The 284,874-nt window shown below is 37.8% G+C and overlaps 7 protein-coding genes across 13 annotated transcripts; 3 read left to right on the top strand and 4 right to left on the bottom strand.

The window, feature by feature from the left end:
* Positions 1–10,867: 10,867 nt before the first annotated feature.
* LOC127435405 (transcription initiation factor TFIID subunit 3-like) lies at positions 10,868–102,074 on the bottom strand. 2 transcript variants are annotated; one of them, XM_051688865.1, is made up of 7 exons: positions 101,781–102,074; positions 100,630–100,890; positions 36,583–38,273; positions 17,377–17,456; positions 13,874–14,129; positions 12,560–12,666; positions 10,868–11,435 (listed from the first exon to the last, which is right to left on the bottom strand). In XM_051688865.1, exons 1-7 carry the CDS (start codon positions 101,944–101,946, stop codon positions 11,321–11,323), a joined length of 2,676 nt encoding a protein of 891 aa, XP_051544825.1. In that variant the 5' UTR covers positions 101,947–102,074; the 3' UTR covers positions 10,868–11,320. The 2 variants fall into 2 exon arrangements, with proteins under 2 accessions (XP_051544825.1, XP_051544826.1); XM_051688866.1 differs by lacking the exons at positions 100,630–100,890; positions 101,781–102,074 and adding an exon at positions 65,953–66,017.
* Positions 102,075–106,749: 4,675 nt separating this feature from the next.
* On the bottom strand, positions 106,750–117,124 carry atp5f1c (ATP synthase F1 subunit gamma). 2 transcript variants are annotated; one of them, XM_051688915.1, is made up of 9 exons: positions 117,002–117,124; positions 116,516–116,550; positions 116,184–116,315; positions 115,867–116,071; positions 115,610–115,753; positions 111,144–111,208; positions 110,747–110,902; positions 109,905–110,001; positions 106,750–106,970 (listed from the first exon to the last, which is right to left on the bottom strand). In XM_051688915.1, exons 1-9 carry the CDS (start codon positions 117,046–117,048, stop codon positions 106,967–106,969), a joined length of 885 nt encoding a protein of 294 aa, XP_051544875.1. In that variant the 5' UTR covers positions 117,049–117,124; the 3' UTR covers positions 106,750–106,966. The 2 variants fall into 2 exon arrangements, with proteins under 2 accessions (XP_051544875.1, XP_051544876.1); XM_051688916.1 differs by lacking the exon at positions 106,750–106,970 and having other exon boundaries at positions 109,901–110,001.
* A 23-nt stretch (positions 117,125–117,147) lies between these two features.
* On the top strand, positions 117,148–131,751 carry kin (Kin17 DNA and RNA binding protein). The gene is made up of 11 exons (XM_051688906.1): positions 117,148–117,363; positions 120,650–120,744; positions 120,852–120,895; positions 121,008–121,130; positions 121,218–121,402; positions 124,144–124,238; positions 126,350–126,467; positions 127,000–127,119; positions 127,207–127,306; positions 127,403–127,503; positions 131,603–131,751. The coding sequence occupies exons 1-11, from the start codon at positions 117,250–117,252 to the stop codon at positions 131,663–131,665; spliced, it is 1,158 nt and encodes a 385-aa protein (XP_051544866.1). The 5' UTR covers positions 117,148–117,249; the 3' UTR covers positions 131,666–131,751.
* An 11-nt stretch (positions 131,752–131,762) lies between these two features.
* Positions 131,763–143,090, bottom strand: LOC127435404 (inter-alpha-trypsin inhibitor heavy chain H2-like). The gene is made up of 20 exons (XM_051688864.1): positions 142,888–143,090; positions 142,706–142,747; positions 141,355–141,393; positions 140,522–140,694; positions 140,344–140,448; positions 138,630–138,792; positions 138,286–138,522; positions 138,027–138,143; positions 137,629–137,797; positions 137,424–137,549; positions 137,078–137,259; positions 135,609–135,794; positions 135,377–135,516; positions 135,075–135,253; positions 134,409–134,549; positions 133,807–133,920; positions 133,498–133,693; positions 132,730–132,902; positions 132,536–132,647; positions 131,763–132,311 (listed from the first exon to the last, which is right to left on the bottom strand). The coding sequence occupies exons 1-20, from the start codon at positions 142,978–142,980 to the stop codon at positions 132,164–132,166; spliced, it is 2,835 nt and encodes a 944-aa protein (XP_051544824.1). The 5' UTR covers positions 142,981–143,090; the 3' UTR covers positions 131,763–132,163.
* A 5,535-nt stretch (positions 143,091–148,625) lies between these two features.
* Positions 148,626–173,598, top strand: LOC127435400 (inter-alpha-trypsin inhibitor heavy chain H5-like). The gene is made up of 14 exons (XM_051688859.1): positions 148,626–148,842; positions 148,943–148,987; positions 150,301–150,464; positions 152,303–152,416; positions 154,192–154,451; positions 154,782–154,951; positions 156,093–156,209; positions 156,746–156,917; positions 157,456–157,768; positions 161,083–161,714; positions 161,851–161,901; positions 169,318–169,434; positions 170,701–171,078; positions 172,006–173,598. Exons 1-14 carry the CDS (start codon positions 148,720–148,722, stop codon positions 172,311–172,313), a joined length of 2,964 nt encoding a protein of 987 aa, XP_051544819.1. The 5' UTR covers positions 148,626–148,719; the 3' UTR covers positions 172,314–173,598.
* A 138-nt stretch (positions 173,599–173,736) lies between these two features.
* Positions 173,737–200,137, bottom strand: LOC127435424 (store-operated calcium entry regulator STIMATE-like). Its single transcript, XM_051688917.1, has 8 exons — positions 199,793–200,137; positions 193,715–193,763; positions 193,527–193,622; positions 193,321–193,442; positions 188,498–188,610; positions 179,657–179,740; positions 178,283–178,411; positions 173,737–177,116 (listed from the first exon to the last, which is right to left on the bottom strand). The coding sequence occupies exons 1-8, from the start codon at positions 199,929–199,931 to the stop codon at positions 177,018–177,020; spliced, it is 831 nt and encodes a 276-aa protein (XP_051544877.1). The 5' UTR covers positions 199,932–200,137; the 3' UTR covers positions 173,737–177,017.
* A 4,187-nt stretch (positions 200,138–204,324) lies between these two features.
* On the top strand, positions 204,325–273,056 carry LOC127435036 (scm-like with four MBT domains protein 2). 5 transcript variants are annotated; one of them, XM_051688163.1, is made up of 22 exons: positions 204,325–204,508; positions 207,722–207,758; positions 212,645–212,739; positions 219,874–220,114; positions 231,859–231,879; positions 248,668–248,756; positions 249,431–249,674; positions 250,961–251,058; positions 251,172–251,273; positions 251,428–251,575; positions 253,276–253,358; positions 254,037–254,163; positions 254,299–254,412; positions 259,720–259,762; positions 260,290–260,354; positions 260,463–260,602; positions 260,797–260,906; positions 261,481–261,656; positions 261,844–262,007; positions 262,755–263,015; positions 265,815–265,946; positions 266,789–273,055. In XM_051688163.1, the coding sequence occupies exons 3-22, from the start codon at positions 212,647–212,649 to the stop codon at positions 266,927–266,929; spliced, it is 2,592 nt and encodes an 863-aa protein (XP_051544123.1). In that variant the 5' UTR covers positions 204,325–204,508; positions 207,722–207,758; positions 212,645–212,646; the 3' UTR covers positions 266,930–273,055. The 5 variants fall into 5 exon arrangements, 4 of the variants coding, with proteins under 4 accessions (XP_051544123.1, XP_051544122.1, XP_051544121.1 ...); XM_051688162.1 differs by lacking the exon at positions 207,722–207,758; XR_007896117.1 differs by lacking the exons at positions 204,325–204,508; positions 207,722–207,758; positions 266,789–273,055 and adding exons at positions 207,792–207,908; positions 263,633–263,735 and having other exon boundaries at positions 265,815–265,947.
* The last annotated feature ends 11,818 nt before the right edge of the window (positions 273,057–284,874 follow it).

Here is a 284,874-nt window from a genome sequence, read left to right as displayed (position 1 = left end):
GGGAGGAACTTCAAGGCCTCCGATGGTTAAGTAGCCAACAATTCCTGAACTTAACATGTAATGCCATTTATGTGTCCCTTTAAATTCCACCAATGATGGGACAGCACTGATGTGGCGTGTTTAAACGGTAAGTAAGCAGTATTTAAGTCCATTTGTAGGCTACTAATTAATTTACAATTGAAGAACTTACTAAATAAAATTATAAATTGAGCCAAGTTGTGTAATGATGTGTTTATTGCAATCTCACAATCATCTCTTTCATGTTTGATAAGATTTACCAACAGGAGGCTCCTGACTTGTTGATCAGCAATCTGGTTTACCATCATCAGCAGCAGCAGTAGTAATAGTAGCAGATATTGTTGTGTATTATTTTTGTGTTTGCATATGTTATTTTAAAGTCTGAAAACCTCTAGCCTTTCCTTATGGTCTTGAATTACGGCAATTTGCGTAAAATTAATTTTACTTGCAAATGAGCAGAACACACAGGTTTCAGGTGCAGCAGATATATTTATAGAATGAAAGATTAACATAATGTTTGGGATCCATTATGATGTTTTTGAGAAACACATCTTTTCTCTCTCTCTCTCTCTCTCTCTCTCTCTCTCTCTCTCTCTCTCTCTCTCTCAGATTCCTTTATCAAGATGTAGGCCTGATTCATATATTACAACCTGATACACAGTCTAGGCTAAATCTACACTCAAAAAGTGTAACCTTTACTAATTGAATTGCAGAAATGTTTACAAGTAATTTAAAGTCTTTCATTCAGATTAAGTCAGTTTCAGGTCAAGTCAATGTACTATGGTAGTTTTAACTCAACTTCAGGTTCATCAAACTCGATTTACTAAGGTTTATTAACTACATTTTCTTATGTTGGACCAACTTAATTTATTTTATTAATCATCAGAATATGCCAGGTGAGACAGTGAAACTGTTGCACTGTTAATTTAATAGCAACAGTGGTAAGCAGCACTTGAATCAAGTATCACTTAATGGTAAAAGTCCATCAACCTAAGAACAAGCACCAGTCTTTACCACAATGGTAACACCCAAAACTCCAGCCTAACAGACATTCTTTTTAAGCGGCAATATAACAGAACATTAAACATGAATAAATCTCTTCCTATTCTCATCTTGCTCAAAAATGCACAAAATAAGATTTCAAAAAGGTTTTCTTCCTACCCAGTCCCATGCAAAGCATGCTGGAAATGAGATCCTTTCAGTCCAGTTTCGTCAATGCTACATTAACACCACAAAAATTATTCATGTAGTCCCAACGTAAATGGATTAAGTAAACTTACATTTAACATATTTAAATGGATAGAACACAATGAAATTAAGTTGTGACAAAATGTTCTAAAATCATGTTGCTTTAGTTCAATTAAATAAGTAAATTTAAGTAAATTTAAGTACGTAAATGTATTCATTTCAATTAAGTAAACTGAACAAGCAGCAAAAAAAAAAAAAAATATATATATATATATATATATATATATATATATATATATATATATATATATATATTATTATTAAATGTTAATTTATTTTAATTTTTTTTTTGTGTGTGTGTGTACAGTCTTTTTTTTTAGCTCACCCACTGCTTTAATTTTACAATGTTACATGTTTTTGTGTTCAGTGTTACAGACAGATGATAACTGATCCATTAGTATGATCAGGGAATCATAACTAAATGTGAAGCCCAAGGGAAGGCTCCAAATGATTGAGAATAACACACTGACAAAAATGGCTGTTAGAAAGTAAGAAATAAAGTAATTCATGTATCTATGCATTTGCCAAAAATAAGTAAAAAAAAAAAAAAAAAAAAAAAAAATCTGTCATTGAAGTAAGACAAAACACACGTGGTAACACATTTTATTAATTTTTTAAACAAGATATGTGACTTACATGGCAGTCTACCTTCTCAGGTAAATTAATCTTATTTTTAAGATAATTTCGTTTTTAATTTTTTTAATGGAAAGCAATGCAAAGGTACTACTTTTTAAGAATAGGATTTTTGCTGTGTCGACTTTTCCAGTTAATTTACTTATGTTTTGAAAACCTATGTCAGAAAGTTTAATTTATATCAGAAAACAATAATGTATCTCAATGCATTGCAAACACCAACAGTCTCATTACATTTAGGATGACATTTTACTATATCATATGACTTTATTCACCTACAACCAACCAACCAATCAACAAACACAATTTCAAATCAATACATGCATACAATTTTTTGCTAACCTCCTATCAACACTTTCTTTTAATAAAGTAAACACCTGTGAACAAATTTTGTTACTCATTATACAATAAAAAGACTGATGCACGTGAATAACCTATACTACGATACCTCGTCTAGTTCCAGCCCACTATGTTTTCCTTCTTTCTTGGTACACAACAGTGATTTTCTTCTTAAAATCATGGCTAGGTTGAGGTTTTGGGTATGGTATTACACTTTATGATTAGGTTATGGTTTGGGCTAGCGGGGTTAAAAACTTAATATAAATCATCAAACCAATTCCCTGATAGCACATGTACATTCCCCAGATGTCTATTTAATGTTTATATCTGTAAAATGTGTTTTTTTTTTTTACGTTGTTTACTCATCTGCAATACGTCTGCACTCAAAAAAAAACAAAAAGAAAAAAAAAAGCTGAACTTGGCTGAACTTGGTTCAATTGTGGACAGTGGTTCCACATGTTTGAGTTTTCTTAACTTAAAATTACAGTGTAATTTCAACACAAACACTTTGTGTAGATTGAACCTAGTTGAATCAGGTAAACCCAACAAAATTAGACTTGTCAATGTAATTCAAATAAATCTCTTAAATTTCTTTATGTACTAACTAGTGAAAGTGAATGTTATCATGCTAAATACATGCTGGTTGGAAGCGCTACAGAGTGTACTTTGGTAACTATGCTATAGTTAGCACAACATTTGCTAAAAGCTAAAACAAAGTAAAATGTACCTGTCCTCCTAGTTAGCTCAAGCTCTTCATCATAATGGTAACCCCAAAAACTCCAACATAACAGAAACTCTTCTAAATCTCATAACAAAACAATAATCACTAACATCCCCCTTTGTATTCATCTTGCACAAAAACACATACAATAACTATAATTAATAATAATTTTAACCTGTACTCTCCCTATGGAGTCCCACGCAAAGCATGCTGGGAAATCCACTGCCCAGTTTCATCAATGCTATATTAACACCACAAAAGGCATTAATGTAGTCCCAACTCGAATGGATTAAGTAAACTTCCATTTTACAAATTAAAATGGATAGAACGCAATAAAATTAAGTTGTCAAAATGTTCTAAAATCGTGTTGCTTTAGTTCAGTTTAATAAGTAAATTTAATTGAGTACGTAAATAAATGATTTCATTTTAATTAAGTAAATTGAACAAGCAGCAAAAATCATTTTTTGAATGTGTAAGACCTATGTCAATTAGTATGTCTCAGATGTGAATAAGACATTAAGCAGATGTCTTTGAGATGTTTATGATTTAGAATGTTTGTAAACATGATCTTTTTAGATGTTTAGCAGATGTTAATTAGTTTGTGATGCTTTCTAAAACAGACATCTCTGAGATTTCCGTGTGCTATCTGGGTACCCATTTGTCTGTGGTAAACAACAGTAAATGTCGTATATTTTGTATGAGCCAACTCATACAATTTCGCCAACATATACTATCATTACAACTTGTCAAGAGATCAGATTCGAAACAGATATCCCCATCTCAGTGAGTGACTGTGTGTGCTTGATCAATCTGCCATGAAATTCTCACCTCTAAAAGAATCCTGCGTCTGTCCTCTGATCTCTTCGAATGACCCCAGACATTTGTGGAAGCAGTGAGTGACATTTCTCTTCCAATCTTCTGAAACAAACATCACTCAGAAGAGCATTTGCACATGCGTGTATATAATGTAAGGTTGAGCTGTGTCTGGAAGTTGCAGTGGTCATATCATTTCAGCTGTTAGTTTCCCAAAGTTAGTCTCCCAAAGTGTCTGGACACTTAAACCACACTCAAAAATGTAAAAATATCAAACAAAGCTTGTATTTTCAAGAAAGATAGCACAAGGACAATCTGTTAGTCTGTTCCCTTGCATCATTTATTAGCAGATGTCAATTTATATTTAGTTATTTAATGCAATTGTATTCATAATTTTTTTTTTAATGTCCTTTAAGTATCCAAATACCTTTGGGGCCACTGTATATATTTACTAGTGGAAATTAATATCAATATTTGATATTAACAATCTAATATCGTAGTTAACATACAGAATTTTCTTGAACTTGAGAAAGAAAGGTGATGTTCTAGTCCAGATCCATTGCGTCAACGGTTGTGGTCTTGACTATGACCTTAAAATTCGTCTTTCTTGCTTCAAAGGCATGCAAACATTTAAAATACCCAGACCTACAAGCTGATCACAGCTATTGTCACAGATACACCATTCACTTAACTTGCAGCCCTGAATACAATTGTGCATGTGGTAGGCATTTCTTATCACCGTTCAGTCCACTGCTAACTGCTCCCTGCTGTAGCAGAACAGCTTTGAAACGAATAACAATAAAGGCCTCAGTTTTCTTTGATAAGCGCTAACATAAAGAAATGATCTAGCTGCAGTAAAAGCTAATTTAACCAACCATTTCTGTGTGATTAGCAGAATGACAGGTTGTGAGGGGATATTTAAGGAGATTTTAAATGAGCTCAGTTGCTGCAGAGTCCGAATCACTTCAAAGCTACTGTGTGGAACCTAAATAGCCAAATTGGCAGAGCTACAAAGGGACGGATTTTATTGTTCTGTTGATAATACTAAATAAAAGTATTTTCCCCAAGTGTACCACTCATTTGTGAAGATGTAAATGCTTTATAGAGGCTCTTACGTTCATAATATTCCAACATTTGTCCTAACTATTTCTTTATCTTACTAAGCGCTCTGTTTATTGTAGTTTCACAGGTGTGGCATTTTCATATTTAATTCTTAATTAAATACAGATTTATTCATTGTATTTGGACACTTAAGTCAGACCTAAAATAATGTTACATTAGGTCAAATACATTAAAATAAGTTTCATCTGCAAACAAACAATGCTAGTGCATCATAACTAATTTTTGGAGTTACTTGCAGTTTTACCACTAACATTTGGCATCCAAAAAGTGTCTAAATACTTTTTGTCCTCATTAATATAAACTCTACGGTATATCTATTGTTTTATCATTTAAAACCCAACAGACTTTTTTTAAAGTTTGGCTTGAAAAGTGTGCTTCTGCTATTTTTCTTAAAAAAATAAATGCCATTTGGTTTGATATTTTGAAATCTAATAGAAATTACATTCTTAAAGTTTTAAGTGTGACTTATGTGTACACATACTTATTGGGGCCACTGTATTCAAGAAGATTATATATTTGGGACATGAATAAAATTGCACTTGAGAGATTGGAAGACTTTTCAAGATTTTGTATACATGTAATGCTTGTCTCTGTTTATCTTTTTATTTCAACATGTTTTGAATAAAAACCCTTAATTGAACAATAAAACTTTTGTTTATAATAATTAACTCAGCAAATCCGTACAATTTAAACACTAGGGCTGTTAATAAATTATTAATAGTTATATATGGCGATTAATTAAATTAATCACAATTAATTTCTAGTATTTAGAAAGGCCCTCAAATAAAAATAATCATAATTATTATATTTATATTATATTTAAATAGTTATAAATATATATGAATGTCAATTTAATATATATATATATATATATATATATATATATATATATATATATATATATATATATACAGATGAGCAAAAAAATAAAAACAAAATGACCACACACAGGTGAAGTGAATAACGTATGTGTGTATATATATATATATAAATGATTTTGTAGTCAGTGAACCATTTTTGTGTTGATTTTGATGTTTGTTTTGGATCATTGTCCCGCTGGAAGATCCTACCAGGGCCCATTGAAAGCTTTCTGGCCAAGGCAGCCAGGTTTAGATTTTGTATCTGTTGGTATTAGATAGAGTCCATGATGCCATGAATCCAAACAAGATGTCCAGGACCTCTGGCAGAAAAACAGTCCCAGAACATTAAGGATCCAGCACCACATTTAACCATGGGCATTGGGTACTTCTTCATCTCTGTGTGCATCAAACCCATCTCTGGTGTTTGCTGCCAAAAAGCTCTTTTTTATTTTTTCATCTGACCATAGAACCCGGTCGCATTTGAAGTTCCAATAGTGTCTGGCAAACTGAAGACGCTTGAGTTTGTTGTTGGATGAGAGCAGAGGCTTTTTATCTTGAAACCCTCCAAGTTAACTTAGTACACTACTATGCGTGTGTGTGTTAACTGTGCCTTTAAGCAGCTTGAAAAATTCCAGAAAATGATGTCAAGCCTTTAGACAATTAGACAATTAGCCAATTAGCTTCTGATAGGATGTATACTGAATTGGAGGTGTACCTGTGGATGTATTTTAAGGCCTACCTTTAAACTCAGTGCCTCTTTGTTTGACATCATGGGAAAATCAAAAGAAATCAGCCAAGACCACAAAAAAAAAATAATTGTGGACCTCCACAAGTCTGGTTCATCCTTGGAAGCAATTTCCAAACACCTGAAGTACCACGTTTATATGTATAAACAATAGTATGCAAGTATAAACACCATGGGACCACGCAGCCATCATACCGCTCAGGAAGGAGACGCATTTTGTCTCCTAGAGATTAACATAGTTTGGTGTGAAAAGTGCAAATCAATCCCAGAACAACAGCAAATGACCTTGTGAAGATGCTGGAGGAAACAGGTAGACAAGTATTTATATCCACAGTAAAACGAGTCCTATATCAACATAACCTGAAAGGCTGCTCAGCAAGGAAGAAGCAACTGCTCCAAAACCGCCATAAAAAAGCCAGACTACAGTTTGCAAGTGCACATGGGGACAAAGATCTTACTTTTTGGAGAAATGTCCTCTGGTCTAATGAAACAAAAATTTTTGTTTGGCCATAATGACCATCGTTATGTTTTGAGGAAAAAGGGTGAGGCTTGCAAGCCAAAGAACACCATCCCAACCGTGAAGCATTGGGGTGGCAGCATCATGTTGTGGGGGTGCTTTGCTGCAGGAGGGACTGGTGCACTTCACAAAATAGATGGCATCATGAGGAAGGAATATTATGTGGATATATTGAAGCAACATCTCAAGACATCAGCCAGGAAGTTAAAGCTCGGTCACAAATGGGTCTTCCAAATGGACAATGACTCCAAACATACCTCCAAAGTTGTGGCAAAATGGACAACAATGTCAAGGTATTGGAGTGGTCATCACAAAGCCCTGACCTCAATCCGACAGAAAATTTGTGGGCAGAACTGAAAAAGCATGTGCGAGCAAGGAGGCCTACAAACCTGACTCAGTTACACCAGTTCTGTCTGGAGGAATGGGCTAAAATTCCAGCAACTTAATGTGAGAAACTTGTGAAAGGCTACCCAAAATGTTTGACCCAAGTTAAACAATTTAAAGGCAATGCTACCAAATACTAACAAAGTGTATGTAAACATCTGACCCACTGGGAATGTGATGAAAGAAATAAAAGCTGAAATAAATAATTCTCTCTACTATTATTCTGACATTTCAAATTCTTAAAATAAAGTAGTGATCCTAATAGGCCTAAGACAGGGAATGTTTTCTATGATTAAATGTCATGAATTGAGAAAAACTGAGTTTAAATGTATTTGGCTAAGGTGTATGTAAACTGTACATACTGTACAACTGTATATACAGTACTGTGCAAAAGTCTTAGGCACATAAGATGTTTCCCAAAAATATTTGTCTCAAGATGGTTATTTATATCTGCTACTTTATTCTGTCAATAGGAAATATAAATTTTATACTCCCAAACATTCCTTTTGCAAATAGAATAGAATAGAATAACAGGGAGCCCTGTAACAGATGGCATGGCCCTCACAGAGCCCCCCACTGAACATCAGGTCAGTCTGGGATTACAGGAAGAGACAGAAGTAATTGAGACAGCCTAAATAAATAGTGTATAGATATAATGTACAGATTTTACTCTTTCGGAAGGAAATTGGTACTTTAATTGACCAAAGTGGCATTCAGCTGATCACAAAGTATAGTCTGGACATTACTGATGTAAAAAACACCACCATCACTATTTGAAAAAAGTCATTTTTGATCAAATCTAGACAGTTCCAGCAGCCATCACTCCAACGCCTTATCCTTGAGTAATCATGCTAAATTGCTAATTTGGTACTAGAAAACCACTTGCCATTACATCAAACACAGTTGAAAGCTATTTGGTTCGTTAAATGAAGCTTAACATTGTCTTTCTGTTTGTTTTTGAGTTGCCACAGTATGCAATTGACTGGCATGTCTTAAGGTCAATATTAGGTCAAAAATGGCAAAAAAGAAACTGCTTTCTCTAGAAACTCGTCAGTCAATCATTGTTTTGAGGAATGAAGTCTATACAATGCTTGAAACTGACAAAAAACTGAAGATTTCATACAAAGTTGTACACTACCGTCTTCAAAGACAAAGGACAACTGGCTCTAACAAGGGCAGAAAGAGATGTGGAAGGCCAGATGTACAACTAAACAAGAGGATAAGTACATCAGAGTCTCTAGTTTGAGAAATAGATGCCTCACATGTCCTCAGCTGACAGCTTCATTGAATTCTACCTGCTCAACACCAGTTTCATGTACAACAGTAAAGAGAAGACTCAGGGGTACAGGCCTTATGGGAAGAATTGCAAAGAAAAAGCCACTTTTGAAACAGAAAATCAAAAAGAAAAGGTTAGAGTGGGCAAAGAAACACAGACATTGGACAACAGATAATTGGAAAAGAGTGTTATGGATCTTAACCCCATTGAGCTTTTGTGGGATCAACTAGACTGTAAGGTGCGTGAGAAGTGCCCGACAAGACAGCCACATCTATGGCAAGTGCTACAGGAAGCATGGAGTGAAATATCACCTGAGTATCTGGACAAACTGACAGCTAGAATGCCAAGGATCTGCAAAGCTGTCATTGCTGCACATGGAGGATTTTTTGATGAGAACTCTTTGAAGTGGTTTAAGAAGTTCTGAACATTTCTTTCAAACTGTAATAGTAAATTTTCACATTATTAATGTCCTGACTATACATTGTGATCAGCTGAATGCTACTTTGGTGAATAAAAGTACCAATTTCTTTCCATAAGAGCAAAATCCAAACTTTTGGCCACCAGTGTATATACAGTACTGTGCAAAAGTCTTAGGCAATTAAGATGCTTCACAAAAACATGTGTCTTAAGGTGGTTATTTATATTTTCAGCTTTAGTGTGTCAATAGGAAATATACATTTTACAACATTTCTTTTGCAAAAAGAATAGAAAAACAGGGAGCCCTGCAACAGATGGCATGGTCCCCACAGAGCCCAACACTGAATATTGAGTCAGTCCGGGATTACAAGAAGAGACAGAAGCAACTGAGACAGCCGAAATAGTTAGAAGAACTGTGGCAAATTCTCCAAGAAGCTTGGAACATCATATCTGACAACAACCAAGAAAAAATGTATCCAGGCGTACCTAGGAGAACTGGTGCTGTTTTGAAGGAAAAGGTGGTCACACCAAATATTGATTTAGCTTTTTCATGTTTACTGGATTTTGTATGATGATAATTGATAAATGAAAACTATTTATGGCATTATTTTTGAAGACATCCTCACTATGCAACATTTTTCCTAAGTGCCTAAAACTTTTGCACAGTACTGTGTGTGTGTGTGTGTGTGTGTGTGTGTGTGTATGTATATATATATATATATGCATTGAATTATTTAAAAATTCTGCATTAAATAATTTTTATTTGGAAGCTTTTCCCTGCAAATAGGTCTACTGATATATGCGATTAATTAACTGGCATATAATGTAAATAATTAAAGTTTTAATAGATTGATAGACCTATAAATACAATATTAAATATAATAATTCAGATAATTAAAATAAATAACATTTATATAGTACTGCATTAATTAGGCAATACAATGTGGCTTTAGAAGGCATTTTATTGTTTATTTCCATACAATTGAACAAAAGCCTATCATTGGCCTACAGTCCACAGCAATTCATTTTGCGATAGGTAGACTTTATATAAGGGCTTTTCTAAGGACGCTTCAATGTACACGTGTCAGACGGACACTTTTTGAGCAGTTTGTGTAATAAACAGCATTTTTTAAGTTAAAAGTTAATTTGAAACATTAAAACATGTCTTGATACCCCTGCATTGGAGTTTCTCTCCATCCAGCTGTGTTTGAATGGAAGAACAGGTCCTCATTTTGTGTTGTCTGCTGTCAGTAAGTGTGGTTTGTTGGCTGTGCAGCTGGAGTTGCTCTCTCTGCCCACTGCTGACTGAGACTTGCAAAAACATGAAGGTGGTACTTCAAGCTTGAATTGTTCTGATTGTTATAAAATTCCTTATTATGCTCAGATGGCGTAATAATTACGTTATTAATTAAGTTATTGTTTATATAATTAATCACACTGAAATCGCCCTAAAACGACATCTCTTTTAAACTCATTTACAATTCAGTTTTTCAAAGATCATTTGAGAGAGAAAAATGGAAAATTTAATCCAAATGCCAAACTAACCAATTGCCCATCAAATACTAATAAAACACAAACTTAATTTATTGTTTTGAGACAAGACTTATTTAAAATGTTGTATTAGGGTAATTCTCGGATAAGGTGATCACAATGATTCCGCATTCTTAAGAAGTTGTCAAAGTTTAGTGACGCTGCATATTTAAAGATAATCATGAGTGGTCAACCTATTTTTTCACACTAAAATACAACGCCAAGACAACAAAACAATAAGATGTGAAAAAGCAACTTTTAATTAAATCCATAATAAAATGAAACTGCACCTCCAGTCGAAATCAATCCGAAAAACGTTATTAAAAAAGCAGATTATAGTATAGAATTTTTTTCCCCCCTCTTGGGTTTTGATGAATCAGCATGTACATTGAACAAACTTTAATGAGGGTGAACTGAGAGGTTCATTTCAACACTTCTACTGAACAACCATGAGCTCGGTACAAAGATCATACAGACATACTGTGCGATTCTCTACATAAAAAAAGTAACATATACACGTTTTAAATTTTCATTTTAAAAAATACATTATGATACCTGACACTGAGGTAAGTTAACCGAGTTAAAAGAAGGGTTGGGTGAAAAAAAAACAAATTACAAACAACTGCAGCAAAAGAGTTGGAAATGAATTAAGGCAAAAACAGATGAACACGGAGACAGGAGAAAAAATTAATGTGGGTCAATGCACTTTGCGTTTCCTCTTTTTTGTTTTCTTGTCTTTCTTCTTGCCAGCACATTTTACACAGAACCACGACTGGTCCTCTGGAGGGGCAGCTAAAATACCTACACAGGGCCTGAAAGAGAAAGAGTCTTAGTTACAAGATAACTCTTATATAAGTAGAGATTTGTTTGATCAGCACACTTACTATGCCGAGTTTGCATTTTCCGTATATTTTCACATATTGCAAAAAAGTATAAAAATGTATATAAAAATACTTTGAAGGTATCTGAAGGCTTAAATGCTTGAAATAGCCATAGCAGCCATATCACTCTGTAGATCTAGACTGGTTACCCACTGAAGCTAAGCAGGGTTGAGCCTGGCCAGTACCTGGATGGGAGACCTCCTGGGGAAAACTAAGGTTGCTGCTGGAAGAGGTGTTAGGGAGGCCAGCGTGTGTGTACTAATGCCCCAGTATAGGTGGAGACACTATACTGTAAAAAGGTACCATCTTTTGGATGAGATGTTAAACTGAGGTTCTGACTGTCAGTGGTCATTAAAAATCCCAGGGCACTTCTCGTAAAAGAGTAGGGGTGTAACCCGGTGTCAAAATCCCCCCATTGGCCCTTATCCATCATGGCCTCCTAATAATCCCCATCCATTAATTGGCTGTATCAGTCCACTCTCTCCTCTCCACCAATAGCTGATGTGTGGTGAGCGTACTGGCGCACTATGGCTGCTGTCGCATCATCCATGTGGATGCTGCACACTGGTGGTTGTTGAGGAGAGTCCTCTGTTCACTGTGTAAAGCGCTTTGAGTGTAGTATCAGAAAAGTTCTATATAAATGCAACATTCATTCATTCTTGAAATTAGTTTTGTAAAGAAATATAAATTCTATTTACTTTTGAATTTACAAACCTAACATTTTACAATTTTAAAAGTGCCCAAAATACATTCAATACAGTTTAAAAGCATCTCAGGATGCACCTCATAAAGTTGGTTGAGAAAATGCCCAGAGTGTGCAGAGCTGTACACTACTTGTACGCTATGCAAAGTGTAAGCTAAAATGCAAAAAATGTTTTGATTTGTTTCATGTTTAGTTTGAATGACTTTTTAAAAGGTGGAACACAGTACTAATAAAGAATGAGTAGGTGTGATTAAATGTGGTAGTTTATCTGTATGATGTAATAAGTGGTGAGTTGTGTATTTTGAAGCTGAGGTGTGAAATGGTGAAAATGGCAATTAAAACAGGTTTTTACCAGTGATACCAGTCGTCGCACTCGTCACAGCCAATCATCGGACTGCCGTCATCGGGTTTATTACATCCTGGACAAATCCAGATCTGATTACCCCACTCATCCCGAATCTGTGACAAACAAACAAATTTAAATTGCAAAGTCTCACATCCAGCAACTGTCTTAAACAAAAGTGATATTGCAGTCTTAATATATGAACTATTTCATTTTATTACACTTATTTAAAAAATTAATAGTTCCAACTCTAAATTTTGAAGAGTAGTGTTTAAAGCATATACGTAGACACTCATGATTACATAAGTTGAATTCATTATTGGACCGATAGGTGGATTTAATTGCCAATGCCGATAACAATATCTAGAGAGCTGGATGGCCTTTATAATCAAGATATATACACAATACAATTTAATGACAGCAAATGAGAACACATAATTGCTGAAATGAATTGAACACTTATTTTGCACAATATTTACTCAAATTTGCAAATAAATATTATAGGGCTGTGAACAGTTTACATTTTTTAAACGTTTCTATGATTAATTGTGATTAATCATGGTACATGAATACTACATTACTACAAACATTAAGATACAATAATAAATATATTTACATTATAATTTGTCTAAAAGAACTTGCAAGAAATTGTTAAGAAAAAGGCACCATGTATTTTAATTATTTAAATATGTACATGTTAAAATGTTCCATTTTTGGGTTAATTAGACACATTTTTACAGGTATAAATCTTTGATAAATATTTTATTTGATATCTTCTGCTTTACCTTCTTTCATTACATAAGTTAATATATTTTCTGCTTCTGCCAAACATTCCTTTGTGAAACTGTGAATAGAACAGAAATAGAACAAGGAGTGCTGCAACAGATGGTATGGCCCCCACAGAGCCCAGATCTCAACATCATTGAGTAAGTTGGGGATTACATGAAGAAACAGAAGCAACTGAGACAGCCTAAATACACATAGTAGAACTGTGGCAAGTTCTCCAAGATGCTTGGAACAACCTTGCTCAAGTGTACCTAGGAGAATTTATTTTTGTATTTTTTATTATTTATGTTTACTACACTTTGAATGAAGTTAATAGATACATACAAATTATTCATGGCACTATTTTTGAAAACATCTTCACTCCATCCAATTCCAAGACTGTCAGTAGATTTTGGAACAAACACACTTAATGTTAATTGGCAAAGCGATATGGTTATTGGCCAATCATCACTTATTAACTATTTTACTTGGCAGAAGAATTATTTGTTGTGATTAATGTTAAAAAAAAGTTTGCCTGTATGTATATGTGAGACTCACCACGTATGCACTGACGGTTTCTGTGACGACGCTGCATCCACGTGCTTTGGCTTGGCTGGGTGGGGGCTGAATGGGGGCAGGTGGGAGTGCAGGGGGCAGGACAGGTGGAGGGCGGGGTGGGGGCACCACAGGAGCCAGGGCAGGTGGAGGGGGGACTGGGGGGAAACGCATCCGAGCACCAGGACCAGACTTTGCCACTGGGGTTCGTGGTGGTGGAGGGCTGGGCTCTGAATCTGGGACCACCTTACTGATCACACTGGCCAAAACACAGAGAAAGGAAGAAAGGGCTTGTAAGGTTACTTAATTCATAAGTTAACTAGATTATTTGTTGTATATATAATTAATAGGGATGCACATAAATAAATTTGAGTCAATACCAAGAATTATTTCTATGTCAAGTCCGTTAACAGACAGAAACCATTCGAAACATTCATTCAGTTCTTTATTGCACTACAGGTCTCGTTCTTATGCTACGGTCTATCAAGTTTAGGCAGATTGTCCATTATTTGCGAAGAACTTAATGACACAGTTTTAGAACAGCCAATATTTTGTCAATTATTTCTGATACAAACACTTACTTTCCTCGATAGCCAATATAATGGTCAATATTATGAATCTATAATTGTTTTTAAATGTTCACATGAAAGCTCTGATTGAGATTTTTTGATATCGGGAATCACAGTTAATTAATTAATTATTTTGAATTATTTTAATGTCATGGTAGATAACCGTTATGATGGTGGATATTTTAAATTTGTACGTTTTTGTCCGATACAAAATGCATTCACACTTAAGTTCTGACCAGTGGCGATTTCTCAGGGCCAACAAAGCCTTCTCTGCTGGGGTAACATGCCTAATAAATAAATATTTTTTCATCCTTTCATTCTCATTGACCTTTTTGCCTATGTATTTTCAATAGCTTTCCACTCCTAATTCATCTACAAACGAATAGCAAAAAACAAAAAGTTTATCCAATCAGAATTTATTCCTCGATGCTTACAAGCAAAGCATGACAACTGTTTCACAAATCACATGCCCGAAGCCATGCTCCTTAGCCGAAGCAGCGCGTGAGTCTGAGCTCCACCCCGTCAGGCCTTTAGAATTTCCACAGAATCACTCAACACTGCAGTGAACGGGCATCTAAAGTCAGATTGTCAGATTCATCAGCCAATCAGATTGATTTATTTGTTCTTGGTGGGTGTGGTCTTTAGGATATGTGATGTACATACATGCTGTACATAATTTGAAAGCGAAGAGCACGAGATTTTGCCTAGACTTAAAATGCACGGGCCATGGCTGGTTCTGACCAAAGATAAATCAAATCAATAAAAAATAATGTAGAGTATAATGCACAGTTAAAAAGATTAATAACTGTTTAGTATTTCTGTATCCTGGTATAGAAAAACAGGATAATAATAATAAAAAAAAAAAAAAAGGTCCTGATGTTATCGGTTTCCAATATTGTCTAATTCAGATGATAATATTGGCTTATATTTGTCACTGAAATATTATGCATTCCCAGGGTTGGGGAGTAACGGAATACATGTAATGGGAATACGTATTTAAAATACAAAATATAAGTAACTGTATTCCACTACAGTTACAATTTAAATCATTGGTATTTAGAATACAGTTACATTCAAAAAGTATTTTGATTACTGAAGAGATTACTTTGCATTTTATTGTCATTTGTTTCATTTAATATTTAGTCCTTTCAGATGGAAAACATTTATACATATAAATGATGCGATCCAAAGTGCATTTGAACAGCGGTGAAACACTTTCTTATGATGTGTTACATTCATACGAGCAGACAGAGAAGTAAGTTTGAAGTGAGTTTGGAGCAGAAGAAATAGAAATAAACCTTGTGTAAATCGTCAACTTTACACTAAGCTAAAATGCTATTTCTAGCCATTTTACATACACGTTACCAGGCACGATCATTTTTTTTATCAAGAAAATTCACACTGGATCATAATTTCTTTTTTCTAGTAAGACCTTTGATATCAGGGCAAAAATCGTATTCTTGATGATAATTTTTGTATGGTTTTCCTGTAAAAATATCTAAAAATCAGTTTGATTTATCTGGTTTTAGAAACAACACTGCATAAGATATTTAGGTTTTTCAGAGAATGTATTTTTAACATGTGTATTTTGTCTTACTGTACTGGCAGAGTTTTTATAGTCAAAACAAGTGAAAAAATCTACCAGTGCTGAAGAAGTAATCCAAAGTATTTAGAATACGTTACTGACCTTGGGTAATCCAACGAAATTCGTTACAAATGACATTTTACAGCATGTATTCTGTAATCTGTAGTGGAATACATTTCAAAAGTAACCTTCCCAACCCTGTGCATTCCTAATAATTATATTCCAGGATTAGAGAAGAACTCTGTGTTCATAATTTTAGCACAGTTTGAGTTTTATATTAAGTAATATCAGTCTTTTAAATGATGCCAGATGTTATGATTAAACCCTGCTGTTGCTGAGTAACAGAGTGGACAGTGGCGCTTGCTGTGGTATTGACACTGAGAAGGGCGTGTCAAACGGCCAGCTCCGATTGCACACACAGACACTCATTATATATGCTTTATCTGAGTGACACCTCTCACGTGCACACAACCACACACACGCACAGGGCTCCCTCACAGGGAAGAGATGGTGTGAGGTATGCCCTTTCCAGGATGTGACCTTGAGACCTCTGTGAGGTCAAAGTTCACCCGTGCCCTTGTTTCCACATGCATCAAAGGGGCATCTGTTGAGATCTCAAACAATTTACACAGTAGCTTTAAAACAAAAAGTATTTTAATAAATAGTGCATCCCTAAAATCTTTCAACCAACATTTAAAAAAAAAAAAATATAAACAACATCTAAAGGTTTGTGCTTATGTAAACTCAAACACAAACACATGGACAAAGAAACACATTCTCCTCTTGAAAGGGCTGCTGATTGTGCTTTTGTAAAGCACAGACTACAGGTGCAAGACAAGAACACAGCTTAGACAACATAAAAGGCAAGACACTGAGAATAAAGGCCTTACTGTACAAACACACACAGAGACATAAACAATGATGTTTCCTGTCCTGCATGCAGGTGGAACAGAAGAGGTGTGGAAGAAATGCAAAAGCACAGTCAAAACACTGCCCAGACATCAGACTTTCTGAGTGTAAATCACAGTGGCCATTAACTCAACATCAGTCACATGTAAACGTACAGGAAGCAGTAACCGCCTTACCTGTAGTATGCATTCTGTGTGTGTGTGAGAGAGAGAGAGGGTTAAGTGGTGTGAACACTAGAGCTATTGATAGGAGTGTGCAGAAGGGGGCCATGATGGGGAGTGAGTGTATGTGTTTGCCCCCCTAAAAGACCTCACGGGCCATTTGGGACTGGTCACAAGACCCAAAGCCTGAAACTCACACCTGTATGCAGACTACCAGACTCTGACCACACAGAAAGCTGCCTGATAGCTTCAACCCTCTGTCTGTGTGTGTGGGGTACTTACATCTTGTCCTGTCCAGCGCCCACTCTAAGGGTCAGTCGTGGTATGACAGGAGATGGTGGGACACCAAGAGGAACTTCAGCCTGGACAGAGAGACAGATTTCAGGACTTCATTCTATTATATGGCTTGCTCTAATGCTGTGATTTATCAAAAAGGCCCTATACAGATTTCTGGGTTTAAAATGCGGAAGTAAAATATAGCGGAGTAAACTTTTGTAAAAGGTACATGGGAGACCATGGAAAATATTTTTGCATTCCCATTTGCTCCAAGAGAAAAAGAGAAAATACACTGTTATATTTCCCCGACTTTGCAAAAGAGAGAGAAAAAAAAAATAGAGTGGTGAAATATGGCAGAAGAGAGAAAACAGAAGAATGAAAGATGCCAAATTTACTGTCACTCCCTCAGCAGCTGAATTAAAAACCTCATTGCAGCAATGTTGACTAGTTTCTTTTATTTAAATGAATGCCAGTGTTATATAACACAAAGAATGAGGTTACAAAATTTCAATTAAATAATTATATTGCCGTTTAGTCAATTCAAATGTTGAATCGCGATTAATCGCAGATTTTGAAATATGGCACCATATATACTTCTTTTCCTGTCAAAATGCATTTACTTCCATCTTAGCAAAGAAAACCAAACAATATGTAACAATATAGCATCAAGCGGCAATCATCGGGGGCCAAGCAAACATGAACCTTATTCACAGTAGTACCATTTTTGGTTTTTGACAAGATGAAAATGAGAGTGTGAGGGACACACTTACAGTTTCTTCAATGGGTTGTACTGTTGTTTAAAGCATTTTGGAGCATTATGCGGACAAAACATTGAAAAAAAGAATCTTTCCAAATAAAAATAAAAATATTGAAAAAAAAAATCAGTAGACAAGAAACTTCACAAAGTTGTGAATATTAAATGTGACCTAAAACCTCAGAATGTTGTTTTCTCTGCGTTTAAATTTGTATTATGTTTGAGAATTTCATTCACAAGATACAGGCCAATTAGTCATTATAGGCCACACCCAAAAACATATTTGCCTATATCTTCCAAACAATTTAACAACTCACAATTATTTTGATGACGTTTTGTCAAGAGGGTCTCTAGATGACGTATATAATATTTCACGCAAATTGGTGAAACAGCCTAGGATAAGTTCAAAAAAGTAGTTTAAAAAAAATAAAAAATATATGTGATAAAAATGTTTTCTCACGGGAATGAAAATCCATGTGACCATATCAAAGATTCTGCACTCAAAGATTCAGAAAAACTACAAAATTTGATTCTCACTTCATGCTTGAACCCCTAAAAAAGAAAATCCCAACAAATACAATAGGGTTCCAGCACCTTTGTGCTTGGCCCCCTAAATATAATGCTTTATTAGCAATTTCCAAACAAAGACTTTCTCAGTATAAAGACAGAAATGCACTAAAATATCACCAATTCAAGTAACAATAAACATTTCCCAAAGTCTAAGTAGGAGTTTGACTAATTGAAAGAACAGTCTCCCCACATATGATGCATATTTATTGCATATGCATTAAATCCCTTAAATTCTCATCCTCTACCATATTAATCTGCTGGTAGACTGTGGCTATCCACTTTCCTACAGCAATCGTGAAACTGCGTTCAAGATTCGCATAAGGGCACCAGTGTCTCTTTGAACTACACAAGAAAAGCACTTGCAGACAAAAACGTCTTATTCTGCATTTTGGTGATAGTTAAGACTTGACGTGCTTCTGTGGTAATTAAAATGCTCCTTACATAGGCTGACAGTACTTGATTTCTATCACAAGTCCCATCTGGGCTTGTTTTGTACATCAAATAGTGTTAAGAGGTCCTTTCTCCATCATTTTATCACTGACAGGGAAGCACTGTGTGTTGTGAAGTGTGTGTCAGTGTAATGACTTCGGCAGACACATTACAAAGTTTCCACCCTTCCAACAAGCGTTTATGCTGGTTTATTCTGTATTAACGGTAAATGTGTTAATCGCAATGAGGAAAAATTAATGCGTTAAACTTTAATTAATCACATGCGTTAACACTTTAATTCTGAGCGCTCTAAATAATAAATACAAAAACCTAAAACGTTTGCTAGATTTACAATGATAAATGAAGGTGGAAATGCACAACCACGGTCTGTGAAAAGGGTCCATATGGATGTACCGATATAGATTTGGCTGATACATACAACAGTTAAAGCTAAGGCACTGTTTTTCCGCATGCCGTTCACTGTCAAAAGCTCAGTCTTTCGAAGTGCAGTCTTTAAAAAGCAAGCCCATACGGACGTGTTTGCCGCACGTGCACTACAACTGCTTAACGGCAGGTGCATGTGTAGATGACGCGCAAAGACATGGACTGTCTATGTGTCCAGGAAAACTGGGAAGCATGTGGACAGTCCGGACCTATTTTGGCCTTTAGTTCCAGTCCTCTAATCTGATTGGACAATCAGTGTTCCAAGAGTGCTGACATTTAGTATAACAGCACTAGCATGCTTCAATGTTTGTATAATTCTGATTGTTCGTGTTTGTGCCATTCCAGACTGGCTTTTAGTCTTTATTTTCCTCAGCGACAAGTTATATAGTTTTTTTTTTATAAAGCTTTTGTATAAAACCAATATCACACTCGCAATAATGCTTTATGTACTGAATATCAGTATACCATTTGAAAATTAGCTTCCCTACTTTCAAAGTTGCTTCTTTAACTTATATGGATTAGTGGCGTAGCCAGGAACAAGGCTCTAGGTGAACTTCATGAACTGAAGCACAATACAGTGACATGTACGGTTTACAACTGTTTTATCCTTGGGTAACATTATAATGACTTAAAAGTCCATACATTTGTTTAGTTTTTAAACACAGAAGGTAGGCCTGTTAATGTAGCCAAATATTGGGCTTAATAAATTTAGTCATGAAATCTGAAATCAGTGATGATTTGCTTCGTCACAAATCTTTTACATTCACTGGTTCAAATTTCATTATGGATAGGAAATAAATGCAAAATGCACTGTGTGAAATAGAAAAACTAAGGAGGCAAGAGGATTCAAAGTCTTTACTGAATATCCTTTATTCAAATAGCAAGAAAAAAGCAACACTTAACTTACTTTTCATAAATGATCGCATGCAATAATGAATAATGACACAGAAAATCAAACTTGGATGTATGAACTTTCTTAATATAAAGTGCTGGCTATTTTCCTCAGTTTCATGTGTCTTTTGCGAGTGCGTGCACATAACTTAAGACATCCTCTGAAACGCATTGGGTAACTTTGTGTAATAAGTGATTATTAAATGTATCAAATTTTCATAATCAGATTTATTTTTACATTCCTTTATACTATTATTAAGCATAAAAAAACTAAATATTTTGGGTGGCATTTGCACATCCTGGCACACCTGGGGCTCCACCACTGCTATGGGTCATTTACAAACTGTAGCCAAATACTGTTCTGTACAGAGCCAAACTTAACAACTATTTGTTAATGTAGTGACAAAATTAGAAGTATGGCATGTATGGAAGTTTAGAAGATGGCAAAATGTTACTATGGTTATCATCACTAGGTCACCCTTCAGAGGTTTGGAGTGACTTCTTTATTCCGTAAAGACACAAAACAACAACTTAAGTTGTCAGTCCCAAAAATGTGTAGTGTACCTGACATGATACATCTTAAGTCAGCTATTTAACTACGAATCTGCAACTAACAGAGGCCTCACCTCAAGCAAGCGCACACACACGCTGACACCTAATACTTAAGAGGACAGCATAGTGTCCAGCTAATCCAGTTCAGCAGGCACCAGGATCAACCTTACCAAAAAGCCCTCTATGTACACACACACACCATCTCACACCTCTGATGCTGGCATTAGTGTGACTGTCCAAGCCAGTGGACGCAGAGAGGAATGGGTAGAAGTGCATGGACAGACCTGGTAGAAATATGAAAATGACAGAATGGGATGATAAACTGAACAAAGCACAAGAGAGATGGAGGAGGTGATAGCTGGAGGAAAAGACTGGTGCATGGTGTGTCTCTGTTTTTTTCAGATGTTTAATGGGAGTGAGGTGCTCTTTGTCTGTTTGTGTTGGGGAGAACCCCTGCTGCTATGGTGCTTTTGTCTGCCCAGATCCCCCATAATACCGCTGCACTAATTGTTTAACACAGAAACATGTATTTTCTCTCTTAAATGTTTTTGTTTTATTGTTGCGCCGTGCATTCATCACAAAGCCTTTGTGGATTTGGAAACTCCTCCCTGTGTCTCACTTGCTCTCTCTGTACCCAACCTATCCTCTCGCTTTCACATCCTTGCTTCAATGCAAAGAGGAGAACATGAGTATCAGCAGAATTGAGAGGATGGCTGGCAGGTTGCATCATTTGGAGAGAATAGCAGTGTAAGAAGCTGTGTTAGCCACTGCATTAGCATATATGCATCAACAAATCTGCCGTGTGATGCCAAAAAAAGAAAAAAGAAAAAAAAACGACTGGAGGTATGCCTGTACTCGCAATTCTCACTCTTCAATTCACTTTCAGATGCCATTGTCTCAAATAGATGGCTTTTATAAAGTATTTTAACCATGACTATTGCACATTCTTTCTAGAGATACGTGCAGAAGAAAGAACCGCCAACCCGTATTGCTCCTATATAAGGGATACACTATACTGGGGATATACAAGGGCTGCAACTCTAAACTGCCATAAAAAATTAATCAGCAGTTTGTACTTCAGTTGATTAGATGAGCTCTTGAGTTAGCGCTGGACTCGGCACAATGAACTTTAGACTTCTGTGTAAATCTATGGAAAACTCCCACGGAAAACCTGCCAAACTCGGTCCCAGTATATCATGCTAAAACGCTGCTGAATCTACCGAGCTACTTCTTTTCCCAAAATGATCAGTATACAGCAGAACATGAATTGAAAGCATCTCTGTTTTGACTAATTGTTTGATCTGACTGCTAAAAGTTGAAATTTTTACACAAAATGTAATAAATAATCATATTTATTTTAAAGTTGATAACTGGCCGGTATTCACATACAATATAGTGAGGTTATGTGACCACAACAATGTAGCCTATTATTGTTTGAAAAGTTGAACGTTGCAAAATTTCTACAGTTTCCTTTAAAAAAAAAAAAGTGAAGGCAGTAGCACACATTAGCAGCGTTTCTGTTTTCGGGCCAAATGAGGGTGTGATAGTGCCAGGGCCAGTCGCATTCCCACTGTCATTTCCGGGGCTTCATCATGCCACCTCGGGACCTATGGCCAATAGAGCTGTTCAGCCAAGACGTCAGTCAATTTGTAGGCGAACCCGGAAGTCTAATTTGCCATGGGTTCCCTCTGGATTTTCTATGGGTTTTTATAATGGGGTTTTTGAACTCATGAGTTAAATAAGGTCTGTGGTAAAAATTACTTGAAGATATGTGGACATTTTGTTCTACAACATAAATTACACACTTTCAGACCCCAAACGTGAATTTTAAAGCCGCCGTGTGTTTTAAAATAAATAAATAATGTAATACAATAAAGTTTCAAAATTCATGTTTGAGTTATGACTGTGCGTAAATTAATGTTGTAGAACAAAACATCCACGTATCGTCAAGTCTTATTTTACTCATAAGTTGAAAAACCCCATTGTAAAAACCCATAGGAAAATCCAGAGGGAACTCATGGCGAATTCTCTTCTGGGTTTTCTGGACTACAAGCTGAACAGCTCTATGGCCTTTGGCCCACCGATTATTTAGGTGGGGTTAATGTCAAAGGCGGAGTTTTGCAAGTTTGTGTATCCAGTGCACAACAGTACAGTTTCGGGAAAAATTCAAAAATTGCGGATACAGTACAAATCTATTAAAACGTACAATGGACAAAGCGGTGCCCAAAGAAATAACTTTCCATGGTCCGAGATCATGGACGGTGTGCTGGAACATTGTCCCGCTGTTAGTGGAAAGCATGGGACTCGGGACACTCGGGACACCATGGCATTTACAGTCGGTGAGTCAACGCTGACTTACTGTATCTTGCAATGTTGTTTACAAACGATATAAAGTTGATATTCTAGATAACTAGATAACTTGATACCTCAGCTTGAGCTTCCCTCTTGCTTGTGAAATGGGTGGGGTGTGTGATGTTGGCACCAGGGTGGCGTGTTAAGGGCAGGTTTTAGGGCAACGCTATGGGGCTACTGGCCCGATGGTGGGAACACATATCGATTTAGGTCTTGCAGTTCAAGATCCGGCTTTTGGCCCCGGCTGGCCAGTTGATAGCCCTGGTTCACACTGGCCCGATAGTGGAAAAGTGGCTACTTTAGGAAAACGTCATTAAAAGATGTCATTTTAAAATGTAAATAGTTTCAGGTTGCAATATCTCCCACTTGGAACATACAAGAGGGGACAAGTATTTACTAACCACAGTGGAGCTATAGGAAACAGACGTCCAACACACAAGTACACACACACACTTCTTGACCTCCCCAAGGAAGGAGCTAAGGCTGTGAGTCTTGACGATAAGGCCCATGCACGTGTGTGTGAATGTGTGTGTGCACACACTCAGGGTCACCCACAATGTTTGGACGAGATAGTACTATCTGCTTATGTTAATTAGTCTTTAAGTGGTTGAGGAGGTGGGAGCAATGTCTTTCTCCCTAAAAGTGCCCCGTTCTACTTAACCTGCTCCTATCACGATTAGTCCTGCTCATTCAAACACGCACCACTCGCACTCCCACCATAAATGGCTATGGGATCATGCAAATTGATTAATCAGCTTCTAAATGAATGTAAAGTGCTGGAGCTAGCACAACCCAGAGGGCGACATCACTCTTTAAAAGCACTACAAAGTAAGGAATCGATGACAACATTTTTCATAAAATTTTTCATAAAAAATAAAGATATAATTAAACCAAAATAAAGGCATCAATCATCTCTTTCATTTACTTTTCACACTAATGACCCTGATCTCTATATCTGGAAAATATATCTTGTAGTTTTGGCCCCCATGAATGTTTTGGTTAACTTCATGTCTTCTATAGCACAGGCAACACAACAACAATGTCAGCCACAACATTAAAACCACCTGCCTAATATTGTGTAGGTCCCCCTTGTGCTGCCAAAACAGCGTCAACCCGCATCTCAGAATAGCATTCTGAGATGCTATTCTTCTCACCACAATTGTACAGTGCGGTTATCTGAGTTACCGTAGACTTTGCCAGTTCGAACCAGTCTGGCCATTCTCTGTTATCCTCTCTCATCAAGGCGTTTCCGTCCACAGAACTGCCGCTCACTGGATGTTTTTTGTTTTTGGCACCATTCTGAGTAAATTCTAGAGACTGTTGTGTGTGAAAATCCCAGGAGATCAGCAGTTATAGAAATACTCAAACCAGCCCATCCGGCACTAACAATCATGCCACGATCAAAATCACTGAGTTCAAATTTTTTCCCCATTCTGATGGTTGATGTGAACATTAAATTATGCTCCTGACCCGTATCTGCCTGATTTCATGCACTGCACTGCTGCCACACGATTGGCTGATTAGATAATCGCATGGATGATTGCTGGTGCCAGACGGGCTGGTTTGCAGTGATGGGCAGTAGCTTCACTACAAATAGCGAAGCTATTAGCTTAACTACATTTCTGAGTAGTGAGGTGGTAGCTTCGCTTGTTTTTAATCAAGTAGCTTTTCAGTAGCTAAGCTATAGTTTTGACTAGGTAGCGGCGTAGCGTTGAGAAAAGCTACACCATTACATCATGCCTTGTACCCGGTATTTACTATCGCCAGTTTTGAATCAAAACTAAAGATGTCCGATCACAAATTAATCTCTCATCTGAGTCGATTCTTTAAAATGAATTGGTCACACGTGATAGGAAAGCAGTCTGAATCTGTTCGCTATTCAGTCTGAATGAATTATTTGTGCATGCTCTCACTTGCCAATAAGCTCACGGAATATTTTATAAAATGGAAAATAAAGATAACGCTAGTTGCAGTGGATCTACAATCAGTGGAAACGAAACCAGCAAATGCGCTCTATCATTTGCCAGTGATGGAGGTCTTTATAAAGTTCAACACGTTTGCAGCTTGTAAACGACTTCTGCAGGTAAATACATTTTCCAACCAAAAGAGTATCAAAACATGTATTAGCCTACATGAAAACACATAAAAAAGTACCATGACATTACCATGTTTTTTGGACATGTACATTACCTGGATGCACTATGTTAATACAACAGTATTTGAATATGGTAATCATATATCAATTAACCATGGTAGTAACATGGTATTCTTTGAAGTACATTGAAGCACCATGCAAATACAGAATGGTACATAAATATGGTAATTGTATATCAAAGTACCATGGTATTACCATCTGATACCATCAGAAATCACACCCAGATGTGCTCACACACACACAATTTGGCCTCTGATGATATATCCTGAAATTCTTTGTCTAGCTGCTGTATTTCTGTACTGTATAGATGAATATATAGATGAATAGTATACTGTATGTACGTAGAGTTTTTATACAGGAATGTGCAAATGAAATTATGTTTAAATGGGTATGGGTTTGTAGAGGTAGTAGTCTAAACCTGAAAAATAAAATGTAAAAATAGTGATTTTTTCATATTGAACGTGCTTGTAGAGGTAGTAGTATAAATATGAAAAATAACATATAAAATAGTGACTTTAAATGTTGAACACATGGGTTTGTATAGCATGTCTAAATATGAATTTACATGTTTGTTTGTTTTTTTTACGTGCACACAGCGTATGTATTGCACCTACTGTATACTTGTATACTGTATTGCACTAAACTGTAATATACTGTACCATGGCTTTGATAAACATCATGTGAATATGTCTTTTAGGTGCTTTGTCTATGACGCTATGCTCCGTGCATCTGCGGTTGAAAAAAATATGAAGTAGCTTAAATGTAGCAAACTACTTTTGACATGTAGCTTGTAGTATAACTTGCTACTTTCTCTGAAGTGTAGCTTTTAGCTTAGCTTAACTAATTTTTCTGTTGAGTAGTTTGTAGCTTAGCTTGCTAAATATTTTGAGTAGCTTGCCCAACCCTGCTGGTTTGAGTATTTCTGTAACTGCTGATCTCCTGGGATTTTCACACATACAGTCTCTAGAATTTATTCCGAATGGTGCCAAAAACAAAAAACATCCATTGAGGGGCAGTTCTGTGGACGGAAATGCCTTGTTGATGAGGTCAACAGAGAATGGCCAGAATGGTTCATACTGACAAAGTCTACGGTAACTCGGATAACCTCTCTGTACAATTGTGGTGAGAAGAATATCATCTTAGAATGTTATTCTGAGATGTGGGTTGGCGCTGTTTTGGCGGCACGAGGGGGACCTACACAATATTAGGCAGGTGGTTTTAATATTGTGGCAGATTGGTGTATTTAGTTGTACGTATATTGGCCATATCACAATACCAAAATTACAGAGATTCCTTCAGATGTTTGGAGTCCATCTTAGTAAATAGTTTTGTGCTTGCCCATGCAAAAGTAGCTGCCATGAAACAGGGTTGTTCTGAGTGGATTTTAATGCATTGCATCAAATCATTTTAAAAGACTCAGAGTTTCATTTGAGGCATGTAATAGCAAATAAAGTGGATATCCACTAGCATAACTGTATATTCTGCTATGTTTTCGTAGTCTACAAAATAGTCTGTACTGAGCTTTTCTGTGCTGTGCTTAAGACTCTCTCTACACATTTTACGCTGTTTTCCTGTGTTTTCTGTGCAGTCACTCGCGGAGACTATCATTGCTTTATCTAAATTATTTATTTTCCCATGCTGAACTTTTTTGATGGTATGACATATGTCTGATAACCCCGCCCCTAAACAGCATGTACAAAACCAACTGTGACTGATGGCTAAACATGTCAGTTAGAGTGCTTTTTCTGTCTAAGTGGGCAGTTCTTGGCCAGTTTAAGCTGCAATACAGTCCAGAACAGGGTTGAGCGATATGGCATAAAATATGATCATGATACATTTTTTTATAATATTGTTAGATATTGATATTTTTCATAATATACATTTCATACCATTAACCTCTTAACATCCGGCCTCTTTTTGTGCATGAGCTTGAAAACGACATACCCAAAGTAAAACTCTTCCAGTTCTTGAACCCTTTGGTCTACAAACACAAACTTCAAAACTCGTGTGAAAGTAGACACTTAGACATTTGTTATTCAAGAGTAAAAATGTATCATAGTAGTATAAAAAAATTAGAGCTATTCAAATATTTTGAATAGTGACCGCAAATATTATTTATAATTGTATTTTTTTTATTTTTTATATATATATGCAAGACTATGCGCAGTGCCCCAAAAACACATCTGATACAAAGCCACATGTCTGATGATGGTCTGACACAATTTTGAAGTCGATATGACCAAAATTATTTGTTCCATAATGATTTATGCAAGTGTACTTCCAAAAAAAAAGGCCAATTGGAGGCGCCAATAGACCACTTGTAGTAACTCCGTAAACCAATTATCAAAGTGGTTCAAAACACAATTTGTTTATATTTCAATGTAAATAATACCACACAAACCAATTTATTATTTATTTTTTTATTATTTAGGAATATATTATAATGCAATCCATATATATTTATGCATTTTATAAACAATGCGAAAAGAACATTGCAATTTGAAATGTTGCAATGGAAATACACTTTTACATACATTAAAGATGCTTCTGTTAATTTTTTCCCCATACAAATGCAAATTGACTTAGTAATTTTTCAGAGCTTTTGCTCTTTAGCCACTGCCTCAAGCCGTGAAGCCTCACTCTCCCCGGCTTCGATCACCATCAGTGAAGCCTGGTGCACACCTGCTCCCAATGCAAACTGAACGAAAAGCAGTGGAAAAAAAATGCATTGGGAGCGCGTGCAAAGCCTGGAAGGGTGGCTCATCTTGGCTTGAATGTCATGCAAGAGCCCCCTGGATGTGCAGTTGAACAGGGGGTTTGATGAAAAAAAATGCAGTAGGGAGGAGCGGTTCCTCCATGCCATCAGTGATGGTGACTGAAGCCGAGGAGGGTGGCTCCCCTCGGGTTGAAAGGCATGCCCTGGATGTGCAGTTGAACAGGGGGTTTGAGTGAAAATGCAGTCGGGAGGAGCGGTTCCACCAGGCCCTCTGTGATCGTGACTGAAGCCGAGGAGGGTGGCGCCTCTCAGCTTGAGACAGAGGCTAAAGGCCCTGGGTGAACGGCAAAACAAAAGCAGTGAAAAAAGTCAATGCATTGGGAGTGCCTGCACTCCACGGTCTAACTCACGGTGAGCAAAGCCGGGGAGGGTGGCTCATCTCGGCTTGAATGACATGTCCGAGCCCCCTGGATGTGCAGTTGAACATGGGGTTTGATGAAAAAATGTGCGTGTTCTCCAAACTCTCAGTGATGGTGACTGAAGCCGACGAGGGTGGATCAGATCGCTGATCCAAAAGCTGAGTTCTTTGTCAACAGTACGGCAGTAACACGCTATACCTGCACAGCATGCGTAAAAGCGCAAAATCTACACAAACACAGTCCATGGTTTTCCACTCAGGGATCAGGGATATATACAACCCTCATATTGTTGTTTTCATCTTTTCATTAGGTACACGACCCATTAGACAAAAATGATCTAGCTCTTCATTGGCTGGCTTTATCCAGAGACAAACATGGATGACATAATTCTTTACGTCACTCGTGTCGACTGTCCTGTTTGGCTAATTTGAATGATTACCCAATCACAACTGCACAGAAAATTTTGAGGGAGGGCTCATTTTGTTCGTAAGACCCTCCCAAATACCATGTTTGGGTGTTTTGCTACTGAAACAAGATTTCACAGAGAATGGACATGAATGATAACTTGTGTTGAATAAATAAAACCTGAACAAAGACAGATTGATCAATATTTCTTCATATTTCTACATTTTTGGACTAAAATCTCTAATGTATTTTATTTATTGGACTCTTGCAATGAAAAGCATACTGAAGTTTAGAGGATTATGCTCATCTGTGTTTGGCTGGAAGACAATAAAGGTCAGAACATCCGGTTTCATTTTCCGTGTTTTGATTTTCACTCTTGACACGTTTAATAAAATCTTATTGTTGTAGCTTTGCAATCATCAAAATCTCTTTAAAATATCAAATCTTGAGACCCAGATCTGTCAAATGATATATTGGATGTCAATATTTGTTTACGATTTCACAGTTTAAACATGCATTAAACATAAATTAAATGTAAATAAATACGCACGGGGGAGGAAATGCCTACGGGCGAGGAAATGCCATCCACATGTTTGTTAGACTTCAAAAATGAATGTAAACATAACTTGTTTGTTTACAAGTAAACCCCATAGGATTAAGTATAAAAGTATAAGTATACTCAGTTTAGGATTTAATCCTACATAAGGTGTGTGACCTCATTTAGATGAAATTCCACAATTTCCTCATATTCAGCTGACATTTGACTCCACTGAAAGACTTTCTTGTGACACTCCACACTCCAGCTCAGTAGGTGGCAATATTGCACCATAAGCTGGACTGCCAACCGCCAATAAATACCACAAGAAGAAGAAATATTTTCTTAACTATGACAGCACTATGGATCATGAACTTTTTTTTAACTAGTACAATAGTGTTGATGTTAGAGTTGCTTTTGTTTTCAGTAGATAGCTGTACTGCATTGACAGTGCTGTCTTGTTCGGTACACAATGATATCATATTAGCCAGATAGCTAGCTAGCGAGCCTCATTACTGGTTTCCATGACAGTAGGGCTATGTAGGTGCTAGCCTGCTAATACTTACTAATAGGTTGATTTTATGACTGTGATTCAGTTTGTTAGCTAGTTGTGTGTATAACTTTGCCGAACAGCTTGCATTTTAAGTGAAACGTACCTGACTGTCTAGATGTAAAACATAGGCTAAATATAGAAAATTACTCAAAAGTTTATCATTGATATAGAAAATGTATTGTTTTCGATAAATATCAATATTGTTTTATAGCCCAGCCCTAGTTCAGACCTTTGCTATTTTAGTCAAAAATCTGGCTACGCTAGACTAGATGTTTACTATCCCAAGTCCCTATGATATTCTCATCCCTAGATATGATTCAGATCCCTACTTCAAAATATTTTTTTTTTTTGCCATTATTATCTGCCTGTGAAAATCGTAAATCTGCATGCTGAGAAAGGTAACAGCCACCTCTGCTTAACAAGTGCCATGATTTGAGGTATAATTCTTGTTCATAGCACAAATGGTGTGGTCCGAGTTATGCACCAGTTTGAATGTTTTCTTTCTTTATTTTTAATACTTTTTTTTACATTTTTTACTTTGAGCAATAATAATAGTAATTCCCTTTGCAAACAGCCCTAATTAGTTTTTAAAAGACATGAGGACCTTTCCCACTGCAGGAATTAATGCCCGTTTTAAGTATGTTTACTCAGAACTACTACTTTTAGTTGTTTTTGCAAATGAGGAACTATAGTTCCTCTAAGCCATTTATAGAGATTTTTTAGCTACTAATCCAATTTAGGTACTTTTTGGGAGAACACAGACTATAGGAGGTGCTGCACTCTGTGATTGTTCAAACACGTATGATGCAAAAAGCAATGAGAAAAGCGTGGAGTAGGCAGCTTCCATGAGTAAACAAACTTGTAGATGCTAGCCTGCCACTCAAAGGATTGCGCTAAATTTTCAATTTCATTAACAGAATTAAAATAAAACCAACAAAATTTCTAATATGTGTGTGTGAGGGGTGAGCAGAGCTGCTGTGGTTTGAGATTTTATTGCATCTTTACTGTGTGACAATACAGCAAATAAAATTATTACTGGATTATTACATTTAATTTTTCCTTGGATAACGGACATAAATAATAAGATGTTTATCGAGAATGGGTAATTGAAATACACAGATCAGCCACAACATTAAAACCACCTGCCTAATATCGTGTAGGTCCCCCTCATGCTGCCAAAACAGCTCTGACCCATGGATTCCACAAGACCTCTGAAGGTGTCCTGTGGTATCTGGCACCAAGACGTTAGCAACAGATCCTTTAAGTCCTGAAAGCTGCGAAGTGGGGCCTCCATGGATCGGACTTGTTGGTCCAACACATCCCAGTTGCTCCAGATGCTCAATCGGATTGAGATCTGGGGAACTGTGGCCAAGTCAACACCTTGAACTCTTTGTCATGTTCCTCAAACCATTCCTGAACAATTTTTGCAGTGTGGCAGGGTGCATTATCCTGCTGAAAGAGGCCACTGCCATCAGGGAATATCGTTAACATTAAGGGGTGTACATGGTTTGACACGTGTCAAAGTAACATCCATATGAATGCCAGGACCCAAGGTTTCCGAGCAGAACATTGCGCAGAGCATCACACCGCAGGCCTGTCTTCTTCCCATATTGCATCCTTCTGCCATCTCTTCCCCAGGTAAACAATGCAAATGCACCCGGCCATCCACCTGATCTAAAAGAAAAAATGATTCATTAGACCAGGCCACCTTCTTCCATTACTTCATGGTCCAGTTCTGATGCTCACGTGCACATTGTAGGTGCTTTCGGCGGTAGACAGGGGTCAGCATGGGCACTCTGACAGGTCTGCGGCAAAGCAGCCCCATACACAGCAAGCTGCGATGCACTGTGTGTTCTGACACCTTTCTATCATGGCCAGCATTAAGTTTATCAGCAATTTGTGCTACAGTAGCTCTTCTGTGGGATCGGACCAGACGGGCTAGCCTTTGCTCCCAACGTGCATCAGTGAGCCTTGGGCACCCATGACTCTGTCGCCGGTACACCAGTTGTCCTTCCTTGGACCACTTTTGGTAGGTACTAACCAATACATACCGAGAACACCCCACAAGACCTGCCATTTGCTCTGACCCAGTCGTCTAGCCATCACAATTTGGCTCTTGTCAGAGTTGCTCAGATCCTTATGCTTGCCCATTTTGCCTGCTTCCAACACATGAAATTCAAGAACTGACTGTTCACTTGCTGCCTAATATATCCCATTGTGCCACTGTAATGAGATAATAATTGTTATTCACTTCACCTCTCAGTGGTTTTAATGTTGTGGCTGATCAGTGTATATTATAAATTTAATTTACAAGACGAAAGTGTTTCGTGCCTGTTACTGCTTTTTAATCACATCAAGATGTCTTCTTTCAGTCAATGGGTGAGTAGTTCATTACAGTATTTTATTTTGAGTCATAAAAACCTTTATTGTAAAAGATTGTGTTGATAAATAGGGTTATAGTACATTTTCAACCTGTTTTTAGCTGAGTTCAGTGTGTGCTGCATAATTAAAATAGGCTGTCGTAGTAAAGTGTAAAACTGTAACCGAAAGACACAGTTTGTGTAAAACAGCCATAACAAAAGTGTAGGTCCGACCCCCCCCCCCCCCATTGCTTTTGAATTGCACGTGCAAACTATGTCAAAAGAAAAACACTAGATGCCGTCACTACAGGGGTTCTTTTGTGTGTGCAAATGCAAGAGAGGTAAAAGTCTCTTTGAGTGTGCCAGTCCTCTTAATAGTTCTCATCTAGAAAGTTCAATGAGGAAGCACTGGGACTGCATGAGGGATGGGGGCCTTTCTTATTCCTGAAAACCAGACAGGAAGTGGAACTGACTTTAAGAGCAGCTGAATTTCAGTTTACAAGGGTCATAATATTTTTCAGACACATATTGGGCAAGATAAATATCTTTATGAGACAAAAATAAAAATTTTCTGTATGTCTTGCTCTTCTCTTCATCTCACTCTGTACTTTATCGTTTGTTTGCACCTTTCCTTGATCTCTCTCTCTCTGTCATTCTCTCTCAATTTCTGTAATTCCGTGTTTGGCGGCAGTAGTTCAAAGGCAGTTCTCAGGAAACAGCACTGGATGTTGTGGTTAAGGTCCAGAGATAGCACATTGCATTGTGATCCCACAGCATTGGCATTGTAGTTGGATTTGTCTGGTTTTATGTAAACGCAATACTCTTTTCACCTGAACTAATACAACCAGTGGCGAAAAGCCCCTTATTGCTACTGACGGCATTTTTCTGCTAATCTCTACGAATTTAAGTCCCTTGCACTCATACCGCAGGCCAACGCCTGATAACCCCTCAGCTCCATACCTCCTCGACTCTTTCCCTCTTTTTTTTCCCTTGACTCTGACTCTCTTGTCTCTCTTTCATTTCTCCAAGATGGCAGCAAAGCAGCCTTGCAAAAAATTAAAGTGATGGAAAGATTTAAGCAGGTAGGGAGAGAAATCACTTTCTCAATCCCATCTCCCAGTGGCAGCAATAATGGAGGAAAAATATGGAGAGAAAAAGAGTGCGGGGGTCAGGGATTTAGGTAACGAAAGAAAAAGAGACTGGAAAATGCTGGAAAATGGAATTCCACAGCAGTCTAAATCAATTCAAAAAGCTCTGATGTGGTGTACATACATTATCACTGCCGTTGTTGGATGGTGAAAAGTGATTGGAGGTTAAAGAAAGATAAAGAAAGACTAACACAAACTTTTGCTCACACACACACACATACACACTCTAAAATGAGCTATGAATTTGGTAAACAGAGGATTTGAGGTGTATTATCCCTTGTTTAATTCGCCAACAGATTGATAGTATGTGTACAAGGGCTCCATGCAAGGAGCAGGATTCCAGGGACAAATCGACCGGAAAAGACGGAAATGTAAATGTAGCTCAGTGATCTACCTCTGATCTCAAAGGCGCGCACACACACACACACACACACACACACACACACACACACAGAAAGATACACACACAGAAAGATACACTCATGCACGAAACGATGCCAGCTAGTAAATCTATCTGTGCGACTCCCTTGTGTTTTGCATTATTGATGCTGCACCTGAAAGTCATACTAAATTCATGCGGAAGTTTTATGAATGGCCAATGTGGTGTAGTTAGCATTCAAAGATGATAACATGTTGCTTATGTAAACCTATGTACACGTGATTAAGTGAGGCCAGTGCTGGGGAGTAACTCCAACTCCAATCAAGGTTAACATGAAATAAAAATGTATCCTTTTTACTTTCTAAATACATCCTGGTCTTATTGTGCTCGATTCATCAGTGCATGTTGTTTCAAATCGAAAAATTTGAATCTTGCTCTGCTTGAGATAGGAGTGGGTGATATGACCAATTTTATACCACGATAACGATATATATCATGATATAGTACAATTTGGGGGAAAAAAAATGTTAATGTATTAAATAACCATATCGTAATGCCTAAATTTGGAAACTCCAGTCAGTGAATTAAATACTTTATAAATGAAATCTACTTCTTATATTATTTGGAACTGAAAAAAATATAGTAAAAAAAAACAACAAAAAAAAACAAACATAAAAAGTAACAAAAAATAAACACTCAACTTCTCCAAAAAGCTACATTTCACATTATGCCACATTTCAATCTGATATGTTGTTAACCAATATTATTATTATTATTATTATTATTATAAACTTTCCTCAAGAAACTCAAGACCTTCTTAAAGCAATGCAACAAAGCAAATAATACATAAGAATACATAAAAAAAAACACTTCTTTCAGAACCATATCAAATAAATATAACAATTCTTGCAAAACTTTTAGGTGATAAAATAGATTGCTTGTATTACGAGTGATTATTGTTGTGCGACTGTTTTTTGCTCTGTGTTGGCTTTTGTGAACCCACACCACAGATGTCGCACCTGTTTTAATAACGAGCTCCTCTTCATTTTCATAACTTGTTTGGGAGTCATCCCCTTCTGTGGAGATGTCTTTCTCCATAAGGATTTTTATTGGGTCAAAAATGATTGAGTAGTGCAAGTGAACCCGCTCTACGCTCTCCTGTCTGTGTAGTACAAACATCTAGAAGCCTGCTGGACTCGCATGCACTTAGTGCTCCAGAAATAGCACGTGCCACATTCACGTGAAATACAGATGCACACGTCAGATGAGAAGCATATTTAGCGCTTTTGAATGTCATTGAATTTGCTTGGGCGGCCACAAAAAAAATTCAAATGCCATAAAAACCCATGTTTCTTCAATTCTCTCAGTCATAGGGGGCCTGGGTAGCTCAGTGATAAAAATACGCTGGCTACCACCCCTGGAGTTCGCTAGTTCACTAGTTCGAATCCCAGGGCATGCTGAGTGACTCCAGCCAGGTCTCCTAAGCAACCAAATTGGCCCGGTTGCTAGGGAGGGTAGAGTCACATGGGGTAACCTCCTCGTGGTCGCTATAATGTGGTTTGTTCTCGGTGGGGCGCATGGTGAATTGAGCGTGGTTGCCGCGGTGGATGGCGTGAAGCCTCCACACACGCTATGTCTCCGTGGCAACGCGCTCAACAAGCCATGAGATAAGATGCGCGGGTTGACTGTCTCAGATGCGGAGGCAACTTGGATTCGTCCTCCGCCACCCGGACTGAAGCGAATCACTATGCGACCACGAGGACTTAGAGCGCATTGGGAATTGGGCATTCCAAATTGGGAGAAAAAGGGGACAAATCCAAAAAAAAAATAAAAAATTCTCTCAGTCACACGTTAAGCCCTACTCACTGATAGATAAGTCCACACCACGCATATGGAAATTTACATAACGCAATATAAACGATATAGCAAAATCTCTATCAATTGACACTTTACAATATATCGTCACCATGATATATATCGTCATATCGCCCAGCCCTACTTCTAAATTATTTTCCTTATCGGCTTATTTAACAAATGTATCTTATTTTTCACCTCTCATATAGAGACCAATTTCACAATCCAATAAATTCCTGATTGATAAAATCAAATCCCAGAAATATGTAACATTACGCAAGTAAATTTGAGTGAACTGAGACAATACTTGAACATGCTCTCCGAAAATGCACCCTCTCTCCAATATGTAGTGTTTGAACTCAAATTAATTGTAGCGATTCGACTCGATCGGACAGTTCAAGTAAATGAACCTGTTTGTTTGAGCATCAGACCTGCCAGACACGGCAATATTGCCTCAACCATTGCCCTGAGTTTGGGGCGAGATTTTTTGTTTGTTAGACCTATGATAGATGAAGGGTGTATTCAGGAAACAATTTTAAAAAAATGTGTATTATTGCAATTCTCTTTGGTGATGCTAGTGTGCAAAAAAATGACACTTCAGCTTGAATTCGTTCATATTGTGCATTATGAGAAGCTCAAAGTAGCTTCCACAACAATGGTTAGAGAAGGGGCTTCACATGTGCAGGCGCTTCTTACCATTAAGCTTGGTTTATTAAGCTTTGGCTTCTCTTTCTCCTTTTCTTTTGTCTTTTCCTTCTTGTCTTTCTCTTTCTTCTTCTCATCTTTGTCTCGTTCCTTCTCCTTAGTCCGTTCTTTTTCCCGTTCCTTCTCGTGCTCCTTCTCTCGATCTTTCTCTTTCTTCTTCTTCTTCTCTTTCTTGTCTTTCTTCTTGTCCTTGTCTTTACTTTTGGTGTCTTTGGGGTGTGGGAAGAGTTTGTCGGGCAGTATTGGAGGCAGAGGAGGCAACATTGATGGGATGCGTAGACAAGTCTGGGGGCTGAAGAGAGGGGTGGTGGCACAGGCGGCGATGTCTTTGGCTCCTAGAGATATCCTCTTTTCCTCCTTGCCTCGCTCCTTGCCCTTGTCTCGTTTCTCCTTCTCTTTCTTGCTCTTCTCTTTATCTTTCTTTTTGTCCTTGTGCTTGTCCTTCTCTTTCTTCCCAGCAATGCCGACTCGCTGTTCCTCACCTCCAAGCAATAACTCTGGCCAGGGCATCTTGTTCTCTTCAACGAGTCCTCGCTCCTTCTCCCGCTTCTTCTCCTTGTTCTTGTCTTTGTTCTTACCTTTGTCCTTGCCCTTCTCCTTGAGTTGCTCCTTGTCTTTCTTCTTCAATTTGGCCCTGATGTCTTTCTTGAGTTTCTTCTTTAGAAAAATGGTGGTTGCCGGCTCTTTTCTTTCCTGGGGAAGTTTGAGAGTGGGTGGAGGTGTGGGGGGCGAGTCTGATGGGGAGGACAGGTAAGCGGGCTCTGGGGGTGATAAACTTGGTGCCTGAATTGGCTTTTGACCCTGATTGGCCTTTCGGATGACCTCGTCTATAGAGTCATCCATAGTCCAACGGTTGGGTGTGTTGAGGAGAGGAGGGATTGGCGGAGGTGGGTGTTTTACGGCAAGAGCTTGTGGAGGTTTGATGTGGCTAAGTGTGTGTTTAGCCACAGGTTTTGGAGGGTTTGGCCCTTCACTGTTCGAGTCCGAGTCATAAGCAAATGGGTCCGATGTGCCTTCTCCGCCTGCACAAGCACGAGCAATCACTGCGGCTATAGAGTTCTCAATATCCTCATCTCCTGTATCGTGACATCTGATCTGGCCATCACGAGAACTATCATCTCCTGGTGGTCCGGGCCAACCACGCCCAGCCACCCCCAAATGGACAGGACTTGGCCTTGGACTACGTGGGCTTTTGGGCCTAGCCGGTGACCTCTTTCCTGCCTTCTGATTGGTCTTCGGTGGCGTCAACGTAAGTGACCGCCCCAACACCCCAGTGGGTGCAGTTCCTCCCCCTCTTTTGGGTGACTTGTTCTTCTGCCGTGCAGGAGATGGGGAGGGGAGTTTGGGCTTGTGTCCAGGTGTAGGGGGTGCCACAGGTGGTCGGGGTAGTTCAGGGGAGAGGGGAGGGGAAGGGGAAAGGGGCATGTGCTGGGAGTTAAGTGAGCTGAGGGGTTCCCGTGGCTCATAGCTCCATTCTGGGCTAACGCCAGGTTTGGTACTCAGGCGGGGTCTCTTGGCAGCTGGCAATAAACCTTCAGGTCTGGGACTCTGTCCTTCATGACGACTGAGCCAGTTCTCATCATTTTCCTCTTCCTCACCATCCTCTTCCTCACCCAGGGAGACCTGCATGGCCTCCGCAGAAGTGCCCAAGTCTGCAGGAACAGGTTCCTCCTCTTCCTCATCTGCCAGAGGGAGATACACAAAATATTAATATAAGTCTAAAAAAAAAAAACTTTTTTTCTTTTTTTGCCAACTTTATTGTTAGGTACAGAACAAAAAGGGGGGAAACAGGATCAGGAAATGATTCAAGTCGGACACTGACAAATGATGGAACACGACTCAACGTTTTGGAGCACGTGTTCCAACTACAGGGACATTTTGCAATTGTTATAATAAACCATTATTTTATTAAAACATGAACATTTTCTGAAGAAAACATGAGTGGTGTAGAGAAAAAGCCTGTTTGCTAAGAGAAGTAATACAACACCAAGCCACAGCATGCAACACAATTTGACATAACGCTCATGTCCATATCAGAAACATAGTGGGAAGAGTTATGCACAGAAGTTTAATACTTACGGTTATGGTTCTTGTTTAAATCCTCAACCCACCATATGAGCAACAATAGTAGTATTGTTTGCCTTAGCAAACATCACTAATTAGACCTCATGCAGCCCTATTTTGCAAATACTGTAGATAATAAGGCAGCATGAGGATGGGGAAAATAATACAGAGGGAGTCAGTGTGAAGAAGAGGAGCAATATTAACAGGGAAAGAGCATCTTGGGGTGGAATAGAGGGTGGATATCAGAACAACAGATCAAAATCATCTACACCTGATTACACAGCAGAACAACAGAGTGAACAAGATATATACACAGACACACACACAACATCACACACACATCCGAGTGCAGAAGCAATCTCTGGTTAAATCAAACTTTTCTAATATCTTCAAGCACACATACACAGACCCTACTACACACTAGTGTTGTCTGATACCAGTTAACCAGTGGTAATCTGGCCACTGCAACACTCGCTTGTACTCTCTGTGCCACAATGGATGACAGGAAGTGCAGGCAGACCCCTCTGACACTCTCTATTATAAATAGTGTAATCTATATGGTAATATTGTTGTATTCTATACGTGCAGAATGGGGATAAGATAACATTGTGACTTTCTGCTTTCTTCCGGCCGGTGAAATGGTAATAGTTATCAAAGGTTATTTGGGAATGACACGCCGGCTGCTCTCTGATTGGCTGGGGCTGGTTATTTATGATACGAATTATGATAAAGATGATGTCTCTTCTGCGTCGGTCGCTCTCCCTCTCCTCGGCTCTCTCACACAATAAATTGCTATCGTTAATCACGGGAAGGCTTTGTGCTGGCGTGATTACTGCGCCAGTCGCCATAATAAGAATTTTTATTTAAAGGAAGAATATGGATTTGTCATCACCTCCTCAGCGTGAGGGAAAGTGACAGTATTTCACGACGCTGACATTTAATTTGTATGAAAAAAAGCATGGGTGATATTTGCATTTTACGTCTCTATCCTTAGTTTTCTCTTCTTCCTGGAATAGAAGTACTCATTTTTCTCTCAAACAATTAATGCAGAGAATGAAAAAAGGGAAAGTGAGTTTGAGAGTTTGAGGATGGATATGACCCTGGCCCTGAATAGGGTACAAAATTATTTTAATGTTTTTCCCCTTTTTCAATGATCAGGTTGTGCTTAAACTTCAGGAAATGTAGGTAGTCAAATTCAGAAGGTCAAACGAAATATTAGGATAAATGGATTTTGTATATCTATTTATTTTATATGAGGTTTGCAATTTTTGCAAACCTGTTACTAATATTTAGGACATGTCTAAATACAGTTTAAAACTGTTATTTAAAAAGTGTTATTTAGTGTGATTGTCAGAATGATTAACAGAATTGCAGACTTAGCCTCAATGACGCTATCACTCAGTATAGGCAAGCTAGTCTGGGACCAAATGTTGAATTAAAGTTATTGATACATTTTCATTTCTCATAAATTAAAGACAAATATTCATTTGATCATTTTTCTCTCAATAACTTTACTAACAATGTTGAATGGATGACAGCAGACATTTGATGCGTTTAAAATGACCTACATTTCATGCTATATTAATCTCGTGTTTGATGATAGTTTATATCCAAAATATCTAATAGTTCTTGCAACAAAAAACATGGAATTTGTGCCTCTAATGCCATAAAAACTAATAGGACACCAAAGTGCACCCAACTCGTGGAGAGTACCACATATTATATGAAAACCAGCATGTGTTTGGTGCTCAAACAAAGTGCTCATGGGAGGGATTAAAAAGATATATTCCTGAATGTGTGTGATAATTTTCAGACATCAGGCCTTTACTTGTCCGTCCAGCAGAGAAACGGCTTGGTTTTCACTTGAAACCAGTTTCTCTTTCATCTGATATCAAAAATCACCCCCTCCTTCCCGTTTCATTTGGCACTGGCGAAGAAAAGCATGGATTTGTACGCTCTCACATATAAACACACAGCGCTTAATTGATTGTGTCACTTACAAATGCGAATAAGACTAAAGACAGGGAGTGATAATGTGAGAAAGCCACTGCGCCAAAAATGGTACATGGGAATGAAAACAAGCTTACACACACATTGTGAAGTAATTAAAATGGAGAGATAAGGTAAAGAGTGAATGAGCAGAGAGAAAGAGAGCTGTCAATTTACCAGAGTCCAATGCCTGATGCAACTAACCAGCTCTCTCGAACCGTCATGCTAATACACACACAAATAGTTAGGTATGGTAAGGGGGGTTGAACTCATATCACTTTCATTAAAATCTTTCTCAGCACCCCCCCTTCCTCTCTCTGTGGTACATTAAAAAAGAAAAGTTGGATTAAGGGCTGCTGCAATTAAAGACAGCTCGTTTATTGGGGGCTCCAATCAATGGAGAATGCGAGTCACAGGCTAAATGAGAAGAGATAAGATACTTTTAATGTTCCAATTCCACACAGCCTCCTCGCGGGACAATTACTAACATCTGAAAGCGTCCTGTGTGCATGTGTGGAAATGAATCAACCTGTAGGAGTGTGTTTAATGGACGAGAGATCTACAAAACAAACTTTCCTACAATAGCTTTTTTTAAAACCAGTTTGATCGCAACTGTAAGAGAATTATGAATGATTTAAAACAAGAGGAAATGCATTGATATTATATTAATATTAAAAAGCATAACATCCATTAAAACATCTAAATCAATTCTGATTGTCCATATTAAATAGATAAAAAGTATACACTCTACCAATAGACATATACATCAATCAGCCACATCATTAAAATCACCTGCCTAATATTGTGTAGGTCCCCTCGTGCCACCAAAACAGCGCCAAACTGCATCTCAGAACAGCATTCTGAGATTATATTTTTCTCACCACAGCTGTACAGTGCGGTTATCTGAGTTACCGTAGACTTTGTCAGTTCAAACCAGTCTGGCCATTCTCTGTCGACCTCTCTCAACAAGGCATTTCCATCCACAGAACTGCCACTCAATGGACGTTTTTTTTGTTTTTGGCACCATTCTGAGTAAATTCTAGAGACTGTTGTGCATGAAAATCCCAGGAGATCAGCAGTTACAGAAATACTCAAACCAGCCCGTCTGGCACCAACAATCATCCATGCGATTATCTAATCAACCAATCGTGTGGCAGCAGTACAGTGCATAAAATCATGCAGATATGGGTCAAGAGCTTCAGTTAATGTTCACATCAACCATCAGAATGGGAAAAATGTGATCTCAGTGATTTTGACCATGGCATGATTGTTGGTGCCAGTTGGGCTGGTCTGAGTATTTCTGTCAGTAAAAGAGCCTGTTTTAACCACTTGATGATGATTTAAAATAATATATATGCAGTAGAATATGTTTAATTTGTCTTGTTTCCATTCTGAATTCATGCTGCTAATGCGCTAACATGCTATGCTCTAGTTCTGGTAATTAATGATGACACTGATACTGCTGGAAAGATCAGTGTCTAAAAGTGTTAATGTGCAGAATAAATATAAAAGGATGATGATAGGCTTATCTTAACTTGGGCAGATGTGTGAATGGCTTTTGCTGCAGACGGCACATGAGTAAATGGGCACTTGAGGGTATTTAAGTAGATTTTATTCCTTTTGTAGACTAATTAAAACAAAACCTCGCATGACATCTTGGAAAATTTCACTACATGAACAATCAGACAGATGTTGGTAAATTTGCACCAGCTTCCTAATAAATCTGCACGCCAGTGTGTCCTTGTTGACTGATTTTGACTGACTGAACAAAATAAACAAAATCAGCTGTCTGCGTCAAGGTAGGTGGAGCTCCAGGTCACACCTACCAATGACGTCGACCAATAGCAGTAAGATGTTTAACAGATGGTTAGATGTTTTCCTAAAAGTTCACCCAGGCGAGCTGTTATGAACCACCGAAACAAATGCAAAACCACAATTTTTTTGGCCAGATTTTGTTCTAAATGACATCACACCCATTTGTTCTTCTATTTCATAGGAAGTATATTTGGGACTTTAGCCTTCCCTTGTGTCACTTCCTTAAAGGAATATTCCAGGTTCAATACAAGTTGAGCAAAATTGACAGCATTTTTGGCATAATATTGATTACCACAAAAATGTATTATGAATTGTCCCTCCTTTTCTTTAAAAAAAGCAAAAATGTTGGTTCCAGTGTGACACTTACAGTGGAAGTGAATGGGGGCCAATTTTTGAACATTAAAATACTGTTTCAAAAGTATAGCCACAAGACATAAAGGATATGAGTGTAAAAATGATTTTAGTGTGACAAAATCACTTAACTTTTTCTGTGTAAAGTTATAACCAATTTTACAACTTTGTTACCATGATGATGTAGTCAACAAACCCTAAAATGACTGTAAAAATGATGATTTAAACAACTTGAAAGCTCAAATAATACACAAGTTTTAACAGAAGAATTAATGTAAGTGCTTTTATAAAATTATAAGCTTCACGTTTCTGTTTAAACCCTTCAAAAAATTGTCCCCATTCACTTCCATTGTAAGTGCCTCACTGTAACCAAGATTTTTGCTTTTTTTAAAGAAAAGGAAAGATGAGTCGAAACTCATTTTTGTGATAATCAACATTATGCCACAAATACTGTCAGTTGAGCTTAACTTGTATTGAACCCGGAATATTCCTTTAATTTTGATAATAGAAAAAAAATGTCAACGTACATTTTCAGTATTCAAATGGTATTAGTGTAAAATAGGTGTTAATTTCAGAGATGTTGTGTATTGTTCATTTGCAATTATTAAATTGTTTTTCATTTATATATTGACAATAATCGGCCATTGGTAACCATGCTTTCTTGATATTGGCATTACACATTGGAAAACCCTAAAAAAAGATGTTTCTTTCTTTTTTTTTTTTTTTTATTTTGCCATTGACTGTCAAACAACTGCTATCAATTTAAATGACAAAAACTATCATTTTAATTCATTAAAATTTCAATTATAAAAAAGTCTTCAAAACCAAGTGTATTATGCTAAAAACTCCATATACAAAACAACACAAAAAAAAGTGTCATCTAGATGGATTTACATGAACGACATATCAGAGACTATATCGTAATGCTCAATAGTAGTGTTATTTTATTATTGCCATGGTATAATATCAAGGCTTTTTTTTTTTCTAATTTAAATAGTATCTTATTTTATGCCAGGTTTCAAAAGTACTAAATAAAGGAATATTCTGGGTTCAATACAAGTTAAGCTCAATCAACAGTATTTGTGAAATAATATTGATTACCACAAAAATGTACTATGGAAGTGAATGGGGCCAATCTGTAAACGCTGAAATACTCACTGTTTCAAAAGTATAGCAGCAAGATGTAAAGCATATGCATGTTAACATGACTTTAGCAACATAAAATCGTTTGCTTACCTTTTCTGTATAAAGTTTTATCCAATTTTACAACTCCATTGCCATGACAATGCAACATCTTAAACCCTGTAATCCCGGTAAATGATGATTTAAACAACTTTACAGCTAAAATGATACACAGTTTCCGACATAAGAATTCATGTACAGTAAGTGCTTTTATAAAATTGTAAGATTTACATTTCTGCCTTTAAACCCTCCAAAAATGGGCCCCATTCACTTCCATTTTAAGTGCCTCACTGTAACCTCATTTTATTTATTTTTGTATTTTTTAAGGAAATGAGGGATGAGTCTAAATAATTTTTTGTGGTAATCAACATTATGCCACAAATGCTGTTGACTGAGCTTAACTTGTATGGAACCTGGAACATTCCTTTAACTATCTTCTGTTATGTTGTAACATACTGATGTAGAGGTCGACCGATAATGGATTTTAACGATACAATAACTAAGTTGGGCAATACCTGCCGATAACCGATTAATCAACTGATAGTTTTTAAAATTGATTGAACACTCAAAGTAAAATAGTGCTGAACTTTATTACAAACATAAACAGTACTGACTGAACCATGAATATGTACTGTACACTTTTAAATGAAATAAATACACAAATATTAATACATATAAACTAATATTCACATTTTAAGTCAGCTGATTTTTAAATTGATGTTGTTTCCTCAGTCCACAAGAGGGCGCAATAAATACATAAACCATTCTGCGCTGTTATATTATTGCAAAGAACATTCCTATCCTGACTGTTTAAAAAGAGCATTTCATTTTCAACTAATGTGCATAAAATAAATAAATAAAAAGTTTTAGTCGGTCCGTATTCTCAAATGTTAAGTCAAAAGTAAAATGAGGGGGGAAAATGCTTCAATAGACAGTTCATATGGTGTTACACTTGCACTGATTCCTACTACTCTAGACTCAAGCTTCATAATAACAGCAAAATACCACATTGTTTTTTTTATTCAGTACAGTTGTATGTAGAGTAGCAATATTCACAGATAGCAGTGGTATTCGGCTGAACTCGGTGGTGAAGCGGCTCAGACTATGAGCCCAGGCCAGGGGCTGTTCAAACAGATGGAACACAACAGACTGGAACTGAACACGAGGATCTTGAGACACATTTCCAAGTTGAACATTTTTCCTGACAAAGCATTTAAACAACTCATTGCTTAATCTGAGAAAATCTTATAAGAGAGCAAGATGCAATGCCCATAGACCTCCACCTACTGTAAGGGGCTGTTCACACTGAATGCTTTTGCAACCATCTATTTGTTTTCTATGTAAAAGCATGCTAGACGAACATCTTTGTTTCACTTTGTTTTTGTTTATTCAGCGTCTTGTGCAGGAGCGCATTTTTTTAGATGATGTGTCTAATTAAAAAGAACTGTAAAAGCATATTGAGACACCTGCTTTCTGTTAAACTGTATTTGTTGCACTGTGTCTAGCCTTTTTTAGCACAAGAATGTGATCGATCTGAAGTCATCGTATTGCAGTGAGGATAAAAAAATTGAATTGAAATCAGATGCTTTTCTGATTTGTTTATACGTTTCTCTTGGCTGCATGAAGATATTAATTTGCTTTCTCACGTCACTTGCTTTAAATATGCAACTTAGCTGACTAACAAATGCATAAACGTGATCAGCTGGATATAAACTAATGCAAATAGATAATAATAGATGGTATCTATCGTGACATTTAAACGTTTGGGTAGAATTTCCATGTATTTTTGTCACATTGTTCTAACCGCTTGAGGTTAGCTTTAATGTTAGGCAAACATTACTAATGCAGCATCTAGTCAACAAATTAATTACTTTACAATGATATGACAATGTGTACTGTAGTGTACTGTATACATACCTTTTTGTTATTTATGTTTTAAATCTGCATCTGAAGTGTTCTGCTCCATGCAGAGTGTACTCTCACGTGTCAAAACAAACACCACAAGGCATCAGTGAAGTGATAGTTTTTATTTCGCCTCTAGAGGCCACTCTCACACTGTCTAATGACAGCGGACCCTTCCCAGCCGCTCCAGCACCGGACACAAAGGGGAAAGCTATCGGTGTGGATTTTTGCCGATAACCGATAGTTTTAGAGATCTGTTATCGGTGCCGATTAATTGGCAAAACCGATATATACCGATATTATGATGCCTGATTTTTTTTACTTGAAGCATGAAAACCTCTCAAAGCATGGAATAAAAGAAAATAAACAGTACAGAGTAGTAATATCGGCCATCATATTTGTTTTTGGCCATAACATAAAATTATCACAATCTATATAGGCCAAAATTCAATATTTGTACATTCCTATTTTACATTTAACATGAAAACACATGAGAGGAGAGATGCTGACTAGTTGAAAGAACAAGAACAAGATGAAAAAAATGCTTTGTGTGAAATAAATCTAAGCAGAAGTAGAGTTTGCTGTGACTTTGACCTTGTCTGCAGTATCTATCTTAAACACGCACAAATGCACCAGCGGCTTTCTGTCCTGCAGTGTCTCCTTGCTCTTGCGACCTTCACGTCCAGCAGAGGAAACTTCTGCACGCTTTCGGCTGTAAGTCATTCAAGAATAAGCTTTGAATAATTGTCCCGCAATATAAGTCTCTCTGATTAATTGCCTGAGATAAGAGCAGCTTCTCTCTTGTCTGTGGCTCCTGTGCTCACTGCAGGGCCCTGCTGAGTCCCCTAATCACAACACACACCAGTTATCAGTGCGTGTGTGGGGAGATTCAGCTTTACTTGGGTTAACATGCAATAGCAGGTTTTGCATAGACTTGTGCAAAATATTTAAAGGAAATTCATTTATAGCATATATGAAAGAGTAATTTTTTATCAGTATATCGTGATCTAGTTATTTTTGCTGTAAATTCAATGAAAAATTGGTTTATATATATTAAATAACCATGTGATGTCGTCTACTTTTGGATAACTCAGTCAATATACTTTATAAATAAAAGGAACTTCATCTCATTTGACATCTCTTTTTTGGGAAGGAAATTTTATGGATGCAAACAAAACATAAGACTAGAGATAAAATGAATAAATCTGTCATCAGTGCAAAAACAGCTTCACATTATTTACCACCCGAGTTAAATTCAAAAGAATCACAGCAGTAAATTTATATTATAAAACATAGGGGTGAGCGATCACAATTTAAATCATTTTATGTCACTATACATGTCTTACCTAATTTTCTCTTTATTTGGAACTTGACAAACATACTCAAAGTAAAAATGTAAAAAAAAAAAAAAAAACATACAGGCTCACATACAGTATTTCAGCCCGATATGTTGTTGACCAGTATCATTATTATAAACTTTCCTCAAGAAACTCAACATCTTCTCAAAGCAATGAAACAATGAAAATAACACATAAGTAAAAATTATCCAACAAAAATAAACACTTCGTAAGGCTCTTAATTAAGTAATCTCTACAGAGAATATTTGAATATCTTTAGGCAAACATGGCCATTGTTTCCCCTAATATCTGACAACATTGAACAGAATTTTATGAAGGGTGATGATGTGTAGTTTAATACCCCTTTATTTAGGTACATTACAGTGTTGTAGCTGTTTTACTTGTCAATGGTGGTTTGAATGTCGGGCTGTCTAGCCATTTGAGATGTTTGACTTCCTCCATAGCGTTTTAAGGTAAAAAACTTTCAAGTATAATTCCAATGGGTCTAGTAAGTTTAGTGGTCTGCAGCACAATATCAAGAGAAACTGGATTGAGTGGCGCGAGTGATCCCGCTCTGCCCTCTCCTGATTCTGGAGCACAAATATTGGGAAGCCTGCTGGACTCGCATGCACTTGCATGCTCAAGAGATAGCTTGTGTAACACTCACGTGAAACACAGATGCCCGTGAGAAGATGAGAAGCAAATTTATGCTTATGAAGCGCCGATGCAATATGTCACTGAATTTGCCGAAATTTTAAATGGCAAAAAAAAAAAACCCTGTCCATGTTACTTCAATTCTCTGAGTCTCAAGTGAAGCCCTACCCACTGATAGATATGCACATATTTACATATCATGATTAGGGCATTGCGATAGGCTGTAAGACGTCTGTTAGACACAAAGACACGTGCATGAAGAAACACTATTATATTTTTAAGAACACATAAAAGAAAAGCCATCAATGCCAGTGTCTGATGCATGGTTTGTTCAGAGGTGTGCAGCGTGAACCTGTCTCATGGAACATGCGCATATAAAGTGTTATTCTTTTTTCCATGTTTCATTCATCTTAGGAGGTGCTCGAAGTATAGTTTGCTTTATTTCCACAGAGCAGTTTGTGCTTACGCATAGCAAACACAACTCTACAGGTTCACTAATATACATATATCTTTGTATTAAAGAAACAAAGATGAAAGTGATTAAATCATTAAATAATACAAGACCACGTTCACCACATTTAGGCAGCATTAACTGTATTGATGAAATGCAATACAAATACAAATTCGATAAGAACACATTTGGCAGCATTATTTTGGGAACACAAGGAAACTGAATAGGCTTTCAACTAATATGGAAACGTCTCCGGTTACACATTTAACCTCGGTTCCCTGAGATGTAGGGAATGAGACATTGCTGTTAGCACTATGGGGAGTGTCCTTATGATCTTGCTGAAACCCTTATACAATCACGCTGGTCCTCTGATTGGCAATGGTGTCTGAGCCCCGCCCCTTAAGGCGCGCAGTTGGCCTATATAAGCGGACACTCAGTCACAATTTCTTCAGAATTTTCTGACTGAGGGACAAGAGTGAGTCACTCGTATTATGAAACTGAAGTAGTACTGTGGCCAGCTTTCGCAATTTCTCATTCCCTTCATCTCAGGGAACCGAGGTTACATGTGTAACCGGAGACGTTCCCTTTCGATTCAGTTCACTCAAAATTGCGGTAACTATGGGGAATTATATCCCATCACGGCGCACAACGTGACATTACTGCCCGACCGATATATCGGCTGGCCGATATTATCGGCCAATATTAGCATTTCACCGCTATATTGTATCGCCGTATATTTCACCGATATGCGCAGATATGAAAACTTTTTTTCAGAACATATAATGCAGAAAAAAATGCTTTAGAATTGGTGTCATTACGTAGTTTGTCCAGCAGAGCACACTCCGACTCCATTGTTTACAGAGCTGACTCTATTGTTTTGTTTTTCAAAATAATCAATCGTTTGTGTTCAGAATAACTTTATTTGGCGACTGGAGTCGTGTGGATTATTTTGATGCACCCTAAATATGCATTTTGGACCATCAAAAAATTGAGTACATTCACTTGCATTGTTTGAAGGACGAGGCCTGAAATGAAATCCTAAAAGTCTTAAATTCTGTTTTGATGAAGAAAAAAACTCAGATACATCTTGGATGGCCTGAGGGTGAGTAAATTATCAGCAAATTTTCATTTTTGGGTGAACTATTCCTTTAAGTGTTTATGAAGAGTCCCACGTGGCGGACGCCAGATGGAAATTAATGTAGTCTGAGATTTATATAAACCATATAGATATACACAGTATGATTTATTAACCCTCTCACAACATGGTTGCAAAAGTGGTGATTCATAATGTCAGAATGAAAAGCTCTCAATGCTAGAAAGACAGCCAGTAGTTCTAGGCAGTTGATGTGTCTCGCCTGTACTGCACCTGTCCAGGTGCTGAAAGTCGGGTGTCCATCGCACACCACGCCCCAACCTGAGTTGGATGCATCTGTGGTCACCACTTTTCTTCTGAAATTTTGACCCAGCATAAGACCCTGTTGGTAGAAGGCCGGCGCTGTTCATGGTGCAAGAACAGCCAGGCAGCGGCGAGTCACCACAATGTGCATGCACCCGTGGATCCAGGCGCGATGTGGAACGTGTGCTTGAGCCAGTACTGGAGAGGTCTCATGTGTGAGGTGCATGCAAAAAGGAGATTTGCTGGCTGGGGAAAAGTGTGCTTTTCGCCCAGTTGACATTCAGACCCAAATTTTTCAGATGGCAAAGCAGCAAGTCTCTGTGTTCGGTCAGTGAAGCCTCTGTTTGGGCTAGTAATAACCAACTGTCGAGGTAATTCAAAACATGCACCCAATTCATTTTCAATGGGGTTTACGCCGCATTGATACATTTTGTAAATGTGCGGGAAGCCAGAGACAGACTGAAAGGAAGGACTTTGAATTGATATGCAGTTCAAATCTCAAAAACCGCTTGTGACTCGGTGCAATTGATACATGAAAGAATGCGTCCTTCAGATCTACTGACGCAAACCAGTCCTGAGTATGGATGTGCGTTAAGATCTATTTCTGAGTTAACATTTTGAATAGGTGCTTTGCGAGTGCGTGATTCAAGCATCTCAGATATAGAATGATCGTCTTTCTTCGGAATGAGAAAATAACGGCTGTAAACCCACTGTGTGTCGCAGTCTTGGACAGTCTCTATCGCTTTTTTGCAAGGAGACGGTGAATCTCTGCGCGCAACACCGCCGCATCCTGTGGTCGGACCACAGATTGCAAAACAGATTGCAGACTGGAGTGAGGTGGCCAGCGTACAAACTGAATCGTATAACCGTGCTTGATCGTTTTTAACACCCAGTCTGACATGCCCACGAGGGCTCGCCACGCATTCGTGCAGCAGGACAGCGGGCTTATTCATTCGCTCACCATAGGAAAGCATTTGAGCATAATGTGCGGGGTGTATGATACAGCTGAAGCCAAAAGTTTACATACAACTTAGCCAAATACATTTAAACTCAGTTTTTCACAATTTCTGACATTTCATAATAGAAATCATTCCCTGTCATAGGTCAGTTAAGATCACTACTTTATTTTAAGTCAGAATAATGTCAGAATAATAGTAGACAGAATGATTTATTTCAGCTTTTATTTCTTTCATCACATTCCCAGTGGGTCAGAAGTTTACATACACTTTGTTAGTATTTGGTAGCATTGCCTTTAAATTGTTTAACTTGAATCAAACATTTTGGGTAGCCTTCCACAAGCTTCTCACAATAAGTTGCTGGAATTTTGTCCCATTCCTCCAGACAGATCTGGTGTAACTGAGTCAGGTTTGTAGGCCTCCTTGCTCGCACAAGATTCTTTAGTTCTGCCCACAATCGGATTGAGGTCAGGGCTTTGTGATGGTCACTCCAATACCCTGACTTGACTATCCTTAAGCCATTTTGCCACAAATTTGGAGGTATGCTTGGAGGCATTGTGACCGAGCTTTAACTTCCTGGCTGATGTCTTGAGAAGTTGCTTCAATATATCCACATAAATTTCCTTCCTCATGATGCCATCTATTTTGTGAAGTGCACCAGTCCCTCCTTAAGCAAAGCACCCCCACAACATGATGCTGCCTATTCACGGCTGGGATGGTGTTCATCAGCTTGCAAGCCTCACCCTTTTTCCTCCAAACATATTGATGGTCATTATGGCCAAACAGTAAAATTTTTGTTTCATCAGACTTGAGGACATTTCTCCAGAAAGTAAGATCTTTGTCCCCATGTGCACTTGCAAAATGTAGTCTGGCTTATTGTGGCGGTTTTGGAGCAGTGGCTTCTTCCTTGCTGAGCAGCCTCTCAGGTTATGTTGATATAGAACTCGTTTTACTGTGTTTATATATTATTATCTACCTGTTTCCTCCAGAATCTTCACAAGATCCTTAAAGGCACAGTTAACTTCAGTGTATGTAAAAATCTGACCCACTGGAATTGTGATATAGTCAATTAAAAGTGCTACAATCTGTCTGTAAACAATTGTTGGAACAATTACTTATGTCACGCACAAAGTAGATGTCCTAAACGACATGCCAAAACTATAGTTGGCTAATATGAAATCTGTGGAGTGGTTACAAAATAAGTTTTAATGACTTCAACCTAAGTGTATGTAAACTTCTGACTTCAACTGTATACCGCAATATAAATGATATATAAATATCTACTGGTTGATATTTCTAATATTTCACAATAAGTAACATTAAACCACCCAACCCAAAAGTATTGTGTTGTAACTACAAATATAAGTTTAAAATCAGGGTGACAACAAACTTAAAGGGCAATATGTAACATTTAAAACTTTGTATCTCAAAAGAAATGCAAGAGAGAAAGTCGTGGAACAGAAAATGCACACACATACGCCACATTAAAAATGATAAAAGCAGTGAAAATGTATTTACACATCAAAACTCTTCCTTGATGTTGGTTTGCCTTAAAACAGAAGAGCAAGCAGAGTTTTTCCACAAGGAAGAAAAAAATAAAAAAACATTCAAAACAGCCGTGCGAAAAAAGATGGAAATTTGAAAGTTTACTGATAAACACACAGGCCTTTTGTGGTAGAATGTTACTATTTATTATGAAAAAGCAGCATTTTTCCCCCTTCTTTTGTCATGGACACAGTGCATGCATTTAGGTATGAAGGTAATGTGAATAGAGTAAGACAGTGGTGAACACTTAACACTCGGCTAATAGCAAATCTTTTTTCTCCAGTAATTTAATGCCATGCCAACAGGGCTCAGAGCCTTTGAAGTTGCAATGTCACATCAATTATTGCTTTCCTATAAGTAAAGAACATTCTACTGGACATACATGCTAATAGTGTACATTGCATGATTCGAGTTTGAAAAAAAGGTTAATTTGGAATTCATTTTCCCACTTCACCAGAGTTATTTAATCAATGATGCTTGATTACGGTGAAGTTGTTGATTCATATTTTTTGTTTGTCCGCAGCTGTTTTTTTTAATAGACGTCTCTATGCCACATTTATTTGACAGAAATGTCTTTATTACTTTTAAATATGCAGTAATGACTACATTATTTGTCAACAACCCGCATATAAATGAAAATGAGCATTTTAGTTTTTTCGTTTTTTGCTACAGTATATTGCAAAGCCCTATATAAAGGTGAAAAGTAGTTCTGTATCATTAAAAAAACCCCCACCATAATAATGTATGACTTATCGTCAACTAATTGCTCACGATGATAAATGCAATAAACACTAAACAATTTCCCAAACACAAGGGTGTTGATATTATGGAATACTGAGCATTGTGACTACTGGGAAATTATACAACAGCTCAGTATTATGCTGTTTAGTCTTTTGTCACTCTTTTCTGTCTCTGTGGCTCGCTGTCTTTCACTCAAAGTCTTTCTTTCTTTCAGAAGAGTGTTGGAGACAGACAGACTGGTGCGCCCACATGTTCTCAGTGCCATACATGGAACTTCAGTTGAGTAACGCCACCCTACCCTCCCTCGCTCTCTCTCTCTCTCTCTCTCTCTCTCTCTCAACCGGTACAAAGATCAGGGGCCCTGATCGCCTTTGCGATTAGAAAACCGCAGAATTTTGCCATCCCCAAAACAAAGTGTTTTTAAAGCTTCTGTTTTCTCTAGCGCTGGCGCCACCAGGAGTACAGTAAACAATAAACACTGATGGATGAAGCCTGTCACACATACATACACATGGACGCCAGCACGTACACACACCACACGCATGTACCACACACACACCTTGTTCAGGTTCAGAGTGAGAGTGCATGTTGTGTTGATGACTAATTTGAATTGTATTGAGAGGCAGAGCATGGAGGTATTGTGTCAGTACCTGTTACACTTCCCATGGCCCTGTCTTCACCCGCACAGTCACTGAAAACCTCGGACTGCGGCTGCACGACACCGGGTCACTCAGGCGACTCGCCTAACCGCTACACCAACACCTGCCTTGAACTCATCAACATGCAACTCAATACGACACCCAGTGCTTCCTTTACGATTATGTTTTTACATAATAAAAGAAAAATGTTTTGGCCAAACCTACCAAAATAATTTTTCCGCCATATTTCTGTTTTCTTAACGAAATATAATTTAATACAACAAAAATCTGAAAGTCTATTGTGAATATCTATCTTAATACACAACTATTCAACATGAACAAATATTCAGTAATAAGACTGATTTAGGTTTGCTTAAAAATGTGCATTTTTAGCATTTCATAACATAGTAATGGTTCTTGGCTCATTTTGTGTCAGACATTATACTACAATTAGTTCCAGTCCTCGAATCTGATTGGACTAGAGGCATTCCAAGAGTGCTGATATTCCCTGATATCCCAGACCAACAGCAATGGGAACGCTGCACTGTTTGTATCACTCTGCTTGTGTTTATGGTGTTCAATACTCAAGTGTAAGAGCAGTGCTAAATGTGGGGATTTTCATTCATCCCTGTGACATTAAAGATTTAAGCCAGCAGATGGTGGCAAAAGTCCATCTTGTATGTGCTATGAGTTAAGTTGACGTTGAGTTAACTGCGTTGTCAGTGCGTGAGTTTCACTGAAGTCATCCGGCATTGTCTCTCACTCCATGATTGCTTTACCGTATAGCTGAGAAATAGAGTTAAACTTACAGCTATATACGGACATATAGCACTCTTGCTCGTGTGAAACCGCTTTAAAATAACTGAGCCAATTCAGAGAGTAAGTGGGTTGTCTGATTAAGTCCATGACATTTAGACTGTTCACCTGTGTTCAATTATGTCTGATTCGGCAATCAGTTTGACTACTTCGATAAAGTAATCCAAGCTGATTCAGTGAGTGAGTAGTCTGATTCAGTCCATAATTTAGATTGTTCACTTGTGTTCAATTCAGCCTGATTCGGCAATCGGTTCGACTAATTTAATAAAGTAATCCGAGCCAATTCAGCGAGTAGTCAGATTCAGTCCACGATTTAGACTGTCCACTTACGTTTGATTTAGTCTGATTCGACAATCGGTTCTACTAATTCCTTAAAAACAACTGGATCCAACAGAGCGATTCATTAAAAAAACTTGATAGAATGTTGCGTTTTACATATTCAGTCATGTCTTTGCACGCAGTCAGTGAGAATAATGCAATACAAAGTTATGTCGACTATTTTTTGTCAATAAGTTATTTTACGGTGCACAGTCTTTCGCTTTCGTCACATAAAATTCAGAAGCTCACAACTGAGGTACATTTTTTCCAAGAAGCAGTAGATTCAGCAGCAGTGCAGCACTCGTCTTAAATAGCGGTAGAGGAAACACTGCGGAACCGATGGTCCAACTCCACAACCCAAAACAAACAGTGTCCTCAATGGATGCCATTACTCTATTATGCGCAATCAAAAGCGAGTAGCACAATTCAGCTAACGACAACAGAAAAAGGTTGATATTTTGGCCTTGTTAAATAAACAGATCTTTAAGTTGGCTTATCTATACATCAGAATAAGTTCGCTGGCTAGCAAACAGAATTGAGGGGAAAAAAAACAGTCCAGTTGAACACTTAACTGTGGACTTACGGCAAATTAACTTTTACTTCAAAGTGCTCGACAATTACGTCTTTCAGCAATTAGTGGGCTTGAAAGAACGGGACCCACTTGAGCATTATCAGTGAACCGGTAGAGGAATGCCCCCGAGCCGGCTCACAGAGGGGTGGGAGTATTATCCTGGGAGTCTGAGCAACTCTGACGCCGTGGCAAAAACACACATACATCTGAAACCAGCATCACACACACACAAATGTACACAGACACACACACACACGCAAAGCATGTCAGTGAAGGGTCAAAATCAGCGTTAAAAAGTCTTTACCCCACCAAATGCGCCAACAATCCTATACACAAGAAAACTATTAAGCGGTCAAATGGGGGGTTTAAAAGCAACCAAAATTTGCCATCTTGGTGCATTTGAACTGTTTCCAGGTTTAATACTTTTAGAAACGGGAGTCAGGTCTCCGTTCATCAGCGGTTTAAAGGCTGAGAGTGATGCTGAAGCCTATGTTCAGATTTTAATGCTAATAACACGCTGCTATCTGAAGCAATTAGACTGCGTCCGATCCCTATCAGCTCTGTGTGTTCCCAGCGCATCTAAAGAAAATGTTTGCGTTTGAAAAAGTCCATCACGTAAACAGATAAGGAGCATTGCAGCACAGCACAGCGTCTGGCTGAGTTGACTTTGTTCTTGCGCAGATCAGTAACACAAACCTGCTGCTGGTTCTTATGAACTCTTGCTACTGCAGATAACTTATGATCATATGAATATATATACATAAATGTAGTGAACTTATCACTGTGAGATATTACCACTATTGATTTGTGATATAAATTCACAATATCAAAAGATTTTTGTATCCTGACAATATTTCGGTTGAATTTTGGTTGTACATTTCACGTTTTGGAACTAAAATCAACAGCTCGAAAAAACATAATATAGTTTGTATATTGTTTTAAAAGAAATCACATTTTTACCAGTAACACTGAAAATCGTACGTAATAATGGTTATAAAGTGTAATAAAATATCATTGCTTCCAATGGTCCATTTAAAATATCTTTAACACTTTACAGCAACAAGGTTGTATTTGTTAACATTATTTAACTACATTAACTAACAATGAACAATACTTTTACAGCCCTTCTTAACCTTGTTATTTTTACCATAGACTAATACATATTGTATTCAAAGTTGTATATTTTAACATTAAAGCATTATGAACCAACAATGAACAATTGTATTTTGATAAACTAACCTTAACCAAGATTAATAAATGCTGTTAATAAAAATACTGTTCATTGTTACCAAATACATTATTAATGATAGCAAATAAGCAAATAGAAACTTATAGTAAAGTATTATGAAAAAAGTAATATTTATTATTGATTTGAACTATTAATTGTATTTTATATGGAAAATCAAATATTTAGTCTTTTTGAGCCACTGTAAACTTTATAAACATAATTACCTGACAATTACCAGTTTAAATGAAATTATGTTAAAATGTATTATGTATTAAAATGTAGATGCTCTATTCTAAACCAATTTTTTTTCCTTGCAGCAATTTTGAGATTTTCTTATTGTCAAACAATTTATACACACTTATACCCAAAACACTAATGTTATTACTTTTACTTTGAAAGTTTAAAAAAGTTTTTGATGATAAAGAAACTGTAATGTATAATAAAAAATAATAATAATAAAAAAAAATAATGCATTCAAATATATATATGTAAACTACATATGCTAATTGAAATACAGAACCAAAGAATGTATAATGTTGTACAAGTTTCCTAAAAAATAACTGACCTTTTTTGAGAGGCAATGACAATGGCCTAATCTATTGGTCATCAAAAATGTTCTAGTATTGTTATCTAATTTGTCTGGGTGTCTGCGTTAGATGTGGGAGGAATCCAGACACACTACATTTCCAACATAGAGAGAGATGGAAGCATCACGAATAACATGTATATGCATGTATGGACGCCGCAGTCAACTAAGAGCAAATTAAACTGTAATTCTCTTCAGAAGGACAAAACGTTTGTGCATTCTGTAGAGTAGCAGCATAGTTAAGGTATCTTTTCAATCTTACAATCGTTTAAAACATGCCCATTTCCACATGTTTGGTTTGATGAGAAATAAGCTGTGCTATTTGAAATAAAGTCATCAAAGCACAGCAAAAAAATAAATAATAATAATAAAAAAATAATCAAAGTTTACTTTTCATAATCTCTGAATTAACGTGTTATTTTTTATTATTATTATTTTTAATATTTTTCATTGCACATTGTGGGAAAACTTTAGCATATATTCTACCAATTTCAAAAGCTTTGTTTAAAAAATTCTCCCAAGTAAATAAATCAGCACAATTAAATAATAATAATAAAAAATGTAAATGTTGGTTTGTTTTGCTTGTTGTAAGACCAAGAAAGAAATGTCATCTATGTCTAATGTTGCAAATCAGCTGTTATTTACATAATCAAAATGTATTCTTACATATATATATTCTTGTATGATCAATAAGTTAAGCCATTTTTATTTGTGTTGTGCTTTTCGCAATACAAAAAAGCTTTTCAGATGGTACCGAATAAAAGACTGCTGTAATTTGTGAAAATGAATACATTTTAAAATAAATTAATACATTTCATGATACTAATTAAATGTGTATTAATAAATGTATTAGTATGTATAAATCAATTAATACATTTGTGCAACAGTTTGATAAATCTTCCATAATTCTATTTTGACCACAGTAATAATTATAGAATTCAGTAAATTACATCTGGCATGCCTTTCATTTTTGTCAACAAAACTAAATACCGATTAAGAGGTGTGTTATAATTTTGGATGATAAATTGTGCATACTTTGTGTGTACTCAGTAGCTTTCCATAAAGTTGTATAAAGTGTAATAGGAAAGGTTAGGGCATGTTGTCACTAGACAAGGGTGACATTCCTGTGGCCAGGCCGTGACCTCTTTCTGAGTGTGTTTCAGGTCATGGGGTCAGGTCAATTGGAGGGGAATGTTATCTAAAGAGCTTTATTTATTTATTTAATCTTTTATCTGACTCCACTCCTTCGCCACTGCACGGGATTATCCGAAAAGACGGAGGAAAAAGACCGAGGTATAGGCAGAGGATACTGCTGCTTCAAATTAGCCAGAAAAAATAATCAGCACTTCAACACAATAAACACTGTACCTCAATTTTTTATGCAAGAAGTTAAATAAACTCCTGGCAAAGTTTCTGGTAGGTAAATAAAAGTTATCAGGTTATTTGCCCTCATCTTTTTCTTTTTTGTCTCCTGTGTTTCAATTCCGTTAACATTTTCCCAAGTAACAGTGATTCACGTTTAATTACATGAAGAAGCCTTTAATTCTCAAGGCCGTAGAAACCAAATTGTCTGTTTATAGATAACCAACATAATTATTATTATTATTTTTTTTTTATTTTTTTTTTATAAAGTTAACATGTTCTGTAATATGACATGCTATATTCCATCTAAAACTATTTTAAATAGCTTTCTGAGTATAAAATATTATGCATGCAGCTTTTATGACTTCATATTAATTGAGAGAGCACATGGTATGTGTACATTTTTTAAAATCATGTCGTAGGGTCATTTAAAATGAACTAGTGAAGGCAATGACATGTTGACCATTTAGAAGACCAAAATATAAACTAGGACTGTCAATCGGTTACAGTTTTAAATCGAATTACATATATGACATGCCGATTAATTAATCGAATTAAATCGCAATTAATCGTATATATAAATTTTTTATGAGAAAGGCCCCCAAATAATGATGATTAAATATTAAGAATGTATAATAATTAAAATAACTGTGTTCGTCAGTCTGTCCTGTTCTCACAGGGTGAATTACATTCTGTCTGCACTAATTTTTAATATATGCATCAGAAGGACGCTTCTGGAGTGTCTCACAGGTTTTCAGAATCAAAAATGCTGTGTTTTTAGGAAGCTGTATCAACTTAATTTTATAACGTAATTTACATATATCATCAAACATTTTTAAATCCAGATGCACAAAAAAAAAAAAAAAAAATGAATAAATAAAAACATGCAGAAGAATCTCGTTTAATGGAATAATATACAGTCACATATGAAGTGCCACAATATGAAGAGGCGCCCTTCTGCCCTGTCATCTCCTTCACACACACAGGCACGCACACGAACACACACACAAACGCAACACACACTACTAATGCTTGATTTTAATGCAGTGTGTCCAATAGTATCCATCTGCAGAGCCACAGACCATTGAGTTGTGTAAAAATGGCTGTGAAACTCTTTCTCCATTGCAGCTCGGAGATTTCAGCTCAGGAGTCGTGAGGGATTATCCCAGCATTAATGGAAGCTTGATGTAAATAACCCGTCAGAACAGGAGCTGCACTGGAGGAGTTCATTTAAGTGTTAACAGCCGTTTATACTCGGAACACACTGCATGAAAATTAAGCACCATCAGTGTGTGTTGAGTTTGTGTGAGTGTGTGTGTGTGTGTGTGTGTGTGTGTGTGTGTGTGTGCACCCATGTGTGTGAAGCAGATGACAGAGCAGAGTGGCACCTCTTGTTCATTCTGTAAAGTGCAGCGCATGTGACTATAATATTTAATGAAATTACAACCTTCTGCTGTTTAATGATCACAATTGGCCATATCCATAAGTTTTTATTTTATTTTCAAATTGGCACTGATTTCATTTCAAAACTGTCACATCTCATAACATTTTGCTAATGGCAACATACTATAATATGGTACCAAAATTAGCAACAAGATGATATTGTGCCCGTTTATATTTTTTTTGGTATTGCGATACTTCGTTAGTACCGGTAAACCGCGCAACCCTAATACATATTAAACTAAATTCTTGATGTTGAAAAAAATAATAATGTATGTACACGTTATGCATCAGCTGCCTTTTAGGGCTGGGCGATATGGCTTCAGAAATTACACTGGCGGCCAAAAGTTTGGAATAATGTTTTTGCTCTTTTTTTTTTTTTTTGCTCTATAGATTTTGCTCTTATGGAAAGAAATTGGTACTTGTATTCACCAAAGTGGCATTCAACTGATAACAATGTATAGTCAGGACATTAATAATGTGAAAAATTACTATTACAATTTGAAATTTTTTTTTAAACTACTTCAAAGAGTTCTCATCAAAAAATCCTCCACGTGCAGCAATGACAGCTTTGCAGATCCTTGGCATTCTAGCTGTCAATTTGTCCAGATACTCAGGTGACATTTCACCCCACACTTCCTGTAGCACTTACCATAGATGTGGCAGTCTTGTCGGGCACTTCACACACACCTTACAGTCTAGCTGATCCCACAAAAGCTCAATGGGGTTAAGATCCATAACACTCTTTTCCACTTATCTGTTGTCCAATGTCTGTTTCTTTGCCCACTCTAACCTTTTCTTTTTGTTTTTCTGTTTAAAAAGTGGCTTTTTCTTTGCAATTCGTCCCATAAGGCCTGCACCCGAGTCTTCTCTTTACTGTCGTATATGAAACTGGTGTTGAGCGGGTAGAATTCAATGAAGCTGTCAGCTGAGGACATGTGAGGCATCTATTTCTCAAACTAGAGACTCTGATGTACTTATCCTTTTGTTTAGTTGTACATCTGGCCTTCCACATCTCTTTCTGTCCTTGTTAGAGCCAGTTGTCCTTTGTCTTTGAAGACTTTAGTGTACAACTTTGTACGAAATCTTCAGTTTTTTGGCAATTTCGAGCATTGTACAGCCTTCATTCCTCAAAACAATGACTGACTGTCGAGTTTCTAGAGAAAGCTGTTTTTTTTTTTTTTCTTTTTTGCCATTTTTGACCTAATATTGACCTTAACACATGCCAGTCTATTGCATACTGTGGCAACTCAAAAACAAACACAAATACAATGTTAAGCTTCATTTAATGAAACAAAGAGCTTTCAACTGTGTTTAATATAATGGCAAGTGGTTTTCTAGTACCAAATTAGCAATTTAGCATGATTACTCAAGGATAAGGTGTTGGAGTGATGGCTGCTGGAAATGGGGCCTGTCTAGATTTAATAAAAAATGACTTTTTTCAAATAGTGATGGTGCTGTTTTTTACATCAGTAATGTCCTGACTATACTTTGTGATCAGTTCAATGCCACTTTGGTGAATTAAAATAACAATTTTCTTCCAAAACAGCAAAATCTGTACATTATTCAAAATTTTTGGCCGCCAGTATATATCTCGATATTTTTCAGCAAATTGACAATATTCTCGATAATTATGTTTTTGCTCTGAAATAGCATAAGCGTTTTGTTTTGTTTTTTCAATCAGAGGAACCATCATTTCATCTAAACCAAGTAGAATTAATATTTCAAAAGTATTAATTCAAAATCTATTTAAAAATGATGAAGGCATGTTTCCCACAATTGTTCACTAAATGAACACAAGGGAGAGTAAAATGTAATCATTGTCATTGATTTGCACATTTATACTTGTATTTAACAAACAATCATACATGGAAGTTTAATAATAATATTATTTGCCTTCATATATTTTTAATAAAACATTTTTCTTTGTGAATGAACAAGGTGTGCAAAAACTACTCTGGAAGCAATCCGGAAACCGGATGAATTTTGCATAGTACTAAATTATTACTGTGGAACCCAGTCAAGTTTATTATTATAATATAATACTTTTTAAAGATAAATTCATATATTTCTGTCCTATTTACTTCACCCTAAACTGGGTTTTTTATTTTGACACTGCAAGTGCAGTCGTGTTTATTTCCCCTTCACCAGGACCTTTTATTATGAAACGTAAAGTGCAACGTTTGTTTGACAGTTATGTGTTTCGGATCTTATGAATCGCTGTCAAACTCTCTTTTACTGTTCCGCATTTGTAGATTTGTATAATAACTTTATAGCAGTTTGGAATTGCGCAAATTCTTGAACCAGCAGTATTTCACAATGCTGGTGAACTGCGCTAAAAACACAAGCCAATGTGCCCCACCGCCCCCACGCGTGCACACAGATCACCGCGTCACCGGTTCATTCTGAAACACACACAGACCATGTTTATCTGTCTTTAATCACAGCCATTGGCAGTTAAATAATCACATATGATCATATCTCCATTTTGATGTTATTTTGATTAATTATACTGCCCTGAAGGATCGTGAAATTAGTCTACTGATTCACTCTATGAAACTTAATGGCCAAATAAAAGGCTCATTAATATCATCGCGATATTCACGATATTGTTGAATTTTATATCGTTAGCAAAATCATCGCGATTATATCGTGGGTATTCGATGTATCGCCCAGCCCTACTGCCTTTACAATAAAAAAGTACAAAATTTCGCATCAAGTATTGTCTCGTAAATTTCGTACTTCGATTTTTGGAAGGACTTCACATAATTTAAGATGCTCGATTTTTCCCACTGCCACTGCAGATCAATAAGAAGTGGCTTCCAAGTAGTTTCAAGGAAAATGAACGGGCCATTTAGGGAAAAATGTTGATGTTTCTGATTCTAGATGAGTTTGCATTGACAGAGCACTGTCCTCAAGTCTACCTGAGTTAACCACCTCTAAGTCTATGAACTCTTCACCCTCTGGTGAACTACATAGGAAAAGAGAGCATTAAAAAGTAAAGGAAAAGAGATATATGGGGGGGGCAGCTGCATGAGGGTTGTGGGACCAAAGTCTCGAACATTCTTCTGTTTCCTAAATGGCCAGCGCAACACAACAATACGCCTCATTTAGATTTAATGGATGCATAGAGTGCATGTGCAATCCAATTTGTGTGTGGCATAGATATTTGTATTCATTAATAATGGGTGAAATACCATACGAAGTTCATGTATGCGCACATGTTTTGTGCAGGTATGTTGTGTGACAGTGTAGTGTGGGTGTATGTGAGTGTGTGTGTACTAAAGGGAACCCAAACAGCTCGGCGCCAGCAGTCTGCCCTTCCCGTAACGGCTGAACGGCGGCAGAAGACCGAGATAGAGAGAGAGTGAGCGAGCAAGAGAGAGAGAGATCGACATCTCTTTGTGATAGGCCAGGATTCTTCTTGCCTGTACGGAAAAAAAAAAAAAAGGAAAGAGAGAAATTCGACAGAATGGCACCAGGACAAATTCCACATGGTGCCAGCATGTATCAGTGTCGACATACACAGGTGACTTTCAGACACACCAAATCACACAGCGACAAACGAACATACACCTTTCTGTCCCCATTCTGGTGAATTTCCTTGTATGAAACCCGAAGCCTCATTTAAGTAACTGACATGCTAATATGGGAGTTCAATTTCTATAGGCCTATTTTCTATAACACCCGTGCAATTTTCAGAAATGTACTTTTTCTTTTTATTAAGGGGCAATATCTGACCCCTGAAAAACACAGTGTTGTTCATTTATGTCAAAAACTTTTGAAATACAACTGAATGAATTTAAAAACATTTTAATTTTGAACAATTATGGCTTTTATGTTTAAAATCAAAAATCACTTCATGTTAAAGAACAATCTCGTACAGACAGCAAACAGGTCATTACAGTTTCTACAAAAGCATTAAACCTATTACTAGATAAAACAGAATAATATAAAACATATCAAATGTTAGATAACTAATAAGACAGTATGGGGCAATTTTTTGCAGCCTCATTTTAAATATCATGGGCATTTTTGTCACTTTCCAAGGCTTTTTTGCCCCGATGCCTGCTTTAATTCTGACCGTGGTTCCAGGCAAGGTAAGAAAAAATCTAAATCTTGTTTTTTTATTAACTTCATTTTAAAGACAAACTTTAACCACACAAAATAAAAACAATAACACTAAAAGAAGAAAAGCAGGAGGATCTCTTATTTATGCGAACACAGCGGGAAACATATTCAAATTTCTTGCTCTCATCTCAGCGTATTAAGATTACTTTAATTTTTCTAATTTGTTTTTATTTTCTGATATCGTAGAAACTGCTGGGTCAACACACTAAAAGGCAGGCGGTAAAATAAAGCTGCTCATTCTCAATATGGGAGGAATATAATCCCAAACTAGCCTGCTACTTGAGACACACGCAATTCAATCTAAAAACCCCAATATATTGAAAGTACGTTTAAGATGAGGGGCTGAACTTGAAAAGACTGGGTGCTTACTCCTACAAAAATACGTTTGTGCTGCCGTCGGCACAATTGTGAAGCCCAAATATTTTACCACACAAGGAACTCGCTCTGTTCCAGTTCACTTCAAGTGTCAATTCAGCCTTCTGAACTTTTTCTCTTTGGTGGAGAACAGTGACACGGTAGTCCAAATATGCTCGAATGGGCCAAAAACATACAAAAATAAACTCTGGGACCACGACAAGCTTTGAAATGTCTTCACATCATATTGAAAATGAGGTCAACTAGTGCTCGACTCATATGGGTTTTTGTAATGGCTAATACTGATATCGAAGACAGGAGGGTGGTCAATGGGCAATATAATGCCGATATACACTCATTGAGCACTTTGGTTCTGTCAGCTCGAACCAGTCTGGCCATTCTCCGTTGACCTCTCTCATCAACAAGGCTTTTCCGTCCGCAGAACTGTCGCTCACTGGATGCGTTTTTTTTTTTTGCCAGCATTCTGAGTAATCTCTAGAAACTGTTGTGCGTGAAAATCCCAGGAGATCAGCAGTTACAGAAATACCCAAACCACCCCGTCTGGCACCAACAATCATGCCAAGGTCGAAATCACTGAGATAATTTTTTTTCACTATTCTGATACTTGTTTAATTAAATGAAGCTCCTGACCCGTGTCTGCATGATTTTATGCACTGCTGCCACACAATTGGTTGATTACATAATTGCATTAATGAGTAGGTGTACAGGTATTCCTAATAAAGTGCTAAGTGAGTGTATAGTATACACACAATTTAATGAGACCATTCACACAAGAACGTGTTTTTGCGTTAAAAAATTGTTCGACGCAGTGCAATAGAATGGGACAAAATGCAAGTGTCTCGAGATGCGTTTTTAAATGTTGAACACCTTTTAACTTGACACGCTGTGTAAAAACGCAGCACTCATGAGAACAATGAGAAAACGGTGTGTCGCAATGGTAAAAGACTTCCATCTAGCCAATGTTTATATAGAACAACAATATAAAAAATAAGTGCATGTGGAGTCAGAAATAGTTATCCAATGTTGATACTCTCAAAATGGACAAATACTGCCGATTAATTGGTCTGGCCAATATATTACTTATGGCAGGGTATTGATTAGCGGCCAGCCGATTAGTGGTCAACCAGTATATCGCAGCAGCCAATAAATCGGCCTATATTTCGGGGGTTTTTTTCTTTCTTTTTTTTTTTAAAATCGGCAACGGACGATAAAATTTCCCGTTTGGCCGATTAGTTTAGCAAGCTGTGACGGCACTGAGAATCACTCATTTGCATGTGAAGGAGCCGTCTGAGGCATGTACATGACTAATCACAGTTTTTGTTGTTGTTTCGTGTTACAACAATAATAGACCGGTGTGCAACACAGCTTCCGCTTTTATTCTCCCTCTGTCTCCTTTACAATTCCCTATAACTTTAAACCATCTTTTCTAATGACAAAAAGGTAAATAGTACTAAAACTTATAAACCATCTACAAATATGCAGGTTGTGCCTTTCAAAGACATAATTCACAAACCTTACAAAACTTGCGCAAATCCAGTGATTTCTTCCTTTGAAGTGCATATTCCTGTGAAGCGCTCTCAGATCTTCCTCTGAAACACACATTATATCAGCCTGGATCAAAACTGTGTCCCTGTGATGAATTCAGACGAATTTTGCATTACGATCAGTCCGTGACAAAAGAAGGTGGTGATCCGGGCCATGTAAACTGGAAATGGTCAGTTGCTGTCGCTGAATCCGCACGAGAGAGCAACTTTAAAGTCAAAGTGCTTCAAGTGTGCTATATGTAGGCCAAATGGCTGTAATTAATGTCATATTTAGGGCTTAATGACTAATCAAAATAAAATCGAAATCGTGAAATACTTATTGCAATTATTAATCCAAAAGGGCTATGATTTAATAGCATGCACATCACTCGCTACGCTTACTGTATGTGTGCAGATCTGTTCTATGTAGTGTATTACACATCCTCCAAGCATGCATGAAGCTCATTGTTTTAAAAGCTGATCTGTGCTTAAAAACACAAACATTTCTTTAATGGACGTGCTCGAGTTCGGTGTGCCGACATTCGCTTAGCGCGTTATAAATACAGAGCTCTAGATTCACTAATGGCCGCTCAATGTTACTATCCAAATAAAAAAAAAAAAAATAACACTGGGTTTTTGTGGATAGAACAATGAATGAGAGCATTTCACTGCATTAAAAGACCATTGTCAACTCAGCTACAACCTCAAACACAAAAATACTTCCTTCTGTTTCCAGAAATAGGCTTAAGGGTTTAACAGGACTGCATAGAAATCACATGCAGGTTACTGTGTAAAAATATTATTATTATCATCATTGTATTTGGTCTTTTCGTGAGAAAATGCTATAGCTAATGCCCACATACCGTCTGTGGTGACTGGGTTAATATATGCACTGTTGTTATTTCCTTCTTCCTTTTAAGTAACAATTTCTTCATGTATATGGGATGACTAAACAGAAACCATGAGAAGCTGCTATCTATATCTAAAACACAAAATGTTATAGTTAAAAGTTTTGTGTGAAATTGAGCAAATATTAAAAAAAAAAAAAAAAAAAAAGCTAAATAAACATTAATTGTATGTACTTTTGTAACTTTTGTGTGGTTTATGTCATTTAATTTGTGTGATATCATATTTATATCGCCATTATATCGGCCATCAAAAAACCCATATCCATCAATACTGATACTGATTTCCCCATTTGTTTCTGATTCACAAGCTCTTGATTCGATTCACATTTCAATTGGATTCCAATTAATTTGGTTAAATTAGTTATAATGTCCTTTTAGCTTACATATAAAATAAATTATCTCTCAGCTAATGCTGTTAATTATACAGTGGACCTTAAAAGTTGGTACATTATGAAAATATAACATTTATTTTATATGTAGTTTTTCATAATTTTGGTTCCATTTTATTATTATTTTTTAAATAATCGTAATGTCCTGAAATTGCATTTATTATACTGCAAATATATTTTGCTACATTTGTATTGTTTACTTGCATAATTTGTACTATTTACAAGTATTTACATTGATATGTAATACAGGCGCTACAAACGGTACCGTCTCTTTAAGAATAGCTGTAGTTCAGCGAGAGGTTGGACACACATTACACGGAACTAGACCTGTCGCGGTTATTAAATAATCATTTGATCATAGTTATTTGATCTATCCGCAGTTATTGTGCACTTTAAATTCCACAGAGAGACAGAGATTTTAAGTATTTTGAAATATTTTGATATTAAAATATTATTGTTAATGCCATTCATAAGTTTTAAAAAGGAAATCATGTAAAGGTTAAATATCAATACATTTCTTCTTAAGGTTCATGAAGCACACATACACCAACTATGACAAAAGATCATTTTTATGACAACTAACTGACATAATCGCGAAAGCTCTAAAACAGACAGTCAACCGTCATACTTGCAATTATTTGTTTGATAATTAATCGTCAACCAAATCTCATAATCATGAAAGCCCTATACAGAATGATTAAACTTTTAATCTCAGCATCTCAGGATCTCAGTGCTAAACTTATTCGACACCATACTACTAATTCACTGGTGAGTGAAATCTGAAAATTTACCAGCCAGTGGCTAATCACAAACATTTTTAGTAATTTACATGCATTATAGAGGGTTCTGCATAAAGATCGATTTTAGGATTTTACAAATCAACATTGGATTGTTCAAATGAAGATCACAATTAATTGGAAAATCTCAATTTTTTTACCCAGCCCTAATATTAAATACCAGTTTTAACCCATTTTTAGTGTTTTTGCTTATTTTATTGTTAGGTACAGCAGAGACAAGACAGGAAATGATGGACTTGCTCGCATTGTCCACATGAGCACCACTGTTGATTGTGTTGGAACATGTGTGCTAACTGCTATGACACAACTGTAACGATTTCTTACTGAGAAAAGTACGAGAGAAAATACAAAAACAAGCAAAAACGGCTTCGCTGTGCACAGTGCTCATACACCAGGGCTGTCTGTAAAACTCATTTTCATATTTCTAAGCAACAGAACAGACGTGGGGAACTACTCCAAGTCAAACAGGAGAGCAGGCTGTTTAGACAGCATTAATTCCCTTGACGAGCTTCCAAACCGGCCCACTTAAGGTTATTAAGGTCTATAAATACTGTGTTACCCTCATTAAGATACATAATTGCTTAATTTACATTTTGCTTCCTCCCCAAGAAAATCGGAAGCCATTACACGACTCCCAAAAAACACCCATCACCATGATTAAACCGTCTCCGGCGCTGGCCAATCAGCTGCTGAGCTCAGCATTACCACAGGAAACTCCCGAGGAGAAGGATGGGAACTCGAAGAAGGATGGCATGCTGGTGAGGGTGTATTGAGAGCATGTGTGTGTGCATTTATAAGAAAGGAGAATGAGAAATAGCCTGAAAAGTTTGTTTACATTAAATGACATTTATTTGAGAGTAAAGTGCATATGTACAGTGAGTAAAGTGCGTACAGAACATGAATATGATCTGGCTTCTTTGGGTGGGTTTTGGTTGGTTTACTTAGCTATACATTGGGGATGAATTTGTTCCCAATAGTTAGCAAGATCTGACAAAATCTCCCTTTGGGGATCCTCCTTATTAAGAAAAATGATTCAAAAAACCTATTAATTCTAAAACTGCCCAAAATGGTCAGAAGGCCTATATCAAATGTGAGATTACAGATTAAATAAAATGAAAACAGGGAAATTCACTGGGGCATACTTTGCGCCCACATTTTAAAGATCTGGGGCATTGCCCTCAGTCCTGGTGTGTTTTGGCTGGGATGGGCTGAGGGAAAGTCGGAAGAATACTTTGACCTACCTTTAAACATAAATAGAACTTGGGTCAAAACCAGGCCATGATCACAGCCCAAATTCTACATACACACTTTCTACATGACATTCAGAACATACTATAACATACAGAGAAAAATCCATAAACAATCACACATGTGTGTGCATGGGTCTCTCCCACTCTCACGCATGCGGAGGGATTTGAGCTCCTTGGCCCATGCAGGAAATCCCTAAAATTATGTTATTAGATAAACGTAGCAACACAGGTCAGAGAGGGGCCAGACTATGTCTGGGAACTTCATGTCTGTGTTTGTGTGCATATGCAAGTGTTTTCCTTGGAGAGAAACATCACAGTTACATCATCTAGTTGAGCGATTTGTCAATCGATTAATTGTTGTTGCCCTTTTGATTCTAAATTTTTACTCTCAAACACAAGTAACACAGATGTGTGTGTGTTTCCACAGTTGGTGTATTTGTGTGTATGTCAGTGGTAAAACAGAATTAAGGGCTTGGTTATGTGGAGCCAACAGCAGATAAAAAGCCTAAGATGATGAAATATAAAGCAACACATGGCCTAGACGACCTCACTCTGATCAGTGATAACACTCCAGATCCTACAAAGCTTCTGAGAGAGTGTGAGAGTGAACATAGGAAAGGAAGGGAAAGGAAGGAAGAAAGGAAGGAAGCTAAAGACAAAAATAAAGACCATACAAAGAACAACTTGAACTGACAAGAAAGAAAAAAAGAAATAAATAAAAGGACATATGAACAAATGAAAGGAGAACAAAAGGACAAAACAAAAGTCAGGCTGAAAGTACGAAAGAATGAAAAAAATAAAAAGACAAATGAAAGATAGTACGAAAGGACGAAAGAAAGAACACAAGTACGAACAAAAGACAGGGTGAAAGACAGGAAACAACAAACAAAAGGATATAAAGGATGAATCAAAGAAAAAACAAAGAGACGAAAGAAAGAAAAAAGAAAAAGAAAGAACAAACAGACGAACGAAAGAATGAAATAAAGCTAAAGACTGAAATATATAATGCAAGGACAAACAAAAGACAGGATGAAAGGAAGAAAGAAGGGGAAAAAAAGAAAGGACTCAAGAAAAACAAAAGAAAGTTTGAAAGGACAAAAGACAGGATGAAAGAAACAAAGACAGAAAGAAAGAGAGAAAGAAAGAACGCTAAAGACCGAAAGAAAGAACAAAAGGATGAATGAAATAATTAAATAAAGCTAAATACTGAAATATATAATGCAAGGACAAACAAAAGACAGGAAGAAAGAAAAAAGAAAGGACGCAAGAACAATCGAAAGAATATATGAAAGTACGAAACAAGACAGGATGAAAGTATGAAAGAAAGAAAAAAAGAAAAGGAAGCTAAAGACCAAAAGAAAGAATGAACAAAAGACAGGACGAAAGAAAAAAACGAAAGGACAAATGAAAGACAGAATGAAAGGATGAAAGAAAGTACAAAACAAAGAACAAACAAAGAAAAATAAACAAAGAAAGAAAGCTAAAGACCAAAAAAAAGAATGAACAAAAGACAGGACGAAAGCAAGAAAAAATGAAAGAAAGAAAGAACAAAAGGACGAACGAAAGAAAGCTAAAGACTACAAAGATTAAAAGATAGAACGCAAGGACAAACAAAAGACAGGATGAAAGGAAGAAAGAAAGAAAGAAAAAAGAAAGAAGGACGCAAGGACAAACAAAAGGATGAAAGGATGAAAAGAGGACGAAAGTATGAAAGAAAAAAGAGAGAAAGAAGGAAAGTACAAAAGAAATGATGAAAGAAAAAGCTGAAGACTGGAAGAAAGAACGCAAGTACAAACAAAAGACAGGGTGAAAGACAGGAAAAAGAAAGAAAGAACAAACGAAAGGACAAAAAGGATGAATCAAAGAAAGTACAAAAGAACGAACGAACGAACGAAAGGACTAATTAAAGAAAAGACAAAGGAATGGAAGAAAAAAGAAAGTATCGATGAAAGAAAAAGAAAAAAGAAAGAAACCAACTGTGTACATGCCTAACTTAGAGGCATATGATTTACTTCGATGCTTAACTTCAGCACTGGCTGACAACAATTTGCATTTATCCAGCAGCACAATTAAATCCTTAGCATGATGCCTGACATTTAATAACACTACTCTGTGATGAATAAAGCCCCACTTCTGTCCTCTATGCAGGATTTATCAGCACCGCTTGACTAGAATTCACAAACGGCTACAACAAGGGGTATGTTTCACCTAGGGTAGAGCAGCGCAAGTGGATGCGAACACGTTTATCGGATTCTCTTGCGTTTCAATTGCAGTCGATCACGTTGTGTCTGGAATGCGATGAGCTATGGGCAGCAGAGAAACCCAGTCAGCGATAGTTGATAATGCCATGTGGGCATATTGCTGTCTGTTATCCACCCTGCCACAACATCTCCCTAACATTTGTTACAAGCCAAGTAAGTAACGGAGCTATTTAACAATGCTAGATACAGTGGATTAGATTTCACTGAATTCATTGATGAATGAAGTTTGACTATTTATATCTTGCAGCGGTCGATGCAAGTGCGAGGGAACGGCTCCATTTAGGCCGTAAAAATAAAGTGGCACAAATCGTTTACTAATGCTGCAGTTATTTTACTTGAATCACTGTGTACCCCACCAGATCCTTATTTTAAAGACTAGTCCATCACGTGTTCACTCCTGAAGTCATTCAATTAATCCTGGATTCTTCTCTTTCTGCCGGTCTCTCTTCCTTGCCCGACTCTGACTCCCTCTATCAGTGCATTAATCTAAGCTGTGTTTCCTTGCCTCTGCTGGTGCCATGAGGGCAAATGCTCAAGATGGAAAAACCCTGTTTGTATTCCGCAGGCGAGCTGTCGGCCCCTCCGTCTTTTCCTCCTCTCCATCTTTCCAGCCAATCTTTCGCTATCCATCCTCCGCTGTCTCCACTCTCTTTATCCGTCTGTCTCTGGTTCTAGCGTTTTTTAAATTGTTGCTTTCTGCTGGAATATACATTGGCTTCCATAAAAAAAAAGAAAAATGTCCAAAAATATTTTGGAAGTTCTTGAATATTTTGCTTCTTTCTGCTGTGTACACTCTATCCTCTTCAACCATTTTTCTCTCGTTCTTGGATTCCTAAACAGGTGTTTTCTGTACTACGTAATTCGCATTAGCTTTAAAATTTGGAAAATATTTCGGAAGTTCGGAAATATTAATCCTCTCCACCATCTACACTCTACTCTCTCCATCTGTCTGTCTCTCTGTTTCTTCTGCTTTAAATTGTTTCTTTCTGAATGAATGTTATTCACATTGGCTTCCATAAACTATTCTGAAAATATTTTGGAAGTACAGGAATATTCTCTTCTCTCTGCTGTCTACACTGTACTCTCTCCACAAATCTGTCTCTCTGTTGTGGTTGTTTTTGTTTTTTTGCTTTCTGCACAAATGTAATTCACAGTAACTTTCAATTTAAAAGAAAATAAAGTTCTGAAATTATTTCGGAAGTTCGGGAATATTTCGTTTTTCTCCTCTGTCTGCACTGTACTCCATATCTGTTTGTCTCTCCCGTTCTTGCTTTTTCAGTTGTTGATTTCTGTATGGATCTAATTCATAGAATTCAACTAGAATTCTTAAAACATTTTGGAAGTTCAGGAATATTAGTCTTATTATCTCAGGTAAGCTAACGTACGTAGCCTAGTCAGACTTCTGTACTTCAGAGTTCAATAGTAGCAAATTAATTAGATTCAAATCTAAATTTACTCTTCACCCTTTCTTACTACACATTCCTGGTCTTACTGTGGACAATTAATCAGTGCACATTATTCCAAGGAAATAAATGCTTGTCTTTGTAATCTACATTAAAATGTAATAACATTCTCTGCCTCTGAAGTGACTTTCTATTTTTAATGAATGCAGCCTTTCAAAAATCTTGTCAATAGTCAACACAGTAATTTAATGCTGGTTGTGCCATGTAGAACAGTTAACGTTAATGTGCCATGAGGGCAATTCTACATTACAAGCACACCATACCATCATATTTCATTAAAGACCAGATGCCAAACTAGCTGCACACAACGAAGATGTGTTTTTCAAAATAAAAGATAAAAAAAAAAAAAAAAGCAAAAAACAAGCTATACATACATACCTGGATTTACATTCAAAGCAGTTTATTTCGCATACATAAAGGCCTCCACCTGATGTAATGCATAAATACTGCATTTCACTCTCTATGCAGATAACACGTGAAGGGGCATGCAAAGCGCCATCACTGTAGCGGCACAAAACCGATAGCCGTTATCTAGCTACCGTTCTTTCCTGCGGTAGACAAGTGTGCCTCCTGATTCACTCCACAGCCCCGACACACCTCACCAGAAACTCCTTTATTCTGCCCTCTGACAGATCACTTATATCACTTAAACCTAGCCCAGTAATTATCTTTTGCTACAGTCTGCCAATATTCTGAATGACAGTCCTATATTGGCGCGGTCAAATTCAATACTTCGTTGAGTGCAAATTAAAAAAAATTCTATGTTAAGGTCGACCTCCACCAAAACATTTGTTGCTCAATGAAGTCTGTACCTGAGGTACTGAACATTTGTTTTGAAGGTTTATGATTAGCATTTGAAGCTACAATGTTATATAAGAACAGAAAACACGATGTTAAATAAAGTAATTTACAGCACAGAAGCGCATTTCGGAAGCTACTGGGCTATTTTGAAGAAAGCTCAGCAAAAACAGCCCCTATGTGAAGTAAACATGTCCACCGGGAGACGAAAACAGGCCAACACACATCAGGGAATCCAACAATAACAGGCTGGTGGGTCACCTTCACAAAAACATGGGAAAAATGTCCATCAGCAGGTTTTGTAGGTCACTCATCACGCAAACAGCCTTTAGGGTTTGTAGCGGAGAAGACCGCCTGTCAATCTAGAGGACATTTTACTCTGAGTCACAGAGTGAGTACAAGATTGTTTCGTTTTCACTCAGTTTGAGATGGTGTAAATTCAAGTTTTTAATGTTGAACTGAACTTTACAACTGGAAGATATTATATATTTGAGATCACTAAGACCAGTGCAGTTCATCAATAATTAATTAGGCCTATTTCAAATTGGTGTCTTACCTTCTGAGTAGGTAAAGTATCTAGCATTGACACCTACAATTTTGAGGAACCAACCTTTAAAAGTATGTGTGTGTTTGTGCACGTATACTCAAAATTCACAAACGAATTGGGAACAAATACCGGCAAAATCTCGTTATAAAATTTCGATATATCATTATTGATCTGCACGTTATTTTATCTATATACTTTTGAGGCATCAATATATTAACGTTAGCCACATTTAAATTAGTAACCTAATTTGCATGCTTTCCAATTCACTCGGTTGGGCTTATGTTGTATGTCTGGAGTAATAGCATTGGGAGACCACAAGAGGGTGATATAACATTAACTGAAGCAGGTCACAAGGCACAGGTATCACAACATCACAACACAGGACAGGTATTTTAGAGCTCCTTGCACAGGACGCATACACACAAAAGTTACATAAACGTTTTTCTACTTCTTCAAGAATGAAAGTGACGTTGATGAGTTTGCAGGTTAGTGTATGAAACTAGTTTAACTGTGCAAACTGAATGATTAGAAATTGTTATGCAATTTCTCTGTATGTTTCTTTGAAGAGGTTTCATTCAAGCTGTCAAACCACAAAACGACACACTTGTAACTGAAAATACATTGTGTAGGCTATATGAAAGACACATATACACAATATATCATCCAGTGATGGTTAATAATCATTGTCTTTTGATAATGATTTGGGTCAATTTTAATGGAAAACTAAGCAAGATACGCTCCGTTACAGTGCAGATTTTTAAGCAGCCCCGAGAGATGACGAGGCCGTGCTGTGCATTTTACTTCATAGAATTGTTTTAGAATTTTAGAATGCGCCATATTGTCTGCCACACACGTCCGGTGTGTGACCCTCTTTAATTTACCCTAAAAAAGGCATTGATCCCAAGCCTATCTTAATGCATTCCTATCAAACATGATAGTATATTCATATATTAATGTAAATGATAACGTTATTAAAAAGTGGTCACTATGCAAAAATGAGAATATATCAAATGTAAATGTTTTCTCTGCTTGAGTAAATGTAGCTCTTAACTTGTAGCGTGTGCATTGATTTTCCTCCCTCCTTTAGAATTCTAGTCTCATCCACCTCTTGTTTCCTATGGTGGCATTAAGATACTGCCTCTCTGCTAGGACAATAAACACACACTAATTCCCTGGCACCACTAAATGCTTCAGCAGCACTGTGTGTGTGTATGATAGAGAGCCCAATTACTGAACACACACATGTCCCTGTACACACTTTTACAATGTTACTTTCTATTTAGTACTAAACTGTAAAAGTTTTTAACACGTTTAAATCTAATATTTTCAGATTAAAGGTGAATAAGGTTTATAATTGTGCATGTCTAATTAATACTACTAAAGGAAGATTAATAGATTATAGTTGATGGTAGACTGATGACCATCTATTTCATTCACATTTATTCTCCCTTTAAAACCAGAAACACACATTACAAATGCAAACTTTAAAATTCTAAATGGCCTAGTTTTTATTAAGTAACATTAATAAGGGTGCAAAGACGTACTCTAATAATGATTCGTTAACGATTCTTTACTTAATTATGCAATGCATTGACAAATCTGAAATTTGGTCACTATTTGGTTTGATCATTTTGTACCAATTATAACTAGCCTATATTCATAAACATGATTACAATATGATAAAACACAAACATGAATGGAATTTACATCATAGTTGTATACTGACAAAAACAATACAACAGGTTTTACATTTACATCTGTGTAGGAAACATAATGGGGATCTGGATTTGGTGGATTTTTACAACTAAAAGCAAGTCAAGAACTGCTTTTAGCATAAGAATTGAACACATACTACATTGTGAATTATTTTTAATATGGTAATTATAATCTAATATTAATTGCATTTACATTCCTAAACATGAATCATATGTTTAATACAATTTAGTTTATGGTGAAGTAGCAAGTGTTTCTGAATCCAAAAAGAAGTACATTTGCTCTGTTGCTTGCGCACACACTCCAGTAACTGGCTATTTCAGCTTGGGTTAACAGTGACCCACCCTGGTGCCCTGGGACCAGGGGCAGAGGTTCTGTTGAGCCCGCAAGCCTGTCACCCTCTCTGGGGAAGGATTTACATTCCTACCCCTCCCATCCACCGGACGAACCAAGCTCAATACTGTCTCACAACATCAGTTAAAAGAGCTCTTACACACAAACACTTCCAACTCACCAGACCCAAAGGCAACAGAAGCTAATATCTATGCAACTCTAAATGATCGTCTAACAGCTATAAGTGAAAAAGCCACTGCAAGTATTTATATCAAGACAATGGCATTTGGTCAAATAAATGCTATTAAAAGAAGCCAGGCCTATTGGTTAGAAACATTGTAGATTTTTTGTGTTTCGGGTTTGTAAGAGAAAGTCAAAATGAGGTTGAGAAAGAGAGAAAACGGGCGTAACTGTACAATGCATCACTTGAAAGCAGCTACTTTTAGGTATCACCCCAGATAACTGGGTGTACAAGTGGGTGAGAATTTCGTAGGCGGTGATTGAATGTACGAACAGCATTATCCCTGCCAGAGTCAAAGCTCGGAAGAGCCGTCTTTCATATCATAATGCCAGAAAGAGAGACACTGGCCTGGAAAATGCTAATCATCATATGACACCTACGCTAACCATAAGGACAACAGACCAGGTCAATACCCGCTACACCGTGTTATACACACACACACACACATCTACAGAACATTTCTATATAAACAAACATGCTGGAAAAAAATATTGCAGAGTAAACACGTGGAATATGTTTGTGTATGTGTGGGAGATGGAGGGACAGCAAAGGAGAGGGATGGAAACAGAAAAGACACAGGGAAAGGGGAAAAGAGGATGGCTGGTGCAACAGTGCCATCTAAAGGATGAAGAGGTACTGCAAGATGTTTGGGGGAGGACGTCTACCCTTAAAAAAAGTACTTGATAAACTGGCATTAAGGAAACCTACATAAGAACATTAACTAATGGCAGAAATAAGCTAAGTACAAATTCAAATATCTTACCTTGATACAAAAATGTATTTTTTGATTCTGAATCAAAGACTGAAAACGCATGTGCACTTCAAATGATTAATGCATTTATTCTTAATACTTATTCTCCAGTGAAGCCAGCAGTGCACAAAACAAATCTACACAAATTCAAAATCGTCTGGTTTTTTTATTAAGTAACATTACTAGGCATGTAAATATTTGCACGGACAAGAATTCCTATATGATACTTTTATAAATGGTGCAAAGCACCATTAAATCTAAAACTTGGACACGATTCGGTTCAACTCCATTATTTTGGTTCAATTTATAATTACATTTAAGATATTAAAGAAATAAGTCAAAATTCATATATCTAGACTTGATTTAACAATTGTTGTATTTATTTTGATTAAAAAATGAGAAGACAACATATGTGCATTTCAAGTAACAAACCTATGCTACTTCTGTACAATGGACTGAATAAAAAGTGAGAAAATAATAATAACTGTAGAGGTATGGAAGCCAAAACAGTGTCTGTGAGTCAACATCTTATATGCTTCTACTGTGAAAAGACATGAAAAAACTTAAGCTGATTCATGGAAGGCCAGGGAATTGGAGTAAGTTTAAGAGAAAACAATATTAGTTTTCTAATATTAGATTTGCCCAATATTAGAAGCGGATATTAGGTCTTATTTTATTTTTTAATTATATATTGCCAGGTTTCGAAATGTGATACGCATTTCACATAAAGGCAAAACAGTGTCAAGAGCCTATATTTTTGGCTAATCTGATACACCTGTAAAGAGTCGGACTTTGAGCCATGAGAAATAATGTCTTATGACAAAATGAAACTTTATAGACATAAAATAAGCTGGACTTCTCTCATACCTGTATCAGAAGACTTGGGATACTACGACGGGGATCGAGTTTGGAACGAAGGGCACAAAACCATCACGGAGAAGAGAATGAAAGGAGAGTAATAGAAGAAGAATGGGACGTGCTGGGAGCGGGAGCGCATGACAAAAGAATCAAACAATTCTTTGAGAGACATAAAAATGGAGTAAAATTAAGTGGATTAAGTGTTTTATGAAGATCTCACTAAGGCGGTCACACAAAAAAAAAAAAGCTTTCAAGTCACCTAATTATAGGAGAAACTTTATAAAGGGAGAGAAAGTGAGAATTTAGACTGGGAATAAAAGATAGGACAGGATATTCGTCACACACACACACACACACACACACACGTTTTGTGTTAGCACACCTGGGCAGAGGAGGGCAGCTCGCTCTCCAGGACTGATCCTGGGTCAGGTGACCTCTCCACTGAGCAGAATAGTCGGCTCCTGTCTGTCTCCGAATCACACACACTCAACACACAATCCAGCTCGCTGGCGGTACCTGGCCCAGTGCAGCAGGGAGTCATCCCAGACCTGTCAATCACAATATGCCAACGAGCAAACACCAGCCTCTCTGTCTCTTTCTCTCACACAAAAACACACACTCATCCATGCCGTCGGCAGATAGCGGGAGGTAAACGATTGTGACAGGGGTTGCATCCATCTATCATAAAGCCACGACAGAGTAACATAAGACCAGAGGCTCCTTCTATAAACACACACACTTCTACACAGAGATCACTCCCCAGCATTTAACAATAGAAACCCTTTAGTTAAAAAATGTATATTCTGTCATCATTTACTCACCATCATATAATTCCAAAACCAAAATTCTTCTCATTCATGATGTTTTGATCAGCTTGATCTCGTGAAAATGGCATGACAGTGGCGACATTTTTGTAAAATATTACATGGTTTCTTGCACGTTTTGGGGCAGTTCTGAGGTGAAATAACCACTGCGTGGTGCTAAAAGCTAGTTATGTTTTCCCGCAAACAGATGAGGTTTTTAAGGTTAACGCTCGATCGAGTTTTAAAGGTGCAATATGTAACAATTTTCATGTAATATTCGCCCTTTTTTTTTTTTTTTTTTTTGCCAATGTGTGAACGGCTTGTAATGCAACTTAAAAAATGAGCCCTTTTCGGACTTCCTAGGTTGCCTATTAAAGCCTGTAGACTGATTTTCATGCGAAGAGAGTAGGTCACTTTTGCCGGGAAAATCCAAAGGATGTGACGCTTCTGCTGTTCAACAGCGACAACAAACTGCAACACTAGGTAACGTTATCTTAGAGATGGAATCCAGCAAATGTCGGGCTCCCAGCACAACACTGACTCCTACACAAACTCAGAGTAAGCAAAAAAATAAAAAAATCTGCTGAGTCCCACCTGGCTATGCGGGAACATGATCGTGGTCGAGCGAAAACTAGAGTGAACATCGGCAGGGCATTTGATTCCTGGAGGGACCTTCGTTCGATTTTGGGGATCAAAACTGACCCTGAATTGGCATTCTTCTTATTGGAGAGGTAAGCTTACATAAATGCAAAGCATGGGAAATATAGTGCCATAAGGACTGATCTGTGTAATTTTAACTAACTTGATCTTGCCTACTAATGCTGACGAATTGCAAGCTACCTTGCTTCGTAACTTTCAAATAATTTCAACGATCTTCTCTTTACACTAAAAGTCAGGTATACAGGATAAATTTAAGCAAATACGCTGATTTCTTTGATTGTAGTACAACATATGACATACAACATAACAGTGCAGTGCAACAGTAAACTGTCTGGTATAGTTCAGTAGTATGTAGCTGTATGTGTGAATCAGTATCCTATGTTAGCTGATAAGCAGTTTTAGTTTAGTCTCAAAGTTTGTAGTAAATCAATCATAACTGTGTAATTTTAATCATGCTACCTCATCTGTCAGTATGATGCCGGTTCAGCCTCTTTGTATGTTACGTTATTGTTTTGGTCAATGCTCGCTCGCTCGCGTCCCTATGGAGTGTGTGCACGTGCACGAGCACGAGCAACAGGTAGCTGGCTGCAGTTCAGTTAATGGCCACAGGTGTCATTAATAACAAGGGTTTCTGAATCTTACATACTGCACCTTTAAATCGACAAAACCTACCTCCCTACCCTAAACCTAAACCCAACCGATATTGTCATAAAAAGCAAATGCAAGATGAAAAATGCAATTTCTGAAGCGCCAACGTCGTTTTAAGGTGCTTCTATGACACTTTTGGCTCATGTGTCGACCTTTAAGACACGTACCACAGTCCTTTGCATCGCAAGTTCAACTCTCTATCAGTCACATTGTGAATGTAGTTGGTGACGTAATGCAAACGTTCAAATGCTTTATAGTAAAAGTGTCATAAGATAGCAAAAAGTAATTAATTATGAACTGATAATCTGCTGTTTTACTAGTGATTTGTGTAAAAGCAAATAATAGTCTTTGTTGTATCGCCTCTAGTGTTCATTCACCAGGAAATTGCCGCGATATGTATAGGCCATATAAAAACAATTTTGCAAAAATGTAGGTTAAGTGATTCTATGAGACCAGGTTGGTTTTGAAGAATGTTTATACTACTCTTTTCCATGCAATAACATGCTCACTATATTCCAAGTATTTTCTGAAGCCATGTGATAGCTTCGTTTGCCATCAATGATGCCAAATGCCACTGGTCCTTATACAAAGGTTTCATAGTCTTCAAAAGACTTGGAATACAGTCCACAAGCCGTAAAGACTACTTTTATGGGTTTGTTTTTTTGGTCACCAGCCATGATCACCATCCACTTTAATTGAAAGAAAAAGTGCACCACAAACATTCTTGAAAACATCTCCATTGGTGTTTTACAGAAGAAAGTCATATGGGTTTGGATCAACGAGTGAGTAAACAATGATAGAATTAAATTTTTTTGGTGAATTATTCCTTTAAGCAAGGCTTACATACACTGATGAGCCAAAACATTATGACCACCATTATGACTAATATGCTGTTTGTCCTCTGTGTGCCGCCAAATGGCGCCGACCCGCCGAGGCATGGATTCTACAAGACCTTTGAAGCTGTACTGTGGTATCTGGCACCAAGACATTAGCTGAAGATCCTTCAAGTCCTGCAAGTTGTGAGGTGGAGCCACCGTGGATCGGATTTGTTGGCCCAGCACATCCCACAGATGCTTAATCAGATTGATATCTGGGGAATTTGGAGGCCAGGGCAACACCTTGAACTCTTCATCATGTTCCTCAATCCATTCCCGAACAATGTGTGGCAGCACTATCCTGCTGAAAGAGGCCACTGCCATCAGGGAATACCATTGCAATGAAGGGGTGTACCTGGTCTGCAATGATGTTTAGGTTGGTGGCACGTATCAAATTGACGTCCACATGAATGGCCGGTCCCAGGGTTTCCCAGCAGAACACTGCCCAGAGCATCACACTCCCTCCATCGCCTTGTCATCTTCCCTCAGTGCATCCTGGAGCCATCACTTCCCCAGGTAAACGGAGCACACGTACAAAGCAGTCCACTTTATGTAAAAGAAAACAGGACACATCAGACCAGGCAACCTTCTTCCTCTGCTCCAAAGTCAAGTTTCGATGCTCGTGTGCCCATTGTAGGCGCATGTGGTGGTGGACAGGGGTCATCATGGGCACTCTGACGGTCTGCGGCTATGCAGCCCCACATGCAGCAGGGTTGAGAAAATGTCAAGAGTACATGTCTGCAGATTCTAGGCAAAGGGTGACTACTTTGAAGATGCTAAAATATAACACAGTTTTGATTTATTTTGGATTTTGTTTAGTCACAACATAATTCCCATAGTTCCATTTATGTTATTCCATAGTTTTGATGACTTTACTATTATTTTAAAATGTGAAAAAAAATTATAATAAAGAATGAGTAAGTGTTTCAAAACTTTTGACCGGTAGTGTATATAGTGTTAAAATATTGTCTCGTCTCGTTCTCGTGAACCCAGTATCGTGAATCGTCTCATCTTGTGAGCTAAGTGTATCGTCACACCCCTAGTGGAGAAGGATAAAAGGGCAATCCAGACCGCCGGACTAGAGAGAGAGAGACACACGCAGCAGTCCAGTGTGTGTATTCATTGGTGTGCTGAAAAGCAATCCTTTGCGTGTTAGAAAAAGTGTTTAAAATAAAGATTTATGTGGACCGTATACCTGGCCCCCACTTCCTCCTTCAATATTAAGCAAGAGACATTGTCACACCATCATTAAAATTTTCTGTGACTTGTGCCACATTAGACCCTCTGTCAGTTCGAACCAGACGGGACAGCCTTTGTTGCCCTCACACATCAATGAGCCTTGGGCGCTCAACACCCTGTCACCGGTTTGTGGTTTGTCCCTCCTCGGACCACAGTCAGTAGATACTCACCACTGCTGACCGGCAGCACCCCACAAGCCTTGCAGTTTCAGATATGCTCTTAACCAGTAATCTAGCTATAACAACTTGGCCCTTGTCAAAGTCGCTCAGGTCTTTACACCTGGCCATTTCTCCTGCATTCAACACGTTGACTACGAGAACTGATTGTTTGCCTACCATCTAATCTACCCAGACCTTGACATGTGGCCTTGTTAGGTGATGGTCAACGTTATTCGCTTCACCTGTGAATAATATCATAATGTTTTGGCTCATCTGTATATATTTAAAAAAGCTGAGTTTGTCAAATATGGAAATTCTCTAGGGCTTCTACCCTGGTCCTACAACACGTCGCCTGTCAGATTTATTTGATAGCGTTTTAATTTGCTCTTTGATTTGATCTAGATGCGCAAAGTGGCCCATTTAGGTAATGTATTTTAACTGGCCCAATAAATGGAAGGTAAAAAAGACAAATGATCCAACGGCACCAAATCTCTGTTAAAGAGTGAGAGGGGTGGATGAGAGACAATGAGAGAGAGAGGGGAAAAGAGAGGGAGAGAATAAATCTGCACTCTTCCATCGATCCCCATGCTTTCTGCTCTCATCTTATCTTCAGGTCTGAGGAAGCCAGGCAAGTTTAAACGATTCTGACCTTGTCCGACATAAATAGTCAGAAAACTACAAAGAGCAGATAGCCCTCTCTCTCTCATTCACTCCACATGAGCAAAGAGGAACGAGGAAGGGAAATACATTGAGATAAGAGGGGAGAGATAATACAGAAGTTACTACATCAGCGAGAGTGTTACGGACAGACAGAAACACAGCACACCGAAGCCTCTTTCCACTGACAGGGTACCGGAGCCTAATCAGGAAAGATTCAAAAGAGTACACTTCTATTTTGCATTATTCTAATTTAATACAATATATATAATATATTAGATATTTATTTTATTAAATAATATATTTTCAATATAGGTCTTTTGACAGTTCTTTTCTGCTCCCCATGGCTCAGTATCTAGCCTGCTCAGTGCATCCACGTGAGAGCTAACAAACTCATTGACTATTTATACACAAACACTAATTGCAATTTAAAAAGCCACAGGTGTAGGAAATTAACCTTTAATTGCCATTTAAACCTGTGTGTGTCACCTTGTGTGTCTGTAACAAGGCCAAATATTCAAGGGTATGTAAACTTTTGATCAGGGCCATTTGGGTGATTTCTGTTATCATTATGATTTAAAAAGGAGCCAAACAACTATGTAATAATAAATGGCTTTTTTGCATGATCAGTCATATTTTCAAAATCAATGGCAAAATTTCACAATTTCTGCCAGGGTATACAAACTTTTGAGCACAACTGTATACACTGTATATATATTAGGCTGTGAATCAATTACATTTGAACTAACTAATCATACAGTTTTCTGTGATTAATCACAATTAAAGAACTTGCAAGAAATTGGTTAGGCATCACTTATTATAATTATTTCAATATGTACATGATAAAATGTTAGTTTTTTGGGGGATAGAGTTAATTACACACATTTTTACAGGTATAAATATTTTATACAAGTATATATACACACACCGATCAGCCACAACATTAAAACCACCTAAAACCACACACACACACACATATATATAGTATATACTGTATACATTCTGTACACGTAATATTCTAAAGAAAATCTGGTCCTTTATTTAAAAAAGTTAACACAACATTACAAATTTTCTTTTGTAAGAGCTCAAAACTGTGCAGAATCTTAAATATTTCTTCTTCATTTTACATCACAAAGTTTCTTTATTTTATTTAAAAAAATAAAAAATAAAAAAACATTTTGTTAATCTCTAGGTTTAAATTTTGAACCATTTGAACCAGGTTTCAGACTTTCTGGCATCACTGTATGTTGTGTTGCATAGCAGGTCAATTCACTTTATTTTCCCCATATGTACATGGGGAATAAAATTAAAATAACAAAAAAATATAATCACATGGTTTTACTAACAAATATCCTATGTGTGAATTTTTTATGAATTGTATTTTTTATATTTCTGATCGTTACTGAATGAAATTTCTTTGGATGTTAAAATATGTTTTCAAAATTTGTACGATTCGTAGATAAAGACTGTAATGCAGCATGTTTATTTGTTAGCAGGCACCAGCACCATTAGGGGTAAAACTGACCTGAGAGAAAGAGACAGAGAGAAAGCAAGACAGTAATGACTATTATACTTAGACAAAATTATTTTTATCAGGTCGGATTCTCCTAGCTACAGAGAGTGCCCTCACCAATCAGAGAGGGCCCTGGGCCCTATTCTCTCTGAAGAAAATGTTGCGGCATAAGAAAAGGAGAAAAGACAGAGGCCTTTAATATTCATTCTTTTCTCTTTTTAGTGTAACGGCTGTACCTGACATCGACGGAAACTGTGCACATCTCTTCACGCATTGTCAGGCTCTCCTCTAATCATTTTACGCCCTTGTGAGGCTTTGAAAAGAGCCGATAACGAAGCGAGTCAAATACAGAGCTCGCTCAATTCATAAGTTAACAGAAGAACCGCACACACGCTCACAGAGACTGAGGTAATAATCAGCGCCTCTACACCAGGAGATTCGTTGTCTACACCGCAAGCAAGTGATGCTCTGCGACAAAGTTAGAATGTCCCTGTTGCCTACTCAAAGTCTTAATGACAGAAAAGTGAAGACAAGACCTGTAAGACTAAATGCTCTCTAAGATTCTGTTAAAATCAGCAAAGCTGTGTACACTGCAAGCACACAACACCTACACTGCAAGTGAGCTAAGATGGAAGCTTCATAAACTATAGCAAATGAGTTATAGTTTTGTTGTATTGGTCACTTGCAGTGTAGATTTCTTTGTTATTTTTAATGGGAGCTTATAATCAAAGAAGTTACAGTGCATCCGGAAAGTACTCACAGCACTTCACTTTTTCCACATTTTGTTATGTTACAGCCTTATTCCAAAATGGATTAAATTCATTATTTTCCTCAATTCTACAAACAATACCCCATAATGACAATGTGAAGGTAACACTGAACGTAAAAATTTGAATTTAGTTTTTCAGCCCAGTTGACAGCCATAGTCGGAACCCACAACATCATTATAATCTGTAATCCTAAATTAGAATAGTTTTAAAACACAAGCACACTGCTTTGTAACACTGACAAAGCCAACATGCATAGGACACACAGCACATCCAGAAAATATTCACAGTGCTTCACTTTTCCACATTTTCCTCAAAATTCTACAAACAATACCCCATAATGACCACGTGAAAGAAGTTTGTTTGAAATCTTTGCAAATTTATTAAAAATACAAAAACGGCAGAAAAAAAAAAAATCACATGTACATAAGTATTCACAGCCTTTGCTCAATACTTTGTTGAAGCACCTTTGGCACCAATTACAGCCTCAAGTCTTTTTGAGTATGATGCTACAAGCTTGGCACCTATTTTTGGGCAGTTTCTCCCATTCTTCTTTGCAGGACCTCTCAAGCTCCATCAGGTTGGATGGGGAGCATCGGTGCACAGCCATTTTCAGATCTCTCCAAAGATGTTCAATCGGGATCAAGTCTGGGCTCTGGCTGGGCCACTCAAGGACATTCACAGAGATGTCCCGGAGCCACTCCTTTGTTATCTTGGCTGTGTGCTTAGGGTCGTTGTCCTGTTGGAAGATGAACCTTCGCCCCAGTCTGAGGAGCGCTCTGGAGCAGGTTTTCATCAAGGATGTCTCTGTACATTGCTGCATTCATCTTTCCCTCGATCCTGACTAGTCTCCCAGTTCCTGCCACTGAAAAACATCCCCACAGCATGATGCTGCCACCACCATGCTTCACTGTAGGGATGGTATTGGCCAGGTGATGAGCGGTGCCTGGTTTCCTCCAGACATGACGCTTGCCATTCAGGCCAAAGAGTTCAATCTTTGTTTCTCATGGTCTGAGAGTCCTTCAGGTGCCTTTTGGCAAACTCCAGGTGGGCTGTCATGTGCCTTTTACGGAGGAGTGGCTTCCGTCTGGCCACTCTACCATACAGGCCTGATTGGAGGAGTGCTGCAGAGAGGGTTGTTCTTCTGGAAGGTTTTCCTCTCTCCACAGAGAAATGCTGGAGCTCTGTCAGGGTGACCATCGGGTTCTTGGTCACCTCCCTGACTAAGGCCCTTCTCCCCCGATTGCTCAGTTTGGCCGGGCGGCCAGCTCTAGGAAGAGTCCTGGTGGTTCCAAACTTCTTCCATTTACGGATGATGGAGGCCACTGTGCTCATTGGGACCTTCAATGCTGCAGCAATTTTTCTGTACCCTAACCCAGATCTGTGCCTCGATACAATCCTGTCTCGGAGGTCTACAGACAATTCCTTGGACTTCATGGCTTGGTTTGTGCTCTGACATGCACTGTTAACTGTGGGACCTTATATAGACAGGTGTGTGCCTTTCCAAATCATGTCCAATCAACTGAATTTACCACAGGTGGACTCCAATGAAGTTGTAGAAACATCTCAAGGATGATCAGTGGAAACAGGATGCACCTGAGCTCAATTTTGAGTGTCATGGCAAAGGCTGTGAATACTTATGTACATGTGATTTTTTTCGTTTTTTATTTTTAATAAATTTGCCAAGATTTCAAACAAACTTCTTTCATGTTGTCATTATGGGGTATTGTTTGTAGAATTTTGAGGAAAATAATGAATTTAATCTATTTTGGAATAAGGCTGTAACATAACAAAATGTGGAAAAAGTGAAGCGCTGTGAATACTTTCCGGATGCACTGTAGCTACACTGCAAACGCGTCAAGTCGGCAGATTTGTAAACTATTGTGGAATCATATAGGTTTTGTCCTATCATGGACTTGCAGTGTAGATATGTTTGTTGGTTTTAACGGGAGCTTATATTAAAACAACTATCTACACTGCAAGTGTGCAAAGTCGACATCGTTGTTGATTATAATGGAAACTTTCTAGTTTTTTCGTAACGTGCCTTGCATTGTAGATATCTTGATTGGTTTTAACTGGAGATTAAAATCAACAACAATATCTACACTGCAAGTGTGCAAAGTTGACAGCTTCATAAACTATTGCGGAAGCATTCAGGTTTTGTCATATCGTGGACTTGCAGTGTAGATTTGTTTGTTGGTTTTAATTGGAGCTTATATTAAAACAACTTTATCTACACTGCAAGTGAGCAAAGTCGAAATCATTGTTGATTATAATGGAAACTTTAAAGTTTTGTTGTAACGTGCTTTTGTGATGTAGATTTCTTAATTGGTTTTAACTGGAGATTAAAATCAACAACGATATCTACACTACAAGTGTGCAAAGTTGATAATACTAGGAATTGCAACCCAAAGTCGCCTTTGCAGTGTAAAGACACTGTTCAGATCCATAGCCCTTTCGTTTTGAAGCTGTAAATTTCCAGAGCAGTCCTCTTAATCTCGTTCTCTCTCTCTCTGCATAGACGAAAAGACTTTATCAGTCTGTGTGATCACTAGTAATTTCAGTGTACAGATGAAATCGCTCTCTTCCTACCTCCCATTACCTTCTTCCCTCAGGACTGAACAACAATACGCTCCTACACAATAGACAAACAAGAGCCTGTTGACTGCAACAAAATACACCACTGTAGCAACAAGGACACTGTGCAATCTGTGCTAATGTAATAACACTGACCTGAAATCTGTTTAAAGAGTTCCCACTAGGGCTGGGCGATAGGACGATGTAATTAGATAATATCCCGATGCTGACTGTGACATTTATTGACAGACGATGATCGTCAATATCGGGAAATTACAGAAGCATGAAGCTGGGAAGTCGTTAAGTATATTAAATACAAAAAGTAGCCCAGGGTATGAAATTAGCACATGCTAAATGTGGGTATTTCAAGTGCATGGCGGGTAATTTTGCTCATCTACCTGTCACTGTGGTGGGGTACCTGTAAAGCCCTGTTCACACTGCCAGCAACTTTGTGGCTTGGTGTTGCTAGACGGCGTTTCTTGTGCTTTTCGCTGTAACATTATTGGAGAACTGTGCGTCTGGCCATAGCTTTTGAAAATATGATCACGATTTAAATATGATCACGTGTTTAATAAAATGTGCAGCAGTGTTCAGTACATTAAATCATTAACAAGACAATCAATCTATCATGAATGAATGAATCAAACTCACTCTGAATGCAGACCGTTTCTGACACGCTTTTCCACGCATCGTTTTATTTTATCCATGCATGTGGTTACAGACAAATGATATAGAACAGTAAATCCCTCTCGACGCTGAAACTTCTCCTCCATTTTGCCTGCACTCATCTCCATTCTGCCAGGAGACAGATGACATGAGCTCCACTGTCTTCACTCTCATTGGTATTCACTCGCGAATGTCGCTCATCATTTGCATAAAGTTGAGAAAATGTTAACTTTGGGTCGCTCTCCACGGTGATCTTTGTTGCCAACAGCCGCGACAGCTCGTGGCGCCGGAAGCTGCTATGCTCTCACTGAAAATGAATAGGATCGTGTTGCTGCCGGTGTGAACGGGGCTTAAGACATCTCGGAATTGCATATTTATAATTCAATTATTATTATTATTGTGTTTAGATTTAAAATTTTCTTTAGATCTAAATGAGTATTAGAATTTTTCCACCTGCTGTAGATGTATACTTGTGTGACGGCAAATGGAAGGGTAGTTATATTGAATTTTTTGACCACTTTGTTATTTTTATTGCTTTTTCATTTGAAGTGCAATTTGAACTTAGAAATATCTTTGGTTTAAGTTTTTCGTGTTTCAATGAATGAATTTAATTTTTAAAGCAAAATCAATAGAGCAACAACATTCACCAATCCCGCAGCCAGGGGGTTGAAAATGTCATCGGATATTGTGACATATTTCTTGCATATCGCCCAGCCCTATTTCTCACACTTCTTGACCAATGATTGTCCATGATTTTTCCATGACTGTTTTAGTTCTTTGTGATTTCTGGATAAGGATTTTTAAAAATCATTTTTTTTTTCAGACCGATTCGCAAATTAACCATTTCGACTTATATGTGAAATGGTTCAATCGATTTGAATTGACTCTAAAAAATAAGTTTGTGAGCAAGTTTTGCTCTATTTAAGAGGTATTAGAGAGCAAAGAATAATCACTTTTCAAGACCTGGCAAACATATTTTTAAAATTCCCTGATATTTCCAGGTTTTCCATAACCATGGGAACCAGGGTCAGAAATTAACCAGGGCTTGGGACAAACATGCCATTAAAAATTAGAAAAATGCCCCAGATATTTAAAATTTGGGGGCAAAAATAGCTAATTCTAGCAAAGCATTAAGCTACTGTATTAAGATATCTAGTGCGTTATTAGCTACTTTTATATATCTAGTTTTGTGTTTAACATCGATCAGACCTCATAATTAACAACTATAATTGCTCAGATTGAGAATTTATTTCGGCTAATTGATTTAGTTGATGTATTTGACTTAACTGGACAGCATGCATGTTTTTTAAGGTTAGAAAACAAAAGTGCCCTCATAAATGCAAAATGGCCTGGAAAATCAATTCCAGTTGGCAAATATTAATCTATAATTCCCTGAGGGCAATTTCAATTAATTTCTGACACTGGTGGGAATGAAGCCTGTCAGATTAAAATTTGAATATTTTTCAAATTTAAGATAAAAACACACATTCGTTTGCTAAAACTGTGCATTCAGATTTTGGATGTGTGCCAAGCACTGACGATTACCTCAGACTGATCGCATTCATGTGCTAAAAAAGGCTAGATGAGGCGCAACAAGTATAGTTTAAACAAAAGCAGGTGTCTCGAGTTAATACATTTACTCCACTAAAATAACTGAGAATTATGCTCTAAATGTCATGTTTGCACTTAGATTAAAAGCAAGTATAATTGGCAAAATCGGTACAACACTTTTTTGCACTTTCTTTTTGTGCTTTATTATCATCCAGTAACACGCTGACGTAATGATTGATGAATGCAGTTATGAAATTAGAAACCCTCCACTCGAAATCTCAACACAGGTGGACAAAAGAGATGAAGGTGTAAATCCACTTGTGATCAGATCACCCAAAACGCATCTTTAATACCAGGCAAAATAATGGGCACGTGCGCACACACACACACACACACACACACACACGAGAATTATGTCAAAACTGATTTAAAAGTTAAAATGACACTAAGTTAAAGTTGTTTTTTTGTTTTTTTTATCCATCAAAATGAGGGACAGTGTTTGAAATAATTTGAAGAAAAAAAAAAGGTAAATGACGGAGAATTTTTGGTTAATGCAACCCCTGGTTCTGTTCCATTCTGTTGTACTTCGTCTGTTTGAACAGCCCCTGGGTTTAGAGTATCAGCCACTTCATCACCGAGTTCAGCCGAATACAACTGCTATCTAGGAATATTACTTCCGTACATAAAACTGTAATTAATGAAAAACACTGTGGTATCTCTTGATTATGAAGCTTGAGTAGTACTGCGGCACCATGTCAACATAGACACCTCCTCCTATCCGTTTAGACCAGATAGGACAGCCTTCGTTGCCCTCACGCATTGATGAGCCTTGGGTGTCCAACACCCTGTCACTGGTTTGTGGTTTGTCCCTTCACAGACCACTTTCGGTATGTACTCACCACTGCTGACTGGGAGCACCCCACAAGCCTTGACGTTTCAGAGATGCTCTGACCCAGTCATCTGGCCATAACAATTTGGCCCTTTTTAAAGTCGCTCAGGTCTTTACTTCTGCCTATGTCTCATGCATTAAACATACAAGACACTAAGAGAACTGATTGTTTGCTTACCATCTAATCTATCCAGACCTTGACTTGTGGCCTTGTCAGGAGATGATCAATGTTATTCGCTTCACCTGTGAGTGGTCATAATGTTTTGGCTCATCTGTGTATTTTATGCACTTTGGTTTAAAATAAAATGCACTTTTTTTAACACCCATTAATATTCTTAGCAATAACATGACACTACGGATTACACAAAGAACTTTATTAGGAACACAATGGTCCTATTAAAGTGTCCAAAGTGGTCTTCTGCTGTTGCAGCCCCTCCGCCTCAAGTTTCGACATGTTGTGCATTCTGAGATGATATTCTGCACAGTACAATTGTACAGAGTGGTTATATGAGTTACCGTTGCCTTTCTGTCAGCTTGAACCAGTCTAGCCATTCTCCGTTGACCTCTCTCATCAACAAGGCGTTTCCATCTACAGAACTGCCACTCACTGGATGTTTTTTGTTTTTGGCACCATTCGGAGTAAACTCTAGAGACTGTTATGTGTGAAAATCCCAGGAGATCAGCAGCTACAAAAATGGTCAAACCAGCCCATCTGGCACCAACAATCATGCCACGGTCGAAATCACTGAGATACAATTTTTTCACTATTCTGATGGTTGATGTGAACATTAACTGAAACTCCTGACCCATATCTGCAAGATTTTATGCATTGCACTGCTGCCAAATGATTGGCTGATTAGGTAAATGCATGAAAAAGTAGGTACAGGTTTTCCTAATAAAGTGCTCAGTGAGTGTGCATGTATTCACTGTGCCCTCTTATGGACTAAGGAAACAACATTGATTTAAAAATCTGGCATATTTGAAATTAAAATTAAATTTTGGTAACACTGAAGGCAAAAATTTGAATTTAGTTTCTCAGCCAAGTTGACAGCCATAGTCGGAACCCACAACATCATTATAATCTGTAATCCTAAATTAGAATAGTTTTAAAACACAAGCACACTGCTTTGTAACACTGACAAAGCCAACATGCATAGGACATACAGCACATCCGGAAAATATTCACAGTGCTTCACTTTTTCCACATTTTCCTCAAAATTCTACAACAATACCCCATAATGACAATGTGAAAGAAGTTTGTTTGAAATCTTTGCAAATTTATTAAAAATAAAAAACGTGTGTTTGAAAAAAAACAAAACAATCACATGTACATAAGTATTCACAGCCTTTGCCATGACACTCAAAATTGAGCTCAGGTGCATCCTGTTTCCACTGATCATCCTTGAGATGTTTCTACAACTTCATTGGAGTCCACCTGTGGTAAATGCAGTTGATTGGACATGATTTGGAAAGGTACACACTTGTCTATATAAGGTCCCACAGTTAACAGTGCATGTCAGAGCACAAATCAAGCCATGAAGTCCAAGGAATTGTCTGTAGACCTCTGAGACAGGATTGTATCAAGGCACAGATCTGGGTTAGGGTACAGAAAAATTTCTGCAGCATTGAAGGTCCCAATGAGCACAGTGGCCTCCATCATCCGTAAATGGAAGAAGTTTGGAACCACCAGGACTCTTCCTAGAGCTGGCCGCCCGGCCAAACTGAGCAATCGGGGGAGAAGGGCCTTAGTCAGGGAGGTGACCAAGAACCCGATGGTCACTCTGACAGAGCTCCAGCATTTCTCTGTGGAGAGAGGAGAACCTTCCAGAAGAACAACCATTTCTGCAGCACTCCACCAATCAGGCCTGTATGGTAAAGTGGCCAAACTCCTCAGTAAAAGGCACATGACAGCCCACCTGGAGTTTGCCAAAAGGCACCTGAAGGACTCTCAGACCATGAGAAACAAAATTCTCTGGTCTGATGAAACAAATATTGAACTCTTTGGCCTGAATGGCAAGCGTCATGTCTGGAGGAAACCAGGCACCGCTCATCACCTGGCCAATACCATCCCTACAGTGAAGCATGGTGGTGGCAGCATCATGCTGTGGGGATGTTTTTCAGCGGCAGGAACTGGGAGACTAGTCAGGATCAAGGGAAAGATGAATGCAGCAATGTACAGAGACATCCTTAATGAAAACCTGCTCTAGAGCGCTCTGGACCTCAGACTGGGGCGAAGGTTCGTCTTCCAACAGGACAACGACCCTAAGCACACAGCCAAGATAACAAAGAAGTGGCTCCGGGACAACTCTGTGAATGTCCTTGAGTGGCCCAGCCAGAGCCCAGACTTGATCCCGATTGAACATCTCTGGAGAGATCTGAAAATGGCTGTGCACCGACGCTCCCCATCCAACCCGATGGAGCTTGAGAGGTCCTGCAAAGAAGAATGGGAGAAACTGCCCAAAAATAGGTGTGCCAAGCATGTAGCATCATACTCGAAAAGACTTGAGGCTGTAATTGGTGCCAAAGGTGCTTCAACAAAGTATTGAGCAAAGACTGTGAATACTTATGTACATGTGATTTTTGTTTTTTTTTCGGTTTTTTTTTTATAAATTTGCAAAGATTTCAAACAAACATCTTTCATGTTGTCATTATGGGGTATTGTTTGTAGAATTTCGAGGAAAATAATGAATTTAATCCATTTTGGAATAAGGCTGTAACATAACAAAATGTGGAAAAAGTTAAGCGCTGTGAATACTTTCCGAATGCGCTGTACAATTAGTGCAATTCTCTGTTATTAAGAGGAATTATTTTTGTTATGTTGTGTGAATCTATCACCATCGAATAGACTGTCTAATATTTCTGTAATTGAGTAATGGATGAGTTTGTTAAAGCTGTTTTCTGTAACTAATGAATTATCACTTAAAATGAACTGCGATCTCGTCATCGGCCATAAGCTGAGAACTAGGCCAAGCCCAAGGCCATGTTTATGTAGTCTTGAGAGGTCTACACATCAAGGCTCCAACTTTGATGACATTTAAAAAAAAAAAAGTGAGTCTAACTAAAGAGAAAAATAATTTAAACCCTTTTTTCACAGGGTATCGCTCCATATACTATAATAGAGATGAAGAAAATCAGAAAGACAAGTCTAGACACAGTGAATGCAAATTATGTGGTCAAATAGCGCCAACCTGTGGCTACATGTGCAACTGCAGCAGTGATTTTTCATTCAAACCATTTGTGTTCCTGACACTCAAACACACAGCGGGGCTCCATAACCTTAGTGGTTTGGAGGGTTATCCATATACTGCATAATACATTTTAAAGAAACATGTCTGTCCTGTATATTTAAACTTTTGTCTGTTTTGCTTATACAAGTACATGTAGATTTGTGGCTTGAGTGTATATAAGTGTGTCACAGTGTAATTCCATGTAATAAAGAATCCAACTGATCTATGAGGAAGAAACAGAAGGAGGCAGGAAAAGAGAGAGTGAGAAAGACCCAGGGAACAAGATCCATAGTCTTTCTTCTGGCAGAAGGGCATCCAGCTGAGCGCTGGCTCCAAGCCCAGTTAGAACCCTGCCCTGGCTGGACTCACACACACACACAAACACACTCACCTGGGATGTGTGCCATCCGGGCCGGACCTCCGCCAGCTTCTCACATACATGCCTGAGACCCCACAACCCGGCAGCTTCCTGCTTCACACACACTGACACCCACAAACACACCTCAGCGCCAGGGAGCTTCCTGTCTGACCCAAAACAACCCGATCATGTCCGCCCCTCCACCACCCACTGAACACCTCAGCTTTGTGTGATGAGAAGGTCATTGTGTTTGTGTGTGTGTGTGATGAAGGGGTATGTACAGGTTCCAGTGTGTGTGAGTATTGGTCTCACCTTTTTCTGTTTCTCATAGTCAAATTAAAAAAGGAGCAGTCTCGCAGATATGATTCATCTAGCTACACATGCACGCGAGCACGCACGCACACTAAATGTTTCTAGGAAGATCAAGTTGCACACTTTTTAAGGTCCAAATAGGGGAGAGGTGGATGGGAGGAAAGAAGATAATAATAATAATTCCTTAGATTTATTAGTGCTTTTCTAGGCACTTAAATCGCTTTACATAGTATAGGGGGAATCTCCTCAACCACCACCAGTGTGCAGCATCCACCAGGATGACCTGAAGATACACACTCACACACACTTTTCAATATGTTTCTTTCTGCTCACACACACACACACACTTCTTCCAATATCAACACTATTTATTTTACCACAAAGTGTCAGAAATAACAAGGTACCGTCACTGGGGATATGCTAGAATACCTTTAAAACAATATCAGCAATTTTTAAGAAATGAAAGAGAAAATGTGATGTTTTAATTTCACTGCTCTTTTATAGATGAATAATAAAAATAAAATTGTATAACCATGTCCCCTGATTTTCATGTTAATAGCGTGCCTCAAAAAACCTCACAAGCAGCGCAGCCTCAGAATGAGGACGCGTTCTTAATAGCTGAATAACGTGCAACAGAATGCAGGGATTTCGAGACATGACTTTCAAAGTTTCAACTACTTTTAACTTGACATAGCGTCCCAAAAACCAGCGAGACGCTCCAAAAGTGTCTATCTGCCACACATGTAGGTTACATAAATGACAATTAAAAACAGCAATGATGGAACACAAAAACGTGTCCTGTGAGAACAGACTGACAGACTGACGAACCCACTGTAGGCTTATGCTCAATGATATGGTATAAAGCAAACAATATATTGACTTCTAAAGCCACTTTTTGTATAGTCTAATCAATCCTTAACATGTTTGCCACAATAATGCAACACATTTCTCAACTCGACTGCACATTCTAGCACAAAAACTGATTGTGTGGAGCAGTGCATGCTTATTCATTGCACGCAACACGTCCCGGGCATAGTAAACACGGGAGCAGATTTACTGTACAATGAATAAAGACTTCACCCACAAGTGGTGAGCCAGGTGTGGGAGAGATAGGGGCAAGCAGTAGAAAATGCTCACTCAATTTTATCTGAACCAGTGTCAAAAGCGAAACGTTGAGAGAGACACATCATGTGCGTGACAGAGACTGAAGCCAGAGAAAATAATCGTTTTGAGATTTTAAACTTTAGCATTCAGTTTGTTTTATATCTGTATGTACTGTGCCTAATAATGCATCGGCAATCTACACTTAAGTTAATCTTTCCAATAAAGCCTGATATAAATTTAATCTGCCCATTTGATCTTTGAACTTTTAATTACAGCATGTTCACTGATTTTATGGCATGTAAACATATACTTGTAACAAAGATTTATACCAATAAAATTGTCTAATTAAAAAAAAAAAAATGCAAATTGTAACGTACATATTTAAATAATTAAAATAAATGATGACTACATTTCTTGCAAATTCTTTGAGAAAAAGTATAATGTAAATATATATTTATGATTATATTTTAATGTTTGTTTTAATGTACCATTCATCACGATTAATCGTGATTAATCACGGAAACTTTGTGATTAATTAAAACAATTCATAGATTCACAGCCCTTAATATAATATAACACTATGTAACACAATTTATGTTCCTGGGTAGTATGTGTTATTTCCTAATTGCTTATACCTCAAAAGTATAGAAAATGGCTATTATTCCCCACAAACTTTGCTTTTGTGACCAGGACAGTGATATTTTGAAATGTACCTATTTCCAATGAGAACACGGGCGAATGTGTGTCTTTTAGTTCACATAAAGTCAGAAAAAAACAACATATGAATCCAAATGAACATGTATTTATACTAAAGTAATACAAAAATGACTACAAAAGATTTAGAAGCGAGTAGTTTTTTGAGATTTACGATTATACTGTAAATCACTTTCACGAATCAGCCCCCAAATGTACTCATCATACTTCAAAGTGTCCAGTAAGGTCTTGATGCTGTTGTAATCCTCTTTGAGGAGCACCGAGTGAGCCAGGGGAAGAGACGGGTACTTGTTACCATTATGGAGCAGTACGGCTTTGAGGCTCCTGGATGAGCTGTCAATGAAGATGCACCACTCATTCTGGTTGCAGGCGATTCAGATTGCCTCGAACAGATTGGTCACATTGTGGCAGAAGCAGAGCCTATCTTCATGGGTGAAGAAGCTGGAAAATGGTTGGTGACGCTTCCTCTGATCTCCGATTGCACACTTTCATCCAACAAGTTCCACTGCTTGAGCCTAGACGACAAAAGCTCAGCACTGGACTTGGTGAGACCAAGATCTCTAATCAAGTCATTGAGGTCTTTTTGGTTGGGGTAGTATGGGTTTCTCTCCTCAGCTCCACCTCTGAAATTGTCATCTGGATCTACAACGTCTTCCTCGCTCTCTGACTTGCTGCTCTCTTCTAAAGACGGCTGCTCTCTCTCCGGGGGAGTGGGTACGGGGAGCTCATGGCAGTGTGGCACCGGGGCGATGGATGAAGGAAGGTCCAGATACGTGATAGGCAGGTGCATTCTTGCCAGTCCGACTTTTGGAAGGGTCCACCATGCAGAAGTAGCAGTTGCTTGAGTGGTCAGTGGGTTCCCGCCAAATTCTTGGGATAGCGAACTTCATGGCTCTCTTTTCCCCTCTGTACCATCCCACAAAAATACATTTATGACTAATTATGACTATGACTAATTATGACTAATGTGTAAGAGAGTCTCGCAACATTTTTCATATATGATATCTTTTTTCAATTACATTGAAAATTGTAAAACATTTTAAAATTAAAAACTTTTACAATTTTATAACATAAAATTCCAAGCAACAATTGTCCATCTTACCGTCTAGAGTTTTTTTGCAGTGCTCGCAGGTGAAATGAGGTGCCCAGGTTTGTCTTGATCCCCGACAGGCATGCTGAAATATGCCTTGTAGGCCTCACACATCTTAGCAGATGCTTCCACGGAGTACTTTTTCGATCGTCTTGATAAATTGGCCGCAGACATAGCAAAATGCGTCTGACGGATGCTTGCAGCCTCTTGATGCCATCTCAGAAAAATGCAGATATGTATCCACTTAGGCAGCTGGAACTAAACTGAACTGGTGGGCTTAAGGCCCCTGTATTTATGCTACTATTCATATTACTGGAAAGTTCTAGAAAGTTCTAGAAGTTACTCCAAGTTTACTCAGCACTGAATCTATCTGGAATGTTCTGGAAAATAGGTACATTTCAAAATATCACTGTCCTGGTCACAAAAGCAAAGTTTGTGGGGAATAATAGCCATTTTCTATACTTTTGAGGTATAAGCAATTAGGAAATAACACTTACTACCCAGGAACCAAAGAAAAAAAAATTACAAATTTGTTACACGGTGTAATCAGTGTTGGGTAAGTTACTTAATAATAGTAATCCACAACAAATTACTAATTATATCTCTAAAAATTGTAATTAGATTACTTATTACTTTATTGGAAAAGTAATCATATTACTAATTACTTTACATTTAAGTTACTTTCTAAAACACTTTACTACTCAAAAAATTCTAAATAATGTCTATATTTCTTGCTTGTTCATTGTTACACACAATTCATACACTCAGCACCTCACATTTCTCCTTCACATTGACTCTTTACAGGGCCATAATTCATGTAATGTACATAAATAATGTATCAGAAATAAGCATAACCCTATAATGTACTTAAAATTAAAGTTGGTGACTGTACTATGATTACACAAATTTAAAATGTAACGCATTACACTACTTTTTTGACTAAAAAGTAATTATATTACAGTAACTAATTACTTTGTTTTGGATTGGATAACACCCAACACAGAATATAATATAATATTAAAGATAAGATAACTTTTAATGTAAGACCATATTTATTTTAATAAACATTTGTAAGTATATGACAGACTGGAAAATATCGAAATATAGATATATGCTATATCCACTATATAACAATTACTACTGATCATCTTGTACCGATCATTTTTTTTTAAGAGTACGAGTAACAATATTTTCTTTTTAGTGCTCGCTGATGCCGATACAGCAGCAGCTCTATACAGTTGTGAATACTGGCAATGCATTTGTGTCATAAATGCTGTTAACATTGAAATAACTCAAATTTGTTAGTTTCTTTGTGTGGCAAACTTCATGCAATGAATGTTGAATGCATGCTGCAAGGTTTCAGTTTTTGTCGATGTAACATCTGAACTGACACCAAATTGTAATGTCAAAGGTGGATTTTTATTTGACAGCAAACAGACCAAATTGACATTGAGCTTTTTTTTTATTTTTCTATTTACTCTGAGTGACTATAGAAAACTTTTTGAAGTGACGTAAACTAATTCAGAGTTTATTACCAATTCTGTTGAGGACATTTTAAATAACTGAATGAAAAATACTGTCTTTTTACATTGTCCTTTTAGAGTCTGCAATGACTTTTACTATTTAATCAGTCCAAATGTAGATATAAACACATGTATTGTAAATTAAATGACTAGTTAAAGGGATAGTTCACCCAAAAATGAAAATTCTCTAATCATTTACTCACCCTGATGCCATCCCAGTTGTATATGACTTTCATTCTTCTGCTGAACACAAATGAAGGTTTTTAGAAGAATATTTCAGCTCTTTATGTCCATACAATGAAAGTGAATGATGACCAGACCTTTGAAGGTTCAAAAAGCGTATAAAGGCAGCATCAAAGTAATCCATACGACTCCAGCAGTTTAATCCATGTCTTCTGAAGCGATATGATAGGTGTAGGTGAGAAACAGATCAATATTTAAGTCCTTTTTTACTATAAAACCACTGGAGTCGTATGGATTACTTTCATGCTGCCTTTTTATGTTTTTTTGGACCTTCAAAGTTTCTAGCCACCATTCATTTGCATTGTATGAACCTACAAAGCTGAGATACTTTATTAAAAATCTGCATCTTACACATCTGCAGGGGCGTTTTAAGGTATTTCTGGGCCCATGGGTTCGCTTGTCCGTAGTTGTTGTGCTGTGCATTGAACAAGCACTACACGGACACCTTTAACGGTTGCGCACTGTCACCATGTCAACAACTGCGTCTCCCGCTGAAAGCGTTTAAACAGGTTTGCTCCTTCTGCAAACATGGATAGGGGAAAATGGGCCCCATCGTCGCGAGCTGGGCCCCATGGGAGTTGTAGGCCCCTGGGCTTCAGCTCATATAAGCCCATGCGTTAATGCACCCCTGCACATCTGGGATGGCATGAGGGTGAGTAAATGATACGAGAATTTTCATTTTCGGTTGAACTATGCCTTTTACATTAAATAGCTATAACAACACTGTAATTACATATGATAACATGTTGCATACATTGATGACAGAAGTGAAGGTGGTACGTACCTTCCTGCAGTGAGACGAGCGGAGGGAAGTATTCCGGGATGTAGTCTCTCCTTTCTCCCCTCAGAGCGTCACGGGCGTCCGTTTCAAAGCCAGAAGCAGGAAACTGCAGAACGCTGCTCTTGTTGATGGGGAACTGAGGGATAGTTTGGGGGAAGCCGACAGGCTCCAAGTTATTCACATAGTCCTCGAGTTCAGCTATACTGACTCCCAAAAGTCCAAAAGCCTGGTCCACATCGCTCAATCCAGGGTCTGTACGTCCATCTGAGAGAAGGGAGAGGGTAAATAATGCAACTATAATTATAAATTATAATATCAAATAATTTATTCAGGCATCACATCTGGGTTTATTTTACAATAATGAACGTTTGAACATCATCCTGCTTATTACACGGATATTTACCAAATCAATAAACAAATGGACATGAAATATTGCCATGAGTTTAAATTATTTGATTATGTGAGACCGCATAAGTGATACGAGAGACATAAAACTAGCACAGCTATGTCAGAAAATGGTCAATTATTCAGTTTAGCAGTTATTATATAAAAATATGTGAACACAGAATATCCCAATTGACCAGTCAGCCATGTAATAATTATTCATATTCATTTCAGGGGCATTTTTGTGGCATTTTGACACGAACCCTGTTCCTAACACACCTACGTTTGTATTAGCCTTGCTCACACAGACATCACTTTGGCAACAGGTAGGAAGCCACATTCAGCACCATTGCAAACTATTAAACTGTAGCAAACATTTCAGCCTCCGAGAATCACACACTACGTTACACTATGCTTAATTATGAGCGAAACCTGTCATTTAAGGAAAAGCTGCTATCTGTTAGCACAAACACACAGCTGATCAGCTGTCAAAACAAACGCACAGATCATGACGTTTGATAACTAGCTTCACGTCTGTCATAGAGTACTCGTTGAGTGGCCAAAAATATTCGCAATAAACTATTTACCGAGAAAGTTTAATCCCCCTAAAAGCTCAACACACATTTTTTTGAGTGGCTAGCTAGCTTAGCATGCTAACAACAGTTGTGGTGGGCGGGGTTTAAGCACAACACACTATAAAGTGTACTCTAACAGCATGCAGTGCACACAACTACGACATAGGGTCAAAATGGCCCTTTAAATGCACTCACAGAGTTCCGAGTAGCGGTGGCAGCTCCGGGCCAGGTGCTGCACGTATCTCTCCAGCACGTCGGACAGCAGATCACAGGCGCTCAGCTGCACCGCGTCCCAGCCCACCGCCTGGCACATCTGCGCCACGGACACCCGCAGAAGCGACCGCGCGTAGCTCTCACACATCTCTGCGGTCCCGAAAGGCCGCTCTCACGGCGCCTGGAAGGGCTCTACTTTGATCATTTACATGAATAGGGACATTGGCGCTTCCATAGGAGCCGCCATCTTTGCTGCCAACATTGTGGAGCAATCAATCGCGCATGCGCAGAAGAGCGGTGGGTCTGTGCGATTGTAGCTTGCTCGATTACACCGCCTGACCTCGTAATTAGATATGCAGAAGGCGAAAACAAAATGTTGTTATATATATATATATATATATATATATATATATATATATATATATATATATATATGCCAGTTTCTTCTGGCATTCTTTGTAGAATAATTAGGATTTAGTCATTTAATTACTAATGCACATGTTATCAGTCAAAATGTCTGCTTGGGATTTGCCAACACAATAATGTACGGGATTGATTTATTATCAAAAACACAAAATACTTTTGTGGGTTTGCAAATGAAACAATAATTTACAACACAATCTTTCTTCCTTTTTTTTTTTTTTTTCAACCATGGCTATCTAAAATATTTTGGACAAATATGACCATTATAACATTACAATTGTAACTATATATATATATATATATATATATATATATATATATATATATATATATATAAACTTTTCTTCTAAAAAGACAAAAATCATGATTCATTCATCTCTTTCGAACAGTGAGAAGCTTTCAAAATTTGTCTATCTTTTTTTTTTTTATAACATAGGTGAAAACTACCATTGTAGTATGGCCCACATACATTACAACACTGTAATAACAATAACTTTAGTAACTATGGTTACCATGGTGATTTTTTGTAAAGGGCCATAACCTGATGACCTTTGATTTGGCCCACCTTGCCATATATGACAAGAGGGATATATATATATATATATATATATACAGTTGTGGCCAAAAATATTGGCATCCTTGGTAAATATGAGAAAAGAAGGCTGTGAAAAAGATATCCTTTTTTTTTAGATCCTTTTGGTCTTTCATTCAAAATATTCATTATCCTCAAATAGATATCAAACAATTCCAAACACAACACAAGTTTTATCAAAAAACAAATATCTTTGTTAAATATATGTGACACAATTATTGGCACCCTTGTATTCAGTACATTGTGCAACCTCCCTTTGCCAAGATAACAGCTCTGAGTCTTCTCCTATAATGCCTAATGAGGTTGGAGAACACATGGCAAATGATCTGAGACCATTCCTCCATACAGGATCTCTCCAGATCCTTCAGATTCCAATGTCCATGCTGGTGGACTCTCCTCTTCAGTTCACCACAAAGGTTTTCTATGGGGTTCATGTCAGGAGACTGGGATGGCCATGGCAGAACCTTGACTTTGTGGTCAGTGAACCATTTTTGTGTTGATTTTTATGTGTGTTTTGGACCATTGTCCTGCTGGAAGATCCAACCACAGCCCATGTTAAGCTTTCTGGCAGAGGCAATCAGGTTTTGATTTTTTTATCAATTGGTATTTGATCGAGTCCATGATGCCATGTATCAGAATAAGATGTCCAGGACCTCTGGCATAAAAACAGCCCCACAACATTAAAGATCCACCACCATATTTAACCGTGGACAAGAGGTACTTTTCCATATGGCTACCTCTCTGTGTGCGCCAAACTCATCTCTGGTGTTTACTGCCAAAAAGCTCTGTTTTTGTTTTATCTGACCACAGAACCCGGTCCCATTTGAAGTTCTAGTAGTGTCTGGCAAACTGAAGATGCTTGAGTTTGTTGTTGGATGAGAGCAGAGGCTTTTTTCTTGAAACCCTCCCAAACAACTTGTTGTGATGTAGGTGACGTCTGATTGTTGTTTTGGAGACTTTCTGACTCCAAGACCCAACTAATTCCTGCAATTCTTCAGCTGTGATCCTTGGAGAATTTTTGGACACTTGAACATCCTCCTCACCGTGTGTGGAAACAATACAGACATGCGTCCTCTTTCAGGCCGATTCTCGAAATCTCCAGTTGATTGGCACTTCTTAATTATTGCCCAGATCGTGGAAATGGGTATTTTCAATGCTTTAGCTATTTTCTTTTAGCCACTTCCCATTTTGTGAAACTCAGCAACCTTTTGCTGCACATCATAACTTTATTCTTTGGTCTTACCCATTGTGATGGATGACTAAGAGAATTTGGCCTGTGTTACCTCATATTTATACCAATGTGAAACAGGAAGTCATGGCTGAACAATGTTCCTTGTCACCCAGGTGCACTAAAAAATTTAAAATATGAATGGGAATATACTTCAGATATGTTTTACTCATAAGAATTTCTAAGGGTGCCAGTAATTGTGGCAAACGTGTTTTGGAGAAAAATATGTATTTACTTATGAGATTTTTCCCAACTTTCATTTACTTTACTTCAATTAAAGGTTAGATTTTTGTGAATATTTTGAATGAAAGATCAAAAGAATAAACAATAAATACATATTTTTCACAGCCTTCTTTGCTAATGTTTACCAAGAGTGCCAATATTTTTGGCCACTTCTGTATGTACATCGATCAGCCACTACATTAAAACCACCTGCCTAATACTGTGTAGATCCCCCTCGTGCTGCCAAAACAGCACGACCAACCCACCACAATTGTACAGAGCGGTTATCTCTGCGAGTTACCGTAGACTTTGTCAGTTCGAACCAGTCTGACCATTCTCTGTTGACCTCTCTCATTAACAAGGCATTTCCGTCCACAGAACTGCCCCTCACTGGATGGTTTTTGTTTTGGCACCATTCTGAGTAAACTCTAGAGACTGTTGTTTGTGAAAATCCCAGGAGATCAGCAGTTACAGAAATACTCAAACCAGCCCATCTGGCACCAACAATCATGCCACGCTCCAAATCACTGAGATCACATTTCCCAATTCAGATGGCTGATGTGAACATTAACTGAAGCTCCTGACCCGTAGCTGCATGATTTTATGCAATGCTGCCACACGATTGGCTGATTAGATAATTGCATGGATGATTGTTGGTGCTAGATGGGCTGGTTTAAGTATTTCTGTAACTGCTGATGTCCTGGGATTTTCACATGGCATGAGGAGGACCTACACAATATTAGGCAGGTGGTTTTAATGTTGTGGCTGATCGGTGTACATACTTTATACCATTAAGGCAGCACTTCATTGCATTAATTATGCAGATTACGGAGTAATATTTTGTTAAATTATGAAATAATAAAGCAGTGGAACCAGAGCAACTTTTATATTTAAAAAAAATACAGTTTGATGTAATGTAACGTTTTTTGGCCTACGATCCTCAATCAAGTTTAATTTTTGGCCCTTCTTAGGAAAATGTTTGGGCACATCTTCCCTAACCCTTTCCCTAATCCTAACTGTGTGTGGAAGTGGCGCCCCCTTTAGAGTTGGCGCAACCCCCTATTGGAGTAACTCCGCCCTCTTTTGGAGATTGCAGCTCTCCGGCCTGCAGCTATACCAACTTGGATGCCCACACCCTGACTGACAGCAAAACGATCAAGTTTTTATTTTCTGTTTTATGAGAAAAGGTTGTGTTGTTCTAAAGATTCCTACAGTCTTGTAGGAACACAACAACTATAAACTTTTAATTTCATCAGGTAATTTTTTTTACAAAAACAATGCAATTTCTGCAGCACTAGCGCTGCCGAATGGAATTGCAAAAATAAAAAAAAATTCAAAACCCTTAGTCTTCTGTTGATCAAACAGTCAGACAGGTGGGTCTAAGAATTTTTATAGTGCCACAAAGACACAATGTTTACAGTTTTGGAGAAAATTAACCTTTGCATGGCTTACTTATAGTTGTCTCTCTGCATATTAAGCTGGGATAGAAGTATTTTAACACCAAAAATAGTTACATTCTTCAGCTTTAAAATACTTCTATCCCAGCTTAATATGCAAAGACAACTAGAGGTAAGCCATTCATAGGTACATTTCCAGAAAACTGTAAACATTGTGTCTTTGTGGCACTATGTAAATTCCAGTTTGTTTTGAGTGAACTGCCCCAACAATGGGACTATCGGACCGACTGAACAACAGCAAATGAGGGGCATATTTAGAAAGCTGTTTTGAAAACAGTTTATTTTTGCAATTCCGTTTGGTGGCGCTAGTAGCACAGAAATTACGTACTTCCGCTTTAAGTTTAATTATGACATTACTGCACTGAAACATTCAATCAAACAAAAAAGCAATAAGTATTTCATAGATTCTGCTAGATTTACAAAATGATGAATACTACTGCATCAAAAAATCCAATAACTAAAAAATAATGTCTTTGAAAAGTAAACGGGAGACTATGGTGATTCACTTCTCTGATGATAACCATCAGAATCTGAAATCTAGTGGCAGCTGATTAAATAATACATGAATGACCCATATGGTCAAACTTTTCAACTTGTCTATTACTTTAATAGATCAGACCCTCTGCTACAATAACTGACCCCCAAATTCTCACTTTCATGGATCCAGACACCCAACACCACAGCTCGATCACTTCATCTGATATTGTGGTGGGTTGCCTGGCTTGAGTTTCAAATGGATAACAAGGAGTCTAAACTTGTTTTGATTGGCAATTAGAAGAAGAACAAAAGAATGCTGTTAAGTCAATTGGGTTTATCAGTAATCAGTTCGAAGTAACTTAATCCTGTTTTAAGCAAAGTGTGCACACAAGAGAGGGTTTATTGGAAGGATTGACCTAGTGTTCTGTTTTGGCAGATGTCCTGTCTTCAAAAGCTCTGTGTATTGATAACCTCCGAGAACAGCCAAGCGTAGGGGCCTGTACCTTCAAAGACGAATTCACAAGCTTTAATTCCAATAAAAAACAAGCAAGAGTCGGGAGACATATTTATTTTTTTAGGGGACAACAAAGTTGATCAGAACATATACTAGAAATGGACTGAAGAACTCAATAGATTGTTTCTCTGTAAGATGTTTATTTTCTCCGATATTGTACAAAGCACATACATATATTTATTAATTCTACACTGGATGACCGAATTGGAGAGCAGGTACGCCAGAACCACACCAAAAGGTATACAGGGCTCCTCTTTATCTGATAAGAGATAGAGAAAAAAAAATTTAGTACTTTCAAATACATATACATCCATCCATCCATCCAATCATGAATACAATACCATCTAAGCTCTAATAACAAAAACACTGTAAATCAATCAGGTGTGAGTCCAGAAACATACTCTACACAAATACACAAACGCAGTCACGAATGCTTGGCCAGCACATTTCTAGTGCAGTTCCGTTGTACCTATGCAACATGCGTTCTTGCATTACTGTGGCCGTAATTAACCGTAACAACAATACTCAAGGGTGCAATAAAGTTACCATTAAATAACTGAGCCGGTGTTATGAACATGTTTACAGCTTAACCAACTAAATTGTTGAAGTTTTTTTTTTTCAAACTGTTGCTCCACCATGACATTTGATCTGAAAGAGAAAACTGACCGTAGAATGTCAGCCATAGTGCCCCTTGTGGCAATGCTGAGAATGCAACGCATGTTCTTGTGTAGCTAGAAGAGTACTTGCGTAGAGTACGTTGTTGTTTTTATTAATTTACTCACTGCATGAGCCTTTACTTGTAGAGTGAACCATTGCTAGTCAGTAGTCAGCTTTCCATCAAAGTTGCAAATTTAATTGTGGTGAAAAATCGCTATATTGCGAAAACAATTTGTGAATAAAGCAGCGTTTCCATCCCATGTGTTCAAGTGATCATAAGTAGTCACTATCAGGAAAACTGGTGCAAACAGAAATAGAAATAGAAGTTGTAGCCACTGATAAAGCCACTGCTGCTCTTTTATTAAATGTAATAAATTACTTGCGGTTTAGAGTGCAAAAAACTCTGCATAAAACACTCTGAACTTTGTTAGCTAGCGTTCGGCGACAGATGTCTGGGAACGGCAGCGTGTCAGACAGTTCTGGGAGGCAATACTGCCAGCAGCCATATCACCCCGTAGCTCAAGACCGGTTGCCCACTGAAGCTAAGCAGGGTTGAGCCTGGTCAGTACCTAGATGGGAGACCTCCTGGGGAAACTTAAGGTTGCTGCTGGAAGAGGTATTTGGGAGGCCAGCAGGGGGTGCTCACCCTGTGGTCTTTGTGGGTCCTAATGCCAAAGTATAGTGATGGGGACACTATACTGTAAAAAAAAAAAAAAAAAAAAAAGGGCACCATCCTTCAGATGAGACATTACACCAAGGTCCTGACTCTCTGCAGTTGTTAAAAATCCCAGGACACTTCTCGAAAGGAGTAGGGGTGTAACCCTGGTGTTCTGGCCAAATTCCCCCCATTGGCCCTTCTCAATCATGGCCTCCTAATAATCCCCTTTCATGGATTGGCTCTATCACTCCACACTCTCCTCTCCACCAATAGCTGGTGTGTGGTGAGCATACTGGCGCACAATGGCTGCTGTCGCATCATCCATGTGGATGCTGCACACTGGTGGTGGTTGAGGAGAGTTCACTGTGTGAAGCACTTCGAGTGTATTGTCAGAAAAGTGCTATATAAACATGTAACATTCATTCAATACTAGGGCTGAGTAAACACTGTTTGTTTCATATGCAAGCACAATATAACTGAAATATACCAAAATCCATACGAATTTTATAAAACCATATAAAAACCATCAAATTTAATTGAGAGCTTATGAATTGGATTAAAATAAAAATACGACATATTTATCGATGGGGCCTGGGTAGCTCAGCAAGTAAAGATGCTGACTACCACACCTAGAGTCGTAATGTTCGAATCCAGGGTGTGCTGAGTGACTCCAGTCAGGCTTCCTAAGCAACCAATTGGCCTGGTTTCTAGGGTGGGTAGTGTCACGTTGGGTTAACCTCCTTGTGGTCACTATAATGTGTGATTCTCGCTCTTGGTAGGGCACGTGGCGAGTTGTGTGTGGATGACGCGGAGAATAGCATGAGCCTCCACACACACTAGGTCTCCGCGTAACACGCTCAACAAGCCACGTGATAAGATGCGCGGATTGACTGTCTCAGACGCGGAGGCAACTGAGATTCATCCTCCGCCACATGGATTGAGTCACTACGCCACCACGAGGACTTCGAGCGCACTGGGAATTGGGCATGCCTAATTGTGGAGAAAAGGGGAGAAAAATCAAAAAAAAAAATTCAATCTTTATCGATACCAAGCCTAGGTAATACTAGCCAATCATTTTGATGGCAGGCTTTGGCTGCAGCATTTCAAAAAGGCCAGAGCAACATTTCAGATGCTATGTGACGATACTGGTCCGCTGGTTAATCCAGTTATGAGCCAATTATTCAGTCACATGACTTGAGGCAAAGCCATATGACCTTTTTGATGCACATTTAGGAATTTATTCGGCAAATGGCTTTCCATCGTCTTACCAAATAACCCCAACTGAGCATTTAAGTTTGTGCAATCTGGAAATGTTCTTTGCATCTTGGTGTTTCCATCCAGCATTTTTATGCAATATCCACAATTTTGACACTGTTTAGCAATCAGTAAAGCTCTTTTACTCAACTGAAGTATAATTTTTACTAATTACCAACAACTGTAGAGACTACTACTAGAAACCACCACATGCAACAAAACATCCTATATACAGAATAGGTAAGACACCTAAAAATCTGTTTTAAAGCATATTGCTTTACCAGCACACAGTATAGCCTAGTCTGCTCTAGAACGTTACCTCAAGTCATGCCTCAGTTCCTGTGAACAGTGAAAGCATGCATATTATGGAAGGTTAGTAAAGGAAAGATGGAAACTTGTGAGTCAATATCAACTTCAAAGTGTTAAGAAACAAATAGATACAACATGAAATGTTATTTATTTACTGAAGTGAAGGAAGATAAACATAAAAGGTGGCATTATAGATGCAACAGGGAACAGGGTATCAGAAAATGTTAGCTATTGGATGTTTGAGAAATAAAAAGAATGAAAGAGGAGGGAGATCAGGAGGAGAGAGGTGTCATGCATGGGAGAGAGACAGCTTACAGAGCAGCAGCTCCAGAAATGATCTCGATGAGCTCCTTGGTGATGACAGCCTGGCGAGTTCGGTTGAAGGTCAGGGTCAACTTTTCAATTATCTCAGCTGATGGACAGGAAAAATACAAGATGGCAAATGAGAAATATGGAAAATCTCACAAAAAACCATTTCAGAAGACATTGAAGAGACTGAGCAATCACAAAAAACTTGTGCCAACCTGTAAAACAGTCAAAAGTTTAGACACACTTTTGAATTTGTTACTCATCATCTTTGAAGTATTTTATTCTAAAGGTAAATGCTTAAATCCTTGACGTCAATTTTGTAGGCAAATATAAATTGTCTACATGAATGAATTTCTTTCCAAATCTACAATCGATTTGTGTGTGTGTGTGTGTGTGTGTGTGTGTGTGTGTGTGTGTGTGCATGCGTGTGTTTTGATGAGATGGGCCAGATAATGAAGGAAAAACAAGTGTCCAGCATACATGGAAACTCATTCAATACTGTTTAAAAAGCATCTAAAGATGGTCAGATTGTGCAGTGCTGCAATTTAGAAAAAGTGCGGTTACTTTGAAGAAGCTCAAATATAAGATTAATTAAAAAATATTTTTGGTCACTACATACTTTCCATAATTCCATTATGGTAATGTCATAGTTTTGACAACTTTCCTATTATTCTAAAATGTGGAACATAGTAATAATAAAGAATTAATTGGTGTTTCCAAATTTTTGACTGGTAGTGTACGCAAAAAAAAATAAAAAAAATAATTACCTTTCTGGGACCAGACCTTAAAAACTGAATTTCTGTGCTAGTCTCAAAAAACTGGTACAAGGAAAAGATAAAAGATCTTACAAGCGTTCTTGCTGGCGCCGTCCATGGCAGTCATTCTGGCACTCTGCTCACTGGTGGTGGACTCTTTCAGGCCATAGTAGATGAGGTTGACCAGAGAAAACTCCTGATAGTTCCTCAGCACGTCAGCATCAATGTCATCATAGATGCCCATATTCTCTGCAAATATACAACATATAACATGAGTCATTTGCACATATTAAGAACTTGGAAATGGGCTCCAGAATAGGAATTTGAACGTGTACATTCAAAACAAATACTGTTTGTTACAATAAAAAAAATTAAAAAAAATAATAATAATAATAATATTGAAGTGATCCTGCCAAAAAACAAATATTCTTACAATTTACCCAACAACTAACACATCCTGTGTGAATGAAATACTGCCATCAACAAATACCTGAGCTTGCAACAGTGTCCGTGGAATACAGTGGCTTCTCTTCAGTCTTGTAGGAAATTACAGACCTGCACAAGCAACAAACTCATCAAAACCATGAAAATAACTCTTCATATTATTAAAGCTGGGCAATACAGCTATTAATTTTTTAATTTAATTTTTATTAATTCTTAAATCAATTAGCTTATCAACTCTCGTTTACAGCACCCAAATCAAACCTCGCTGGTTCTTGCATGTCTTATGACATCAACCTTGCGCCTTAGTCGCCACATTCGATTTGGGTGCTTTAAATAGCTGGGTTTCCAAAATGTTGAAATTGCGCATAAGTAATCCTGAATGGGAATGCTTGATATGCGAATAAACTCAAAATCCGCTTAATTGAATGCACTAGGCAGAGATGGACTTTCTAGGGTTTCGCATTAGCTTAAACTGGTGAATTTGCAAAACGATGGCTTGTTTTAACTGTTGGTGCACATGTTATGAGTGTGCGATAGCTTGATGTGGTCCCACTTTGCACACAATTATTTGAACATAGCTCTTGACATCTGGAAGTGTTTAACCCACAGCTAGTCATTAAAGTGGGTCCTCACAATCTGCCAGAACAGTTTTAAGCACAGGTGCTCCCTGGTTTGAAACGGGCGGCGTGTGGGCACAGCAGCCATTTCAGCCCTCATTATACTAGATATTACAATTATTCTGTGGTGTTTCCTGGCAGCATTTAATAAAACAAGGTGAAACTGCTCCCCCAAGATAATGCGCAAGACGTAGTGGATGGAAAAACACAACGATTAGCATTTTCTTTAGTCTAATTTTTATAAAGCGGCTTAATCGCTAAACATTCTTATGGAAACACAACTAAGGAAAGTTGATTAATCAATTTGATTTCAAGAAGTAACACAAGAAGTGGGTCTACTGCTGTAATAGCCAAATAAAAAGCTCAATTTAAATATTCAAATATGCAATATTCACAGTTCAGTTGATCCATTCATGATGGTTCATTTTACATTGCCAAAAAGATTCAATATATTCACTAGGGATCTATTTTCTATTTAGGTCGACCAATATTTTATTTTGCTGATATCAATAATTATAGGCCGATAACCAATTAACCTGCCGATAGTTTTTAAAAATTATTTTTAGAATGTTAGGATTTTTTAAATCTTTCCTTACAATGATGGCTGTGGACACATTACCAAAAACATTCAATATGTTCACTCTGGCTCTATTTTCTATGTATGTCAACCAATATTTGATTTCACCAATACCGTTAACTAATCGTCCGATAACAGATTAACTGGCCAATAGTTTTAAAAACATTTTTTAGTGGGATTCCCAGATCTCAGTTCTATAGGCATTTACAGCTTTGCCACCTGCTCTGTACTGTTTTTGGGAGTAGCACACACCCCCCTAAAGCGGCAGATACTCTGGGAGAGGTGATTACAGCTTTTGGAAAAAGTCATGAGGCATCAGTGTATTACTCCCTGCTACTTTTACATCGACTCTACTGGACCCCCTCTAGATTGTGTAGGCTTGGTCTTAAAGACACACCCACCTACTGGCAATGCCAATCAGAAGACGTAGACACAACCCAAGTTTTTTGAGGGTGTTAAGATCCAATAATTTTGGTTGAAGGTTCAGAGTTTTATATGTGACGTTTTGGGCACTCAAATTTCATTTTGCCCCAGACTCTGTATTTTGGGCAATTGGGCGGTCATCAATTTGGGGGATAAACACACAAAAATATGGGTTCTGACCAGTATTATGATTGGCAGGCAGATTATTTTAAGGGGATGGAAGTCGGATGGAGCGCCCTCATTTCCGGAGTGGTGTGCGGAGATGGGGAGGGTGGCAGCTTTTGAGGAGGTGTCAAGCAGAAGGCTGGGGTTTTGGGATTTGTTTGATAGAAAATGGGGCAATTATTTGGTGTTTTTGGGGGACTCTTGGGGAGGGGCTGTGGAGAAAGAAGTTTAGTTTTAATTATATTTTCTTTTTTTATTTCTTTTTTGTGTGTGTGTGTGTGTGTGTTTGTATTCTTATTTGTGACCACAGGGGTTTTTGTTTGGGGTCAGGGTGGGGTTGGTGATAAGGGAGGGGTAACAGTGGGGGTTAAATGTTAAATGTGTATTCAGTGTATATATGTTGTGTTTTTTCTTTGTTATATGTCTACGAATCAAAAAATGTTAATTGAAAAAAAAAATATATATTTTTTGAAGAATTTCTTAATACTTCCTTACTATGATGGCTGCAGACACAGATGCTACAAGAGTTCGAAACAAATAAAATCCCAGATGTAGTTTGCTCAAACCTATGAAGATTTGGTGTACAGGTGCATCTCAATAAATTAGAATGTCGTGGAAAAGTTCATTTATTTCAGTAATTCAACTCAAATTGTGAAACTTGTGTATTAAATAAATTCAATGCACACAGACTGAAGTAGTTTAAGTCTTTGGTTCTTTTAATTGTGATGATTTTGGCTCACATTTAACAAAAACCCACCAATTCACCATCTCAAAAAATCAGAATACATCATAAGACCAATAAAAAAAACATTTTTAGTGAATTGTTGGCCTTCTGGAAAGTATGTTCATTTACTGTATATGTACTCAATACTTGGTAGGGGCTCCTTTTGCTTTAATTACTGCCTCAATTTGGCGTGGCATGGAGGTGATCAGTTTGTGAACTGCTGAGGTGGTATGGAAGCCCAGGTTTCTTTGACAGTGGCCTTCAGCTCATCTGCATTTTTTGGTCTCGTTTCTCATTTTCCTCTTGACAGTACCCCATAGATTCTCTATGGGGTTCAGGTCTGATGAGTTTGCTGGCCAGTCAAGCACACCAACACCATGGTCATTTAACCAACTTTTGGTGCTTTTGGCAGTGTGGGCAGGTGCCAAATCCTGCTGGAAAATGAAATCAGCATCTTTAAAAAGCTGGTCAGCAGAAGGAAGCATGAAGTGCTCCAAAATTTCTTGGTAAACGGGTGCAGTGACTTTGGTTTTCAAAAAACACAATGGACCAACACCAGCAGATGACATTGCACCCCAAATCACCACAGACTGTGGAAACTTAACACTGGACTTCAAGCAACTTGGGCTATGAGCTTCTCCACCCTTCCTCCAGACTCTAGGACCTTGGTTTCCAAATGAAATACAAAACTTGCTCTCATCTGAAAAGAGGACTTTGGAACACTGGGCAACAGTCCAGTTCTTCTCCTTAGCCCAGGTAAGACGCCTCTGACATTGTCTGTGGTTCAGGAGTGGCTTAACAAGAGGAATACGACAACTGTAGCCAAATTCCTTGACACGTCTGTGTGTGGTGGCTCTTGATGCCTTGACCCCAGCCTCAGTCCATTCCTTGTGAAGTTCACCCAAATTCTTGAATCGATTTTGCTTGACAATCATAAGGCTGCGGTTCTCTCGGTTGGTTGTGCATCTTTTTCTTCCACACTTTTTCCTTCCACTCAACTTTGCTAACGTGCTTGGATACAGCACTCTGTGAACAGCCAGCTTCTTTGGCAATGGATGTTTGTGGCTTACCCTCCTTGTGAAGGGTGTCAATTATTGTCTTCTGGACAAACTGTCAGATCAGCAGTCTTCCCCATGATTGTGTAGCCTAGTGAACCAAACTGAGAGACCATTTTGAAGGCTCAGGAAACCTTTGCAAGTGTTTTGATTTGATTAGCTGATTGGCATGTCACCATATTCTAATTTTTTGAGATAGTGAATTGGTGGGTTTTTGTTAAATGTGAGCCAAAATCATCACAATTAAAAGAACCAAAGACTTAAACTTCTTCAATCTGTGTGCATTGAATTTATTTAATACACGAGTTTCACAATTTGAGTTGAATTACTGAAATAAATGAACTTTTCCACGACATTCTAATTTATTGAGATGCACCTGTATAGTGCAGGACTTTTAACTATAAACAAGCCCGAAACACACCAGGGACTCTTATGGCTCGGTTACAATGCTCTATATTTTAGACTTACCAAATCAACATTTTAAAGTCTGTATGTTTATTAAGGAACAAGGTTTATTAGTATTCACAAAATATGAAGTTGGAGACACAGTGTATGTGCGGACAGGGCACGTTTCCATATACTCACATCTCTTTGCATGCCCTCATTTCAATTTAGAACACTTGATTATCTAATGTAAGTAACAAAATATGCATTGAAGTGAGGATAAAAAAAGGATGAATATTGTCAATGATGAAAGATTTAGATGCAGCAAATCCCCAAGAGGTGTCAGCGATTGTTTTTACTTCATGACTAGAGGCGGCTGTTATACTGCAGAACCAAGCCATTTTAACTGTAGAATTCTTCATCATTTTGTTCCTTCGGCAAAGATGTTTACCAATAACCGTTAGTTCCAAAAAGCAACTATCTGCACCAATTAATCTGTAAAACTGATATATCAGTCTACCTCTAAATGTTGCTCATTTATATTATTATGTGCTGTAGGTATCCAACCTGAATCTGTTGAATACGATGGTTCCCTGGTCAAACTCATAGCCAGAGTCCAGAAGTTCTGTGGCAATGACAGAAGCATCAGTGAAAGTGGGAGGTTTGCGGCCCACCTCCTTACAGTTGATCAGGATGTGCTTCCCATGGGTCCTAAAAGTTTACATGAGAAGAGGAAGTGAATAAACAAATAATTACAAATGAAATGTTTGAAATGACCCACGACATGTAAATGTTTGGGATGCAGAAGTCGAAAAATGCTATACCTGTACAGCAGACCTCGGAGTTTGTCGCCCACATTGACAACCATGACCTCTTTTCCGGCACCAGAGAGCTTGGCGATCTCACTCTTTATGGCTTTGGCCACACTGCTATGGATGGCACCGCACAACCCACGATCGGAGGACACCCCAATGATCAAATGCTTATTCTTGTCTTCTGGCGCCTTGATCTCAGCCTTCTCATAGAGAGCTAGAAAACAGACAAACACAACACACAAATATGAAACCATTGCAAAACTATCCCATGGCATTTAAACTCCAATGAATACAGTTCATATATGCAAGCCCATGGCGTGACTTACCCATTGCGCCAGTGCCATAAACACGGGCAGGTTTCAAGGACCTCTCAGCTCTCGAGTACTTAGCTGCTGCCACCATCTTCATGGACTTCGTAATCTTCTGAATGTTCTTGATGGACTTCAACCGAAGGGTGACTGACATGAGGAAGAAAAGAAACGTCATACCGGCTGTCACCCTAGACAACATTTCAGTAACAAACATAATAGTCTGGATACCAACAGATGGGACTAGATGCAAACTGAATAAGAATTAAACATCAAAAACAAGTTAATACCAGACTTGCAACCTGCTCTGACTGTCTATAATGCAAAAGGAAAAACTTTAGGCTACTTACTGTCCTTCAAGGTAGCCATGTTCCTGACCTGCCCACTGCAAGAGATTTAAAAGGTTAGATCCCAGCCATAAATAAACACATTATAACAGTGCAGTTGCGTGCAGTGCAATTGTATGCATTACATTGAATTTCGTGTACAACCTGGAAAATAACTATTCATAACACGACTAGACAGCACGAATCTCTTACAGGCAGTTCAGAATTTAAAAAATAAATAAAATTGTTAATTGTAAACTCGCTCAGACTTTATGCACGTTTTAATCCCATTATGACCGTAATTAAGTATCAAAAGCCTTTAATTTCATGTCGCGCGCTGTCATACTAGTTGGCTCAAGCACACTGCGGCCTAAAGTTCAACGCGTCCTTGCGCTATTTCACCTGCATTTCATTTGATCAACTGACACGGTATAGTTATATCATGTATAAATACTCATTCCCTGAATAAAACTATAAACCTATATATTGCTAAATTAAATAAATATCTACCATTGTGGGAGGAACACCGCCGCGCTGGTCCTGGCGAACATGTTCATTTCAGTGAAGGTCAGAGCAACCTGTATGCGCAGGCGCAAATAAACCCCGATAACTGCGTGTCAATCGTGCTCTCGCGATATTTCAGATACACATGAATCCGTGACGAAACACGCATTGTACTGACGAGCAAGGAAGCTTGAGAACTGTGTTGTTAGAGCGTTAATCTTTCTTTGGTTTTGTGGGTCATTTGTTTGCTTAAAATGGGAAAAGCAGATTTCTTAAGTCCTAAAGCGATTGGGAACCGAATTAAAGCCAAAGGCTTGCAGAAACTGCGCTGGTATTGTCAGATGTGTCAGAAACAGTGTAGAGATGAAGTAAGTTTGTGTTGAACACGTGTCTCATTCTCTAATAACACTGTTTGTTTGCAGTTCTTTTAAGAATATAAACTTGGTACTGGATAAATTACAATCTGTATTGATTTACAGTCTGTATCTGATTTACTATCCTTATATAAGTCCTATATTTTGTTTAGTGTCTTGGCTAACAGCACAGATAATGGCTGTGATAAAACCTAGTGAGCTGTCTGTCTAGACAACAATTTTCTGGCATTATAGGCTTTCTCTCTTTGTAGCATCATTGGCTGTGTCTCAAAATCGAGTGAGCTGCATATCTAGACAGTTTTTTGGGCATTAGCGGCAGTCTCTCTTTAGGACATCCTTGGACCCAAAACCTAGTGAGTGGTGTACATAAACAAACGTTTCGGACTTTATTAACTATGTCTTAAAAGACAGTTTTGGGTCATCATTGTCTGTGTCTCAACTAGGGATGCTCCGATAAGGATTTTTACAGCCAATACCGATCCTCTTGTCACATGATCGGCCGATATCTATCCAGATACCAGTCATTTAACCTTTTATCAGGATCCCTGTAATAACTGGCTATACCACTTTGCCTAGTCTTTGCTGACAAAAACAGTTTAAAAGGATTAAAAAAAAAGCTTAATTTTTATTATTATTCCTCATTTTATCTCCATTATATTTTTGCATTATATGTAATACATTATATTATGGTATCTTAATATTGTATAAAGAAATATTATATTTATAAATTCCTTCCTTGCCTTTTCATTTAGTTGGATGGTTGTATTAATAGTTGTTGCTGCTTGAACTTTAATGAGGGGGACATGCGCTCTCTCTCATGAGGGCAAGAGAAGAAAGGAAAGCGGAGGAAGAGCGCATGTTTCTGGACTCTATTTGTGCTACTATTGTTAATGCCGTTTAATCGGGAGATATTTAATAAAGATGTTTGAATTACACCACATCATGTAACTCGTCATAAATTGCTGAGATGCCTATGAGCGGCAGAGACTGAGAAGCTGCGAAGAGTCCTTGTTATATGAACGATAACAAGGACCGTTTCACAGCTCGCGCTGTTTTCCCTTTGCCTTGTCACGTGTGAAACGCCACATTAACAGTACAGTACACACACTTTTCATAATCGCCTTACCTCTCCCACTGCATTGTTCTTAACTGCTGAATCAAGTTTGTTGCCTTACAACACTATGCCAGTTTTCCCCACACTCTGTGATGTCATGACAGTGCTGCTGAAATCTTAAAAGAGCCACGCATCTTTTGCGACGTGAGCGATCGGTTTATGCGATCAGCCAAATTACTGATCACCGATCGAGTCATAGGACGTGAATATCGGCTGATACCGATTGGTTGCTGAATCGTAGCATCCCTATTCTCAACCTAGTGAGCTGTCTTTCTAGACAGCAATTTGGGCACTCCGGCACTTTGTCTGTACTCCGAACTAGAGGTAGACAGAAATATCGGGTTTACTGATTAATCGGTACCGATAGTTGCTTTTTGGAACTGTCGGTTATCTGCAAAGATCTATGCCGATAGTTGCCAGTTTTTTTTTTTTTTATTCCTCCATTTTCATTTGAAAATTATGTTTTTAACATTTAATCAAGGGCATGCAAAGACAAATTTGACTTTGACAAGGGGAAACGTCCCCTTTGACGAGGGGATACGTCCCTGTTCATCACATGCATCATGTCTCCAATATATTGTGAATAATAATAATAATAATATGTAGGCTATTAAAAGCTTAATTTGGTAAATATTAAAAATAGAGCATTGTAGCGGAGCCAAGTCTCCGTCATTTCAAAATAAGACTCCCCAGTGTGTATTTCAGGCTTGTTTAGTGTTAATAGTCCCATGTTATGTACCCAAATGTACTTTTTATTTTTTTTATAATTATTGGTTGAAAAATAAACTACATCTGGGATTTTATTAATTTTGTACTCTGGCCTCTATGTCTGTGACGACTAAGAAAATATTGTAACATTCTATGAATTGATTTTAAAAACTATCAGGCACTTAACCGGTTATCAACCTTTTCCACCACCTTAGTTATCGGTATCAGCAAAATCCACTATCAGTCAACCTCTTCTCTGAACCTTGTAAGCTGACCACAGGTTTGGGCTTTTTTCCTTAAGTTCCTCAATGTATTGAGTTGTCTTCCTAGACAGCAGTTTTGGACATTATAAGCTGGTGAGATACCTAACTCAACAGCATTTTGGGGCATTAATAGCTGTGTCTCAACCTAATGAGCTGTCTACCTAGACAACTATTTGGGACATCATCTGTAGTCTCTTTTTAGGATATCCTTGGCTGTCTCAACCTAGTGTGCTGACTATCTAGACAGCACGTTTGTTTGTTTTTTCGGCATTGCCTTAAAACCTAATGAGCTGTTTATGATATTATAGTTGTGTCTTAAAAGATGGCTTTTTGTGTTATCACAGGACATCCATGGCTCTAGACATCAAGTTTGATTTTTGTTTTTGGCAGTGCCTCAAAACCTAATGCACTGTGTACCTAGACAACACTTTTGGGCACCTTTGGCTGTGCTCAAAATGCTCATAATTCAAAACCAAGTGAGCTGACTATCTAGACTATATGTTTTGGTTTTTTGGCAGTGTCTAAAAACCTAATGAGCTGCCTAACTATAAGGCATTTTGGGTGACAACGACTATCTCAAATCCTGGTGAGCTGCCCTATTTAGACCACATTTTTTGGGCACCTTTGGCTATGCGTCAACCTAGAGAGCTGACTATCTAGACAGCACGTTTGGGCTGCTTTTGGCAGTGCCTTAAATCCTCAGGAGCTGTCTACCTAGAAAGCAGTTTTGTACATCATTAATTGTGTCCTTAAAGAAAGCATTTTGGGTTATAATAGGCAGTGTCACAACCTAGTAAACTGCCTGTCTAGACAGCATGTTTTTTTGTTTTTTGTTTTTTTGGCAGTGCCTTTAAAACATAGTGAGATATGTACTTAGGCAACATTTTTGGCCACCTTTGGCTGTGCTCAAACTGCTCATAATTCAAAACCTAATGAGCTGACTATCTAGACAGCATTTTGGGTAACAACGGCTGTGTCTCAAATCCTAGTGAACTGCATAACTAGACATCATTTTTGTGTGACAGTGGCTGTATCTCTTTTGGGCACTATTGACTGTCTCAAAACGTAATGAACTACCTAACTAGACAGCATTTTGACATAATAGGTGCATTTGAATGTTCGGTTTGCCAATCACTAGATTGAGACATAGTCAGCTAGGACCTGTCAGCTAACACGATCTTTCTCTTGAGTGCAGAATGGGTTTAAGTGTCACTGCATGTCTGAGTCTCATCAGAGACAGCTGCTGTTAGCATCAGAGAATCCCAACCAGTTCATGAGCTACTTCTCAGAGTGAGTGCACACATACTGTATATTCCATTCATAGCTGTCTATATCCTTGCATATCTGTCCTTATGAAAGCTAATATTACAAACAAACAGTATGTCCTGATTTTACAGGGAGTTTAAAAGTGACTTCTTAGAGCTGCTCAGAAGGCGTTTTGGTAAGACTAAATCATTGCTACTTTTATTATACATATACAGTTACATAAAATGTGTTAATATTTGTATTTTGAGTGTGATCCATTATTGCTGACACTTTGTTTACTCTTGCAGGAACCAAGCGAGTTCACAATAACATCATATACAATGAGTATATTAGTAATCGAGAACACGTCCACATGAACTCTACACAGTGGGAGACCCTCACTGACTTCACCAAATGGCTTGGGAGAGAAGGCAAGCATACTATATGTTGTGTAGAACTAATGCATCCATATAAGCAGGTTTCTTTAAATGTCTCATTCACGTGATGTGTGTGTACAGGTTTCTGCAAAGTGGACGAGACACCCAAAGGCTGGTACATCCAGTACATTGACCGAGATCCTGAGACGATCCGCAGACAGGAAGAGCTGGAGAAGAAGAAGAAACAGGATATGGATGATGAAGAACGCAGTGCCAAGTTCATCGAAGAACAAGTGCGCCGTGGTCGAGAGGGCAAGGAGCCAGAGGTGTGATTTTTGTGTGCTGGAAACTAGTATTTTTTTTCCTGTTCTTAATCGGGGGATTCTCATGAAGCCTGTCAAGAAAATGCCCTGGCCCTATTTTACTCCCTCCGCAAAAAAAGAAATGACATTTTGCATATAGAAAACGAAGCCTATTTTTAGGGCCATTAATACAGTATTTCGGTTTAACGTATTAAGTGCAATCTCCCCAATCTATATGTAAATTCTGTAATAAGGAATGTTCCTTCTAGGGCTGGGCTATATGGCCAAAAATATTTCATATCATTCGATATCTATATTTATTACGATAGACATTTCATACCATTAATGCTGAAGAAAATGTTTGTTAGACTTCAAGAATGAATATAAACACAACTTTTTTGTTTACAAGTAAACTCCAGAGCGTAAGCTACCTTTTAATTTGAAGTTCACGAAGTATACTCCGTTTTGGATGTAATCCTACATAAGGCGCCACAATTTCATCGTCTTTAGCGGACCCCATGGTCATTCATTTTTAAGTTTCCGAAAATATTCTTCTTCGTGGTTTTGGCCCGACGTGTGTCAGCTACACACCGGTACATGACGTAATTGCTGTAGCCTAAAATTCATTATGTCCACTGAAAAACTTTCTTGACTGTGCGCTATGGATCGTGAAAACACGTTAACTAAGTAGTACATAAATAAACAGCAATGGTTTGATGTCAGAGTTGTAGTTGTGTTCAGTCAATAGCTGTATTGTACTGTCAGTGCTGTCTTGTTCGGTACATAACGATATCATATTAGCTGGAGAGCTTGCTAGCGGCTAGCCAACTAATACTTCCTAACCGGCTGATTTCATGACTGTGGTTCAGTTATCTAGCTGTGTGTATAACTTTATCTAGACAATCAGGTGTGCTTGCGTTTTTTTGTGACACGCACCTGATTGACTAGATATAGAACATAGACTAAATATCGAAAATTAGTTTGTCATCGATAGTGTGGATTTTTTTTTAATTTTTTATATAAATATCAAGATAGTTTTATCGCCCAGCCCTGGTTCCTACCATAGGAGTAATTCAAGCTTGATGTAACACCTTGATGCAGTAGGGGGCAGTCAGCGCTCCAGATGTACAGGCAAAACGCCTCGTCAAACAAGTGAACAGGCAGCTGAGCTCAGCCAGAACCCCTCTACCAAGGGGAGCCTGCAAGGTTATCAAAACATTGCGTAATGCGGTGGTACATTGGCGAGGAGACCAGAGGTTGTTCCATTTGAATGGATGTTAATGGAGGAGATGCTTTCACTAGATTAATTGCTTTTCTGAAGAAACGGCTCATCACTTCCTCATCAATGGCTGTCTGCTATCTTCAAAGTTTTACTCTAAAAAATCCTTTTGGACTGAACTATTTGTAGAGATACAAAACAAATTGCTGTTGTCCCAGCCAATTTTGCAAAGGTTGGTGTCAGTTTACCGTTCTCCCATTTGGTATCTGCAAATGGTGACTTAAGCCCCGTTCACACCCACCAGCGACACAGATCGCAGAGTCTAGCAACACCAAGCGACAATGACATTTGTGGTGTGAATGGGGCTTTACTGTCGTAACACACACTCTCAATGGTAGAGACGTGGAGGTTGATGTCTCAGTATAAAAGAATCTTTGCTCAGCCTTTCACAGAAGACGCCCGCTTGTGCTCAAAGACAGATGGAGATAGCACAGCAGAATGCAGGCATCTCAAGACGGTATTTTAAAGTTTCAAACTATGTTTAACTTGACACAGCGTCCTTAAAACACAGCGCTTATGACTAGAGGTACTGATAACTAGTGAGACGCACAAAGTGTCCGTCTGACGCTTGAGTACACAGACCAACAATTTAAAATTGTGCGGTAGGAAGTAGGCCAATAATGGGGTTATTTTAAACAATATATTCACTTATTTTAAAGCCACTTTTTTATTGTCTAAATGCGTTATAATACAATATGATGTTATGTATTTTAAATATCTGAATTGATGTATCATTTTTTTTTTATTATATTTATAATTATTCTAAATTTCCTTTATTTGGGGGCCTTTCACAGTAATTATTGGTATGTGATTAATTTTCATTAATTAATCGGCACATCTTGTAATTCATCCGATTAAAATTTTTAATCAAATGACAGCCCTACATTTTTTTACAATGTGACCTTATTTCAGATACACATTTAACCCCCCAATTCTCATTACCGCATTGCCAAAAAAGATGAAATATGAAAAACAAAAACAATTTTAAACTATTTAAACATCATAGTAGTATTTTCTTAGTATAGCCTTTAATTTTCACAATTTTTTTTTTTTAAATCACTGAACAGCAATGTTAATTGTTATATTCTTTTTACTGTAATATAAAAAAAAATAAAAAAAAGGACAAAATGTTGTAACAAAATGAGAATCATCATTGAGAGCAGTGGGAATAGTAAAAGTAAAACGTGCTTAAGCATCCTGAAAATAATGTCACAATGCAAAAATATCTCAACGCCTAGTCGTTTTTATTTGTATAGCACTTTTAACAACACACATAATTTCAAAGAAGCTTTACAGAAAATAATATATATATATATATATATATATATATATATATATATATATATATATATATATATATATATATATATATAATACATATCTCAATAATTTAGGGTTAAATATGACCAGGACATTTTTTTGACAGGTTTTGTGAGAATCACCCAATTAGATCATACACATATATGGAAGGTGTGTTTATCTACAGGAGGAACCAGTGTTCACAGAACTGAAGAGAAAGAATGAAGAGGAGAAAATTGCTTTTAATTTGGACAGTGCTTCAGCAGGACCCTCTAAAGTCAGGTATCATCAATCTTATAGCTGCAGCTTGGGTGAAGGACTTAAAAAATCTATGTATTATTTGTACATTGTTTCAAACTGAATAGACTGTTTTAAAAGTAAAGTTCACCCAGAAATGAAAATTCTGTGATTTAATGCTAGTGTCATGTGATATATTTCTCCTTCAAATTAGCATACTTTTGTAATATAGTCACACTTCTGGTTCACGTTACATCCGCCAGACCTTAAATAACAGCATATACAAGTTGGTCAGATTGTAATATCCAGATTCCAAGCTTTTAAATGATACCTGTTTTGTTTCAAGTTAGTAGTTTTTATTTAATTAGCAGTGCAGCTCCAATTTAAAAAGTTAAATTATCGGTATCGGCCTCAATAAGCTATTAACGGTGCTGGGGGTAACGCGATAAAAGTAGCGTGTGTTACATAATCAGATTCCTTTTTTGAGTAACGAGTAAAGTAATGCAATATTTTTAATTTTAGACCATAATATTGGAGTTACTTTTTAAATAAAGTAATGCGTTGCTTTTGTACACCTCTACTGTCCCTGTATTGCGTGAAATCAGGAGTAAAAATGTGCAAACTTCAGGGAGGAAACGTAGTGTATGATGGGCATTGTAGTTCTATAGATTGTGAGGTCAGAGACTGTTTAGCAGATTGAGATGCGTCACTTCTATTTAAATTATTGGGAGAAATTGGAATGCCCAATCAAGAAGCTCTAGCACCCAACAGTCAATAGATGTAGAAAGGAAGTCCCACCTTGCAGGTAAAAGAGCCAATCGCCTTTTAGATACAGACATCGTCAGTCAACTCGCTGACGCGCATGCACATTTCGTGTTTTAGCGTAATATGAGGTCAACATTCGGTTGAGTAAACGCATATAGGTAGAGGCATTATGAGAATAGTCTTACACTGGCCATGACATGATACACAGGGTGAAATACTCGCTCAATTCACAGATTTATGCAGCCGAACTGCTCGATGTTACAGCTCCCCGCAACTAGGAGAATGGGATGAGAAAAGAGCATGGCGCCGAGCAACGTTCTACATCGATTGTGTACGCAGAGAAAATGTCTTAGTTTATAAAAATATTCAAAATTTTTGTTTTATAATAAACAAGTAGTTTGAATTATGAAACAAACCGTTTTTATGAAACTTTGGTAGCATTAAAAACGATTCCATTCACGTAGTATCAACATGCGCATTGGAAGTTGTGGCGTCTGTACTCACTGTGGATCAACTCAAAACAAGCGGCACTGAGATGACTTAAGTGAAAAATATTCATTTATTCATCAGACTTATTTCTTGAACATGTTAGACTGGCATTCCCCAATGCATTTTATCCTGACTTATGAAAAACATCTTAAGTTGACTCTGGCATTGTCGATGGGCACAGCATATGATGTCAGATATGATGCAGGTTCAAGTGTTGGACTTTGCTGCTTTAGGTAAGACAGTGGTTATTCTTCATTATTCATATTGGCTGCCATGTTGATGGAAAAACAAATCATGCATATTCATGTTATTGATTCTTTATTATAAATATGACGTGAAGACCTACTTTCTAAATATCTGTTTGTTTACTATGTTGTTTTGACATGAGTGTTGTACAGTTGCTAGCATGACCTGTAATGTCTCTTGTATGCAATGCATGGCTTATTTGTATGGAATGCATAGCATAGCAGAAGAGAAAGTGGCTGTGAGAAAAAAGTAACACAACGCTTTACTTTCCATAAAAATAACTTTTTAATTAAGTTACTTTTTTTAAGGATTAATGCAATATTATAACGAGTTACTTTTAAAAGTAACATTACCCAACACTGGCTATTAATTATCGATATCAACACAGAAGTGACATATAAGCGCATCCCTAAAAGTTACTACATTTATTAAATGGAAAGTAACAACTTCCAACATGCTGCAAAACACCTTTGTGTTCCCCGGAAGACAGTCATACGGGTTTGGATGATGACGATTTTTGTTTTTTGGATGCACTATTCTGTAGAAACATTCTTTTTTTCTTTCCCCAACATATTTTGAAATCCTTCAGCCAAGCTATATCTTTAAGTGATCTAGGTTTAGATGTGTGATTATGTCTCTGTGTTTTACTCCCACAGCACTGCTCTGGGTCCTAGTGCGCTCAGAGTTACGGCCTCGGTCAAAAGGAAAGAGTCTTCTCACAGTTCAGACTCAAAAGACAAGAAGAAGAAATCTGCCCTGGATGAGATAATAGAGGCATGCTTTATTTATTTCCTGCATCAGCAGCATCACTCTGAAATTAGAGATAGATTACACCACACTATGTAAAATCCTTTTAGTGCATTTTCGCTTATAACTTCACGAAAAATAAACTGAACAACAAATATTACATACCATTACTTAGTGCAGGGGATTCCCATTAAATCCACACAAAGCACAGTGTGCGCACAGGACGTTTTGTGGCTAAAAACATGTTGGCCTACCTGGTTCAGATGACTTCATCAGAAATTATGTAGTACATTGTCCAGCATCATGGACGGCTAAACCAATTATTTTAGGATTCAGATCGCTGCAACCAGAGGTTGAAGTCATCCAAATATAGGCAGAGAGGATTGTTCACTCTAATTACATAAGGCCACCAGGAGATGCCACCAAGTACATGACACAGACTCAATGATGGCTAAAATGACACAGAATGGAACTGAATGAGGCCTCTGAAACAGGAAATCTTTAAATACACCTTCAGAGCTTAAAGGGTTAAATAGTCCTCTCTGTGTTTTTCTTCCAGATGGAGGAGCAAAAGAAGAAATCCGTAAGGTCAGATCACTGGCTTCGACCAAACATCGTAGTGAAAGTGATTACAAAGAAACTGGGAGAGAAGTATTACAAGAAGAAAGCAGCCATTCGGGTAATTGAAATGCCGTGATTATTTGAATTTTCTTGTCTGTGTGGGTTCACTCACTGTAATATTGTGTGTATGTGTGTGGTTAAACAGGAGGTGCAGGATAAATACACAGCTGTGGTGAGGATGATCAACTCTGGAGACAAACTCAAACTAGACCAAAGTCACTTGGAGACAGTCATTCCAGCTCCTGGTAATGCATTACCATTGTTTACCATGTTTCTTATGTTCCTGCTTTCTTTTAATCTCAAAGTTTTTATTGATTGGAACCACTTCTAATCTGTCTCAGGTAAGCGAGTGTTGATCCTAAATGGTCAATATAAAGACACTGAAGCTGTGCTGGAAGGCATAAATGAGCACAAATTCTCCGCCACACTCATATTAGACTCGGTAAGTTCACCCAGAATATTACCACATGCACTGTAGTACTGCATTAAAACATATTAAAACCAGAAACTTCTCTCTTAAGGCCTTTCCACACAGACTTATGGCCCTTTCATGTAGAAAGCGGCGCAAATGTTTGCCGTTAGAACATTCACGGATTTACAATAGGTGGAAATTTTACCCCCATACGATAGGTGGCTCAACGCACCTTTGAGCTGGTCCGCTCTCCATGGAGGAGAGGAAGAACTATAAAGTTTGCAAAACAACCATGGAATCACAGTACGAGAGTCTAGCGAGCAAGCGAGTTCTCTAGCCAGCTGAAAAAGAAGATAGATTTCTCTTCAAACAGCATAGATAATGAGTTTGTTATTTTGCTCAAAGAGGAAAGAAGAAAGGCGTTGATACTGGGTTTACCCCATTCTTGAGAGACTGATACAGGAGTTGAAGTTGTATCATGATCGTTTTCATTAATACTTCAGAATGTCTGTTGATGATTTGATACTTTGCTTCAGTTGGTGGCACCCTTATTAATTCCTTCTCAAACAAACTACTGAAAACCCATCGACCCTGAACAGCATTTGGCCATGTGTTTACAATGAGTTTAACATCTTTTATTGGCTTGTATACCTACATACAGTTGAAGTCAGAAGTTTAAATACACCTTAGTGAAATATATTTAAACTCTGTTTTTCACAATTCCTGACATTTAATCGTAGAAAACATTCCCTGTCTTAGGTCTGTTAGGATCACTACTTTATATTAAGAATGTGTAATGTCAGAATAATAGTAGAGAGAATGATTTTTTTCAGCTTTTATTTCTTTCATCACATTCCCAGTGGGTCAGACGTTTACATACACTTTGTTAGTATTTGGTAGCATTGCCTTTAAATTCTTTAACTTGGGTCAAGTGTTTTGGGTAGCCTTCCACAAGCTACTCACAATAAGTTGCTGGAATTTTGGCCCATTTCTCCAGACAGAACTGGTGTAACTGAGTCAGGTTTCTAGGCCTCCTTGTTCACACACCCTTTTCAGTTCTGCCCACACATATTCTATCGGATTGAGGTCAGGGCTTTGTGATGGCCACTCCAGTACCTTGACTTTGTTGTCCTTAAGCATTTTGCCACAACTTTGGAGGTATGCTTGGTATGCCATTTGGAAGACCCATTTGCAACAGTGCTTTAACTTCCTGGCTGATGTTTTGATGTTAATTTTCCTTCCTTATTATGTCATCTATTTTGTGAAGTGCACCAGTCCCTCCTGCAGCAAAGCACCCCCACAACATGATGCTGCCACCCCAGTGCTTCATGGTTGGAATGATGTTCTTCGGCTTGCAAGCCTCACCCTTTTTTCTCCAAACATAACAATGGTCATTATGGCCAAAAAGTTACATTTTTGTTTTATCCGACCAGAGGACATTTCTCCAAAAAGTAAGATCTTTGTCCCCATGTGCACTTGCAAACTGTAGTCTGGCTTTTTTATGGTGGTCTGGAGCAGTGGCTTCTTCCTTGCTGAGCAGCCTTTCAGGTTATGTTGATATAGGACTCGTTTTACTGTGGATATAGATACTTGTCTACCTGTTTCCTCCAACATCTTCACAAGGACCATTGCTGTTGTTCTGGGATTGATTTGCACTTTTCGCACCAAACTATGTTCATCTCTAGGAGACAGAAAGCGTCTCCTTCCTGAGCAGTATGATGGCTGTGTGGTCCCATGGTGTTTATACTTGCGTACTATTGTTTGTACAGATGAACGTGGTACCTTCAGGCATTTGGAAATTGCTCCCAAGGATGAACTACACTTGTGGAGGTCCACAATTTTTTTTCTGAGGTCTTGGCTGATTTCTTTTGATTTTTCCATGATGTCAAGCAAAGAGGCACTGAGTTTGAAGGTAGGCCTTAAAATACATTACGTAAATACAGGTACACCTCCAATTGACTCCAATTAGCCAATTAGCGTATCAGAAGGTAATTGGCTAATTGCCTAAAGGCTTGACATCATTTTTTTTTAATTTTCTAAGCTGCTTAAAGGCACAGTTAACTTAGTGTAAGTAAACTCCTGACCCACTGGAATTGTGATATGTGAGTCAATTAAAAGTGAAACAATCTGACTGTAATTGTTGGAAAAGTTACTTTTCATGCACAAAGTAGATGTCCTAAATGACTTGCAAAACTATAGTTTGCTAAAATGAAATCTGTGGAGTTTTAATGACTTCAACCTAAGTGTATGTACAATTCTGACTTCAACTGTACAATCCAGTGACATTTAAGTCCTCAGTGAAAGTTGTGGTATTTATATTTTGTGTTCCTTGATTTATTGTCCACCCTTTTATGTCATGATACTGTGACGCTAAATTGAAGATATGTTATGAAATGACATCACACACAAAAGAGGCGACATTAGCCTTTCAGCAAAATTATTTTAAGTTATTTGAAATACGTAACTCTTGTTTTATGTATGGTACTTTCTTCTTCGACAATGTCGGTGGTCAAAACAGCTTTCTGTGCTTTAGCGCCACCAAATGCGCTGGTTTTGGTAACTGCAGCAGCTCCTGACACATGATCCACAGCCAACTCAAATTATATTGGTTGAGGCGTTTCATCGCCGGGACAAAAATCGACAGTAGCCGTATTAAAAATAGAGCTGACGGTGTTAATGCATGTGATTTTAAAAAAAATAACGTGTTAATTTTTCTTAACGGCGATTAACGTATTCACTGTTATACAGCATAAACCAGCATAAACGCTTGTTGGAAGGGCGGAACCTTTGTAATGAGTCTCCCTGGAGTCATTACACTGATGCACACACAACAGCGCTTCCCTGTCAGTGATAAAGTGATGGAGAAAGGACCTCTTAACCCTAATTGATGTACAAAACAAGCCCAGATGGGACTTGTGATAGATATCAAGTATTTTTCAGCCCATGTAAGATGCATTTTAATTACCACAGAAGCACGTCAAGTCTTAAATATCAGCAAAACACAGTTTTTGTCTGCAAGCACATTTCATGTGGAGTTCAGAGCAGCGATTGATGCTGGCGTTCTCGCCCTGATGCGAATCATAAATGCGGCTTCACGATTGTTGTAACAAAGTGAATAGCCACAGTCTACCAGCTGATTAATATTGTGGAGGATGAGTTAAAAGATTTAATGCCCATTGCAATGAATATGCAACCTGGGGACTAGTTCTTTCAATTAGTCAAACTCCCACTTAGACTTTGGGAAATGTTTAATGTTACTTGAATTGGTGCATTATGTTGTTATATATAGTTTTGTTTTATTTCCTAAAATGGAAATAAATGCATTTAGACAGGAAAATAAGTATATTTAATCAAATTTCAGCACTTTCAAAATCTGTGATTATCATGATTAACTACAATATTTGTGCGATTAATTGCGATTAAACATTTTAATCATCTGACAGCACTAATAAAAAAAGCTTTGCTTTGTTGGAATGTTCGTTTGAGGTTACTCCTTGTTAGGAATCAATTGTTCATATTTAAAATGTTAATCGCGGCAAAGATTGGCATTTGGTGTGAAAAGGCCTTTAACCAGTCAACAGTGGAATACAATTCCAAACACTGTTAGAACTGCTACTTGTAATTCAGTGCAAGCTTTAAATTACAGTATACCATTTATTTTTTTTTGAATTTTTGCTATATTAAGTTTTATTTTTCATGATGCAACATTAACGTAAATGTACGTTTTATTAGATCATCTTTAACTCGTCCGACTTTAAAAGGCATCATAAAACCACATTTGCAGAACATTTAGGTTCTGTAATGTGCCATTTTTCTGAGTGAATAGTCAGTTGGAAGTAATTTATTGAGGTATTTGTTTTTATCCATTGGGATTTTATTGGCTTGTGAAATGTGGGCTATGATATTATTGGTTAATATCTTTTTTTTTTCCCTGCCCATGTGGCCTTGGTTTACATCAGCAGAAAAGAAAATTCAGAATTTAATTATCAGAAAGATTATGAAGTTTTTTTTTTTCTTTCAAATTTAACGTACTGATAAATTGTGCACTACAATACTTGGGACATGAAAGTAAATGGGGTCAATTTTGATGTATTGTTGTCTTCAAAGTATAATTTTTGTTCTGGTTCAGGGTCGGATGAAAGGAAAGACAGTAGAAGGAATTCCGTACGAGGACTTCTCCAAACTGGCCTGATGTTCATCCTCTCTCCAGAGCGACTCTACTGTGTCAGAGTGCAATTTAGATGATTTACATCTCACATGTACATAATAAAGACTCTTACACAATCACCTAATTGACATAATGGAACCAATTGATCTTGCTTTTATTGGGATTTTTGTCCATTGTATTCTTTGGATGCCATTGTAAATGGTTGAATATAAATTAAAATATTCATAGATTTAAACTGTTAAGTGATCTGCGAAATTCTCTGTAAATGGCAGTGTCAGAAGTGTCACAATAGATTATGATATTCTCAAGTTTAATTGGCAGATTTTGAATGTTTCAGTTGAATTGATGTACAGAACCATTTCCCCCATGTTATATATTTCTTCTAATATTAAAAAAGAAGCCTTTTTTTAATTGCCATGTGGCAAGTTTCATAAAATGGTTTGTTGTAATTGTGATTTCTTGTATAAAATGACAGTTTTCTACCAATCAGCCTCTTTCTCAACCATTTGAACACACAGACACTCAGAGAGAGGGGAGGAAGCTGTCCAGCTGAGGGAGGATATAGCTAGAGTAACTGCCATCAATGAAGCCTTTCCCACTGTTATGAACAAACCAGCAGTAGACATCTGAACCTCTTTTCTTGTCACCTCTGTAGTCCTTCTGCCAACCCCTGATCAACACACAGACCGCAAGATTTTAATATATGATGGGCCGTGTAGGCAAACACTTTAAATACTAACATTTGACGGTAACACTTTGCAATAAGGTTCCATTTGTTAATATGAACCACCAATACTTTTAAAGCAATCTTGGTTAATGTTAATATATAATGCTTAATTGTGTATATATATATATATATATATATATATATATATATGTTTGATGGTGATGTACCTAGTGACAGCCATTTTGTTGCCTTTCACCTCCATTATGGCTTCTTTCTTTGTTGGGTCTGTACCTTCATGCACCGCATACACCTTCACCTTTGGCTCATTTGCAAACTGACCTGTTAGAAGAAAACAAAACATTTCCTTCATCAACATTGCCCACTTGCACACAAGTCATCGATGTAGTGTTGACCGACTCACCGATGAGACCATGAACCTTTGGGGAGTATTTGTTGTTGTTTGGCATGTAAATGCCCAGGAAGTCCACCTGTACAGGATGCTTCTTCCAAACACGATGCAATAGCACCATCGCTGAAATACCCCCATCAATCGTCACGTTAACATGTTGCTCCTTCACTATGGCAACCTTGATCCTGACAAACAAGGGTTATATTAATAAATGCATCAGCATATATTTAAATAGTGCTCAAAGGAATGCCTATTTGTTAGATTTGTCTGAAAACAACACAAAATCAAAGGGTGAAAGATACCGGGCTGTTACAATGAACACTGCTGAGGAAGAACTAATCGCTGGATTTGCCAAATTTTCATGGTTTGTGAAATTAAATTTCAAAAAGATATTCAGAGTTTTGTTTGCTACACTTAGTAGCTGGTAAACTAGATATTAACATCAGTTTTGCTTTGTTTTCTGTATGTGAAATAATCACTACAGTTGAATAGACAAAACTTCTGATCACTAAGTCTACACACATTTTCCACCACTTTGGTGTTTTTTTTTTTTTATGTAATAATTTGCAGGGGCTGCTGTTTAAAGTGGTCTGTCATTGTGGGATCAACTTTTTCAGATTTACCCACCCCTAAAAGACACAAAAACAAAACAAACTGTGTCTGGTTGCTTTACATGTCAGTCAGAGAGTATCTTCTTGTCTAAGGGGGCTTTTCTTGGCTAGAATAAGTTGCAAAGTAGACCAGACCTTATTCCAATTGTCAAAAGTCTGGCTCTGATACCTGTTGAGCATCAGCTCAGCTGTTGCTCCCCAAGAGAAGGAGTGATTGTTCTTGCCCTCCATCAGGTCAATTCTGTTGGTTCCTACTATGACTTGCACATCGTCTGTTTTAGAGTATATGGAGATGGTGCCAAAATATGTATATATTTTGTTGTTTTTCATCTTCTTAGACCCCACCAACTGACCATTGATTGTGACTTGAAAAAGGACAAAAATCCACATGTGATATAGAAATTAAATAAGGACTTCAGTTTTAAAGCCATAAAAGAAAACTGTTTTTCATGAATCTGGAGACATGTGGAGAAGTTACTCATTCCAGGGTCAGAAATCAGGTTGAGGATGTGTCCAGGTTTGGAGTCAATATTAAAGCAGATGTCCATGTTGGTTTTAGGCAGGTGGATGATGAAGTGAGGGTCATTGTCAACTGCATTAAAAAACAAAAGAATTTTACTGTATGCATATTGTTAATGCAACAAGAGAGCATGCGTTTATTTCAAATGAACAAGAAGTGGTATTCGCAGCCCATTTTAAAATCTATAGTTAATTCCTATTATTGCTGTAATCTTTATTACATTATGTTAACTGACATTAAAATACTGCATTAACTTTTGGCAGAATTTTAGAAAGGCTGCAAGTAGCCTAAAACAATGCCTAAATACCTATTTGGCTATTAGATAACATTAACCAACAGCCATCATCTGCTGAAAAACAAGTCTTTATAGAGGCAAAGCTATTTAAAGAGGTGCACAATAAGACCATGAATTTGTATTAAGACATTTAATAGGGATAATTTGGATTTTATGTAGACTTTAAGTTAGTGCTAAGCCACATTCCTATAAGGGATATCTCAGGAATCTCAGGAAAGCAGTATTCTTATAAGTTACTAAATATAGTTTGACTGAGCTGTACTACCGAGGTTGATGCGAACAGGAAAGATACTTTGATGTGCTCCAGTTGCTTCTCCGAGTGTAGGAGCAGGTGTAGGCAGAACCCATGGAGGATTTTGATAGACTACCTGCTGCACTGACACTGATCCTGATGATGGTGTGGTGGCTTGAAAAGGGAGGGAGAGAGTGAGATAGTGTGAGGTATCACACTGACCATACACAGAACTATTGAACAGTAGAGATAAACAGTATATCATGTTTTACCTAGCGTGAAGTGAGCAGAGTTTTCTGATTAATAACAGTCAAAAGAGAAGAGTCAGATTTATAATATCAGCCATTATATTGGTTATTGGGCATGACATAAAAAAAAATTAGATTGTTTTATATTTTCTGGAGAAAATGTGAGCGGTGCATACATGTGCAGATCTTGCCACCACATTTTATCATTGCCAGAGCATTGCTATGCGGTTGCTAAAGCGTTCTGAGTGGTTTTTATCATGTAGCTATGCGGTTGCTGGGATGTCTTGGGGTGGGGGTGGATTGCTAAGTGGATACTTACTGGTCCAAGTCAAAAGAGTCCTGCCACAAGTTTACATTATATCCTGGTATCTAGACAATTTCTATATTGTTGCATCCCTATTGAACAGAGTTTTTGTTATAAGATGAAATATAAACCCTTTGGATTGGTTACCCGAGCAGCAGCCATGTTTGGGGTCTATGGGTGAGTCGGCGATCAGTCTCTCTGTATTCTCCTGGTCCTGACTTTCCACAAGCATGGCCGTAAAAGGGGTCACAAACTGATGCTCCTCAGCCAGAGCTATGATCTGCTGGGTAATCTTACGCTTCTTATTTGCAGTAGGAGCTAGAGAGCTACACCAGAGAAATTTCACATAGATCTCAAGTCAATGTTAGAGGGAATCATTCATGAATCATAACAGATTAGGTACAGATGCAGTCCTTCTTGAGTGAACACAATGTTAGGGTCTTTCTCACCGTTCGGCTAGTAGTTGATTGACAGTCATGTAGGCCCACATCTGCCGGGCAAAGCCAGTGAATGAATGCTGCTGTGTGCTGAGCACAGAGTCCAACTCCTGAACATCTGCCTCTGTCTGAATGTTCAGGTCCATGTTAGTCTATAAGAGAAAAATACCTTTAATCAAGGCGGATAAAAAAACAAAAACAGAATTGAATATCTATACAGAGACATGAGTGATGTGGGACTCACAGCAGAGGCGGTGGTGAAGCTCTGCAGTGTGGTGAGATCTGTCGGATGGAGTTTTCCAGCAACTGTCAGCTCAGAACCACTAAAGAATTTATCAAAATGGTTCTGGGTCACATCACTCACAGCACTCTCTGGGAAGTTGATAGTGATCGTCCTCAGGAGAGGAGCAGAGACCTGACTGTAGAATGTCTGGAGAGAGACAAAACAAGAGAGAATTATCACCTCCCTGTCCTCGCTGAAACAGTATTCCTGGGATGAGGTAGAGATGGAAGATGGGAGAAAAAGGAAAACAAATTGATTGGCAAAGATTGGGAGCAGACATATTCACATGTCACTGAGGTAGAGCCAAGTCTGAAGACTTTGATTTGGGTCCAAGTCATGTCTCAAGTTGTTGAAGAAGAGTCCAAGTCATGTCTCAAGTCTTTGTAGTAGAGTCAAGGTCAAGTTTCAAGCATTTGAGTTGGAATGCAAGTCGACTCTCAAGTCTTTGAAGAAGAGTCCAAGTCATGTCTCAAGTCTTTGTAGTAGAGTCAAGGTCAAGTTTCAAGCATTTGAGTTGGAATGCAAGTCGACTCTCAAGTCTTTGAAGAAGAGTCCAAGTCATGTCTCAAGTCTTTGAGGTAGAGTGCAAGTCAAGTCACAGATCTTTGAAGTAAATTCCAAGACAAGTCTCAAGTCTTTAAAGTAGAGTCCAAGTCATGTCTTAAGTCTTTGGGGTAAAGTCTAAGTCATGTCTTAAGTCTTTGGGGTAAAGTCTAAGTCATGTCCAAAATCTTTGAAGAAGGGTCAAAGTCATGTCTCAAGTCTATGAGGTGGAGTTCAAGTCAAGCCTCAATTCTTAGAAGAAGAGTCCAAGTCATGTCTCAAGTCTTTGAGGTGGAGTTCAAGTCATTTCTCAAGTCATTGAAGTAGAGTCAATCTCAAGTCTCAAGTCTATTAGGTGGAGTCAAAGTCAGGCATCAAGTCTTTGAAGTGTACTCTACATAAAGTCTCAAACCTTTGAGGTAAAGTCTTTTAAAGCCAGGTCCTAGCCATGTCTCAAGTCTATGAGATGGAGCCCATGTCAAATCTTAAGACTATGTGGTTGAGTCTCAAGTCTTTTGTTAAAAGTCCAAACATGTTTTGAACTAGTTTGGATGCTTGTCATGTGGGGTTTATCTGGTAATTATTGTCTTTAAACCTCAAAAATATGCAGATTAGGACATTAAACCAGTTGATGCCATCGTGGTGAAGTGCTGCACTGGACAGACCACACATTCAAAATAGAAATAAGGAGCAGCAAAGAGTGCACAAGAGACTCCCTTGTTTCTTTTAAGCAATATATAGAGAACATTTTTATCTTTGAAGACCTACTAACTTGCATTGTTCACAGGTTTCTAATTTGGAGTCCAATTCAAGTCTGAAGTCAAGTCAAGTCAGTCAATATTTTGCACATTAAGTGCAACCTGACTCAGAGTTTCAGATCTCTGTACCTTTAATTGCTCTGAGGCATCATGATTGGCATAGATCCTCTGGGCCATGCCCCTATTGTCCATGGCAATTCGCTCCAAGAAGTCGAAGTCCACATCAAAGCCAATACCAAGAGAAAAGAGAGAAAACTCCTCCCTCATCACACGCTTCACATTCTTCTGAATAGTGCTTAACTTTATTTCTCCTGAAAAAGAAAGGAAGAGAGAAATAATAATCTTTTAGAAACTAACTTTATTTCTATAAAAAAACTTTATTTCTGTAAGCTTGAGTCTACAGAAAACTTCAGGACTTAAGAGTGGATATACAGGAATTGTCTGTGATAAAATGTAAACATGAAAATGCTCTGACCCACTGTTGGGTCTCCATCAGACACCAGGATGATCATAGACACAGAGCGTGGGTCGATCACTCCCTGATTGGATGCTCTCACCAGCATCTGCACAGCTCTAAGTAAAGCCTCATTGATGTTGGTGCCTGGGGACAAATGTGAAAATCTCTAATAAATCTCTGCTAACCATCTGTCTCTCTCTCTCTCCTTATCTGTCTCTCTCACCTCCATTGGGTTTTATGCTCTTGATGTACTTCTTGGCTTCATCCACCTGGATGGAGGAAGCTTGGACCAGATCATCTCTCCAACAGCGGACGTTGTGGTTAAAGTCTATGATGCTGAAGTAGTCATCCATTGATAGGTCATCCAGAATAGCCTTCATTGCCTCAACTGTCTGCAAGTAGGTAAGTGAGAGAGGTATCTTTTTGATTTTCCAAAATGTAAAGATCTTTTGAAATCAAAATTGGAGTTTATGGCAGTTAGTTCATGTCTGCTAGCTTTGAGGTCATCTCTATGCCTGTTTACTCCTAAAAGTTGACTAAATAAACTATATACACATTTAAAATGTGCAGACTTTCTCTTCCAGGAAAATGGAAGGTTACCATAGCAAAACACATCCATACCTGTTTCATCTTCAGTCCCCACATACTGCCGCTCACATCAATGACAAAGACGATGTTTTTGGAGAGAGGTGAGAGATCAGACGGAGCAAAGAAGTGAACAAAATGACCGTCGGACACCTGAGAAATTAAGTATAGATAGATAAATTGCATCAGCAATGCTCTCTTTAATTGTGAACATATGTTTGTATACATGCTCCATTGTGATAATATACTTTGTATATTTCTGTCAATTTTCACATATATGAGTGTACATGCAAACCTGTAGTTCTCCAGCATTGCTCTCTCTCTCCACATCATATTTTACAGTGAAGATGCCATCCACAGCACTTTCTGTGCAGTTTTCACACTTGCGCTGCTGCATTAGGGTTGGTTTGAACACCACATGGGCTTTGTCTTTTGTGTGTGTGACTTTGGTTAAATAGGAAAATTGCTCTCCCAGAGTGTTAGGGGCTGTTACAAACTTAATGCCTTTGGGCTCAAATATATACACGTCAACCTGAGGAAATACACACATCACACCATATTAGAGGTCACATGATGCATGTTCCGTATGTATACACACGCATGTAAGCATAGACATGTGTGTATACTTGTGAAACTGACTTGTAGCAGTGGAACCAGGCGTCCAGGTTGGATATGTAAAGTGTGCTGGTAGATGCCCAACTTCCTCTGCAACATTTCCTGATAGTGTAGCTCAAACTCCACCTTGCTGCCAGGAAGAACATGCACCTCTGTCTTAAAGGTCTCCATTTCTTGAGAGTTAGTTCTGAGAGATAAAAAGATGTACTGTATATTATACCTATATTGAGCATTATTCTCAGCCAAACAGGATATAATTATGTAAAATTCAGTATATATAAATATAAATAAAAATAGTTATAAATCTGAATATATGCCCTATTTATAAATACTGAATTTATCAGTGTAAATCCGAATATGTAGTTATAGTAAATCTAAATATACAGTATGCCCTATTTATAAATACTTAATATATTGATGTAAATCTGAATATCTAGCTTTATTCTGAATATATTGTATGCCCTGTTTATAAATACTTAATTTATAGATGTAAATCTGAATATATAGTTATTAATCTGAATATATAGTATGCCCTATTTATAATACTTAATATATGGATGTAAATCCGAATATGTAGTTCTAAATCTGAATATTTCCCCTATTTATAAATACTTAATATATGGATATAAATCTGAAAATGTGGTTATAAATGTGAATATATGCCCTATTTGTAAATCCTTAATATATGGATGTAAATCTGAAAATGTGGTTATAAATCGGAATATTTCCCTTATTTATAAATACTTAATACTGTGTAATACAATACAATGTTTACAATACAATGTAAATCCAAATACTGAATATATCCATGAAAATCTGAATGTGTAGTTATAAATCTGAATATACATCCTATTTCATGAGTCCCCCAGGATTACTTAAATAAAGTAGGTTAAGGTTAATAGTCAAGGAGGAGTAGGGGTGGTGGAGGAATGCTGGAAGAATCGTCACAGGAGTGAGGGTAAGCAGCTGCTTACTGTATATGTGCTTGTATTATGATTGATGGGACAAGCCTGACAAGCTCCTCACAAACCTTTGTTTACAACTCCATTTATAAATACTGAATATATCAATGTAAAATCTGAATATGTAGTTATAAATCAGAATATTTCCCCTGTTTATAAATACTGAATATATCAATGTAAATCTGAATATGTAGTTTTAAATCTGAATATATGCCCTGTTTATAAAAACTATATATATTAATGTAAATCTGAATATGTAGTTATAAATCAGAAAATATACCCTATTTATAAATACTGAACATATCAATATATCAATGTAAATCTAAATATGTAGTTATAAATCTGAATATCTGTCCTATTTATAAAAACGTTATATATCAATGTAAATCTGAATATGTAGTAATAAATCTGAATATTTTCCCTATTTATAAATACGGAATATATCAATGTAAATCTTAATATTAAGTTATAAATTTGAATATATGCCCTATTTGTAAATAATAGGGTATTTGATGTAAATCTGAATATGTAGTTATAAATCTGAATATTTCCCTTATTTATAAATACTGAATATATCAATGTAACTCTGAATATGTAGTTATAAATCTGAATAGTTCCCCTATTTAAAAATACTGAATATGTCAATGAAAATCTGAATATGTAGTTATTACTCGGAATAGATACATTTGAATATATATTCAGGATGTAGATAAATCAGAAGTATGATGGATGGATGGACGGAAGGACTGATGGGTGGGTGAATGGATGTGTAGTACCTGACAATACCAGCAGCTTTCCCACGGGCTCTTGCTTGAGCGTAAAGTTTCCTCGCCGCTGTCTTTTCCTTCACCGAACCAACGAATGTGATTCCATTTACATTCCTGAAAAGCAGCCACTTGTCATACGGGACGTCCATGTGTGTTTATGTGTTTGTGTGTGTGTTTATGCTCTCACATGGTGAAGTTGTTAATGAAGGCCCGTTTGGGGATCTGCACGTTGAAGCTGATGCTCTGGGCATTGGGGCCCGAGTTAACCACAGAGCTCTTGACTGTGGTGTGAGCGAACCGGGACGTGATCCTACTCTCCACCTTATAGCTCTTAACAGTGATGTCATTCCCCTGAATCGCCTACATACACAAACAGAACTCATTAAATAATTTTTTTTTTTTTTTTAAACGGAGTACTTTATATGGCGTTGCTATGTTAGGGTGTTCTGGGTGGTTGCTAGTGGTTTCTATATGGCCCATGTCAAAAGAGCCCAGCCCCAAGTCTCTATGATAATCTGGTCTTTAGATATGGCTCAGGTTTGTTCTTCAATGTATCATGATGGGATTTTACTATCATCTATCGCCTATTGTCAACCAGGCAAAGGTCATAAGTTCAATCACTTAGCAAGGCACACCGCTCTCCTCAATAAACCGCGTGATTTTAGGTATCATTCATGTCCATAGCACAAACGGTGCAGGATGAACAATGTGCCAAAGTTTCATTATCAGCATTAAGAGTTTGTTGCCTTAGCAAGCACTACTAAAAAGTAGACCACACATATATTTTGTTGCACAATGTAATAATAATTGAAATTTGAGCATACATGCTTGAAATCAATGTAAAAACACATGGTCTGAGATAAACAAGCTTAGTAACTAAAACTTATTAGGTATTTGATCAAATAAGCATCTCTAACAGAAGCAGAACAGCAACAGAGGGGAGTCAATAACCGTAGTGTCTTTAAACAAGTCAGTCGATTAATAGATTAGATTAGAGTTGAATAACAAGAGCATGATTACCTCAAAATCCTCTTCCTCGTCACTGGTCAAAATGTTCCTCTTCACACAAACAATAGAGAAATTATTGTATATTGTATACATGCATCAAAATATACAAAAGTGATTTTTTTTTTCTGTGCAAAATATTGCAAATGTAAATATCCAAATTGTTCAAACTTTAACATGTTTAAAATGTATTACAAAGCTTCATAGGCATTTGGTAACAGAATACATTTCAAAAGTCAAAATGCACTTTAAATATATATTTAAAATTGTTTGATTATCAGGGAAGCACTGCAAATTGCTTTGAATTAAAGTGTCTGTCAGTGTAATTTGTAAATGTAGATACAACATATTGACAATATAACAGAAATAAACAAAAAATGACAATATATTCAAAATACATACATATATACACACATATATATATATATATACACACACACACACACACACACACACACACACACACACACATTTGTGAATTTAATAATAAAAAAATAATATTTAGATTTTGTTTTTTTTTTCTTTTTTTGAAAGGTACATTTTGTTCAGGTCAAATTGAGTAACCTTAAGAAAGTCATTTTATATTCGTGACTCAAAAATTCCTGATATTTGTAAAATAAATATATACATATATAGAAAAAATAAAAAGCTTTTTTGAAATTAATTATTAAATTGTGTACACTCACATCACATGTATACAGAGTTATTGCAATTTATCTGATGGTTACACCACTTGACATTCATTATTTTTTATTTTATTTTTTTTTGGTAGAAAATACTATAAATGGTTTAAAAAATATTATGAAACCAACATGGACACAAAGATGATATTTCTATGAACTTGATGTGTTTTAAAATAGATTTTAAAAATATTTCTAATTTTTATGACCTTAGATAACCTTATTTGTTAATGACCTAATACTGTATATTTTGGGCCATATATATATATATATATATATATATATATATATATATATATATACACACACTGTATATAAAACATATCGATAAAACAAAAGATATTTTTGCCAATAATAAAAACAATTTCCACTGACAGATAGAAGAAATGTGTTTATGTTAAAAAGAATTTATTGTTAAAATATTACTTTAAAAACAGTTGTGTGACACTACCACACTGGACATACACCTGACTCTTTGATCAAAGGAAATCAATAAAGGCCTCAGTGACACTGTGATCACATTAAAACCTTTCAAAAACAGCCATCTTCTTAAAAACAAGTGAATAAATTATTATTATTACAAAGATATTCTGCTGTTATTAATGTTGTTTATTAGAGAACATTTCCATTCAAAATCCTCTAACAACTTCTTAATGTCATATTGAAGCAGAAAAAAGGAAACTCACCCTGTATCTTCCAGACTGGTCATACTGATCCAAAGGACCTGACTAGCAAAAAATAGAAAATATACATTTTGATCAAAAGAACCATTCAACCCTCATCAACTGCACACACACACACACACACACACACACACACCAAACACACAGAAGAACATACACTCAGAATCTGTCACTTTCCATCTTACTGTTTCACTTTCCCACTCCCCATCGATGACAAACTCAAAAGCCCAGCTCTGACAGAAGAGCAGAACACAGAGAAGAAGAACTGGGGGCTTCATGGATCCAGAGAAAAGTACTCTCAACACAAAACAAAATGGCCAGCAAAATCCACGTGCATACACAAACTGTTTGAGGCTCAATGATCAGCCTCTGCAGACTGTGAGACCTCTGAGCCTCGTCAATATTTGTTGTGCAGCACATACCAAAAAAGAGAGTCGGGAACCTTTGAAATTTGACCAGCTGATGTTCAAACACTTTACCTGGAATGGAATGACACATATACGCTTTTGTTCATCTGTTGTCAAAGCAGTAATGTTTTTGGAAACAATCTGTTTGAACACTAAAATACAAAAGGGGTGTTTCAATAAAAAAAAAAAAAAAATTACTAGTCAGATTTACTTTTTTTTTTTTTTTTGCAAGTACATTTTAATGGAATAAAATTAAGTACAATTTACTTAATGACAGTACTGATTAAAGTGAGTAAATTTAACGTTTAAATTGATACAGTAACTTTTACCTTCAAATCTGATGTACGTAGAACTTAAATAAATTTAGTACAATTTAACTGAACATTTTATTGGAGGATTTCACATTTTGAAACTTCTTTTATAAACACATGCTTAATCATATGCCACATAACATACCTTACCAGCCTTACACAGTGATGTTTAATGTATGCTATGTAGTCTATTGGACAACATAACCTTACATTACTGGTATCAGAAACAAGATACATGGCTGCGCACGCAGACCTCAGCATTTGGTACGCAAACCATGATGACGGTAACAAACAAAAGGTAATTTTTGTAATCATAAATGAGTAGAAAATTAACTTCTGACTTCACAAAACTAGAAGTTACCAAATATAACAACGAAATCAACCAAAAAATTGTGCAAATATGCTTGCAAACAGTGAAACCATGCAAGCTCATTAATTATTCAAGCCTGTTTCATGCTGGGAACACCAGCTTTGAAAAGTAAAATGTACTCATTTTTATTTACCTGTGAAATTTACTCAAATTAGCAAATAAATATGACAAGGTTTTCTACTTAAGGATTGATACATGATGACGCATTGTAAAGATAACATACAATTACGAATAATATTTACTTACAGTGCATCCGGAAAGTATTCACAGCACTTCACTTTTTCCATATTTTGTTATGTTACAGCCTTATTCCAAAATGGATTACATTCATTATTTCCCTCAAAATTCTACAAACAATACCCCATAATGACAACGTGAAAGAAGTTTTATTTGAAATAAAAAATGAAAATAAATCACATGTACATAAGTATTCACAGCCTTTGCCAAGACACTCAAAATTGAGCTCAGGTGCATCCTGTTTCCACTGATCATCCTTGAGATGTTTCTGCAACTTGATTGGAGTCCACCTGTGGTAAATTCAGTTGAATGGACATGATCTGGAAAGGCACACACCTGTCTATATAAGGTCCCACAGTTAACAGTGCATGTCAGAGCACAAACCAAGCCATGAAGTCCAAGGAATTGTCTGTAGACCTCCGAGACAGGATTGTATTGAGGCACAGATCTGGGGAAGGGTACAGAAAAATTGCTGCAGCATTGAAGGTCCCAACGAGCACAGTGGCCTCCATCATCCGTAAATGGAAGAAGTTTGGAAGCACCAGGACTCTTCCTAGAGCTGGCCGCCTGGCCAAACTGAGCGATCGGGGGAGAAGGGCCTTAGTCAGGGAGGTGACCAAGAACCCAATGGTCACTCTGACAGAGCTCCAGCATTTCTCTGTGGAGAGAGGAGGAACTTCCAGAAGAACAACCATCTCTGCAGCACTCCACCAATCAGGCCTGTATGGTAGAGTGGCCAGACGGAAGCCACTCCTCAGTAAAAGGCACATGACAGCCCACCTGGAGTTTGCCAAAAGGCACCTGAAGGACTCTCAGACCATGAGAAACAAAGATTGAACTCTTTGGCCTGAATGGCAAGCGTCATGTCTGGAGGAAACCAGGCACCACTCATCACCTGGCCAATACCATCCCTACAGTGAAGATGGTGGTGGCAGCATCATGCTGTGGGGATGTTTTTCAGTGGCAGGAACTGGAAGACTAGTCAGGATCGAGGGAAAGATGAATGCAGCAATGTACAGAGACATCCTTGATGAAAACCTGCTCCAGAGCGCTCTGGACCTCAGACTGGGCCGAAGGTTCATCTTCCAACAGGACAACGACCCTAAGCACACAGCCAAGATAACAAAGGAGTGGCTATGGGACAACCGGCCAGAGCCCAGACTGAACCCGATTGAACATCTCTGGAGAGATCTGAAAATGGCTGTGCACCGACGCTCCCCATCCAACCTGATGGAGCTTGAGAGGTCCTGCAAAGAAGAATGGGAGAAACTGCCCAAAAATAGGTGTGCCAAGCTTGTAGCATCATACTCAAAAAGACTTGAGGCTGTAATTGGTGCCAAAGGTGCTTCAACAAAGTATTGAGCAAAGACTGTGAATACTTATGTACATGTGATTTATTTTATTTTATTTTTTTTTTATTTTTATTTTTTTTAAATTTGCAATGATTTCAAACAAACTTCTTTCACGTTGTCATTATGGGGTATTGTTTGTAGAATTTTGAGGAAAATAATGAATTTAATCCATTTTGGAATAAGGCTGTAACATAACAAAATGTGTAAAAAGTGAAGCGCTGTGAATACTTTCCGGATGCACTGTAAGCTATTACTACAAATGTAGAATTCACTTAATATATTCAAGTTCACGCTTAAACTAACTTATTCAATGTAGATAGTACTTAATCTTTTCTGCAATAGTTACTTTACCACACATCATTTTCAGTGCATTACTTCCTTTTATTTGCCTCAAAACCTTCAAATTAAATCCTTAAATCTTTCATGTTTCTTCATAAATAATATTAAACGGTGACCATTAGCTGCACTGGGGACCAAACTGTGAGATAAGGAAAGTGCCACCAGCCACAATCTCTCTTCTCAGATTAATATGGAAAAATGAAAATGGATTTATATCACAATGTATCATGTTTTATTAAAAGCTCACTTACTTCTATGCTTTTGACTGTGGTACTGTGGTGTCAGTAAAAACAAACAAAAACAGAAAAGGACTCCTGTGTAAGGTGAAACCTTTATCAAAGGGCACATATGTGAAAATAAAATGGTTAATGTTACTTGAATTGTGCCCTCATTACCCAGAATATTGCCCAATCACCCACCCCAGGCCCTCTCTCTCTGAATGAGTACAAAGTTTATTCCATTCCATTTGGATACATTTCTACACATCACTCTGTGCCACTTCAATAGTGTGTTATCTCTCTCTATAATTATTAAGGTCTGGGTGGTGATTTAGTTCAGAGTAATGACTAAAAGGCTCAGAACCAGTGAAGGAAATAGGCTTGGAACCCTTTTCATGATAATGAAAAGGTGCATGGAGCCAGACCGATTGCACCGTGAATTCAGAGACATTGAAAGTTCTGCTGCAGATTTCGGTCTGCTCTTACAGAAATTCGAATCACTGCCCCCAGTGGCCGAAGCTGGAAATGTTGTTGAACACATGGGCATGTGTGAGCTCCATTTTTTTAGAGAGGCGCCAAAAGCGAGTTTTTAGTTGTAAATGATGTAGTACTGTTGACATGATGAATGCATATTTCATTAATCCTACACCCTTACCCAAACCCAATCTAACCGTCAGTGGAATAAAAATGTAATTTTAGGGTGAAAACGAGACCTCTGAATCGCGCTCGCCATTATTTATGTAAATACAATTATTTCCATGGTTTTCACAGGACCAGAACACGCTATCAGTAGCGATAAAGGGTGAAGTAAAAACCATTGAATTTATGTAGAAAATGTCTGATGCTTCAACTTCTCTCAAGTGATTATGGGAGAAAGATTTAAACTTGGTATTGGAGGAGGGAGTGGGCTAGGGTTTTAAAAAAATGTCAAGTCTGCATCTAGAGACGCAAGGGTGCGCCTTACGCAATTCAAGATTTTACATCAATTCTATTGGACCCCCTCTAGATTGTGTAGGCTTGGTCTTAAAGACACACCCACCTGCTGGCGATGCGAGTCAGAGAATGGAGACATAACTCATGTCTTTTGGGGTGTGTTAAGATCCAGGAGTTTTGGTTGAAGGTTCAGAGTTTTATGTGTGATGTATTGGGCACTCGGGTTTCATTTTGCCCCAGACTCTGTATTTTTGGCGATGGGGCGGTCATCGATGTTGAAAATAGACACATAAAGTGTTGGGTCCTAACCAGTGTCATGACCGCCAGACAGATGCATTTAAGGGGATGGAGGTCAGCTGGAGCGCCCTCATTTCAGGGGAAGGTGGCGGCCTTTGAAGAAGGGTCAGTTAGAAGACTGGGGAAATTGAACTTGTTTGTGGAGAAATAGGGCAGATATCTGATGTTGCTGGATATGTGATTATTATTATTTTATTTTATTTTTGTGTGTGTGTGTGTCTATAATCATGTACGACAACTGGGATGTTGTTGGGGGCCAGGGTGGGGTTGGGGATTGGGAGGGGTGATAGTGGGGGATAATTGTTGATTCTGTGTATATATGTTTTGTTTTTCTGTGTTCGATATGTGAATCAATAAAAATGAGGGATGGGATCTGACTCTGAGGTTGGCAGAGAAATCTCTGAGCTGTTGAAGGTCTTATAGCAAACGTAGAAAACAGAAACATGACCACCTGACTAAAACGCAAGAACATGACACTGTGCCACAGCTCCAGAAACAACAGATTGGTCCAAAAAATAATGGACTCATGAGTCAGAAATATCACTGTAGTAACCTAAACAAAACACTGGGTGGCGAGGTACATCACCCTGCATTCAGGGTTTAGAAGAGAGCCAGAGCAGAGTTGCATTAAACATTTGATTTGTAAGCTCTTATAAATCAAGGGTCAATGACGTGACGCCCATTTTTTTTGTCCATATATATTAAATTATTCAAAAATACATAAACAAAAATTGCAATTCACACAACAGACAATACAATTCTGGGTTCAAAGTCATGTTGAGATATATATATATATATATATATATATATATATATATATATATATATATATATATATATATATATATATATATTCTTTTTTTTTTCTGGGGATTAAAGTCAGAAATTACAACTGGAGACTTTTTAAAACTTATTAAAAGCTGAAATTCTTGAAAAATAAATATAGGCATGAGTCGTGCTGAAAAATCTTTTATATATATATATATATATATATATATATATATATATATATATATATATATATATATATACATTTTTTAAAATATGATTAATATACAAAAAACCTTTTATCCACCAAATCAAAGTCATGTGGTGTAACCATATATATATATATACACACACCTCATTTGTCAATGAAACTTAGAACAACGAGCACGAAGTAGCCTAAATATGGGTTATTATAACTTTAGTCGATCTTCACAAATTTTGATTCCCTAAAATAAAATTGACTAAATGTCTTGTTTACAACATTATGGTTATGATGGTTACCAAGTAGCCTAATGACCAAAGTGGAGCAAAAAAGACATTACAAATCTCATTTCACAATAATAGTAACCACTGCAATTAAAAGCACTGTGACAGAGACATATGAGTAAATGTCGCAAGTGCTCTATTAGCTAGACACCAGCTCCCAAACACTTGCAGTTGGCAGGCGTGTGCTTCACTACTGCTGTCTTGGGATGGGTGGGACACAATAACTCGCGCTTCACGACCACTGGACACACTTTCGATCCACTCCGGAGACGAGCCAGTGAAGAATAACATATCTTAAAATGTTGCTCATAGTACTCGTCTTGTGTTTGTGTCCAGTATTTCAGTGCCAAATTGAGGATTCTGAATTTCCAGAGGATGTGGACCTTGAAGACTACATGATTTCTGACATGGATTTAAATGCCGTAGGATTTTTCTTGCATTTACTAAAGCTATATCAGAATGGCATTATACTAAGTCACTTCTAAGATCTTACCACAATGTTATGTAATGTTTTGTCTTCAGGCTCCTTATAGAGTACCGCGGCAGGTGAAAACGCTACTAACTAAGGTAAAGACGCACTTTCTGGTTTAAAGCGACTGAAATGACGTTATGTTTTTATTTTGGGGAGATAATGTCTGTCACTGAAATAATCAATTCGGTCTATGAAGTCGTCTATATCAGTGGTTCTCAACCTTTTTGACTCCAAGGCTAAAATAATAGAAAGCCCCCCATGTAGGCTATTAGATATTTATATTATAAGATATTTCTGTATATTCTTCATAAAAAGCAACCTGTTGAAGGGAGTTATTCAGTTTGTAGCATTTTCAGTAACAAATTATACAAATTATAATAATCTGTCATATTTGAAATAATTTTAAGAAATCTTGAGGCCCCCCTGGAATTGTACTGAGGCCCCTTAGTGGGTCCCGACCCCCTGCTTGAGAACCACTGGTCTACATAACTTCAGAAAAGAAGCTTTTCTGCTGTTTTGTTTGTTTCATAAAGTTAGGCTATTTTTTAATGAGAAGGACACAACAGGGCTAAAGCCCGTCTTTAGAGAAAAATTGGATTTTCTTCTGGTGTCAGAATATTTGTTTACATTGAGCATTGATGGAGCAAACACAATTTGTGTAAAAAGAAATTGTAAAGGTAGTTTGTTTGGCTTAAAAGCTTCTAAATAAGTCTAAGTGTGGGGTAAAAGGTCCCTGAGGGGATCATATTGTAGATATAGGGACAATGGTGAGATGGCAGAATTGTTCATCATATGCATATACTTTTGATAGGCTATACTGTAGCAAGCTAATTTTAGATGAACATGTACTCTAAATAACCCCTTAAACAAATAGTGCACCAGTTTACTGTTTATTTTGACAGCACTATCCATTGCGATTAGAGAAGTCAATGAAGGCCACTTTAAACATCATAGCTTCGCAGCAAATTCATTCCCTATATCAATTATGGAAAACAAGTTGTTGCACTACTTTTGTATCTTTATACTGTAAATCCCTCCTCTGCTGAGCTAAGAAGGTTTTTGGTGGCCATTTTGACCAGAGTGTGTATTTTCATGGGAGTTATTGTCAGTTAATGTACTACATTTACTTTAAAATCCTAACAAATTAATATTGAATCTCTTTCAAATAGTGTCAGAAGCTTTCAGAATCTTTCTGTGTTTATAATTTCATCTATAGATGACAGTAGTGGATAATAACGTGTTACAGTTTTACTATAGTAACAATAACTGTAGTAACTGAGGTATTTGGCCCAGATTCAGCCCAGATATTTAACCACTTGGCTACATCTCATATGTTTTAGAAGAACTATTCTAAATATGAATCTATATCTTAATTATGGTAATTAAAATTCATGCTCTCGCCTGCCAGGAAACTAAACCTCACATTCAGGAGCTGTCAGTCCAGACCACCATCATCTCGCACTATGCCTTCACTGCGGTGTCCTGCAGCATGCTCAACAGACACTCTGCTGCAGCTCAAGGGATCTTTCAGTTCCACATCCCTTCTTCTGCATACATCTCCAACTTTACCATGTAAGTTTTAAAGGTTAAACAAATGACTGGCAAAATCCATCAATATTTACCATAGAGAAATGTAATATATGGCCATTTATGAACATATATGTAAAACAGACCCACTTTATATTAAGTGTCGTTATACTATGTACTCAAGGATTTGATACAATGTACTTATTATTATGTAATACATGTTGTTGCATTGAACTTACATTTAAATTACCTGCATTTAATCACATCTGTTGGTACACTGTTAACCTTACCCTAAACCTAACCCAACCCCTATATTCAAATTTCACTAGAATTAAGGAAAAATTACTAAATACAGGCATGAATCTCTAAATGCCTGAATTTAGTAGAAGCTGATAGTTTCTTTAAGCTTGTCTTTTAGCCAATATTCTCGCTTACATGTGATATGTCAAGCCAATCGGCTCACATTGCATAATCTGATTGGTCCTTTGACTTGTAACCGGCTAGCAAATCAACTTGTGTACTCTCTCTTTGCCTTACATTTAAATTTGCTCAGTACAGTAAGCCGGTTTCACTGCAATGCGCTGCAAGTGTTTTCTATGAAACCCTCCTCCTCCCCAGCTTCACTTGTCTAGATCTGCTACATGGGGATTGTATTTGTCTAATTGTCCAGCAGTATGTCATACATGCTTAATGCAGCATGTCTTGAGTGTTCTTATAGTACAGCAGCAGCAGCATGTCCTTATGCTTAACTTAGTATGTCTTTGTATGTTCTAGCAATAGAAAGCATAGCAGATTTAGTCTGCCGAGAACAATATCCTATCAATATGCCATACCCAAATTAACATGCTAAATCTTTCAGAGAGTCGTCATTATTGAACTTATGTTACATACAGAGGTGCACTGCAATGTATGCAATGCATAGGGCTGCACACAATGCACAGGGGTGCCCTACAAAGGGGTCACAGACAGGTGCTAAGAGAGGATGACCATGGGCGCCAACTTGGATTTTACATACATCCTTGAAAATGGGTAGTTGTGCTCCTGGTTACATACACAATATAAAAAATGGCCATTTTTGTAATATTTCGAAATATATGTTGCATATATGTACAAGTATGTGACTTGTTTATCAGTTCAAATCATATATGAACATATATGAGTGTAGCTTGCACTCAGGAACTTTAACATTAAAACGAACAATGCACAATAAAATAACAAACCTACACCTGATTTCACATTCCTCTGGGACACGATTGTGGGAAAGGTCCTTTCTCATAGTCCTTCTTGCATACCTGTCCCTTCTCCCCCACTCCTCTCTCCCTCTTCCATTCCAGAAGGCCCAGGTCACCAAAAGTTTACTCGCAATGCCACAAGTTCACCTAGAATTCCTATATACCACATGTAATGTCATCTGTAAATTAACCATTTTTTTCCTATCATGCTTGGTATCATTTTAAATGTCTCAGTGCAGTTTGTAAAATGGTCTCGTTTCCACAGCAGTAGAATAGATCATAAAAAAGATTACAAACTTTGGAGAATTCTATTGTCCTGTTGTGTGTTGTGCCGCCCCTAGGGCCCCTGGTAAAATCATCTCCTGTCATAGATAAGGTGTGACCTTTTGGGTCAATCCTGTTCAACTAAATTATAATTTATGGTTTTATTACCATACTATTGAGTTGAAGATGTTTGTATTGGTCTGGGTATTTAAAAAAAGCTGGCTAATGGATTTGGTCTTTTTATACTGAGAGAGGTTATTGAAAGGGCCTGAGATGAACAAACAGAGGCAAAGTTGTATGAGAGACATTTATGTGTCAATAGTAAAATGTTGATGTTTCAGTGGAACTAATAAGAAGTCTTTTTTATGCTTTGGAATGGTGGGAAAGGATTGTGGGAGGACGAGTCTTTCCCAGTCAGGTAAAGTCCAAAGAGAAGAAGATGAAGAAGGAAGGGGGAGAAACCAATAGCAAACCGAAGATAAGGGACTCACCAGAACAGAGGTCTGGATAAGCATGTATTTAATACTTCTTAATGCATATTTTCTGGCATAAGAGGCCAAAAACATACTCTACACAAGTACAAAAATGCAGACACCAATGCTTGGCAAATGCTTGGAAGTTGTACTTACTTAAAATGTGTTCTTGAGTACTCAAGGGGGCTATAGAGTTACCATCAAATATCTGTGCCATAAAACCAGATGTGTTATTAATCAGGCAACAAGCTATAAACATGGCAACACTTTAACTAGCTTTGACTTACATGCTCAGCAAAATTTAATGATTGTTTTTACTAGTAAGTAGTATATTTCTGATAGGTGAAATTGCAATTTCAACTATCAGAAATTAATAATAGATATCTATAATTGTTTTTTGAACAGAAGTGAATGACAGATAATTGTGAAATTCAACTAGTTAAAATACAGTCACAGATACCAAAATTTTTTTTTTTTACTAGTTACAAATGCATTTTTGACATTAAGAATAGGTATTTCCGCAAGTAATAATTCAAAATGAAAAGTAATCTTTGACTAAATAAATTAATACAAAATATTTAAGTTTCATTAATTTAATTTAGTAAATAATTACACAGTTAAATATGATGGTATTTTGTTATACTTGATTAAATGTCAAAAGGGCTTGCCACATACACTGATGAGCCAAAACATTATGACCACTCACGGGTGAAACGAATAATGTTGATCATCTCCTAACAAAGCCACAAGATCTGTGTAGATTAGATGGTAAGCGAACAATCTGTTCCCATCTTCAACGTGTTGAATGCAGGAGAAATGGCCAGGAGTACCTGAGCGTCTTCAACAAGGACCAAATTGCTATGGCCAGACGACTGGGTCAGAGCATCTCTGAAATGGCAAGGCTTGTGGGGTGTTCCCAGTTAGCAGTGGTGAGTACCTACCAACAGTGTTCTGAAGAGGGACAAACCACAAACCAGCGACAGGGTGTTGGGTGCCCAAGTCTCATTGATGCACAAGGGCAATGAACGGTATCCCTGGTGCAAAACGACAGAAGGTCTACTGTGGCACAAGTCACGGAAAATTTGAATGATTCTTACAGGATGAATGTATCACAACACACAGTGCATTGCACCCTGTTGCCTATGGGGCTGCGTAGCCACAGAACAGTCAGAGTGCCCATAATGACTTCTGTAGCACCCACAATGGCAGTGGCATCTTTCAGCAGGATAATGCGCCCTGCTACACTGCACACATTGTTCAGGAATGGTTTGAGGAACATGATGAAAAGTTCAAGGTGTTGTCTATCCTCCAAAGTCCCCAGATCTCAATCTGATTGAGCATTTGTGGGGTGTGCTGGAACAACAAGTCTGATCCATGATGAATCCACTTTGCAACTTACAGGACTTGAAGGATCTGCAGCTAATGTCTTGGTGCCAGATACCACAGGACACCACCAGGGGTCTTGTAGAGTCTATGCATCAGCGGGTTGGCGCTGTTTTGGCGGCACATGCATGACCAACAGCATATAAGGCAGGTAGTCATAATGTTTTGGCTCATCAGTGTATACGTGAAGTATGTTTTGGGCCTAAGACTGTTATTGATCAAATTCTCAAACCTGTTATTAATTTGTCTCAAAGTGAGTGATTGAGAAGTAGGCAAGATATTAAGCTGAGATTTATTTTTCCGCTCAAAAATCATCTTTATTTAAATGTGGTTTGGCAAGTGCCATGAAAGATTCCGTTGGCAAGAAGTTGACATTTTGAGAGTAAAAGTGTCTTGCTTTTTCGCTTCTCTCCCTGTCAGTGAGGGTGAAATGGAGGTGTTTCGCATGGAGGTCACTATTCCAGGACGTAACCGTGCCATGTTCCTCCTGACCTACGAAGAGCTTCTGGAGAGGCGGTTGGGCCGTTATGAACATGTGACCAGTGTTAGGCCCATGCAATTGGTCAGCAAACTCAGTGTGGGCGTTACCATTGTGGAGCACTCCCGCATCACTTACCTAGAAGTCTTACCCTTACGGAATGGCAAAACTTCAGCTTCCAATGGCAATGGAAAGGCAGATGGTAACCAGCTGTATCCAACCAGATGCTTGAGTGTATATTTAGTTGTGTTGTCGCTAGTGTGGATTAAAATGTATGACAAAATTGCAAAAATTTTGCCTTAATAACAGCAATATAGATGGCACAATTCAGTACTTTTCTTTGGTATTGGTATTTTTCCATTGAAACTCTTTGGAAAAATACACATGTTGTTTCAGTTAATCTAAAACGACAACAGGTCTTTACTAAAACTTCTAAAACATTTCTTATTTACTTCTTACTTACTTCTAAAAAAAAATTCAAAAATGTCTGTTGAAGAAACGTTGCACTTTTTCAAACTCACTACTCCCTCAGGTAAAGTAGGACCACCAGTTTCCACATTAGTTAAACAAAATGAAACCTTCTGCAAGATCAGCTTCACTCCCAACATTCCCCAGCAGGCCAGGATTGCCACCAATGGCATGCTAGGAGAGTTTGTGGTGCACTATGATGTAGAGAGAGAAATGGGCATCGGGGATATACAGGTATGCGCACATACAATAGTTTATCATAAATTAAGTACACATATATTTGTATGCATTTCCATAAAAATTCACTACTTCACATAGAAGTAGTACTGTCTTTCAATTTTATCTATAGCTATAGGATATAAGCTATATTACATTTGAAAAATAAAAATAAATATATTAAAACTTGCAAAATTGCAAAATGTATATTTACACAATTATAAATAATATGTAATTATATTATATATAGGCTATATAATTATATTATGCTAACTAAATAACATTTTAAACATAGTATATACTGTATACTGTAGATAAATAAAATAAATGGCATGTTATTATACAAGTATATTTTTTCTCTTTTATCTTTAGCTAGCAAATAAGCTATATTGTATAAAAAGTTATTATGAAGGATTGAATTTTAATAAAATAAAATAAAAATATTAAAACTTAATAAACAAATGTGAAATGTTACATATTGCAAATCATAATATTACACAATTATATTTGATTTGATATTTGATTGTATAATTATATATTATATATAGGCTTTTATAATACACACACACACACACACACACAAACACATATATGTATTACATTTTAAAATACAATATATATAAACACAATAAATTGCATGTTGAGTACATTTCTGTCTTTCTATTTGATCTTTTGCTAGGATATAAGCTATATTGCATAAAAAGTTATTATGATGGATTACATTTTGAGAAAAAGTAAAATTAAAAATAAACAGTATTTAAAACTTAGTGAATAAATGTAAAACATGGTACACATTGCAAAATGTATTATTACACAAATATATATATATATATATATATATATATATATATATATATATATATATATGTATATATATATATATAATATGTAATTATTTTATACATTATACATAGGTTATTATAATATATAATACTATTACACTTTAAAATACATTATATATAAATATAAAAATAATAAATTGCATTTTCATTTTATATATAATTTAATTATACTATACACAAATATGTTTATAACACAATAAGAATACATTGTTTTATAAATGTATTATAATTTTATAATGTTATCATTCACTGTTTTATCATTACACACCCTTTACAAACAAAACTGAGTGTCAGTAACAGTATCCTCTGTATTTCAGGTGCTCGATGGACATTTTGTGCACTATTTTGCCCCTAAAGACTTGCCTGTGGTACCTAAGAATGTTGTATTTGTAATTGATACCAGCGCTTCAATGGTTGGGACCAAAATCAAACAGGTACACTGCAGTCAACACTGAATGAAGCATCTACCCCTAATTCTATTATTTAGTCTGAAAAGGGCTTAGATGAAGTGTGTAATTTCTGTCAAATGGTTTCCCGAATACTCCCCCCATCTGCCATTAATTGGTCCCACCCAAAACTCAGGCCATTTTTTGAGCCAATGTTCCTGTCGTGCTGGACGGGATGCTCACAAAAAGCTTTTTTTTTAAAGGCCTACAAAATCACAATGTTTACACTTTTTGGGGAAATCAACCGATAAATAGCTTACTTATAGTTGTTTCTTCATTGAAGAAATTAAATACATCAGCTTAAATGGACATAGTAAACTTTAAAATGTATATTCAACATTCCTGATTTTCTCTGTAGAGTTACACACTTGTTGTGTGCTATTCTCTATATGAGGCAATGATATTATGACACATTTCTCCCAGCTGGTTTTTCTGACCTCATAGCTGGACATACAGATACACACACCCTTCTCAGAATGAAAGTGTTCAATAATTGTTCTTTTTTCCCCCCATCTCTCATCCAGACCAAAGAGGCTTTGTTCACAATCCTACGCGAGCTACGACCCAACGATCACTTCAATTTTGTCTCTTTTTCCAATCGCATCCGTGTATGGCAGCCAGGCAAACTAGTGCCAGTCACACCCAACAATATACGCGATGCCAAGAAGTTCATCTACATGATCTCACCCACTGGGGGTAGAAAGTCTTACACATTCATAAACACACCCTGCTGCACATTCTAACAAAATTTATGTTAATTTAATTTAAAGGAATAGTTCACCCAAAAATGAACATTCTATCATTATTAACTCACTCTGATGTCATTCCAAAACCATATGCTGTTTTTTCTTTTATTGTTGTTGCTTACTACAAAATGAGATATTTTTGAAGAATCTTTATGCAGCTCTTGTCATAGTGACCAGGGGCTTTCAACTTTCATAAAGGCTAAAAAAAAAACATGCACAAATCATTATAAAAAAAGTCCATACGACTTTTGTGCTATATTTAAACTCTTCTGACGCCATTCAATAGCTTTGTGTGAGGAACAGACTGTAATTAAGTCAGTATTTACCGATAATGTTCAACACAAATAAATAAATAAATAAAATAAAAATAGCAAAAATAATGATAGAATTTTCATTTTTGGGTGAACTATTCTTTTAACATCCAACACATTTCCATTTCTGTTTAACTCACTCAATCATGCTTGCTTTTATTTTAAACCCTTCCCCAGGCACTGACATCAACAGTGCCATTCAGACAGGCTCGAAATTGCTGAGTGACTACTTATCCAGCACAGAAGAGGCCCATCACAACAGTGTGTCACTCATCATCTTCCTGACGGATGGGCGGCCCACGGTAGGCGTTGTGCAGAGTCAAACCATCGTTGGTAACACCAAAGCAGCAGTCCAGGAGAAGTTCTGCCTCTTCACCATTGGGATGGGTGATGATGTAGACTACAGGCTGCTGGAAAGGATGTCCCTGGAGAACTGTGGAACCATGAGGAGGATCCCAGAGGACACTGATGCTAGAAATATGCTCAAAGGGTGAGGAATGTGAGATCACCATATGTTTGTGTAGTCTCTGAGTCTAAAAGTGAGATAATTTCCCCCCATACAGATTAGGCTTTTAAGGTTAATGATGCATTGTGTTTTAAATCAACAAAACAGACCTCCCTACCCTAAACCTTAAAGGTACTATATGTAATATTTTTACTGTACTAAATCATAAAATGACCATAATATGTCATTAGAGAATTAGGAAACATGCTAAATTGAAATACTGGCTTCTCCGATAACAATGCTACAGCCAGTATATTCTACTTTGAAGTTTCCATTCCTGGCCGGAATTTCTGTTTATGTTTTGGTCTGTGTGATCCCGCCCACTGCCCACTCACCAATAGTATTTAGACACCACCGGTTGCCAGAGTTGAACAATTTTGCAGGCACACAACACTGCGTGCTGCAGCCATGGAAGCCAGCAAATGAACTGGATCAGAGATAACAGATTCCACCCGACCTGAAAAGCCTTGCCATCCATCTAAAAACCACCATGACCAGAGGCGTAGTAAAACAAGGATAAATATTGGAGATGCCCAGAAATCCTTTAAAACAGATGCAGAGTTGGCTAATTTGCATGTCAACCTTCTGGCAACCCGCATGAGCTTCGAGTCTGGGGTGGGGCAGACAACTCTCCAGTATTTTGAATTTGGACTGCAGTACCCATTTCAAACGCTTGTTGTCAATCTTACATATAGCACCTTTAAACCTAAACCTAACCGAGTCATAAAAGCAAATGTGAGATGAAAAAATGCATTTGCTGAAGCAACCATGTCATTTGTTGCTGACTTGCATGCCCCGCGGTACCCCCGTCCTTTGCATCGCAAATGCAACAGTCTATCAGTTGAGCTACCACGCAGATCAACTTGTAAATGTAGTTGATTATGTAATGCAAACATTAAAATGTATCGCTTTATAAGTCACGCACTTTAGTAATAGTGTTTAGATGTCATAAGATAGCATTGTGTGAGTAACAGGTCAAAAAGTAAGTGTTTATGAACTTAAAATCTGCTGTTTTTCTTGTGATTTGTGTGAAAGGAAATGAAAGTAGTTGTTTTAGCACCTCTAGTTATTATTTAACATGGAAACTGCCGTGATACAAAAATGAGCCATGTAAAAATATATTTTTTTAAATGTAGGTATAATCCTACAAAGGTATAGTATATACAAATCAGTCATTTGTTTCTCATTCATTATTCACTACATTGCGAATACAACATAGTTTACTATATGGGGGAAGAGTTAGCAAAATTAGTAAATTCACACAACTGGAGAGACTACTTCATATTGTGAATAAGTTACATTCATGTTGTGTCCTAAATGAGGAAATCGGATCTGACCATTCAGGGGTGCATTTCCCATACAATGATGTAACTCACTGCTTAACTACCACAATATGAAATTGTTGGAGAAATTAACTAGCTAGTCACTACTGTTTCCCGAAACCATAGTAAGTATGTCGCACATCCATTGTTCGAACGATATTGGTTCAACAATATAGAGCTGACGTTAATGAATAAATAATAATTTGTGCAGATATTAAATTATAATAGCTCATTTGCTTGAATGCCGGAAAGCTGTTTAATTCGAGAAAGCTGCTGAAGACAAAAATGCGATATGCACTTTGTAATGCGACAGATACACAGCGCTGCAATAGAGGTATTTCCATTTACATCAGACTCTGGGATTCCCCCGATGCACTTGAGCACATACGCACATGCGCACTCTTCAAAAACATATAAGACGCCACTTATGTGTTAACATGGACACATAAAGTCAAATCGCATGTGCTAAAATGCTTTCTCTTCTCAGCCTTTAATCCCTTAAATGACTGCTTTCGGGTTTTCATTATGTTTCAGAACACTGCTTTCTGCAAAACCAGAGTAAGCCGTTTTCTTAAGTGCATATAAACATGGTCAAAGTCTTGACAGAATGAAAGATATACTGTAAATGGAATAAAATATATTGGAGCCTCAGAAAAGTGAAAGGATGTCCACACAACAAACTAACAAGGAACTATGCTTCTAACCACAAGTAGAGAGCTGTAGTTCCAACCACACAACTTTGCAATGCTGTTTGCGAATGTTTGTTGGAACTATGGTTTCGGGAAACAACAAATTGTTGAACTATGTTGGTAACGATGGAACCATAGTTGGCTAAAGATGGTTTTGGGAAATGCATCCCAGACTGAAACGCATTTCCATACATTTTAATCGGATTTCAAACCACATACGAGTGTAGTTTGCATCTAGTTTGTTAAAAACTTATTTCATGTTTTTTTTATTTTTTTATTTCAGACTTATAACAACTAAATGTATTTGAATAGATTTTTTTTCTTTATGTCTGAACGAAGTGTAAGGGTATGTGTGGTGGTGGGGGCGTGATTAAATGCCGGTTTTGTGAATGGAAAGCGAGATCATGTCACAGTCTGTCTCCCTCATGTTTCCTAGGACTCATATTTGAAGTGTTTCCCCTGGACTACGTTTCCCAGTATGCTCTGCCTTCATCACTGCCATCTGTTCCCGATCATTCTCACCTGTTTTCCATTCCCTCATTAGCTCTTGTTTGTATATATACCCTCTAGTTTTTGCATTCCTTTGTCAGTTCTTGTTTGTTGTTATTTGAGTTCACGTTTGTTTGTTTCACTTTTATCATCTTCATTAAAGCTTGCAATTAGATCCTACATCTCCCATCTCATGTCAGCAACGACTCCTTACAGATCAGGAGATGAGAACGGTATGAATCATGACCTGGCATTGATTGACTCTAACAGCTGTTTGACACTACAGTGAGAGTGGAGACAGGCTTTAAGAGCAAGCCAGACACCAGTCCCGACAGAAAATGCTGAGCTTAAAGCATGTGTGTGAACCAGAAACCAGTTCTGCTGAAAAGCAAACATTGAGTGTGTTAAATACTGAAAAGTATAAAAATAAAAGTGCCTTTTGAATTGGATTTTGCTGTTTCCCGCTTCCTCCTTGCACCCCATCCTAAGAACCTTGTTACAGTATGTTATATGGTAAGGTAACACAATGCTACACAGCACAGTAAAGTAAATATAGTAAAACAGTGTTAATTCAAAATTTGGAGGGTTTCTAGCAAACCTGGTTTTTACACTAATCTTGTAAAGAAAACCCAGTCAAGATGACAGGTCAAAAGTCACATAAGATGCCATGGGAAGTCAAATGCTTTACACAAGTCTTTACAGATAGGCCCCACTCTACAAGTTCAACAAGTTCAATGTGAAGCATACATGACTTATTAACCCACTAACTGAAGCAACATGCTTTCCTTTTCTCTTACAGCTTCTACGATGAGATTGGCACACCACTGTTATCTGATATCCGGGTGGAATACTCAGAGGATGCTGTGGAATACATCACCAAGAACCTTTTCTCTAATTACTTCAACGGCTCAGAGCTTGTCGTGGCGGGAAAGCTGACCAATCGCAGCTCAGACTCGCTACATGTTCAGGTGACCGCCAGCAACAGTGAGCGAAGCATCTTGCTAGAGAAAGACGTGTCTTTACGAGAACTTGAGCGGGAAACGGAAAGGCGGCTAGCTGAAGCAGAAGCGGGGCCGAATGTGGACGGTTACGTGGAGCGACTGTGGGGATATCTGAGCATTAAAGATGGACTAAAGGGACGACTTCGCAGCCAGACAAGCAGAGAGCGAGAAAACTACACGCACCATGCTACGAATCTTTCTTTAATGTACAACTTCCTCACGCCGCTTACACAAATGGTCGTGGAGAAACCACAAGTGCTTGCCAATGGAACTTTAGCAGAGGCAGTATCCACAGAAGCCCCACCCACCAAAGCTCCACCCTCTACTGAATCATTCAGTCTGCTATCAGAAGATGACAACAACGTAACACCCCAGAACCTCATCGGAAATGGACAACCGAAAGCGAGTTCTGCAGTCACTAAGGCAACAAGTGTGTTTAATAAAATTTTGGGGTTATTATGACTTACATACCACAATACATGTCAACTGACCTTGAAAGCATTAAGGTGAATCAACACTAGTTCAAACAATACATGACAATGTAACTGTTTTTCTCTTATCTGCAGGTGGCATACGCAAGCCCGCCAAAAAGTCTGTCACCCTATCCAAAACATCCGGTATTTTTCCATTTTTCTACTTCTGTTCATCTGCTATACATTTCAATGTGAATATGTGTGTGTAGTTGAAAGCAGTGGTAATTTAACAGCACTAGTGTAAGTTCACATCAACTGTGTGGTTTGTAATTTGTGCTGTTCAGGTAAAGGGGCTTTGTCAGAGTATAGTAGATTGCTACTGAGAGTTGTTTACAGACCCTAATTGAAATGCCAGAGTTTTGGCAGTGATGGGAACTGATAATTATTGGTGTTTGCTAAGGCAAGAATCACTATTACTATTGCTTTTACTTTAGGCAATTTCAACAAACCTTTGTCCCAAAGTTTTAAACTTTAAATCATTCTGCACAAATTATGGACATGAATGATAACTCAAATAATTCGGCTTATTGAGAAGATCGAGTAATCGAACATAATTTTTCACCAGGCAGGCAATAAAACTGATAAAAAATCCCATAGACTTAAATTGATGGAGGCCCCAGAGACATACAATATAGCAACCAACCAGAACACACTAGCAACTGCATAACAATTTATTCAAAACACTCGGAACACCCTTGCAACCACATAGTTAACCACTAAAAACACTCAGAACACCCTAGTAATCATAATCAACATGCTAAAACACACAGAACACTTTAGGTACCACATAACAGTGCACTAAAAACACTTAGAATACCCTAGCAACCGCAGTTATGTGCTTTCAGCACTCAGAATACCCTAACAACCACAAAACAACGTGCTAAAAACACCCTAGCAAATGCATAGCAATGCACTAAAAACACTCAGAACACCCTAGCAACCTCATAACAATGCACTTAAAACACTCAGAACACCCTAGCAACCACAAAGTAATGAGGTATCAGCACTCAGAACACCCTAACAACCACAAACAGCATGCTACAGAACACCCTAGCAACTGAATAACAATGTAGTAAAAACACTCAGAACACCCAAGCAACCACAAACAGCATGCTAAAAACACCCTAGCAACCGCATAGCAATGCACTAAAAACACTCAGAACACCCTAGCAACCTCATAACAATGCACTTAAAACACTCAGAACACCCTAGCAACTGCAAAGTAATGAGGTATCAGCACTCAGAACACCCTAACAACCACAAACAGCATGCTACAGAACACCCTAGCAACCGCATAACAATGTAGTAAAAACATTCAGAACACCCTAGAAACCACATATCACACTAAAAACACTCAGAACACCCAAGTAACCTCATAACAACGCACTTAAAACACTCAGAACACCCTAGCATCCACAAAATAATGTGGTTTCAGCACTTGAATATTCAGAAAATGTAAAAATCTAGTCACTATGAGCCGAGTATGTATGGTGTTATGCACTGTACATCAAAATGCTTTTATACAGACCGTGTATATGTGTGAGACAGATTTGAAGGGGTTAAACACAGACTGCCGTACTCAAAAAGAGAATTTTTAAAGTTTTGAACGTGGTGGAAATGCAATCTATTAAATGTGTTTATCAGGTAAGTACAGCTGCCCATTATTCAAGCTGTGTTTACTGTCAAAGCATTAAACAACCACTATTCTGCTGGAATTATTTGTGATCTCATATAGAATGTTGCGTTAGGGCAATCACATAGTAAACTTTTTGGGTGTAAAAAAATAATTTGGGTTGTTTGTGGGGTTGTTTGTGTTGCATGCTTGCAAAATGTTACTTATTTGCATGTAAAAAAAAGTTTTAAAGTCTAGTATTTTAGGTAGGTAATAACTATTTGACAGTTTTTTTTATGATTAACATATTTATTGATTTCTACATCGAACACAGGAAAGCAAAACATAAATACACAGAATCAATATTTAACTCCCACTACCAAGTTTAAATCTAATTCCGATAATCTCTTGATAGAAGTTAAAGCTCCATCCCCCAGACTCTGAATTAGCAGGGAGTAATACACTGATGCCTCATAACCTTTTCCAAAAGCAATAATCACCTCTCCCAGGGTATCTGCTGCTTTAGGGGGGTGTATGCTACTCTCAAAAACAATACAGAGCAGGTGGCACAGCTGTAAATACCTATAAAACGGAGATCTGGGAATCCCAAAATGTTGAATCAAATTTTCAAAAGATCTCAACATTCCATTCTCATATAGGTCACTGAGTTTAGAAACCCCCCTCACAATCCACTCTGACCAGCAGAAAGGGGACTTACTAATACATAATTTAGGGTTCAGCCATATGCTTGAGGCAACATTTAAATAAATGTCCAAATTAAACACTCTGGACACCTTTGTCCATACCGAGTGCAAATGCGAGATAACGGGGTATAACTTAACTTCTCTGATTAGTTTGATAGAAAGGCTTTAAATAGAAATAGGGGCAATAACTTCCTGTTCAATACAAAACCAGGGAAGGGCTCTCTCAGGTGGAAGCGACAAATTAGCCAAATGTCTGAGAACAAATGCATAATAATAAAACAAAATCTTGGGTAGGCCTAGCCCACCTTTGTCAATTGGCCTATGTAATTTACTAAAATGTAATCTAGGACGCTTACCATTCCAAATGAAAGACTTCGCTATGCTATCAAATTGCTTGAAATAAGAGAGGGGGACATCTACAGGGAGAGATTGAAGCAGCTAGTTAAGTTTTGGAATACAATTCATTTTAATAACATTAACCTTCCCAATCATTGATAAATGTAATGAAGCCCACAAACCCACATCGCTCGAAAACCTTTTTATTAAGGGATCAAAATTAACTCTAACTAAATCAGACAAATTTGCTGGGAATAAAATGCCCAAATACTTAATGCCCTGTTTGGGCTACTGGAAGGCGCCCGGCTGGAAAGCCGTTACTGGGCAGTACGCTGTCAGAGCCAAAGCTTCAGATTTAGACCAATTGACTCTGTATCCTTAGAACTTAGAAAAGGATTAATAATTCTGTGGAGGCAAGGCATAGATCTAATGGGGTCAGAGATGAATAATAAAATATAATCTGCATAAAGCAAAAGCTAATGCGCCATACCTCCCACCACCACCCTTGGAAAATCATCTTCCCTTCTTATCGTGGCTGCTAATGGTTCCAGGGTAAAACAGAACAATAATGGGGAAAGAGGGCAACCCTGTTGGGTGCCCCTATCCAGAGTAAAATAATCAGAAATTAATCCATTTGTTTGTACTGCTCCTCCCGGGTGTCTATAAAGTAACTTAATCCATCCAATAAAAGTATAGCCGAACCCGTATATTTCACAAAATCTTAAAAAGATAATCCCATTCTACCATATCAAACGCCTTTTCAGCATCAAGTGAGATGGTAGTGACCGGAGTCTGATCATTCGCCACCGACCACATGATATTGATGAAACGCCTAATGTTATCAGAAGAGCTGCGGCCCGAATAAACCCTACCTGATCTAAATGTATAAGAGATGTCATAACTTTACTTAATCAGTTAGCCCGAATTTTTGACAATATTTTTACATCTAGCTGGATCAGGGAAATTGGATGGTAACTCTTACACTCGCTTGGATCTTTGTCCTTTTTAAGAAACAGACTGATCCGGGCTTGTGTCATGGTTGGCGGAAGCTTTCCATTCTTTAATGATTCCATATAAACTTCTAGCAAAAGTGGAGCCAGTTCTGTTGTCAGCATCCTATCTCCTGTAGTTTGTCTCCAAGCCTCTAGATGTCCCCTGTGTTCTCCTCTACCTTAGTTCTTCCTCGTGTGGCCTTGTTAGCGTTATCCAGCTCACCTGTGCCTTGTTTCCCCCAGTGTATTTAAGTTGTGTTTTTTTCCCTTGGTTCCTCACTCGGTTTTTGAGTCTCTGCCCTGTGTTTCCTGCCTTGTCTCGCTAAAGCCTCTCTAGCTACCCCAAGTAAGATATCCTGAGTTCCTTTCACTGATTGTAATTGTTCACTGGCTTTGTTTTCTCCCCTCGTGGAGTTTTATTTTCTCCTTTGGTTTTGCCCATTGTTTTTTTTTTTTGTTTATGTGGTTTATACCTCGGTCCGAGAAGAACTTTTGTTGATTCATTTTTGCAAGGACTTTTTTTTTAATAAATCTACATCTCCTGGATTACTGCCTTAAGTGTTTCATTTGGGTCCAACATTACCGCTCAGTGGTAGATCTCTCAACTACCACACCAGTGACCTGGGTTCTAGCCCAGCTCGTGACATCTGTATCATAAGATCTAAAATATTCAGCAACAAAGCCGTCTGGCCCCGGAGACTTGCCTGTAGGCAAGGCCTTAATTACCACACCAAGCTCCTCCAATGTTATCTCAGAATCAAGATTTGTTTTTTGCTCAGTCGTCAGTTTAGGGAGTTCTAATGTTTCCACAAAGTTTCTAATATCTTCATCAGTAGACGAAGACATGGAACTATAGAAATCAAGATAGAATCCTTTGAAAGCATTATTAATATTAATGGGCGAGGTAAAAATTCCACCACCAGCAGATTTCACTGAGGGAATGGTAGAAAAAGACTCTCTCTGCTTTATATATCTAGCCAGCAGTTTTCCTGCTTTGTCCCCCGACTCAAAGTATGACTGTCTTGCCCTGAATAGCCAAAACTCCATCTTCTGCGACAAAATAGTGTTACATCTGTATTTCAATCAGGTCAAATCTCTGAGGCCATCAGATGACATTCAGCACTTCAGCTCTGCCTTGGCACTTTTAATATTCCCTTCCAACTCCACGAGTTCTCGTGCTTTGGATTTTTTGATGAATGAGGCATACTGTATGATCCAACCCCTAAGAACCGTCTTAAGTGCCTCCCAAGCCATGCCCACAGAGGATACTGAGGGCCAGTTGGTCTCCATATAAACGTTGATTTCGGCGTTTAACATTTGTTGAAATTCAGGATTTTGCAAAAGGGATACATTACAGCGGCAACTATATTATTTATTTTTCTCCATATGTGGCAACACCTCTAAACTCACCAGGACGTGATCTGAGACTAAGATGTTTCCAATTGAGCAATCAACAACAGATGAAATGAGGGACTTAGATATATATATATAAAATATAAATATATGCTTCACTATGATCAAGGACTGAGTCCATCAATAGATTAAAGTCTCCTCCTATTATTATATCATGAGGGGTGCCCGCGGCTTGCAACATCCCTTCAAGATCAATGGAAAAGCCCTGATCATCAGCGTTAGGTGCATAAATATTAGCCAAAATCAACCTTTGCCCCTGAATTTCTGATAAAACAATAATCACTCTTCCTAATTTATCTTTAATTTGTTTGAGACATTTGAATTGTAGATGCTTATTTATCAATGTAATGACTCCCCTGCTCTTACTTGAGCCAGCACTAAAGAAAACATGTCCACCCCATATCTTCCCAAATTTTCCAGCTTCCTGTGGGGAAAGATGCATTTCTTGAAGAAACATTATATCATATTTCTTATATTTAAGAAAAGAAATAACCTTCCTTCTTTTTATGGGGTGCCCCAACCCATTCACATTCCATGTGGAGAGAGACAATCCACTCATATTAACATCTGACATTTTGACATATCAGAAAAAATAGATTGTGTGTCAAAAATAAAATTATAAAGACCACATTCCAACACTGGTGCAACAATCAACCCCTGAACATCCCCCAGAACAAAAAAAAAAAAAAAAAATGGAAAAAAGAAAAATGTGTGCAGTCCATCCCTCTAAACTCAAACAGTCCATGTACGCCAACGAGAGCCCCCGTGACAACTTTGCCATCGGGTTGCTCAAGTCCGGTGTTTCTATACAAATTTTGTGAGACAGAATTACACAACAGAAAATAATCTATAAAATAAACTCCAGCAAATAGGCAGAATAAACACAAAGAATGTGTAGATTCATCCACATAACTGTCCCGAAGGTGTGTTATTCCACAAAACAAACTCCAGCCGCTAGGCAGAACCAGCACAAAAAGAAACAAAAAGGCACTCAGTTTCCTCGGACAGTCAAGTGAATGTTCAGTGAGTCAGGCCCACTCGGCTGTTACATGAGTGCAACAAATGACTTAATCACTCCAGTGTTTTGCAAGAAATATTCCACAAAACAAACTCAAACCAATAGGAGGCATAAGCACAAAGAACGTGCAGATTCATCCACAAACTGTTCCGAAGTAGTGTTATTCCACAAAACAAACGTCAGCCGCTAGGCAGAACCAACACAAAAAGAAAAAAAAGGTGCTCAATTTCCTCGGACAGTCAAGTGAATGTTCAGTTATTCAGGCCCACTCGGCTGCATCGAGAGTATCACACAATGACTTACTCATTCCATTGACTTTATGAAGGACATTGCTTGCAGTGGGCATGTAAATATTTTGCAGCCATCCTTAGTATCTGTTCTCAACTTGGCTGGGAACATCAGTGCAAAAGCATCCTTCGGTTTATGTAAGAGTTTCTTGCATTCCTTGAATCGATCACGTTTCTGTCTTGTCGAATTTGCAAAGTCTGTGAAAAAGCAAATACTATGGTTCATCCAAGAAAGCCTTCCTTTACTCCTCGCCTTGTGTAGCACAAGATTTCTATTGGGTGATCTCAGAAATTTGGCCAGAATTGATCGGGGCCTGTCTCCTTAAACAGATCTCCGAGCCGGAACTCTGTGAGCTTGCTCGATTTCCAGCTTATGGCCTGTTATGTTGAGCAGACTCGGGAAGAGCCCGTCTAGGAATTAGGAATTCCAACAATTTCGCCACTTACGATTCTCAAGGTCTTCCAACTTTTCCCAGACACGCTCCAAGTCTACCTTGGTTGCTAGCGTGTTAACAGCTAATTCTCTCTCCGATGACTCCAGGTAATCGATCCGTTTCTCAACATCTGACACTCTTGTAACCAACTCAGTGAATTTCGTCTTCAGGGCAGTGATTGATCAACGTATTACAGCAAGATCCTTCAACTCAGCAGCGACCTTCGTCAGCATCGCCGACATGTTCAACAGTTGACACTGAATCTCTTTCACCTCACTGGCCAAATTGAGTCCCAGGCTTTCGGCCTGCCGCTCAGGGGCTTTAGCTTGAGCACGTAAGTGTGTTTTAACGTCTCCAGAGCCCGAGGATTTTGAATTCTTTGACATATTGTCTTCCTAGAACGGTTATGGAACAGGGTGTATCGAAATCTCACCAGTTTATGAAACAAAAAGTATTAAAAACGTGCAAAGTGCGCAAAACTCGCCATTCAAACATTCGAACCTCGCATGGTGCCACGCGACTCCATTTGACAACTTTTAGAATAATATATACCTCTGCCATTTTAGTAAACAATAAAATAAATATAGTGATAGAAACCATGGATATTGTAATTATATAGTCTTATTTCAGTCATACTGCCTGGTATTAGACTAATGTATTGAAACCAAATTTGTGAACGTGTCATACAAAGTTATACAAATGGTCCATATTCAGGATGAAATGTCTTATTGTTTCTTTGTCAACTACTTCTTACCTGTTTGTAGCTGATGGAGATCCTCATTTTGTGGTGGACCTCCCCCACAGTAAACTGACTGTATGTTTCAACATCAATGGAGAGCCAGGACACATCCTCAGACTGGTGACTGACCATAAATACTCAGGTAAAAAACAAGACTACTTGAAAAAACCTTGTGCATCAGATGAAACATGTTTTGTTAGAAATGATTGCTCACTGTTTTCTTTGTATTATTGTGGAATTTAAGATTTACATTAGATTTAAAATTTAGGCTATAATAGTAATTTTGAAAATATTTAGTAAACCTTAAATGTATGCACATTTTAAGTCTTGTTAAAAAAGTATTTGTAAAGGTGTAAAATGTACTTTATATAATGAGTTTCGCAAAAATTATGATATCAATTTTTAAAGGAATAATTATCTCATTATTCACTTACCCTGATGCCATCCCAGATGTGTATGACTGTCTTTCTTCAGCAGAACACAAATGAAGATTTTTAGAAGAAGATAGAGCTCTGTCAGGTCCTTATAATGCAAGTACATGGGTGCCAGCACTTTGACAGTCCAAATGTCACATTTAAGCATCATAAAAGTAATCCACGCGACTCCAGTCGATCAGTGAATATCTTCTGAAGCAAATCGATATGTTTGTGTAAAAAATAAATCTGTAATTAAAATGTTATTAACTTTAAAAAAGCGATTCCTGCCAGCAGCTGACACGAAGCGTGACGTAAGCGCGTCAGCGTATTCATGCGAGAATTCGAAAGCGGCGCTTATTTACAACAGAAGAATGCACATCACATGAGAGTTTGGCCATTTCAAACAGCATCAGAGCCCTGGATGGAATCACCAATTTAAAGTTTAAAACAATTTAATGATCTATTTGTTTTTTCTTACATAAACCTGGAGTTGCATGGATCACTTTTATACTGCCTAAATGTGACTTTTGGACCCCAAAGTGCTGGCACCTGTTTACTTGCATTATAAGGACCTGACAGAGCTCTATCTTCTTCTAAAAATCTTAATTTGTTTTCTGCTGAAGACAGACAGTCATTCACATCTGGGATGGCATCAGGGTAAGTGAATAATAAGAGAATTTTCATTTTTGGGTGAAATATTCTTTTAATGAATACAGTACAACTGTCCACCAATTACTCCCAATTTTTTTTATAAACTTTATGCAAGCATTCAGAGCTCATACATCTCACCTTTTCATTTATATTTTGTCTAAATAAAATAAAATTGTCTAAATATTTTATACAAGGAAACATGTCATGCTCCAAGTTGTATTAGAATATTATTTTCAAAAATGGGTTGCTTAGGCGAGATAGGGTGATAGGGGAGCTTAACAAATGTTTGGTTGGAAACTTTTGTAAAACCTTTTATTAAAGTATTTTTATGTGTTGAATAGGTGTGACTGTGAACGGTGCACTGATTGGTGCTCCAGCCCCAACTGGCAGTCATAAAGAACAGAGGACATATTTCAGCACAATAACTATAATAGCTGATAAGCCTAATCGCTCTTACATTGAGGTGACCCCACAAAAGATTATACTGGATGGCCGTGACCGGATGATTCTTCCTTCCAGCTCCAGTATTTCAGTTGAAACTACAAACCTGGCTGTGGTATTCATTGCTAACACCAACCTGACAGTAACCATCCAAGGGACCATCAAATTTATCATTGTATTCCACCATTACAAAAATCCAGCCCCCTATCAGCGAGATCACCTGGGCTTCTACATTGCTAACAGCAAAGGGCTAAGCAAGAATACACATGGTTTGTTAGGTAAGCATACACATACAAACTTTAGCTCTGTTCCAAATCCTATCAAGCTACCTTGTTGTCAACTGCCTACATAGGCAGCTACCTTTTAAGGTAGCATCCTAACATAAATTGAAACCTCATAGGTAACTAAATTGGAGTACTCTACAAAGGCAGCAACTTTACATGGCAAGCATGCATGCATTTTGTTTGCTTAGCAAGCTAATGATGTGATGCTCTAATAATAATCATTAAAATACATAGGACACAAATATTGGGTAAAATATTCCAATTAAAATAGATTGTCTGTTTGTTGGTTGATACTTCTCAGTATTGAACATATAAGTCATTTATAGTTAACATTACTTTCCTTTCATCTGCCATCTTGGATGAAGTTTTTTTTAAACTTGCACTATTGCGCTGCTCTAGAAGTAACAAACCTCAGGACTCAAGGGGGAGATAGATTTATCTTAAAAATGTCTGTGCCATTAAAACAGATGTGTTTTTATTCAAGTAGCTTGGAATAAAATTTTACAGTTTAACTAACATTTTAGTTGCTCAGCAAGATTCTCTTTAAACTGTTTTCCCGCCATGACAGTAGTTGATCCCAGAAAGAAAACTGATGTCAGTTTCCGTTAATACTTGCATTGCATCAAACTTTGCAGTCTGACACATTTCGGCATGCAACAACATAAAAATTCGTAGCTTAGCTGCAAGCGTTTGTTTACAAACTTGCATAGAACATGTTTCAGGCCTTAGAATTTGGCCAAAAGGAAGGCAGCAAAGATTGCTGCCTACCTTTTAATACAGGGAGCACACCTTTGCATTGGGAGCTCGCCTATGATTCCTTAAAATGAGGTCTAGGTTGGCAGCTCACTAGGTTTGAACAGAACTATATATAATGAAACACATTGTTTACATTTTAAATGAGATATATTGCTGTCCTCACAGGTCAATTCCTGTATGAGGACATTGGATTGACACAACTTCCTGGAAACTTCAGCATGGCTGTAGAAAACAGCACACAGGAAACACTAGGGAAAAATGTCACGCTACCCAGTTACCCTGCTCTGAAGGTGAAGAATCGAACCGTCACTGTTATAAAAAAGAGTCGACGAATCTACTCAGGAAAGCAGACGGTAGACTGCTGGTTCGCCAAGAACAATGCGGCTAAACTGATTGACGGACAGTACAATGATTATGTGGTGTCGCATCTGTTTGACACAGGGGACTGGGCTAATGGAACTAACACACACTGAGACACACACACACACCATATGCACAGTATATGATTCCATTGGTCTGAAGTGTCATAAAAAATATGTATTCCCATAAACATTTTGGAAACCATAACACACTCCAGTATTTGAGTTATATAATTTATATTCAATAATGTGTGGACATACTACTTTACTGTTTCTATTGTACAAACATGTTAATATATACTGTATATTTTTAGTTCATACAGTAATAAGACTCATTTTATACTAATGAATTAAATATTAACAAAAAGACTGACATTGTTTTAGATATAGAGCGCAACAGTAGGGTTCCAGAGGTAAAAATTCCATTAATTTTCTCCATAGAGAAATTGATGTTAATGATGCATACAAACCTTTCAAGACAGATCGACCATGCATGAGCTCAGAGATTAAGCCATGAAATATACTTCTGTAGAAGTCACAAAGCAGTGTGATTTCAACTTCATTTGTAAAAAAAGTGCTTTATAGCCCAATTCCCAGTGAATCACTACACTACCCATAAGCCTCAAGAGAGATCAACCAATCAGAGGAGTTGCTGTTACCATAGAACCCTCGTTCTTTGAAACTCTTGCAAGATTTGCTGCTACCAAGGTTAGGGTTACGTTTAGGGGTAGGGATGCAGCGGGACTCCAAATAAACAGCATATGAATTTCTCATTTAAATTTCACAAGACCTTGCAGAACAAATACTTATCATCATGATACAGTCAAACTCAGTGACTTCCCACTTCCATTCAGGGTTGCCAACTCTCCCGTTTTAGCCAGAGGCATCCCATATTTTGTCCAAAATTACAACTTCCCATTCCCATTTTTCCAAGAGGAAAAATGGCTAAATGCTTTAGGGGGAACCCTGTTCAGTATTGAAGGGCTCAAAATGCTAGTGTCCTGTATTTCAATGGCAAAAAGTTGGCAACCCACTCCCATGAAACATTGTGAATGACATGACCATATGAAAATTTTGATAATAATTTTAACATATTACATTTTATACTTATTGGTAATGACTTAAAGAAAATAGTATAGCATCATACTGTTGTTTCTGATGTATCATTCACAAAGCTTCCTGGGATGAGTAGTTAATTTCCTTCTAAGGCACATTTTTGTTGTTGCTTAGAATCAAATGTTATTGTGATTCATCTGGAAACTTTTTGATTTTGTAAATATCTATTCAGAAATAATTAATGGGAAACATACTTTCAGAAACAATTATGCTGAAGAAGTGGGTGATTACTGTTGCACTCTATTACGAAGGATAAAAAGTGTTCATGTTGAGCAAACAACAACCGCTCTTTTATTGTCAGAACTATACAAGTGTATGTTCAGAAATGTGGCCATTCTGAGTTGACTGACGCCTGGTTGCGTACAACCTGTCTGGCTCCTGTCATCAGAAGGGGTCAAAGGGTTGCCACCCCTTCCAGGTGTTCTTAACTGAGTGTACTTACTCTCAGTCACTGAAGAGTTGGCCCTTTTGTCCCAGAAGACTTTGTTGGCTGTGGTTAGAATAAAGTCAATGTGCAGGCACAAAGCTGTTGCTCTTCACATAAAAGCTATGGAGATGACTGACCCTACTTAGGGCTCTTCAGACCAAACACGTTCTCTGGCATGAGTGCCTTATTGCTTTTTGAAAATGGTAAGCCTATTACAAAAAAATTTTTGGACACAAATTTTCTTTAAATGGTTATTTTATAAGTAAATTAATTAAGTGGCATATTTCTGCTAGATGTTATTAAGTAAGGTTAATAGCTGGCCTCTATGCATGCTGAGCAGTGATATACACAGTAGCTAGGTGTGTAACAGGTGTTTCACATCTTATCTGTTACCATATAGTGTATTCAAACATGGATGGAATGCTGTATTAATCAATCAGCATCCAGGACCAGAACTATTCATTTTATAAGGAAAGTTTTGTACAAGGACAGTTTTTTATTTTATTTTTAGTTATTTTTTTACTTTTTTATGCCAAGGACCCTCAAATATGATGGCCTAGAGCAGCTGTTTCCCAACCCTATTCCTGGAGGCACACCAACAGTACACGTTTTTGATGTCTCCTTAATCTAACACACGTTTCAACTCATCAGCTCATTAGAAGATACTCCAAGACCTGAAATTGATGCATCAGATCAAGGAGACATTCAAAATGTGTACTGTAGGTGTGCCTCCAGGAACAGGGTTGAGAAACACTACAGCTATATAAGGCAGCTATATATTTTCATGAACAAAGACTCATTTAGTAAGAAAAATAATAGCCTAAACAATAGACTAAACATAATATAATAAAGACCACATGTTGTTGGCTAACTTAAATAATTGTCTTTTAAATTGTCATTGAATTAAAGCCAAAACAAAATATGGTACATGTTAAGAATATATAATTAATCTTACGTTAACCTCTTTAACTCTGTGGAACCGTCGGTGGGTTCAAACGGGGGCACTATTTCACAAAAAAGTTTACGCATAAAATGTTGTTGTCTCCGAATGCTGAAGTCAGGCATAGGGGGTATCGCTTGAAAGCTTAGAATCTGAACTTTTTATAGATAACCATCACTTCTGCATTTATTTTTCATAAAATAACAAAATATGGCCTGAAAACATTTGCATCGCAAATCAGCGCCACCTAGAGGTCATGTGGTGGAAATACTGATATGAAAATTAGTCTTTCAGAAGCACTTAAATAGACAAATCCTATATCAAATGAAAGCTCCCATTCTCAGGAATGTGACTGTACATTTTATTTGTTGCCCTAATACCACAGTTTGAAAGATTTTTAAAAGAATCACAAAGTGAAATATGATATTTGTGAGAAAACAAATACAAATGTCTCTTTTATGCACCGATCAGTGCTGCTGTAAGCCCCAAATAGATAAAAACTTTTGTTCAGGTGCTCTAGTGGTCCAAATTTTTAAAAAGCCTTTATTCAATCATGGTTATTGGATTAAAACATACCACAAACCGACGTACACCCAAGTAGCACTTCTTGCATGCTATGTTTGACTGAGATAAAAATTTATATCTGCTTTTACCTAAGGCAGTTTTAAAAAAAATTAGTTGCTTGTGTAAATAATCCAATGTTGTATCTTAGATGTCCAGAACAAAATATGCGGTCCAGCAGGAAAAGCATGCTAAACAAATCATAGGAAATATGTTATCAACTATTGATGATAAAATGCTATACATCATTGCAAAGGGGAGGATGCTTTCTCAGCTTTCTAATGACACCTAGATTTAGCTTCTAGTCCACTCAGAGGCCAAGATATTCAATGAATCAACCAGGGTGGTGCATGAACTGAAAATTACACAATGTCTATGGTCAAGCACATCTGTGAGGGCTAAAATGCATTACAGCACCACCTTCATTTCAGATTGGCAGGAAAAATTCTTTATTTTCCTAGTACTTGCTGCCATCTAGTAAAGTAAAATGAGGTTTTGAAGGGAAATAGCATGAACAGAACCAGACTTACATGCTTACAAAGTTAGGACAAAAAAAAAAAAAAAAAAGAAAAAAAGAAAAAAAAAGAAAAAGATTTAAAAAAGAAAAAGATACAAAATTTTTATATTCATCATAAGATTTTAAACATATACAATATTATTTATGAAATATTATTATTTGTGGGGGTTTCTGAAAATTAGATTTTTTGGCAATTAGTCCACAGTATGTGTAAATGGTGAGCTTTTTAATTTGAGTGTGAAAAATTGCAGGCAGCAGCCCAAAAATTACCCAGAGTTGAAGAGGAATGAGTTATTATAAAACAATAACAAATAATAATCTTTGTTTTTTACTCAAAAACGTTTTTATAATAATTAGGATTTTCACATTTTGAATTCAAGTTCATAATAAAAGACAACTTTATATATCTGAAACTTGGTTTACTTGTGACAAAATAGGCAAAAGTAAGGCATCAAGACAACATTTTGACCAATATAAAAGACATTCCCACAAAGATGATGAAGAATTTGCATTAAAATGCCACAATTACATCTGAAATTCATTACATTACATTATTACATTGTATGCAATCAAAATATACATATTTATAATTTCTAACACATTGTAAGTTTGAAATATTGCATGATACTGCATGTGTAAAAATAAAATTATTATACAAAATTAAATCCTGTACATTAATTTGAACTTTTACAGGTTAAAATACCAAGACCAAAAACTTATGAAGTCTTATAAAATGTCATGAAGTAAGTCAGCATTTGTCAGAGTTGCAAACGTGTTAGCAGTGACTTCAGCTGTTTAGACTTCAAATAGTCCAAATGTCTGTAATCAGGAGAAACTTTAGACCTCCTCTCTCATCTCAATGTCTTTCTCTACCTTTAATTAACTTCCAAAACACCCTACAATGTAATTTTACAGTACTTGAGAAGAATGCACTGTAAAAAAAACTCTTTCTGCAGGTATTTGGTATTTGACAAATGTATGAACTTTTTTCAGTATAAAGACATTAGGTTAAAATGTGCTCTCTCCCTCACAAACACACAAGGTTTCTCTAGGGCTTTGTTCAAGCAGCAACAATTACATTTTTCAATATTGTGTTCACTCTTCATCACTTACAAAATGACAGTGCAAATAATCAGTCCTAAAGATCAGATCTGAAAAAACATAATAATAATAATAATAATTCAGATTTATGTGCAGTGTGAACAAAGCCTATGATGCAGCGAAACATTCTCATTATAATACTTGTATGAGTGTGTTTTAAACTTTCATGAAGACTCGTTTTAATGTGGCTTCTTTTGCGATGTGGTCTTCTTCACAACACACTGTAGACTCATCTTCATTTGCCTTTAGTAGAACCTACACACACACACACACACACACACACACACACACACACACACACACACACACACACACACTCAGTTAAGCAGCCTGACCAGATCTTACACATGATGGTTTTCACATCACATGTGAATATGATCACTTAATAGATGCATAAATCTACTGATTCTGAAACCCATAAGAACAGATGGAAGAATTCAGCAATATCAACATATAGACCAGTTTTAAAAGATCTGCACACACACACACACACACACACACACACACACACTGTTCCACAGATTTGTACTCATTCTCCACAGCATGAGATTATGGAAACATCTTCCAAATGTTACTGCCCCATCTGAACAAATGGATAATTTGTGGGCATGTTGCACACAACCAGAACTGAAGGACTGAATGAAAGAGGGATGAGAAGAAAATTATAGAGGAGAGGAGAAAAACAAAGAGAAAGATGTGTGGGAAAGACCCTGTATTGAAATGGACTGTGGAAAGGTCTCTGGTCAAATGAAGAAAGATCTTTGCTGTATAAGAATTCATACAGAACAGTCCCACCATTCAAGAGGAAGAATACAATGTCACACACACAATTAAACTATTCATATATGACACTAGAAACAAAATATTCACATTTCAAACAGATTCCATTTTAAAAGAAAGATTGAACACAAACTAATAAACACACTTGAAACAGACCAAACAAGGATGAAATGTCCACAGGGACTTTCTTGGGAATTTTTTACAGACTCATTTCTTCCTGGACCTCAACATGGATAAACAAACATGTACTCAACCATTATTTCTGCAATTTCATTTTTGCCACTAGAGGAGCAGAATTAATACACTTACTGTACTTGCCATGCCATTAGTGACCCCAAATAAATTATAAAAAATAATAATTGTACCATTAATGTATACCATTGTAAGGCAGGCCACTTTGGATAAACTAAATGACAATTTAGCAAATTACCAATTGTTGGTCCAGGTTTTTGAACAGCCAATGAAAGAAGCATTTGGCTTGCAAAATACATATCACAATGGCTACTCCCCCACTTAAAATATAGCCTTGAAAACCAAAAACAATCCATAATGCTGCAAAAAGCTACAAGTGGCCTAATAACATTCATTCATAACATGATAACAAGCTGTTATTTATTGACATTTTACATGAATATTCTCACCTCAGCTTCATCACTGCACACATCTGGCAACACCTCCACATGCTTTGCACAGTCATGTGACCCATCCAGAGCTGTCATCTTCTTATACTTCCTCATCGTTAAACTGTCCACCACCCAGAACATTATAGACTGAAACAGACATAAAATTTGATGCATTACAAATGGATGAATGTATAGATTGGATGGATGGATGGATGGATAGGTAGATGGAAAAGTAGATGGATGGATGGAAAAATGGATGGATGGATGGGTAAATGGATGGAAGCGAAGATGGATTAGATGGATGGATAGAATGATGGATGGAACAATGGATGGATGGATAAGTGAATGGATGGACGGACGGATGGATGAATGAATGGAACAATGGATGGATAGTTAGATGGATGGATGAGTACATTTATAAGTAGATGGATGGAATAATGGGAGGAACAATGGAAGGATGGATGGATAAGTGGATGCATGGATGGATGGATAGAACAATGTATGGATGGGTGGCAGGAAAGATGGATGGATGGGTGGATGGAATGATGGATGGAACGATGGATGGATGGATAGATGGATAGATTGGATGGATGGATGGATAGATAGATGGAAAATTAGATGGATGAATGGAATGATGGATGGAAAAATGGATGGAGGGGTAAATGGATGGAAGCATAGATGCATTAGATGGATGGATAGAATGATGGATGGAACAATGGATGGATGGATAAGTGAATGGATGGATGGATGGATGGACAGATGGATGAATGGAACAATGGATGGATAGTTAGATGGATGGATGAGTACATTTATAAGTAGATGGATGGATGGATGGATGGATGGAATGATGGGTGGAACAATGGAAGGATAGATGGATAAGTGGATGCATGGATGAATGGATAGAACAATGTATGGATGGGTGGCTGGAACGATGGATGGATGGGTGGATGGAATGATGGATGGAATGATGGATGGATGGATAGATGAATGAATGGGTGGGTGGCTGGAACGATGGGTGGATGGATGAATGGATGGATGATAGATTGGATGGATAGATGAATGGATGGATAATTGGATGGATAAGGAGATGATAGATGGATGGAACAATGGATGGATGTAAGATGGATGGATGAGTAGATGGAAAAGTAGATGGATGATGGAATAATGGATGAAACATTAGATGGATGGATGGATGGATGGATAGATTAATGGATGGAACAATGTGTGAATAGGTGGCTGGAATGATGCATGAATGGGCGGATGGAACGATGGATGGATGGATGGATGGGTGGGTGGAATGATGGATGGATGGGTTGATAGATAGATAGATAGATAGATAGATAGATAGATAGATAGATAGATAGATAGCATGTATAATTAAAAATGACTCACATTTACTATAAACGGCACTATCAGCATGACGATGGTTAATTCCAGCTGTGGATTTGGGATGTAGTCCAACACCACTGCCTCCAGCTACAACACACACACACACACACACACACACACACACACACACACAAAAACACTTTGGACTCAAGATGGCGCAGAGTATGGCTGCTGCGTTTAGAGCTCCAACACAACATTGGAGTTTTTTGTTTGTTTTGTTTACAGTTCTTATGTTTTTTATCTTGGATGTTGTCTGCCTTATTGTGTACGATAGACAAACACTTTTGGACATTGGTTCTGCAATTGCAGACCGAAAACTGGACTTCCAATTCCTCAAGGCCGACCTGCTGTTTACAAACACGCCAGTGGAGCCCTTTGTCTGGGATGCCCGGCTGCAGAAACGCAGAAGGAAAAGGGGAAATAGAGCCGGCGTTCTTATCAGAGTAAGATATCGCGCAAATCGACCCCCGCTACCCAGTATTCTACTGGCAAATGTTCAGTCTCTGGACAATAAGTTCTGTGAGGTGTGAGCGTGGATTTCTTTCCAACGAGAGATGAGGGACTGCTGCATTATCTGCCTTACAGAAATTTGAATGTCTGCTGAGATTCCAGATTCAGCCATCGAACCCACAGTGTTCTCCGTGCACCAAGCAGACAGAGCGAAAGACCTCTCAGGTAAAAGCAGAGGTGGTGGTGTATGTTTTATGATCAACAAATCCTGATGTGATCAGAGGAATGTACATTCTGTCAAGTCTTTCAGCTCTCCCGATCTGGAAATTCTCATGCTTCTGTGTCGACCATTCTGGCTACCGAGGGAATTCACAGCAGTCATTATCACTGCTGTGTACAACCCGCCACAAGACGACACAGACCGGGCATTCAAGGAACTGTATGGGAGTATAAGTGAGTAGGAAACCACACACCCTAAGGCCACGTTCATTGTGACCGGGGACTTTAACAAAGCCAATCTCAAATCAATCGCACAAAAATACCACCAACATATCAGTTTCAACCCATGAGGGGACCGGGTTTTGGACCATTGCTACTCTCCCTTCCGGGATGGCTACAAATCCCTCCTACCATTTGGCAAATCAGACCACTCTTTCGTTCTCCTTCTGCCCACTTACAGGCAGAAACTGAAACAGGAAGCACCCACCCTCAGAATGATCCAATGCTGGTCGGACCAATCAGATTGTACGCTACAAGACTGTTTTGATCACGCGGACTGGGAGATGTTCCAGTCCACTTCTGATGATGACATCCAGGTTTACGCTGATAGCGTAATGTGTTTCATCAGAAAGTGCATAGAGGACGTTGTTCTGACCAGAACAATACAGATCTACCCCAACCCGAAACTATGGATTAATAGTGATGTCCGTGAGGCACTTAATGCACAGACCTCCGCTTTTAATTCCGGGAATGCGGAGGAGCATAAACAAGCCAGTTATGCCCTCCGCAAAACTATCAGAGCACCAAAATGCCAGTACAGGGACAAGATTGAAGGACAGTTTAACACCACCGACTCTAGAAGCATGTGGCTGGGAATGAATATCATCACAGACTACAAAGGGAATAAAAACTCCGCTGCCTCTCTCTTGGATGAGCTAAATACTTTTTATGCTCGTTTCAAGGGAAATAACACCACCCTCGCGAAGAGAGCTTTTGCGGCCGAAGCTACAGAGGTTAGTTCACTCTCTGTCTCTGTAGCGGATGTAATCCGATCCTTCCGACGGGTGAATATCCGTAAAGTCATGTGTCCAGATGGCACTCCGTGCCGTGTCATCTGAGCGTGCGCGAACCAACTGGCTGATGTTTTTACGGACATTTTCAACCTTTCCCTCTCCTTGTCTGTAGTCCCCACATGCTTCAAAACGTCCACCACTGAGCCTGTACCAAAGCAATACAAAATCACTTTTGCTCTGACCCCCATCATCAGCAAATGCTTTGAGAGGCTAATCAGAGATTACATCTGCTCTGTGCTGCCTGCCTCACTGGACCCATTGCAGTTTGCTTACCACAACAACCACTCCACTGATGATGCCATTGCATCTACACTACACACTGCTCTCTCCCACCTGGAAAAAAGGAACACTTATGTGAGAATGCTGTTTGTAGACTACAGCTCAGCATTCAACACCATAGTGCCCTCCAAGCTTTATGTGAAACTCTGGGCTCTGGGCTTAAACAGCTCGCTGTGCAGCTGGATCCTGGACTTCCTGTCAAGCAGATGCCAGGTGGTTAGAATGGGCAGCAACATCTCCTCATCACTGACTCTCAACACTGGAGCCCCGCAGGACTGTGTTCTCAGCCCACTCTTGTATTCCTTGTACACACATGACTGTGTGGCAACACACAGCTCCAATGCCATCATTAAGTTTGCTGATGATACGACGGTGGTAGGTCTGATCACTGACAATGATGAAACAGCCTACAGAGAGGAGGTGCACATTCTGACACACTGGTGTCAGGAGCACAACCTCTCCCTCAACATCAGTAAGACCAAGAAGCTTGTGGTGCACTTCAGGAGAAAAGACAGAGAACATAGCCCCATCACCATCAATGGAGCACTGGTGGAGAGGGTCAGTATCTTCAAGTTCCTCAGTGTCCACATCACAGAGGAACTCAAATGGTCCGTCCACACTGAGGCCATTGTGAAGAAGGCTCATCTGCGCCTCTTCTTCCTGAGAGGGCTGAGGAAGTTTGGAATGAACCACCACATCTTCACACGGTTCTACACCAGCACTGTAGAGAGCATCCTGACTGTCTGCATCACTGCCTGGTACGGGAATAGCACTGCCCACCAACGCAAAGCCCTGCAAAGGGTGGTGCGAACTGCCAGACACATCATCGGAGGTGAGCTTCCCTCCCTCCAGGACATATATACCAGGCGGTGTGTGAAAAAAGGCCGGAGGATCATCAGAGACTCCAGCCACCTGAGCCATGGGCTGCTCTCACTGCTTCCATCAGGCAGGCGGTATCGCAGCATCAGGACCTGCACCAGCCGCCTCCATGACAGCTTCTTCCCCCAAGCAATCAGACTTTTGAACTCTTGATCTCTCACGATCAATATACATCAGCACTGCACTTTATTCATCTTATTATCTCACACCGGACTGTCATAAATTATATTCTCTCTTAACAACACAGTGGCAACTGACTATCAACCAACAGCCTGAATGTCAATACAGTTCAATACAACCTACTATACAGGTGCATCTCAATAAATTTGAATGTCATGGAAAAGTTCATTTATTTCAGTAATTCAACTCAAATTGTGAAACTCGTGTATTAAATAAATTCAATACACACAGACTGAAGTAGTTTAAGTCTTTGGTTCTTTTAATTGTGATGATTTTGGCTCACATTTAACAAAAACCCACCAATTCACTATCTCAAAAAATTAGAATACATCATAAGACCAATAAAAAAAACATTTTCAGTGAATTGTTGGCCTTCTGGAAAGTATGTTCATTTACTGCATATGTACTCAATACTTGGTAGGGGCTCCTTTTGCTTTAATTACTGCCTCAATTTGGCGTGGCATGGAGGTGATCAGTTTGTGGCACTGCTGAGGTGGTATGGAAGCCCAGGTTTCTTTGACAGTGGCCTTCAGCTCATCTGCATTTTTTGGTCTCTTGTTTCTCATTTTCCTCTTGACAATACCCCATAGATTCTCTATGGGGTTCAGGTCTGGTGAGTTTGCTGGCCAGTCAAGCACACCAACACCATGGTCATTTAACCAACTTTTGGTGCTTTTGGCAGTGTGGGCAGGTGCCAAATCCTGCTAGAAAATGAAATCAGCATCTTTAAAAAGCTGGTCAGCAGAAGGAAGCATGAAGTGCTCCAAAATTTCTTGGTAAACGGGTGCAGTGACTTTGGTTTTCAAAAAACACAATGGACCAACACCAGCAGATGACATTGCACCCCAAATCATCACAGACTGTGGAAACTTAACACTGGACTTCAAGCAACTTGGGCTATGAGCCTCTCCATCCTTCCTCCAGACTCTAGGACCTTGGTTTCCAAATGAAATACAAAACTTGCTCTCATCTGAAAAGAGGACTTTGGACCACTGGGCAACAGTCCAGTTCTTCTCCTTAGCCCAGGTAAGATGCCTCTGATGTTGTCTGTGGTTCAGGAGTGGCTTAACAAGAGGAATATGACAACTGTAGCCAAATTCCTTGACATGTCTGTGTGTGGTGGCTCTTGATGCCTTGACCCCAGCCTCAGTCCATTCCTTGTGAAGTTCACCCAAATTCTTGAATCGATTTTGCTTGACAATCCTCATAAGGCTGCGGTTCTCTCGGTTGGTTGTGCATCTTTTTCTTCCACACTTTTTCCTTCCACTCAACTTTATGTTAACATGCTTGGATACAGCACTCTGTGAAAAGCCAGCTTCTTTGGCAATGAATGTTTGTGGCTTACCCTCCTTGTGAAGGGTGTCAATGATTGTCTTCTGGACAACTGTCAGATCAGCAGTCTTCCCCATGATTGTGTAGCCTAGTGAACCAAACTGACAGACCATTTTGAAGGCTCAGGAAACCTTTGCAGGTGTTTTGAGTTGATTAGCTGATTGGCATGTCACCATATTCTAATTTTTTGAGATAGTGAATTGGTGGGTTTTTGTTAAATGTGAGCCAAAATCATCACAATTAAAAGAACCAAAGACTTAAACTACTTCAGTCTGTGTGCATTGAATTTATTTAATACACGAGTTTCACAATTTGAGTTGAATTACTGAAATAAATGAACTTTTCCACAACATTCTAATTTATTGAGATGCACCTGTATATTTTATATATACTTTATATACTATTTTTATTGTATGTGTATTCTATATTATGTGTATGTGTATTCTACATTGTGTGTAATGTATACTGTACATTGTATATTATTATTGTGTTGTGTAATTATGTGTATATTAGATATGTAAATTGTGTTGTGTAAATCTGATGTTATTGTAAATTGGTATATGTCTCATCACTGTCATGACTGCTATGTTGCTCGGAACTGCACCCAAGACTTTCACCCACTGTTGCACTTGTGCATATGGTTGTGTGACAATAAAAGTGATTTTATTTTATTTGAAATACAGTAGTCAGCCCTGAAATACAACCAATTCAATCAAATAAAAAATAATAATAAAACCTGCAACCTGTCTCTTTTGTGTTTCTTATACAAACACTCTCTTACAGATGATTACAGATACATTTCTAGACAGCCAACAATAAAGGAGGTGTGTTTTAAAGACAAGAAAAGAAAAAAAATTAACTTATGTGACCATATTTATAAGAATCTACAGAGGTAGTCTAGCCAGACCTTTAACTAAAATGGCAAAATTCTGTATCGTATTGCAGCTTAGATTTGCTAAGAACTGCCAACTTAGACAGTAAAGTGATCAATCACATTTGGTTTGCCATTACGTGTGGTTTAGGGGCAGGGTAATCAGAGATATTTGATACCATAATAAAAGACAGACATAGGAAAATAATTTATCTAGAATATGCAGCTCTGCTCGTGGATTTCCACTTAAATTTATGCTACATGCCTCAAATGAAACTCTGAATATCTTTAAAAGATGTCACTAACCTGGCTAACTTGGGCAAATTTGGTGATTTTTTTAGTCCTCAAAACGCTCATTGTATTAAAGTGAAACCTTGTAAACATGACTCTGTTTCTAGGAGGACCGATAAAAAAGTCCTGTGCGCTTCTACTCGTGGAAATTCCACCAACCAGCCAATCAGATTTGAGTGGTTCAAGAAAGCATTTTTCAGTTTTGTGTGCTATGTGCATCAGACATAAAGCACAGACTGTGGGCAGTCTGTGGGCATGCCATTTGAGGCTGAGACTACTACAGCGGAAATACTGTATCTTCTCATTATTCGCACACTAATTAAAGTGTATCATTGTCTAGTCTCTGTCCTCTTTCAATCATGGCAAACTCTGAGGAAGTCCTTAGTCCAAACCATTAGTCATTTTTCCATAAGCATTGAGCCAAAAACAAAGATAGGGAGCCAAAAACACAGATGGAACTTCCTTTGATTATTAACTTACAGTATGTTTCCATATAAACAAGCATGTCAAACGAGAAAGCAAACAAAGTGAAATGTGGCAACATGCAATTGTACCTAAAGGATCTATTTCTACCTGGTCCAACTGTTAATAATATTTTTGACTCGCACCAATCAAATTAGATGTTAACACAGTTTTTTCAGACTGATCTCACTGAGAAATCAGTGACAGAGGTTCTGTTGCTAAAATCAATCTGTAGTTACCCAAATTTGAAACCACTGCCCCCTGTGGCCTAAACTGGAAGTATTAATGTGAAATATTCACAAGGTGCCAACAAAAGCGAATTGTATTTTTTTGTTGTAAATAATTAAATACAGTCAACGCGAATGCATATTTTATTAACTTTACACCCTAACACAAACCCCAACCCTAGACCTATCTGTCAGTGGAGTAAAAATAAAATTTTAGAGCAAAAACACTACCTCTGAATCATGCTCACCATTGTTTACGTGAATGCAATTACTTCCTGGTTTCCATGGGACCAGAATGCATATCTCAGATGTATCAGAAGTATGTAAACACATTTGAATTGATACAAATACACAGATGAGCCAAAATATTATGACCACCTGCCTAATATGCTGTTGGTCTTCCGCTTGCTGCCAAAGCAGCCCCAACCCGCCAAGGCATGGACTCTACAAGACCCCTGAAGGTGTCCTGTAAGTTTCAAGGTGGAGCCACCATGGATCAGACTTGTTGATCCAGCACATCCCACAGATGCTCAATCAGATTGAGATCTGGTGAATTTGGAGGCCAGGGCAACACCTTGCCATGAAGGGGTGTACCTGGCCTGCAACAATGTTTAGGTTGGTGGCTGTGATGAGGAGGAGGTTGTGGCCAGGCCGTGAGGATGCACGCCTGGCGCTGAGTAGCCCAATCAGTGGGAGAGAGATAAAGGAGGAGCCAGGGACGCCAGAGAGAGACAGAGAGAGAGAGAGAGAGAGAGAGAGAGAGAGAGAGAGAGAGAGAGAGAGAGAGAGAGAGAGAGACATGGAGCTGTGTGTGTCAACGTCTGTTGTTATGTTTTCAGTTCAGCGTTTGTGTTAAAGTCTTGTTGTTTGTTAAACTGATTTCCGCTTCCTCCTTTCCCGAATGAACAGAGATCCTTCACACTGGTGCCAAAACCCAGGAAGGGAGGAAGAGCATGCTGTCCGGGAGAACTTGCCACTGCTGTCTGCCAGGAGGCGGAGGAGTCGTTACCATTCATCAGGGGACAGAGGAGTCTCTGCCGGCCGCCAGGAGGCGGAGGAACTGCTGCCATCCGCCAGGAAGCGGAGAAGCTGTTGCCGGCCTCTAGGAGGCAGAGGAGCCCACTGTCATCCGCCATGGGGTGGAGGAGCGGCTGAGGTGGGCGGCGTGCCCGTGGGAACTGGAGTTTTTTTCTTTTCTCTCTCTCTCTCTCCCTCTCTCTCTCGGCTCTCCCGCTCTCTTTCTTTCTCCCCTCTCCCTCCCCTCGTCCTATGTGATGTATGTGATGAAGAGAAGTGTGTAGCCGGGCTGCGAGGATGCACACCCGGCACTGAGTTGCCCAGTCAGCGGGAGAGAGATAAAGGAGGAGCCGGGGATGCCAGAGAGACAGAGAGAGAGAGAAACACACACAGAGCTGTGTGTGTGTGTGTGTGTCGACGTCTGTTGTTATGTTTTCAGTTCAGCGTTTGTGTTAATTGAAGTCTTGTTGTTTGTTAATCCGGTTCCCGCTTCCTCTTTTCCAGAATGAAAAGCAATCCTTCACAGTGGCATGTGTCAAATTTACATCCACATGAATGGATGAACCCAGGGTTTCCCAGCAGAACACTGCCCAGAGCATCACACTCCCTCCACTGACTTATCATCTTCCCACAGTGCATCCTGGTGCCATCACTTCCCCAGGTAAACGGCACACATGCACATGGCCGTCCACATCATGTAAAAGAAAACAGGACTCATCGGACCAGACAACCTTCTTCCACTTCTCCAAGGTCCAGTTCCGACGCTCGTGTGCCCATTGTAGGCACTTTCGACGGTGGACAGGGGTCATCATGGGCACTCTGCGGCTAGGCAGCCTCATACGCAGCAGGGTGAGATGCACTGCGTGATGTGACACATTCCTCCCGTAACCATCATTACAAATTTCTGTGACTTGTGCCACAGTAGACCTTCTGTCGGTTCAGACCAGATGGGATAGCCTTCGCTGTCCTTGCGCATCGATGAGCCTTGGGTGCCCAACACCCTGTCACCGGTTTGTGGTTTGTCGCTCAGGTCTTTACTCCTGCCCATTTCTACTGTATTCAACATGTTAACTACAAGAACTGATTGTTCGCTTACCATTCAATATACCCTGACCTTGAAATGTGTCCTTGTTAGGAGATGATCAACGTTATTCGCTTCACCTATGAGTGGACATAATGTTTTGGCTCATAAGTGTATGTCTGATGAGGGATGATGCTTGTCAGAAATTTGGCAGAATGGGGTAAATTTCAAGGTACATTCAGAAGCAGCATGTCGATTTCCCTTGTGATCACATTGTCTTCTTAGGTTATTTGAGCAAATATTTTACATTGTGTTACATTTTGACTATTAACAACCAACAAACCTACAGTCTATGCTTCATAACAGCTAACAAAGATGATACACCAATAACTCACTGTACAGTCCAGCTGATTCTAGTTCTGCCCACTCTGGGCTGGTATTACTGAATATGGAGGGAATATGATGCCAATAGGATGAGCCTGTTAACTGGGTCAACCATCAACAAAAACAAACTTTTACTGGGTGTGTATGTGTTTATCTTACATTGGTCCACCCAGGTATGAGCAGCACCAGAGTCACCACACTTTTCTCCAGAGCAACGATGAGTAAATAAACCGAACACTGTGCCAACCATGCCACCACACGAGGAGGGTCACCTTAAAGAAAGAAAGACACATTCAAATATTAAACAACGTTGCTGACTGGTTGCCAAGGCATTGCTAAGAGGTTGCTTAGGTGTTATGAGTGGTTATTGGCGCACTGCTATGTGGTTGCTAGGTTGTTCTGGGTGGTTGCTAGATGGTTTCTATGTTTCTATGCCACGTTTCTATGATATTATGCTCTCTAGATAAGACTCAAGTCCCTCCTTCAATGTAAGTCTAGGGATTTTATATAATCTGTCAGTTGAAATTAGCAAATATAATAGTGCATGCTTTAGCACACACTACTAAAATATATGCTTCAGTGCAATGAATGATTATAACCATTTTTATGGCAAGCTAGTCTGAAGTCTTACATCAAAGAGACCATAGTTTGTAAAACACACACACATACAGAAGCTCATAGAAACAATAGACTTCTCATATGCCGTACATGCTTGTGCAGATAGCTTCTCGCCCAACTATAAAGACTATTGTTCTGAGATCAAAGACAGTCTTCTTTAAAGTCAACATGAAATCAAAAACGGCTAAATTCATTTCCCAAACACTTTACTGGTCTTATTGAGCACAATTCAGCAGATGAATAAAATCTAAAATAAAGTCCCGTCCTACATTTTTTTGTAAATTAGTATAAAATCAGTTTAAAATGACTTAAACAAATTTCATCAAATGTAAAATGTACTCTCACATTCTATCAATTCGTAATTAGAATTATTAACAAGAACATTTGCATGACTAACAACTGGGACCAGAAATGTATGGTTATGGGCAGATATTTCAAGTCATAGCTGTAACTACATTGTATTAACATTGTACTACAATGTAATTACATTGTATGTTATGACACTGTATTTTAACAGCTGGAGCGCTGTAATGACCAATCAGCATCCAGGACAAGGACGAGATGGTAGCTGTTGGGGATGGCAGCAACAGTATTATTATGAGAAATGGGTTATAAAGGCAAACGGCCATTTATAGTCATGCCATATACCTCTACTGATTAGCTGTTAAGATTGTGTTAATAATAATGATATAAAATCACAATTCAGTCTCCACTCTTAAAAATAACACAAAAGTCAACCATGAAATCAATATATACAGGGTCCTGGAATGTAAAGACATTGAAAAGAGATCTCATGAAATTAAAGTAACAGGGGTGTGTAAAGTGATTGCATGTGTAAAGTGATTTCTTGTGCAGACCACAGGCTGAAACCACTTTATTTTCCACTATATCAGAGTGAAAAAAGCTGTTTCTGGATCAATATTATGTTTTTTGGCATGACTGCAGAGGAAGTGATATTAGATTTGTATAAAAACCTTTAAAGGGGCACATCCATAAAGCAACCAATAACACATCAGGATAGATTAAGACAGAATCAAATTTCATCCCTGATGATTTAATTTTGTTTGACTGTCATCATGTGCATGAGGAAAATGAAGTATTGATATTTTCATTGTTGGAACACTCTTAAATGGTCAGATTATAAAACTTCTGATTAAATAAATGTGGATAACAAAACAGGGAATCAAAAACTGATCTAAGCAGAAAAGTAGCCATTAACTATTGTTTGGCCCAAAACATTTGAAACGGTGGGTGTGTTCCATCTGGTCTGTGTGCAAGGGCACAACTGTGAGTGTTAGTGTGATTTTATTTCTACGGTGTTTTACCAAAGGAAACTACCCAAATATTCTTGAAAAATATAACATACAGCACCCTCTGGTGGTAATGCAACTCAATGCCCTTTCAAACAATCCTGAGTCCTGGCCATAAATAAAAAGTGGAAAATACCGATCCCAAACCGATACCAGTGTTGTTTTTTTGTATAATCAGTGTAGAATATCTTTACATTATTGTGTGGAACTAATTGGGAGTACTCTTTAATATGTAAAGAAACACAAACCTCTAACTACACATTATTTCAATATAAATGTATAGCTTATTAAGAAACACTTTATTATTAACTAGTCCACTGGATAATGTAGCAGCAAAATTAACAATAATTCCAGTTTTCAAGTCTTCAGTAGGAAAGAAACCAGTGTTTTATTTTTGCCTTTTCTTTTCTTTTTTTCCCTTTTTTTTATGTTTCAACTTGCATCTGGACTTTAAAGGATTCAGATCTGTTTTTTGTTCAATTTAGTTGTAAGACATCAGTCCACTTTTCATTCACACAGTTATTTTTTGGAACCCATTCAACTTAAATATTATTATCATTTGTAAACAAATGATAATAATAATAATATATTATAATATTAATATATCTCAATCATGCACCTTTAACTTTAAAACCCTTACGCTTTTATTTTGACATTCTAAACTCTCCAGGAAGTCCTGTATGTGTCTATTTGCAGGTAAGTTCACAGCAGTTTAATTCGCTTCTTATTCAAATTCTTGTAAAATGCACCACCGGTGCCGTTCTAAATGCATATTATAAGTGAACCGAACTATTGAGCATCTACATCTGAGATGCTGTTCTTGAGTAGCGCTCAAATATTGCACATGGCTGTGAAGGCTAAAAATAGTCGCGAGTGCATCACCAGCCTGTGCATGAGTTTGTGTCAACAGAGCACCACCATTCACTAACACGCTGGCACTGCGCATACTATATATTTACTTATTAAACACAGCCTTTTGTGATTCACAGAGCTATCGCACGTCTTCAAGTGGCTTTGAATAAAATGCAGGAGTCATATTAACTGCTTTAATGGTGTTTTTATGGTTCTTTTATGTCATTTTTGGAGCTTGACAGTAACAAACATGACTAACACAGTATTGGATTTGGATCGGGCTCCATCTAAAAGCTTCAGTATCGGAGCCGATACCGATTCAGGTGTCGGATCGGTGCATCCCTAGAAACAATAACGTTTTAATACTTTCCAAACAAAGCCTTTCACAGTAATAAGATAGATATGTACTAAAATAGCACCAATTCAAGTAACATTAAATGTTCCGCTATGTCTAAGTGGGAGGTTGACTAATTCCCCCATAGGTTGCATAAAAATGGCAATGGGAAACCCCTTAAACTCCAAAGGGGTGTGTTATATCGCGAAAAAAGTTTACGCTTAAAAAGTGAAAGTCTCCATATACATAAGTCAGGCATATGAGGTATCATTTAGAATCTGAACTTTTAAGAGATAACCATCACTTGTGCATTTATGTTACTTAATATAACAAAATAAGGCCTCAAAACATTCGCATTGAAAATTAGCGTCCTCCAGAGGTAATGGGGTGGAAATATTTATATAAAAATAGAAGTCCTTCATATAGCACAAGTCATATATCAAATGAAAGCTCTCACTCTCAGGAATGTGATTTTACAGTTTATTTTGTTGCCCTAATACCACAGTTTGAAAGATTTTCAAAAGAATCACAAAGTGAAATATATAATGTCATCAAATACAAATGATGTCATCAAATACAAATGTCTCTTTTATGTACCAATAACTGCTGCTGTATAATAACTAAAAAGTTTAGATTAGGAAGTTCTCTAAAAAATGAGCCATTTTTTACTTGTCTGTGAGCTTGCTTGGCTGAATAATCCAATGTTATATATCTTAGATGTCCAGAACAAAATATGCCATCCAGAAGGAAAACAAATCATCAGAAATAAAATGTTTTATATCATCACAAAGGGGAGCATCTCAGCTTTCTTATGACACCCAGATTGAGCTTCTAGTCCACTCAGACACTAAGATATTCAATGAAACAACAAGGGTGGTGCTTGAACTGAAAATTAGACTGAATGTCTATGGACGAGCACATCTGTAAGGGCTAAAATGCATTTGAGCACCACCTACATTCCAGATCTGTCTATTGTGATGGAATGAGATAGAAAAAAAATGTTTTTTCTATTGCTTTCTGCCACCTAGTGGAATAAACTGAGACTTTTCAAAGTGAGGTAGAGTTAACAGAACCAGAATTACAAGTTTACAAATTTAGGACATAAAAAACAACAACTTTTTTTACCCACAAAAAAAATTTCTATTTATCATAAGATTATAAACACATACAATATTATTTATGAATAATTGGAGTCTTTTTTTATTATTATTATTTGGGCAGTTCTCTGAAAAATTAGACCAATTTTCCTGCAATTTGTCCACAGTATGTGTGAATGGTGAGCTTTTTAAAATGAGTGTGAAAAATTGTGGGCGGCAGCCCAAAAATGCATCAGAGTTTAAGGGGTTCTCTTAAACTCTCATCCTCCACAATGTTAATCAGCTGGCACTGTGTTAGTCTGAGGCTATCCGCTTTGCTACAGCAATCGTGTGCGGTGTTCTTGATTCGTGCCAGGGTGTCAAGGACAGCATCAAGTACCGCTTTGAACTCCACATGAAAAGCATTTGCAAACGTCTCATTCTGAATTTGACCAGTGTATATGCTGGTTTATGCTTTATTAACGGTAAATGCGTTAATCGCGATTAAGAAAAATGTATACGTTTTTTAAAATCTTTTAAAATTAATCGTTAATGCATAAACTTTAACTTAATTAATTCGCACTATATTAATGCATTAAATTGACAGCCCTAGTCCAACAAAAAAAGTAAAATGAACAAAAACTATTGTAAAATTGTGAAGAAAAAATAAAAAATAAAACAAAAACACAGCAACAACAATAACACACACACAAAGCAAAGTTTTCGTTCCAAAAATGTAATTTTCCTTGCTATTCAACCCTTTAGGAAAATGTACTTATCCATTTAACTCACCATATTCTCCAAACATCAGCAGTGTTAATTGTTTATGCTCCACTATCTTAGAAACAACCTTCACCCCAACCCAGATCACCAGCATTCCCAGTGTGGCATCCAATAGGAAGTTTAACAAATACCTGTAAAGACAGACGATAATCATTTAGTTATTTTTATGTCAGCATAAAGCAATAAACTTGACAAAAAGTTGATAGTTGACTCACAGAGAGCAGGGATCTTCACTGGTGAGCATGGAGAGCAATATGTTGGCAAAATGCATGAAGAGAGCACCAATAGCCTGCTTAGAAGTATCAAAGAACCTGCAGACGGAAAGAAAAAGTGTTTTTCCTCTTTTTATGCTATTATTCTGCTTATTATTAATACTTTGCCAATATTTACTAAAGTATAATACCAGATTCTCCAAGGTCTTCTGATTCTGACAGGCTCACGATACCTCTTCACTGTCAAGACACAAATATAAACATGCATCACTTATCCGATATTACATGGCATTCATAAAATAGTGTAATAATAACAGCTGTTATATATATATATATATATATATGAAACACACACATCACACAAACATGTCAGTAAATCATGATAACTATAATTAAGTAAAAGGCACAAAAGCAAAATAAATAAATAAATAAATACAATTCAGAGCATAATTTAGCAGGTTGTTTTCCACTCATATATACAGTATATATAATTTTTTATTTTTACATATGATTTTTTTAATTACATAAATTTTTATATATATGTGTATATCTTTTTATATTTTTATACACTATTTTTTATTATATTAATGTATAATTATATATATATATATATAATTAAAAAACAATATATATATATATATATATATATATATAATTAAAAAACAATGTATAATATATATATATATATATATATATATATATATATATATATATATATATATATATATATATATATATATATAAACATATACTGTGGCCCCAAAAGGTATTTGGACACTGCACTTTCATAAGGCATTAGATCTTTCAAGAAATATACCACAAGCACATTTTCAAGGAAAACATTACATAAAAATAAGTTTGTTAGGTTTTAAATTATAAAAATTGTAGATAACTGAATCAAAGCAATCATTTAATAAAAAATAAAAAATGCAGTTAGTTATGATTAAACTACATCAATATATGCACTCAAGAAAAACAATTGTTCAGCAGGAACTTTATTGTGTTTAACTTTGAAACTGAAGCTCTCTCTCAAACCAAAGACATTATCTGAAGGATGTGTTTTCAAATATGCAAACAGTGAGTTTGTAATCAACAGACAAACAGAAGCAGCATGATTACTGAACGTGTGAGGAAACAAACAGTGATGACGTCAGCACAGATAAGCAGCCAAAAACAAGACAGGAAGTGCCCAGAATAATAAAGAGGAAGTATATAATGTAAAAAAACAGGCATATGCCGATGCCGAAAAGTGTTTCTAAAGTACAAATGTCACAGATAGAACTTCCCCATCTGTATATAAGAGTGTGTTTCTGTGTATTTCTAATAAGAAGGTCAAGAAAGCCTTACTTTTGTATTCACAGGAAAATAATATCAGTCACCTGATATTAACTAATGATTAGGGAATTTTTCTCCATGCACAGCAAAATGTTTAATGATCAACAGGAACAGCACAGATACAGGTTAATGGGTAACTCCGGAGAGGTCATAAGTCATTTACCATGTTTTTTGGGGTCATTAAGTGCATGACCTTAAAACCAATTGGCTTTTTGGAAGTAAGAAGCAGAACACTCGATTTTTACAATTTGGGGAGTGGTGGTTTTGTACAGAGGAAATATTTATTTAAAGTTGTTGTTTATAAGTATGGAAACAATATGTTTTAAGTTTACTGCAAATTATTCAGATACATAAAAATATATAAGTAGTTTAAGAGTGTAGGGAGAACGACTCGACTGTGTCATTTACAGTGCGTCATGGAAGTGGACAGTCGCTGCAGAGCTCTTCTGGCGCACTTTATTGGCTGCAATTCTCTGATTGGTGGATCTTTCTCTTCAGTATCATTGGTAGTGTTATTCAGCACAATTTCCGTTATTTCCAATACAGTTTTTAAACAAAGTTGAAATAATGCAGACTGATGGCTTCAACAGAAGCATATACCATCGATTAACAACCTCAGAGCTCACGGTAGGTTTGTCTTTAACCTCGTGCGACCCCCGCGTCCACATGTATGGACATTGTATTTTGGCTTTGTTATATGCAACGCATCATTTAAATGGTTGAAACCAACTGAATACTGTTCACAAGACTCTAGACAGTCATTTAAGGGTTAAACTTCTAGCACACCAAGTCACGTGACACAACAGCCTGGCGTCGATTTCCTTTAATAGATTCTACGGGCACAGAGCCCTGTTTGTGTGTAAAGAATACCATCTCTAGTTTTATTTGATATGCTGCTTTAACAAATTCATTAATTTTTCGCTCATCAGGGTGCTGATAAACATGATGTCCACATATGTTGATTTTGGGACATTATTCCCTCTAAAGTTAAAAAAAAAAACATGTTAGTATTCTGAATAACTTTCAACATCTTTCGACAACACTTTAACACATCTGTGGGTCATTTCGCTTCAATTTTAATATACGTTTTGTTATATTTTATCTTGTTATCACTGTACAATACTGTTCTATTCATTAACATTAGTATATTTTCACATTGAGAATCAATGGGTTCATTCAAAAACTGAAAAATGACACTTTCAGAGACTTATATATGGAGTTAGGATGAAAATAAGGTGCATTTTGAACTGTTCTAAGACCAGACATACAGCACACTGGAGGTTAAGTCATTCACTAAATAGGGAGCAAGGGAGCATCCTATAGCTCTCTACGCAGCAAAGTGTATTCACTCCAAAAATCCGACCAAAACTTCAGGCTGCAGATGATGTTTGGACCACTCAAAATGTTTGGCAGACATGGGACAATCGTAATCAGTACATAGATTCAGAATTTTATAATGTATAATTTAATTTTAACATGGTTGGCAGTGATTGGATGATGCTGGCCATTACTTTGAATCAAAATTAATTATGCTAATTTCTGATGTAATGTCTAGGAATGGGCGGATCAATACTAAAGTATTGATACTTCCGATACTGATGTGGTATCAAGAATATCGATCCTCACACAAAAATATCGATTCTGATGTTTTTTTTAAAACCAGTGATCTTATTATTTAGATTACATGAATATTAATGCATCTCATAAGCTTCGAAGTGGAAAAAAATCATTATATTAGGGAATAGTTGCATGGCACCGGAACTATTTTTTCTTCTGCTCATCTTGATGCGCAGAAATGCTAAAATACACTAGCAGTCAGACAGCGCTCACCCTTTCGGTCAAATAGGGAGCAGTGCTTTCCTGAGGTAATGACAGAAAAACAGCATCTGGAGTTATACACACTAAGTAACGACAAACCTAGACGTGACGTATTATAATGGGCTTGGTGACGATTTTTACAGGTTTATTTAAATTCAAAGTTGTTAAAACATTGATAATGATCTGTAATCCTCGTTAATAAATGGCTACAGCATTAGTGTAATATCCATATGGTAACTTGGTTTTAGTAATAGTAACCATATAATAATATCTGTGGTTAATTTTTAGGTTTTATATGTGGTTTATACTTACTAATTTTTAAAGGGTAAACAAAGCAGCCTAATAATTTTCTGTTTAGATCCATAAATAAATAAATATATATAAAATTAAGTAATAATTTAAGTTACTCATTTTATACAAAACATTTGTAAACATTACATTTAATTGAGGTATCGGGATCTGTATCGATATCGGTGGTATTGGCCTAAAAGTACTTGGTATCGGATCGAAAAGAATATAAGTGGTATTGCCCATCCCTAGTAATGTTTCTAACATCTCAAACATGAATAACCAACACTACTGTAAACATAATAAACAATATGATGAAAAACATCTGACTTTCTATAGCTTGGTATTATTTACATGTCACAACTTAGTCCTGCTGTCCACATATGTGGACATACATTTTTAGGAAAACTATTTGCTCTAGAATTTTTTTTTTTTTCCGCTTGTTTATTAGGTGCAACTAGTTACAAATCAAAAAGGGAAATGGAAAATGTACACAGCAGCCACGCTCAGATCTCAGGAGGTTAAAGGTTTATAAGTTATCATTCATAATTTTACTTCTGGAACCTCAGTAGTGGCACCTTGCTAAAGCAGAATCCAGACCTTAGGGTTGAAAGGCAGATCACATGAGTAGGACCCAGAAAGTATCACATGAGTTTGGGGTCTGAATGTCACATGAGCTAAAGGGATGTTGTACAGTCATGTGATAAAGTGATCAACCAGCTGAGGAATCTCATCTTTAAACAAAGCGTGTCTCTTTTGGGAACAGACTCTTTGTACAAAAGCTAAATGTACATTATATAGAACCTTTCTATATAATAATAACAACAAGACATATATTTTGAACCTAACGAACACAAACACTTGCACTTTTAATTAATTAAGTTTTAATCTAATCCAGACAGCTCATTCAAATGTAAAAGTTACTCATCATGTATTAACACTGTAAACAGTAGTTATTGAACACTTCTATTTATTTCATTTAAAAGTTCATATCTGTCCCAAATCCAGGATTAAGTGACAAAACTGCAAATGGGTAGTTGACAAATACACATTTACATTATTATTATTATTTTTTTAACATTTAGGTTAAAATGTATATGAATGTATGAGGGAAAGTGTATATTTTGGATGCTGTGACTGGACGGCATTTATTTTAAGTTGTTTTTTAATCACGTTTTATCTTATTTGCAGTTTAATTAAATAATCCTGCTGTGTGTCAGGTTAGTTTGTAAAAGTATATTCCAAGTAATATTCTAATAATTATACAAGAATTAGGAAAAAATATTGTTTAAATGAAGCATAGCATTTGACACTGCTGACACAGCTTGAAATTTCATGCCAACAACCCAAATACAGTTGATTAACAGTTAATGGTTGACAACTATTACATCTGATACTGGCCACCCTCATCCTAACACAGCAGACTACCAGTAGAAATGTAATGTTCTGGGGGCCTGGGTAGCTCAGCGAGTAAAGACACTGACTACCACCCTTGGAGTCGCGAGTTCGAATCCAGTGCATACTGAGTGACTCCAGTCAGGTCTCCTAAGCAACCAAATTGACCCGGTTGCTAGGGAGGGTAAAGTCACATGGGGTAACCTCCTCATGGTCGCTATAATGTGGTTCGCTCTCGGTGGGGTGCGTGGTGAGTTGTGCGTGGATGCCGCTGAGAATAGCGTGAAGCCTCCATATGCGCTATGTCTCCGCGGTAACACGCTCAACAAGCCACGCGATAAGATGCGTGGATTGACGGTCTCAGACGCGGAGGCAACTGAGATTCGTCCTCCGCCATCCTGATTGAGGCAAGTCACTACGCCACCATGAGGACTTAGAGCGCATTGGGAATTGGGCATTCCAAATTGGGGAGAAAAAAAATATATATAATAAATAAATACATATAAATGTAATGTTCTTCATTTGAAATGGAAATAGAGCTTGTATGTGCAAAACAGCATGGCATAAAAATATCTCAGTGACAGAAAATATGTTTCAGAGAACCCAAGAATATGTATAGATTGGTGTATGCTGTTCCTGGAAGTAAAATGTCTATTTAGGTCACTGAGATTGAATGACAGATTAATATAACATGCCTATAAAGTCACTTAGTTTCCTTATTGCCTGAAGATATATAATTGACCTAGTATGCCCCAAAAGCACCATTAAGAGAAAACATGTAAACTATAACAACCAAAAATGGGTGCCATCTGGTAACATCTAAATTAATTGGTTAATTAACTGAATTTGTTAAATAAAATGATCATATTATTATTTAATAAGATTGAATAAACCTGAATATATTAGGTTACAGCAACTTAAGTCATATCGGATGAAAATAGCTTATTGAAGTAACAACACTTTGTCACTTTTACAGTGAACGATGACCTAAAAGCATTTACTATGTCTAAAAATGTTGTTGATGGAAGGAAACAACAAGCTTGCATCGAAGTACCCACATTTGTAGTAATAACAATGTAATACACTAACCAAAAAGCATGTTATTGCATGTTATTAGACATGGCACCATTATAACACATTGTTTTTTGGAAGGTAGTACCTATTCTTTGAAGTGCCTTTTGAGTATTGTGTAAATACCAATGTATATACTAAAGTACTATGGTATTACCATCTAATACCATCACTGCACCGGTGCCACCATAGTAGGAAACGTTATACTATAGTACTACAGTATGATGACTGTAAACAAACCAACCCAAGCCACGTGCAGCGATACATTCATTAACATTTCAGTCAGAAACAATGAAACACAACCAAATCACATAAAAGCATAACTGAATTTGCGGTTTCGGTTAAAAGCGAAAGAAACTTACACATTAAAGTGCTGAAAGCGAGTAGAGCCAGCAGACCCTGAATCAAAACACTGAACCCGTCCATCAGTGTCCCGTCCACACAACCCTGATACTCCGATCTCATAATATTGCGACTCTTCAATAAACCATACATGTACATGTTTAAAAACAACAGTCCTTAGTGCAGTAGAAATCCTGTGGAATTCAAATCTTTAACAGGTTCCCCGTATAACTTCACCCATCAGAAGACAAAGACATGAATATAACAGACTGATGAAGTGAGTCGCGTTAAAGTTGAGCGAGGTGAGATAAAGCATTTCTCTCCCGTCTCCCTTCCTTTCTTGTTATTGAGTCAACAATGGGGAAAACTGCTTGCTGACGTCACCGCCTGCTGTTGAATTCTCCTGCAGCCCTTTGTCCCCCTAACACACCGCACATGTGCATATGAGAAAACATGTTTGGAATGGTATGCATTTCTGGTAATTGTGTTATGGAAAATAACGAGATTTTTAATTAGCAGGTGTCCTAAAACAGGGTACTGAACTTTACTTTAAACATTTAACAAGTAACACAAAATACATTTTTAAAATAAAACGTATTAATTTTAAAATCACAATATGACCCAATTTGCATGTCCCATTTATCACCATTGCATTTTTATGAGTTATATATATATATATAAAAAAAAAAAAAAAAAAAAAAAAATTTATTCTACCTATTTGATGCGATATTGAAATTAAGGCCACATCCACATTAATATGTTTTCATTTGAAAACGCATTCATTTTGCTAAGTTTATACGCCTCTCATCCACAACAGGACGAGGGGTATAGCTAAATATTTTTTTCTTCATCAAATTGTTTATGATGTTTCCAGGAGTGTTGGTTATTCATGTTTTTTTGAGACGTTACAGACATTACATCAGAAATTAGCATAATTAATTTGGATTCAAAGTAATGGCCAACATCATCCAATCACTGCCAACCATGTTAAAATAAAATTATACATTATAAATTCTGAATTTATGTACTGATTACCATTGCCCATGTCTGCCAAACATGTTGAGTGGTCCAAACATCATCTGAAGCCTGAAACTGAACTTTTGGTTGGATTTTAGAAGTGAATGCACTTTGAATGTCTCAGAATGTCTTGCAATGCACCTTATTTTCTTCCTAACTCATATAAAGTCTCTGAAAGCAACATTTTCAGCTTTTGGATGGACCCATTGATTCTCAATGTGAAAATGCACAGTAAATGTAGGGATTTTAAAAATGGCATATGGGATTAAACTAGAGACTCTAATCTTTTGACTCAAACAAGTTTTAGTGTAAAAACTTAATAGGTTTCTTACCAGATGTAGCTTTGTTGGCATTTCTCTCAAGGACAAACTCCGCTGTGGTCAGCACCATGTTGTATGATCACATGACTCTGTTTGTGAAAGTACAGAGTCTCCTGAACTGAGATCAGTCAGTTTAAACTAATTTAAATTATGTGTTGCGTATAGCGAATCCAAAATACCATTTCCACATGTGTGTGAGCGGGGTTTGACAAGACTAAGCGGTTTCAAGTGTTTGGAATTGTACGAATGGGTGCACCTGCAGCACTTTGCCTTCACAATGCATGTGAACCGCACCGCAACTGCTAAAAATAGTGCGTTACACCTTGAATGTTTTACCATCCGATAGTGGGCCCACACAATTGCGCGGTTTGCGTGGTGGTTAACACCGCTACTGTCCATTCCATACTTTGGAAAATGATGACCTTAGGAAGCTGAAAACAGAGTTTTCAAAGAAAAACAGATTAGTGTGGACGTGGCCTAAATTATACAATAGTTAGCTCATGTCCTTAAATCTGATTGGACAAGCGGCATTCCAAAAGTCCAAAAGCACTGGGACACTTCACTTTTTCTATCACTCTGCTTCTTCGTATTTGTTGCTTTCCAAATAGTGGTGGGGATTTTTGATTTATCGTTCATTTTGATTTTATTCACTGAATCGTTTCGGGAGATTGAACATACAGTATACGCCAGTAGGTGGCGACAAATGAGTCCTCTATATATATATATAACATTTTATTTTAAAATGTAATGCATTTAAATACATTTGTTTTACTTAAAAGTAATTAGATTACAGTAACTAATTATTTTGTAATCATATTGCAACCAACAATGGTGTCCAAATGTAAACTGGGACACTTAGAATAACCATAAATAAAATTACTTTTTAAAATTAGGATTACTTTTTACAGTCTAAAGTTTTAGAATAAGTTCTAGAGGAACAATAGTACAAGAATAATAGTTTAAACTGTAAACAAAGTGTACTGTAAAACCGCATACACCATAAACAAGCAATCAAGCCATGTAGTAGCTACTCATACTGTATGCATGCCCAGTTTGTTGGACTGGACATGAAAAATGTAACATGTTAAATAAACTATAGTTTTTTTTTTGTTTGTTTTTTTACTTGCACCTCCTTTTCATTACTACGCCCCTGGTTTAGAATAACTAGTTCACAGTCACAGGCATCTGTTTTGTGTAAACACAGTGTTAATGTTTTCATTATGTACACATACTGTATGCACATACTTTTCTGTTTTCCGGGGTGTCAGTTGTAAAATTTGAACAAAGTTTATAGCAAAAAAAAAAAAAAAAAAAAAAAAAGAAATTTCCCCTTGTATGTGCCACAGCGAGAGAGAGAGAGAGAGAGAGAGAGAGAGAGACAGAGAGAGAGACAGAGAGAGAGAGAGACACAGAGAGAGAGACACACAGAGAGAGAGACACAGAGAGAGAGACACACACACAGAGAGAGAGAGAGAGAGAGAGAGAGAGAGAGAGAGAGAGAGAGAGAGAGAGAGAGAGATAGAGAGAGAGACACAAGAGAGAGAGACACAGAGAGAGAGACAGAGAGAGAGAGAGAGAGAGAGACAGAGAGAGAGAGAGAGACAGAGAGAGAGACACACAGAGAGAGAGACACACAGAGAGAGAGAGAGAGAGAGAGAGAGAGAGAGAGAGAGAGAGAGTGCACGCGCGTTGATTATGTTGCCTGATAAACTAACTGCCTCCTTCTCCCCCAGTCCTGCATGCCCCGTTATTACAGAGCACATTTTTTGTTCTGGAGGAGTAGCCTACTTGACATTTGACTGTAAATGCCGACTTATTTAAACTCAGTACAGCTATATACATCGTAACCACCGGATGGCAACGTTACACCGAGGACGAGCAATGGGCTGTCCTTTTTTAAACAGTATTGAGGCTAATTTCATTGTTTAGTTCTTTTACGTTTTTAAACATGTAGCTACTAAATTATTTATTATGTCGAACTGTGATGAGTTTGTGATCTACTTAATATTGTTGTAATATTCATAGTTTTCAGTCATAATTTGGTTAAATGAAGGTTATTTAGCTATATTAGATTTTTGGTTAAATGTACTGTTATTAAAGGAATATTCCAGGTTCAATACAAGTTCTGCTCAATCGATAACATTTGTGGCATAATGTTGATTACCAAACATTAATTTACGGTGAGGCACTTACAATGGAAGTGAATGGGACCAATATTCGGAGGAAGCTTATACTTTTATAAAAAGCACTTATTGAAATTCTTCTATTAAGGTTAGTGAGCGATTTTATCACACTAAAATCATGTTATATTGTTTACATCTTGTGGCTATACTTTTGACATAATGAGTATTTTAAGGTTTACGGATTGTCCCCATTCACTTCTATTGCAAATGTCTCACTGTAACCTCGATTTTTTTTGTTTTGTTTTTTTAAAGAAAAGGAGGGTCAAGTCAAAACTATTTTTATTTATTTATTTATTTTATTTTATTTTTTTTGTAATCAATATTAAGCCACAAATGCTGTCGATTGAGCATAACTTGTATTGAACCCGGAATATTCCTTTAAGGGATTTCTGTTTCACTGACTAAATCTGCCCTCTCATGACTTTAAACTCTCATTTCTCTCTATTTTCCTATACATTTATTTGTGAAATGTTCTTTATTTGTACTCTGTCCTTGTTTACATAATGATGATCACAAACAAGTTTTAAAGACAGGCAGTAGAGGTGCATAGTAAAAGTTAAATAACACAACAATCAGATAGTCGATTATTTATTTTGTATAACTTATTTCAGTACACCATGGAGAAAAATACAACTTTGTGTAGGTAAAATACAGAGTCCAAATGTAGCTAATATTATTGTGTAAGTGTGAAGAAATAATCAAACTGATGATCAAGATGAAAAACAAGTAAGATTGCAACAGCAGTCCACTATTGTTTACACTGTCTATGTCTCAAAACCTAATGAGATACCAACAAAAACAGCAGTCAGCATTTTGGGCGCGTACCAAAACAACATCGAAGTGTTCAAGATGCCCAAAAAACGCTGCATGCGCCAATGACGCCCTAAAGTGCGGCACGCGCCTATGAATGCCCCAAAATGATGTCCATGTAGGCAGCTCACTACGTTTTAAGACACAGCCACTGAGTTTCCCCGCACTAGGGAGGCGGAGGCTCAGGCCCATCTCTATTTATAATGGGCTGAACAAATTTTGCAACTGTAAAGGTCAATGAAGGAGTCGGCTTGAAAATAATCTGTAGATGTTGTGACATGCGCAGACGAGAGATGATGCCATATTGGACTTGAGTATTCAGCTGACACACGCATACACGCACCGTTCCTGCTTCAACCAGAACACCGGAAAACACAATTCAGATAGACGGGGAAACAAGCTTAAGGTAAAAACAACATTACCAGTATGAACTTCATTTAGTAATAATGCTCGTGCTCTACACGGGCTCGCGCTTTTCCGCGCGAATTTCCGCATACGGACGCTTTTTCCTCAATAAAAAAAAAAAAAAAAAAAAAAAATTGGAGGTTGTTTGTAGCAGTCAGAAATATACAAAAACCTTAGAGTAAGAGCTGAAAGAAAAAAAAAAAAAAGACAAAAAAAAAAAAGGTCCGACAAAATGCAACCACCGTATTTATACATAACGCGAATGTCACTTTCGCTTCTGACGATAAATATATTTACGCGCGCTGGAAATGTCGCTGACAGATAGCGTTTATGTAACAAGCGATATTTTCATTACGCGATCTTCCTCAAAGCGACGGACTTTATTTTGAACTGCCATCTGACCTCCTTTCGATTTCAAAGGACAGAATGTTTCCTAGTAAACAGCAACACTTAAGTTCACATCGTCGGACGCTGTTTATATAATCGTTATTGACAGTCGCGAACTGATCGGTATACGCGATTCAGGTGCGTTGAAAATGATCGGAAATCATCGATCCTCATGTGTCAAACCCGCTCTCAACATGGCGGGGTAAGGTGTGTTAAAACTGCCAGGCAAAATCTTTGAAGAAGGAAAAAATAAAACCGCGTTGGTTACGGGTCAGGTTTTCGTTTCTTTCGCTACACCTGAACGTGCTTTAATGAATTAAATTTAAAGTTGTCGTTTGGCGACGTCGGTGGAGTTTTTTTCCGCTGCAATACTTTTAGAGTGTGTAAAGTACTGTAGTGTGTCTGCGGTCACACATATATACATAGACACACACACACACACACACACACACACACACACACACACACACAGATGCTCATACTATATTTCCTGATTCGCTTTGTGCATTCTTGCTGTGTATGAGTGCGGGTTGACAGAGCCAACATTTTTTATTTATTTATTTATTTATTTTTTATAGCATAGGCTGTTGATAACTACAATGAATCAAAACGTTCCCGACACGCACCGAAAAGAAAAAGGCAAATATATCTAAACATTAAAAGCTTCGAGAGATAAAGAGCATAAAAGCATGAACCATTGCTCCTTTTCTTTTATCAAACCGATCCGGATGAATTGTAATTTAAAAAGTTATTAATTTTCGGCAAAAGACGGACATTTATTTGATTACCTTTTATATTAGCGGATATCCCTTTAAATCCACGAGGATTTATTCGTGGATTTGTACGGGTGGATTAAATTCATTGAGTCAAAATGGAGTCAGGCGTTTGATGATGAGATGAAATATTATATATATATATTCCCGTTAATTCTCTGTATGGCCTGGAAGAGGTGAACGTGAATAAGTCTCGTAACGTCTGTGCAGGTTGGCCAGCCTTCTTTAGACTATCGTGTGAAGAAACTAGCCTATAGGCCTATTTAAGACATATTTGTTTAATGAAAATAGGATTTGCCCACAACACTTTACACAGCCAGAAATGGAATTCACGCGTATCAAAAGTGTTGAGTGCGTGTTCGCTTGGATTCATCTTAATAATAGGCGCGATAATAAAGGTTGAATCAACTCTACATGCCCCATTGAGCAAGAAAAGCCATTTAATGACCGTCACTTCATACGACAACGCCTGTCCGGTGCTTACGTAACATGTGAAGGACTGGTGATCCATATTTAAACCATCACTGCTAACACATGCAAACTCTTTCTCTCTCACACACAGAGTGTGAGTGATGTTATGCGATATGTCAGGGTAATCCGATAATTTCCCCCCTGTTCGCTTAGATCGGATGACCGTGGGATTGAATAATGCAATTGACATTTAGTCCTTTTTGACGTCATTTCTTTTATGATGTCACAATGTGAGCGTGAAAACAAGCATTCTAATTCTAAACAGCATTGTGACGTTTACGAATAAGCCGTATCTGCTCCAGTGCCTTTAAGTGGGTTGGACACCATATTATCAGTTGCCCTGGAGTAGTGCCATGAATTGATCTTGAATTTCCCCTCATATGGACAAAAAGTTGTATTTCCATTGAACTGAACTATGATGACATATGGGGGTGTTCTTTCTTTGTAAAAAGTATAGCTAAGATTTCTCATGAAATGATAAATCGCTGATGCCATAATGCTGTCATTTTGTTTTTGAGAAGTGATGTTGTCATAAACCAGTTTAACGGAATATTCCAGATTCAATACGAGACTATTACTCTCAATCAACAGCATTTGTGGCATTGAAAATATTTTGGTGAAAATATATCACCACAAAAAATATTTTCAACTCATCCCTCTTTTAGTAACTTACTATAGGCAACACTAAAAAAGGATTTTGTGGTGAAGTAAATCTTGCCGAACAGAATAAGTACACTGAAAAACCTAATTAGTTCATTGCACTCATTTGATTGAGTAAACTCGTTCCCTCAATTAAGGATTTCAGTTCAAATAACTTGGTGGTCAAGTAGAGTGAACTTAACTATTTAATTTAATGATTGTTGTTTGTACTGTTGTTAATAATTTTAATTGAATTGATTACATTTTAGATCAAACAATAACACAGCTCAAATAAAGATGATAACTGATTCTAGGTCAGTCATTAAATAAACTTAATTCTCCTCAGAAATGCATATATATAAACCTCATGCACAAGAAGAACTGACATTATGTTAACACTAATGGTGACATCACACGAAACAACTGTTTGTAACAAAACAACATAAATAATACAACAAAAGAGCCATTTAAATGCCCCCATATGTTTCCTCAAGCAGTAAGGGATTGTGGGTATTCCCCATAGCCTCAATTTTGTACTCAGGTTTTGGCATTTAACACTTAAAATCTTAAGTCTATGGATTTTTAAGATAAATAAGTTCAGTGAACTTAAATATTTGAGTTATGAGGCCAAAACTTGACCTTACAAGTAAAAATTAAGACAACTTGATATTTCCACTTTAAGGTTTACAGTGACTTTCTACACTGAACAAGTTAGTTTAAGAGTGAACTTGAAAATATGAAGTAAATTCTACATTTGTACTCAATTCAAACATGTAAATATGAATGCTCTAGCTTATAAGTAAATATTATTTATGATTGTTTTTATCTTTACAATGCATCATCATTTATCAGTCCTAAAGTAGAAAACCTTGCACTATTTATTTGCCAATTTGAGTAAATTTCACAAATAAACAAAAATAAGTAACTTTTGCTTAACTTTTCAGAGCTGATGTTCCGATTTCGTTGGCAACTTCTTGTTTTGTGAGTCTGAAGTTCATTTTCTACTCAAATGAACTGTTCATGATCAAAAAAAATTATCTGTTGATTGCTACCATCATCGTGTTTTGTGCACCAAGTGTTCAGGTCTGTGTGCACAGCTCTGAATCTTTCATCGAAGGCCAGTAATGCAAGGTGATGTTGTCTAATAGACCTTATAGCATGCATTAAGCTTCCCTGTGGAAGACTTCTGTGTGTCATGTACATGAGTATGCTAAAAAACATTGAAAGCTAGTACATTTCTAAAATCAGTGCTACATTAAGTAAAATGTACAAACAAAGAGTGAGTACAATTGACCTGAAACACAGGATTGCAAAGTAAATTTTATCTCAGAATTTCTAGTTAAAGCCAACAAGAATTCTTTGTAGCCTTTACTTAAAAATGTGGTCTGATAAATTTACTTGCAATGTCATGACAGCGCAACGCATGTCAAACCTATATTTTATGTCACTAAAATCATGAAGAACAGAGTTTTTTGTCACACTAGAGTCATGTTAACTCCTATAACGTTTACATCTTGTGGCTATACTTTTGAAACAATGTGTATTTTAAGGTTTCTGGACTGACCACATTGACTTCCATTGTAAGTGCCTTTGAAACTGCGATTTCGAAATGTTTTTTTTTTTTTTTTTGTGGTAATCAACATAATGCTACAAATGCTGTTGACTGAGCCTAACTTGAATTGAATATTCCTTTTAAATGATGTCATCTGGAAAATTTGCCGAAATCTGCCTAAGCAAAACATTGGAACATTAGACAAGTTCTGTGATTAAAATGAATTATTAAATGCGTCTGAGACTGAAAATGCCTAATTTAATAAGAAAAGCAGCACTAGATTGTGCTACAATAATCCTTTAATTCCTCTTCCAAAATTTAACAAATCCTGGATTAGAGCGAGAGAGCAAGAGAGAGAGAGAGAGAGAGAGAGAGAGAGAGAGAGCGAGAGAGCATCTGGCTCAATTGGAGCTAATCGATAGTATGTCCAGCCTAAAATCTGGATTTATTCTGAAACAGTTTGTATCATAGATTAGGGTTGATACTGAAATTCATTTTAATCTACCATCTTCAATCTGGAGGTGTCTTTCCACCCACAGATCCAAATGTGTTGGCTGAACCACAAAGAACCCACAATGGAATTCTGGTGTCTAATTTAATCAAGACATCTAAATGTCAGTGGCAATGAAACTGAATATTCATCTGTCAATCAAAAAGTATTTGTGTTATAACTCATCATCACCCCACCCCCACCCCCCCCACCCCCATCAGGAAGGTTTTTGTTCAAATGTTAAGTTGTTAAGTTTTTTGTGTTAAAATGCTCAATGGTGTTACATTTAACACTATAATATAATGTTTTCTCCTAAGTAGATTTTATGAGGAAAGTATTGCATTTCTTTCTGACAGTGACTTAGATGCATATGACCGCCTTTTCCTAATTTAAAACCCACATAAGTTACAGTGAATACATGTCATGTCAATTTCCTCTTCGATTCTTCCTTTATCTTCTGCAACACTGCCAGATACGTTTGCCAGAGGAGTGGGAGAACTATAATAGTTTTCTTTGGAATTGGTCTGTTGTGTTTATAGCACACACACACACACACACACACACACACACACACACACACACACACACACACACACACACAAACACACACAATGATACATCATGGCAAATATTGAGTGAGTCATTTGCAAGGAAGTGGTTTCAGTGTTAAAGTGCACTTCTCGTTCTTAGTTCCATTTGAAACCAGGAGTCCAATTGAAGAAAATACATCAGTGTCACAAAGTATGCATGGTTGGAGATTATTCACTGCTCTTTTATTATGATTAATTAGTTTTACAGGAACATAAGCAAACTAGAATACGATGAAATGGAGCAATTGTGGCCTTCATCATTATTTTGTTAACAGAATGTGAACCGGGAAAAAAATAGTGTGTTTTTAGGTCAGTTTTAGTGCAGCGTAGCTTTATTCCACTCCTGTTTCAGTTTTAGAGGCAATAAAGGGTACAATGACAGGGTTTGCTATTTTTCAAGGCATCAGTCCTTTGAGGATGCAGTCAGTACCATCAATGCTATCATTTGCTATTCACATACTAGAGCCTGTATGATATCATCAGAGCATAAGATTAAAATTACAGCCAGTAGCAGAGTAGAACAGACCTATTTTGGTTAGAATGATAGCACAGTTCACACCAAACGTACTGGATGATGATCTTAAATTACTGGAGATATTAATATGTTCTACTCTTCTTGCCTCTCATTTACACCTACTGTAGGTGACAACAGCCTTTCAGTTATTTTCCTGTTATTGACTTCTTCCTCACCCTTAAAATACGGGGGGAAAAATCTCTGTAAAGTGTTTCGTAGCTACAGTAACATTATTTTAGATATTAAATATGACATAACAAGCTGTAACTTGTGACAGCTTTGCATATACAGTATTTTGCATGTTTATCTGTGAAAAATCAAACATTGAAATGGAGGGATTCAACCTGGTCTCATGACAAGTCATAATAATACCACTCTTAAAAATAAAGGTTATTGGCATGCATGGTGTAAGGATGAGCATTGCGAGTCATTTTGTAGTTGAGAAATCTAACGCTTAAAAAAACAAGAAATCAATTATTTAAATTGAGGATTTAAGTTAGTAAATAAAGAGTATGACACACATGTGAAATTTGTAGCCTTTTAGGGTTTTCACAAATATTACCCTTATCGCGGTTTTAAAATAAGCTAACTTCAACAGTGTTTTAACCTGTTTTTCTTATGAAAAAAATAAAAATAAAAATAGCACTATTCATTAACAACAACATCTGTTTTTTAAAATAACATGTGCAGTCACATAGAAACATACATTCCCTGTCCTCTGATGAGATATGATCACTTTAACATACTGAGACCCGAGTGTGACTGATGTGTGCATTTTCTATTCTCCATTTTTGATTTGTAACTAGTAGGCCATAAGAAGCATGCAAAAAGATTTTTTTTTTAGACCAAATAGTTTTCCTAAAAAAACTGATGTCCACATATGTGGACAGTGGGACTAAGTTGTGCAATTTTAAATAATACTAAACTATAGAAAGTCTATAAAAATATTTTTTTAATCAAATTGTTTATTATGTTTCCAGGAGTGTTGGTTATTCATGTTTTTTGAGACGTTACAGACATTACATCAGAAATTAGCATTAATAATTCTGATTCAAAGTAATGGCCAACATCATCCAATCACTGCCAACAATGATTAAATAAAATGTAGCATGAAAAATTCTGATTACCATTGTACCATGTCTACCAAACATGTTGAGTGGTCCAAACATCATCTGCAGCCTGAAACTGAACTTTTGACTGGATGTTAGGAGTGAATGCACTTGGCTGCATAGGAAATCTATAGGATGCTCCCTTGTACCCTATTTAGGGAAGTACTTCACCTCATGTGTGCTGCCTGTCTGCACTAGTCTCAGAACAGTCCGAAATGCACCTTATTTTCATACTAACTCAACCGCTGAAAGCAAAATTTTCCATTTTTTGAATGCATCCATTGATTCTCAATATGATAATGCACAGTGAATATAGGATATTTGAAGGAAAATGAAACTATAGTCCACGTACGTTGTCATTGTGTTTAACAGTGTGCCGTTTTGCGATAAATCGATTACATTTTTAAAATGGCATATCGGATGAAACTAGAGACTCTAATTTTTGACACAAAGAGGTTTAAATGTAAAAGCTTAATGTGGTTTTTCACCACATGTAGTTTTGTTGCCGTTTCTCCCAAAGACAAATTCAGCTGTGATCGGTGCCCTGTTGTTTTGTCACATGACTCTGTGTGTTTAATGACAGCCTAGAGTCTCCTGAACTGAGATCACTCGATTTAAATGAAATGAAATTATGCATAGCCTGTAGCGAAGCCAAAACGTAATGTCCACGCATGTGAACACGGGGTCTCAGGAGGTTAAATAATGACCGAATTTTCTTTTTGAGTGAACTACACTATTCCTTTAACAACATTTGTTGGATTTCTACCTTATTTTATGTTAACTGTAGCTTTTCTTTATCTTTGTTTATTTAAGTTTAACTGTGTATTTACAGCTTTAACTATGTACAATCAATTATCCGTGTACTCTTCTTTGTAAATGTCTGTGTTTATGCTTATCTAGTACTCGAAATGCTTCAATGTTTTGTAACCTTGAAGGCCAGTTCCAGCTAGGATGGTAAAATGTTACGAGTGAACGTTATTAACACCTGTTAAGCAATGAAAAGTCACTCTGTTTTAAGGGAGTAATCAGTGTATGAAAAAATAGATGAGAGCAGAATGAATTGAAAGAACCTGTCCTAAGTGAGCAGACTTATGATTTTCGCCTGGTGGACGATAAAACAGATGAAAAAATACCTTAGACTTGCATTGAAGGAGGGACCAGAGCCATATCTAGAGACAAAAATATCATAGAAACCAAAAAACTCCTTATCAACCACCCATAAAACCCTAGCAGCCGCAAAGCAACATGCTAACAACCACTCCAAACACCTTAACAACAACATAGCAATGTCCAGAGGCCTGTTGCACAAGGTCGGATTCTGTGGCTACCCAGGTAAGTTTGAGTTTAGTTTAAGCCAACTCTGGTTTTCTGTCTCTTTTTCGGTGCCGATTTTTATGGAGGTTCATCGCCATAGCAACTTACTCTACATGGCTAATCTGCCTCAGAGCTGGGTTTTTTTTCCAGCTTGCTTTGTGCAGCAGGTCTCTGGCATTTTCTACTGAAAATTTAAAAATCTAGTTGTGGACTACTGTCTCACAACAGTCAAAATAACATACTGTGTGTACTTGTCTTACATTCATAAGCAAATTCTTTCTGTCTCTCCTCCTAACAGGCATGGATTGTGTGGAGGAGGAGGTGGATTTCAACTGGGAGGAGTATCTCGAGGAGACTGGAGCCACTGCTGCCCTACACAGTTCATTCAGACATGTGAGAATACACTTAACACACATAGAAATGTTGGCTGGGTTTCCATCCACGTATTTTTATGCTAATTTTGGGATACCGCGCAAAAAATACTGAATGGAAACACCAAGCTGCACATAAAAAACATATACGCTCACTTGAGGTGGATACATTTTTAATTCGGTAAGAAATTTGAAAGTACTTTATTACCAGTGGCTTCAACGTCTGTTCTATTTTGCGGCAATTTCCCCAAAAGTGACAATTTTGTTACCTTTAACACTTGGTATGTAAGCCCTGCTTTATTCACAAATTGTTTTAGTGATATTCCGATTTATTAAATTCACAACTTGAATGGAAATACAGCTATGACAAAATAGAAAGAGTGCAATCCATGTTTATACCAAAATAAATAAAGTCTCCATAGAGAAATTCATTGAAATACAGTGGGGCCCAAAAGTGTGAGACCACTAGTTGAAATGCTTCTCTTTTGCATTATTACAATTTGTATAAAGAGTTAAGAAATTAACTGAAAATCTTAATTAAAAAAATGTAAAATGTGTTTATATAGTGCTGTTTTGTTCTGCTTTTGGGCTGTTTGTCTTTGATGCTCCCTATCTGTCACTCACTCGATGTTGTGTCGATGTAGTGACACTAGGGGTCACTCTTGGGAGCCCCAAACACCTCTGCTTTTTTGAAAAAAGGCCAATGGGAATTGGTGAATGGAATTTGCATGCCACTCCCTCAGACATACGGGTATAAAAGGAGCTGGTATGCAACCACTCATTCAGATTTTCTCTTCGGAGCCGAGCGGTTGTATTCAGTGCACTGAATTAAATTTCTCTCCAAAGACGCACCTCAAAACTGCTGGATTTACGGCGCATTTCAGCGGCTTCTCCCCCTCTGCACCCTAGGAGTGCAGAGAACGCCCGTTTGTGTGTTATTCCTGGTTGCGGTCGTTATCTCTCCGCTTTTGATGGCCACGATCGCTGTCTTACGTGTCTGGGCACTGCCCACGCGGAGACATCGTTCGTGGCTGGATCATGTCCTCATTGCGAGAACATGACCATGGCAACGTTGCGGTCGCGGCTTGATTTCGTAAGAAAGCAAGCCACCCCAGTGGCTCCCCGCACCAGTCTTTCTACCTATGGGTTTGAGGCCACGTCGGTTAGAACTGGGGGTGATTTCGGGACATCAATGGGACCACCTCTGCCGGGTATCCCCCCATGGACCTCCCATTCCCCAGCACGCTCGCTTGCCCCGGTCGGACACTCGGACGAGACCGCCGGCTCGTCTCAGGGCAAGTTCGACCTCTTATTCGGAGCCCGGGAAGACAATGAGTTATCGAGTGCAGCATCGGTGGGCGGGCTCGTCCAGTCGGACGCAGAGGCTTTGACTGGGCTTCCTCCTCCGGGAATGGTCGCCCAGTCTCAGGCCGACACGTAAATGACGGACATGCTTTCCTGGGCGGCCGCGAGCGCTCCCCTGAACCCTCACGGCTCGACGATTGGATTGGTTCCGGTGGACTACGGGGACGCAGTGACGATTTTAGGGGGTGGCCTGTGGTGGCCTGGGCCACCCCTGAAATCTCATTGGCCACCCTGTGGCCACCCCAGAACTGATTGGTAGTTCATCATGTTCATCAACACAAGAATGAAGAACCAATAGAAACACCTGTCAATCAAAGATGACATCTCAGGTCATTTGTTGATTTAGAGCCACACTGACTCAGGGTCAGTTTTATATTTCTGACAATTATAGTAGTGGTGGGACTGAAGCTGTGTCAGCTGATCTTTGATGAGTGGGGGGAGGGGCAGGCCGCGGGTGGTCAGGCAGGTGCCGCAGGTCACGGGCAGCGGGCTCCAGGTCTGGAGTATAATGGTCGGTCAGAAGCACGAAGCTGACACGAGCTAGCGTCTACCTCCAACTTTCAATGAGTTGACGACGATTTGTGGTCAAAAAGAAAGCTGTTATTTGAGAGGTATGCTCATTTAATCTAACGTTTAATTTATCCCGAATTTCCATGTGAATGTGAAAACATTTTTTCATTGTTACAGTAGCTAGGTTAAAGAGTAAGCTAGACCCTACACCACATTCAGCATGTTATCTTTATATTGACATGAAATATGAAATGCCATATTTTCTGATTTAATGACGGAGGTGTGTAAAGCGTTTTACAGATGTATATGTTCAATAGCTAAAGTTATATATATGGCCAACCTGTGTGTGAAATGGAAGGGTTTGTGCTGTGACTGTACTTTAAATCTTTACATGAGTTATTTATGAGCTCTTTATGTGTATTATTGGTCAGTCAGACCAATAAAATCTTCAAAGTTTTTATACCTTATTTGACATTTTAAATATGCAGAGGCAGGGCAAATTGCACTTAAATGCCGCAAATGATTTGACTATTTTATTTGGTAATATTCAAAGTAATTGAAGCTATCAGAACATGTGGAAAATAAACCTGAGTAGACACTGTAAATAGAGTTTTGTTTTTTACTGTATACAGAGCTCAATCTGCAATTTTGGAGTTTTCAGACAGACACCTATAAGCCCTCGTAGCCAATTTCACACACTGATTTGTACCCAATTTAACAATATTCCTGCTGGACAGTGCAGTTATAGCTAATAAATGAATGAATAATTGATTGAATGATTGATTGAATTGCGCCTCAATCAGTTATCACCTGCACCAGGGGCGCCGTATCATGGCTGACCCTGCACTCTGACCCCAGCCTAGCTGGGATATGTGAAAAAGAAGAATTTCACTGTATATGTGCAAAATGTATAATGTGTGATAAATAAAGAAAATTATAAAAAAAAAAAAAAAAAATTATAATTAATTATACTTGTATCTTTATATGATTATACACTATACCTGATGTTATACGCAGATTAATTCTCTACAATGAGAATAGCTCTTAAAAATGTGTAACTGACTTTTCCTAAACAATTACTGATTTAAAAATGGATGTTATGTTAAAATAACCAGAGATTCCCAGAAACTGTAATAAGTTGAAATAGAACAGGAATAGAAAACTGTCAAATGTCAAAACAACAGTCTGATATTGAATACAAATAATTCAGTGAATGCTAACATGAGTTTAAGAATTCATTTATTCTACAAGTGTAGATGTTGAAGCAAAGCAATGCGATATTTACACATTTTGATCATGTGCCATTCATAAAGGTTCTCCCGGTATCGCCACCCCACACTAGGTCTGTGCCACATCTTGGCCACCCCAGTAAAAATGTCCTGGATATGCCACTGCGGGTACGAGATTCCTCCTCCCCCCTCCTCGGTCAATCTTATGGTGGGTGGCAGGAGCCAGGTAAGTGCTTCGATGTCCCTGGACTCAGCACGGCCACGGGGCTCGAGGTGCCACGTCGAGGGGACTCACCCACCGGTACGTCCGACATGATCATTCCCTTGGTCCCCCTCGCCTGGAGTTTGGACGCGTGGCTTACGCTTTCCAACCCGTCACGATGGCTGACCCAGACTGTCCGACTCGGCTACGCGATTCAGTTTGCCAGGCGCCCGCCCAGGTTCAGCGGCTTCCGCTTCACCTCGGTGAAGGGCGAGAATGCCGCTACCTTGCGTGTGGAGATCGCTACCCTTCTGCGCAAGGGCGTGATAGAGCCTGTCCCTCCAGCCGAGATGAAGAAAGGGTTCTACAGCCCTTACTTCATCATACCGAAGAAAGACAGTGGGTTGCGACCAATCCTGGACCTGCGAGTACTGAACCGGGCTTTGCACAGACTCCCGTTCAAGATGCTGACGCAAAAACGCATTCTAGCTAGCGTCCGGCATCAAGATTGGTTCGCGGCGGTAGACCTGAAAGCGTACTTCCACGTCTCGGTCTTACCTCGACACAGACCCTTCCTGCGGTTTGCCTTTGAAGGCCAGGCGTACCTGTACAAGGTCCTCCCCTTCGGCCTGTCCTTTTCCCCTCGCATCTTCACGAAGGTCACAGAGGCAGCCCTTGCCCTGCTAAGGGAAGTGGGCGTCTGCATCCTCAACTCTCTCGATGACTGGCTAATCCTAGCTCACTCTCGAGAGTTGCTGTGCACACACAGAGACCTCGTAGTCCGGCACCTCAGCCGACTGGGGCTTCGGGTCAACTGGGAAAAGAGCAAGCTCTCCCCGGTTTGGAGTTGGACTCAGTCTCGATGACAGCGTCGCCTCACGAACGAGCATGCGCAGTCGGTGCTGAACTGTCTGAAGGCTTTCAGACGGAGGACAGCGGTTCCATTGAAACTTTTTCAGAGGCTCCTGGGGCATATGGCATCCTCAGCGGCGCCCACACCGCTCGGGTTGATGCATATGAGACTGCTTCAGCACTGGCTTCAGACTCCAGTCCTGAGATGGGCATGGTGCCACGGGACACATCGCGTGACCATCACGTCGATCTGTCGCCGCCTCTTCAGTCCTTGGACCGACCTTGCATTTCTATGGGCAGGGGTTCCCCTAGAGCAGGTCTTCAGGTGCGTCGTGGTTACAATAGATGCCTCCAAGATGGGCTGGGGTACCGTATACAATGGGCATACAGCCGCCAGCTCCTGGATTGGCCCGCGGCTGCGTTGGCACATCAACTGCCTAGAGTTGTTGGCAGTACTGCTCGCCCTGCGGAGGTTCCGGCCATTGATCCAGGGCAAGCATGTGTTGGTCTGGATGGTCAACACAGTGACGGTAGTGTACATCAACCGCCAAGGCGGTCTGCGCTCCCGTTGCATGTCACAACTCGCCCGCTGTCTCCTCTGGAGTCAGCAGCGCCTCAAGTCGCTATGAGCCACTCACATCCCGGGAAACCTCAACACCGCAGCGGACACGCTGTCACATCAGGTTACCCTCGGGATTGTGGAGACTCCACCCTCAGGTGGTCCAGCTGATTTGGAGTCGATTTGGTCGAGCACAGGTAGACCTGTTTGCTCCCCAGGAATCCTCCCACTGCCCGCTTTGGTATGCCCTGACCGAGGCACCCCTTGGTATAGATACGCTGGCTTCAGCTGGCCCCCTGGACTATGCAAATATGCGTTTCCCCCAGTGAGCCTACTTGCACAGACCCTGTGCAAGGTCAGGGAGGATGAGGAGCAGATCGTCCTAGTAGCACCCTACTGGCCCACCCAGACGTGGTTCTATAATCTCACGCTCCTCGCGACAAACCCCTCCCCGGCGAATTTCCCTGAGGAAGGACCTTCTTTCTCAGGGCTGGGGCACCATCTGGCACCCGCGACCAGACCTCTGGAATCTCCATGCCTGGCCCTTGGACGGGACGCGGAAGACCTAAGTGGCCTACCACCTGCGGTGGTAGACACGATCATTCAGGCTAGGGCTCCCTCTACAAGGCACCTGTATGCCTTGAAGTGACGTCTGTTCGCTAAGTGGTGTTCTTCCCAATGCAAAGACCCCCAGAGATATGCAGTCAGATTGGTGCTTTCCTTCCTGCAGGAGAGGGCGGCTGTCCCCCTCCACCTTGAAGGTGTATGTAGCCGCTATTTCGGCTCATCACGATGCTGTAGATGGTAAAGTACTTGGGGAAACACGACTTGATCATCAGGTTCCTGAGAGGCGCTAGGAGGTTGAATCCCTCCAGACCGCGCCTCGTCCCCTCGTGGGACCTCTCTGTAGTCCTTCGGGGTCTACGGGGAGCTCCCTTTTGAGTCCTTGGAGTCAGCTGAGCTTAAGGCACTCTCTTTGAAGAGAGATGTGATATCTTCCACAAAATCGTTTCCCTGTCAGTAAACTGCGTCTTCCTTGGGCAGAGGCCCCTCTGCCCCTGGTCGCCATGCTTTGTAGAAACTCCTCCCCCTTCGGGCAGGACCTACCATGGGACCTCTTCACATGACATACTTCCGACAAGACTCGGTAAGACCATGTGACGTATTCCACTCAAAATACCCCCCCCCCCTTTTTGGGCGGGGGTGTGGTCTCCGCAGTGTCTTCCCCTTGGGAGGGACACCCCCCGACGTAGACACTTATGGCTCCCAGTCGGTTAATAAATTCCACTCTTTTTGGGGAGAAAAAAGAGGAAAAGAGGCCTCGGCTGGGCTAGCCTGTCCCTATTGTTGGGCAGTCGACTTGTTCCTGAAGGACCGCTCGACACTCATAAGAGCGTTGGGGGAGGTTACGTGACGGCCTGGTGCACTGGCTACGAGGCACACAGCAGTCTGCCCATCACGCACCGCCAGTTCACGTAACACAGTTCAGATAGTTGTGCCGTTTTGTATAGGGACCCCTAGTGTCACTACATCGACACAACGATGAGTGAGTGACAGATAGGGAACGTCATGGTTACTTTCGTAACCTCCATTCCCTGATGGAGGGAACGAGACGTTGTGTCCCTCTTGCCACAATGCTGAACTTCCTTTTTTTTTCAAAAAAGCAGAGGTGTTTGGGGCTCCCAAGAGTGACCCCTAGTGTCACTACATCGACACAATGTCTCGTTCCCTTCATCAGGGAACGGAGGTTACGAAAGTAACCATGACGTTTCTCATACGCAACAAAAAACGGCAGAGCATAATCAAAGACAGTTGGCCAATTTTGTAGTCGCACCAGTGCAACCTCTCACAAAATTTAGTCGCATTGGCATGAAAAAAGTTTGCAGTCCCAGTCTGGAATCTGGAGCCCTGGGGTCCCCCTTGATAGGCTCGCCATTGGTCTGGGTGTGTGTGTGTGGGGGGGGGGGGGCCTCAGAAGTTTCTTGGTGAAAATCTGGGTAGGTAATGCCCCCCTAGTGCCCCTTTAGACCTGGCTATGCATGGACTCTACACGTTTGTGCAAAACCTGATGATCCATGCGATCTCAGCATGATTTGAGAATGTTATAAAGAGCATCTTGTGTTCTTCAATTGAAGCAAGGAAATCTGACTTTTTGTACAAAGGAGTTAACATGGTCACAAATGTATTTACATTTGCTGAGTAAGCTAAAAATAGTGCAGAATCTTAAATATTTCTTCTTTGTACTTCATATTTTTTCTTTGTTTTAATAAAACGTTGAAACTTTCTTTGTATTTCCAGGTTTATATTAAATATCCCAGATTTGGACCCCACTGTTCATCACTAGTGTGTCAGATATGAGTGTCAGTTTTGTTTTTGTATTTTGAAGCAGTCCAATGGATTTTTATTATGACATCATTAACATTTGATTGGACATTTCAGGTGGAGCTCAGTCTTCAGAGCAGTTTTCAGCCTGGAATGAAGCTCGAGGTAGCCAATAAGGGCAGTCTGGATACATATTGGGTGGCCACCATCATAACCACATGTGGTCAATTGCTATTATTACGCTACTGTGGCTATGGTGACGACCGCAAAGCTGATTTCTGGTGTGACATCATGACAGCCGAACTGCATCCTGTCGGTTGGTGTGCTCAGAACAACAAAACGCTTCAACCACCTGAAGGTAAGGCACGAATTCACGCAAACTAATATACGTTTATTCAAACACAGATTAAGTACATGTTAAAACAGTAATTCCAATCTAAACAAATTCATGTTCAAACACACACACTCATTTTTTCTCTCACAGTACGGCACCCCACCTTGTTTGTTCTGCTAATCAATAGCACAAAGGGTTTAAATATTTTTCCCAACAGAGCAAACAATGCTAAGTTGTATGAAAACACACACATCCTCTTTTTTGAATGATATTACTCTTGCCGTCCAACATGCAATCATTATCCCTATGAGTTATCATTAAATATAGCGTCTGTAACAGCTGGAAAGTCTGACATACTGTAGGCTTTAGGTTTAAATGGATTATCTTCTAAGGGTTGGAACATTGGAATTTTTGGATTGATTTTTTTTGCAGCTGACAGCAGGTTATCAATGTTTTCCACTGGAACACATACTTTTCCTGTAAACATTTCGCAATTGCTATTTTCAATGTTCATCCAGACACAAGAATTGTGAACATACCTTATATTGTCATTTTTGTGTGTCTGGTGCTTTTTGGAGAGATTTGGCTATTGAAAATGTAACATTTTAATTTAATTCTGCTCAAATGAACGAAATGAATGAAATGACTTGAATAAAGATTTGTTCATTTTGCTGAACAGGACTCAAAGATCCAAGTCAGTAAAATTATCCAATCTTCCCATCACTAGATGGGATAGGAAAGGATAAAATAGGTAGGTTAAGATGAGGTGTAGGGCTAGGGTTCTGGATTCTGGGATACAAATTTCAGATTTTAAAATTAGGGACTTAAGGACTTAAATTTAGAAATTTTGGGTTAGGTTCCAGGACTTAAATTTTGAAATTTAGGGTCAGAATTTCAGGATTAAAATCTTGGATTTTAGGGTTAGGGCTCTAGGATTTAAAGTTTGATTTTAGGGTTAGGGTTCCAGCCCCTTCATTTCAAAATGTAAGGTTATGGTTCTGGGATTAAAACTTTAGATTTTAGATTTAGGGTTCTGGGATTTAAATTTAAGATTGTAGGGTTAGGATTCCAGGATTTAATTTTAAAATGTTATGGTTACGGCTCTGGGTTTAAAATGTTTGATTTTAGAGTTGGGACTAAAATCAAAGTTTGCGTACGTAGACATGTTGGCGGGGGACTTAAATTTCACATTTTAGGGTTAGGGATTCAGCCTTTAAATTTCAAAATTTAAGGTTAGAGTTCTGGGTTTTAAATTTTGGATTTTAGATTTAGGTTTCTGGGATTTAAATGTCAGATTTTAGGGTTAGGGTTCCAGGACTTAAATTTCACATTTTAGGGTTAGGGTTTCAGCCTTTAAATTTCAAAATGTAATGTTAGGGTTCCAGGATTCAAATTCTGTATTTTGTATTTTGTGTTCTGGGATTTAAATTTTAGATTATAGGGTTAGAGTTCTGTGATTCAAATTTTGGATTTTAGGGTTAGTGTTCCAGGATTTAAATTTCAGGTTTTAGCATTAAGTTTCTGGGATTTAAATTACAGATTTAAATTTTGAATTTTTGGGTCAGAATTTCAGGATTCAAATCTTGGAGTTTAGAGTTAGGGCACCAGGATTTAAATTTATGAATATGTCACCAGTATTGCCAGTATTGCCATGGCAATACTACTTTTCTCCGTTCGTACATCTTCATTAACCTGCATTTTTAGCTCTGATAAAACAGCATCTCTCTCTCTCTCTCTCTCTCTCTCTCTCTCTCACACTCTCTGCACATTTGCTGAACTTAAGGATGAAATCTATATAATTTGACATGAAATGGCATTATACTTACTGCGTCTCTGCAACCAAGCGACGTGATTAAACAATCGCTTATGTTTATACAGTGCAAGTTTTGTCTCGTCACATCGCACCTTTATGAAACAGCACCTTTGAACAGCAAAAAATGCTTTTGTGTGTGTAATGCTAACAGAACTACTTTCATTGAAGAGAAATGCTTAAAACAGAATTCACCACTCTGCTAAACACCTCATCCCTCATCTCCATCATCTGATGTAGGCTATACAGTTATTTTCTCTGCTTTGTGAATTAGTAAAGTTTAATAATATAAGTAGGCCATATGTACCAGTAATAGTATACATAGTAATATAAATACTATAATAATAATACTTGTAATATACATGCATAATATTCAAAAAATAATTGTATTATTTATCTTTAATATACATTTTATTATCTTACAGTAAGCATCATAATTATTTAGCAACTGATTTAATCTCTTTTAGGATTTCATCTGTTACCATGTTCAGTGCAATTTGTCTACTTTAAACTTGTGAGCATCGACTGCTAAAGGGATAGTTCACCCAAAATGAAAATTCTGTCATCACTTAACATATTCACTTTTTTGCTAACTCATGACGTTTTGTCTTCTGTGGAACTCAAAAAGAGATATTAGGCAGAATGTAAGTCTTAGTATTCACTTTAATTGTATGGGGGGAAACAAATGCAGTGATAGTAACATCTCCTTTTGAGTTCCACAGAAGAGAGAAATTCATGTGTGGAACAACATGTGGTTGAGTAATGATTACAGAAAAAACATTTTTAAGTGAACTATCCTTTTAACTACCTGTTTAAGTTTTTGTTAAAGGTATATGCCAAGAACAACAATATAAATGTAAGTCAGCACATGACTGCATTATGTCTTGCTGGGAAACTGACTGAAGAGAAGGGCCATAATGTTGTCTGTAAATCATTCCATCTGAATAAAACTAGGGGTAATAATTGAGAAAAGAAGCCCTCTGTGAGAGTTAGGTGAGACTGTTTCTCACTCAGTTTTGGAATAATTTAGAACACAGAGAACAAACAGAGTTCTGGATGAAGTGGATATTTTTCTACAATCAATTAAAAACAAAAGGCAAATTTTTTTAGAGGTAACTTTGAGAAACTTCAACTAGTGCTGTGTCACGGTAACAAGTATTTTAGAAATGTTTTTTAGCAAATAGTTACAGGAATATCAATACACATACTGAAGAAGATATAAATTCTTCTCTCAAAGTCACCAGAATTGAAAGCTTTGGTGTTGTTTTTGCAACAAAACAAAAAAAATATTCTGCCGGGAGGTGCATGCCCCTGGACCCCCCTGAGAAAATAAAGATATACACTTCTTTACTTGGCCAGGTTTCTCTGCGTCCCCAGAGATGAAATCCTGATAAAATGTATATGCAAAATAAGACATTTAAGTAACAGACAGTAAATTAATGAAAATATACTTATAGTACTTATACTTAATTATGCAGTGATAGTATGCTTACAAAAATGAACACAAAATAAAAAAAAAAAAACATGCTTTTTTAGCATGTAGCCAACTTATTTTACCATTATACGCCTTGCCGTGAAAATTTGGCAATATTACTTTGACACATGATTTTAGGGTTAGGGTTCCAGCACCTACATTTCAAAATTTAGAGTTATGGTCCAAGGAGTTAAATTTAAAATTTTAGAGTTAGAGATCCATGATTCAAATTTTGGATTTTATGGTTAGTGTTCCAGGATTTAAATTTCAGGTTTTAGCGTTAGGGTTCTGGGATTTAAATTTCAGGTTTTATGGTTAGGGTTCCAGGATTTAAATTTCAGATTTTATGGTTAGGGTTTCAGGATTTAAATTTGATATTTTTATAAAAAGGTTTAGGGTTTAGGTCCTAGGATTTAAATTTTGGATCTTCAAATGGAAAGAGGGTTTAGGTTGAAGTTTAATCAAAATCACATTAACTAAGTTATCAGTTTGTAGATGACATTACACTACTCAAAAAAACAGCTTCATTAGTGGAGAATACAGAATATAATGTTACATGTTGTATTTGTACAAACTCTGATTTGGTCAAAATCGGTAGTGCAGGACATTTATGGGTTTAATAAAACAGATATCAATAATTAGGGAATAAATTTCACAACTTATATTTTTGATAATTCCCTCATCATTTACTCACATTTATGTAGTCTCAAAGTCATATTACTTTCTTTCTTTTGCAGAACACAAACAAAGATATTTTGATGAAGTTATGGGCTGTACATGCACTCTTTGCATGCGTCAAGCTAGGAAGTGTAATCGAGCTTCAAATCATTATTGTTCCTAGGAGAATGCAGATGTCATGATTTACAGTTAAGAAGGAGTTATATTTTGGTCTGTTTCTCACCCAAAACGTCTCGGGTACTGTCGTAACCTCCGTTCCCTGATGGAGGGAACGAGATGTTGTGTCGATGTAGTGACACTAGGGGTCTCCTTTGGGAGCCCCAAACATCTCAGATCTTTGAGAAAAGGCCAATGAGAATTGGCGAGTGGAATTTGCATGCCACTCCCCCGGACATATGGGTATGAAAGGAGCTGGCTCACAACCACTCATTCAGGTTTTGTGCTGAGGAGCCGAGACAGGGTCCCGGCCATTTCAGCGGGTAGTACAGCGTTGTGGCAGGGGGGACACAATGTCATGTTCCCTCCATCAGGGAACGGAGGTTACAATAGTTCCTAGACACGTTGTGTCGATGTAGTGACACTAGGGGTCCCTATACGAAACGGCACAACTAGCTGAACCATGTTACATGGACTGCCGGTGCAGATGCAAGCAAGCTGCTGCGTTGCGTAGAAGCAGGTGCACCAGTCTGCACGTAGCCTCCCCCAATGCCCCAAAAAACATAGTTTAGTTCCCCACATCCCTGGGGAGGTAAGAGACGTATCTAGTATGGGAGCAGGCCGCGCCAGCCGTGGCCTTTTGTCTCTATGTTTTCTCTCCACAGAGTATTCATTATTCGGCTGGGGCCATTTTAACACTCAATATATGTGCCGGGGAAGGTGTTCTTTTCCTATCCTATTCTTTCAGGGGGAAAAGACCCCACGGAGACCACATCCTGCCCGGAGGGGAGGTAACATGTGGCAAGCACGTCATGTGGGCTCAGATCCGGTCGTAGAGTCCTGCCTGAAACATGGAAGAGGCATGGTGGTAGGTCCTGCCTGAAAGGGGAGGAGCTCTACAAACACAGTGACCGGGACAGAGAGGGCTCTGTCGAAGGGAGACGCAGGTCTGCCGACAGGGAGACTGTACTGCGGAAAATACATCACAGGGGGTTACCGGAGTAACCGGCACCTATGGAGCACCTACCTCAGTAAGGGCATATTAGCACACGTACTAGTTCCGGCTGTGAATACCTCCGCTGAATTCGTGAGCCACAGGGCTAGGGAGGAAGGACATCCAGGTTTCATGGGTTTGTGAACTCTCATGGGAAAAGAAGCACACATCTTCGCCTCTTTGGAGGGGAAAGGCAATATACGCAAGCGATACACCCGGCCAGCTGTCCGTATTCCCGAACTTACACAGGACGAAACCGGCACAACCTGGAGATTGTAAAATCTCGCTAAGATATTGGGTGTCGCCCAGCCCGCTGCCCTGCAGATGTCTGCTAGAGAGGTGCCATGGGCCAGTGCCCACGAGGATGCCAGACTCCATGTGGAGTGTGCTTGTATTCCCGAAGGGGCGGGCACGGCCTGGGCCATAGCGATGGCATCCACGATCCAGTGGGCAAGCCTCTGTTTGGAGACAGCATTCCCTTTCTGCTGTCCACCAAAGCAGACAAAGAGCTGCTCAGAGCGTCTAAAGTTCTGCATGCGATCCAGGTAGATGCGCAAAGTACGCACCGGGCACAGCAGCGACAGGGCTGGGTCTGCCTCCTCCTCAGGCAGCGCTTGCAGGTTCTGATCCCTGGAGGGGGTTGTGGGAACCTTGGGCACACAGCCCGGCCGGGGTCTCAGGATTATATGAGAGTCACCCGGACCGAACTCCAGGCAGGTATCGCTGACAGAGAACGCTTGCAGGTCCCCGACCCTCTTGATGGAGGTGAGCACAATCAGGAGGGCTGTCTTCAAGGAGAGGGCTTTCAACTCAACTGACTCTAGTGGCTCAAAGGGGGCTCCACGAAGGCCCAGGAGGACCACGGAGAGATCCCATGAGGGAAACAGGCATGGCCTAGGAGGATTCAGCCTCCAGGAGCCTCTCAGGAACCTGATGATCAGGTCGTGCTTCCCTAAGGACTAACCGTCCACTGTATCGTGGTGTGACGCTATGGCGGCCACATACACCTTCAAGGTGGAGGGGGACAGCCGTTCCTCCAGCCTCTCCTGCAGGAAGGAAAGCACTGACCTGACTGCGCTTCTCTGAAGGTCTTCAGTTAGGGAAGAACACCAATTCGCGAACCGACGCCACTTCATGGTATAAAGCTGCCTCGTGGAGGGAGCTCTGGCCTGAGTTATCGTGTCTACCACTGCTGGTGGTAGGCCACATAGGTCTTCTGCATCCCGTCCAAGGGCCAGACGTGGAGGTTCCAGATGTCTGGGTGTGGGTGCCAGATGGTGCCCCATCCCTGAGAAAGAAGGTCCTTCCTCAGGGGAATTCATCAGGGAGGGGCTGTTGTGAGGAGCGTGAGGTCTGAGAAACCAAGTCTGGTTGGGCCAATATGGGGCCACGAGGGTGACCTGCTTCTCATCCTCCTTGACATTGCACAGGGTCTGCACCGCATAGTTGCGCAGACCCCCGGGCCAGCTGTGTGCCAGCGCGTCTGGGCCGAGGGGGGCCCTCGTCGGAGAACACTAGAGCGGGCAGTGGGAGGTTTCTCGGGAGGCAAATAGGTCTACTTTTGCTTTTCGGAACTGACTCCAAATCAGCTGGACCACCTGGGGGTGGAGTCTCCACTCTCCCCAGAGCGTCACCTGCCGCGACAGCACGTCCGCTGTGGCGTTGAGGTTGCCCGGGATGTGAGTGGCCCACAGCGACCTCAGTCACTGCTGACTCCATAGGAGGAGATGTCGGGCGAGTTGCGACATGCGACGTGAGCGTAAGCCGCCTTGGCAATTTATATATGCTACTGTCACTGTGTTGTCCATCTTGACCAACACATGCTTGCCCCGGATCAACGGCAAAAGCCTCCGCAGGGCAAGCAATACTGCCTGCAACTCGAGGCAGTTGATGTGCCAACACAGTCGCGGTCCTGTCCAGGAGCCAGCGGCTGCGTGCCCGTTGCACACGGCGCCCCAGCCTCGCTTGGAGGCATCTGTCGTAATGACGACACGCCTGGACACTTGCTGTAGGGGCACTCATGCCCGTAGAAATGCAAGGTCTGTCCAAGGGCTGAACAAGTGGCGGCAGATCGGCATGATGGCCACGCGATGTGTGCCGTGGTGCCATGCCCATTTCAGGACTCGAGTCTGAAGCCAGTGCTGAAGCAGTCTCATATTCATCAACCCTAGTGGCGTGACCGGCGCCGAGGATGCCATATGCCCCAGGAGCCTGTGAAAGTGTTTCAGTGGAACCGCTGTTCTCTGCTTGAACGAATTCAGGCAGTTCAGCACTGACCGTGCGCGCTTGCTCATGAGGCGCGCTATCACCGAGACTGAGTCTAACTCCATGCTGAGAAAAGAGATGCTCTGAACCGGGGAGAGCTTGCTCTCGACCCGAAGCCCTAGCCGGCTGAGGTGCCTGAGCACGAGGTCCCTGTGTGTGCTCAGCAACTCTCAAGAGTGAGCTAGAATCAGCCAGTCGTTGAGGTAGTTGAGTATGCGGATGCCCACTTCCCTTAACGGGGAAAGTGCTGCCTCTGTGACTTTCGTGAAGACGTGATGGGACAGGGACAGGCCGAAGGGGAGGACCTTGTACTGATACGCACGGCCATCAGAAGCAAACCGTAGGAAGGATCTGTGTCGAAGTAGAACAGAGATGTGAAAGTACGCATTCTTCAGGTCTACCACCACGGACCAATCTTGATGACGGACACATGGCAAAATGTGCTTTGGCGTCAGCATCTTGAACGGGAGACTGTGCAAGGCCCGGTTCAGAACTCGCAGTTCCAAGATTGGCCGCAACCCACCGCCTTTCTTCGCCTTTCCAAGCCACGCCCATGGAAGCCCCCAAATCGCCTCCAGCGCCAGCCAGGCCGACCTCGTACCCGGAGGTAGAAGGCACGGCGTGGGGGGTGGTTTAAGTGGCTTTCCCCGGAAGAAGGAAAGCCACGACCGCAACGTTGTCATGGTCATATTCTCGCAATGAGAACATGAACCATCCACGAATGCTGCCTCAATGTGATTACGACCCAGACACGTAAGGCAGCGCCCGTGGCTGTCGGAAGCGGAGAGATCCAGGAATCACACAAAGACGGAAAGGCATCTTGAAAAAGACGTGTCTTTATAAAGACGTTCACGTCAATGTGTTTGCTCTAGTAGAGAAAATATACTCTTTGCAGGAATATAAACTCTCTTAGCGCTGTCGAAGATAAAATATACTTTATTAAACGTAAAAATAATATGCTTAAATATTCAGTATAACAATTACAAGAAGTCAATTTCAGAAGTCATCCATATTAAACATGTCACAGTAACTTCACCAGACAACATAGATACATCGTGATCGGTTAACACACGAGTAATGTTCGATTCATAAAAGCTTGACAAGCAAAAGTAGCTTCAACAGCCCTACCAGATAACATATCCAAGCATTATAGCAGGTAAATATCTTTGCCTAATGGATAACAGATAAACATCCATCTAGACTGCAATGATGCTGTCCTGAACTGTGTGAGTGTTACTGAACTGAGCTGAACAGTGACATGACATAACGACGCAAGGATGAACGTCTTAAGCCAGCGATTTGCGCCAAATCGAACCCGACAGCTCAAAATACAAATAATTTTTATAGGCTTACCAGTAAGGTAAGGACATTGTTTTGAACACTAATTGTTTATGTACTCAATTTGTTCATTTTAAACAAAATAATCTAACATAGTGCAGCTTTAATGCTGACTACATTGTTATGATTTTAAAGGGCTGCATAAAATAAAAGCTCTAGCATCCTAAATGAATTTCTTAGCATGCACCTTTAAAATCTAAAGTGAGGATATGAATTCAGGTATAGGATGATATTTGAGTTTTTAAAGTGTTCAGTTGGTCTAGCACAGTGGTTCCCAACCCTGTTCCTGGAGGCCCCCCAACACTACACATTTTGGATATCTCCCTAATCAAACACACCTGATTCAACTCATCAGCTCGTTAATGGAGACTCCAAGACCTGAATTGGGTGTGTCAGAAAAAGGAGATATACAAGATGTGCAGTGTTGAGATGTCTCCAGGAACAGGGTTGGGAACCACTGGTCTAGCATGCAATAAGTGTAGGTGCAAGTGGGTTTGGCGAAATCGCACGCAAGGGGCTAAAGGGCTGTGTCAAGTGCTATTTAATTACACCGGCTGGTGGAATCTTCAAACTGCAAATGTAGAAACTGAATTTTGACTTTGCAATGAAAACAGATGTGGTATTGAAACGTCTTCTTAGCGCAATAACCTATTTCTCAGGAAAATAGCAAATTGTGTAATTTCTACTCTTTGTATGGTTGAGTTTTCCGAAATGTATCAAAATGTTTGATTCTTTGAACACCCTTAGATTCGTAAACATTTGCATGTCTCTTAACATTTGTAGTTCAAACCTAAGAGTTTATGTTTCAGATGCTGTCAATATGCAGATATTAAACGTTTCGGTGACTATTTTCATGCACAGAAGTGTTTGTGTACTCGAACCACACTTTACATAATTTGTTAAACCTGTCCTATAGGAATCTAACCATACCTGTTTTTCTCATATCAGAAAAATAAGTCAGGCAGAAAAGGTTTTGGAGCATAGAGATGTAATCTGACTAACAAAGGGTTTTGTTGACAAACGCATGCTCGACAGGTCTAACAGCAATAGCACGCAATGCTCATCCCATTTCTGGCAGAATATTACTTGACAATAAAGAACACACTTTTTTCACACACCATATTATTCCTTTGTGACTAATTGGCTAAGAAAAAACCACTGAATTGTAATACTTCTAATTATTGCGTAACAGTGATAAGTTATACAGTGTTAAGGTGTGTGTCAGTAGCACATTCATATTTCTCTCTTCCAACCTGAAGCATTTGTCATTGTCTTTCCTAATGTTAATGTATAGATCCTTGCTACAAAGTGTTACCACATTTTTTTAATATAGTGAAACAAGCCAAATCCCTCTTAACCCTTGTGTATGTATGATCAGCTGCCACAAATCGATAATTTTAATCCAACTATTTGCCAGTGAAGGAAGTTCCACTAGGTACTGGCTTGCATACTTATTTGATCAATGACACTGGTTGTTTAAACCATCAGTTCTATACATATATAGAACTATATATAACTATAACCTAAGTCTTGCTGGAATTACAAAGGGCTTATGGCGCACTAGCAACTGACAGTAGGAGGCTTTAGCCTCCTTGTTAGTGCACCCGCTTCCCACACTGGAGACACTGGTTCAAATCCCATTTGGAGCAGGTTGAGGAGGACTGGTTAAACTTTCATGACCAAATATATAAACTTATGCAAATTATTAAAGTATGAGCATTAACACAGCTACAAAAAATTAGTTGCTACTTGTTATTGCTAGTCAGAAGCAGGTGGTATTAAAGGGATATTTCACCTAAATATGAAAATTCTCTCATCATTTACTCACCCTCATGCCATCCTAGATGTGTATGACTTTCTTTCTTCTGCAGAACACAATTGAAGATTTTTAGAAGAATATTTAAGCTCTGTAGTTCCATACAATGCAAGTGAATGGTGACCAGACCTTTCAAGCTCCAAAAATCACATAAAGGACACACACAAATAATCTACATGACTCCAATGGTTAAATCCATATCTTCAGAAGTGATATGATAGGTGTGGGTGAGAAACAGATCAATATTTAAGTCCTTTTTACTATAAATCTCCACTTTCACTTTCACATTTTGAAATTGAAAGTGAAAGTGGAGATTTAGAGTAAAAAAGGTTTAAAATATTGATCTGTTTTTCAATATATGCTTCAGAAGACATATATTAAACCACTGGAGTCGTAAGGATGACCTTTATGATGCCTTTATGTGATTTTTGGACCTTCAAATGTCTGGTCACCATTCACTTGCATTGTATGGACCTATAAAGCTGAGATATTCTTCTAAAAATCTTCATTGTGTTCAGCAGAAGAAAGAAAGTCATGTACATCCGGGATGGCATGGGGGTGAGTAAATGATGAGAGAATTTTCATTTCTGAGCGAACTATTCCTTTAAGGGGAGAGACATTCTCGTTCTACAGAGCGTTTTATTGGACAATAACGTGTATTTTGGTCCATTTTCCCAAAAGACAAATGCTGTATACAGTAGATATCAACAAAAAGCTGCAAAACTCCAGTTTGATTTCATAGAATCTGTAGAGATTAAGAGTTGGATATGACCTCACAATACATTTGGATGACTCAGTCAATGGATAGCTGCAACATGTATTGTTATTTTACATGTATCAAATTTTTAGTTTGATCATTTTATCCCACATCACTTGTTTTGACAGGAAAGTAGCCAAAGGTAGAAATAGAGTCTGAAAAAGAATTTTATACTCAGCATTTAATCACATGGATTGTGGAATATCACTGTCAAGTTAATTTTATCTTTAGCTAGAAAGTATACAACTAAAATAAAGAAGGCACCTGAAATGAGTTGAACAACTGCAAGTAAACCCCTTTAATTAGCTTATATAATGTGTACAAAAGACTTAATAAAATAATTCATAGACCACAAAGACTGTTTGTTTAAGCATGTATGCTTATCATCAGAAGTGCCTTGTTTGAATGTGTTTGTGAGCCTGTGTGTTTAGTCAGTGTGTATTTGGTGGTCATCTCTGTTCCTGTCTGTTTGTTTCTCAGATAACGTTTACCTCAGAGCAGGTAAGCCAAGCCTACTTCTCTCTCTCTCTCTCTCTCTCTCTCTCTCTCTCTCTCTCTCTCTCTCTCTCTGTCTGTCTGTTTCTCATCTCTCAGACCTAGGGCATAGGTTTGGTTTTTGGTATGTTGGGGACTGTATTAAATCAATTTACTCCATGTTTTACCTACACAGTGAAATTGCCAGCTGATCAGTTACTCTTACTTATAAAGTATCTGGACACTTCTGTCTCTTTTAAAAATGTATGAATACCATTAGGTTAAAATATCAAACCAAGTTGCATTTTATTCAATTTATTAATAATTCATTTATTTCAAGCAATTACAGAAATATGTTAGGTTCTAAATACAGATGCCACTTAGTTTGATATTTTGTTTTCTAATGCAATGGAATGCATATATTTATTAGAGTGGTCTAAGTGTCAAAATATGTTTTGGGGCCTCTGTTTGTACAGTGCCTTTTGTACACTGAATAAAAACGTTTAAGTATTAAGAATGAAAATGATTTAATTAAAAAATGCAAGTTCTTGTACATTATTGTATTTTATTTTTTCCCCACTTTAAATTAGGACTAACGTGCCAAATTCTGACAAGCACCACCATGCAGCGAATGTTTATCCCCCGAAAATAATTGCCCGTGCTGTTGCTCCGTTATTACATTAACAATACCACATTTACAAAGAAGTAAGTGAAAGAAAGCTGTTTTGGTCTCATGGTTAGGGTTAGGTTTAGGGTTAACATATTCATATGTTTCTGTATCTCGGACACACTGTACCTTTCTCTTCACATCCATTAAAATGTTTTATTAATATAATGTTTGCTCATGTCTTGCGCAGTACATTGGGTGAATGGGTGTGTGTAGTTCCAGCTTCACCCACTGGGGGCAGTTCAGAAATTCGCAAAGTGTAGACCGATTTTAGCTGGCAAAACAATCAACCTCCACCACCAGTTTATGTCACTGTAACTGGTAGAGATTGTTGGTAGAAATTTATTAGAGATTATTCAACACTCTCTTGACTGTAGGTACATGTCCCTAATGTCCATACCCAAATCTACGCCCATGTCTCAGACGCATGCATGATCTCTCTCTCTTTTTGCTCTGGGTTTTTACCACTTTTGCCCCATCTTTCTCACCTCACAGTTCTTTTTCTTTCTTAACATTGTCTTCATTTTATAGTATACTATTATCTGTTTAATTTTTTTTTTCCTTCCCTGATCTTTTTGCTTCTCTGCTCTGTTCAGGGGTGCGTTTCCCAAAAGCATCGTTAGCAAACTATGGTCACAAGTTCCATCTTTACCAACATAGTTCAATTATTTGGTGTTTATTCAAAACCACAGTTCCAATGAAGATTGTCAAACAGCATCGCAAAGTGTGGTTGGAACTTCAGCCCTTCACCTGTTGTTGGAAGCATAGTTCCTTGTTAGTTTGTTGTGTGGACATAATTTGGCTTCACTGAGGCTTCTATATCTTTTATTCCATATACAGTATATCTTTCATTCTTTCAAGACTTCAACAACATTTACATACACTTAAGAAAACGGCTTACTCCGGGGTTTTGCTGAAACGTCACATAAGCGAGAGTGCAGCGGTTTAAGGGATTAAAGGCCGTTAAGAGAAATCACTTTAATACATATGGTTTCTGTTGGAGAGTACGGCTTATGTGTCCATGTTAACACATAAGTAGTGTTCTTATATGTTTTTGAAGAATGCACATGTGCGTATGTTCTCAGGTGCGTCAGTGGAATCCCAGAATCTGATGTAGAGTGAAACCCCACTATTGCAGTGCAATGCATCTGTCGCATTACACAGTGAACACCACTTTTGTGTCTGCAGCAGCTATTACAACTGAATGTCTGCAGAAGTTATTACTCCACCCTCGGCGTAACGTCATAAACGATAGCTCTACACCGATCAGCCACAACATTAAAAACACCTGCCTAATATTTTGTAGGTCCCCCTCTTGCCGCCAAAACCGTGCCAACCCACATCCCAGACTAGCATTCTGAGATGATATTCTTCTCAACACAATTGTACAGAGTGGTTATCTGAGTTACCGTAGACTTTGTCAGTTCGAATCAGTCTGGCCATTCTCTGTTGACCTCTCTTATCAACAAGACATTTCCATCTGCAGAACTGCCACTAAATGGATGTTTTTTGGTTTTGGCACCATTCGGAGTAAATTCTTGATACTGTTGTGTGTGAAAATCCCAGGAGATCAGCAGTTACAGAAATGCTCAAACCAGCCCATCTGACACCAACAATCATGTCGAAATCACTGAGATCACATTTTTTCCCCATTCTGATGGTTGCTGTGAACATTAACTGAAGCTCCTGACCCGTATCTACTTGATTTTATGCACTGCACTGCTGCCACACGATTGGCCAAATAGATAATTGCATGGATGATTGTTGGTGCCAGACAGGCTGATTTGAGTATTTCTGTAACTGCTGATCTCCTGGGAATTTATAATAATGTAATTATTTAAAGATGACTAAATTAAGTTTGGTGGAAATTTGTCATACAGTTGAAATGCGTAAATCTTAAAAACAGATTAAAAAATAGTTTTTGAGTGATATGCTCAGATCCAGAGAACATGGGAATGGAAAAATTGGAGTAACTACAAAATCCACACTAAAAACAAGTTTAGATTTTGACCTACATAATTACTGCGTTTTGCCTTTGTAGGTCAGTATACACTGTAAAAATGTTTTGTTGGGTAACTTAAAATGGGCTATCATGAGATAACAACGAAATAAACTGGTTTTATTAAAGAATATAATTTAAATAAATCCCTTTAGATATACAGTATATTCTGTATATAAATAATTTTAAGGTTTAGACCAAGTAGAAATAGATCCATGATGTTACAATTGCAGGTTACCACTTTTTTTTCAGTGTATAAATACTAAAGAAAGACACTTAGTACCATTTACTATGACAAAACTATGCTCTCAATGTGTATCTCTAACTACATGTTGTTATATAACAGACGGACATGACTGAATTAATGACTTGTGGATCAGTGTGTGAGCAGATGTTAATTCAGTACCCGTTCCAACTGATTTAGAGTTGAGAATTTAGAATTTAGAATTTCTTCTCAAATGGAATGAATATAATAATATAATATCCTTATTAATAATATTCATGTTCTATATGAATTCATTCATTTGTTTCATACATTAATTCATGCAGGTTAAAGTATAAAAAAGTTCACTTAAATGTGTGTTGCATTTTATTGTCATGAGCTAATGTGATGAAACAATCCCGTTCCTCTGAAGAGTGTCAAACACACGGCCTGAGCAGAGTGCTTAGACGCTGGGGGGTTGTTGGCATGACAACAGACGCACACTCCCGTACTAGAGCTACTTAAGCGATTAGCGTACACACTCGTGCTGCAGAGATTACACGCTGGGACACAGCGGCATTCTGCCATAAGCACTCATTCACACACAATCAAACGCTGCATTTTTATTATTGCTACTATTTGGGCTGAATAACATTAGTGTGGGTCACATACTGACCATGTTTGCTTATTTTACCTTGAATTTGAATTTAAGCTCTACGGTGGTGCTTTACATTGTTTTATAATGATAGCGTGTATACAAAGAAAATATGATCTTCTTGATCCATTATTGAGGTTAGACAGATCGTGAATTTATGATGTGGTCAGTCTGATTTGATTGTCAAATTGGGTGCAAGGTCACTTTTTCCAAAGTCAAAATGTACTGGCTGCTTGTGTGTGTTTGAATGTACTGTAGCTGAAAGTGTAATTTTAGTTTTTCTTATTTTATTACACGGAATACATTATTTAATTAAGAAATAATTGATTAAGGGTGTTTTCACACTTGGGTCCTCTTTAAAAGAACCAAACTCAGACCACTTTAAGTGGACCAAGAAGTGAACCGAGTGAAAAAGGAACCAGTTCTCTTTGCATTCACACCGTTTGTGACCTCTAAAGTGGGCTCAGATCTCTTTTTGGTCCACTTGAAATTTCACAGGGTCTCAGTGGAACCCAGACCACTTTTTAAAAGACAAAATTGATGATAATTATTATTATTATTATGGCTATATTAAATTTAACAGTGCAATTATCTCTACATATTAATTTATGAGATTATTAAACATGTTTAATACCCTTAAAATGAATAATTAGCTTTAGTACTGGTGTCTTTCTTCAATAAAACATATTTTATTGATCTTCTGCATCAAAAAAGAACTGTATTATATAGTGTAAATATATAACATTTATTTTTATTTTTTTTAAATTAAGAGGGAAAAGCAGTGCATTAAACTGAATGCATTGTATTTTTATAGTAATAATACTGTATTTAAATAATGGATTATGGTAGATTAGTCATATTGCCAACAAAAATATGATTGATCATTGTTTTATCTATTGAGAGCATCGGGCAATATCAATTAATTGAAAACAATAGTAAAATATTACTATTAATAGTAAGGTAATAGTATGGTAATCTCTTACCTGTCAAGCGCCATTCCAATGCGGTCCGGTTAAACCTTGGAGTCTTCATTTGCACAGAACACTGAAGAAAGATTTTTGAGTTTGTTTATTTAGGAGTTTAAATAGTTTTCATCAGCAACTTACTTTGTCATCTCCATAGAAACAGAATAAACAGCTTGTCGCGTCTCTTCTCTTCGCATCATCATTTCTGATGTACGGTAACCTGTCAGGGTCAAACATGTGACGCGAATGGGAAAATCAAGTGAGCCCGGAGCGCTTTGTGTTCACAATGCATGTTATTAGCGAAGTGAACCGCAGGCTGCAAGCGAACCGTACTCAGACCACCTCCCGAGATGGTCTCGGTTTGGTTCGCTTTAAAGAGATCATTTGGATTGTTCACATATGGGCCAAAATTCCGGCGAACCACGCTCAGACCCCTGAAACGGACCAAGTGTGAAAACACCCTAAAACCTAAATATAAGTAGTCTAAATCCAGTGTTTAAATATAATATTGCTTATTTGGGAGTTCCTCAAATTCCAATTTAGGTCTTGCATATTACTGTATATTTCAAGAACCTTTTCTCAATAATCTATCTATCCTACTCTGTAAAATTCTTTATCTGGTTTCCTAAATATTGTACTGCAATTTAATATGACTGAATCATCCTGACTACATTAGGTTACACCAACAAAAGCAGGTTTTAAGGAACAGATCAGGTAGAAATAGCTCCTTAAAGGTGTAAAAATACTTGTATTACAACTTAATATGTAGAGGCAACTATTAAGTAAGCCATTTTTAAATAGATATCCATGGAAAGTAAATAATGTGTCTATGTTGTGCTATCAAAACATTTTGTTTGGATACTCAGATCAGCCTGACATTACAATACTGGCTCAAACAATAGAGTGAGTTTGGGGCGGGATTATCCGTTTGTCCGACCAACAGTGTTGGATAGATTACTTCTGAAATGTAATCCAGTACTCATTACATGTCTGTAATCAGTAACATAATCTTTTAGGTTACACTTTTAGGTAATCTGAATACTTTTGGATTACTTGTTTGCATATTTTGTTAATCATTAATGTTTCATGTATTAAGAACCAATTAACACTCTTTTCATTAAACAATAGTAAACATAAAATCAAACATAATATTGCAATTTGTAAGTTACTGGGTAAAACAAAAGTGCTTAAAGGGTCATTAACAAAACAGCACTATGTTACCCAAGATAGAAAACAATGAGAACATGCTTGGATTTTTAATTTAGGAGCATAATCAGTAAATTACACACTAGTTATTGTTGTTGCCTGATTGGTTATGTAATCAAGAATGTAATCATGTAATCCATCAAAAGTAACTAATCTGACTACGCACATTTTAAAATGTAATGCAATCCAATAACAAGCACTTGAGTTTTGTAATCTGATTACATAATCTAGATTAAATGTACTCCGTTACTACCCAGCACTGCTGACCAATGACAGATGGGGGAGAGTTTTGGGGAAACCTGTTTGAAAACAGCATTTTTGCAATTCGGTTTGGTGACGCTATGAATTACAACCTTTTAACTACTAAATAATCTTTTTGTTTTATACTGTAGTTATCCTACTAAAAATACAAACAAAAAAGTATTTCAGATTAAATGCCACTACTTTTCACTGGAAAATAAAGCCAATTTCTACTAAAAACTTGTATTGAACCAAGAATATTCTTGAATATCGAAAGCATTTGTGGCATAATGTTCATAACCACAAAATTCATTTTGACTCGTCCCTCATTTTCTTTAAAAACAACAAAAATGAGGTTACAGTGAGGCACTTAATATGGAAGTGAATGGGGCCAATTTTTAGAGGGTTTAAAGACAGAAATGTGAAGCTTATAATTTTTATTGAAGCACTTACATTAAATCTTCTGTTAAAATTCGTGTATTTTAGCATTTATGGATTGGCCCCATTGACTTTCATTGTAAGTACCTTACTGTAATCTAGAGTTTAGCTTTTTTTTTTTTTTTTTTAGAAAATGAGGCATGAGTCAAAACAAATTTTTGTGGTAATCAACATTATGCCACAAATGCTGTCAATTGAGCTTAACTTGTATTGAACCCGGAATATTCCTTTAAGAAATTGTCACTTATGATATTAGTTTCGGGAATTTGGAATCAATCTGAAAACACAAACCAAACTACAGACCTTATTCATAGCAGCGCCATTTTAGATTTTTGATGGGAATGACAACGAGGCTGTGAGGGACTTACACACTTCCAGTCTTTTCAATTGATTGTACTGCAGTTTAAAATGTTTTTGGATCATTCCGTGGACAAAACATTGAAAAAAAAACATCTTTTCAAGAACATTCAGTAGACAAAAAAACCTCCAGACAACATGAGTTGTGGAAAATCAGATGAGATAGAGGAGCTTTTAACCACTTTATACCCAGGGGTGGATTTAGGCATGGGCGACTTTGGCAGCCGCCCGGGGTGGCATCTTGCTGGGGGCAGCATGGTGCACCCACACAAAGTCCACCAGCCATCTCATTTCCAACCACCCACAACCCCCAGCCACCTCAAAATGGGATGGCTGTTTCTAAACTATCCAATGAAAGTAGGGAATCTCAATGTAGTTGGCAAATCATGTAAAGCGGTTGAAAAATCCCCATCCCGGTTTGAAAACACCAAATGATTGGGAAAAGCCCATTTTTGTTCTGCAGAGACATACGTCTTCACAAACCATGAAAATACCCTTAGCTAACTAGATTAAGCAATGACCTTCTTGCTGTTAAATATAGTATCCTGGATTTACTTGTTGTTGGCAAGCAAACAGCAATTCAAGTTATCCTGGTTGTTTCTACTGTACCAGAGATTCTTGCAACACTGCTCTTCCCTTAAAATGCCATTTTGTTCCCCTTCCTCTCTTGAGTAATTGCTTTAGTGAGAGAAGCCCTTTAAAATCTGGCCCCGCTGTTTACACAAGTATTTGTAAGATTTGCAAATCTGCTTTTGCATAATGAATATTTGCATAGAGACTCCCCAGTGCAGGAGGAAACACAGAGCGGCTGATGTGTCTCTTTGTGTACGTCTAAATTTTAAATTTATTTGATCAGAACAAGTTTGTGCAGCCAAAAGCAACAGCACAATGGATTTGTAGGACTTCTCTCAACAATGTCTCAAATTGTGCTCGGATTTGCCAAGATACTGAAGTCTGCAATCAAATATGCAGGTTTCAATATGAACTATGAATATTAACTTGTCTTCAAACTCTTTCAAGCCCAAATGATCTGAACTAAAGTATGCGATCCCCATTAATTTGATACCTTTATACTCTTACTGTATAAAGTTGTCAACAATTGACTCATTTGTGTTTATTATATATTAGCTGAATTATCTGAGACAAAGTTGATACTGATATGAAACATAACTGAGAACTCCACTGACTCCTGAGCTATAGCAAAGAAAAAGCACTCTAAGCAATATGAAGTCTGCAAAAAGTATTCTGGGTTGTTACAAAACTTTGATAACTTGGTATTAGCTAACACTGTTGTTACTCTAGCTTCTTACTGGAGTGAGTTCCCATATTAGTTTATTATCATTTACAGTTGTAACAACTGTAGTTACTATGGTATTTTGGCAGAAGCTGTCAGAAATACTAATTTTAATTGTTGTGAGGGTTGTTATGGAGGCTGCAATTGTTATTAATTTGACTCTTTTAGACAAATTTGACTTCCTTTCATTCGATTTTAAAAAATCTCATTGAAAACAAAAATAAAAGAGAAAGTAAAAGAGAAAGAGAGTTACAGACAGAAAGTAAGAGATGTGACATGTTTAAATGGAGATGCATCGAGAACTATCAGGTGACTGAGCTTTTTATTGAAAAAAAAAAAAAGCATGATGATTAATTTGAACTGGATCTGTAAAAATAGTTGGTTTATTCCTGTCTGTAAAACATCAAGCTAAAAGACAAAGAACTCAATGAAAGAGCAGAAGAAAATGATACACTACAAAATTTTATCTTATTAAATACCTAAATATCCTTAACTAGATTTAAAAAAAAACGCACTTTGATTAAATTGTATTTTGTCTTGTTCCATGGGCAGATTATTGCACTTGTTTTAAGCATAACCCCCCTAAGTTGAATGTAGTAATATCCCATGTAAACGTTATCTTTTTTTAAGGATTTGAATATTGTGCTTAGATAAAATATCTAAAGAGAAAACTTAGTCGGTGTAAATTAGTCCTTCTGAACAAAAAGCAAAATCATTCTTCAAAAATAACATTATACTGTACATTTACTGCTAAAAAGTTTGTACACATGTACTAACTCTTTATTATTCATTTCTTCCATTTTAGAATAATAGTGAATAAATTGATACAAATAAAAAATGTAATAATAATTTAAAAATGTAAATATTTTAATTAATAAATAAAAATTAATTAATTAACTGAAGCAATTTATTCATAGGCATCATTGGAAATTCATTTTTGTCTACAAAACTGAAACCAGAACTGGAAATGATTCCAGGCATTTAAGCATAATCCTTAGATCCATAGGTTTTAATATTGTGAGAAACATTTCAGTCAGCTGTGTCCAAAATGTGTGTGCAATTATGATGTATAAAAATGATTATACACTGAAAAAAATTACTAGTAAGATTTACTTAATTTTTATTTCGCAAGTTTTTGCACACAGTTTTTCTAAGTAAATCTTAATGGTGTAAAACTGAATAAAATCCACTTAACTTGATGACATAATAATGATTAAAGTGAGTGAGTAAATTCAGTAACGTATACATGGTGCCTAAATAACATCGTAAAATTTAATTAAACATTTTATTAGAACATGTCATGTTTTGAATTTTCCGTACAAACACACGTTTAATCATGTACTAAATGACATACAGAAACCTCCCACATGGGACACTTAATGCATACTATTAAGTGTATGTGACAACATCACCCTGCATTTCTGGCAACAGAAACAAGATAACACAGGCCTTAACACTTTGTGCACAAAACACCATGATGACAATCAACAGATACTTTTTTGATCATAAATGGGTAAATTTGAGTAGAAAATGAACTTAAGACTGCTCAAAACATGAAGTAACCAAACGTAACAACAAAATGTAAATAAACTTGCAAAGAGTTAAACCATGCAAGCTCATTTATTATTCAAGCCCAGTGCATGCTGGGAACACCAGCTTTGAACTAGTACAATTTACTTTACCAGTGCAATTTACTCAAATTAACAAATAAATATGACAAGGTTTTCCACTTTAGGATTAATACATGATGACACATTGTAAATATAACAAACAATCATAAATAATATTTACTTATAAGCTAGAGCATTCATTTTTACATGTTTGAATGTAGAATTTACTTAATACTGTATTTACAAGTTCATGCTTAAACTTATTCAGTGTAGAAAAGTACTTAATCTTATTGCTTAGTTTACTTCACCACAAATAATTTGTTTCAGTGTATTTTGTTTAAGTTTTTGGTTTTGTCAGGCTTTTGGACAAGGTACAATGCATTTCTCACTCTTGGGTATTGATATTTCAAAGGCATCATTACAGTAATGTGCTGAAAACTTGCCGTCTTATTTTGCTTTGGGTTTTAACATTAATGAAAATACAGTCATCTGCCCTACCCCCAGTCTCTCTCTCTCTCTCTCTCTCTCTCTCTCTCTCTCTCTGTCTTTGTTTACTTGAATGTTCCGTCAGGGAGAGATAACGCCCTCGTGAGTGGTGTCATGTGTTATTGAGTAAACAGTCGTGATGTAACAGAGCAGAGACAGTATTTGGCTCTAAGTGTTAAGTCAACAACTACAATTTAAAGGGATAGTTCACCCAAAAATGAAAATTCTGTCATTTCCTCACCCTCAAGTTTTTCCAAACCTATGTGACTTTCTTTCTAACATGGGACACTAAATGAGATGACTTTAAGCAATATGAAGTCTGCTGATGCTAATTTTGCGCTAACAATGCACAACCCGCCGTGATTAATGTGTTTGGTTGCTCTTCTGTTACACATTTAGTAACTAACCAGCAGTTTTCTCTGTGGAGTTCTCATGTACAATTACACTGAAAGTATAGGATTATGCCTTCCCAAAGGAAAATTAAATTGGTCAGAGGTTGCTCTTTCAGAGCTCGAGACTTCTCGAAAGATCTCAGATATGTTTCATTTAAGTATCATCTTTATTTCAGATACAGCATTTCTCTTAAAAATCATTAGAAAATAAATAAATAAATACAAATCAGTAATTTTATTTTTTTTTTTTACATACAATAAGAGTATAAAGCCATACAATTAATGTGGATAGCACTGCTCAGATATTTTGGTCTTGTAAGAATTAGATTCTTGAGTTCACATTGAAATATTTTATTAGAGATTTAATTTGTTATTTTGGTATCACTTTACATTAATGTTCCCTTTGTTTAGGGTTTATTAAGGGATTCATTAAGGACAAATAATACATTTACAAATACATAATACACTATTGATATGTGGTCATAACAATAAGGGTGATTTCATGCAATACTTGCTAAATAGTGAGCCATTTTACCTTGCATGTTATAAATGCTTAATAACATTAGTAACTTATGAAAAGGTACCTTAATTGAAAGTGGACACCTGTGAAGCATGATTAAGGATTTGCCAATATATAAAGTTCAGCATGGTTTAATGCTCATAAGGCTTTAATATACAGTGGCAAGAAAAAGAATGTGAACCTTTTGTAATTAGCTGATTTTCTGCATTACTTGGTCAGAAAATGTGATCTCATCTTCATCAAAGTCACAAATATAGACAAACACAATGTGCTGAAGCTAACAACACACAAAAAATATAATCTTCCATGTCTTTATCGAACACATCCATTAAACATTCACAGTGATGTGGAAAAAGTAAGTGAATCGTTGGATTTAATAACTGGTCGTTTCTCCTTTGGCAGCAGTAACCTCAACCAAGCATTTCCAGTAGCTGCGGAATGTTCAGAATGAATTTTGGACCATTCTTCCTTACCGAACTTCTTCAGCTCAGCAATATTCTTGGGATGTCTGGTGTGAACGACTCTCTTGAGATCATTCCACAGCATCTCTATTGGGTTAAGGTCTGGGCTCTGACTGGGCATCTCCAAAAGTTGGATTTTCTTTTTTTGAAGCCATTCTGTAGTGGATATTCTTCAATGTTTAGGGTCATTGTCCTGCTGCATCACACAACTTCTTCTAAGCTTCAGCTGGTGAACAGCCACCCTGACATTATCCTGTAGCATATCTTGATCTTGATAAACTTGGGAATTCATTTTTCCATTGATGATGGCAAGCAGTCCAGGCCCCGAAGCAGCAAAGCAGCCCCAAATCATGATTCTCCATCCACCATACTTCACCGTTGGGAGGGTGTTTCCATGTTGGTATGCTGTGCCCTTTTTATGCCATACGTAGTGCTGCGTGTTCACAGAACATTCAACCTTAGTTTCATCAGTCCACAAAACATTTTCCCTGTAGCATTGTGGAGTGTCATGGTGGTCTTTGGAAAACTTTAGGCATGCAGAAATGTTTTTTCTGGAAAGCAGTGGCTTCCTACGTGGTGTAGTGCCATGAACACCATGCCTGTTTAATTTTTTTTGTATTGTAGACTCATGAACAGAGATGGTAACCAAGGCAAGTTTGGCAAGGCAAGTTTATTTATATAGCACATTTCATACACAATGGCAATTCAAAGTGCTTTACATATACATTTGAAAGAAAATACAAGATACATAAAATTTTTAAAAAATAAAACAAGAACATGAAGTAAGAATAAAAAGTAATAAATACATTTGGAAAAATAATATTAAATTGTTAACACCATCCATAACTGTTGTTAAGCTTCCCTGATTAAACAGAGGATAAGCAATAATTGTTGATACATACTTTAATTGTTGTTAATCAAGAATTGAGCCTTGTGGGATTCCGCACGTCGTGGATGTTCACTCAGATTCATAATTGCCTATGTTCACATAGTAACACCTACCTTCTAGATATGACCTGAACCAGCTGAGGACCATCCCAGAGAGCCCTAGGAGAATGTTGTGGTCAACAGTATCAAAAGCAGTACTGAGATCTAATAATACCAGCTCTGATATTTTGCCTGAATCAGTATTTAGCTGAATATCATTTAGGATCATTATGAGTGCTGTCTCTGTACTATGATGCGGTCGGAAACCAGACTGAAAATTGTCCAAGTAGCCATTCGAAATTAAGAATTTGTTCAGCTGACAAACTGTTCAAGGATTTGCCTTTGAAAGGAAGATTTGAAATTTGTCTGTAGTTGTTCAGTATTGAGCTATCTAGATTGTTCTTTTTAAGAAGGAACTTGACAACTGCAGTTTTCAGGGACTTCAGAAATGTGCCTGAAAGGAGTGATGCATTTACTATTTCTAACAGATCTTTTTCCAGACAGTTAAACACATTTTTGAAAAATGTTGTGGGGAGTGTGTCAAGACAGCAGGTTAAAGTTTTAAGATGCTGTACTATTTCTTCCAGGGTTTTACTATCAATTTCCTCAAAATCAGACATAGTGACTAATTTCTGAAGTTTTTGTGGTGGATGCTGTCTAACCTCAGTGCAACATGAGGACGAGCTGATCACCATTCTAATATCATGTATCTACTTCATGAAAAAAGATGCAAACTCGTTACATTTTTTTGTCAGAGAGCATTTCACAGGCAACCTGTGTTAGGGGGTTTGTTAGTCTCTCTACAGTAGCAAAAAGAGTGTGGGTGTTGTTTATATTGCTGTTAATAATGTTTGAGAAGAAGGTCTGCCTAGCTGTGCCTAATTCCAAATTGAAAGCATGAAGGCTGTCTTTATAGATATTATTATGGACTTCAAGTTGTGTTTTCCACCACATTCGTTCTGCTTTCCTGCATTTTCTTTTCATGTTTTGCACTGCTGTTGTGTTTCTCCAAGGTGCTTTACGCCTGCCAGTGATTGTCCGGACCTTTACAGGAGCAGTGCCATCAATAGCATTTTTAACTTTTGAGTTAAAGTTATTGAGGAGATCATCAACCCAGTCTGCAAATATACTCGGTTTCAGAGATATAACCTTGATAAATTGCACACTAGTGTTCTCATTTATGTACCTCTTTTTGACAGAGACAGATCTAACTTCAGTGGCAGGAAAAATCAACATTTCAATGAAAATACAGAAATGGTCAAATAGCCCAACGTCCTTAATAAAAGTGGATGAAATGTTCAGACCCTCGCTAATGAGCAGAGTGTGTCTGCTATTGTGTGTGGGTCCATCTACATGTTGAGTCAGATCAAAAGTGTTTAAAATTGTTTTGAGTTGTTTGGCAGTGTTGCGTTCAGGATTATCTATATGGATGTTGAAATCCCCAGCAATAACAAAACAGTCAAATTCAGTGGAAGTTGTTGATAACAGTTCTGTAAAATCATCAACAAAGCCAGGAGAGTATTTTGGAGGCCTATAAATAATTATAAATAGAATGCATGGAGCACCTTTTAGTACAATACTTAGATATTCAAAGGTCAAGTAATCACCAAGTGACACTTGCTTGCATTGAAAGACATCTTTTTTTTCTCCCAATTTGGAATGCCCAATTCCCAATGTGCTTTTAAGTCCTCGTGGTCGCGTAGTGATTCGCCTCAGTCCGGGTGGCGGAGGACGAATCCCAGTTGCCTCCACGTCTGAGATCGTCTACCCGTGCATCTTATCATGTGGCTTGTTGAGCGCGTTGCCACGGAGACATCGATGTGAGTTGAGCGGCATCCACGCTCAACTCACCACGTGCCCCACCGAGAACAAACCACATTATAGGGTTATAGCGACCACGAGGAGGTTACCCCATGTGACTCTACCCTCCCTAGCAACTGGACCAATTTGGTTGCTTAGGAGACCTGGCTGGAGTCACTCAGCACACCCTGGGATTCGAACGAGCGAGCTAGCGAACTCCAGTGGTTGTAGCCAGCGTATTTTACCACTGAGCTACCCAGGCCCCAAAAGACATCTTTAAATATTGCCGCTAATCCTCCACATCTCCCAACAGCTCTGCAGACACTCATGAAAGTAAAGTTTGGAGGGGCTGATTCATTGAGTACTGTTGCACTGCAGCTGTTATCTAACCAATTCTTATTTAGAAACATAAAGTCCAGGTTGTTTGTGGTTATGAGGTCATTGACTAGAAATGACTTGTTCTTTAGTGAGCGGATGTTTAAAAGTGCTAACTTGACAGTAACTGTTTTTTGCCCCAAAGTAATGTTGGATTTACGTGTAATATGCAACAGATTAGAATGGTTTGTCATATGTATTGAGAAAGACTTAGTCTTCCTATCACCAGTGGAACCAGTTACAATGATTCTTTCAAGTCTTCAGCTGTCACTCTAGGGTTCTTTTATTACCTCATTGAGCATTCTGCCGTGTGCCCTTTCAGTCATCTTGGCTTGACTGCCACTTCTAGGGAGAGTAGCCACAGTACTAAATGGTCTCCATTTATAGACAATTTGTCTAACTGTGGACAGATGAATATCAAAGCTCTTTGAGACGACTTTATAACCCTTTCCTGCTTTATGTAAAGCAACAATTCTTGATTGTAGGACTTCTGAGATCTCTTTTTTGCAAGGCATGGTCCACGTCAGCAGATGCTTCTTGTGAATAGCAAACTCAAAATGATGGAGTGATTTTTATAAGTCAAAGCAGCTCTAACCCACACCTCCAATCTTGTTTCATTAATTGGATGCCAGGTTTGCCAACTCCTGAGTCTAATTAGCTTTTGTTGACGTCATTAGCCTAGGGGTTCACATACTTTTCCCAACCTACACTGTGAATGTTTGATTGATGTATTCAATATGTACAAGAACAATACAATAATTTGTGTGTTATTAATTAAAACAGATTGTGTTTGTTCATAAATAAATGGAGGTAATTCCAAAGGGTTCACATATTTTTTTCTTGCCACTGTATGATACTATATATGCTGTGATTGAGCATGAAGACATGAAAAGTGTTTTTGCAGAGGACTAGGTAAGTTGAGACAGTACTCACAGTAGCACCATTCTTTTTTTTTTTTTTTTTTTTTTACAACAAAGTTATAAGGAAAGTGAGTCAAGACATTACAGTAATGAATACAAACACAAACCGTACTGTAGAAAAATGACATAATTCCATTTTAATCTTACTATAATAATCTATTTTTGTTGTATTGTGACAGAAATCATGAATTGGGGCATTTTTTTTTTTTTTTTTAAGTATGAATAAGTGTATTTATTAAGCATTTATAACATGTAAGTTAAAATGCTCATTATTTGGCAAGTATTGCATGAAAGTCATCTTTTTAATTCATGTTGTTATAACTGCAATGATTTATTATGCATTTGTAAATGACTTATTACTCATTAATAAACCCCTTTATAAACCCTTAACAAAGGGAACATTATTGGTTTATCATTATGCTGTTTTAGTCACTGATATCCACAAAATGACTTGATTGCTTCTCATAATATGCATTCATAATGCACATATGAATATTTAAATGGCTGAGACCATGGGACAGGAAGCAGGAAGATGTTTGAGAGAGGAAGTGCATTAAACAATGTATCCATCAAACAGTCAAAACCAACAGATGTTAGAGTGTGTACTGGTGTGCACTGATGTTTGTAATGTGCATATGCATGTAGAGAGGGGTCTAAAAGTCTGAGACCACAATGAAAATCAAGGTTTTTTTTTTTTTTCACTGAAACTTTGATGTAAACAGAAAGTTTTAAGATTTGTAAAAATTCAAAGCGAAGATGTTTGTAGTACAATGAAAGTTATTATTATTTTTTTTTTCATTCTGTGCTATTTTTGGTCATTAATAAAATTTAAGTAAATTTGTAAAATTGACTATTTTAACTCTAATGAACGCTGTCATTAAAGCAGAAATGGGGACATACCAAATGCTAAGAAATCTCAAATTCATGTAAATTTTTCAATTCAGCTTTTTACTCAATTGTTATGCTGATAATAGAAAGAAAAAATAATATTCAATTAGAAAAAAATGCAAAGTAGATGTCTTTTTATTAGTGGTCACAAACTGTTGGATCCCACTGTACAGTATATGTGTATGTTTGTGTGTGATGGTCTTTGGGAATTCCTGTAAAATCTGCATACTCAGCATTTCTCAGCTGCATAAACATACCCCAAAACACTTGTCTTGTCAATTGCTTGCATGCTAGATACTATCAAACAGCAAGCTAATACATTAGTTACAGCCACTACAGTGTGTATGTGCATGTGTATTTACATTTATTTTGTTTGAAATTCATTAGACCCTCTCTTTCTTGATTTGTTTCAGCTATAAAAGAAAAGTACAATGACTGGACTGAGTTTCTTATCAAAGAGCTCACAGGTTCACGAACGGCACCAGCAAACTTACTTGAAGGGGTGAGTTATGTATGTATTTTGTTGATGCTTTTTCAACAAAAAATTTAGACCATCACTGAATTAAAGTATTCTACTCAAGATTTTCGGTATATATTTACTATATATAGCAGCCCTTACAAAAACAAGAGTTCTGGCAAACTTGCCACAAACTTGCTGCAAATTCACCACTCATTATTTTCACAAGCAAATGAGCTTTGCGGCAAACTCTTCATTGTCGCCAAAGGTTTTCTACAGGTTCATCACTACTGGTGAAGAGCTGCAAACTTCTGGAAAACATTTGCAGTGAATTGCAAGCTCTTTTGCATGTAAAAATAATGAGTGGCAAATTTGCGTCAAGTTTGTCCATTTTTTTTAAGGTAATTAATTCAAAGTTTTGATATTATTAGCTATGTGAAGTACTTGCACTGTTAGCTTAGTAGGATCATTGATTAGCTTCCTAAATGATAGAAATGCTAATCTGTTAGCATGCTAAATGAAAACACGAAGAGAAACGCTTAGTTTGATCATTTTTTGCTTTGGTTATGTGATGATGAATTTCACAGAATGGAAAGTAGGAACTTTTTAGGAGGACTTGAAGACAGCAATGGAATCAAGCTTTCAATGCAAACTTAATTGATAAACCTGAATTAAGAGTATTACATTTCTCTGTATTTCTCTTCTTTTTTTGTTCTCAGCCATTACGAGGTAAAAACACAGTGGATCTGATCGTAGTAGGTTGTGTTTTGGAGGTGCGTGATGCCTTTGAACCCAGCGTGTACTGGGCTGCTCGGGTCCAGCGTAACATTGGTGGACGCTTGTGCCTCAGCTATGTCGGATTAAATGACCCTGCCTACTACTTCTGGATGTTCTATCTAGACATTAGACTCCGCCCCCTGGGCTGGGCCAAGGAGAATAATTTATCAGTGGAGCCGCCCACAGGTGAAAACATTTGCCCGTGTCCTCTATCAGTAACTATAAGGTCAAAATAAGGTGTTTGTTTGTAGCAAACTGACTTTTGAACTCGACTAAAGTCTATAATATAGTCAAAAGGAGTCATTTTGGATAACGTTCATGCTGCTCTTTTCCATACAATGAAAGTCAATGGGCACTAGGGCTGTTGCACTCCAAAAAAGTATTTTCTCCACTGTAGCTCTGAAATCTAATTTGTGTTTTCCTACATTCAAAGACGGCATGTAAAATCATGTGCATCAAGTTTTTATTTTACGCTAGTGATGATCAGTCACAAGACATGCGAAAACCAAAGGCTGTAAGACTTTTGCATTAAGTAAATAACAGAATTTTCACTATCCCATTTCCTCAGTTTTTTTTAAACGTTTTTATTCGAGGTAAGCCAGTTTAGTTCAAATGCATACCTTGGTTGGTTTCCAACCTGAGGTTTCCCCTCCTGTATGCAAATGGCCTAAAGTAGAATTTTTTTTTTTCCATTGCACAGTTGTCAAGTTCTCTGTACAACCCGTCTGACTTCCACGCCCTAATTGTTATGAATCTGAATCCACATTCCCCTAAAGGAAAATCTCCAAATAAATTCAAAAACTTGCGCAAACATACTCTAATAATTTCTTTATTCAAACCTGTGGATACTTTTGTAATGTGATACATTAATTGCACAGGAATTCCAAATTCCAAAATCCACTAATTAGCCTTATTTAGTTATGCTGACAGGGCTTTTGTTTGTTTAGCATTAAGTACATATCTTCACATTACTTTGATCAAAAACCATCCTGACAAAGCTCAAGCTTATGAACAGACAAGGTAATTTGTACAAGCCTTGCTTGTTTTTTGCTCTGGTACATATATTAACAAGCCCTTTTTTATCTTACACTGAACTTTTAGATAATATAATCATTGTGTGTGTATCTATATGTGTATAAATGGATGAGTGGATTCATAAATCAGACTAATCTCATGGTAAATCGGTGACAGAAAGTCAGATTTTTTTGTCTGCTAAAATTGGTGTCTTTTCGATTTTCCAAATTGCCTCCCCAGTGAGCAAACATTATCCAAGCAAGTTTTGGGGCATGAACATTCAACGCTTGGGGGCGTTTGTCAAAAACTAAGCACAGCAGGGCTGATTTGGAGGCTTAAAAATTCTGAACCAACACGCTGATTTACTGCAAGATCATTTTGAAACAAATGAATGGATGGATGGAGAAATGGATGAATAGATGGATGGATGTTTCTCATGTTTTTTCTTTATCTGTCAGATCTGCGTATTTTGAGGAGCAGGTCAGAATGGACTGAAGCTTTAGATGAAGCGACTGCTAAAGCCCTAAACAGTCCACTTCCACTGGAGGTCTTCAAGGTGTGTGTTTGTTAAAGTTGGAGGAGTGGTGGAGGCCTAATTTTAAGCAAAGCTCTTGATAACACTCATAATTGATATCTGTGTGTGTGTGTGTGTGTGTGTATGTATTTCAGGATCACGCTGACTTGCGTACACACTCCTTCAGGACAGGAATGAAGCTTGAAATGGTGTCACCAAAAGAACCTTTCCACATCTGTCCTGTGTCTGTAACTAAAGTACGGCTCAGAGACTTTGTCTCCTTTACACATACCCACAGAGTCGCACACTAGATGAAGGGTTATTATGCTAGAAGTTATAATTACTAGTCACCTACCCTGACATCAGGCTGTCTGTCTGTATTCTTGTCTCACACTATTCTCTGTTTTGTAGGTCTATAATGAATACTACTTTCAGATCACAGTGGATGACCTCAATCCTGAAGCCCCACCCTCTTCTGTGGTGTGCCATGCTGATTCGCCAGGCATTCTGCCAGTCCAGTGGTGTCTCAAGAATGGTGTGGGACTGGAGAGGCCACGGGGTGAGTTTGACTGTGATGTCAGTGTGGACGTGTATGTGTTTGTGTTGCCAAAAAGTCTGCAATGTTGCAGTAGATAATAAAAATAGTCATTAAAATAGTTAAATAGCACACAAAAAAGTAATAAATAAATAAATAAATAAAAACACAATAATAAAAAAGTTAGTTTAAATAACATTTCAAATAAAATAAAGTTGTGAAAAAATATATAAATTAATCAAATAAAATAATAACTACAATGAATATAATATAAGAAATAATATTATTAATAATAATAATGGTTCTTCTTATTGTTGTTATATTATTATTACTATTATTAATAATAATAATAGCAATTTATTAGTAATAATAAAACATATAAACCATATACATTAATAACATATAAATAATATAAATACAATGATGGATAATATGGTAATTATTATTATCATTATTAATACTACTACTAATACTACTACCACTAATAATAGTATAAATATTGTTATTATTATTATTATTATCATCCGTCATTGTGTTTATGTTTTATTTTATGAATGTGCATTTTGTATATTTTAATACTATTATTAATATTAATACAATAATATTAATAATTATTATTATTATTACTATTACTATTATTATTATTATTATTAATATAATTTAGTATTAGATACTCCATTATATTATCCATATATTGATAAAATAAAGTGAAACAATAAAAAAAATACTTAGGAACAGTATTGGGTACGTTACTTAAAAATAGTAGTCCACAACAAATGACTAATTATTTATCTAAAATTGTAATCAGATTACTTTAGTCATTACTTCATAGGTAAGTTACTTTCTATATCACATTTCTGCTCAACAAATTCAAAAAAATAATGTCTATATTTCTTTCTTGTTCATTGTTACACACAAGTCATACATTCAGCACCTTACATTTATCCTTCACAATAACTCGTCACGGGGCCATAATTCATGAATTCTACATAAATAACATATTAGAAATAAGCATAACCCTATAATGTACTTATTAATTGATTGAAAGTCAGTAACTGTAATCTGATTACAAGAATTTAAAATGTAATGCATTACACCATTTTTTTTAATAAAAAGTAATTATATTACAGTAACTAATTACTTTGTAATTGGATTACACCCAACATTGCTTAGGAATTACTTAAAGATGTAAAGAAAATGTGAGTTGTTCTTGCCTAATAAAAAACCTGCTGCTACAATTATGTACTAAGGTATTGTGGGTGGTTTTCAGGGCATTGCCATGCAGTTGCTAGGTAGTTGCTTACTGGCCTAAGTCAAAAGAGCTGTGATATTCTAGTCTGTAGATATGGCTCAAGTCTCTCCTTCAATGTACTTTAAGACTATGGCATTTTTCACTCATTGTATTGTCTGCCAGATGAAAGTCTGACTGGTTAGAAAAGTAATAGCACAGAAATATGGGTTTGTTCAAATCCCTAACAGTAAATATGAGCAATAGTAATGCTTTCCTTTACTGGCACCACTAAAGTGCGCATCATACTACTATATAGAACTAAAGCGCTTTTTGTAAGTCACATTTTAAATAACAATGTTGTGAAATGCCTTAAAAGTAAATATATTTACTGGCATAATGTACATGATGCGTATAATACTCTCTTTCTCACTTGCTCTTCCTTTCTTATCAGTACTATCTAGTTCTGTTTTCTCTCTTGCTCATCATCTGTCAGGTTTTGAGTCACAGGACTTTGACTGGGCAGATTACCTCAAACACACGGCCACTGAAGCTGCTTCAGATGTGTGTTTCCCAAATGTAAGATGCTTTCCCATGAGCTGCCCCATTTTCAAATGACCATGTGTCTGTGTGTGTGGTTTGATGTTATCTAATGGACGCATTGGGGATTTCATGATAATTTGATATATTATGACGACAGCATGCCAACTGGTGGGTTTTCTCATTTAGATGTCGCTCACATTGAGACGAGCGCAAGCTGCGAGAAAAACTTTAAGAAATAACCATGCCCTCTTGATTTTTTCTGTATAAAGTTGGTTATTTAAGAATAGTATTAGTAACTGTAATAAATTAATAATTATAAAAGTAATAATTTATAGTAATATTGTGTATTTTAGCGCGGCAGGAACACTGTATTGACCAATCAGAGAGCGGAAATGTCCGATTAAAATCCTTCAAATTATTTTGAGATTCAAGAAGAAAGTATTCACAACACACAAGCATATATTTCTGTGTGTGAGTTTGTGTTTGTAATTATGACTAGAGGTTTGTTTGTTTACACTAATTATCATATCTAAATGGCAATCAGACATTATTGTGGTGTATTCATTAAACCTTTGCCATTGCTAAAAAAAAAAAATCTGTATCTCCAAAAAAAAATCTTCTTGTTTGTTGTAATGACTGTGCTGTCCATTGTTTTGTGTAATTAGACACATAGAGCTTTTCGAATGACCTATTTTCCACTGTGTGTATGTTCAGGCGTGTCAGAGCAGGGGCTTCTGTAAGGATATGTGGCTTGAAGCTGTCAACCCACTCCAGCCTTCCGAACTCTGTGTCGCTCGTATCACTCAGGTCAAAGGTCGACTACTCTGGCTAAGACTAGAAGGTAGGGATGAATATAGCATGTGTGTTATGCTTTTCGTCTGATTATTTCATAGAAAACTTCACAGCTCATGACCTTGCAGTAAATATCGTATAATAGATATTTCTGGCTTTATTGACATCTTATTATTTTTCACAGGTCTGACCAAGCCGTCAGCAGATTGTATAGTAGATGTGGAGAGTATGGATATATTCCCAGTGGGCTGGTGTGAAGCTAACGGCTATCCCTTATTGCCGTTACTGAAGACAGTCTGTGAGTGTCACTTACTGATGGATTAATTCCTTTCAATATTCACTTACAATGGCAGGAAAAAGTATGTGAACCCTTTGGAATTACCTGCATTTATGTATAAATTTGTCTTAAAATCTGGTTTGATCTTCATCTAAGTTACAATAATGAACAAACCCAATCTGTTTTAAATAATAGCACAAAAATTATTGTATTGTTCTTGTAAATATTGAATACATCATTCAAACCTTCACAGTGTAGGTTGGAAAAAGTATGTGAAACCCTAGACTAATGACTTCAACAAAAGCTAATTAGAGTCAGGAGCTGGCAAACCTGGTATCCAATTAATGAAACAAGATTGGAGGTGTGGGTTAACGCTTCTTTGATAAAAAGCACTGAAACATTTTGAGTTTGTTATTCACAAGAAGCATCTGCTGACGTTGACCATGCTTCGCAAATAAGAGATCTCAGAAGACCTACAATCAAGAATCGTTGCTTTGCATAAAGCTGGAAAGGGTTACAAAGCTGTCTCGAAGAGCTGAGATATTCCCCTGTCCACAGTTAGACACATTTTCTACAAATGGAGATGATCTAGTACTTTGGCTACTCTCCCTAGAAGTGGCCATCCAGCCAAGATTACTCAAAGCATCGCAGAATCCTGAATGAGGTAAAAAGAACCCTAGTGTGACAGCTAAAGATTTGAAGGAAGCATTGGAACTGGTTAACATCTCTGTTCATGAGTCTACTATAGGGAAAACATTTAACAGGCATTATAGCAGGACACCTCGAAGGAAGACCACCTTGACACTCCACAACAAAACAGGGAAAATGTTTTGTGGTCAGATGAAACAATGAAATATAAACTATGATAGATGAAATTAATTGTTTGGGAAGAACACGCAGCATTACGTATGAATTAAAAAAGGGCACCGCTTGCCAACATGAAAACATCATCCCAACGGTGAAGTACAGGTAAGAGAGCACCATGATTTGGGGCTGCTTTGCTGCTTCAGGGCCTGGACCACTTGCCATAATCGAGGGCAAAATGGTGGTTGTGCGCCAGCTGAAGCTCAGTAAAGGCTGGGTGATGCAGCAGGACAGTGACCTTAAACGTAGATGTACAGGTGCATCTCAATAAATTAGAATGTCGTGGAAAAGTTCATTTATTTCAGTAATTCAACTCAAATTGTGAAACTCGTGTATTAAATAAATTCAATGCACACAGACTGAAGTAGTTTAAGTCTTTGGTTCTTTTAATTGTGATGATTTTGGCTCACATTTAACAAAAACCCACCAATTCACTATCTCAAAAAATTAGAATATGGTGACATGCCAATCAGCTAATCAACTCAAAACACCTGCAAAGGTTTCCTGAGCCTTCAAAATGGTCTCTCAATTTGGTTCACTAGGCTACACAATCATGTGGAAGACTGCTGATCTGACAGTTGTCCAGAAGACAATAATTGACACCCTTCACAAGGAGGGTAAGCCACATTCATTGCCAAAGAAGCTGGCTGTTCACAGAGTGCTGTATCCAAGCATGTTAACAGAAAGTTGAGTGGAAGGAAAAAGTGTGGAAGAAAAAGATGGACAACCAACCGAGAGAACCGCAGCCTTATGATTGTCAAGCAAAATCGATTCAAGAATTTGGGTGAACTTCACAAGGAATGGACTGAGGCTGGGGTCAAGGCATCAAGAGCTACCACACACAGACATGTCAAGGAATTTGGCTACAGTTGTCGTATTCCTCTTGTCAAGCCACTCCTGAACCACAGACAACGTCAGAGGCGTCTTACCTGGGCTAAGGAGAAGAAGAACTGGACTGTTGCCCAGTGTTCCAAAGTCCTCTTTTCAGATGAGAGCAAGTTTTGTATTTCATTTGGAAACCAAGGTCCTAGAGTCTGGAGGAAGGGTGGAGAAGCTCATAGCCCAAGTTGCTTGAAGTCCAGTGTTAAGTTTCCACAGTCTGTGATGATTTGGGGTGCAATGTCATCTGCTGGTGTTGGTCCATTGTGTTTTTTGAAAACCAAAGTCACTGCACCCGTTTACCAAGAAATTTTGGAGCACTTCATGCTTCCTTCTGCTGACCAGCTTTTTAAAGATGCTGATTTCATTTTCCAGCAGGATTTGGCACCTGCCCACACTGCCAAAAGCACCAAAAGTTGGTTAAATGACCATGGTGTTGGTGTGCTTGACTGGCCAGCAAACTCACCAGACCTGAACCCCATAGAGAATCTATGGGGTATTGTCAAGAGGAAAAGGAGAAACAAGAGACCAAAAAATGCAGATGAGCTGAAGGCCACTGTCAAAGAAACCTGGGCTTCCATACCACCTCAGCAGTGCCACAAACTGATCACCTCCATGCCACGCCAAATTGAGGCAGTAATTAAAGCAAAAGGAGCCCCTACCAAGTATTGAGTACATATACAGTAAATTAACATACTTTCCAGAAGGCCAACAATTCACTAAAAATGTTTTTTTTATTGGTCTTATGATGTATTCTAATTTGTTGAGATAGTGAATTGGTGGGTTTTTGTTAAATGTGAGCCAAAATCATCACAATTAAAAGAACCAAAGACTTAAACTACTTCAGTCTGTGTGCATTGAATTTATTTAATACACGAGTTTCACAATTTGAGTTGAATTACTGAAATAAATGAACTTTTCCACGACATTCTAATTTATTGAGATGCACCTGTATATCCACTAAAGAATGGCTTCAATAAAACAAAATCCACCTATTGGAGTGGCCCAGTCAGAGCCCAGACCTTAACCCAATAGAGATGTTGTAGAATGACCTTAAGAGAGCTGTTTACACCAGACATCCTAAGAATATGTCTGAGCTAAAGCAGTTCTGTAAGTAAGAATGGTCCAAAATTCCTTCTGAAAGTTGTGCAGGTCTAATCCACTGCTACCGGAAACGCTAGGTTGAGGTTATTGCTGCCAAAGGGGGGTTGACCAGTTATTAAATCCAAGGGTTCACTTACTTTTTCCACATCACTGTTAATGTTATTTTATTTTTTTTTATTTAAATATAGCAAAGCAGTATTTTTTGGGGGGGGGGGGGATTTTTCCCCTTTTTCTCCCAATTTGGAATGCCCAATTCCCAATGCGCTCTAAGTCCTCGTGGTCACATAGTGATTCGCTTCAGTCCGGGTGGCGGAGGACGAATCCCAGTTGCCTCCGCGTCTGAGACAGTCAACCCACACATCTTATCACATGGCTTGTTGAGCGCATTGCCATGGAGACATAGCGCGTGTGGAGGCTTCACACATTCCACCACGGCAACCACGCTCAATTCACCATGCGCCCCACCGAGAACAAACCACATTATAGCGACCATGAGGAGGTTACCCCATGTGACTCTACCCTCCCTAGCAACCGGGCCAATTTGGTTGCTTAGGAGACCTGGCTGGAGTCACTCAGCACGCCCTGGGATTCGAACTAGCGAGCTAGTGAACTCCAGGGGTGGTAGCCAGCGTATTTTTACCACTGAGCTACCCAGGCCCCCTGCAAAGCAGCATTTTTAAAATAATAAGCTTCAGAGGACTTAAGCGACTTCCACATGACTTGCATCGGGGCGTCAACACGCAGCTCAACCCTAGCGTCTAGCGCCTTTGCAGAAAGTGCTTTGGAGGGGTGATTAGATGAGTGTGTAATTTTTAATTAATAAAAATAAATTATGCTACATTCAAGATCTCTTCATAAAGTTTGACAGTTTTAAAATGTTTATTGTTGTTTTGCACCCTGAAAGATTCATTATTAAGGTAAAAACGTGTAAAAAATCACTACAGTGTTAAGTTGGACCTGTCAGTGCAAAGACTGACTTTGCGTATATGCGCATTGTCCAGTAATTATTGGCTGATGCTTAAAAAGGTCAGCAGCAACAGGGTCAAAGTTGAAATTGTTTGAATTTTGAGGACAGCGTTACAAAACTTGAGGGAAGTTCAAATTGGCACCGGAGTTAACGCTCATGCTTCACTCCATAGAGTTAACGCGATTCATGTGGAAGCCCCTTTACAAGCAACCAGTGTTGATTTACTGCAACTTTCTCCACATATCGTTGCATGCTGCTAATCAATCTTGTAAATATGCAAATAATAATGTTTACCCAGGGTTTACAAATGTACAGTGTCAAATCTAGAATTCTGCTTACCCAGGATTAATTACTAACCCAAGGTAACAAGTATGAATAGCTGGAAACATGGAACAAGACAACCCAAGTTTATGTTTAATGATGCTGGGATAACAATTTCAATTGTGAAAAGTCAATACATTTCTTGATTTCAGATCCCTTTTGGTTACATACCAAGTTTGCAACAAAACATTCAACCTTTATACATACAGTTTTTGAACAAACAATGATTTAAAAAAGTTGTGTCTTGGTAGAATTATAGGTTAGGTGTTCAAAGTTACCTGCAGTTGAAACTGCTTGTTGGTAAAACAACTCTCACTTATACTTCTATTGTGTATACCAGTTTTTGTCAACTGGTGGGTCGCAACCCAAAAGTGGTTCGCATGTCTGTTCGTATTGGGTCGAGGACATTATGGAAAGAACAGTTCCATGGCTCTACCTCCATTGAAAAGTTTTCGGCAACTGCCAAAGCGAAAATTTGGGAAGCCGAGGCAAGTTCGAGGCAAAATGATAATCTTGTGTTAGGTGCTTTATATGTGTTAAACATGCTTCTCATCTGCAACACGATATTTTAATGGTGTGATTGAAGCCTGATTTTTGTCCAAGCCATCACTTAACTGCTTGCTCCAATGATCTGACTGCTCTGCTCTGATCTACTGAATCTCTGGAGCGCGTGCACGTGAACCAGTCTTCTCTCGATATCGCGGTGCAGACCACACAACTGATGTGACCTATTTGAATTCTAGTGAGAATTTTCTAGTTTAAAGTGCTATAGAGGAAGTCAAACCCTTTCAAATGGCTAGACAGCCCAGACATTATAAACAGGACTGTCGAGGAAAAGAGAAACACTGTGCTATGCGCCAAAATAAAGTTTTTTCAAATTACACATCATCACCCATCTAAAATTTATGACGATTTTACAGTGGTAAGTCTGGACCTTCAAGATTTATGGACAAATTATGTACAAAGTTCTCCTCCTGTGTAATATATGTTCTCTTTTAATTATGTTCGATTTGGGTTTATATGTTGATAATGTTTTTCAGTTTGTAAACCAAAAAGTTAGCTTTTCCGCCTTAGTACCAATACCCCATCAATTACAGATTGTGCTATTGGAGAACTAAGTCTTTGTTCTTGTGTTTTTTTTTTTTTTTTTTTTTACTTTGTTAGTCACATGTTATGTTTGCATTGTGTTTCAGGTCCACCTCAGAGGAAGATCGCTGTTGTACAGCCTGAGAAACAGTGAGTACACTGAAAACTCCTGCTGTTAAGGTTTTACACATAAGAGTTCACAGGGCTACTAGAAATGTTTGGGACTTTTCCCTAAGCATAGCATCCATGTCACATGCTTCTGTTGTGATGTCATGCTTTTTTTATGGGCAGTGCTAATGTTATCTTCAATATATGAAATCAGTCTTTGAATATTGAACGTTGTTGTTCTTAGTAATAGTTATTCAAGATGAAACTATAACATCATGCACAAAATTTCCATTGGAATTTCCTAGTTTTCTTTTATTTCAACAAGCAAAAGCATTTATATATATATATATATATATATATATATATATATATATATATATATATATGAAACAAGGATTTTCATATATTTGCATATTATACTATACCATATAATGTCAGTGTCAATGTGGAATTTATCTTAATGCAGGTGTGAAATATTAGTCTTTTGATTTGTGGATGTAAATGCTTATTTAAGTGTTGAATAGGTGTATGAAGTGATTTGGTTGATTGATTGATTGATTGATTTTCAGGTTGGCCCCCTCACAGCCTGCTGATGCCCCCCTTAACCTGTGCTCCTCCACCGCTATGGAAACAGGTTTTACATATGAATACATATTCAACCAATTATTTTAATGGATGTCATGAAACAATTATTTTCACAAAATGATTTGGTGCTAATCTATGTATATGTGTGATATGGCAGGTTTGGTGAATGGAAAATACTGCTGTTCCCAGCTTTATGTGAATCATCACTGTTTCTCTGGTCCGTATCTCAACAAGGGCCGAATCGCTGAGTTACCGCAGGCCGTGGGGCCCGGCAAATGTGCTTTAGTCCTTAAAGAGGTATCATCTTCTATATATTTTTTTAATTGTGTGTGTGTATGTGTGTGGGTGTGTGTGTGTGTGTGTACGTAAATGTAGCTATATGTGTGTGTATTTGTGTCTAGGTGTCTGTTTGCATGCATATGTAGGCGATTGTGTTAGTCACATGATTCATCAAAGTGGCTTATATTGATAGTGATGATTTTTTCTTGCAGATTCTGACAATGTTAATAAACTCAGCATATAAACCCGGCCGTGTGCTCAGAGAGCTACAGATGGTAGAGGATCCACAATGGAACTGCCTGGAGGAAACCCTGAAAGCCAAGTATCAACACATAAACACATGCTCATATTCATGCTCATCTGCTTTCAAATACCAAGAGAGTTAAACATATATGTATATTCTCACCAAAACTGAATTGGAAACACCATGAGTTGATAATATATTTTTGGTACTTTTCAAATGGCTTATATGTATAGATTTTACTGTTTTAGTCTTGTCCCAGACTCAGACTTTCAATATTAAACTATGAAAATCCATTATAAAATAAATTATTGCATGTTCTAAACAAAGAGTGAACTAAACATAATCTATTTCAATATTTATTGTGTAAAAATATTTTCTATCATTGAAAACAAAAAGGTTGTGGCATCATTTCCACCACACCAAACAATTTTGCCCAAAATAAAATGTTTCAGTTCTGTTCTATTTAACACAAAACAACTCATTAATCATACAAAACTACAACATGCAAAACATATTAAACATTTAACATTGTTTATTACAACCTATAAATACTGTACGTGTATGTATAATAGCCATGTGCATGAGCTGAATATTTCATACTGTAAGATTTGTTGACATACAATGAAACAGATTTTTGCCATGTGCTTTCTAGATATAAAGGGAAGAGCTATCGTTCCACCATGAGGATCGTTCGAGTAGCAGAACAAGTGTCAGAGTTTTGTCGTCGAGTGTGCGAAAGACTACAGTGCTGTCCGAATCTTTTCGGCCCAACGCTCGTTACCGACAATTGCCCTGAAAACTGCTCGAGCCAAACCAAGACCAAATACAGTGAGTCTGAATTACTCGCCCCTGGTGATGAAAATTGTTCTAGCTTGGAATTAAAATGATATGGTTCACAAGAGCAAGGTATTATTTTCACCACACACACAAACACACTAAGATACACAAACAGACACACATAGCTTTTGCTTACTGCCAGTAAACTTGTTTTTGTGTACATTTATGCCTAATGTAGCATATTACAAGAAGAGGAAAGTTGGCCGGCCAAGTTTAGGGGAGATCACACAGCAAGGTGACATGATCAAACCAGCACGCCGCAGAAAGAAACGCAAGGCCATCTTTGTCCAGAAGAAACGACGCTCTTCTGTTTTAGGATACCACACCACAGAATCACCTCAGGTCTGTCAAACCACACAAAAACACACACACAAAAGACATTCATTAACTCTAAGGCCAGAAACATACTTTGTGCGAGTGTACAAATGCAGAAGTGAATGCTTGGCTAATGCACTGCAAGTGCGTTCTTGCGTAACTGTGGCTTTAACAACCTCAGTACTCAAGGGGGCGACAGAGTTACCTTCAAAATACGTACGTGAAACCAGATGTGTTATTATTCAGGTAGCTAGTAGGGATGTCATAAAATATTGATGTATTTATTTATTGATCGGCACATTATTTTGATAAATGCATTTTTTATATGTATTAACATTAGCCGACATTTAAATTAGTAGCCTAATTTGTGTGCTTTCAATTCACTGCCAGTTGCATTACATTCAATGTAGTCTGATGTAATAGCTTTAGGAGACCACAAGGGGGCGACATAACATTTACTGAAGCTGGTCGCAGCATTGACAAGGGACAGACCACACACACATTTCGAGCTGATGGCAGTCCAAAGTTACAAAGGTTTTTGTACTTCTTTTTCAATGAACAAAGTGACATTGATGAGTTGATGATGCAGGTTAGCGTATGAAACTTGTGTAACTGTGCAAACTGTTAGTCCAGTGAGTTTTTGTTGGTGGATGCTGCTGAAAAAGAAACCAATCGACTGTCAAAATGTCCTCTCATTTTCTCTCATTGCAAGTATTTATTTGCACTTTGTGCCTGGTTAGGACACATTGTAATACTTGTCCTTTGTCTTTATAGGATAGTGATTTTTACTATGACGATGAGGAAGATTATTTTGAGGAGTCAGGCAGTGAGCAAAGTTCCAGCTCACCCCATGAGCAGTCCCCTGCACACACTTTCAAGGAGGCCCCTCGGAGAGGAAGACCTCCAAGACAAGCTGCTCTTCTGCGCAGGGCGACCCATCCAGAGCCAGAGACCTCAGACAGGTCGTCTCCCAGGAGAACCACACGTTCGGTCTCCTACAACCAGAACAAGGCAGCCAAACACACACACACAAAGGTGAAACACACACCCACACAGGCACAGAGAAGTATATATATGACCATATACAGAAAATTATTTTATACAACACTGATATCTTGGTCCCACTTTGTATTAAGTGTCTTTAACTGCTATGTACTAACATTAAAATACATGCAATGCATTGTATTAATTGTGTAATTACATGTTGTTCTGCAAAATTCTTACAATATTCACAGTTTAGGAGTAGGGTTAGGGTAAGGGTTGGGGTACGGTTAGGTTTAGGATTAGGGGCAGAGGTGGGTAGTAACGCGCTGCATGTACTCCATTACAGTTACTTGAGTAACTGTTTGGGAAAAAAATTACTTTTAGTGTAGGTTTAAAAGTGGGTACTTTTTACTCTCCCTCAAGTAAATTTCTAATAATTTTTTTAAACTTTTACTTTGCTACAATGGGCGGCGTTCCTGTCGTTACAAAACTGGGTTTAATTTTAATTAATGTGTAATTTATTGAGAGATTATTGAATGGGACTTTTACGACAGCGGAAATTCACACAGCTGCGCGCGCAGTCACAGACTTTCACTCAAGCCGAGTCCATCACTGCTGCAGCATTGAGCTCTTCAAACAAAGTGAAACACTTTCTTCTCTCCGCACAGTGAAAAAAGAATAGTTTCGTCATGCAATGCCTTCATTTAACACCAAGACAAGTTGATATTTCAAGATTAAAACTGAAGCTCCAACTTAAAGCAGCACATCGAGGTAAGTTGTGGCGCTAATGATAACGCGGGCTATTCTGTGACATGGTGATGGTCATTTTCAGGGTGATTCTGTAAACATGGGTTCTTATGACATCAGTTTTTTAAGTGTAAATTTTTAAATCTGCACCAATACAGTATGTCAGTGCGCTTTGTCCCGCGTCCTGCATGTCATGAGCAGTATTTACGCATTTACCCCGTGCCCTCACAGGGGTACTGGAAACTATCGCAGCTACTACGTGTAATTGACAACTGGAGCACGAATAGACAGCAATTCTGCGCGTGGTGCCCTACGCAGGCTGCGTACTCTACGTTTAGGGAGCGGCGGCACTGCTGTACAGAAATAATGATCTAAATTCTTTCAACACTGAAAACTGTAACTACACTGAACTAAGAACTAAAAGCTATGAAATAGCTAAATTAGGCATTAATAAAACATGATCTTGCTTTTGATTAGATTTCATCATTATATATAATGTCCCTGAGGAACATTGTTCACGTTTTCAATGTAACAATTACTAGAAATGTTTTCAAACCTCTCTTCTGATTGACAAATTCATCCAGATCTGACAAGAACCCTTAAAGGGATAGAAAATGAAAAATGAAAATTCTCTCATCATTTACTCACCCTTATGCCATCCCAGATGTGTATGACTTTCTTTCATCTGCTGAACACAATAAAGATTTTTAGAAGAATTTCTCAGCTCTTTTGGTCCATACAATGCAAGTGAATGGATACCAACATTTTAAAGCTAAAAAAAATCACATAAGTCAGCATAAAAGTAATCCATATGACTCCAGTGGTTAAATCAATATCTTCAGAAGCGATGTGATAGGTGTGGATGAGAAACAGGTCACTTTCACATTTTTCTTCTTGTGTTTTTGGTGATTCACATTCTTCACTGCATATTGCCCCCTGCTGGGCAGTGAGAAGAATTTCTAGCAAAAAATATTGATCTGTTTCTCACCCACACCTATCATATCACTTCTGAAGATATGGATTTAACTACTGGAGTCGTATGGATTAATTTTATGATTCCTTTATATGCTTTTTGGAGCATGAAATGTTGGCACCCATTCACTTTGGGTTTGTATTTTACTGACCTACAGAGCTGAAATATTCTACTTTCTTAAAATCTTAATTTGTGTTCTGCAGAAGAAAGGAAGTCATACACATCTGGAATGGCATTAGGGTGAGTAAATGATGAGAGAATTTTCATTATTGGGTGAACTAGACCTTTAAAGTGATAGCTCAACCATAATTTAATATTATGTCATCATTTCCCTACCCTCATGTTGTTCCAAACCCGTGTGACCTTCTGTATTCTGTGGAACTCAAAAGATGTTAGACAAAGACAGAATGTTAGGGACTGACAGTCTCAGTCACCATTCACTTTCAAAATATGGAGAAAAAAAACACATTCACTGAAAGTAAATGGTGACCAAGGCTAACATTCTGTCTAAAATCTCCTTATTGTGTTGCATGGAAGAAAGAAAGTCATACGGGTGTGGAACAACATGATGGTGTATGATGGCAGAATTTCCATTAATAATAATAATAATAATTCTGTAATAAATGTTTAATGTCTATTATGTAATGGAATAAAGGGGAGTTAACGTCCATTATGTCATTTGTGAAAGTAACGAGTTACTCACTACTTGAGTACTCTTTTAATTGGATACATTATTACTTACTCAAGTAATTAAGTAATTATTTATGTTAGCACTTTTACTTCTACTTGAGTAGTAAGTAATTGTACTTTTACTTGAGTACAGTTTTTGAGTACAGTTTTTTACCCACCTCTGATTAGGGGTAAGGTTAACAGTGTAACTACAGATGTGATTAAATACAAGTACTTTAAATGTAAGTACAATGCAACAACACATACTGTATGTACATAATAAGAATATTGTATCAAATGCTTGAGGACATGGTAGTTAAAGACACCTAATATAAAGTGGGTCTGATATCTTAACAATTTTCTTATGTAGGCTTGTAGTCATATCATATGAGCATTTGCTCTATTTGTAAAGCATTTTGCTATAAACATTTCTGCTAAATTGTGCTTGTGTGCATGTGCAGGCAGAGAATGTTGAAGAGGAAGATGACCGGCTGGTTTTAGAGAGGAATCCTTTGGAATGGAGTGTATCTGATGTGGTTGACTTCATCACATCCACAGATTGTGCCTCCCTCGCCAAGATATTCCAAGAGCAGGTACATAGACACATCATATGCAATTATTTAATAGCTTTTAGGGCCTCCTTAACTTACAGCAGACAGCTTTGGATAAAACAAGCCCACACTCTACGCTATACGATATGTAGATCCTAAAATATTAGTCAAAGAGTGTCATAACAAGCTATGGTGGCTACGCTACCAACACAACAAAATTTAGAAGTGTTCATTTTATGATAGGTAACCATTTTAGTAGTTATTTTAAGTGATCAGTAGTTAGTTGGTATTTCTTCAGTACGTAAAAAATATTCAGTAATCATTGATTATCTAATAGTCAACTACCGCAGTCATCAATTTGCCATTAACTACGAATTAATTAATTACTCTTCCGTATTAGTTAGCAGTAGTGACTGAAGAGTTAATGCTGTACTCTTCATTTGTCCTGCATTAGTTCCTACATAGTTATGCATTAACTATGAAACATTATTATAAAGTGTTACCCAAAATTGTCTGTGTTTTAGAGACTGTTCAGGATTTTGCTCTTTGTATAGTGCAGTTTTACGGCAATGGCTTAATTACAACCCGAGTATTTTTGAATCCAAATCGTTTAACTAGCATCATGATGCATATTTTTCATCTTGTCTTCGTCATCAAAATCAGAAAACATTGGTACAAACATCTGATAAATATCTTTTTTTAAATTTTGAATGTTGCAACAACTTCTGGTCAGTGTTGTTCAATTGTTTGGCAAAGAACATCTAAAAATGTAAAATGCAAAATCTAAAAACTACATCGTTCAGTAAAAACACATGAAATACATGTTGTGAAATTATACGTGTGCTATCAGGGTATGTTTGACTGAACTTTTTTTCCTTTCCTAGGACATTGATGGACAAGCTTTGTTGCTATTGACTCTTCCTACAGTCCAGGAATGTATGGACCTGAAGCTCGGTCCAGCCATCAAACTATGTCATCAGATCGAGCGAGTCAAAGTGGCCTTTTACTCCCAGTACGCTAACTAAGCTAACTGTACTAACACTGCTAGCTTACCCAGAGGCCTTTGCTTTGGCAGACATAAAGAAACAGAAACCTGTGTATCGTCCTCAGGGGTGTAAAGTATCATTCCATCCATCTCGAAACCTCGGGTTGGCTACAGTACATAGCCTACTGATTTCAGAGGATTTGTAAACCAACTCAGCGATTGTATTATATTGACATCATTTTCATTTGATATGGCATTTCGTCATGAACAATGTTATATTTTCTGCTTGGTGGACTGGATCATCAAAGAAGACTAACCAAACAATCTAGAGGAAGCTTTGATTGTTTTCTGGTGAAGTTTCAAATTTGTAACGTTTTAAAGAGAGAGCATGAACATACGAATGAAGACAACGTTGAAGATCACCATGCAAAACTGCAAATTCAAAGGCAAACAATTGACAGGCAGTTTAAATGTGTAAAAACTTCCACTGATAAGACCAAATTATATTTATAACGGCAAAATATATATAAAGTATTGACTTAAGAAGTTGGCTAATATATTTGCATTATTTATTTTGCTCTGATAAACTATTTTTTTAATGTTCGTAATTTTAGGAAATGAAAAATTGGGGCAGAAGTGTTATGAATTCAACTCAGGCATTATTAATTCACTGGCTTAAATTATGGAATTTCATTATTATCAGGACTCAAATTTGATGTAGGCATGTTCTATGAGCGGCTGTATGTTGTGTACTTTTGCATGCATCTGTACGCACACATGTATAACTCATTGTATTATATAATAGCTCTACGCTTACGTCAGATATTCAAGTCCTTGCCTATTGTCTGTTTTCTAATCAACACATTGCAAGTGATGATTCAGGGCAAATTAATTTTGAAGAGCTGCCTTTTTTGTCATGGCCTGTCTATATTTTATGTAAATGTGACTTTGATCTATGCAAACTTGCAAATGTTATATATATATATATATATATATATATATATATATATATATATATATATATATATATATATATACAGCGTTTTAATGACTTTCCTAGTGGTATATTTTTTACTTCAACTCTGCTTTATGACACTTCTTTTGATCTTTACAAGATTGTATTAAATGGCTAGTGAAATATTGTCATCAGTAATTGAAATATCACTATAATTGAACATTTCCAATGTTTAAAATATCACTATAATTTCAACCCTAAGTATACTAATGATCATACTTACGGCGAGGTATTGGCAGGGATGGATCATGGTCCTGCAAGGCCCAGGGGCACCAGCCTCCTGGAGACCCCTCCCCCTCCACTGCCTCATCATATGCACCATGCATGGGAAGGAATTTTAAGCGAATCTAGAAATGCCATCAGGATTTCTGCGTGAAAACGTATGCACACAGGTTGTATGCACAAATTAGTGTGCATGCACGATTAAGGCTTAAACATACGCTATGCAAATACGTGAAAGCAGATGCTTCTAGCTATGCAAACTTGATTTTGTGCATTGTTGTGTTGTGACCACAATTTATAACACAATGCAAGTATGCATTGCATTCTCTAGGGGCACTATAGTAAACATTTGTGTGAACTGCCCTGAGAAAACTAACCGTAGAAGAAGACAATTCACACTAATGTCTGTTATATCACGCCCCTTTGTAATGTGTTATGAATTGCATTCGGAAACATTTTGGAACGCGATGACGCTTGAAGTCGAAGTTCATGTTTCGGGCTGACATGTGTTCTGCAATGAGTTAGCCAAACATTCCGTCTATGTTTGCACACTTGCACAGTTTTTCTGGTGTGGAGATGGAGTCAAACGTAAAAACTATTAACGATTAGACCACTGATCTTTGAGATATATTTTCATCTGCTGTCACCTTTTGTGTGATATTCGCATACTTTGTGAATATTACATTGACTCCTCCATAACATGATTCATAATCAGATTCTTGTTTTACAGTCACTATGTCCAATAATACAAAATAGGTCTAGAAACACATTTAACTCTATCTATTATGAATAGTCACAGCTCATTACCAGAAATAATCTTTACACAGTATGTGAAACATGTTAGGAACCCACCGTTCGAGCTATTTTCTTGCAAGCGAGAACTTCATAATCATACATCACACTTGTATAAATAATTTTTCTGTATTTGATAATGCATGATTTTATAACCATTAAGTGTTTTCTATTGGGTCCGACTGTGAAGCTATTTGTACAGCTGCCACTTCTCACAGTTGCCAAGCAACTTCATGTCAGAGGTATGCTGCACATGGCTTTACCGGCGATGTGTCAAACCATGATTGAGGTATGTTTCTGATGGTAGAGGAGCCCACATGAATTTTAGAGGACAAGTGAGAAATATGTATGAGCATTGCAAAAAAAAAAATAAGGGATCTATTTCATATCTCATTTGTTTCTCCTAGACATGAAATGATATGAAATGGAGAACAAATTGAGATTTTGTATTAAGTCTTCTGCTTCTCAGAGTTTACTCCTGAGAGAAAGACCCAGAGTGTGAGTTCTAAAAGAAATCCAAACAATGTCTGAAACTACGCACAGATTTGCCAAGATACCAAGGTTTGCTATCAAAAGTCAGAGATTACAATAACAAACATTTTTCATCAGATTCTTCCAAAACTAAATTATCTGAGCTATGCAATACATGTCATTTTTTTATAACCCTACAATCTTACTGTAAGTCAAATTTGACTAGGGTAAGGGTTTCTAGAAGAAACATCGGAGACAAAGTTGATGCTAAAATATGACATAACTTACAGTTCTCATTAAGTGAGGCATGAAAGAGCAACCTCTGAGCAATACAATTTTCCAACCCGATCTCATCAGAATTTGTAACAATAGTATAAGATGGCAAATATGTAATAAATCACTTATACACCAACCGGTCACATATGCTTCTTTTGTGTCCTTGTAGACACCAATGTTTAGTTTCTTTCTTGTGAGAGAAAGTCTGTGTCGACGCAAAGGTACACCTAACAAAGAAGACATTACCCAGACCCTAAACCCAACCATGATAGGAATGTAAAAAGCCATTTCGTGAACAATGGAAGAAAGTGAAACTTCCAGGATGAGAATGCGTGTTCATGATATATTTCTTCATTTTAACCCCTAACCCAAACCCCTTACCTAAATCTAACCATAAATTGGAACAAGTGACCATTATTGCAATCAGTGCCAGACTGCCAGTACTACGATGAGATCTTTGGGGGGAGGGGCATTTTGAACATTAGAGTGGGTGATAGATTTTCTCATTTCACTGTCCAACCAGGGAAGAGGAGGGGGGCCTTGGTCATTTCACCAACAGACCGGGTGAGGGGTGTCAGAAGTTTCTATGCCCCCTCTTTTTAATGTGACAGACTTACGATTTTCACCTGGTGAACAATAAATGGATGAAAAAAAAAAAAAAAAAATTCCCCTAGACTTACAGTACATTGAAGGAGGGTCCTGAGCCATATCTAGGGACCAGAATATCGTACCCTGATAGCACACTTACATCACCCAGCCGTCTATATTTGATGTGTGTGTTTACATCTGTAAGACGTAATTTTTGGGCTATTTGCTCATCTGCAATATGTCTATAAGAAGTAGCCTTTTAAATGTCAACAACACATTCAGCAGATGTCTTAGAAGTCCACACTATTAAGTTTTTGATTGAAAACGCATCTTTTTCTCTACGTTTTGGCCTTCCATCCATACTGAGACAGTGATTTTGACAGCAAAAACAGTTTTTCAAAAACGATCCCCCAAGTGGATACATTTGAAAATGTTGTCTTTGCATTGTAGTGTGGACAGGGAAAATGGAGATATCTGAAAATGATGACATATTTTTCATCATGTGATGCAGTCATGTGATCCTGTCAACCCAAAATCAAAATGGTGGCTCATGTTGTAGCAGCACTATTGTGCCTGACTTCTAATTTGATAGTGAAACCTTAACATTGCATTTCTTCAAAGGCAATGGGAAGTTTACTCGAAATTGCTGTCTGGCGATGGAACACAAGGACAATTGCGTTTCAGACTGTACATGGAACGGAGATTTTTTTGCATGCATAGTAAGGCGATTTAAAAGTTTTTGTAAGTTTCAGTGTGGACGAGAAACTTTTGGAACAAGCTTGAACTACACCAGCTGTGTGGACGGAGAGTGTTTTGAAAATGGCATTTTCAAATGTATCCGGATTAATGTGGATGTATAGCCTGATACGTTTACAATGTAGAATGATTATTCATCTTTTTTAAGATGTTTAGCAAATGTTAATTAGATTGTTATGCTTTCCAGATGAAAAGTTCTATAACAGACATCTCGGTGACGTACAGTATGTATGCTATCTGGGTAGAGACTTGACACCCTAGCAACTGCATAGCAACATGCTAAAAACATTTAGAACACCCAATACATTTTCTTCATATAAAGGAAAAATCTGTAATTGGATGTTTTTGAAGTTTTCAGTTATGTATTTATGAACCTTAAAGATGAAAGGCAAAGAACAGCTTTAGTTAACAAGTACTGTATACGAAAGAGATGTTTACTTTCATATACCTTTGAAATGTATAGATCGCTAAACTGATGCAACAGGCTATCCTCAAAAGACAACTGTAACTATTAGTTAAAACTTTAGTATGTCCACTAAATGGAATGGCCTAATAGCAGAGCTTTGTGGAAATTGGCTGTTAGAATTCATATAACTTGAAAGTTTACTAAGCGACAAAATATTGCTGACTTGTCTACAACGTCAGACTTGTGAATTGATGTGTGTGTGTACTTAGAAGCATGTACTGTATTACTGTGTAGATAATATTATGGGGGCTGGTGGCATGCGGGGTTGTGTGTCTGTGTTAAAAAAAAAAAAAAAGCTGCTTCCATGAGTTAACCACAAAGCTCATTCTCATACTAACACACACCTGAAACTGGGTCACGAAGGACCTGCGGGGGTAAAAGGGGCCAGTCTTGAGTGATAGGCAATGACACATTCAAATAAGCTGCTTTTTATTTTTGCACATTTTGCAAGCGATCGGAAATCAAGATATAGTTCCAAGGACGACTCTCTTTCTCTCTGCACTTTTACCGCAGTTGAAAGATGCAACAAAACACAATCACACACAGATCTACACACCTGCTTTGAAATTATACACACTTCTACAGGAACAGTACTTCCATAGTTTGCCTGTCTACTTTGAATATTTCTGTTTTCTTGTTGAACTGGACTGGAGATACTGTCATAAAGTAACATGATAATTTCGTAATTAAATGCAATTGCAACATGTACATACTGCAGTAAAAAGAACTAAGTTCAGGAATTCATAAACAACATTAAACTCTATAATCCTTTTTGAGTTTGTGTATTGGTTTTGTAGCAGGTTCTAGGTTGGCCTGGTCCTTGACTTTGTTCTGCAATAATAACCCTTCTCAGATGTGTACATCCTGGAAAAACACTCATGTATTCAAATAAGCACTGGCTCTTTGTATGAAAAGCTTTCAGGCTGTACGGCAGTACAATGCAAAGGCATCTTTGACACATTCTTTAAAATTGACTCATCATGGAAATCTTACACAAAGCTGGACTTCGGCACTCTGGCGCTACTTTGTAACTGCACGTTTTTGCCAGTGGGTGTACATGCTTTAATATTAATATGTGTTTATGTTTCAGTCCCAAATAAATACCCATCATGCCATCTCACTCTTTTCAAGGAGAGCAGAAAAAAAATTTTTAATCAAAGTTTTTTTGCTGTCATTAAAACATGATCATGATATCACAGTTGCATGCAATTATTATGTGTTTATATCTGTTTGGAGTCGAATGGTGCATGAAGAACAGATTTAGTTCTCTTAAAATAATTATTTAATTTTGATTGTCCAACCAAATGTAGAATATAAAATAATCTAAGCATATTTTAGCCAATCTCGTCTGTCACAGGATAGATCAGAGACCCAATTTCGCCCAATTTTCTGAGTTTTTTCTTTGCAAGCAGATCACTTATCCTCCTGAGACCCAAGCATGACTGCTGTGTGCATTTTCCATTTCCCTTTTTGATTTGTAACTGTTAGCACATAATAAACAAGCATGGATTTTTTTTGTTTTGGTAACACTTTACAATAAGGTTCCATTTGTTAACATTAGTTAATGCATTAGATATGATGAACAGTGCTGGGTGTAATGCATTACTAAGTAATTAATGACTGCAATTAAATAAATTTTTCGTTGAAAAAAGTAAAGGATTACTCTTATTTTTTTCAGTAATTAAATTACAGTTACTTCTGATATAATTGTGTTAAATATCTATAGACTATAGAACAATTCTATATAAAACAATAGTGAATTTAAAATATACATTTAATGTCTTATGTTAAAATGTATGTTTTCTAATTAAATGCTGCCCCCTTAAATTCTTAGGCCAGTTCATGAATAATTTATATGATTTTATATGATTTATTTGAAAGAATTAAAAGAACAATTCCACGTCTATATACGGCACACTTCTATATGATCGCTAATAGCACCAATTGGGGTGAAGTCAAGCTGAAGGACCTCTACAGATTTGGACTCCTGTAGGTCTGCCCCCTGAGTCTTTAGTAGTAAGGTTCCCAGTATCTCCAGTAGCTTCTTCCCTAGTGCCAGATTCTCAAAGGCCTTTAGTACTCCTGAGCCCACTGAGTTCCCTACTGCCTTGACCTCTATGTCCCCAGCTGCCCTGACTTCTGAGTTTCTGCCCTCTGACACTTGGTCTCCTGCATCCACGCCCTCTGATCCTCCGCACTCTGAGTCTCTGCCCTCTGATCCTTTGCCTGCTTTGGCCTTGCCCTCTGGTCCTCCTCCTCCTGCGGCTCCACCCACTCCTTCTCCTGAGACTCCTCCGGTGGCTCCGCCCGCTCTGCCTCCAGAGCCTCTTGTGGCTGCGCCTTCTGATAATCCTGTGGCTCCACACACTCTGCCTACTGCGGTTCTGCCCGCTCTGTCTCCTGAGACTCCTGTGGCTCCACCCACTCTGCCTCCTGAGCCACATACGGCTCCACCTCCTGAGACTCCATCCCTTGAGACTCCTGTGGCTCTGCCTCCTGCGGCTCTGCCCCCTGAGCCTCATGCTGCTCCACTTCTTGAGCCCCCTGTGGCTCTTTCCTCTGAGATTCCAATATCCCACTCTGCCTCGTCGGGCCCTGCTCCACAGCCCACGAATGCCTTGTCGGGCCCTGCTCCACTGGCTCCGCCCTGGTCCCCTGGTCTATGCCTGTCTCCGGGCGTAGACCAGAGTTTATGGTATGGCTGTTTATAAGAAGATATTGCTTTTGTAACTTTACTTAAAGCATTACAAAGACCACTTATAATATAATAACGTCATAAAGCCTTTTGACTGTTTACGTTATACAGCAATTTATTAACATCTGCTGTGTTAAAACTGGATGTTGCTTGTGTTATAATGCTTTATACACTTAAGTATAACTATGAATAGGGGAAGTCTTATAATGTATTATAATTATATATGAGAAGTTATGGCTTATTATAAGGTGTATTATGAGACAATATGAATGCAGTATAATGAATTTGTAATGCCTTTACAATGCATTATAAATATGGGCTTCATAGAAAGTGTCACCAATAATTTTTATTCAAAGTAATGTCCAGCATCATCCAGTCACTGCCAACCATGTTAAAATAAAATGCAGCATCATAACATTCTGAATATATGTACTGATTATCATTAGTCCCATGTCTGCCAAATATGTTGAGTGGTCCAACCATCATCTACAGCCTGGAACTAAACTTTTGGTCAGATTTTAGGATTGAATGCACTTAGCTGCATAGAAAGCTATAGGATGCACTTTTGTTGGTGCTGCATCCCTAGGAGTGCTTCAAGGAAATTGATGGCATGCTGTTGTGGCACATGACTCGGTGTGGCAGAAGTTAACCCTTTAAATGACAGTCTAGAGTCTTGTGAACAGTATTCAGTATATTTTTATTCATTTAAATTATGCGTTGTGTATAGCGAAACCAAAATACAATGTCCACGCATGTGGACACGGGGTCGCACAAGGTTAAATGGTACTTTTTTGGAGCTTGAAAGTTTCGATGTATGGAAAACAGAAAGGAAAAAATTGTGTTTTGAGTGAATATATTAGCGTGATTAGACCATTTTTTGGTGAACTATTACTTTAAAAATTGAAATCATTATAACACAGTGTTCAGATAATAGCTTACAGTTTGCCCATACTGATGATCTTCAAGATAATCCTTTTTTCCATCCTGAAATAGAGAGAGAAAAAAAAAATACCTTACACTAAAGAAGATGGAGGAAGCATTTAGATGTAAGGTTATATGTTAAAGATGAAAGGGTGAAAATTTACTCCAAGCATGATTCAGTTCTTAGGGGCTGTTCACACTGATCACGTTTTTGCATCCACCTGCACTGTTTCTCAATCGTTGGTCTATGTAAGCATCACTATACCAATATATTCTCATAGAATAAACGTTACTATAACAACATTTTTTGCAAACTGATTTTACGTGCCGAGTCCCCCATCTCCGTTTAAAGCACATGGCCAAATAATTAGATATATACAAATATATAAGTAGTTTGAGAGTGTAGGGAGACCAGCAGGATTGCATCATTCACAGTGGATCATGGGAGTGGGTGGTCACTGCAGAGCTCTTTTGGTGCGCTTTATTTGCCGCGATTATCTGATTAATGGATTTTATCCCTCAGGATTATGGGATGTGTAGTTATTCACCAGTAATTCCGCTATTAAACACGACTTTTAAAAATTCAGTAGAAATAACGCAGACTGATGGCTACAATAGAAGCTTATACTATTGATTTACAACCTCGGAGCTCACGGTAGGTCTGTCTTTAATGATTTATACTGTAAGTCGACACTAATAATCAGTTCCCCTATGGAAAAATAAAAATTGTATTTTTTACCTCCAGACTGTTGCACTCTATTTAAAATAATTTATAAACGCACTCTGAAACACCAGCGTTCTGTTCCATACATTGTGCTGCGCCTAGCTTTTTTAAAATTAAATAATCAAATGTCTTTCAGTCTTTAAACTGATCTTAATTTTACATGTGAAGTCAAAGAAATATTCCTAAATAATAATAATAATAATAATAATAATAATAATAATAATAACAGTTAGCGATTAGTTTCACAACACACCAACTCCTGAATCTTTGCAAATTCAATTCTAACCCTCACATGTTGCAGGTCAGTTTACATTTATTCATTTGGCAGACGCTTTTATTCAAAGCGACTTACAAAAGAGGAAAACATAAGTGAATCATCTTAAGGAGACAGTGGTATGAAAAGTGCCGTATTACAAAGTTTCACTAGGATCAGAATAGTATTCAAAACAGAATAAAGTGCAACAGGAATTTGTTTTTATTTTTTATGACTGGTTAAGTGCTCGTGGAAAAGATGAGACTAGTTTAACCAAATTTAAATTGTTATGTTGTCTAAAATGCTGGTTAACCTATGTAGTTCCATTTAAGGTCATGAACATGCATGCAAAGTGTGGACACACTGATGTGTTGGGTAATGTGTGTACATATTTTCTATTACTATTATGATATTTGCGTATCAATTTGACCTGCATACTTTCGTGTTCAAAGGCAACTGCACAGACCCAAAATTAAAACATTTCTTGGATATATGTTGTTATGTTGGTTCTCACTACCCTGTGAAGGTAAAAATGACCTTTTCCAAACTTCTTGCCAGTACTGAAACAGACTTTGTCAGACACAGATGGTAAAAAATTAGCTCTCATTTGCATTTTTGAATCTGAAATACTTGTTAACCTACTTTGTTCTCCATTAAATGTTCTGACCTCTTTTAGGGTCATGAACATGCATGCAAACTGTAAACACACTGATGTGTTGTGGAACGTCTGTAATATATAATTTTTATACAACAATGAAAGCTATTTTTGGAAACGTTGGTAGATAAATGAGCTTGTATTTTTTGGTTGTGCAGTTATATTTTTGTCACTATAAATATATATTTATATATCATATGATTCATTTGTTCTCATATTTTATTATTTTTATTTTTTTTAATCTGTGACAACTTTACTGTTTTCTGTTTTTACCTGATTCTTTGCTGTTTTTCGTAGTGTGATTTTTTGGTAAATTGCATTGAAACCAATTAGTGTCAATTTGACCCCTACCATACAGGATGTATTTTTTTTATTTATTTATTTTTTTTTTTACATAAAATGAGGGCTAATGTTAGAGAAATGCATTTATTTGCATAGATTTGGTTGATTGCATGGATGTGGGTGGCTATTGCATTAAAATTTGAATGTCTGAAGTCTACCATCGCATCAATGACATTATCCTGGGTGTGTTTTTCCATTGAATGGAATGTAAAAGGGGACAGGCACTGTCAAGCTCAAAAAATGACAAAAAGCCTGTCTTACAATAGCATAGTGTGAGATACTGACTCATTTCTTTTTAATTTGCACTTTCACATATTCAAACTTGGCATGCCATATTTAGTTTCAGAAGATTCAGAAGATAGAGGGAACAACTTCTCCTTTTGTGTTTCTTGGAAGAAATAAGTCATACAGAAATGTTTGAATGTCTATCATATGATAAAAAATTAATTTTTCATACATTACGGTATGTCTACAAATCTGATGATTTATCTCTCATTCTGCTTGTTTTTCCTTCTGTTTCTTCTATGTATTTATTGAATAAGACAAGACAAGACCCACTGGCTCTGTTAGACTGCACAGAGTCAAATGCATCACTTTCTCTCCACTCCCACTATGGAGGAGTGTTTTGGAAAACTGCGGCAACAGAGCAAACAAATTTGTAGGCCGAGCTTAAAGTCAGGCATGACATTTACAATAGCAGAAAGCCAGAATTCAGAGAGGAAATATGCCTTATTTCAAATTTAGAGGAAGAGAGAGAAAGAGCAATTGAGGCACAAGGAGTGAGAAAACTGTGCACAGGTAAATCGAGTTTATGAGTTTACTCAAATGACTGGTCAAAATCAAAAACTGTGCACAGAGTGCATGATTGAGATGTATATATATATATATATATATATATAATAGCAGTCAAAAGTTTGGACACATCTCATTCTTAATTATTACCACTGCAACATTTAATGTTCCCTTTGTCAAGAGTTTATAAATGGGCTCATTAATTGTCATTTACAAATGCATTGCAGATCATTGTTATGCAGTTATAACAACATGAATAAAAAAGGATGACTTTCATGCAATACTTGCCAAATAGTGAGCGTTTTAACTTACATGTTATAAATGCTTAATTAATACACTTATTCATACATATTTTAATCAGAAACATGAAATTCCCCAATTCATGATTTATGCAACAATGTCAAAAAAAAAAAAAAAAAAAAAAAAAAAAGAACATTATAGTGAGATTAAGAGGGATTGTCATTTTGCTACAGTCCGCTTTGTGTTTATATTCATTACTTTAATATCTTGATTCACTTGTTTTGTTAATTTCCTTGTCTAAAGAATAGTGCTACTGCGAGTGCTGTCCAAACTTACCTAGTCCTAGTTACCTAAAGTCCTCTGCAAAAACACTTTTCAGGTCTTCATGCTCATTCACAGCATATATCATATAATAAAGCCTGAAGACCATTAAACCATACTGAACTTTACGTACATCAGCGTCTAATGTTGGCAACTCCTTAATAAATGCTTCATATTTGTCCAATTTACATTGATATATTTTTTAGCGGTTACTATGTTGAATAAGTGTTATTAAGCATTTATAACACACGGTAAAATAGCTCACTAATTGGCAGGTATTGCATGAAAGTCAACCTTTTTATTTATGTTGTTATAACTGCATATAAATTATTTACAATGCATTTGTAAATGAAGTAATAATCATTAATGAACCCCTTCATAAACCCTAACAACGGGAACAGTTTACATTAAGGTACATTTTCATAGGTTAATATGTTGAATAAGTGTTATTAAGCATTTATAACATGTGAGGTAAAACAGCTCATTTATTGTCAGGAATTGCATGAAATTCAATTTTTTCATGTTGATATTACTGCATATTAATGATTTATAATGCATTTGTAAATGAATTATTAGTCATTAATGAACCCCTTCATAAACCCTAACAAAGGGAACAGTTTACATTAAGGTACTTTTTCAAAGGTTACTATGTTGAATAAGTGTTATTAACATTTATAACAAGTGAGTTAAAATAACTAAATAATTGGAAGGTATTGCATGAAAGTCACCTTTTTTATTCATGTTGTTATAACTGCATATCTATGATTTATAATGCATTGCAAATTAATTAATAATGAACCTTTTTATAAATCCTTAACAATGGAAACACTTTATATTAAGGTGTATTTTCAAAGGTTACTATGTTAAATATGTGTTATTAAGCATTTATAACAAGTGATGTAAAATAGCTAACTAATTGGCAGGTATTGCATGAAAGTCACCCTTTTTATTCATCTTGTTATAACTGCATGTCAATGGTTTATAATTCATTTGTAAATGAATTAATAGTCATTGAAGAACCCCTTCATAAACCCCAACAAAGGGAACACTTTTATGTTGTTTTAACCACATATCAATGATTTATAATGCATCTGTAAACGAATTAATAGTTAATGAACCCCTTCATAAACCCAAACAAAAGGGAACGGTATACATTGAGGTACATTTTCATAGGTTACTATGTTGTATAAGTGTTATTAAACATTTATAACATGTAAGGTAAAATAGCTCGCTAATCGTCAGGTATAGCAACAAAAGTCAACCTTTTTATTCATGTTGTTATTACGGCATATCAATTATTTATAATGTATTTGTAAATGAATTAATAGTCATTAATAAACCCTTTATGAACCCTAAGGAAACATGAATGTAAAATGTTACAATTTTACTTTCTGCACAAATGGAAGTATGGGAAGTAGGTAGAGACACACTTATTTTTCATTTTATTTAGCACTTCATGTTTTCCTGGAAGCTGTTTGAGAGTATCATTGTGTCTTTGGCCATGAACAGATGATGATTTTCCGCTGAACCACTAAACTTTTCCACGGTTTCTCTAAACAGGCAATTCAGTGTATGATATGGTCATGTGGATATTTAAGTGCATCAGGCATTCCAATGATCTCCTCTCTCTCTCTCTGTCTGTCTGTGTGTGTGTTCTCATTTGTATTCACTGTGAATGACTCAGTTTGATCTCAGAATGCTGGCTGGTTAAACATGACATGGTTTCGAGGAAACAGTTCATTCACATTTCCTATAAAAATGAAATGTTATAAAACATTTCATTTGGACTCAACACTAACAGAAGAAAGATTAGAAAAGCTAAAAACTGTCTTCTTATTTCTATAAAGTGTACAGGCCTGGACATGTTGCATTTTTTTCCTGTATTTTCTACACATCATAAACATACACACTGATATTTAATTTATTTTTTTTATTTTTATTTTTTTATATGGGTGACAATTGTAATCTTGCTTACACTTTCTAATATGGTTTAATTATTTAAATCAATGCAGATAAGTTGAGACAATACACAAGCTGACAAGTTAACAACTTTTTGCCTTAATGCAGATGACTTCTGATCTTTTGCAACAAATCTAATTAATTTTTTAAACAGCAAAAGACACTTTCCCTGGAATGAAGCTCTATTTTCTCAAAACTATAAAAACAAAACCACACATGATAAGTGCAAACCTCAAATGTATCCCTATATCACATACTAATTTATGCTTTGACACACACAAGCCAAGATTCCCAGACAAAACTGAATGCCCATTAGACAAGAGTGAGATTTATTTAAAACAATATGGTCATAACATACTGAAATAATCGGGGTTTTCAAAGTAACATTATACTTTTTGAGTGTTTCGACTTTGTCACGACCAGCTCAGAGCCGTGGCAAATTTAAGGAGGACAGTGAATCGAAGGGTTTAAGTAAATTGAAATCAGTTTATTACATCAAAATATTTAATCATTTGTAAAATGTAAGCAGTGATTTATCTGTGGTGTCTGCAAATGTATGCATGTAAGTTTTGGGTGTACAACATTTAACCAAAGCAGAAAACAGTAAGTCACAGAAGGAAACATAAATCAAACAAAAATAACCATGAACTCAACCAAACAAGCACAAGCCACTGGAGTAACCCCCCACCACTCTTCTTCTTTTTCTGGTGTTGTTTATTGGCCGTTGGCAAACCAACTATTGATGCATTACTGCCACCAGCTGGACTGGAGTGTGGAGCATCAACAGGGAAGAAAAAACATATATATATATATATATTATGTTTCCATTAAACCATTCAGATTCTTAAATTCTCTTGTTCAAACCTGTTGCTTTAAGATATTTTAAAATAGAACTGTACATTTTTCCTTTCCCTCCTGAATTTCCAAGCTGACTATGCAAATCAAATGTGGTTTTACCCATTTCTCCTTTCTGTCCCATATTCAGTACACAGTAACAGTACGTTCTCAACTGTCTCTGCTTGATCTCAGTAATAATATTGTCCTATATCATGTTTTCCTATAATGTAAAGTGAGTGATTTAATCCAGAATGACCTATTTGAAGGTGAGTAATTACTGAATCTTCTTTCCTGTTATTATAATCCATCCTCCCAATTCCTACTTGTTTCTGAATGTTACAAAAACGTCTCCTCTTAATTTCACTGTTCCTTGCTTCTTGCCATTTGTTGTTTATACTGTATATGCTTTAATTTTTCCTATGATCTCTGCCTTGCTTAGTGATACTTGTATGTCTATGTCTGTGTGTTTTAGGGCCTGTTTAGCCAGTTTGTCAACAATTTAATTACCCTCCACTCCCACATGAGCTGGTACCCACAAAAAAGATATTATCTGCATATTCTTATCTGGGAATTCTTAATAGACTTTCATGAGTAATGTCTTGTCTTACTGAATATTGTCCACTCACAAGGCTTGACAAAACTGAGAAAGATTCTGTACATATTACAGCACATGGAGGCTGAACATCTTCTACCCACTGAAGGGCTAAAAGAATGGCAATTAATTCGGTTGAGAACACAGATATATGAACAGTTGTTCTCTTCTAATACTGTTTTGGAATTTTAAAATATACATTGCTGCAGCTGTGCAACCAGAAGAGGGATCTTTAGATCCATCAATAAAAATATGCAGCATTGAAGAATACCCCAGATCTAGATATTCATGGACAATAAACATCTTAGGGACATATTTATCATTGTTAATTTTGTTTTGCAGCTGAAGGTCAATTATTAGGTATAGGATATAACCATGGCATAACAATTGGTAATACCACAGTAGGACTGACTGCATACTCTATCATACCCATTAATTTAGCATCTCTGTTTACAGACCATCCAGAACTTTTCATTTCCATGTTCTCAGCATTCCTCCAACACACTCTTTACTGGATAATTCTCATTATGTCCTTTTAGATTAATCCAGTATGTCATTGTCAGTTTATGTCTACGAAGATATAAAGGTATTTCCCCCATTTTCACCTGCAACCTAGATTCCTTCCACATACCCAGGTATTTTATTACTGGGACTTGTTCCAGTACCTAATTATATAATTTCAGTTTAACCTTTGGTACACTTTTCTTTTTTGTGAAACACATCACTTGAGTTTTAATCACTGACAAACAGAAACTCCACTTACTAGCCCAGTTCTCCACTTCAACAACTGCTGCCTGTAAGCTCCATTCCACATATATTATATAATTACACCCTCTTTTCCATATTGCCCCATCATCAGCATACAGTGATCTTCCTATGTCTACTTTTATATCATTTAAAACATAATTTATCATTATATTAAATAATACTGGAAAACAAACACTTCCCTGGGGGTACTTATTATCTATTGAATACATCCTAGAGTAATCTGATCCTACCCGAACTTGTACTGTTCTTTCAAATAACAAAAAATCATAACCCAGTTGTATATTTTCCCTCCAATTCCCATATATTTAAGTTTTATTAATGTCACGGCTTGTAGAAGATGAGGCAAGAGACATGGATCTATATGCAAGGTATTTAATGAAAACACATGATGTGCAAGGGAAGCAAGGGAAACAAAGAAAACACAAGAGTGAGGAACAAAACCAAAACAACCTTTAAACAGATAAGAACCTACCAGGAAAGAGGGAAACATGAGGGCTGTATATACACAAGGGTAAATGTCTAAACAAGAAACAGCTGGGAACAATCAGGAGGGAAACCAGGAAAACAGACATGACAAGGATTACAAAACACTTTCAAAATAAGAGTTCTTGGGGGAAAACATAAGAATGACATGAAAATGAATAGCCCTTCTTTCCAGATCATGTCATATGCCCTTTCTATGTCAGAAACACACCTACCACTCCTACCATCACCTCTTTATTAGCTTGTGCTTTTTTAATATCTGCTTCCAAACACAACATGGCGTCCGTGGTACTGCAACCTGACTGAAATCCACTCTGATTTGGAGAAATAATTCCATTCCTTTCAAGTACATACTTTAAGCTAAATATAATCATTCTCCATAATTTTGCACAAACTAGCATTTAATGCAATAGGTCTATGATTATTTGCATTGGATTGATCCTTTTCAGGTTTTCCAGCAGGCACAATAATTCCATGCTTCCATGAAGAGTGAAATTTACCTGCATTCCACACCTTATTATATACGCCTAATATTATACTTAATGATCTATCTGATAATTTTTGAAACATTGCATAACATATGGTTTGCATACCCTGGCAGAAATTGTGAAATTTTGGCATTGATTGTGGCATTGTCTTTTATTTAAGGATAGTGATCATATGAAGCCATTTATTATCACATAGTTGTTTGGCTCCTTTTTGAATCATTATGATAACAGAAATCACCCAAATGGCCCTGATCAAAAGTTTACATACCCTTGAATGTTCGGCCTTGTTACAGACACACAAGGTGACACACACAGGTTTAAATGGCAATTAAAGGTTAATTTCCCACACCTGTGGCTTTTAAAATTGCAATTAGTGTCTGTGTATAAATAGTCAATGAGTTTGTTAGCTCTCTTAGATGCACTAAGCAGGCTAGATACTGAGCCATGGGGAGCAGAAAAGAACTGTCAAAAGACCTGCGTAACAAGGTAATGGAACTTTATAAAGATGGAAAAGGATATAAAAAGATATCCAAAGCCTTGAAAATGCCAATCAGTACTGTTCAATCACTTATTAAGAAGTGGAAAATTCGGGGATCTCTTGATACCAAGCCAAGGTCAGGTAGACCAAGAAAGATTTCAGCCACAACTGCCAGAAGAATTGTTCAGGATACAAAGAAAAACCCACAGGTAACCTCAAGAGAAATACAGGCTGCTCTGGAAAATGACGGTGTGGTTGTTTCAAGAAGCACAATACGAAGATACTTGAACAAAAATGAGCTGCATGGTTGAGTTGCCAGAAAGAAGCCTTTACTGCACCAATGCCACAAAAAAGCCCGGTTACAATATGCCCGACAACACCTAGACATGCCTCAAAGCTTCTGGCACACTGTAATTTGGAGTGACGAGACCAAAATAGAGCTTTATGGTCACAACCATAAGTGCTATGTTTGGAGAGGGGTCAACAAGGCCTATAGTGAAAAGAATACCATCCCCACTGTGAAGCATGGTGGTGGCTCACTGATGTTTTGGGGGTGTGTGAGCTCTAAAGGCACGGGGAATCTTGTGAAAATTGATGGCAAGATGAATGCAGCATGTTATCAGAAAATACTGGCAGACAATTTGCATTCTTCTGCACGAAAGCTGTGCATGGGATGCTCTTGGACTTCCCAGCACGACAATGAACCTAAGCACAAGGCCAAGTTGACCCTCCAGTGGTTACAGCAGAAAAAGGTGAAGGTTCTGGAGTGGCCATCACAGTCTCCTGACCTTAATATCGTCGAGCCACTCTGGGGAGATCTCAAACGTGCGGTTCATGCAAGACGACCAAAG

Source organism: Myxocyprinus asiaticus, chromosome 45 (assembly GCF_019703515.2).
Source record: "Myxocyprinus asiaticus isolate MX2 ecotype Aquarium Trade chromosome 45, UBuf_Myxa_2, whole genome shotgun sequence".
Classification (NCBI taxonomy): Eukaryota; Metazoa; Chordata; class Actinopteri; order Cypriniformes; family Catostomidae; genus Myxocyprinus; species Myxocyprinus asiaticus.
The sequence above is the reverse complement of the archived record's forward strand: the minus strand, read 5'-3'. Positions and strand labels throughout refer to the sequence as shown.

Bases quoted from the DNA above. Each gene is read 5' to 3' on its own strand.
- LOC127435424 (XM_051688917.1), bottom strand. From the start codon at position 199,931: ATGTACATGTATGGTTTATTGAAGAGTCGCAATATTATGAGATCGGAG. The intron at 188,611-193,320 runs GTGAGTTAAATG...TCTTTCTTTAAG, and splicing joins GCTGATGTTTGGAGAATATG to GTGACCCTCCTCGTGTGGTG. The intron at 177,117-178,282 runs GTGAGAATATTC...GTGTGTGTGTAG, and splicing joins TGTGCAGTGATGAAGCTGAG to GTTCTACTAAAGGCAAATGA.
- LOC127435400 (XM_051688859.1), top strand. From the start codon at position 148,720: ATGTTGCTCATAGTACTCGTCTTGTGTTTGTGTCCAGTATTTCAGTGC. The intron at 154,452-154,781 runs GTAACCAGCTGT...CTACTCCCTCAG, and splicing joins TGGCAATGGAAAGGCAGATG to GTAAAGTAGGACCACCAGTT. The intron at 161,715-161,850 runs GTGTGTTTAATA...TCTTATCTGCAG, and splicing joins TGCAGTCACTAAGGCAACAA to GTGGCATACGCAAGCCCGCC.
- LOC127435404 (XM_051688864.1), bottom strand. From the start codon at position 142,980: ATGAAGCCCCCAGTTCTTCTTCTCTGTGTTCTGCTCTTCTGTCAGAGC. The intron at 135,517-135,608 runs GTGAGTCCCACA...TTTCTCTTATAG, and splicing joins GCTTCACCACCGCCTCTGCT to ACTAACATGGACCTGAACAT. The intron at 132,648-132,729 runs GTGAGTCGGTCA...TTCTTCTAACAG, and splicing joins AAAGGTTCATGGTCTCATCG to GTCAGTTTGCAAATGAGCCA.
- kin (XM_051688906.1), top strand. From the start codon at position 117,250: ATGGGAAAAGCAGATTTCTTAAGTCCTAAAGCGATTGGGAACCGAATT. The intron at 120,745-120,851 runs GTGAGTGCACAC...CTGATTTTACAG, and splicing joins TTCATGAGCTACTTCTCAGA to GGAGTTTAAAAGTGACTTCT. The intron at 120,896-121,007 runs GTAAGACTAAAT...TTACTCTTGCAG, and splicing joins GCTGCTCAGAAGGCGTTTTG to GAACCAAGCGAGTTCACAAT.
- LOC127435036 (XM_051688161.1), top strand. The intron at 260,603-260,796 runs GTATCATCTTCT...TTTTTCTTGCAG, and splicing joins GTGCTTTAGTCCTTAAAGAG to ATTCTGACAATGTTAATAAA. The intron at 265,947-266,788 runs GTACATAGACAC...TTCCTTTCCTAG, and splicing joins CCAAGATATTCCAAGAGCAG to GACATTGATGGACAAGCTTT.
- atp5f1c (XM_051688915.1), bottom strand. From the start codon at position 117,048: ATGAACATGTTCGCCAGGACCAGCGCGGCGGTGTTCCTCCCACAATG. The intron at 116,072-116,183 runs GTAAGTCACGCC...TCTGTTTTCTAG, and splicing joins TTATGGCACTGGCGCAATGG to CTCTCTATGAGAAGGCTGAG. The intron at 115,754-115,866 runs GTATAGCATTTT...GTAAACTTTTAG, and splicing joins CTCCGAGGTCTGCTGTACAG to GACCCATGGGAAGCACATCC.
- LOC127435405 (XM_051688865.1), bottom strand. From the start codon at position 101,946: ATGTGTGAGAGCTACGCGCGGTCGCTTCTGCGGGTGTCCGTGGCGCAG. The intron at 14,130-17,376 runs GTAAGTACCCCA...TGTTTTGGCCAG, and splicing joins GGCGCTGGACAGGACAAGAT to TGTGATCAGTAAGGTGGTCC. The intron at 11,436-12,559 runs GTAAAAACCTGT...TTTCTCTTTCAG, and splicing joins TGCGACGACTGGTATCACTG to GCCCTGTGTAGGTATTTTAG.